The following is a 288358-nucleotide window of genomic DNA, read 5'->3' as shown; positions in this document are numbered from 1 at the left end:
GGCCATTACCCGGGGTCACAATGGCAGACTTGCCCGCCTCCACAGGATTCTCATTGTAGCGGTACTGAACAAGTACACAGCAAGTAGAAAATGTAATTTAAAAACAAAACGTAAGCTTTTTAACAATGCCATGGAAAGTTGAGAAGGAAGTCACACATTACCTGACATCACTGAGTGAGGAAGAGCAATCTCGCCATGTTGCGCAGTAGTCCAGCATGGCCGTCACTATACAAACAGCTGTTTGCGGTGCGTTACACAGTGAGTTTGGTGTGTCAGTGTGAAGCAGTACTCTAATTACACTCCCTGATTGATGTATACACATGCAAGATGTTTTAAAGCACATTAGGCCTGCAATTTAGCATTCAATGTGATTTCTGCCCTTAAAACGCTGCTTTGCGTCACATCCAGATTTTTCCCGGGACTTTTGGCATGTATCCCACTCCGCCATGCCCCCCTCCAGGTGTTAGACCCCTTGAAACATCTTTTCCATCACTTTTGTGGCCAGCATAATTTTTTCTATTTTTCAAAGTTCGCCTCCCCATTGAAGTCTATTGCGGTTCGCGAACTTTTCCGCGAACCGAACCTTCCGCGGAAGTTCGCGAACACGGTTCGCGAACCAAAAATCGGCGGTTCGCGACATCTCTATTTCCCACTATCTTTTTAACATATCCTGCAAATTTGATGTTGCTAGGATGTAAGGGGCCTTTGCTATTAACTGCTAAAGTCAACGGGAATTGTTTCCCCAAGAATTGTCATTTACGCGTTTAAATGTATACTATTTTCCTTTGAAATTTTGAAATTGATTTTCTCAAAAAGTGTAAGGTCTTTTTGAAAAAAATGTTTTCCTATTGTTCCCACTGTTCTTCTTAACATTCCGATGCAAATTTGGTGTTTTGGGCATTTTAGGGGGCTTTGCTATTAACCGCTAAAGTCGGCGGCGGTTGAAAAATTTCCCACACTCAGTACGAGATATTTAAAATTGATTTTCTCAAAAACTATAAGGTCTTTTTTTTTAAATTTCCTCTTCTAGTCACTGTCCCCCTCCATGTACCCTGCAAATTTGGTGTTTCTACTATGTAAGGGGGCTTTGCTGTTAACCCCTAAATTTGGCGGTGGTTGAAAGATTTCCCACACTCAGTATGAGATCTTTAAAATTGATTTTCTCAAAAACTATAAGGTTGTTTTGAAAAAAAAAATGTCCTCTTACACCCTCTGTCCCTATTTACATACCCTGCAAATTTGGTGTTTATAGCATGTAACGGGGCTTAGCTATTAACTGTGAAATTTGGTGGCTGTTCGCCTGCCATTAAAGTCTATGGTGAGAACTTTTACGAAAATTCGCGTTCAAGGTTTGCGAACCCAAAATCTGAGGTTCGAGCCATCACTGCACACAGGTGGACACATGGGGAGACTGTGCACACAGAAGGACACATGGGGAGACTGGGCACACAGATGGACACATGGGGAGACTGTGCACACAGAAGGAAACATGGGAAGACTGGGCACACAGATGGACACATGGGGAGACTGGCCATACAAAAGGACACATGGGGCACACAGGAGGAGACATGGCGGACACCATTCGGGAGATAACATGTACAAGATGCTCCTGAAATATGGACGCACCAGATTTAGTATATTTTTTTCACTGTTTTTTTCCCTCTAAACCTACGTGCATCTTATATTTCCGAGTGTTTTATACGGCAGAAAAAACGGTAATCATGAGTTTAAGGCAGGGAAGATTTCTGTATAATTTAGACCCTTTACTGGGACAAAAGTGAGTGGAAATCTTATCAGCACTAAGGGCCACTATCCACTTATGCAAATGTTCTGCGTTTTCCTGCATGTGAATACAGACAAAGAAACACATCCTATTGAAATCAATAGGATGCCATCCAATTTGCATGTGGGGAAAAAAATCAGACAGCATATAACATTTCAATGCATCATGCATACAAATCCCTATAGCCATGCATACAAAGAGAAGAGAGGGGCGCTCAGATCCTTCAGTCATCCACATGTAATCCTCCTGTTAGACAAGTCTCATCTGATTCAGTGTTGGCTGGCACAGCGTACACAGCTACGGTGCGCGTTTGTCCCACTTAACCGAGCCGGGAACCAGGCTCTCCACAGGCGCGGGGCGGAAGTGACGTCACGCTACCAGAATCCTTTCTGTGCTGGTAACTCAGGGCAACCAAGATGCTTGCACAAAGCGTAATATGCGGCGTCTGGATATACAGCCAGGCAATAAGTAAACAGCATAACACCCCACAGGGGGTATATAGAGAATGGTGAAATTACTATAAAGTATACATTTATTAAAATAACAATGCGTTTCGCAGAGAAACAGTCTCCGCTTTTTTAAGTTAATAATACACAGATTGCTATTGCACCATTACATATATATATCCTGCACACACAATTACAATTAGGAATTGGCCAATCCGCCTGGCATGGGCGGGATTTCGCAGGCCACAATGTTCCTAATAAAATCCCTAAGTGGTAATGCTCCTAATATAGGGGCTTAAAAGGATAGTAGCACTATAAATCCATATTTGTCAGGGCACGTGTGTACTGCCATATACCCAAACAAAGGGAATACAGATCAATCTATATACACACACATCAAGGTACTACTAGAAGCTAAATAATAAATATAATCTAAATTATAGGTTCAAAAGGGTGTCTATGGTATCCAAGAAACCACACACATGCAATGCCGATTGGCCTTACATCATATATCTGTCAGAGAACTCCCAACATTCAGGAAAAGAAAGGAAGGGGGAAAAAAGGGAAAAATATAAATAAGGGGAGGGGAGAAAAAAAAGGGGGGGGGTGAGAAAAGGATTGGGAAGAAGATCTATTATGAAAACACAATATGAAAAACAATAACAATACTTAAAATAAGTTTTAAAATTGCTAAAAAGGAATTTTCTGTCCAAGATAGACCTAATCAACTATACCCTCACTGCACAATTTTTTGGAGGTGGCTCATTTCCTCCAAACATTTATTAAGGCCCCCTGGTTCAAGAGTCCCTAATTTTAAAATCCAAAAAGATTTGCGTCTACAGAGGACGCAATATCTTTCGTATTTGTTGGGATGCTGTACCTGCTCCACAATAGTAGCTCTCAAGAGTTCAAACTTTCTGTTGTGGACGAGGTGAAAGTGTTGGGTGACCCCATATTTTAACTCACCCTTTTTTATATTCGATCTATGCTTATTCAGTCTCACCTGAAACTTTTGTGTCGTGCGACCTACATATGAAAGTTTACATGGGCAACTAAGTAGGTAGATCACATATGCACTCTGACATGTTAGACGGCTTTTTATACAGTACTCTATTGATGATTTTCTTTGGAATGTGCGCGCCCCATCATTCAAGGTCCTACAAGGGAGACATTGTTTAGATTCACATGCGAAGCATCCTGGTTCAACACTATTTTCCCCTTGGGTTTTGTTTATATCAGTAGGTTGACGGATAGACAATCTGCTTGGCGCTATGTGCCCTCTGACAGTTTTCCCCCTTCTAAAGATTACCTGAGGTTTTGTGGGGAAGGACTCCCTAAGTATAGGGTCGCTCAGCAATACAGGCCAGTATTTATCAAATATCTTTCTACATTCACCGGCCTGTCCTGAGAAATTAACAACTATGGGCAAGCGGTTATAAATAGAGTCTGCTGTCCCCACACACGTCTCCTTCATATGTCCACTAGGTACCAAGCAGTCCTGTTGTGAGAGTACAGCAGCCCTATTGTAAGCTCATTCTATTTGCAGGGCTGGATAGTGCTTCTCCAAGAACCTAGATTTCAATATCCCTGATTGTAACTGTAAATCCTCTTTGTTAGTACAATTACGGCGCAGCCTTTTAAATTGGCCGAATGGTACCATTCAATTCCTCTCAACACCTGCAGAGTATGCGTGGTATCTTTGAGATATGCAGGGAGTTGACGAACAAATTTCTGTAAGTGGAGATCAATATAGTAGGACAGACCACTCATAATCGATTCTATCCCCGCAATTATAGGCCTGCCAGGTGGATTGACGGTGCATTTGTGCACCTTTGGGAGGTGGTAAAAAAAGGGGGTTTTAGGGGCCTCAATATGTTTGGGTATATGGCAGTACACACGTGCACTGACAAATATGGATTTATAGTGCTACTATCCTTTTAAGCTTCCTATATTAGGAGCATTACCACTTGGGGATTTTATTAGGAACATTGTGGCCTGCGAAATCCCGCCGATGCCAGGCGGATTGGCCAATTCCTAATTGTAATTGTGTGTGCAGGATATATATATGTAATGGTGCAATAGCAATCTGTGTACTATTAACTTGAAAAAGCGGAGACTGTTTCTCTGCGAAACGCATTGTTATTTTAATAAACGTATACTTTATAGTAATTTCACCATTCTCTATATACCCCCTGTGGGGTGTTATGCTGTTTACTTATTGCCTGGCTGTATATCCAGACACCGCACATTACGCTGTGTGCAAGCATCTTGGTTGCCCTGAACTACCAGCACAGGAAGGATTCTGGTAGCGTGACGTCACTTCCGCCCCGCACCTGTGGAGAGCCTGGTCCCCGACACGTTTAAGTGGGACAAACGCGCACCGTGGCTGTGTACGCTGTGCCAGCCAACACTGAATCAGGTGAGACCTGTCTAACAGGAGGATTACATATGGATGACTGAAGGCTCTGAGCGCCCCTCTCTTCTCTTTGTATTTTTGCAGTGGATTTCTTTGGGAGCAGCCGAGCATATGTGTATGGGGGTCTGATCGCACCTGGGGATTAACCCACTGCCCCATTGTTGCAGGACTTTGAACTATAGCCATGCATGGCACAGCTAGAGGGATATGGGTGTGTCTTGCATGACGGCTGTGCCGGGCATCGTGTCTTGCAAGACAGTGAAAACGGGCTCTAATGCAAACAACTCACTGACAAGAAATTAGAACTCTTTTCCAACCATTCAAAACTAAAAAGAAATAAAAAGGATTTTAGTATATTCACACTTTAAGAAGGTACACCAGGGTGTGCTCTTGTACTGTTGCAGTTTTACAGTGTGCCTTGTAAAACAAACACATAACAGATGTAGCCTAATGTATTACCACATTTTATAGTATGCCATAAACAATGTCACAGCAATATACAGTGTGTGGGGTGGTGTGGGTGTCTGTGTGTCTGTGTGTATTGTAGAAAGTATTCATATGATGAAACATTTTACAGCCAAAGGTTGTTTTTCTTATATGAAAACACTTAGCAGTCGTCAAGTTGATTGAGATCTGAGATGCAATGCTTGCCTTTTGGTCAGTAAAACCACTCATAACACTAAGAGAAAATAAGGAGACTTGGAAAGTGAAAGAGATATGACCAGGGGCAGGTTTTTTTTACAAGAAAATGTTACAGTTATACATTATCTCAGCTCAGAAATCAGTATATCTGAAATTATTTCCCTTTTTATATCCAGTTTTTGTTGCAAGTAACTCCTACTCATATTTTCCATCACATGCCAAGTTTGCATTACTCAAGTTTGTTAGTTGGAGCCTGTTTCCAGTAGCCGTGATGTGATGTGATGATCGCACCACTTCCGAACTGAAACTAGTGCGAGTCAACAGAGCAGTTTCCACTGAATGCGAATTTCCCTTTGTGATGTGGGAGATTATGGATAGCTGCAGATTCTCACAACGCGTGTCCGATTCCCCTTAGTACTAATAGGAAGTTTCATCCACACTTCTGGAAAACAACCAGAAGTTACCGCAACGGTATACCATGCGATCATCACATCATCCAGCTTGTGGAAACGGGCCCGTCAGTAGTCCTAAGCAATACAATTCTTCTAGAGAAAAAAGATAGTGTATTTTGCTGCACACTCCTGGGGCCTTTGTAATAATTGATACTGTTTGTCCCACATCTGTGGTTTGTGGCAAGCACCGCATTGCACCCACAGAGTCCCCTTCTTTTATAGTCTCTAGAACAGAAAACCTTAGTATATCAGACCCAGTATCTTAATTAAAAATGTGACGTAACCCACCATGTGATTCTATTACAGAACATTTAAAAAGTGACATCTGTTTCTCAGATTGGAAAGTTTCTGAAGTAAACACCATACAAAATAAATGGGATACAGTTGGGGACATCAAACTTGGAGAAGGACTTAGGAGTACTCATCGACAACAAGTTAAATAATCGTACTCAATGCCAAGCCTCTGCAGCTAAAGCGAACAAAATTTTGGGATGCATTAAAAGGGAAATAAAAACTCGAGATGCTAGCATAATATTGCCCCTGTTTAACTCTCTAGTAAGGCCACATCTGGAATATGGAATTCAGTTCTGGGCACCACATTACAAAAAATATATTGCAGTTTTAGAGCAGGTGCAGAGACGAGCAACAAAATTGATACGTGGGATGGAAGGTCTCACTTACCAAGAAAGGTTAGATAAACTGGGTTTATTTAGTCTAGAGAAAAGACGCCTTAGAGGAGATCTAATTAACATGTATAAATACATCAGAGGGCAATTTAATAGCTTGGCGGATGAGCTTTTTGTCCCTAGGCCTTCTCAAAGGACTAGAGAACATGATCTTCGCATGGAGGAAAAACGTTTTAGCCATTTATTTAGGAAAGGGTTCTTTACAGTAAGAGTGATTAAGATGTGGAATGCATTGCCACAGGAAGTCGTTATGGCAAACTCTATACCTGCATTTAAAGGGGGCTTAGATGCTTTCCTTGTGTCGAAAGACATCCATGGCTACAATTACTAGGTAATGCCTAATGATGTTGATCCAGGGATTTTATCTGATTGCCATTTGGAGTCAGGAAGGAATTTTTCCCTTTAGGGGCTAATTGGACCATGCCTTGTAAGTTTTTTTTTGCCTTCCTCTGGATCAACAGGGATATGTGAGGGAGCAAGCTGGAGTTGTACTTTGTACTGGTTGAACTTGATGGACGTATGTCTTTTCAACCAAAATAACTATGTAACTATGTAAATACAGTAAAGGGCTGCTGAAGAGTCTTTTTCCAAGGATTGTACAGTAACATTCCTGTGGATCTTTGTCATAAAATGTGTACAGTAAAACTTAGGTCTATTCACTTATTCAGACTATTTCACACAATTAAATGTATTTACTTACACATCTACACAGCACATGTATCACACTGCTGTTAAAAGTTTTTTTTAGGCATCTTTATAGAAAAAAATGTTAAATGCACAAAGCTGCTTAAAATAAAGCTAAATTTAAACATATTGCATTTATAGCTTTGACAGATTATATCTCTAGATGTGAGGACCTGCCAATTCAGCTCTAAGTGTATTATACAGTAGTTACAGTTATGCCTCTACACAGAGACCCATTAGTGATCCTCTTTGGCCTCTATTAGCATGATTGCTGTCATTTGAGAGAATGTCCTGGTCTCACACTTTCACCCTCCTGCAGGCAGCACAATTTCTTGCTAAACAGCATCATTATATGTTTAAGTGGTAGGTACTGAGAAGTAGATGAACCACAATGGCAAAAAAGTTCTTATTGTCCACAGCTTCTTTGTCAGTTAATGCCATTTTTTTTTAAATTATTGGGCTTGCCAATCAGGGGTTTGCGCACCTCTGAGTACATTAATACTAATCAGGGCTAAATGGTGCTGCCCAGAGGTCAGATCCACTACAGTTATGCTGATTGCAGCAAATTAGCTAATAGGAGCAAATCTACTATCACTAATGCAATTTATTATAGTCCTCAATGCCTCTCTACCCACCTCCCACCTCTGTTAATTCCTCACATCTTCTCTGACTATAACCCCTCTTTACAAAATCTTGTGTATGGAAGTGTGCCTGCTACCGATAAAGTACATGTCTTGACGTAATGCATCTCAACCGTATATACTGACTTTGAAAGCCTGTTGATGAGTGGTTTTGGATGGCAACTGCTGGCTAGCAAGAAACTGTTGTTATTGATACTTTTATAAAACCGGTCGGTTTCTCAAAACCGTCATCCTTTTACGTGATTTCTACATCCAGGAGATGCAACATTTGAGGGCTATAAGCCATCTTAAACTTAAAGGGATACTGTAGGGGGGTCGGGGGAAAATGAGCTGAACTTACCCGGGGCTTCTAATGGTCCCCTGCAGACATCCTGTGTTGGCGCAGCCAGTCACCGATGCTCCGGCCCCGCCTCCAGTTCACTTCTGGAATTTCTGACTTTAAAGTCTGAAAACCACTGCGCCTGCACGCCCATGTCCTCGCTCCCGCTGATGTCACCAGGAGTGTACTGCGCAGACACAGACCATACTGAGCCTGCGCTGTGCGCTCTTGATGACATCAGCGGGATCGAGGACACGGCAATGCAGGCGCAGTGGTTTTCAGACTTTAAAGTCTGAAATTCCAGAAGTGAACCGGAGGCGGGGCCGGAGCATCGGTGAGTGGCTGCGCCAACACAGGATGTCTGCGGGGAACCGTTAGAAGCCCCGGGTAAGTTCAACTCATTTTCCTCTGACCCCCCTACAGTATCCCTTTAAGAGTGGGATGTTTGCCGTTCAACTCCTCAAAAAACAGGCACAACTCCTCCTCTGACCCCGTCCAACTAAAGAAGAAGTCGTCAAAAATCTGCACTAACCCCAGACGCCTACAACAGCATCCTGAATCTGAAAATGAATTTGTTCAAAGTCAGACAAAACAATTTTAGCCCAGTGGATGCATAGGGTGCCCCCATTGGCACTCAGAGGATCTGCAGATAAAAATCATCCCCAAACCAAAAATAGGAATGATAGACACTGAATTCTAGTAAAGGCATAATGAAGGTAGGCCAGATTAAAAGTGGGTGACACCGCTCAAACCCCGTACATACCCAGGAGGCACAGAGAAATGCCTCTTCTGGAGGTAACAAGCACAGACTGTCAGAACAAATCTGCAACTCTCCAAAGGCCACAATAAAACTTCCACTTTTATTTGAAAGTAAAATAGGACAGACAAAATGGCTGACATGTTTCAGACAATAATGTGTCCTTACACATATCCTATGTAGGTATGAAAAGACAAGGTACATACACACAAGTACACACAGTCCACATTGCATACAACGTGAGGAGCAGGAGACAACATAAATAACATGGGAATTACAATTACCATACTGTCGTATAGGAAAAAATTATTTAGACTGTCTTACATAACTTGGGTCAGCGGAGTGATACAAACATCTGCTGCCGCGCTAATTACTATACACAAAGGGAGCACAGCAAGTGGACACTGAGGCGGACACAAAGGGGGACATGTAGGTGGTAGAGATGGCCCGAACGGTTTTCGGTGATCAGTTCCCGGCGAATTTCCCGGCGAATTTCCATGGTTCGCATTCGCGGAGAACCGCAAACTTTGTCAATCAGGCTACACTCCCTCCTGGAGGCCCTCCCCCCTTTATAAAAGGCAGGCAGCATCAGTCATTGGACTTACTCGTGTGCCTGCAGTAATTAGAGAAGGGAGAGCTGCTGCAGACTCTCATAGGGAAAGCTTAGTTAGGCTCTTGTAGGCTTGTTAGCTTGCTCCTTGCTGATTCTTATTGCTAAAAAAGCACCCCTCAACAGCTCTTTTGAGAGCTCTTTTTTTTCAAAAGGTGGCCACATGAATACAATAAAAACATTAAATATATTTCAATTTTGATAAAAATGATTGGTTGTATAGAAAAATCTCAATTTTTTTAAATGAGTGAGAAATCTGATAGAACTCTCTTTTTTTATGAATATAAATTAAATGGGAGTGGCTAATTGAATAGTATAGGATAGGTTGTCAATTTCTTCATTAATTGACCCAAGCAATTTTTTTTCAGAGTTTTCAATATTTTGTTTTCCATAATTGGGAAAAAAATTAACATATGTGTGATTCATTGGTCAGATATTTAAAATGTTACAATCAGTCAGTAAAAATTATTGTAATTTTCAAACTGAAAAGAAATATGAAAAACTGTGTCAAATCTGGTCAAAATCAAGTCAAAATTTGCAAGAATTATCTTTTGGTTATGATGGTCTCTCTCATGAAAAGCATCAAAGATGTTTAAAAGTCCTTGTGAAAAAGTATATTTTTAGTGACATTATTATTCTGATGGGTGTACTTTCCTAAAAAGTATTTTTCAGAACCTCCAAAGCTTTTCCATCTTCCACATTAGGACTGACAATACACATTGCCCTGTAAAGTCCTCCAGTCCAGGGTCAATTGCACAGTCAGAAGAGGATGGCATGGGAGTGATGAAGCCGGAGGGGGCTGGAGGAAGCCCCGGGTATGTATGTTTTTTGTTATGGCCCCATCTTAGGTACACTTTAAGATGATTGCAAGCAATCTAGTGAAAATCAATTCATATTGTTTCTATACTGTATGTTAACACACTTCATGTGCTGTTTTCTGTCTCATGAAATAATTCTCATATAGCTGCTAGAAATGAACAATAACACATAGAGAAAACACAAAATATCTATTGTTTGAAAGTCTACTATGTCAGATTTACCTGCAACAAACTGTTGATTCTCTTCCAAAATATGCTATATTGTCTGCATATCATGTAGCGCTGCTCTCCTTTTAACTGCTTTGATTTAGAAGCAGTTTCTATAATTTGAAATACTGTACATAGTTCATGTCATGATTTCAAAAAAGAATTCCCTCAGCAAAAGTCTTGGTGAAATTTTTGTGGTAAGGCATATTTTACAAAGACATGCAGCAAGACAATCAGTATATTAAAAGTTCTACTGAAATGTTTCCAGAAATGTATGGAAAATTAGTTTCATCCTTAATTGGGCAGCACAGTGGCATGGTGGATAGCACTCTCGCCTTGCAAGGCTGGGTCGCCAGTTGGAATCCCTCCAGGCCGCTATCTGCATGGAGTTTTTATGTTCTTACTGTGTCTGTGTCGGCTTCCTCCAGGCACTCCAGTTTCCTCCCACATCGCAAAAATATACAGATATGTTTATTGGCCTCCAAGAAACTGACTATGAGGACTCCTAAGTGATTTTTATGTGAACTTTTATATGAATAGGATGTGCGCTTAAACGATTGTGTACATGTTTATTGGCCTCCCTCTAAAATTGACCCTACACTATGATGGACAAATGGCTACAGAGCCGGGACAAGGTCCTCCAGCACCCAAGGCTGAGACACCAAAGTGCGCCCCCTCCATCCCTCCCACCTCAGCCGTCACACACTGATTGCTATTAGACTAAGAGGTGCCCCAGGGACCCCAACACCTTAATCTCTAGTTTGTAGTCACTGCCACGTATCCCCTGTTATTATTTCTCTCTGCTACTAACACAATAGGGGAAATGATAGCTGAGTGAGTTGTGCGCCCCCTCCTACACTGTGCCCTGAGGATGGAGCATCTATTGCCTCTGCCTTGGCCTGGCCCTGTATGGCTATGGTAAGAACTAGATTCTGAGCCCCTTTGAATGATAGTTAGGAGTGACATAACTATACACTTGTACAGTGCTGTGAAAGATATCAGTGCTATATAAATATAATAATTGTGTTAAAATAATTGCATCATTAAGCTGCTTTATCTGAAATACTGACTTTCCTAGAAAAAATACAGTATCTGATTTAAAAAAATACAGGTTAACTTGTTTACATGACTGTATATGGTGCCTCTCTCCCTCCTTCCCTATGAAGAGTCCCGAGCAGATCGTTAATGAGAGCTCTCCACATTCCCCTGATGAGATCTCCCTTCAGTCGGGTGCACCTTTAGCTACTTATTATTGAGGGTACTTCTGGCTACCTAATGATAAGGGACACCTGTAGCTACCTATGATGGACAAGGGAAGTAAGGGAGTAGTGACAACTAGGACAGCCAGCACACTTGCAGTGCAGTCTAGTGGGGGTTTGTAGGCTCTTGGAGGGCAAAGTCTAAGGTGCCAGGACATCTGTGCCTATAGGCTCCTGTGAGGTAAATTCAGGCCTGCTTAATACATAGTAATAAAGTAAGCCTAGTAGGAGGTACATAGCAGGCGAGCAAAACAATTAAGAGCAATACTGTGAAAAATGTCAAGGGGTGATCCTGACCATAAGAGCTTACAAGGCACTGTAAATAAATAGAGGTATGAAACACAAAGTGATGGGGAACATAAGCTGGGGTACCTTGAATGGTAAGTAGAGGATGAGATCAAGCTGGATAAGTAACTGAATACCATTTTCTGCGCCAGGTTGTTTGTTTGTTTGTTTAAAGAGGTCATTCCTAAGATGTGTTTAAAGAGCTTAACCACTTGAGGACCTAGGGCTTTACCTCCCTTAAGGACCGGCCACTTTTTTTCGATTCAGACCACTGCAGCTTTCACGGTTTATTGCTCGCTCATACAACCTACCACCTAAATGAATTTTGGCTCCTTTTCTTGTCACTAATAAAGCTTTCTTTTGGTGCTATTTGATTGCTCCTGCGATTTTTACTTTTTATTATATTCATCAAAAAAGACATGAATTTTGGCAAAAAAATGATTTTTTTTAACTTTCTATGCTGACATTTTTCAAATAAAGTAAAATTTCTGTATACATGCAGCACGAAAAATGTGGACAAACATGTTTTTGATAAAAAAAACCCCATTCAGCCTATATTTATTGGTTTGGGTAAAAGTTATAGCGTTTACAAACTATGGTGCAAAAAGTGAATTTTCTCATTTTCAAGCATCTATGACTTTTCTGACCCCCTGTCATGTTTCATGAGGGGCTAGAATTCCAGGATAGTATAAATACCCCCCAAATGACCCCATTTTGGAAAGAAGACATCCCAAAGTATTCACTGAGAGGCATAGTGAGTTCATAGAAGATATTATTTTTTTGTCACAAGTAAGCGGAAAATGACACTTTGTGACAAAAAAAAAAAAAAAAGTTTCCATTTCTTCTAACTTGCACCAAAAAAAAAAATGAAATCTGCCATGGACTCACCATGCCCCTCTCTGAATACCTTGAAGTGTCTACTTTCCAAAATGGGGTCATTTGTGGGGTGTGTTTACTGTCCTCACATTTTGGGGGGTGCTAATTTGTAAGCACCCCTGTAAAGCCTAAAGGTGCTCATTGGACTTTGGGCCACTTAGCGCAGTTAGGGTGCAAAAAAGTGCCACACATGTGGTATTGCCGTACTCAGTAGAAGTAGTATAATGTGTTTTGGGGTGTATTTTTACACATACCGATGCTGGGTGGGAGAAATATCTCTGTAAATGACAATTTTTTAATTTTTTTTACACACAATTGTCCATTTACAGAGATCTTTCTCCCACTCAGCATGGGTATGTGTAAAAATACACCCCAAAACACATTATACTACTTCTCCTGAGTACGGCGATACCACATGTGTGGCACTTTTTTGCACCCTAACTGCGCTCAGGGGCCCAAAGTCCAATGAGTACCTTTAGGATTTCACAGGTCATTTTCAGACATTTGTTTTCAAGACTACTCCTCACGGTTTAGGGCCCCTAAAATGCCAGGACAGTATAGGAACCCCACAAATGACCCCATTTTAGAAAGAAGACACCCCAAGGTATTCCGTTAGTAGTACGGTGAGTTCATAGAAGATTTTATTTTTTGTCACAAGTTAGCGGAAAATGACACTTTCTGAAAAAATAAAAATCAATTTCCGCTAACTTGTGACAAAAAATAAAATCTTCTATGAACTCACCGTACTACTAACAGAATACCTTGGAGTGTCTTCTTTCTAAAATGGATTCATTTGTGGGGTTCCTATACTGTCCTGGCATTTTAGGGGCCCTAAACCGTGAGGCGTAGTCTTGAAACAAAATTTCTCAAAATGACCTGTGAAATCCTAAAGGTACTCATTGGACTTTGGGCCCCTTAGCGCAGTTAGGGTGCTAAAAAGTGCAACACATGTGGTATCGCTGTACTCGGGAGAAGTAGTACAATGTGTTTTGGGGTGTATTTTTACACATACCCATGCTGGGTGGGAGAAATAACTCTGTAAATGGACAATTGTGTGTAAAAAAATCAAAAGATTGTCATTTACAGAGGTATTTCTCCCACCCAGCATGGGTATGTGTGAAAATACACCCCAAAACACATTATACTACTTCTCCCGAGTACGGCAATACCACATGTGTGGCACTTTTTTTGCACCCTAACTGCGCTAAGGGGCCCAAAGTCCAATGAGTACCTTTAGGATTTCACAGGTCATTTTTGTTTAAAGACTACTCCTCACGGTTTAGGGCCCCTAAAATGCCAGGGCAGTATAGGAACCCCACAAATGACCCCATTTTAGAAAGAAGACACCCCAAGGTATTCTGTTAGGAGTATGGTGAGTTCATAGAAGTTTTTATTTTTTTGTCACAAGTTAGCAGAAATTGATTTTAATTGTTTTTTTTTCACAAAGTGTCATTTTCCGCTAACTTGTGACAAAAAATAAAATCTTCTATGAACTCGCCATACTCCTAACGGAATACCTTTGGGTGTCTTCTCTCTAGAATGGGGTCATTTGTGGGGTTCCTATACAGCCCTGGCATTTTAGGGGCCCTAAACCGTGAGGAGTAGTCTTGAAACCAAATGTCGCAAAATGACCTGTGAAATCCTAAAGGTACTCATTGGACTTTGGGCCCCTTAGCATACTTAGGGTGTAAAAAAGTGCCACACATGTGGTACCGCCGTACTCAGGAGAAGTAGTATAATGTGTTTTGGGGTGTATTTTTACACATACCCATGCAGGGTGGGAGAAATATCTCTGTAAATGACAATTGTTTGATTTTTTTTACACGGCGGTACCACATGTGTGACACTTTTTTGCAGCCTAGGTGCGCTAAGGGACCCAACGTCCTATTCACAGGTCATTTTGAGGCATTTGTTTTCTAGACTACTCCTCGCGGTTTAGGGCCCCTAAAATGCCAGGGCAGTATAGGAACCCCACAAGCAGTGGCGTAGCTAAGGAGCTGTGGGCCCCGATGCAAGTTTTACAATGGGGCCCCCCAGGCACTCTATACATAACAATTGATACGGCACACCAAAACCTGCCAATGGCAACTACAGTGTCAGAGGTGCAAGAAGGGGATGGAGAAGAGCTTGTTAATGTTTACCACTACTCAATGTATATATAGAAGTGATTATTATGAGCACAGGACCAATAGAGAGCTAATACTGTAGTTGAGGGAGGGCCCTTTGGGGCCCCTCTGGCCCAAGGGCCCCGATGCGGTCGCTACCGCTGCACCCCCTATTGCTACGCCCCTGCCCACAAGTGACCCCATTTTAGAAAGAAGACACCCCAAGGTATTCTGTTTGGTGTATGGCGAGTTCATAGAAGATTTTATTTTTTGTCACAAGTTAGTGAAAAATGACACTTTGTGAAAAAAAAACAATAAAAATCAATTTCCGCTAACTTTTGACAAAAAATAAAATCTTCTATGAACTCGTCATACACCTAACAGAATACCTTGGGGTGTCTTTTTTCTAAAATGGGGTCACTTGTGGGGTTCCTATACCGCCCTGGCATTTTACGGGCCCAAAACCGTGAGTAGTCTGGAAACCAAATGTCTCAAAATGACTGTTCAGGGGTATAAGCATCTGCAAATTTTGATGACAGGTGGTCTATGAGGGGGCGAATTTTGTGGAACCGGTCATAAGCAGGGTGGCCTTTTAGATGACAGGTTGTATTGGGCCTGATCTGATGGATAGGAGTGCTAGGGGGGTGACAGGAGGTGATTGATGGGTGTCTCAGGGGGTGGTTAGAGGGGAAAATAGATGCAATCAATGCACTGGGGAGGTGATCGGAAGGGGGTCTGAGGGGGATCTGAGGGTTTGGCCGAGTGATCAGGAGCCCACACGGGGCAAATTAGGGCCTGATCTGATGGGTAGGTGTGCTAGGGGGTGACAGGAGGTGATTGATGGGTGTCTCAAGGTGTGATTAGAGGGGGGAATAGATGCAAGCAATGCACTGGCGAGGTGCTCAGGACTGGGGTCTGAGGGCATTCTGAGGGTGTGGGCGGGTGATTGAGTGCCCTAGGGGCAGATAGGGGTCTAATCTGATAGGTAGCAGTGACAGGGGGTGATTGATAGGTAATTAGTGGGTGTTTAGGGTGGAGAACAGATGTAAACACTGCACTTGGGAGGTGATCGGATGTCGGATCTGCGGGCGATCTATTGGTGTGGGTGGGTGATCAGATTGCCCGCAAGGGGCAGGTTAGGGGCTGATTGATGGGTGGCAGTGACAGGGGGTGATTGATGGGTGGCAGTGACAGGGGGTGATTGATGGGTGATTGACAGGTGATTGACAGGTGATCAGTGGGTTATTACAGGGAAGCACAGATGTAAATATTGCACTGGCGAATTGATATGGGGGGGGGGGTCTGAGGGCAATCTGAGCGTGTAGGCGGGTGATTGGGTGCCCGCAAGGGGCAGATTAGGGTCTGATCTGATGGGTAACAGTGACAGGTGGTGATAGGGGGTGATTGATGGGTGATTGATGGGTAATTAGTGGGTGTTTAGGGTGGAGAACAGATGTAAACACTGCACTTGGGAGGTGATCGGACGTCGGATCTGCGGGCGATCTATTGGTGTGGGTGGGTGATCAGATTGCCCACAAGGGGCAGGTTAGGGGCTGATTGATGGGTGGCAGTGACAGGGGGTGATTGATGGGTGGCAGTGACAGGGGGTGATTGATGGGTGATTGATAGGTGATTGACAGGTGATTGACAGGTAATTAGTGGGTTATTACAGGGGAGAACAGATGTAAATATTGCACTGGCGAATTGATAAAGGGGGGTCTAAGGGCAATCTGAGCGTGTAGGCGGGTGATTGGGTGCCCGCAAGAGGCAGATTAGGGTCTGATCTGATGGGTAACAGTGACAGGTGGTGATAGGGGGTGATTGATGGGTAATTAGTGGGTGTTTAGGGTAGAGAATAGATGTAAACACTGCACTTGGGAGGTGATCGGACGTCGGATCTGCGGGCGATCTATTGGTGTGGGTGGGTGATCAGATTTTCCGCAAGGGGCAGGTTAGGGGCTGATTGATAGGTGGCAGTGACAGGGGGTGATTGATGGGTGGCAGTGACAGGGGGTGATTGATAGGTGATTGACAGGTGATTAGTGGGTTATTACAGGGAAGAACAGATGTAAGTAATGCGCTGGCGAATTGATAAGGGGGGGTCTGAGGGCAATTTGAGCGTGTGGGCGGGTGATTGGGTGCCCGCAAGGGGCAGATTAGGGTCTAATCTGATGGGTAACAGTGACAGGTGGTGATAGGCGGTGATTGATGGGTGATTGATGGGTAATTAGTGGGTGTTTAGGGTAGAGAATAGATGTAAACACTGCGCTTGGGTGGTGATCTGATGTCGGATCTGCGGGCGATTTATTGGTGTGGGTGGGTGATCAGATTGCCCGCAAGGGGCAGATTAGGGGCTGATTGATGGGTGGCAGTGACAGGGGGTGATTGATGGGTGATTGATGGGTGATTGACGGGTGATTGACGGGTGATTGACAGGTGATCAGGGGGATAGATGCATACAGTACACAGGGGGGGGGGTGTCTGGGGAGAATCTGAGGGGTGGGGGGTGATCAGGAGGGGGCAGGGGGGGAGGGGGGGGGGATAAAAAAAAATAGCGTTGACAGATAGTGACAGGGAGTGATTGATGGGTGATGAGGGGGGTGATTGGGTGCAAACAGGGGTCTGGGGGGTGGGCAGGGGGGGTCCTGATGGGTGCTGTGGGCGATCTGGGGCTGGGGGAAAATCAGTGTTCTTGGGTGCAGACTAGGGTGGCTGCAGCCTGCCCTGGTGGTCCCTCGGACACTGGGACCACCAGGGCAGGGGGCAGCCTGTATAATACACTTTGTAAACATTACAAAGTGTATTATACACTTTGTATGCGGCGATCGCGGACTTAACATCCCGCCGGCGCTTCCGTATGGCCGGCGGGATGTTGCGGCGGGTGAGTGGCGCCAGGTGGAGGTGGAGGATCGCGTCACGAAAGACGCGATCGCTCTGCCCATGCCCCTACAAGGACCGCCGCCTTTGGGCATGAGCTGGTCCTTGTGGGGTCCACTTCCCGGCCGCCTCTGTGCGTTAGGCGGTCGGGAAGTGGTTAAAGGATGTTAAAATGTACTTGAAATGAAAAGAAACATGATGATATACACATATACACATATAGTACTAGCCCTACTAAGAAATTATCTGAAATCCTTTTCTGCTTTCCAGTACAGCAATATTTAAAAAAAAACTTGAGTTGTTATCTAAGCAAAACAGCATTTTTACCCTGAGTGGGGACATGGTTGTGATCCCCACCTGCTCTTTCAGTGGTTAGCTTGATGGTAGCCCACACTTGTGAGTATTACTCTTGCTCGAACATTTTACAACATTCTTATCATAACATATTCCTCCAGATTGGACTCTCTGTCTCTTTTCACTTTATTTTGTCTGTTTCTATAGCACTAATGTTCTATTTATCATCCATACTACACATACAAATTATTATCTGATAAGTTTTTTTTTTTCATTTCAGGTAGGTTCACTTTATGTGCTAAATAGAATGTGGAAGTACAGCCCGGAGGACGTCCGATGACGCCAGTGCGCTCCCGTGAGGCGCATTTTGGAGCGCAGAAGAGCCCGACCTGGCAGCCGGCCTGGCCAGGTCGGGTCGGCCACCGGAGGAGACTGGGAGCCTGCGAAGCGGCGCCGAGGGCACGTCCTGCCTGCCACGGGCTGGAGGAAGCCCCAGTTAAGTGGATTTGCATTTCTATTTTTTTTTTTTTACGGACCCTGATCCTTCCCTTTAAGCAGTAAAGGTGAGAAGCTGGGAATTGGTGTGTCCTTAATATTAAATGTTAATTAAAATAAAACATATTTAGTAGGTGCAAAAATTATGTATAGTTTATGCCTATGTAAAGTTACAGGAAGCTAGAGGGCTGAAGAAGGGGTGGAACCTAAAGCAGTAAAGGATATAAGATGTTAAAGGGACCCTGAACTCAGGGTCAAAATGGAATTCAGACTTATCTGGGGCTCAATTCAGTCCACCTAAAACTCCCCCCCCCCCCCCCCCCCGTAGCCCACAAGATCCCGCGGCATCCTCCTGGCTCCTCTCCCGGTCCTGCTGATGGCTCCATCAATCGTTGACTTCAGCTTACAGATGCTCAAGCATGCCATCACCGCACACGCTATGCGTCATCACACCAGCGTGAGAGTTCTGTGCATGCGTGGTTCTCTAAGACTGATCCAAGCATATGCAGAACTTTCACATCAGCGTGATGTTGCATTGCGCTTGGTAGGAACACGCACAAGCAACTTCAGGCCAAAGTTGCCGATTAACGGAGTCACCAGGGGAATCGGGAGAAGAGCCAGGAGGAAGCCTCAGGTAAGTCCAAATTCAGTTTTGAGCCTGATCTCAGGGTCCCTTTAAAGAAAGGAGACATGAAGAATAAATACATTAATAATTCAAGAAGACCAGTGTGGTTGCTTAAGAAGGGCTATATTATCTGTCTGGGGTTGCTTTATGATAGCCAACATTCATAAAATTGTTCCATGAAAATGGCTTGTCTTGAATTTAGTGCAGCCAATGTCTGTGATACATGTACTGTGTATTCAAAGAGAGAACAAGAAGCACTGAGTCAGTTAATAAAATAGCTTACTCAGACATGAGTGAGAAAAGACAAAATGGTCCAAACCTCAACAAGGCAAACACTTGTTTTCAGAATGTGTAGAGTCTTCTGGTTTGAAAAACCCTCCACATTCTGTTGGTGACAGGACTAGAATTTTCCAGTTTGGAAAATAGGTTCTGCAAAGACTTACGTATTGTTTCCATTATGGTTTCATTTCTTTGCAAGTTCAATTAAAGCTGTAGTTGTAAGCAATTATGCAGCCCCTCACCAGATGGCCATTGCTTACTTATTTATCTCAAGCCTAAGTCAACACATAAGCCATAGGAAATAAACCTTTGGTGGAGAAGAAATGGCAGGCAGATGACTCCAGGCACACTTCTTGTAAATTGTGCAGAGACACTCACTTTAAAGAGGAGCTGTCAGCCATACTAACTCACAAAAAAAAAAAGTAAGTAGATAAATACTTGCTCTGCTTAGTTAACATATGTATTGCACTGTCCACATTTTCATTTGAGTGCTTTTTCTATAGTAAAATAAAGAGAAAATCCTTCTTAGTATTTTCTATTTTGACTTGAAGCCAATCCTGACATCCTTTCCTCCCTTACTCTGTCTGTGCCTTGCCCACCCTCCTTCAGACAGTCCCACCCAGCTTTGCAATAGAAAGTGCATTGTCATTGTGTGACTGTAGAGCTGGCTTCAGCTTCTCAGCATAAGAAGTGTTGGCCAATCAGAGAAGAACAGAGGTGTGGGATCAGTGGCATAGCTAAGGAGCTATGGGCCCTGGTGCAAGTTTTGCATGCCTCCTCCCCTCCCCCCCCCCCCCCAAGCACTCTATACATAAGAATTGATACGGCACACCAAAACCTACCAAGGACAACCACAATGTCAGAGTTGCAAGAAGGGGATGGGAGACGGTTAAGGATTACTACTATTCAAAGCATCTATATGAGTGATTATTGTCATCACAGGACCAATAGAGAGTTAATACTATAATAGAGGGTGGACCCTTCGGCGCTACCTCTGCACCCCCTATTGCTATGCCACTGTGTGGGATCACAGCGCATCCAGCCATAAGTGTCTTTTGGTTGTGTTCCAGAAGTCCGGATGCAGCTGTCTGTGAGTGCTGCCATCCATAATTTCCCTGGGTCACAAAATGAAGATTTGCATTCAATGAAAACTACTCCATTGACATGCATTGGCTTCAATTTTGATGCGATGAAATGCAAATTCACGGCTAGTGGAAACCGCCGTCTATTTACATGGTACAGTGCGCTGATCTATGGCAGTGCTCTATTGGGGACAACCGTGTCACACGGCTGTCTCCTGTAGAGGCTGTAGAGGCTTTAGAGCGATTGGTGCTGCAGCCGATTGCTAGCGAGGGGGGGATCACTGTAAAAAAAAAAATAGTCATTTTTATTAAAAAAAATACAATAAAAGTAAAAAAATAAATAAATAATGCCTGCAGCAGCGATCAGAGCCCACCAACAGAAAGGTCTTTTGGTTGGGCAGTAAAGGAGGGGGCTCCCTTGTGTGCAGAGTTGTACGGCCCTGCAGCTAGCCCTTAAAACTGCAGTGGCCTGAATGGTAAAAAATAACCTGGTCACTAGGGGGTGTAAGCCTGTGGTCCTTAAGTTGTTAACAGACCTTGCAAATTAGCTGGTAAGGGAGTTTTGCTATTAACCACAAAAGTCTGTAAACAGGCAGAAATGCGAAGAATTTGCATTGATAAAATTGAAAGCGAAAAACGTGAAAATATAAGCGTATTTTCACGAAAATTCCCCATTCTTTTGCCAGTCTTTATTCTTCATGTATTAAATCAGTTAGGGGAAAAACATTAATATTGATAGTTGTTCTTTAAGGGTAGCAGTAGAGTATTGTACTGTGTAAGCCATCACTGATGACTAACACGGTACAATACTCTACTGTTACTACTATGCTGAAAAATACCACAATATACCTCACATTACTGGAACTGAAAAAAAAAAAACTGAAGAAACGTGCACCACTTTAAGAGTGTCAGATATTGTGTATAGTCAAGAAAATGGTAAAAAAATAAAGGTTATATTAACAATCAGAACAAACGACTCCATTTCAGCTGTTTTGACTGCAGCTACTTTTAAGATCATTAGCACTGTAGAGGATGATTAACTTCAGACTAGCTTCAACTTGCCAAAACCTTGACCAAAATCTGTTTAAGACATCAGACACAATGATGGAGTTGAGTACACTGTGATATTGTACTAAGCTACATTCACCTGCGGTAAAGCATTTATCAGGCTCAGCAGATTCCTTGTGTAGCACTCAGCTGGCAATATGTTGTTCTTTTCCACAAGGAACACATGCCCAGAATAACTACTGTACATCCCTCCCAATCCTCAGAGATCCAGTTTTGGGGATTTACTTTTTTTTCCTCAACCAAGGACTTAATAAAGCTTGTAAATTAAGTGGTATCGTCATTCTTCTTATCTTGCTTAGAAAACTTACAAATATTCATGACTTTGTCCTACTTAAATTGTCAATGTGCCATTGTATTCCAGTGTGACCAAAGTATGTTAGAGGTTAGATGACTTTCCTTTGCAGCTTAGCATTATATTAGTGGTTTTTAAATGGTCAGTAAGGCATTGTTGAGAGTAGAGGTAACCATCACACGTACAAAGAAAAAGAATCAGAGTATTTGAAGATCATAATGGAATAATGTGTCATGATGATCTCTCAGTTCTTTGTGGTAAGAGAAGAACTATAACTGCATATTTCAAAGCAATTCCTTAACAATAACCTAACAATTAAAAATGAAGGCGGTTTATTCTACATTCCTAGTGTTGTGATCCCACTGTTGCTGCGCAGTGAGTTTTGTTAGTAAAATGGTGTTTCCTTGGTGGAAATCCTTTTCAGAAAATGCATTGGGGGACCTCAGAATTCTTTTAACATGGAAGACATTCTGGACTTTAAAGGAACTACGGACTTCCAAGTCAAATGTCATATTATAATAGGTTATATATAATTTTGGTAACTACCAGTAATCCTCTGATTCATTAAAGAATTTCCTGCACATGTACGATCACCCCCCCCACCCCCCAGGGCACCACCCATAACGCGCGTGTACACAGACGCAGAGCCCCACCGTGTATGCCCTCCATGAGGGCAGTAGGTGGAAGTTGTAATATGCACGTGCAGCACTGCATCTATGCCATGCATATTACAACTGCCATTTAGATATACAGATGGGCAGCATGGTGGCGTAGTGGCTAGCTCTCTCGCCTTGCAGCGCTGGGTCCCTGGTTCGAATCCCAGCCAGGGCACTATCTGCAAAGAGTTTGTATGTTCTCTCCGTGTCTGCGTGGGTTTCCTCTGGGCACTCCGGTTTCCTCCCACATTCCAAAAACATACGGATAAGTTAATTGGCTCCCCCTAAAAATTGGCCCTAGACTACAGTACTTACACTACATAATATAGACATATGGCAATGGTAGGGATTAGATTGTGAGCTCCTTTGAGGGACAGTTAGTGACAAGATATATATATATATATATATATACACTGTACAGCGCGGCGTAATATGTCGGCGCTATATAAATACTAAATAATAATAATAATAATGTCCCTTATACAGCTGGTGTTTTATTCCAAAAACCACTTACTGTGAATGCAAGTCAAAACTCAATATAAAATATTGCCAAAAATCTGGATCTATGTTTTGATTTAAAAAACTAAATCTTCTTGTTTAGTACACAGGATCATCTTTATGTTTCACGGGGTAGAACTAAAAATAATTATGGGAGGGGGGTAGTTTATTTTTATTTTGGATTTTTTTTTATTTAGTTTCATTAAAAAATGTAATTTAAATTATGTAACTCTTGTTGTCTGTTACTAAGGGCCGATTAAGCCCCTGTGTGTCTACTAGTAGACTAGATAGTAGACTAACTAGATCCCTGCAACTCTCCTATAACTGCTGGAAATCAGAGCTCCTTATTTCCATCCACAAGACTGTCGCCCTGCACACTACCCATAACTAGGCAGTGCTTTCTTGAGCCTTAGGAGTTACTGCTGTAATACACATTAATGCATTATTGTTTTAACTAGTGCTAGTCACATTATGAGAACTGATTAGTGTACTGATGTTTATTAGAGATGTAGCGAGCATAGAATTTTCCGCTTGTGAACGCCAAACGCAAACTTTCGCAAAATGTTCGTGCACAGGCAGAACTGGCGAACCACCATAGACCAGTGGTGCTCAGCAGAGCTCGAATATTCGAGTAGCTCGAATATTCGAGCTCTTTATTCAGCTATTCGAGCTCGAATACCAAGCTCGAATAGCTGCAGCTACTCGAATGGGCTATTCGAGTGAACTCGAATAGCCCATTCACTATTCGAGCTATTCGAGCTAACAGCGCTATTCGAGCTCGAATACCGAGCTCGAATAGCGTCAGAGCCCAGATTGATGTCCTTAGAGCCAATCAGAGGGCTCCCAGGCCCTCTGATGGCAGCCAATCACAGAGGGGGACCCTGGCCAGCCCCTACCCTATAAATAGCGGCCACCATGTTCCGTTTTTCTGTCCTTGCTTGACTTTGTACAGAGAGAGATCTGCTCCTTTGTGCTTTGGCTTAGCAAGAGCTTTATTGTGGTCAACTACCTAGCGTTTTTGCTCACATACACCTCCTATACACACCTATATTGTTGTTAGTTAGATAGACATTGTATTTTAGTTAGTAGCTTGTGTGTTACATAGAGACAGACACAGCTGCTGCAGGCAAGCTTACACTGCTTTAGGCCTCAGGGCCTTGCCTGTGTGGGCAGCTGTCCTCCTGTGACTGTCCTCTGTTAGTTTATTATACCAGTGTTTCTGCTGTCCTACCTTTACTACTGAGTGATTGTATTTTGTAGTAACTGTACTAGGACACTCACTGTCACTGTTTGTTCATAGCTCCTGCGTGTGTGCGTGCACAGTACACACACTCTATTTCCTTCTGATTACTATTGATTATTGTAATTTATAGTTGTACTTACTAACTACTTACTACTAGGGACACTCAGTCACTGTTCATAGGCTAGCTCCTGCGCTGCGTGTGTGTGTGCGTGCACTGTCAGTACACACACTCTATTTCCTTCTGATTACTACTGATTATTGTAATTTCTAGTTGTACACTTACTTACTACTTACTACTAGGGACACTTAGTCACTGTTCATAGGCTAGCTCCTGCGTGTGTGTGTACGTGCACTCAGTACACACACACACTCTATTTCCTTCTATTTAATCTGATTACTACTGATTATTGTATTTTCTAGTTAGTGTACTAGGCTAGGGGACACACTCACTGTTCACTGTTCACACTTATACTGATTACTGAATTATTGTATTTTGTATTAGTACTGTACTAGTAATCACTTAGCGATCTAATCACTTAGTGATTAGTGTCACCTCACCCACCAACCCACTCCATTAAAGTACCCCACTTTTTCACCCGCCCTTTTAAAAAACTTTTTTGTTTACGCCCAAAACATCAAAGATGTCTGGAAGTGGCAGCCAGCGCGGTTTGGGCAAGGGGAAGGGCAGCAAGGGAATCAAGAGGAGAGGCAGCAGCATTGTGGCAAGCCACGGCCGCGCCACCATGCACAGTTCCGCAGCAGCAGCAGCTGCGTCAGTGGCTAACATTCCTCCTATAGCCACTGGCCGTGGATGCCTTAGGCGCCGCCCAGCAGGAGCAACTAACACTGCAGAGACACAGCAGCAGCAGCAGCAGCAGCGTGTAGTACCTGCTCCTATTTTCCTCCAGCCGAGTCGGAAACGTCCCATTAAGGAAAAGGATGCAGACACTGTGGTGCAACCGATGACGGAGGATGAGCAGCCCGCCATCAGCTCTGCATCCGAGGCCTCCACCCTCACCACCACCACCACCACCCCTGTTCGCAGCAGCCGCCCAGCAGGGCCTGGGGAGGAGGCCAGTTCACCGTCACAAGTTGGCGACCTGTCACTCAGCAGTATTTTTACCCCAGGCACCATCAGGGTATTGTCTGCTGTTGTTGGCGATTTGGAGGAGGAGATGCTGATGGGCACTTTGGGGGAGGAGGGATTGGACAGCAAGACTGTGGCGACAGTCAAGCAGCCCATCCATGCATCAGGAGAGGAGTTTGGGGGGTCATCATCCCAGCAGGACATGTTTCAGGAGGGGGATGATGATGATGACACGGTGACAGACAAAGACTGGGTGCCACCAGCTCCAGGGGATGTCGTCATCAGCAGCTCTGAGGAGGAGGAGGAGGATGCACTTGTGGGCCTTGCAAGGAGGCGCATCATTGCAAGCATTGGCAGCAGTAGGCAGGTCCCACAGCCTGCTAGTGTCTCAGGCTCAGCAGCAGCAGCAGCAGCATCTGCCAGTACCACCACCAGCCGCACCCAAGCCCCCGCCCCAACCACCACAGGGAGACAGGCAGCAGCGGCTCCAGGCCGTAGGGGGTTGTTTTTGTCACCAATCTGGCGATTTTTCACCATGCCCACAGTGTACAGCAAGTACGCCACTTGCAACCACTGTCAGCGGAAGTTGAACAGAGGTGCAGACCCCTTAAAGTTCAGCACCAGCTCGCTCATCAACCACCTTGCTGCAAAACATTTCCACCAGCATGAGGAGTTCCAGAGGCTGAAGGCATCTGGTGCTGGCAGTGGCACCACACCCATCACTGCACAGCCTTCAGCAGCAGCAGCAGCAACAGCAGCCACCCGCCCTCCTGCTCCTCCAGCAGCACCAGCAGGAGTGCGGAAACGCACTGCTCCTCCCCCCTCTGCAACTCCTGCCGCCGACACTGAGGCCTGTTCTGGCAGCCAGTCCTCAGTGGCCTCCTCTGCTGTGTCCGCTGATTCCCGTGCCAGCAAAAGGCCACGCCAGAGCCTTTTGAGCGAGTCCTTCCAGGGGGTGGTTAGGGCTCTGCCTCCCAGCAGCCGTCGCGTGCGTCAGCTGAACGGCTTGCTGGCACGGGCCATGTGCTCCCAACTCCTGCCGTACACGCTCGTGCAGGAGGGGAGCGACATGCGTGCGCTGCTTGCTTGTGCAGCCCCAGACTGGCAGCTCCCCAGCAGACACTTTTTCGCCCGCAAGGCCATTCCTGCACTGCACCGCTTTGTGATGGCCAATGTGGAGCGAGGGCTGGAGCACGCGGTTGGTGAAAGGGTCCACGTCACCATGGACTCCTGGAGCAGCCGCTTCGGGACAGGCCGCTACCTGTCCTTCACTGTCCACTGGGTCAGCTTGGTGGAAGGGGGTGAGGATGGGAGAGCAGCAGCGGGCACAGCAGCAGCAACAACACAGTGGGTGGTGCCACCCCGCAGGGTCAGGGGAACTGCAGCAGGTTCCTCCGATCCTCTGCCATCCTCCGGCACACCTGGCCAAACCCCCCGCCTCAGCAGCAGCGTGAAGGCCCGCCACTGCCAAGCGCTGCTGCACTTGGTCAGCCTTGGGAAGACCAAACTGACGGCAACCCATGTGTTGGCCAAACTCCAGGAGCAGGAGAGGATTTGGCTGACCCCCAGAGGCCTCAGAGTCGGAGAGGTGGTGGCCGACAATGGGGCCAATCTGGTTGCCGCAATTGACAGGGGAAACCTAACCCACATCCCCTGTCTTGCCCACGTGCTGAACCTGGTGGTGCAGAAGTTCTTGCGCACCTACCAGGGGATGGGCGAACTGCTGGAAATGGCAAGGAACGTTGTGCGTCACTTCCGGCGCTCGGCTGCAGCCTGTGCGAGCCTGGAAGACGTGCAAAAGGAGCTGGAGCTGCCACGCCATCGGCTGATCCTTGACGTTCCAACTCGCTGGAACTCCACACTGGCGATGTTGGAGCGTCTGGTTGAACAGAAGCACGCTGTCAACCAGTACCTTGCCCAGGCCACTGTTTCCACCGCTCAGAGAAGGGACAAGACCAGCAACATCCCGTCCATCGTCCCCGATGATGACTGGAGGCACATGCAGCAGGTGTGCTTAGTGCTGGCTCCCTTTCTGCAGGCCACTAACATGGTGAGCAGGGACCATGCTATGGTCTGCGAGTGGGTGCCTCTGGTTTGTCTGCTGAACAGGGCCCTCGATGCTTTGCTGGAACAGGGAGCGGCAGCCTTGGACCAGCAGGAGCGGCAAGCAGCTGCACAGTCCACCTCTGAGGGGGAGGAGGAGGAGGACTTGGTGGAGGTCCCTGACCTTGCTGCTGATGAGGGGGATCAGCACAGAGCAGCTGAGTTGGTACGGGGGTGGAAAGAGGATGAGGCGGCAGAGGAGGAGGATGAGGACAGCACTGTCGTCGATGTGCCAGCACACGTGGCCCGCCTCTTCCCAATGGCAGCGCACATGCTGACGTGCCTGCGCAAGGACCCCAGGGTGATCCAGATGAAGCAGAGGGAGGACATCTGGATCAGCATGATGTTGGACCCACGCCTCAAGGGGAAGTTGAGCCAGTTCCTGCCGCCTGCAGGAGGAGACCCAGCGCAACAAATAAGGAGCTTGCAGCAGGCCCTTGTTGAGCGCTTGGAGGAAGCCTTCCCCCAGCCTTCCACCCCCACTGTCCAGCCAGCACAGAGGCAGCAGCAGGTGCCTGCATCCAGCAGCAAGCACCCCACAGACCTGCTGTCTCTCAGCAACGAGCTCTACAGGACTGTAGAGGCTCCGGCAGCAGTGACTAGAGAGGAGGTGCATGCAGCAGCATCCTCCTCCGGTCACAGCCAGCGCCTGACCCGAATGGTGGCTGACTACATGGGGTCCTACAGCGGGCTTGACAGCGATGCCCCTGTTGATCCCATGGAGTATTGGGTCAAGCGCCTGGAGATCTGGAGCGAGCTGGCGCAGTACGCCCTGGAAGTGCTGTCCTGCCCCCCTTCCAGCGTGCTGTTCGAGCGCTGCTTCAGTGCAGCTGGTGGCGTGGTCACCGAGAAACGCTCACGTCTGTCTCACAAGTCTGTGGACAGACTGACGTTTCTCAAGATGAACCAGGCGTGGGTGGAAGGCGAGTTCCTGGCCCCTGTTGTCGGCGACAGGGGGACATGAACTGGCTGCTGGAAGAACCATCGTTAATGTGCCTTACCACCCTTTACCACCTCCTGGCTCCTGCTCACTAAGCCAGCCTGGTTCACTTTGACTATTACGTCGCCTGCAGCCAGACATTTTACATCTACAGTGGGCTGCTGTGTACTGCCCTTCTGCTGTCTGTCTGTCTGTGTTTCCCACTGCCAGGGTACACAGATTTACCTTCTGCTGCCGCTCTGCCACCAGCTATTACGTCAAACAATAGCTATATCTGTGTAATTTGCTGTAAAATAAAAAAAAACAGTAAACCATTAAAAAAAAAAAAAAAATTAATTTTTTTGAGGTGCCCGGGTTGAGAACTGTGTTGTCCCAGTTGTGTATTGGACACGATGTGGGCTGCACGACCGCTGTCTGGGACCTCCTGTTGTGTTTATTTACAGCCCTGGTATCAACGCTAGGTACCAGGGCTATTATGTCACGCTGCCTACCTACCTGCTGCCACACTCACACTACTCCTCCATTCCTCCTGCTGCTGCTGCTGCCTGTCTGTGTTTCCCACTGCCAAGGGTACACAGATTTTACCTTCTGCTGCCACTCTGCCCCCAGCTATTACGTCCAACAATAGCTACTCTCATTACTCCTCCATTCCTCCTGCTGCTGCTGCTGCTGTCTGTCTGTGTTTCCCACTGCCAGGGTACACAGAATTACCTTCTGCTGCCACTCTGCCACCAGCTATTACGCCCAACAATAGCTATATCTGTGTAATTTGCTGTAAAAAAAAAAAAAAGTAAACCATTAAAAAAAAAAAAAAGGTTTAATTTTTCTAAGGTGCCCGGGTTGAAAACTGTGTTGTCCCAGTTGTGTATTGGACACGATGTGGGCTGCACGACCGCTGTCTGGGACCTCCTGTTGTGTTTATTTACAGCCCTGGTATCAACGCTAGGTACCAGGGCTATTATGTCATGCTGCCTACCTACCTGACTGCCTGCTGCCACACACTCATCCTCCTCCTCCTGCTGCTGAATTTACCTCCTGCTGTCTGTGTGTTTCCACTGCCAGGGAGCACATACAATGGCGCTTCCAACATGCGTGCGCCACCAGCTATTTATTACGTTCAAAAATAGCTGCATTTCTTTCTCTAAAAAAATATATATTCTTTTTATTAATACTTTGTGATATTATTTTTAGAGGTGTCCGGGTTGAAAACTGTGTTGTCCCAGTTGTGTATTGGACATGATGTGGGCTTCACGACCGCTGTCTGGAACCTCATGCTGTGTATTTACGGCCTGGTACCACCGCTAGGTACCACACAGCCTATTATGTCTCGCTGCCTGCCTCATTGACTGCCTGCTGCCACACAATCATCCTCCTCCTCCTGCTGCTGCTGCTGAATTTACCTCATGCTGTCTGTGTGTTTCCACTGCCAGGGAGCACATACAATGGCGCTTCCAACATGCGTGCACCACCAGCTATTTATTACGCTCAAAAATAGCTGCATTTCTTTAAAAAAATATATAAAAGAGAAATAAGTGAAGAAGAAGAAGACGATATAGAAGAAGATATAGAAAAAGAAGAAGACGAAATAGAAAAATAATAAGAAGAAGAGGATATAGAAAAAGAAGATATAGAAAAAGAAGATGAAGAAGAAGAAGATGAAGAAGATGAAGAAGATGAAGAAGAAGATGAAGAAGATGAAGATGAAGAAGATGAAGAAGAAGATGAAGAGGATGAAGATGAAGAAGAAGAAGAAGACGATGAAGAAGAAGATGAAGAAGAAGAAGAAGAAGAAGAAGAAGAAGAAGAAGAAGAAGAAAAAGAAAAAGAAAAAGAAAAAGAAAAAGAAAAAGAAAAAGAAGAAGATGAAGATGAAGATGAAGATGAAGATGAAGATGAAGATGAAGAAGAAGAAGAAGAAGAAGAAGAAGAAGAAGAAGAAGAAGAAGAAGAAGAAGAAGAAGATGAAGAAGAAGATATAGAAGAAGAAGATATAGAAGAAGAAGAAGAAAATGAAGAAGAAGAAGATATAGAAGAAGAAGAAGAAGAAGATATAGAAGATAAAGAAGAAGAAGTATATACACTACTGAACAGAATTTTGGACACAACTTCTCTTCTCTTTACACCTTTTTTTTTTTAAAGGAACATCCCCACATAATCACTTGCTGTTGTTACTTGGGAAAAAAGATGTTTCTTGCATCATTCACCCTCAAAACAAGTGTTGGAAGCTATTTAAGGCCAATTCAAATAGTCAGCTTGAATAATGAGCTCGAATACCGACTCGAATAGTGAGCTCGAAGTCCGAGGTCGAATCGAATAGTAAAAAATATTCGACTCGAATATTCGACCGAATTCGAATAATTTACTATTCGAATTCGACCAAACTCGAATAATAAAAAGGGGTATCCGAGCATCTTCAATGGGTAGGCAAATTCTAAAACCTACAAAGACTGTTTCTGGCCACAAAAGTGATGAAAAAGTTGTTTCAAGGGGTCTAACACCTGGATAGGGGCATGCCAGTGGGGGATCCATGCCAAAAATCTCACCAAAAATTACGGAGTTGACGAAAAGTCACGTTTTAAACCATAATGGGCAGAAATCATATTATGCGCAGCTCTGGGTGTCAGTGGGCTGTGGAGTGTCATACTAAAAAAAAAACACAGGAGACCGATGTGCTAGCCCTCAAAAGGGCTGTTTGGAGTGCTTTCACAGCAAGTATGGAACAAGAACACAGGCCTAGCTAATACTTTCCCTGCCTATCTGCAGCAAGTCTGACCCTGCTCTCACTAACGGTCAGCAGCCAGCATAGAATTGATCCAATATGGCCACCTCAACTGCTTTTTGATAGGGGGTGGGGGGTCCAGGAAGGGGTGCTAGCTGATTGGCTGCCATGTGTCTGCTGACTGTGAGGTAAGCGGTCAAAGTTTAGCTCAATGATGATGTATAAGGGGCGAATCGAACACGCCAAATGTTTGCTATTTGCCACGAATGAGAACAGCCAATGTTCGGGCCATCTCTAATGTTTATTAATGACAATTGGAAATGGGGTGAACCTACCCTAGAAGTTGAAACTTCATGTCCTGCTTCCTTGCAGGATATATTTTATATTGTTGCAAGTACAACTTGTGCTGGTAGTTCAGTGACACAGGAGCACTCCACAGCACTGGTATTCAGGATCACAAGCACACTCCACTTCAGAGGTCCCTCTGTAGCGCTGTCACAACCCGTGTGAGTGCTCAAGTGCAAAGAAATCAAAGCTGGATACTCTCAGTGGGTTACAAAAGTATGTCAACTTTATTTCAATAAAACAGCTGTCTTCAGGTGACCCCTGAAGATGGCGAGATGCCGAAACTAGTCGGGATGAGAACCTGTATACAGTGCCAGTCAGAGGGAACATAGTTCCACTGTGGTGGGAAAACTGCATATATTAGAGAAGATCCTAAGTGGATTAGGACCCTCGAGATGTAAGTGTGCAGACACAGAATCATCTACAACCTGATGAGTAAAGGAAAATTATACAGTGCAGATGATCCATCACAAACCTGGATTTCTTGGCAGAGATACGCTAGTCCTCTTTAGGATACGCTAGTCCTCTTCAGTCTTGGAGCCAGTTGATACCTGCATTATTCTCCTACTAACTACTAGGATAGAGACTTGAGCCTTGGTGGCTAGAGATGGCCCGAACCTCCGATTTTTGACTTGCGGTTCGCGCGAACTTTCGCGAACCGCCAGGGGCGTAACTAAGAGCCCCTGGGCCCCCCTGCAGAAATTGTCAGCGGGCCCCCCTCCCCACAGGGCCCCTCTCCCCCGGGGCCCGCTCGTGGCTGTTTTGAGGGGCTGGAGGGGTCGCAGCATGAGGGGAAAGCTATGGCCACACTCGGCGGGGAGGGGGGAAGGTCCCCCCCCTCTCTCACCTCTGGATTTCCCCTCTGTGCTCCCCTCCAGCTTCAATAGCTATACAAGTGCAGCGGAGCGGCGGGCAGCGGCAGGAAAACATACCTTCCTTTGCCCACAGCGTGCCTGCTGCCTTCCTTGGATGTGTGGTGGTGGTAGCCGTTTCTTAGGTTCCCACTCCTTACCGAAATCGAACCAGGATTCCCCGGCCATTACCCGTGGTCACTCGCAATGGCAGACTTGCCCTCCATAAAAGATTCTCGTTGCAGGTACTGAACAGCAAGCAGAACAAGTATTTTAAAAAATAGTTGTAAGCTTTAACAATGGTAGAGAAAGAACCGTTGAAAGTTGATAAGGCAGTCAGACATTACCTGACATCACTGAGTGAGACAGAGCAATCTCGCCATGGTGCGCACCAGTCCAGCATGACCGTCACTACGCAAACATCTGTTTGCGGTGCGTTACACAGTGAGTTTGGTGTGTCAGTGTGAAGCAGTACTCTAATTACACTCCCTGATTGATGCATACACATGCAAGATGTTTTAAAGCACTTTAGGCCTGCAATTTAGCATTCAATGTGATTTCTGCCCTTTCTGCCGGGACTTTTGGCATCTATCCCACTCCGACATGCCACCCCCCAGGTGTTAGACCGCTTGAAACATCTTTTCCATCACTTTTGTGGCCAGCATACATTTTTCTAGTTTTCAAAGTCGCCTCCCCATTGAAGTCAATTGCGGATCGCATGGGCGATCCGCAAAGGAGCAGGAACGGCTACCACACATCCAAGGAAGGCAACAGGCATGGCATGCATGTCCCTAGGTAGTGACCAAAGATAACAATACAGGAGGACTTTCGAGGCTCTCCATTCAAGTGAAAGGTATGCACTGACTGCCAGGTATAATACAATGTGCAGTCAAAGATGCAGTGAGAGGTATGCAGTGACTGCAAACAGCTGTTTGTGTAGTGACGGCCGTGCTGGACAGGTGCGCACCATGACGAGAGTGCAGGTGATGGCGGCTTTCAAGCCCATATGGTCGCCGGGCTGAGGTAGCTGAATGACAGAACTGTCCACAATGAAGCAACGTATCTTTGGTGTGCTACCCCCCCCCCCCCCCCCCCCCCCCGAGACACTCATATAGCTGTTAGAATTTAAGTAGGCCTCCGTTACTTGGCCTGAGTTTAGGTAAAAAGGCTTGTCCGCAGAGTATGTCTTTAACATAAATAGAGTCTCTTGTGATGCAGGCAGAGGCATCTCAGTGTCTGCTTGAATAAACAAGCAGATACTGAGAACATCGGAGAACATGTTCCTGAAAGAAGGCCACAGGTCTACACTGACCTCAACACGTACACCACAGGAACAATCAAAATAGGCCATGTTTACCAAAATACCAAATTCCAGTAAGTAAAGGAAAGGTGACATTGAATATTAATCGAGTAAGTGGGTATTATGACACCGCGAGGGGGCTCAACCAATAGTCTGGTCTAGGGGATGGCGAAGATGATGTCACATTTAATACAATACAATACAATACAATAACATTTCTATAGCGCTTTTCTCCCATAGGACTCAAAGCGCTTAGGCTCTCTCAGATTCAGTAATTAGTAGGATGAAGTATTCACACAACAAAAGTTATATTTTCTGCAAATGCCAAACTGAACAGGTGGGTTTTCAGTCTGGATTTAAACACGTCCAGGGATGGAGCTGTCCTGATCTGTTGAGGTAAGGAGTTCCAAAACGTAGGGGCAGCATGACAGAAGGCTCTGGGACCAAAAGTTTCCAAGTGGACTCTGGGTATGACTAGATTATTAGAACCTGTTGATCTGAGAATGCGGGGATTGCTACGCAGCTGCAACATATCTTTCATGTATCCAGGGCCTAAATTATTCAGGGATTTAAATGTCAGTAGGCCGATCTTGAATAGGACCCTCCATTCTATAGGTAGCCAGTGAAGGGAGTGCAGGACTGGCGTTATGTGGCAGTGACGGGGTTGGTTGGTTAGCAGTCTGGCAGCAGTATTCTGTATCAGCTGTGGTCGGTACAAGACCTTTTTTGGAAGGCCAGTGTAGAGAGCATTGCAGTAGTCCAGTCGGGATGTGATGAAGGCGTGGACTAAGGTTGGCAGATCTTCTGGGGGTATGAGGTGCTTGATTTTTGCAATGTTCTTCAGGTGAAAATAGGATGATTTCACCACAGCAGAGAATTGAGTTCTGAACTTTAAATCCCAATCAATTAGAACTCCCAGGCTACGCACATGATCAGAGCTGCGCAGATCCGTGCCTCCTATTCCCAGTGGTGAAGACTGCAAGTTAAGTTGTTTTGTTATCATGCTCTGCCCTCCTATCAGAAGGACTTCAGTTTTGTCTGCATTTAGTTTCAGCCAGTTGTCATTCATCCATTGCTGTAGTTCACGTAAGCAGGCGTTTATAGTTAGAGTTGGGTCTGTCACACCAGGCTTGAAGGAAAGATATAGTTGAGTGTTGTCTGCATAGCAGTGGTATGTCAGGCCATGTTTTTGGATTAGTTTTCCCAGCGGTAACATGTAAATCGTGAAAAGCAGGGGAGAGAGGATTGAGCCCTGGGGCACCCCATACCTAAGTGATACAGGGGTGGACAGGAAGGGCCCCATAGACACTTTTTGGGTTCTGCCACTCAAGAAGGATTGGAACCACTGAAGAACTATGCCATCAATGCCGCAGTATTCCTGTAGCCTGTTTATCAAGATGTCATGGTCAACTGTATCAAAGGCTGCAGAAAGGTCTAGCAGTATGAGGATGGAGCACTCTCCTCTGTCTCTTGCCATGAGCAGGTGGTTGCATATTTGGATGAGGGCCGTTTCAGTGCTGTGGTGTTTCCTGAAGCCAGACTGGAATGGGTCATAACTGTTGTTTTGTAGGATTTTGGCTTCTAGCTGGAGGTAAACAGCTTTTTCAATTAGCTTGCCCAGAAAGGGAAGGTTAGAGACAGGTCTGTAGCTGGTCATTGCATCTGGATCCAGGGAGGGTTTTTTGAGGAGAGGCCTGATGATTGCTTCCTTCAGTAAAGCAGGAAATATCCCTGATTTTAAGGAACAGTTAACAATTTTTAGGAATACCGGTACGAACAGGTCGGGGCAGTTCAACATGAACTGTGTTGGGCCAGGATCTAGGTCACAGGTAGTTAGGCGGACGTGAAGGAGGATGCTAGATGTGACTTCTTCATCAATTTCTATGAAGTTTGACCAAGGTGTTACATTGTCTCTGCTAATGGTCTTCGGCGCTATATTAGGCTCAGATGCTGTAAGTTGGATGTCGGACCTTATAGCGGAGACTTTGTCTGTGAAGAAATGGGCAAATTGGTCACAGAGGTCCTTTGAAGACTCGATGTTAAGTTTTTGACATGCCGGGTTGCAGAGTTTTTCCACTGTGCGGAACAGTTGGGCTGGTTTGTTAACTGCATTTGCAATCTCTTGTGATAGAAAGGATGATTTTTTTCCCGTGATTACCTTTTGGTAGCTCTTCAAGTGGAGGATTAAGGCATGTTTGTCTTCTGGGGACTGAGATTTGCGCCACAGTCTCTCAAGTTTTCGGCCTTGTCTTTTCAGCTCTTTTATAGCGTTATCAAACCACTGTGCATGATGGTGTGGAGTAAGATATTTGGTGCGCAGAGGAGCAATGGTCACAAAGTGGAGGACACACATTTCTTGTATTTAAACACCAGAGTATCAGGGTCCAAGCTGGAGTCAGTCAATTCATCAAAGCTAAGGTTATCTCGGATATGTTGAGGTGTTAGCCCTTTTAAGCGGCGATATTTTATTTGATTCTTGACCTGGTGTTTGACAGCTGGTATTGAGAGGGAGAAGTGGATAGTGTGATGGTCTGACCAGGCAACAGGATTAATTTCCACATTGGCTATTGACAGCCCAGTATGGAATATAAGGTCCAGAGTGTGGCCTTTCCTGTGAGTAGCAGAGCTGATTGATTGGAGGAAGCCCAGTTCATGTAAGGCACGAGGTAGCTCTATTCCAAGTTTTGAAGAGGAGTCATCCACCCATGTATTGAAATCTCCAAGAACAATCCATCTGGGGTGTTCCAGTGTTAGGTTGCATAGGAGGTCTACAAGTTCCTTAAGGAAGTCTGAGTGTTTTTCTGGTGGGCGGTAGATCAGCAATATGTTAATGTTTTTCTCAGCTGAAAGTTGCACCCCCAAGCATTCAAACGAGTTGGTAGGACCTACAGTAAGTGGTCTGATTTTCAAAGCTGATCTAAAGCAAAGTGCAACCCCTCCTCCCCTGCGTTCTTTCCTGTTGCAGTATATCACGGAATAGTTTGTTGGCACGGCAGCCTCCAGGGTGGGGCCAACTGGTTCAGAAAGCCAGGTTTCAGTCAGGCAGGCCAGATCAGAAGACTCTATTAGATCATGTATGATTGCTGTTTTGTTGTTTATCGATCTGACATTACAGAGGACAGCCTTGATGGGGCTACCCTGGGAGCTAGGGTCTGAGATTGATGACTCCAAGACAGAACAGTCTCCAGATGTGTGGCTGTCATCTCTGCTGGATTGTGCTGGAGCTATTAGGGTTGTTGGCTGGGTGTACTCTGCAGATTTTGTCACAGAGTTATTTTGGTTCTGCGGTGAAGAATATCTTTTCCCACGTCCTCTCGAGCCTCTCTTTGTCTTTCTGAAGATTCCAACAGACTTCAGTAGAATTATTGTGGATTTCTCAATTGGATAGATATTTCTTGGTTGGTATACAGCTAGAAGTCTCTCTGCTGAATATTGATGTTTACACATTAGGATGGACAAGAGACAGCTCAGGGCTCCTGCTGAGATAGGTCCTATTTAGAGTCAAGGTGTGAAGTTTGTCAGCTGTGGCTGGTATCCTGCAGAGATCAAAGGGCCTGTATAGACTGAATTGTCCTTACACAGAGATGTTTGGATGGACAGCATGAATTTGAAAACACACAGTTCTTTGTTTAGGAATTTGAAGATATAATGTATAATATATGTAGAAAAATATAGTCTATTGAGCATAGATGCTGTAGATAATCGATGAAAGTTACTCACAGGATGGGAGAGGGCAGGCACAAAGAGGCAGAAAGTCTTTAAGGTCTCAGGTCAATTCCAAGGAAGGTGTGCAGTGTTCAGCCGTGTGTGATACCAAGGAAGATCCAATCCAGCTTAAATCTTTGCCATCCCAAGTTATCCAGGTGTTCTGAAAGGTTATAGGTGTTGCTGGAGAAGTGCTACATTAGAATCCACTGAAATTTCGGTCCAGTCTTTTCATTAAGAGGTTTAAAGTAGCAGAAATGAGATGTAATGTCTGGAGCAGACTTAGAGAGCAGCAGCACTAGGAGCCCTAGTGGCTGACCGCACTTAGCCTTCTAAACGGTGCCAGCACACAGATCGTGCGAACTCTGGTCGCAGTCAATGCGCAGGAACCGTTAAGAATTAGCCGCAGACAACTCAGAAGGGAGCCTGTGAGACACGGGTGATTACAACTTCACCCACTGGTTCAGAGTAAACTGCCACCACCGCGGTTATCATGGGACCGTGGAGCCCACTAACTGACTAGTCCTGCGAATAAAACTCTTTCCTAGTCGGTATTAAAGCCCGGGTGGGCGATTGGAGCTCACTCTGCTTCTTACTTTCACACTAGCTCTAAATGCTGACTAGGACCTCTAAGTATTTTCATTCTATATGTAATCTGATATAATGTATGCTGTACATAGGTAGTCTAGTGTAACGTAGTTTAGAAAGAAGGTACCTGATTGACTTCAGCAGGAAGTTTAATCAAGAAGCTTGTAACGCAACATGAAGATTGGCGTGGCTAGGATATGATGAACTGTATCTATCTGTATTTCTGTTTCCTGAATAAATAACGTGAATATTGAAGAAGCCTGAGAAAGTCTATCTCCTGCTTGCTGTGATGAGTCGTGTGTGCAACTCTTGCTGATGAGTTGCTGGTGCCGGGAAAAAGGTGATTAGAACAGTTTATAACAATAGTCATCGGTCATTGCTTCATTGTTGTGATACGCAAGCCCCTTCACCGTCGCAAGGTAATGATCACGAAGGGCAATGGACACATGTACATGCCTTTTGTTTTGTTGTAGCAGCCAGAAAAATTAGGCAGGCATGTACACGCACCAGAAAAAATATTATAGCGGCTGCTGATAGCAGTGGCCTTAAACATTCAGGAATCCGCCTGGAGTCCTGGACCCTGTTGGTGGTGGCGGAGAAGGCAGTCAAGCGGCCTGCGGGTAGATATGCTGTGTGGGGAGCGACTTAGTCTTGGGACAGGCAGTCACACGGCGTGCAGGCAGAGATGCTGTGTTTGGGGACTGACTTAGTCTTCGGGCAGGCCTGAGCGTGCTTTGCAGACCAGGCATCTGTGGTCAGATGGACCCTTGACCCAAATGCTGTGTGCCAGAGATGTCACCACTTGCCTTACAACATCACGGTACAGTTTAGGTATCGCCTTTTTTGAGAAAAAAATGTGGCCTGGTGTCTTCCACTGTGGTGTGTGGCTTTGCTTTTGTGTGCTGCTTTTCCTCAGGTGGTCATCCCATTGCAGTTTGTGCTTTGTAATCATGTGCCTTCGTGGTGGCATAGAGTACAGATGACATTGCTCTCATCTGAGGCAGACACACAAAAAAATTTCCACACCGCTGAGCCCTGGGGTCATGGCACTTTGGTGGTGGTGGCCGACTGAGTGTTAAGTGGGGTGCCAGAATCAGAACAGGAGGAGTAAGATATGTCACGCTTCCATGCGGAAGCTGAGAAAGATGAGGTGTTCTGTGTTAAATAGTCAACTACGTCCTGACAATATCTGTGGTTGATAGCACGTGCCTTCTTCTGAACACTGTACTTTGGTCGAGGGCCGCACGAAATCACGACAGTGCGACCTCGAACAGACCTGCCAGGTGGCCTGCCTCTGCCTTTTGTATTGTCCATATTGGAGGGGGGGGGATGAAGGGAAAGGTATGCACTGACTTGACTAATACAATGTGCAGTCACACAGGTGCAGTTAACAGGTATGCACGGAGTGGTATATCACACTGCGTGCACTCACGTAGGTAGGTGGGTGCACTGAACACAACAGGTAGGTATATGCAGTGATGAGGTGGGTGCACTGAACACAACAGGTAGGTATATGCAGTGATGGGTATTACAATGTGCACCTGTCACACACAGACAGGTGGCGGACAGACACAGTGACACTGCATGCGCTCAGCTCACGTAGGTAGGTGGGTGCACTGTGAACAACAGGTAGGTAGGTATATGCAGTAATGGGTATTACAATGTGCAGCTGTCTGTCACACACACAGGTAGTCACTGAATGTGCTGGGCCTGGCAGTGGCACACACACAGTATGAATTAGCAAAGCTGTCTATGCAACACAAGTGTCAGTGGGACACACACAGAAAAAATATAGATCACAAGAACAAGATTAGCTCTCAAAAGAGCTGTTGTGGGGTGCTATTTTAGCAATAAGAATCAGCAAAGAGCAAGCTATGAAGCCTACAAGAGCCTAACTAATCTTTCCCTATGAGAGTCTGCTCTGTCTGCAGCAGCTGTCCCTTCTCTATTTACTGCAGGCACACGAGTGTGTATAATGGCCAGCGTGCCTGCCTTTTATAAGGGTGGGAGTGGCTCCAGGAGCGAGTGTAGCCTGATTGGCTACAATGTGCCTGCTGACTGTTATGTAGAGGGTCAAAGTTGACCCTTATGATGCACTGGGGGGGGGGGCGAATCGAACTTCCGGAAAAGTTCCCGGTTCGCCGTGATCGCGAAGCACAGAAGTTCGCCGGCAAACCGTTCGGGCCATCTCTGATGGTGGCCTAGGTATATGTTGATGCCTTGGATCACTGTGTTAATGCTGTGCCTCTGATAACTCAACATCTGAGCTACATTTTACATGACCTGGTGGTGGGGTAAAAATATGTTCCTGTCATTGTCAGCTTCAGATTAAGACCCCTGGACAACTTAGCCAGCAACTTCAGGATCTTGTCATTTTTGTTCAAAGTTCCTCTGACATCCTTGCTGTTCTTTGCCCACATCTCAGCTATGTTGTACTCCTCTTTTGTATATGATTTTTTGCTTATGTAAGTGCATGCTTGCCTTTAGTTCCATTACTTTTCCATTAAGTTTCTTCAGTCTCGTACTCTGAAAATATGTAACTCCTATCTGTATCAAATCACCAAGTAGCTCTTAAAAGAGTACAGAAAAAAGAAACTAAAAAAAAGGGTTTTGTTTTGTTCTGTTTGTTTGTTTTCCCCTAGGCTTGGGGACATTCTACATCATTCATCATCCCTTGCTTATAAATAGGCACTAAAGCGCATAACTCATTTTTTTTCAGAAATGTAAACTGAAAATTAAGCCCAACAATTATTCTATTTAGCACAAAAATTGTGAGAAGTAGTTTAAAACTTCCACCTACCCACATTCTCCATAACCTTTCTATCATCTTACATACAAATAAAACGTCCACCCATCTCTATAACCTTTCAAAACATTCTAAGAATTTACAGCACAGCGAGTTCTGCTAGCTGAGGTCAAAAGCAGTGCACTTATCTCAAAACAGATAATTACTTTGAAGCTGCTAAAAACTAATAAAATGAAATGTAGTGAAAAGGTACAAAAAGAAACCAAAATGATGGCAGAAACATTTATATGCGACTTCCACTAAAGTGCACTGAATTCACACGAGGGACCTTGGGTTGTTTTCTCAAGATGGGTACAAAGGAAACCTGGAGAAAAGGTTGCAGTGTAAATAGTGAGAATTTGTGTTTAATTTAACAGCTTAAAGCAAACCGGAGACTTTATTGGAGAGAAAAATGAAATACTTATGTCGGTAAAGGATCCTCCAGAGGCTTCCCATGACCTCCTCCAGATTACTGTCACTGTTTGGGATCCTGTGAAAGTCTGTGGCCGCACTCCCATACATGAACGATTTCGACTGCACTGACAGGTTGCCCGCGCCTGCATTGTAGCATGGAACCGCTCGTGCTCAGCAGAAAAAGCAAGCCTAAGTGGCTCAGTGCTCCTGCACAGCAGCAAGCTCTTCTGTGCAGTGGGGCCATGCTCTATTAACAAACCCTTGTCGAGGAGGTTTGGGGGGATTCCAGCACTGGAAAGGATTGTACAGAGGCCTCCTTTTACTGAGGTAAGTATATATTTGGGGCACTCTTTTCCCTATAGGTATGCTTTAAGTCTGATTGGACAGCTACTGCATATTTGCTCCACTTTCTTACCCTTTCACTGCAAATCTGCCCCGTAAATGGCTTTGAAGGCTCCATGGGGTAGATTTATCAAAATGTGTGGAATGAAAATTGGTACAAATAGAGGAGCAGCTGCATAGAGCAACCAATCAAAGTACTTCATCTGGGCACCTGCTTAATTTTTTTGCATCAGTTTTACTGAGAACAAAACAAAAACTGAAGTTTAACATGCAGACCATTTTAAAATAAAGACATTACTTTATTTAATTTTTTTTTCATTTCTGAGTTAAAATAAACATCAATAATGGGTACTGTTTCTAAATATACATTCAAAACAAATGTAATTGTTTTACGCTTAATTAAAAAAGTATGTTTATCACTTAGGAAAAATAAAAAGCATTAACGTCAGATCAGATTTTTTTTTTCAAAAATAGTCACTGTTACAAAGATTTTAATCACAACTACATTGGAGATGTTGTGACTTTCTTAAATTGTATATAAATGTATAGATTCATTATGACAGTATTTATTTCTTATAATTTACAATTTCAATATCACAGCTAAAAGAAGGAGGAGTAATAATGTAAAATGTACAGAATTTACAATAAGCAAACGTCAGAAAGCACCATTGCTGCAAATTTATATATTCATTTTATAATATGGTATAATATTGGAATGAATCAGTCGCTTTATGTTTGTGTCACAAATCAGGGATAGGACTTATCTTTTAATCAAAGTGAGCAGTGATCAAGTTACCGCTTTACGCAATGCCTAATGCCTGGTGTAAACATACAGAAACAAGGAGGTTCTCTAGCAGTCCTCAGATCTATGCAGAAATATATTGCATTCGTGGTATTTCAGCTACATCTCTACATCTCTTACGGTGGCATGATTTCTACCCATTATTTAATAGACTAGGCTAGCACAATAACCATTGATTTCAATTTGGAGGTAATTCTAGAAGTACACCACATAGCCAAGACTTTATTCCAAATAAAGTGATCCTTGTTGTACATAGGGTTTGAACTATAATTGACTTACACACTATCTTGTTAAACAGAAGGAAAGGACTGCAATAGTTTCTCACTTTTTGTGTGGACTGTTTTAGAATAGGTAGCTGTTTGCCCTTCGTGGCTCTTCATGACTATTTTTGTTTTTATTTTGTATGTCTAGGTTCAAAGTCAGTGCAGCATTTAATTATACCATTCTCATTCATTTCCGATCTCACCCCAGGATTTTTTTTCTCTTTGTTCAACTCTATTGTTAACCCAGCCCATGCCACAAAATCCTCCTTCCTGGCACCAGACACCAAGCTCTCCAATTGGAAAGACATCTCTCCCTAAATGCCAAAATCTAACTTCTTCCTTTAATTATACCAAACTTTAACTCTTTTATACCAAACATTAGATGTCCTATCCTACACAAAAAGAAAAAAAAAAAAATATATATATATATATATATATATGTATCCTCCTTTTGCAGTATATATATATATATATATATATATATATATATATATATATATATATATACACTGTATATATATGATAATAGCCATAGCCAACCCTACCTTAGTGTTTTCTCTCAATATTTATTATTTATTTATCTATTGTATTTATAAAGCGCCAACATATTACGCAGCACTCAATAGTGCTCATGCTCACCTAAAATGTAACGTTTGAGTGGTGTTAATGTGGTGTAGGTAAATTTCTACTTTTCAGTACCATAAGATTTACTTTGCGGTTGAAAGAGCATATGGTGCTTACTGCATTTTAAACAATGTGTGTTTGTATTAATGATTATTATTAAAGCATATAGATCTTGAAAAATAAACATTGTGACAATAAAAGTCATGCTACATGTTAGTACTAAGTATTAATATCCATACCCTGTATCCTAATAGGTATTTTTAAACATTTTAATTTTAATCAGTGGTACCCAGGCTGATTTGTTAATGTTCTTTATTACATTTCTCAGTCTTTTTGGTTTCATCATCAAAATATTGCACAAATCAGGCCACATATTCAGTCACAATAAAGAATATATAAACTTGATCAATAAAGTAACACTCTTTCCATACTTAGTAAATGAATGCATTTGGAACAACAGCAAAAGGTTTTATTGCATTTCAACAAAGAAGTCTGTACATCCCGTTACCTAGGATACTGCATTTCATATAGATGTATCACTTTTTGCTTTATTACCCAATAATGTGGCTGACCAATCATTACCAAAAAATCATGAAAGCTTTTCCACATTAAGTGAAAAACAGAAAACAATAACTGGCCTAGAGTGGTACACAGCAATGTTTTCTAGTTTAGCAAAGTCAATATACCTACCAGCAAGCTAAAGGAGGAAATTTGTTTCCGCAGGTAAATTCCATGGGTAACCTAAGATGATCTTCTAACTGGGCCTCCTGGCTGCTTCCACTAATATGGACAGAATTCCTACCATGGAATGCATATGGGCCCCTATTCAATTTACCTTTTTTTCTCATTAATTTTTTTTACTATCAGATTATTTTCCATCTTCTCTTTAAATTAACTTTTCAGCACTTTGCAACTGAGCAAGTACTAAAGAAATAGTTGAAAAAGTACTGTCAAAATTATTTTGACTATTTTTTTTGCTTGCTGATGGATTAAAGGGCATTTTAAAACTCAAGAGAAAAGTTAATTGAATAGTGGCCATGATGTACTATTTTCCCAGTGCTTAGACTACTAACATCAGCAGCATTTGGGAGAGTGTAGAGCAATTCTCATGGTCTGGGTTCATCTGCATTTATGGTAGAATTTTAATGGGAATGTATAGTGTTTTTTAAGAATGTTTTATTTTTTAGGTTTAGCTGTAAAATATCATTTTAATCAAATGTGTTCTGTATTTTTTGTATGAAAAATGTAACATTTACAATGAATACTTTTGTTCATCACCTGTTGGTTAGACTGACATTTCTTGTTTCGCAGAAGAGTAAAAAGATAAAATATAGTAATGGTCAGTCATTACACCCAGACCCGGGTCTCCATCTCATGTTTGGGGTTCATTTGAACCCCAAACTGAGTATATAGGTAGCGCAGGGTAATTTCTCATCGTTGGGTGGGGTGACGTTTTTTGAATCCTGTTTTGACATTATCATGTGTTCAAACAACTTTGTCCTGTTTTTAATTTTTTTATTCGTGTTTTTTCTGCTATTCAATAAATAAATTACTATTTGTATATTTCTATAAGATTACTACCTTGATGTTTATTTCATTTTCAATATCCAGTTAAGTTCATTTAACCAAAACTACGCATAACTGGATGATGAAATAAAGTAAGCAGAAAGTACGCAGAAGAAGTGAAACTTCTCTGCATGTCTCCTTTAGTAAATTACCCCATAGTGTTCAACAGGATTTTGATACCACTCTACAAATTTCTATCACACAATAACTATTCTACTGGCTTATTGGTGCTAATTAAACCAGACATGAAACATAGATGTGTATTAACCCCCTTGGCGGTATGAAAAATACCGCCAGGGGGCAGCGCAGCAGTTTTTTTTTATTTATTTTTTTTAAATCATGTAGCGAGCCCAGGGCTCACTACATGATAGCCGCTGCTCAGCGGCATCCCCAAGCCCGCTTCGATCGCCTTCGGCGATCTCCGATCAGGAAATCCCGTTCAAAGAACGGGATTTCCTGGAGGGCTTCCCCCGTCGCCATGGCGACGGGGCGGGATGACGTCGCCGACGTCAGCGACATCGGGACGTCATTGGGACTCCGGATCCAACCCTCGGCGCTGCCTGGCACTGATTGGCCAGGTAGCGCACGGGGTCTGGGGGGGGGGGGCGCGCCGCAACGGATAGCAGCGATCGGGTGCGCGGCGGCGATCGGGGTGCTGGCGCAGCTAGCAAAGTGCTAGCTGCGTCCAGCAAAAAAAAATTATTTAAATCGGCCCAGCAGGGCCTGAGCGGCACCCTCCAGCGGCTTACCCCGTGTCACACACGGGGTTACCGCTAAGGAGGTTAATAGCTATTTTTATTTAACCACTTAAGTACCAGCGATCTCTGCCCCCTTAAGGACCAGAGACCGCTGGTACAGAAACGTCGGAATCCAGATGGAAAACGATGGATCGCCGCACATACCCGCTGCAATCACTGTCACCGCCGCACGTTGGGAACCTGGGCCACCCACTCTGCTGTTTCTATGACGCCAGAGTTCTTCTGAGCCAGCCAGGAGTTGCTTTCATTGGCTCCTGGCCCTGAAATCAGCTCCTTACCTGCTCACAGGGTTCTGCCGTCATAAAGACAGGGAGAACCAGTGAGCTGCGGGGAATAAGCTGCAAAATCGTCGGGAGTGACGGAAATGGCGAATGCGTGTAGCTGCAGCTGATTGAAATCTATGCCCTGCCAGCCAGGTAACCACCAAAACAGGATGTAGCTTGCAATTAGCTCGGTCCTAATACAGTTGAAAAATGTTTTTCATTTTAACAAAAGTAAATAAATAAAACTAACATATTTTAAAAAAAATCACCATATATTCCCATTAAAATGGACCTTGTCATATAAAATCTATTTTTGTATGAGGTATTTACCTGAAAGATGTAAACTCAATGCATCTTTCCATATTTTTACACTATTTCGAAGATGTTCATGTGCCCCTTGATTACCTCCTGTTATTCTTAACTTTAACTCAGGGTGAAGTGTTGTGATATGCTCCTTATGTAATTGGCCATACCAATTTCTGCAAAGACCTAAGTTGTTCTAGTTCTTATTGGGGGTATTCTGTAACACCTCTACTTTAAAAGTATGGTCACATTGGGGTATAGTCACTAAACTGAGTCAAGCAAAATAACATAGTACATGCAAAGCAATGCATTATATTTTACTCATCATGCATAAAACTTTACTCACATTATTATGCTTAATGCAGTTTATTTTATACACCCCATTGTCACATCAATCATATCAATGGGCTTCACTAAAGCGTGCTAACGTCGCTCCATCCGTGTGCAAAGTACGCTTATCAAGCTATTTTGCACGCGGACGGTGCAACGTTTTGTGCGCACCGGTGCGACGTTTCAACTTTGCACGGGCATATTAGCGCGTGCAAAGGGACTTTGCAGTGCTAAGGGGCTTATCACTGCCGTGCTAACACTTAACACGCTTTAGTGAATCAAGCCCAATATGTCATAATCAGAATCATATCAATTCATATCGTCCATTGATGAAAAACTGAAACAGCTGACTGCATGTTGGATTAAACAGTTCTCTAAAATCATTAGGACTTAGCTGTTCAGTAACCCAGCAGTTCTGGGTGTATGCCTAATTTTCAGGGACACAAAGGAATGATTTGCATACTCACTTCAGACCTCTACAAACATCCCAGGAGTTCTGATTCTCTGTAAACATTTTGGGGTACCATGTAACCTCTGTCTATACTGTTCACTCTAAAGGCCCATACACACGTTGGATTTCCGCGAACAACGGGTCATTTGAACATCCCGTCGTTCCGTCGTTCGCCCGCTAAATCAGGCGTGTGTACAGACTGTCGTTCGCTTGATAAGGGTGGGTTTGAACGCTCCGCCAGGCAGATCGCTCAAACTCAACCTTTTCAAGCGAACGACAGTCTGTACACTCGCCCGATTTAGCGGGCGAATGACGGAACGACGGGACGTTCAAACGACCCGTCGTTCGCGGAAATCCGACGTGTGTATGGGCCTTTACACTCAGTGGGGCACTTTACATTATACATACAGAAACCACACCATTCCATAAGCTGCAGGTTTAGATTAGCAGGTCATGCACTTGAGTTTGCCATTCTCTGTAGCCTAAACAGAGTGTGTGCAAGAATTTTACAAGAACCTGCTGACTTGCAAGTACCTCAAATTAATTAGGGTTCAGGTAGAAGGCTTACTTTGCTTCCACAATATAAGAAAATACTTGCACTGTAATTACATTTGTTATATTGTCTTAGATGAAAAGAAAGATAAGTCAGTTCAGTCTATTCGGCCTCCAGTGGGAGGGGTTTAATGCTACAGGTTTTTGCCATTTGATGAAAAAGTAAAAGTAATTTAAAATATATATAGAATGAAGCTCAAAGCAATAATGTACTATCCTAGGAACAGCATAAGGAGCAAGTAAATGTTAGTTCCAGACAAAGTTCAAGGAATTTATTTTCATTATGACTATTTAAAAGAATTGTATACATATGCAAAATATTCTACTCTTCTCTTACCTTTTTAATGGACTCCAATACCTGAGAACACTTGCGGGTTTGACATCAAATAAATGAATTAAACATAAGAGAGGAGTCCAAAGGCTTAATTCATATACACTATGTTTTTACTAAAAAAGAGAGAGAAATAAGCATACAGAATTTGTGTGTTATTATAACGCATATGCATATAGAGGCACTAGGCTGTATATAGTACTAGTAGTAGTAACAGTTATACTAGTGTATGTACAGCCTCCATTAGAATGTTTCTCTTTGAGTTGATGAGTTGATGTTTTAGTAATCGACAATCCAGAGGATCCCTATTTGCATAGCTCTTCTATATCAGACAACATCTTTGGGTAATAAATGATCCCCTTTGAAGTCACCTTATATACAAAATAGGATAATAGGATTATAGAATAGGACTTCACTTTCTAATTTTCTATTTTATTTTAAAGTTTATCCAGGGCTTTATTTTAGATTGTGATGGACCTAGGAAGGGTTACAGATTATTTCATGGTCTTGATGAAGAGAGTTCCCTTAATTTGCTGTTCTCAATCACCCGGCTGCTGCAAGATCAAAAGCAGGGGGAAAATTCTCAGTAGTAAACAATTAAGGTTTCACATATGTTTCATCTCACACTACCAAAAATGTGCTCATACTTCTCCGTGTGTTCCCACCGATAGGATGTCCCCAACTTCCTGTTCTCTGTAGTCCTGTCACTTGAAATAAGGGACAATTACCAAACAAGAACATAGACACCAATTATAATGTGACAGCGGTTCTAAAACCTTTCCCACCTTATCCAAAACTAAAATACAAAAAAAAGTGTAGTGTTCTAGTTGAATTGTCTTGTACATATGCAGTATGGTTTAACTGTGTATCAGGGAAGATGCAAGTTATTTTGCTGGACCAGTTTCTTGCGATACAGGAAAAAAAATGCCAGCACTTTTAACAAGCTTAAGTAAATATGTTTACTTTTCCATACAAGATCAACTTTATTATGATATATATTTACATTTTTAAACTATAGTTTTTTTTCCCCATCAAGGGGTTTTTACTTTTTTTTATTATTTATTTATACTATAGGCTAGGTAAATGATTTGAGTTTTATTCTGGGAGAACATTTTTTTATGCTTTGACATAAATTTTCATTCTGGGTTTCATGCATTTATTCCGAGACAAAAGAAATGTGATTCATATATCAATAGCACAATTGCATATTTTAATTGATTTAATTGACCTGAATGAATTAAGGAATTTTATGAATGAAAGGCATAATGATTTTGTTTGTCAGCTTGAGAACCACTGGGCAATCAAAACTTCCCAATTTACAGCTCGATATCTGAAGCCAAGCGGAGACAGTTGTGAAGATCATGGGGAAGATCAGCTCGGGAAATGTTGTTTCCATCCAAGCGCAGGTGTCTGATCCGTGAGTACTCCAGTGGGCCAACAACTTTGCAAAAGCTGTTCAAGTTGAACTCTATAACAAAGGAGATGAGGGAATAAAGTACATTTATATTAGTAGAGCTTTCCTTTTGCTTTTTGTATGTATCAAAATTGTGTTTTATTATAATTATTATCTAATAATAAGTATTATTTAAAAAAGCTAATACTATATATTCCTAACAACATGCTCTTTACTTTAGTAAAAACTATTTAATTAGTTTTGTTTAGCGTCAGGAAGAGTTAAGGAGAAATCATTTCTAATTTCCGGTGTTAGCAACATTGTGGGACCCTATGTAAAATGTGGTGGAGGGCCCTCCAGAGGTAAAAAAGAGAATTATAATAGTTCAAAGTACCCAGTAGTAAAAGCTAAAACTTGTATTATTCTTCAAATGGGCAAAGCCTTCTGGCGTAGAGGTCTGTCAAAACTGTCACTCAAAGCAAGCAGCAAACACTGATGTTACTGTGCCTTGTACTTATAAATGATAAAAAAAACTATGAAAAACCCGATATCTAACAAAATAGTACAAAGAAATGAATGAAAGCGGATGCCAAGTGTTGCCTTACCTCCAACAAACAGTTACATCTGGCTATACACCAAATAAGGTAGTGAGCAATACTCACGAAACGTGTTGTCTTGTGTGCAGTAATGATCATGATTTGATAAATAACCAGGGTTGACTTTGTTTGGAGGCAAGACCATCCATATGAACTGTTTTAACTATTTTATAAGATATTAGACACCTCCTAGTTTTGTACAGTTATGGTCACTATGGTTGGGAGGTTGATATGTTAGTTTTACTATTAATATACTGTATGTTCTTCAGAGTGATGGGATAAGAGATGAATCCACAAACCCAAGTGGAAATGAACATTTCCCACATGTCCTGATGATGGTTGCATTGGGGAAACCTAGGGTTGTGAGTACTATGTTTTCACTATGTCACCCCTTGCGTATTCCCTGTATTTTTTTTCTAGAAGGTTACTAGAATCTTCTGGCAGTCATATCACAATAGCACATATGAATGGCCAGAACGTTCAATCATGTGACATTTACATCTCTCCAGCTGCAGTGAGATAAGTGTCCCATGATTTGGGACCTTGTGGCCTAAGCACTCATCCAGCAGGGCTACAACTCAGTTATGACATATTTTAATAGAAAACCAACTGATGTTTTCAGAGCAATTACTAAAAAGAAATTGATAGAGAACTAAGATTTCATAGCGGGCATATATTTTTAAGAAATAAAGTTACATTTTATTCCAATGTTTTGCTTTGCTATACAGTTTTTCTTTTAGAAGAAACAATTTCAAATTTGTAAAACTAGAAAAAGTGGTCACCAGGAGAGGGTGTTAGAGACACCAAAAATATCTAGAGAGAAGCATTTTTTTTCCCTGCTATTGTTCTTTTTGATGATATTGTAGCACACATAAACACAATATGGTGTTGTAGTGAAACCAGAGAACCCAATAAGAGACAGATTTAATTTAAATATATGACTTAGAAAAAAAAGGATGCAATTTAAGTGTGGCACTTACAGATTTCCCTCTGAGATTGCAGCTGTTCGTGAAAGCCTATTTATCATTATGTTATAACTGTGCTTGCGAATGGGCAAACTGTCCTGCATGTCAATGAGTTCAATGTCCGCACATAGAAGTGCATGTCAATGAAAAAACATAAGCTGCTACACAAACAAATACAAAAACATAGTGGAAAATTGTGAGAGGTGTTCTTTTAAATGTGCTCCTCAATGTCATCTTTGTAAATACTGTATGATTCCCAAATACTGAATGTGTCTTCCAGGGTAGGTACCCAGTTCAGATAAATGTCACCTGAAACAGACCTTTGTTATTGCTTCAAGTGACAGTTTAACAGTTATCAGTATACACATATGATGGTGGACTCTGCTGAGCAACACTTTCTGTTCTATAGCATGGTTGTCCAACTCCAGTCCTTGAGAGCCATATCCATTCCAGTGTTTAGAATGGACAGAGAAATGGAGAAATGTATTCTATTTGATGAATCACACCTTTACTTATTCAGTCCCATGAACTCATTTGAGCTGTGCCAAAAATGTGTGAGGACCTCGGCCCTCAAAGACTGGATCTGGACAGCCTATCTACTATAGATTGTGAAAGGAGAAGATGAATAGGGGATGTCACACTGCAGCTCACAGCAGCAACTGCATAAGGCGTTATCAATTGAAAAATTGCTGAAATGGAGGCTACTATTGTTTTTGGTCACCATTTGCATGTTAGAATCATAAATATTAAAATCTTCTGACATGAGACATGGGCCCTTATTCAATTTACATTTTATTTTACACTTCCTCCTAGTTTCACACCTTATCAATGAAATGCCTTTTAAGGTACTGGCAAGAAAGAGAACGCTCAGAATAATTTTGATAGTTCTTTTTCACTGATGTTTTAATAATTTTTCAATTGCAGAGTGCTTAACCCATTCAGGTTCCGTCGTTTTCACGTGAGAAATCTTCACCTCCCATTCATTAGCCTATAACTTTATCACTACTTATCACAATGCACTGATCTATATCTTGTTTTTTCCGCCACCAACTAGGCTTTCTTTGGGGGGTACATTTTGCTAAGAGCCACTTTACTGTATATGCATTTTAACAGGAAGAATAAGAAAAAACTGAAAAAATTCATTATTTCTCAGTTTTCAGCCATTATAGTTTTAAAATAATACATGCCTCCATAATTAAAACTCACGTATTGTATTTGCCCATATGTCCCGGTTATTACACCATTAAAATTAAGTCCCTATCACAATGTATGGTGACAATATTTTATTTGGAAATAAAGGTGCATTTTTTCCATTTTGCATCTATCACTATTTACAAGTTTAAAATAAAAAAAAATATAGAAATATTTCATCTTTACATTGATATTTAAAACGTTTAGACCCTTAGGTAAATATTTACATGTTGTTTTTTTCTATTGTAATGTTTTTTTTTTATAGTAAACATTTTATTTGGGTAGTTTTGGGAGGGTGGGAGGTAAACAATAGATTTATAATGTAAATGTGTGTTAATTTAATTTTTTTTTTTTACAGGTGTAGTATTACTTTTTGGCCACAAGATGGCCATGAGTTTGTTTACATGACGTCACTCTAAGCGTAACATACGCTTACAGTGACGCATCGGGAAGGGAACGGCCAGAAAAGGCGCAGCTTCCGAGAGAAGCTGTCGCTTTTTCAGCGGGGGAGAGGAATCAATGATCGGGCACCATAGCCCGATACATTGATTCCCTGGCTACCGAATCCACGGCCGGGAGTGCGCGTGCACACGCGCGATCGGCCGCGGGAGCGCGCGGTAGCGCGCATGGTTCCTGGACGTAGAAACTACGTCCAGGAACCAAAATAGGTTAAAGTTAATTTAAACAGACAAGGAAAAATGATCTCCTAAGTGAAAACTTAGGACATAAAGTTAATTGAATAAGGGCCATGATGAGATTAGCATGTATATCTACGGTTCCAAGCCTACATAGAACTAGACTGTGCTCCTTTTTTCTCACTATAAGGGCTAAACATTCAGGTATGCAAATGACACTTTTTCTTCAGCTGGACTTGTGTAGGATATTGCTCTCACTAAAGATAAATTACAAGCCATAAAATGCTTACATAGCATAGAAACACTTGTGAATGTAGAGAATAGATAAAAGATGGCAATAGATAAGATGGGGTAGGAGGCGCCCAAGGTACTCGTGACACGATATAAATCTGGTACTCGAAGTGGGTGGTTTAGTAATTAGAAGTATACTGGTATAAAATTATAATATCAAATTATATATAGGGTAAAAGTAAGGTCCTACCTTAATAAGTAGACCAACGATAGGATAAGAAAAAAACGTAAAGTTTTATTGTCACTAAAAGACAACGCGTTTCGCGGTAGCCCACTTCCTCAGGTCGAATGCCATGCCTGGAACAAGTGCCTGAAGTCTGTGGCACCACAGACTTCAGGCACTTGAACCAGGCACGGTATTCGACCTGAGGAAGCGGGCTACCGCAAAACACGTTGTCTTTTAGTGTCAATAAAAGTTTACATTTTTTTCTCATCTTATCGTTGGTCTACTTATTAAGGTAGGACCTTACTTTTACCCTATATATAATTTGATATTATAATTTTATACCAGTATACTTCTAATTACTAAACCATTCACTTTGAGTACCAGATTGATATCGTGTCACGAGTATCTTAGGCGCCTCCTACCTCATCTTAACTACGCCGTACCTTAATTTTAGGGGTCACAACCCTGGAAGGTGGACCTTATTTAAGGAGCAGTGACCATACTTACCCGGACACAAGGCCGAGTGGGATGGTACTTCCCCACATGCAAAGCTGAGTGGTTGCCTCCCGCAACCCACCATTGTGAGTATATCTAACACCTCTACAGTTGTCACGAAGCACTGCCTTACGATACTGCACCAGATTGGGCTCCCGGTCTCCTCCCTTCCTTTTTTCTACCTTCTCTACCAAAAAGATGGCAATATTTGAAGATGGCAGTTGTAGAATATTAAAAGTCTATGCCAATCAGCTGACAGAATAAAAAAAACTGAACGTATAATAATACTTTTGATTATGCTATTTTAGGAAAGGCCTATTTAAAATAAAGACATACTGTTTTGTGCAAAAACGTATGCAAACATTGGGAGAGCATTAAAATTCCATTCAGAGGTTGGTCAAATGTCACTGTTCACTGACCTCAAAACTGTCAATCTAAACTTAGCCTCGAAGACAGATATATTAACTACTGTTACCTTTAACAATTGTTATACTTCTCTTATTTCCATACTGTGATGCAATATTCCAAGCCATTTTCAATATGTATTTTATATGACCAACTCTTTTAACTGTCTATAAACATTTTAAATGTTTCAAAGTCCTGGCTATGCAAGCAAAGGAATGCCCAAAGACTGACATGTATGAAGTGCATGAAGACACTTTGTGCATATCTGCATGTTAGAAACGGCCTTATGCAATGGATATGTAGTGACCAAGACTGAACATGTTCACCTATTTGTTCTAATCCAGTTAGAGCCTACAGCAATGTGAATGTAAATGTTCTAAGCAAGCAATACAGTACATAATGTGCACAAGCAATATAGTATATATGCAAGCAGTAAAACAGTGCTTTGTCTACTTGTGGTGGCATTGTGGTGGCATATACAAATATTTGGTGGATTATATTGGTGCTATTTAAAAAAACAACATCACCATGAAAATATAATAAAAGCAGGGCACAGTGCACTGGTTCAACCCAACTACATTAGTATATAATGTATGGCCTGACTGCATGTAACAAACACAGCTACTTGATAAATTAAAGGATAACTAAAGTGAGAAGAATATGGATAAGGCATTCTTAAAGGACAACTGTAAGAAGAGGTATGGAGGCTGCCATATTTGTTTCCTTTTAAACAATATCAGTTTCCTGGCAGCCCTGCTAACCTATTTGGCTGCTGTACTGTTTGAATAAAACCAGAAACATGTGGCTAATCTTGTCAGACCTGAAACACCTGATCACCAGACCTGCATACGCATATTCAGGGTATATGGTTAAAAGTATTAAAGTCAGAGGAAAGCAGGATAACCAGGCAACTGGTATTGTTTAAAGGGAAATAAACATGGCAGCCTCCATATACCTCTTCTTACAGTTGTCCTTTAAGAATGCCTTTAGTATAGTAAATGCATACCTCCTCCATGACCATAATCTTTCAAATGACAATGCGCACTGCATGCAGGGAAGAGTTCCTCCTAGTTTAATAAATGTTAGCACTTGTCTTGGATGCAGGGCATGTATTTTTCAGTCTGGCAGAGGCGGTGTATGCCTGTGCGATTAACCATTTAATTGCAGCATGTGTTTAGGGATGCGCAGCCTTTCCCCCCCACCTTTCCTAACTTTGTAACTATGTAACTGTCAGGTTAGCTGCTCCCAGCCCCTCCTCCTGAGTTTCCTGTTTGCATGATAAGTAGTAGCAGATTTGCATATGATTTGCATCTGCATTGAATGCAAAGTGTGCAGGAAATCTATTTAGGTGCTACACACTGAGCTGGTGGTCATTTCAGATGCAGCCTTAGTGGTATGCGCTGGCGTTCTCCTCGCTGTTCTACCAAATGTAAGTTACACATTTTTTTTGCTTAGCTGCTCCCAAGGTTTTAAATTTAGGTTGGGTCACTTGCCCGGAGGTCTGCCTCACCGTGGCGCAAGTGTCTACTATAATATACTTTGCATGCAAACCATATTGGAAGCTAAAGTTCCTCCTAGTTTAATAAATGTTAGCACTTGTCTTGGATGCAGGGCATGCATTTTTCAGTCTGGCAGAGGCGGTGTATGCCTGTGCGATTAACCATTCAATTGCAGCATGTGTTTAGGGATGCGCAGCCTTTCCCCCAACCTTTCCTAATTCAGTATTTTTTAAGCTGCTAGGGACACATAACTAGTGTTACATGTTTACCATTACCAAGGCATAGGACCACTACTAACTTTTAGATGCTGATAACTATCTTGGTTTCAGGCCAATGGGTCCACAGCAGAGCTTTCTCTCTACAGTTAGTGTAAATTTTTCCCATTAAAGAAGCTTTTCCTCAGCCAAGCCATGGCCATATTCAGTTTGAACATAGGATATTTTGCTATTCCCTCACTGGACAGCCAGTTCAAAACATCATGTGACTCAAACCAACCAGCTGCAGCTGAGCAAGACGAAGAAGAAGTGCACCACTGCACAATAGCTGATTTTAGTGGAAAGTAATATAAATTTAAACAGGCTTAACAAATCTGTTAAAGATTATGATTTAGAGTATTAATTTGATTTACGTTAAGCTAAATCTTGGAATTCCAAAAAATGAGCATATAAGCTGAATTGTGGGATTTCTACAAATTAAATAAGGCTAATTAAAATTAATTAACATTAAGGCCTCATGCACACTTGCGGCTCGATTCACTATACGGCACTAAGTGCTAGCGCTGCAGTGAAAAGCTCATTCGCGCATGTAAAGTAGCTTTGTGCGCACTATTAGTCACACAAAGCAACAGCGCAACGAAAACGTTCCACTGTGCACGGTACCGCGGTATGCGATAACGTCGCATGCGTTGAGACGAAAACGGGGGCATATGGTGCCCCATTTAAAGTTGCACCAGTGCGCCCGATGGTGCGACCTTAAGGGCGCACTGGCGTGACGTTAAATGGCACCATATGCCCTGTTTTTGTCGCACTGCATGCGTGGTGTTATCGTTGCACCGTGCAACGTTTTCAGCGCACCACGATACCATGTGCAGTGCAACATTTTCACCGCACAAAGTCATTTGCACTGCAGTTTGGACGTCTTACCTTTAAGACGTCCAAACTGCCATACCGCTGCTTTGTGAATCGAGCCCTAGGAGTATGCAGTGGATGAGTACTTTACTACAATGCACAGTCACCACTGTCTAGTGCAGTGCTGATGCCACGTTTTAAATGTTTACTTGTTCATTATGTTATACATCATATAGTTAACAGGTTTTAAGTCTGGAGCAGAAAGACTTTATGCAGGTAAACTTTTACTCACAAAAAAATAACACACATAAATCCATGAATTACAGTCCTTCACAGTTAGCCCACAATTGTTATTTTATCTCCATCCTCTGGCTGCAGATGAAACATTTGGTAGGAGTTAGGAATGTGGATCTCTTTAAATGTTTATTTATTTTATTTTTTTCACAGAACACTTTAGTGAAATATGAAATGACAAAGTAAGTTCAGTATTAAAACTATGCAATGCGCTTCAGTTTTAATTTTACTATTCTCCATTAATCTAAGTGCTTATCTTAATTTTACTATACTGCTGCCCCCTTCAGATCCTCCAGATCCTGGCTGCCATTTTGAGCTTTTGGCTTCAGCAGTTTCTGAGTCACACATCTAAAGACTACAGCAATCATTCCACCAGGTTAATCACTAAGGCTACTTACACACCAAGACGTTGCGTTTTAGGGGACATTATGGTCGCATAACGTGCCCCTAACGCAACTAATGGTGGTGTTGAAGTTGGACGTCAGATTGAGCTGCGTTATGCAGCTCTCAAAGCAGCCGCTCCAGGTTAGTCATAGGAAGTCCGGATCTTTTTAAGGATTCGGATCATTTGAATCGGATCATTGAAAAGATCCGGATCTTTAAACCGAATCATTTGATTCATTTTACTAGGGAAGCAGACTGGGTGAAATGATTAGCAGGACAGGACTTTCCCTGCACTGTTCATTCTGTATGTTCCTGTTCCTTCCAGACAGACATCCACTGTGAACCGAATCTTTCATTGTGATGATCCGGATGATTCGACTCATAAAAGAGATCCGGACCAAATGAACGATTCGTTCATGATCCGGACAACACTACAGTCCCACCACGAGTCACCACAGTGCAGTGAATATTAATTAGCCAAGTGGCTGGCCGCGGAGGAGGAGGGGAGACCTCCTCCTCCAACATTACTGAGCATGTGCAAACAGTCTAACGTGGCTTAGCCCAGTATAACGTACAGCATGCAGCAATTTGTTTTTAACGTGCTGCGTTACTATGTAACGCAACGTGTTACTGTGAACAGCAACATTGATTTTACAGTGCTGTGAGTTAGGCTGCGTTACTGGATGCTGTAACGTTGGACTTTAACATCCCACTGTGAAACCAGCCTAAAGGTAGGTCATTTCACTAAACAAGGACACCTACCAGGTCATTCACTACAGGTAGACTATTTCAATAAACAAAGAAAAAGATTAAACATTTCTTCTACCTCCCTATTTTAAAAAAACAACTAATGATTCCTTCCGGTGGTCATGCAGCTTACACAAGGGTCAGCACAACTTGAAATCCATTCCTGAGAACTTTATTTTGAGGAACATTGTATATCACCTCACCTGCAAAATTGATTGAAGGGGGGGGGGGGGGGGGAGCAGGTTCACCTATCAGCAAAGGCCATGTGTGTTCATGCAACTAAAGGTAGCCATACACTCATAGCTTCATGCACTTATAGCTTGCCACCTAATGTGGCAAAAAGATAGATCTCTTTGATCTGAATCTGATCAGGCAAGGTTCTCTTCCAATAAATGTTGATGTATTTTGGCCAGAAATCAATCAAATAATGATCAGGTGAGCCTGTTGGTCAGAGCCGGAACATCCACAAGGCTAACATAGGTAGTTGCCTAGGATCAGGAGACAATCTATGGGCCTGGTGGATGCTACCCCCCCCCCCACCACCACCACCACCACCACCAAATCTTACTTAAAAATCCAGATAATCATCAGTGATAGACACAAACTGCTATCTTGCCTAGGGCCCTATTTCATCTCAATCCTTCTCTGATGTTGGTGCATAGATCGAAGTGACCAAATCTGTTGGGGATCTGCCACAAAAATTGACAGATGTTAAGCTACCTTGATAATCAGTTGCCTACTTCTACTTGGTTAATTTCTTTGGACATACTGTGTGTGTTAAGTCTAGGCAATTTAGAAAGTTAAGAATGGGAGGAGGGAATTTTCACATCAATCAGGCATTAGATTGTTGTTGCTGTAATTATTATTCCAAGTAGGGGCAGTAGTGTAAATCAGAGAAGAGTGGAGACACTGGAGAGTGATTTTTTTAGCTCACTCTCCTGGGTGACATGCAGGCCTAGACTTCTGCAGAATCTTCATTGGCCACAGACAAGGGTAAGCATTGCACACTGAAGAGTTTTTTCTCCCCAACATAATGTCAAATCCTCTTCACTTGCATGTGTTACCTATGGCCTATGTACTTCTTACTCTGTAGAGTCTGGTATCAGTCTACATTGTGTTTCCCTGTTGACTGTGATGTATTTTGTGGAAAAATCTTTATTTTATTAATCTGATGGCTCTTAGGTATGGTGTCTACAAAAAAAAAGCAGTGTGCATGGGGGGAATGCAAATATTTTCCTGTGTGAATACTATTCAATATCAATAGCTGTGAATACTATTCAATTTTTGGAGAACTTAAAAATTCCCATTCAGTTATACTGAATGGGGCCGAAAAACACGACAAATAGCGTGTTTGTGATTGAGAAAGAATTTCATCACTATCAAACTTATAGGAACAGCAACTCTATCAATGCATGTGGTTTGATCATGTGCAGTGGGAACAGTTTCTTTAAGGAAATATGTCAATACAAAATATGTCTGTAAATGTTAAGTAACAGTTGCATAAAAATGAAAGTCAATACAGTGTATTCTAATTCCTGATGCACACAATGTAATTTCCTAGCAGATCGATGGGTCAAATCAATATTTTTCCAAGTCAGGTCTGCTCCCAATCAAGAACGAGATCAATCAGTATCGACCTGAAAATGTATCCTGTTCTTGATCGGGGCAGCACGGAAATGCAGGAAATTACCATGTTGACCTGCCAATCTGACAGGAAATTGCTTTGTGTGTACCAGCATTAATATTGATGTACATCTTATAGGTATGTGTACATATGTATTTTAATTTCAAGGTTTTCATCATAATGGAAACAAGTTGCTCAGGGGAGGCAGTCAGATTTGAGCTGACAAAAGAAATAAAGGTGCCCATTAATGGTTCAATATTTTCCTCACATGCGATCATTTGATCAGATTTGCAGGATTGTAAGTAATTGGAAGGTAGTTATCGATTGTCTCCATAATTGGGTCAAAAGGCAACTTTCTCTCTTCAGATATGATCATAAAATCCAACATTCTGATCGGCAAAATGCTGTATTCCAGTCGACCATAGAGTAATTTTGTGTTGATTTTCTCCACGTACTGCATGGTTTTCTGTGCAATTCAAATGTACAAATGTGATCAAATGATTGCATCCATTAATGAGCACTTTAAGGATCATGACTTAGGTATCTTGGACAGTTGTATCACTGTTACATCATATATATGGAAGAATATACTCCTTATAGTGACATCTTCCAAAAGCATCTACCATAAAAAGCATGGCATGCAACAACTGTTTGTGTGGTATGTCTGGATTCATTTGCACAGTTTTGAAAAGACTGTGCCCTAATTGAAAGTTGCTAGTACAGATGTGTAGTATACAGTACAGATGACTCATGAACAGAGCAAAGACTTTGATTGTGGTACATGACTGAGCAAAGATTAAGAGCCACTGCATTAGATTGAAGCATTGGACAGACTCCTTACATCTTTCCATGTAGATAGCATAACCATATTAATCAACTCACTTTGGATTTTGTTGACATGCAGGTAGAGATTTTCCAGGCCTTCATTCACCGCTGGAATGGATCCAAGTGAATTAAATGAAAGGTCCAGCTCAAGGAGGGTTGAAATATTGAAAGCATTGCCAGGTACACCAGCATCTTTAAGCTCATTGTTAGATAGTCGAAGGTACTGAAGAGACCGGAAACCTTGGAAATATTCATCTGGGACATTGGTGATTTTATTATTGTCAAAATAAAGCATATTTATGCTTGGTGGAAGCCCCATAGGTACTTTTGAGAGCTCATTGTAGCTCAAATCAAGGTACACTAGAGATTTTAGGCCTTTGAATGCACCTGAAATGGAATCTTCTTTCAGTTTGTTGTGTTGAAGATGTACAACTGTTAGGTTTTCCAAGCCTTCTAAAATGTTGGGTGTTATTTTTGAAATCTTGTTATTATTTGCACGGAGGTCATCCATGGTCTTTGGTAGTGGTCCTACAAGTTCAGTGAGATTGTTGAAGCTCACATACAATTTTTGTAGTTCCTTTAGCTTGGAAAATGCATTTTTCTTAATGTTCGCATTGGTCAGATGATTGTGGTCTAGAATGAGCCATTTCAAATCGGTCACATTTTTAAAGGCGTCATCATCTATGCCTTCGATCATATTGTTCTGAAGGTACAAGTAGTGAATGCCAGATGGAACTATTGGAATTTTCTTTAACTTCAGATTATCACAGTACATTGCTGAAGGATAGTTTGAAGGACAGTTGCATTCAGGTGCACAGTTAGCAGTAGAAGGTCCCATAGCAAAGTTTGAATAGGATGAATAGTAATCATCTGGCGAACCACCACCATAATCATAATATTGGCCATACTGGCAGAGTACAGTGCCAATAAGAAGAAACCCTACTAAAGGAATACATTGGAGGTGCATTGTGGCGTTTAATGTTGTACCTAAATAAAATAAAGGAAATCAATTATCTTAAATTAGCAAATACTATATAACATGAGTCTTAACTCTCTTAATAAAACCACATGCAAAACAGCCTAAAAAAATACAATGGGAACCTACCATCTAAAATTTGCCAACATTTATTGACTATATAAAACTTAATGCTAAAGGTGACATGTTATATGCCTTTTATTTTCCAAGAAGGATATTTTATTGCTATTACTTTACAACTCTTGGCTGGTTATAAAATACGTCTCTGTGAATTGACCCTACAATATGCATTTCATATGCTTTGTGTTAAAAATATCTGTCAAAGTTATGCTGCCACGTTTCCAGAAACTGAAATGAGTTTAGCAATCCTCAGCCTGTACATAGCTGCAGAAATTAAATATGTCTATACTGTCTGCATAAGCAAGTCATATGGATTTTATATCAACCAGTCTATTTTATGGTGCAGGTAAAAATATATTATTTTGATTTATATATGAATATTCAACTATATGGTGGTATGCAAAGCCTGCAAACAAATCTATCAAGATGTAAGCATGTTGCTGGACAGGAACTTGAGCTCTGGGACTGGGACAGTATGGACATATATTTTAGTTTAGTTCTCTGGATCCCATCTAATATTTCATGTATCTCACTAATGATGTAATTAAAGTATCAATGCTAATGAACACATACAGGATTTAATAAGTTCACTGACGGTAGCATACTACAAAGAGGTGGGCAAAACAAAGAATGTTCACTTCCCTAATATTTTTACAAAAATGGGGCAAATCCTGACCGTGAATATTTTTTGGGAAGTTTTATTGTTAAAAAAAATTAAAAGGGATCATTAGAGGTTTACATAGCTTCTGCAACTCTCAAGTTACCTGAATATTTAATCCTGCACTCCCCCTGCTGGTTCAGCATCTTAAAAATGTTGTACATAAACTATTTAACAAAGGTTTTAATAAAGTGTCAGTACAGGGGGTCTAATTGACCATATACTTATGCAATGCTATGTGCCAGACTGGAGCATTGCAGAGGAAATTACCTCATAATCACTTGAATAAATACTGGCAAACAATGACTAAAGTCATGAGGTGGTTCCCTAAGAGGGAGGAGCTATGTTGCTTGGCAGCATACTCTCTCTCTCTCTCTCTCTCTCTCTCTCTCTGCTGGTACATATTATTGCACAGGTAAGGCTTGAGACAGACCTCAATACTGGTGAAAAGGTAAAAATTGCTTTATGCACTTTTTTAATGACAAACTGAATTTAATATTTGACTCTAATATTAAACTAAATTCCCCATTTGGAATGAATAACTGATGCTCAGAAGAGCACACAAATCCCATAAAAGCTATTATATTCAATAATAAATGTCGGTTATTAATAATCATAAACATTATGAGTAATTTCAGTTACTTTGGAGTCTGATTGGAACAGTCACAGATGTTTTTGTTTTAGCTTTTTATATAAGCCTTTACACCCCCCTTACCTATGCCACCCACCACTGTTGATTTCATTTCAGAAGTCTCAGAATATTAAGTATTTTTAAGTTAACCAGAGAGACTACTCCATTTTTCAAAGTTAGTGGAAGGAGTTACAATCTGTGAGTGTGCTCGTTAACCTTTTATGTAAATGCCAGGGTTGAAATTGAGGCTGGACCAGTGCCCAACCAGTAAAGAGTTCTGAATGTACTTTAAGTAGCTACCTCTCTTCTTTGCTACTCATGTGTTTTGAATCCCACAGGAGAAGACCACTTTATAAATGTTAACATTTAAATTAAGTGTTGTGTTTACTACTGGGCCTCTACATTTCATTAAATATCAATAGTTGACGATAGTAGCTGTTGGATTGGCCCTTAAAATCTTTTACGTGTCAATAATCTCATTACACCAAGTGTAGCCTGTATAATGCCATGTAAATCTGTGTATTACTTTTCTCCCCAGAAGGCGTCGGATTGCTAGGGAAATAAAAAACCATATGTCCCATGATTAGTCATCATGTCATCAATGTGTTACTCCTGCTTTTTAACCTTTAAACTTTGAGGGGAAAAAATGGTGAACACACATTCAGTGATTAGGAAACCTACACATGTTTACAGACAGTCTGGAAATACTAATGTAACCTAATCTGTGTGTTTATTATACACAGTATTAATGTGTGGATATCAGTGGGTGGGTCTCTAGATAACTACTTAATGGCAGATGGGGAAAATACCTTTTCTTTATATTCTTGTGTGCTCATCTTTCTGCCGAATGTACTGATAAAGAATCCTTCAAGCTACAATAGATATTCTATCTTTTATAATATCCATTGTACTTTATTTTTAATTTTTCATTCTGAAGACATTATATCACTCTAGTGTTTTCTATTCAGCATTGTAAAGCACTAGGTGTATTCCCAACACAAAACTATAGCTATAACTACTATTACTATACTAGCATTAAAGATAATAATAACTATAGATCACTCTCCAACATATAAACATGCATTGTAAAAAACAAAAGCAAAAAACCTTAACTGAGAATATACACTTCTAGTCAAACTCAACAGCTGGAGCATATGCATTCTTCTCTTTTCACACTAGAAAAAAAAACTTGTCCATCAGCCATTGTTAGCCTCAAGATGTTAAACTCATATGCCTGATAAACTCATCCAAGGAATAACTGCACTGTATCCTGCATCATAATCAGCCATATGAGTAGCCATGTGTTAAGTAAAAATTGCTAATCATCCTCACAAATAAAACTAATGTTGCTAAAAACTGAGTCAGGTTTAAAGCATCTATAACATAGGACTTCCCATCTTGTGGGTGTGTTTCCAATGTTTTTCCTTGCAGGTGACTATAACTGTTATAGTGTAATAAACTTGAATGAATCTTCTAAAAATAAAAATAAGCAAATGTAACTTTTTAATATCACTGTATATTTTCAATAGCCTGTTAGATCATTTCTCATATGTATAATTCTGAATTTGCAGCACTGCCTAATAGATCCATCATGAATATGCCTACATTCTTTATACCTCAAGTCATCTCACATCTCAGTCTGTGTAGCAGAAACCAGTCCTAACTCTATTGAAATCTTTGTAATGGAGCCAGTGATTAATCCAGCAGTGTGCAGGCAGCATACTTGTGTAGGTGTGCTTCATAAAAATGACTTAAACATCCTGTTTCAGCTTTGCAACACGTATCAAAACAGCACTGCTCATTCATGAACACATTTACCTTCCAGCACATAACAGATCTTGAACATCTTTTTTCCATCTGGAGCTAACATTGCAGACTCACATTTCCTAAACTACACATTCCTGAAATCAACTTGCTTTGTTATTTTAATTATAAAAGTTAGTTGTATGAAGCTTAAGTCTAAGCACTATCAAGTTGTATGAAATTGAAGTCTAAACACTATCTAGTGTTTATGTCTAAACAATATCTATCTATCTATCTATCTATCTATCTATCTATCTATCTATCTATCTATCTATCTATCTATCTATCTATCTATCTATCTATTAGATAACTTAGTTGTATGAAGTTAATGTCTAAACACCATCTATCTATCTATCTATCTATCTATCTATCTATCTATCTATGTATCTATCCATCCATCCATCCATCTATGTATCAGATAAGTTAATTGTATGAAGTTAATGTCTAAACACTATCTATCTATCTATCTATCTATCTATCTATCTATCTATCTATCTATCCATCCATCCATCCATCCATCCATCCATCCATCCATCCATCCATCTATGTATCAGATAAGTTAATTGTATGAAGTTAATGTTTAAACACTATCTATCTATCTATCTATCTATCTATCTATCTATCTATCTATCTATCTATCTATCTATCTATCTATCTATCTATCTATCTATCTATCTATCAATCAGATAACTTAGTTGTATGAAGTTAATGTCTAAACACTATCTATCTATCTATCTATCTATCTATCTATCTATCTATCTATCTATCTATCTATCTATCTATCTATCTATCCCATCTATCCATCCATCCATCCATCCATGTATCAGATAAGTTAATTGTATGAAGTTAATGTCTAAACACTATCTATCTATCTATCTATCTATCTATCTATCCATCTATCTATGATCAGTAATTGCATAAAAATATTTGTTATGCAGTCATTCTTCAGTATAATAATAATAATAATAATTTTTATAAACCAACAATATTTTATAACATCAGTAATAATAATTCATATTTCCATTCAACATGAAATTACAAGTAACTTCATTTGCTAAGTGATCTTAAAATAATATATATATATATATATATATATATATATATATATATATATATATATATATATATATATATATATATATACACACATAGTAAATACATATTTTAACACATTTCATTTAAGTATTTCATTAAAAAGTAATTGTTTATATGCTACTGCACCTGGTTACCAACACTTACAACTCATAATGTTGCTGTACTGCAACACACCTATAACACTATGTGCAATAAACACAAAGAGTTGCAGCAAGCAAGTCTGAATAATACATAACAGAACAAAAGCAAAATGTATATTAATGCTGATGTTGTGACCTTACTCCAGTGTATTGACTGTGCTCTAAAAAAAAAGGCATAAGAGTACAAAAAAAAGTATAAATCCATACATAAACTTAGCATAAGTCTTTTCAGAGCTGGCAAGAGTTCACAACAAAAAATGTTATCACAATAATGCAAATGTAAACATCAACCACAATGCTGCTTACCTCTGTTTGATGCTGCTCTCTTTAATTCCCTATGCAGATTAAAAAAGAGACTGAATCAAGTATCATGTGCTGTAAACAGTGTCAGGAGAGAACTGCCTGCCAGAACCACTGTAATACAGAACAGCAAAAAGAAAAAGAGAGTAGAAAAAAAAACTAGTCACACAGCTCTTATGTCATCATCATCATGGTGAGCTTGTGGAGTGGCATGCAGAATTATTGCTCTGAGTAAGTACAGGTGGAAGGCTATCAAAGCACAGCCCATCTGTTGCACATTCACAACAAAGAAATCATCACAGCTACAAGAAAAAATATGCTTTTCTAAAAGTTCTATAAAATAAATCTGCTATCAAAAAGATTATAGGAATGAAAAGAGTTGTTCCCCAGAGCTGCTCAGATGCATTCTCTACATGTGTCTGAGAATATGCTCACAAAGTCAAATGCATTTTCAACAGTTTTTAGCTTTATATTCAGTAACAGTGATACGGACTGAGAAATGTTGCATTAAATCCCAAATGCTTATGTTCTTTTTCACTCTCTGGTAAAATAGCACAATAGATATGTAACAATCTTTCATATGCATCAACTCGTGCGTTACCACTGGTCATTATAAGAACATTCTCAGGACCCATAATTATAAGACACAGACACTCTGGATTTCCATCTTTTAGATGTGGTATAGTAAACTTGGAGCCTTGTGGAGCTATGGGAAAATACATTGCCACTTTGAGGTACACTGAAAGCCCACCAGTCTATTCCACACATATCCAAGTACTGAGGAAAGCAGTCCACTTGGCAGTATATACAGAAGGGGGATTAAGACAGTTCATTGCAGGGCAAAGGTTTTGTAAAGCTTGCCTTGATTTTTTTTCTTAGTGTTATTAACTTAAAGAGACCCAGAGATGAGATATATTGCTGTATTTTTACTTACCCGGGGCTTACTCCAGCTCCATAAGCATGGATGTGTCCCTCGCCGTCCTCCTCAGTGCCGCCGTTCAGCCGCAATCTTCTTCGGTAAGTGACGTGACCGGGAGTTGACTGTGGGAGAATGGCGGCGCTGAGGAGGACGGCGAGGGACACATCCATGCTTATGGGGCCGGGGGAAGCCCCGGACAAGTAAAAATACAGCAATATATCTCATCTCTGGGTCTCTTTAAGACAACGGGTCTATTTGGACTCACCATATATTAACTGGTTTGAAATAAAGCATAGCTATTTCCAAGTACTCTGCCCTCCTAGTGAGCAAATAAGTGCACTTAAAACAATTTTATTCTATCCAGAGCCTCTTGGAAGGCATTTGTTTACTGATTTATTTTAAAAGTAAGTTTTATTACAGTCTTTTAATTAACAGGTTTCAATATTCAAAATTCATCCAACATGGTGAAAACGTGGCCAAAGCTTTAAGCTGTGTGGTACAAGACTAGTATAAATGTAGCTTCATTTCTGTGGCTTCTGGGGCATGATTGTACTTTATGATATATTCCCTTTGGCTACTAGAACATGGGAATTTTGTTTTGGTGTCTTGCATATCAGTTCAATAGGTGCATATGATTGCACTAATCCTGCTGAAGATTTCTTTTCCAGGGATGAGTGAGATGAGTTTTGTGAGAAGTACACTGCTGCTCTCCATCTTCCTGACACTTCCACCTTCACAGCTGGAAGTTCTATCATGATGAAGACAGAAGTGCCAGGAAGATGGGGAGTGGTGTGCAGTGAAGCGGTGGGAGGTGGCTACACATATGAGTCAATCGTGTCTGCCATGGCCCGGGCGCACGTACACACTGGGATAGCTTCACATGTCATGAAAATGTTCATGCTATTTTCTAGCCTTTTCTTGTTAATAGATAACAAAAGTAGTATATCCCTGAAGATGACTTGTGGAACACATCATCTTTTGCTCTGGAACATAAAGGCTACCATCTGCTTACGCAAGGTCATTTGGGTGCCATAATATCATAAACATCTACAGATTTTCTACTATCTTACGGTGGTAATTCTGGTCAAAATGTTATCTAGATATTCCTACAGCTAAACCTAACCCTATTCTAAACAGAACCCCTACTCCAGGCCTAACCCTAAACACCCATAAATTCCCATGTATTCGTTTAGAACCATTAGAAACACCTGGTGTCGGCACTACCTCTCTTTGAGGGTCACTTGGAGAGAGGATTGAGATAGCCAAGGCTGCGCCACAATTAGGTTACTGCTCAAGACATAGTTATGACAGGCAGATGTAAATGAAAAAGGGACCGAAAGTCCGGCACTGCTTGAACATTTATTGGACTGCTGTGTACTTCAAGCCATATAAAGCAATATTAAACCTTGGTACTTTGTGCAAACATTAGAAACTGATGTGGAACCACATACTGTTGTGGCAGATAGAGGTTTGGTGCTAAGTGGGACATGACATATATTGTCAGATTTTTTTAATAGCATAGATTCAATAGAAACATTAACTCACATGAAAATGTGTAAAGATAAAGTCTCATCCCAAAAATATTATGTATAATAATGCATAAAGCCCAAACATCCTTAAAACATTGGCCACCCTCTTTGATCCCACTTTTCCAAAAGTAAAGGTCTTTTCCATCACATTTTACTAGCTGGTCTTTTGTAACATGTATAGAAATCCCACATTGGTGTGAGGTGTTGGTTTTGGTAATATTTGTTCATTTTTCAAATATAAGGCCATAATTAATCAAAATCCCCCTAACAAATTCTCATTATGTTGCATTTAATTAAATCCATCAAAATTTTTCCAAAAACATTTTAGTCTTGTGACAACAAATGTGAAACAGTAAGGTGTTGTTACCACTACACAGAAATTAATGAGATTGCATGAATGCATACGTTTTACCAATCGCAAAAACACTAATTTTATAAAGTTTATTATGGTTATCCATTCTTGTGTGATGTGATTCTAGCCAGATGGGAAATGCACTATTCATTTTTTTTAGTAAGTCTCTGTCTCATTCAGTACAATTGAAAAGGGCTTTGCAAATGCACAAAAAATTGTATAGCATACCCACAAATAAGGTGATTGCATTTTTTCTGTTTAATCTCAACAACACCCCCACCCCTAGGCCGTCCATGAGGCGGGGTGAGACAGGTTCCTCAGGCGGCAGATGTGGGGGGGTGGGACTCACCTGGTCTTGGGTCGGGGGGCCGCCGAGCTGGAGGGAGTAGCCAGTAAGGGGGGCAGCGGGCACAGCGGAGGGGGTTCAGACCCACAGTCCCTCGCCTGGGTCCCCCCATCCGCTCTCCCCTTCCAGCTATTAGCTCTGTATTAGGCAGGGGAGTGATTACTCACCCTCCTTACATTCCAGTGCTGCGTTCCACCGCTCGTCACTTCCTGCAATGCTGCCCACTTTACGTGTACAGTACAATGGGCGGCTTTGCAGGACCCCCTTCCCTGGCATTGTGCCCGCTGCCCCCCTTCCTGGCTGCTACCCCTTACAAGCTACCTATACTGAGGGCAATTATACTACCTGGGGGGGGGCCGCATCTTCACAAGTTTGCCTCAAGCGGCAAAAAGTGCCACCTTGTCTCCTTCCTGCATTTGGGCAGGGCTATTTTGTAACTTAATCTCAGCAAATACCTTTTTTCAAAATTTTTTTTTTTCATGTAGCGAGACAATGTCTCGCTACATGATAGCCGCTGCTGAGCGGCATCCCCCCAGCCTCTCCGATCGCCTCCGGCGAACAGAGATCAAGAGATCCTGCTCAAAGAACATGGCGACGGGGCGGGATGACGTCACCGACGTCATCGACGTCGTGACGTCAAAGGGGAATCCGATCCACCCCACAGCGCTGCCTGGCACTGATTGGCCAGGCAGCGCACGGGGTCTGGGGGGTGGCTGCGGCGACGGGTATAGCGGCGGATCGGCGGGTAGCGGCGGCGATCGGAGGTTACACGCAGCTAGCAAAGTGCTAGCTGCGTGTAACAAAAAAAAATTATGCAAATCGGCCCAGCGAGGCCTGAGCGGTGCCTCCCGGCGGCATAGCCCAAGCTCAGCTCGGGCTTACCGCCAGGGAGGTTAAGTGTAACTGAAGCTCGGGTACACAAAATCAAATACTTACCCAAAGAGAGGGAAGCCTGGGGATCCTATTGAGGCTTCCCTCTTCATTCTAGTGTCCCCTGGTGCTGAGTGCGGCCCCCTGGAAGATTAGCGACAAGGCATTGTCTCAAGGCATTGTCATTAATCAGATTAAGCCTGTGCAGCTCCTCTTCCTTGTACATAACTGTGCAATACCCGACTGAGCCCACCTGTGCATGTGCAGTAAGCCAGAGCTGTGGGCTCCGTGCTACTGCACATGAGCGGGCAGGCTCGCGAGGCTACTGCGGGGCCATTAATATGGAAGTGAAGCTGCACAGCTTTGATTCAGTGGGGGCCACGCTCTACAATGGGAACGCTGCCGACAAGAGAGGGAAGCCTCAATAGGATCCTGACACTTCCCCCTCTGCAGGGTAAGAACTTGTTTTGAAGCTCGGGATCACTTTAAGAATTGGACTTGTTGAGATACACAGCAATCTGATCAATAATTCAGTGTTTTAATTAAAATGAAAATATATTTTAGCTGGGTAGGGATGGTGACTGTGGTGGGATCACTTTGATCTTTAATTATCATAACAATTCTGTTAAGGAGAGACAAATTTCATCACAAAGAAGTCTCTAGTGATATATAGCAAAATCATGCCCATATTATAGCTATGTCCCTGCAGTGTCCCTAGAATAGCCCTGTTCCTCTAGCATTGACATGTGTCCTCACCCCCAGCAGTATCATTCCTTCCCTCTACGAACATTATTGAATAGTATTGAAATGCTTTAAGCAGTAACAGGTAAATATAAAACTACTTTCTTTGGTTGCCTGCATGCTCTGCAATGGTCCCACACCACACAGTGGCTATATGGGAACTACTAGAGGAGTGCAGTTGCCTTATTGCACCCCCCTCCCTTTCTCCAGATAGGGTTGTTACACTTCCTGTGGTTACAGTACTGGTGCAGTTCTTTCTATGTACTGTACATTACAAAAGGGTTCTAAAGACATTTCCACAATTTAATGTGGGCCCTCTTAATGAGACCACAATAACCTTTAACAGTTGTAGCAGTCTCCAGGGATCATACGTTCACACTAATCTTTGTATAACCATAACCTCAACCTTCGGATGTTAAAAAACATCTGTTTCTTGAGCCTAATAACATTCAAGGTGCTGATTTTTGTTCAGAGGCACTGAAGTATTCCTGTCTGAAGTATTTCTGGTTATGGTTACCAATCATGTGATGGACTTGGGCTTTTACCGTCTGCTGTCAAGTCAACTTCTGCTCTGTCCAATTACCAATCTCTGGCACTCACCCTCCAACTTGACAAACTACTAATTTGTGGCTCCCAACCCCTAGCTTGGCTGGCTGGCTACCAAAATCTGACTTTACTGAAGTTTCTCCAGTCAGACAGTCTGCTGGCCCTGTTTTGGCAAAGATGGGCCTCTATCCTAGAAGGCTGCATCCTCCGCATCAGCGACTTTATAGGAAAGTAGACACAGTAACCACTCCAATCAAATAGCTCAGCATTTTATTAGTTATTCTGTGATTCTGCAATGTTGTGGCCAGATTTTACTGGTACTGGTACATAGGGTAGGCAGTCAGGGGTTTGATTACTGCTGGTAACTGCTGTTTTGCCAAATGTCTCAACAAAAAAAAAGTAATGACTGAATTTGCAAAAATTGTAATTGCATTTTTATGGGAAATCAGGTTCATCCCATTCAAGGGAATATAGAGAGCTGGATAGGCTAGTTGAGCATTTCCGACTAGCTCTTTAGGATTCTTGGGCATCCAGTGTGGCTCCAAGATAGTAACCATGGGTTCAGCTGCTTCTCAGTACACTAGTGCCTAGTGTCCCTAGTGCTTAATCCAACCTTGGCTGCAGGGTGAAGTGGAAGAGAGCAGAGAACCAGTGGTTGCATTATTGAGAAGATATCCCTATATTTTTTTAATAAGATCCAGATATATAGACTTGCTGCAGGCAGTTGTATAGCAAAAAAAAAAATTGCAATGACAAGAAACTATAGGGGAGAGAACCCTGGCCTTACACATTTGCTGTATCTCGATGAAAGAACTTTTCAAGGATAAAACAAGTAAAACATAAACTACAAACTGTCTTTCTCTTCAGCGTACAATAAAATGACACTTTTTTGTAATTGGTATTTTTCTTGGAATGTTTATTTGTGAACACTAATAAACATTCACTAAATGATGAATTTCTATGCATTTATGTGAAAGTGTTTCAACCCATACTTGCTAAGAAAAATCAAGTTTTGCAACTGCTTAAATTCATTTGCAAGTAATTACTGAAAGTATTTTCTACGGACATACATGCCACGGAGTAAAGTATCAGAGCTGCTTCCAAAAATCTGACTTTAATCATCCTTTCTCTATGGTCTGAAAAAAACCTGCTTAACAGAATACAACTGAACTTTGATGGCAAGCCGCTCTTTATTCCAGAAAAAGCTTCTGGCCTCTTAAGCATTTATTAGACTCAAGTAATAAAGGAAGACAAATTGTGAAATTGACTGTTATGTGAAGATGAATTGTGGCCGCAGGCTACGCCTTAATGCTTACATAGACATTTATTAACAAGTGACCAATAAATAACTTTACAACATGAAAGATTACAAGCTTCATTGTGTTACGGATGTCACAGATTTTAGGAACAATTCAGAAGAAGCAGAACTAAATTTAAAGTGTTGCTCAAAGAGTTAAGGTAACACAATTTTTTACAGCTCTAACATGCAGTTGCCTGTTAGAAGGAATTGCACTAGAGGCTTTTCAGTGTAAGATTGCTTTTTGTGCAAGCTCATACCTGTATGGCAGTTTACATGTGTTTTTTTTTTTAGCAGTACAGCTTCATGTGAATAGAAGAATATATCCATTAGTGCCATTAGTTTATGATCAATCCTGACTTGGCATGAGAAATAACTAGATGTGCATCCCACAGGCTATTTGTTGGAAAGCCATTAATTATATTGCATTACAATATTATTTCAAATTTTTTCTTCGGCTTAGAGCTGCCAGATCCTTCAAAACACCCACCGACACCATGTTTCAATTTAGAGTTGAGCTTTGTAGTCATTACTGTTAAAATGGGGTTTGGAATTGTCTTTCAACTGCATATTTCCAAGAAGTGAAAAAGCTTGCAACATGCATTGCATTATTTAGCAATATCCTGTTGTAGGTAACAAAAGTATAGAAGGAGTGCCAGATTTTTTTCTTTCTTTTCAAATTCACAGTCACTGCTCTGAATGTAGGCATAACAGTTGGCTCCTTTAGCCCCTGCCTTCACCCCCCCCCCCCACAATGCCAGGACCCAGGGTTTGTGGAGGCTATTGTTACACTCCTGCCAAGAGACCTAGCAGGAACATAAGACTGAATATGATGCATTATGGACACTCATGCTAATACTCACAGTGCTGCAAGGAAACTATCATGGACCTTTTAGACCATACCATCAGTTTGCAATTTTTCAAATTCCTTTTTTTTAATAAATAGCAGAGAGAAGAACCAAGGAAGCATGAGGCAGCATCAACACACCAGAACATTGTTGTAGCGCAGCCCGTGACTGTCTCATCCCCACAATCCCTGCTCCCTGCTACATACTCAATGACAGCTTGCTGTTGTTGGCACAGTCATTGCAAAACATGTAGAGTGTAGAGTTCTAGAGTGTACATGGAAAAGCAGCCATTGTTTTTGTAAGGTTGAACTGATGCTGGAATTGTGAGCAGTGGCTATGATAAACCATCAGAAACATGTGGACACTTTCCTGTTTTCTTCCAACAGTGGCTGGAGGAGGCCTGGGTACATGGGTTAAAAAATGTTTCACTTTGAAGTTTTTTGTTATGGGTCATGCAAGGTATGCGTGAGTTTCCAAAATGGAGAGCTGCTAGTAAATTAGTGCCATTGTCTCACATGACTCATCTGTACAGTGTCATAGATCTTCCTGGATCTGCAGAGCCCTTAAAGCTCCTGGGCAGTAGTTGCATAGGCATAAAAGCTTCATAAAACAATGGCAACATTTAACTTGTGAACCACTGAAGAACCTCAGATATTCATTGGGAACACAGAGGTGGTAGAGGTCATGGAAGGGTGTCCATGAAGCCAGAGGATGAGGCGGAGGAGCACAATTGGCAGATTGACAGTGGTGAATTAATCTCGGTCAAATTTTGATGGCATGGGAAATTTAGGTACCCATCTTAGTTACCTAATGACCTATAGGTGAAATATATCAACTCTGTCTGTGCTTGTTTGTTAAAGTGTCCATGGTCAGGTGCACCCTGCCACAAGCAGTGCTGCAGTGACAGGGACACATTCTTTGTCACATATTCCTGCAAGCAGGGGCAACATTTTCAGAAAAATATTGGCATCTGGGCATACTGTACTGGAGGTTAGCACTGGCATGTTCACCATTCTATATGGTAGAAACTGGCCATAGAATATTTATTTTCTTCCTTGGGGATGATTTTGAGGTATTTTTTTAATGATCCAGCAGATGTGCGGCGGAAGGCTGAGTGTTGGCCAGTGATACAGAAAACATAGGAATGGAAAGTAATGTTGTCCATTTGATGTTGTGTAGACTCCAGGTCTACAAATCCCTCCTCTGGTACCATTGTCAATTGTCTGGCTCAGCCCATCAGTGCTGTAAGACTAATGGTAAAATCTTCTATATTACCTAGATAGAGGAAGAAACAGCTCCAGTGTGGCAAGAGGAAGCTGCTGGTACTTCATTTATTTATTTAGATAGTCCTTAGTTTGTGTATGTTTGCCCATACCTGTCAGAAGGTGATAATGTAAAGAATGACTGAATGAATGATGCCACCTCACCACATCCCTTACCATTGCCACAACTGGCTGTATATCTGCCGTGGCAGAGTTTCATCTAGCATGTGTATGGAACTTTAGAGTCATCACACTAATATGAAATTGTGTGGCATTCACAAAATGTGATGTTATGTGCACACTTGTATGATAAGTGTTGTATATATTTAAAAAATATATTTGTTGTAAGAAATGTTTGCTCACAAACTCAGTAATCATGTATGTGTATGACACATAGGGGAAAGTTCATTATCACTAAGGCACTGGAACAGCAAGTTACATTTCTTAAGCACGTAATTAAAATTACCGGCACTTAATTGTACCTCGTGTGCGCTATGTACGTTATGCACGCTACTGGCATAGTAGCATGCGCTCCTTAGCAATGGCCGCTCTTCCCTACTACCACGTTATAGTGACGTATCACCACCACATATATTAATGTAGTACCGGCCTCGCAAGTACAGTATCTCATAGAGTGCACAAGGTACAATTAGGTGCTGGTAATTTTAATTACGTGCATAAGGACTTTAACTCGCGATGTTCCACTGCGTAAGTAATAATGAATCTGCCCCATAGGGCTTTACTGGGAGTCACAGTATTACAAAGCAATTGAGTCCCAGCAAGGAGAAACAGAGCGGCTGATGTTCGGCAGTAGCGACGGGGCTGTGGGTGCCCGGCTGAGGTGTGAGGGGTTCAGAACTGCTGGGGGCAGGTAGAAATTATAAGTGGGCTGACCAAACCCAACAATATGTCTCCCTACACTCCGCTCTGGGGAAACCCGAAACGCCCTCACTTTGTGGAAAATCCTGATCCACAGATTTGGGCCCGATAAGGGATCAAACAGGTGGTGCAGTTGGTCCCCCGGGGTAAACTGTTGTCCTTTAATGAAATGAAAACCCGATTTGGCTTACCTGCATCTATGCTCTTACGTTACATGCAGGTTAAGCATGCTTGGCTTGCACAATTCCCGGGGACCTGGTCTTGGGAGTCGGACATCCTGGAGAGTCTCCTGATCCGTCAAAAAGTAGACAAACATCTCTCAATGGTGTATTCAATCCTATTGCCTGCATCCACCACCAGGTTAGATAGGGCTCGGACAAAGTGGTCGGTGGATGTTGGTCAACTGTCTGATAGGGAGTGGGGAGATGTTCTGGGTGGAATGAGTGGACTCCTGATATCGGCATCTGATAGGTAGCCCATTTGAGGCTTGTGTATCGTACCTACTATACTCCTGCTCAGTTGCATGCATATTTTTTAGATTCTTCTGTCAGATCAGATAGATACCCCAAATGTAAGGTAGACAGAGGTGATTTCTTCCATATGCTCTGGTGCTGCCCAATTATTATAGATTTTTGGACCAAACTGTCTCGTATTATGTCAGGGGTGATGGGAGAAAGAATTGTAGTAGACCCCAAATCGTTACTTCTGGGTTTATATGTGGACTCCACTCTTTCCTCTCACGGTATTACCCTGGTCCAAATAATGTGCTTTTATGCGAGAAGAGAAATCTTTAGCAAATGGGGCATAGATACTCCTCCCTCTATATCCTCCTGGTCAAAAAGACTGAATAAAGTGATGACATGGTACAAACTTACATACCTTAATCGAAAATGCCCTGAAAAGTTGGATAAGATATGGTATCGGTGGTCTGAATACACAGACTCACATGATTTACTTGATAATCCCTGAATTGAGGTGCTGCTTAGGTGCCTGACGGTAGTCTTACAGCTATGTGATAGATGTTTCTAATGAACGCTCCAGGAGCTTTGGAGGTGTGCTGAACCATGGGATTGGGGGTGACCGGGGGGAGGGGTGGTTGAGGGTTGATTATGTTATGTTATGTTTTTGTACTAAAACACTATAAAATTCAACTTTAAAAAAAAAAGAAATGATAAGTGGAAAAGAGTCTTCAATCAAGATTTAAATGAGAGAAAAGAGAAATAAAATAAGAAAGAAGTGAAAAACAGAAGAATACAGGAAAGTTATTTCTTCCATAATAAAGTTAATTATTCTTTTTTTTTTTTTACATTAAACAGTTATAGGGTCAAAAGTGACTTTCTATACCTATTTACCTGTAATTAGAAGGACATTTTGTGGTCCCCTTATTAAAGATAACATAAGTCCCCCATAACATATGTAACCCCAGGAGTAGGGATGAGAATCAGATCAGTTCCGAGTTCCAATTTTCGTATTGGAATTTGTGAGTTTCCTATTTTAACTGTTTGTGGAAATGGGTGCATCGGTACCTCTATCCTCATTTCACCTGGGGAGGGGGTCTCCTTGTTAAAGGGGACTCCCAGATCCCACCATGAACCTCCCCAGGACCTCAACGCCCACACCTCCTTCTGGATACCAGAGGTAGGGAAGAGCCCCATGTCCATAGATTGGACAAGGGGTCTGGGGGAGAGGCTTGGTCACCCCTCTCTTCCAGAGTTTCCCCATACCATGGACCATGCGAGCTGGTATAGCTCAGAGTGTGGAGCCCCATGTGGTCCGGGCCCCATATTACCCAATGTAAAAAACATTTTTCCTATGAAAATGTAAAGTCAATTTTCTTAACAACCATACGTTCTTTTCACGTTTTTTTTTTACCATATTCCTACTAATCTCCTTAACATACTTTACAAATTTGGTAGCATGTAGGGGGCTTTTTTATTAACCACTGAAGTCAGCGCCATTGACTTCAATAGAAAATGCCTTCAGAACATGAAATTCTGAACTCAAAATTCAGTATTTGCCTGCGGAACAGCAAATTTCACTGAATTTGGAGAATTAAACTTGTCTGATCATCCCTACAGAGGAGGTGGGTGCATACATTCTGGGGGGCTTATGTTGGAATCTTTCAGCTCCCTTTAATACGAGTATTCCCACTAGGGATGCTCATTCGGATTCCGTGGAAATGCAATTTCCAAAATTCCGATCGGAAATTGCATTTCCGCATCGGAATGCGGAAATTGGTAATTCAAGTGCGGTAGGCAGATTTCCGCCGGAAATCGCGGAAATTCCACCCGAATTTAACATCGATTTTCTCAAAAACTATAAGGTATTTTTGAAAACTTTTTTTGCATGTTGTTCACAAGATTCAGTTTAATAAACCCTGAAAATTTGGTGTTTCTAGGACTGAAGGGGGCTTTGCTATTAAACGCTAAAGTCGGTTTCCGCATTCCTATGCGGAATTTCCGCCGGAAATCGCGGAAATTCCATCCGAATTTAACATCAATTTTCTCAAAAACTATAAGGTATTTTTGAAAATTATTTTTGCATTTTGTTCAGACGATTCTGTTTAATAAACCCTGAAAATTTGGTGTTTCTAGGACTGAAGGGGGCTTTGCTATTAACTGCTAAAGTCGGCAGATTTTTACTGTAATTTAAAATGCAGAAAATCTGCATCTGCCTATTTTCTGCATTTTACATTACAGTAAAAATCAGCCGCCCCCGTAAGTCCTAGAAACACCAAATTTTCAGGGTTTATTAAACAGAATCGTCTGAACAAGATGCAAAAATACTTTTCAAAAAGACCTTATAGTTTTTGAGAAAATTGATGTTAAATTCGGATGGAATTTCCGCGATTTCCGGCAGAAATTCCGTATAGGAATGCGGAAATTGGTAGCGGAAAGCGGAATCGGTAATTTGGCAATGGCGGAATGCAGATTTACCGTGGAATCGGAAATTGGCATTCCGACCATCCCTAATTCCCACCTGTCCAGCCCTTTTCAGGTAAATAGGTATAGACAGTCACTTTTGACCCTGTACCTAGTTAGTGCCAAGAGTTGAATAAAAAAAAATGTATTATGTAAAAAAAATCCTTCTTCTCTATTCTTTTTTTTTTTTTTTTTTTTTTTTTTTTTTATGCCTTTCACGTCTTGCTTCTTCCTTCTCCTTTTAAAGGGAATCTGGGGTAATAATAATATGGAGGCTGCCATATTTATTTCCTTTTAAGCAATACCAGTTGCCTGGCTGCCCTGCTGGTCCTCTGCCTCTAATACTTCCAACCATAGACCCTGTACAAGTATGCAGCAGGTCTGGGGTTTCTGACAGTATTGCCAGAACTGAAAAGATAAGCTGCATGCTTATTTCTGGTGTAATTCAGTTCACTACTGCAGCCAAATAAATCAGCAAGGCTGCCAGGCAACTAGTATTGTTTAAAAGGAAATAAATATGGCAGCCTCCATATCACTCTCACCTCGGGTTCACTTTTATCCAGATTGAAGAATCTTCTTCGGCCACTGGTCCCCATTGCTCACTGCTCACCCGAGGCTCACCACTGCATACCAGGGTCTGCTCAGAGAGGGTTCTATCTGATGGTCGAACATGGTGGCTATCTATGTGTATGATCATCTTAAGAACTAAGCTATTTGTTATAGATACAATTGTTTATTAGAGATGGCTCAAAACTCTGATTTTCGGTTCGCGAACCTTGAACGCGAACTTCTGCAAAAAGTTCAGTACGCGTGAACTTTTTGAACCGTAATAGACTTCAATGGGGAGGCGACCTTTGAAAACTAGAAACATTTATGCTGGCCACAAAAGTGATGGAAAAGATGTTTCAAGGGGTCTAACATCTGAGTTTTTGCATGGCGGAGTGGGATACACGCCAAAAAAAATGATCACGAAGTGGAATTGACACATGTACATGTCTCTTGTTTTGTTGTTGCAGCTGCAGTGCAGCCAGAAAAATTAGGCAGGCATGTACACGCACCAGAAAAATTGTTATAGCGGGCGCTGCTAGCAGCGGCCTTAAAAATTCAGGAATCCGCCTTGAGTCCTGGACCCTGTTGGTGGTGGCGGAGAAGGCAGTCAAGTGGCCTGCAGGCAGAGATGCTGTGTGGGGAGTGACTTAGTCTTGGGGCAGGCAGTCACATGGCGTGCAGGCAGAGATGATGTGTGTGAGGACTGACTTAGTCCTCGGGCAGGCCTGACCGTGCTTTGCAGACCACATGATCAGATGGACCTTTGACCCAACGCTGTGTGCCAGAGATGACACCACTTGCCTTTCAACATCACGGTACAATTTGGGTATCACTTTTTTGGAGAAATAATTGTGGCCTGGTATCTTTCACTGAGGTGTGTGACTTTGCTTTTGTGTGTTGCTTTTCCTCAGAAGGTTGAGGGTGAGTATATGCACCATATGGAAAGAAATACAGAGACAACGGAAGCCCAGATGGTGCAGTATGTCAGAGATTGATGAATAAATCAAATGGTGTTGAAATAATACTCACAAAGGCAGGTTGCAGGAGGGCAACCGACCACTGCAGGCAGGTGGAGATGTAAAAACCCGACTCCACTCGGGGTACCAGGAGACCTGGCAAAGTTCGTTCTCTTGAAAAAACTCTTACACACTGGCAAATAGAGATGGGCCGAACGGTTTGCACGCAAACGGTTCCAGGCAAACTTTGGGTGGTTCGCCTTCGCCGGCGAAGGCGAACTTTCCCGGAAGTTCGATTCGCCCCCATAGTGCTCCATTAGGGTCAACTTTGACCCTCTACATCACAGTCAGCAGGCACATTGTAGCCAATCAGGCTACATTCACTCCTGGAGCCACTCCCCCCCTTATATAAGGCAGGCTCCGCCGGCCATTACACTCAATCGTGTGCCTGCTATAGTGAGAGAAGGGCAAGCTGCTGCAGACTGTTTCTCCTAGGGAAAGATTAGTTAGGCTCTTGGCTTGTTAGCTTGCTCCTGGATGATTCTTTTTGCTATAATAGCACCCCACAACAGCTCTTTTGAGAGCTAATCTTGTTCTTATGATCTTTTTTTTTTCTGTGTGTCCCACTGATCTAACACTTGTGTTGCTGCATAGACAGCTTTTGTAATTCATACTGTGTGTGTGAGACTGCCAGCCAGGTCCAGTACATTCAGTGACTACCTGTGTGTGTGATAGGCAGCTGCACATTGTAATACCCATTACTGCATATACCAAGCTGTTGTGTTGAGTGAATCCACCTCATCACTGCTTATACCTAGCTGTTTTGTTGAGTGAACCCACCTCATCACTGCATATACCTAGCTTTTGTGTTAAGTGAATCCACCTCATCACAGCATATACCTAGCTGTTGTGTCCAGTGAACCCACCTCATCACTGCGTATAATTACCTACCTTTTGTGTTGAGTGAACCTACCTTATTACTGCATATACCTACCTTTTGTGTTGAGTGAACCCACCTCATCACTGCATATACCTAGCTGTTTTGTTGAGTGAACCCACCTCATCACTGCATATACCTAGCTTTTGTGTTAAGTGAATCCACCTCATCACAGCATATACCTAGCTGTTGTGTTCAGTGAACCCACCTCATCACTGCATATACTTACCTAGCTGTTGTGTTCAGTGAACCCACCTCATCACTGCATATACTTACTTAGCTGTTGTGTTCAGTGAATCCACCTCATCACTGCATATACTTACCTACCTTTTGTATTGAGTGAACCCACCTCATCACTGCATATACTTACCTAGCTGTTGTGTTCAGTGAACCTACCTCATCACTGCATATACTTACTTAGCTGTTGTGTTCAGTGAATCCACCTCATCACTGCATATACTTACCTACCTTTTGTGTTGAGTGAACCCACCTCATCACTGTATACACCTAGATGTTTTGTTGAGTGAACCCACCTCATCACTGCATATACCTAGCTTTTGTGTTAAGTGAGCCCACCTCATCACTGCATATACTATTACTAACCTAGCTGTTGTGTTCAGTGAACCCACCTCACTACTGCATATATTTACCTATCGTTTGTGTTGAGTGAACCCACCTCATCACTGCATATACTGTACCTAGCTGTTGTGGCAAGTGGTGTCATCATTGTCCGCCATAACAGATTCTCGTTAAAGGATTTAAAGTTAATTCATTTGAAATACAGCAAGCCCTTGAAAGTCCTCCTATATTGTTATTTTTGGTCACTACCTCGGGACGTGCAGTCCATGCCTACTGCCTTCCTTGTATGTGTGGTGGTAGCCTTTCTGCTCCTTTGCCCACAGCATGCCTGCTGTGGGCAAAGGAGCCCACAGCAGGCTCCTTACAGCAGAGTAGGCAGGAAATCCCGTTCAGAATGGGATTTCCTGCTGGGCTTCCCCAGTCACCATGGCGACGGGGCAGGATGACGTCACCGACATCATGGTCGCCGGGACATCAGAGGGAATCCCGATCCCTCCCTCAGCGCTGCCTGGCACTGATTGGCCAGGCTGCGCAGGGGTCGGGGGGGCAGCTCGGCGCGGTGGGTAGCGGCGAATCAGCGAGTAGCGGTGGCGATCGCGTACCACACGCAGCTAGCAAAGTGCTAGCTGCGTGTTTGAAATTTTTTTGGGGGAAAATCGGCCCAGCGGGGCCTGAGCTCGGGATAACCGGCAAGGAGGTTAAGGATTAAATATATTATTGTTTATTTGTGTTTAGGGTGTTTGTGCGGTGGGGATGGTTAGGTTTAGGCATTACCAGGGGGGTCTAGGGGTTAGGGTTAGGCATCACCAGGGGATATTTAGGGTTAGGCACCACTAGGGGAGTGGTTAGGTTTAGGCACCATCAGGGGGTGGTTAGGTTTAGGCACCACCAGGGGGTGGTTAGGGTTAGGCACCACCAGGGGGGACTAGGGGTTAGGGGTAGGTACAGGGAGGGCTCTGTGTGAGAGTAAGGTTAGGTATAGTTACAGCACAATATATGTAATATATACAATTTATTAAATTATGTATATTTAAACAAAGAGGGGGTCTAGGGGTAAGGGATAGGGAGAGATCTGTGTGAGCCTACAGTTCGGTATAATTGCAGAAAAATATCTATAAAATCTACCATTGCATTGCTATGCTTAATACAAGTGAAAATATCGTTTTTGTTATAGACACTATTTGACGTTTCATTTCAGAATTCGTTTGTTGTTATAGACGGTATTTTGCCGTTTCATTTCCGTTTATTTAACCTATTTAGCACTAAATTTTCGTTTACAACCTCTTAAACGGAAAATATGGTTTTGCATTAAAACTTACAATTTCGGCTATACCCTGTGCCCTTTTTTCCAGGCACCCTTTTTTGATATACGCACAGGAGACGGTTAAGGAGGTGCAACATTTTCTGGCCTTCATACAAAGGGATGGCCATAGCTTGGAATTAGGCCATTCAAAATTGATGGAGAATTTGCAATGGACAACATGCAATTGGCATTACATTTACATACAAGTTAGAATTATTAGCATCTCTTTGATCATCTCTCTAAGGCCATTAGCTAGTGTTCTGATGACTCTTCCATGTCAGATTAATTGATCAAGTGTTCGTTTTTTTTCAGGACTCTTTATTCATACACAGTGAAATTCGTTTTATATGGGGTTGGTATCCAGCACAGCATAATCTAGTCCAAAATTGAATTGTGAAAAGCTGGTTATGCATGTTGCATTTGCTCAACTTATTTATTAGCATATATTTCCACAAACATTTGGTATCATTCACAGACATTAACAAAAGATTGAGGCCTAGTATCCCATTTATGCCAAGTGAGTATGCTGCGTTGTGGCACAGCCTCCTTATTAAAGTGGACATGAACTATTGCACAGGATAGAAGGAAAACATAGAGAAATGCACCCTGTATGTATGTAGAGAGTTTAGCTTGTCTAATTCCCCCTCATCTGTGTCTAATCACAATTTGTAATTTGATCTCCCCTGTGTCACATGACTACCACGGCAGATAAGGCAGATAAGCTCATTTCAAAGCAGAGGAGGTTACCAATATGTCTGCTGCCATGAACCAGGAAGTAGAAACAGTGCAGATGTATTTTAGAATTTGTATCAGCTGTAACAAAGAAATGTTTTTGTTTAAAGGTTATTATGCTGTTGTGTATCTTTTAGAGCAGAGAGGAGTTCTGAGTTCAGGTCCGCTTTAGCAACTGGCTAAAAAGTCACATGTTAAAGTGGACCTGAACTCTTGCACAGGACAGAAGGAAATCAGAGAGAAATGCACCCTGTATGTATTTAGAGAGTTTAACTTGTTTAATTCCTCCTCATTTGTGTCTACTCATACATTGTAATTTGATCTCTCTCCTGTGTCAGCTGACTGCCATGGCAGAGATGGCAGATAAGCTCATTTGAAAGCACAGGATGTTAACAATATGTCTGCTTCCATGTATCAGGAAAATGAAACAGTGCAGATTTTATTTTAGGATTTGTATCAGCTGTAACAAAGAAATGTTTTTGTGTTTAAAGGTTATTATGTTGTTGCGCAAAGAAAACATTCTGAGTTCAGGCCCTTGAGGCTGATGTAAAAATGTTTACCTGACTGTTTTGGAGCTACTTCAGTCACCCCTTTGGTATGGCAACAATAGTTTTTGGTACCAATGGTAAGTCTAAGCAGTTAAAGTAAACCTGTTTGACTAATCTAGGTATGTCAATAGCCTCATTTACGCAGTATTTCCATGTGTCTGAAACTGTATCTGTGCCGGTTGTTTGTGCAACTTCAGTCCGCCCACTAATGGGCTTCTGTCTTTGTCCGTTTGGCAAAGTCTGCCAACCTGTGCTTGTTAATATCTACAACAATGGAACCATTGACAAAAGTTGAGGGGAAAAATTGCTGGAAACATGGCTTGAAAATAAATGGACTTGTAAAGTCAAACATCACAAAATGTTGGACTCGTGTTTTTCCACCATGTATTCTGGAATATTTGAAAATTACAGAGTGAGCGAATGTTTGCCATCTCCACCAGCTTTTTTTTTCCCTTTCCAACAAATCTGGTATTTATATTGAATTATTTTATACTCGCTTTCCTACATATTTTTGTTCATTTAATTTTGAAGAGGAAAACGTTTGGGAAAGAGTGAACTTTGTCTGGAATTTAAATTGTAACCACAGCACAATATATATATATATTTTTTTTCATTTTCCCGTGCTACAAATTGGTAGTGCTAGGAAGGAATAAACAGCTTTGTTTTTGTATTGGCTTAAAAAACAAGCCAATTTTCCCCTTACATAAGGGAATGAATGAGGCCATAAAAGGAGACTATCTTCATTGCACTTCTTCTGAGCAGGTTTCATGTAATAAGCCGTAAGGAACAAGGGCCCATATGCAATTCACTTTTCACCTGAGTTTTCTCCTAGGAGATCATTTTTAATTTTCTATTTAAAATAATTTTTCAGCACTTTGCAACTGAAAAAGTGCCAAACGGTTGGTGAAAATGAATTGTCAAAATTGTTTTGAGTATTCTCTTGCTTGCTGGTGGTTTTATATGTATTTCATTGACAATTTTGAAAATATCACCTAGGAGAAAAAGCAGGTGAAAAAATGAATTGCATATGGACCAAGGTGTGATTTCTCAAAAGAGCTTTTCTAGGGAGCAGTGCTATTTCACACCACTGCCTTCATGTATAGTTGCACTTACAGAAGACAGTATATGAATGAGACGTCCACATGCTGCCCAAAGCAAATCATGACAAACTTTATTTCTTTGAATAACAAGCATTAAAATTGCAGCTGTGCCTGCACGCTATAGGTGTTATATACACGCTTCATCACTTTGCAAAGACTTCATTTGGTTTTATGGCAAGTAATGTCTCCCCTGTGTTCCACAAAGCTAACACCAACCTCTCTGATTCTTCCTTTTATCTTAAAGTCTACCAAGTCTGGCATGGCAACATGAAATACATAATCTATTCGGCCTTTATGTAATTCCTTTAGATATTTTTATTGAATGCATGAATGTTTTTAAAGTAACTCATTTCAAATGACCTTAAATATGAATGGAAATTTACTTCTCAAATGATATTATAAATGTTACTTTATAAATGTCAAATACTCGTCAAGAGCCCAACATATACATTTTTGGGTAAAATAACTTTTTTAGAAACACCTTTTTTGAAGCCAAATTAATAAGCCCACTGCAAAGGGGCAGCTGAATAATTATATGGCTCCCAGCTACCACTTAAGTGTGTACTTCATTTTTTAAAGGTGTTCAACTAATTGTTTATGCTAACTAATGTTAATGCTTATTATACCCAAACCAAACAACCTGTTTACTACAGGTATGTGTAGCATAATCAACGTAAAACAATTTTCACTTATTTTGCTAGTTAGCAATTAGCAAAAAGTGAAAATAATTTCCTTAAAATCATGGGGGACTCCGGAAAAAAAATTATAGGAACCCCTACTTAGACACTTTTAGTAACGACAACCTCAATAATGCCTACCCAATATCTTGTACCTTTAAATAATCACTGCTTTTCCTATTCCAGATATTGTAGAGATCTCAGGCCCCTCCTTTTTCCCTCCATTCCACAAACTAGTATGAAAGAACACAAAATAAATGAAATGTATAATACTACATGGGCCTCCCATGCCCCTGGTTACTATCAAATGTACATGACATAGAGGAGGAGCTTGATATACTGAGACCAAACTCTACTATTCTGCATTAGCAACTTATATATACTTGTATAGACCTGGTTTCAGATCTAACAGCTATTGTAGATGTGCAGGAATTCAGCACTAATACCCTAGTGCAGTATCAACTTGCTGCAGGGTATCGGCAAGCAAATACTGTATACTATACCCCATTATCTCCAAAATATGTTCACTAATTAACAAATTCCAAACTCAAAACTTCACCCAAGCTATAATTTGAATAAACCTAACCCTCTCACAAATGCTTAATATGTACTTTAAGCATGTGCCAGCTTTGACATCCCACCCCCAGTCCTCCCCATAGCCCCACTACTCTGCTTTCAGCCAACATTTGTAGCTGTCTTTATACAATACTTGCGCTGTAAGGTAACCCTAACACATGCAATCATTTATCCCATCTTTAACCTAACCTGCCCCTGTAAGGCACCAAATAGACCTATATATATTTTGATATACGGAGATACGGAGGCGCCAAAAGAGTAACATTTACTAAAAGGTTTAAAAGTATTCAGGTGGCGGTGGTGGACCGGCAGCATCCAAAAACAGACACGATGCTGTTGATTGAAGATACAATAATTTATTCACATACTCCTAAACAAGAACTGCAACGCGTTTCACGGGCAACATCCCGCTTCATCAGGCAATGAACAACTGGAGTATCACATAGCGTGGGATCCAATACGAGCTTGGCACCTCTGTGTCATCGCATTAAACAGAAGTAAAATTGAACTAGACTTGCTCACGAGTGCCATTTCTGAGAGTAAATCGGAATATAAGAAATTGGTGACTGAGGAGCAATTTAAAAACACAGTCGACAAAATCGACAAAAATTGGCATCAGTGCAAGACAACATCAAAGCACAGAAGTTACACAAATTTCTTCGGGACAAGGAGGATTATAAATTTGGGAGAATTTTTGCCTGGGCACAGCTTCCAGGTTTCAAGCCAAGAGGCAAGCCATCTACACCTAGAAAGCCCAAGGGATATTGGACTACTGATTCCGATTCAAGTGAGGAGGATACTCCAAAACCCAAACCACGCCCAAAAAGCAACCCTAGAAAGCCAGCCCCTGTTAACCCGACCAATGCCCCTTTAGGCGGCGCATCAGGCGAGGGAGAAGAAGGAACAAGAGACAAAAGATTCACTTGGGAGGACAAACCGAAAGGGAAGGGCAAAATGAGGAAAATCTACTAGCAACAATGCCTTCAAACATTAAAACAAGTTTGGTGAACCTGACCACTGTGGAGCTGCCGGAGGGAGTAGAGAGTCTTCTTAATAAAGGGCTGAACTTTTCTTTGGTTCAACAATTTAACTTTTCACAATTTAAAGTAGATCTGTATAAAGGAATCAGAAAACTTAACATAAAGCATCACTTTGGGAAGAAGAAAATAGAAGAAACTTTGTTCCTGTTAGGTCCACAAAAACTTGATCAATCTTTTGTAGGTACTCTGGGTTTTAGCCCAGAAGGGTCATGGAACGACAAGGAACTTGGAGAAATCACAGCTCTTAATGAGCTTTTGGTGGAATCAGCTTTGGTTGATGTACCACAGTCTGATAACACCAGTTTCAAACCATGCAAGTCCACCATGCCCTTTCCTACACAAACTGGTTCTTGTATCGACCTTTTTGAGAAACAGGTAGACAGCGAGGTTAAAGCCTTGATTTATCCCAAAGCAGTCCCTAATCTTTCTCCTACAGAAAGCAGAGCTCTACAGTGGCTGAAAAGTTGTCCAGCCTTGACCGTTCGAAAGGCGGATAAAGGAGGATCTATTGTACTACTTTCAACTGAAAAATATAAGATGGAAGCCCTTAGACAACTGTCGGATGCTACAACTTATAGACCCCTCAGGGGAGACCCCACTGCTAGTTATCATTCTGCCTTGAGGTCTCTCCTCCGTAGTGGGGTAGACAATGGCTTCCTAACATCCACTTTGGCTAATAACCTTATGCCTTCCTTTCCAGTTAAACCTGTATGGTATTGTTTACCTAAAATCCACAAATCCCTGACTGACCCTCCGGGCCGGCCCATTGTGTCGGGCCTGGGGTCGGTCACGGAGAGACTATCCAGGTACCTGGACCACATCCTCCGCCCATTATTGACACACATTCCGTCACATCTTAGTGACACTATTGATGTCTTGGGGGGTCTTGGGTCCTCATTGTGGTGTAGAGACGACCTGCTGGTAACCATTGATGTTACAAGCCTTTATAGTAGGATTCCACACCCTGATGGCATTGGTGCTGTGAGAATGTTTTTGGACAGGGAGAATAAAGATGACTCCTACAATGCCTTCATTTGCGAGTGTCTATAATTCGTTCTCACACACAATGCTTTTTTATTCGGGGATACTTGGTACCAGCAGGTGTCGGGCACTGCAATGGGGAGCCCGGTTGCTTGCACGTATGCCAACCTTTTTCTAGGTGCTTGGGAAGAAATGTACATACATTCTGACAATAATCCTTTTCGTTCAGCTTTGAGGATGTGGTCCAGGTATGTGGACGACGCCCTGGCTTTTTGGTCAGGGGGTGCCCCACTCCTTCAGTGCTTTTTGGATTATCTTAATCAGAACGAAGTTAATATGCAGTTTACCATGGAGTGGTCAGAGGAGAATATCTGCTTCCTCGATCTTGAATTGGTTGTCACACAGGATGGTGTTGTAACAAAGGGTTATCGTAAGCCCACTGCTTCCAATACCATCCTACATTGTAATAGTTACCACCCCAAACATGTTACAGAATCCCTCCCTTTTGGCCAGTTTCTGCGTTTACGCAGAAACAACACCAAATTGAAAGATTTTATCAAACAAGCAGAAGAGCTCAAATTAAGACTCCTTGCCTGAGGTTATAATGAAAACAGTCTCAATGCAGCTATTAGAAAAGCAACCGATAGAGACAGGTCTGAGTTAGTCAAAAGAAAGGAACGAAAAAACCTTCAAAAGGTCCGGGAGTATTCTCATTTGAATTCTCCCCTATGGCTAACCAAATCAAGTGGACCTTCAGTAAGAACTGGTCCCTTCTATTGGAAGATCCAACATTGAAAGATATCTTGCCATTTCAACCACTTGTAGCTTTCAAGAGGGCACCCACTATTGGTGATCTTCTGGTGCACAGCGATTTTCACGAAACTCCACAGCGCACCTGGCTGAGTGATATTGCCTCCACAGGGAACCATCGTTGTGGCTTTTGTAAAGCCTGTCCCTTAATGAAGACTGGTAAATCCTTTCAGTTGGGCCCTGTACAGTGTAATATTCCTTTTTTGCTACATGTAGAACTAAGTATGTTGTATACGCCATATGGTGTCCATGCCAACGTTTTTACATTGGCAAGACAACCAGGATGGCTAAAGAATGTATTTTGGAACACGTTCGCCTCCTTCCTAAAAATAAAGGTTGTCCACGGATTGTTGAGCATATGTCCACAGCTCACCATAGCAACCCCAATCGTCTTTCCTTTGCCTGCATTGATGTTTGCAACGCCCCATGTAGGGGCGGAGATAGGAGGAAACTTTTACTCAGACAGGAAGCGCATTGGATTTTGCGCACAAATGCTATGGGAGCCTTGGGTCTTAATGACTGTGTCGACCTTGCCTGTTTCTTAGATCCTTAATATTCTTGGTGTCTTTGTGTTCATCTCTGTACCTCCTATTGTTGCCCTTTTGGTTTCCACCATGGCCATTTAGGACCCATTTTGCTTGAGTGCATGCTTAGAGGGATACAACCATTTTTAAAATATTTTTATAAATATTCTGAATTTTTAGAGATATTTTTCTATAATAAAGGTATGCATTTTTCTATGTATTTTGTAAGCCATGTTGGACCCAATTGGTACCCCAACTTTGTGGTGCCTGTTCTCTAGATATATTCCAACTCCACTCTCTCTTTTTCTGGACATCTTAGTGTTCCATTTTTCTCTCTCACCCTTCTCTTTTTTTCTTCTTTCCTTTCCCCTTTTCCTCCACCCTTCACTTTCACCTTGTTAAACACGGTAAGTAGGCAGTGGTGGACCAGCTACTTAAAGCAGACACGATGCTTGTCGATTCAGGAAACAAAAATTTATTCATACATACTCCTATAGAACTGGCAACGCGTTTCACGGGCAATCCCGCTTCATCAGGCAATATATAAAGGAGTAATACACAGCATGGAGTCCAATGTCAGTTTGGCACCCCATCACATCGTGTCTGCTTTGAGTAGCTGGTCCACCACCGCCTACTTACCGTTTTTAACAATTTTAGTCTATTTTATCCTATTGGCGCCTCTGTACACTCCGACAAGACCAAATCATCCACCCTTGGTGGAAGGGTGAATACCCTTTTTTCTTTCTATCTACAGAGAACGACGTCTTAATCCTGAGTGGGGACAGGTCTAATCTCCCCACCTGCCTATACAGTGGTTACCTTTGCGGTAACCCACGTTTGTGAGTATAATACTTACCTTTCACTCTATCTCATTATCCAATACATATTACACTATTTTGGGCTCTCGGTTTCTCTCCTTCACTTTCACCTTTCTCCTGGTACACTTTGTCATCCTGCCTCCTTTTGACACTTTGGCCCTATGATGTTCCCTTTTTCCCGGTTTAGTGGCAGTCATAGTGCTAATAAGCATGGACACATGAGTTTTTCTCCGTGTCCAATTCCTTGACTAGAGGATACACATGGGCTTAAGCATTTGATACCTTTCTTATATGGCGTCTGTTGCAATGTGCCCATGTGCGCGTTATTATATATTGTATGTTTATCCTGCAAGTATTTTTGCGCAGCGTGGCTTGTGGTCATGCCATGCAGTTTTGTTTACTGCGGGCGTGACCCCCTAGTAGCCATAGCAACTATCCTCCATCTCCACTATTCGCTGGTGGGCGCGCCATCGCGGACTGCTGTGCAATGACGTCAACTTATACGCATGCGACCGTGCATTCCACCAAGCGCTTCCTGGACATTGGACTCCCTTGGGCCGGCGCGCATATGGGGGCGGGTCTTCCTTGGCGGACCGAATGCGCGTCATACGATAGACGCGCATTTAATTCTGCCAGTGTTCTAACACACTGTGCACTTACCTCAGAAGAAGCTTAGCGTAAGCCTGTGCGAAACGGTCGTTAGGCCGTGCACCTTACTGACGCCCACACCCGCTGCCTTCCACCAACACCCAGGTACAGCTTTGGACACTTCTAGAAATTTCTAGCACTTATTGATGTTATATGAAGAGGATTTGTTTGTGTCACTATGCCAATCATTAAACTATAGTGCCAGACCTTTCTGCTCTCCTGTCTTTTGCAAATGATCTAGTATCTGTCGTGAGCACATAGTTTATTGGGTGTTGTTTTTGCCTGCTACCTGCAGTGTTTACCCGTGTGCCTGCCAGCTCTCCCACAACAAAAACTCCACCATGTAGCGAAGGCCGCCGGCTGAGACGCGGAGACAGCCGCCATGCCGCTCACCGCTGCGGCGGCATCTCCGCTATCTATTACAGTACCCCCCCCCCTGAGGAGTGGACCCCGGACACTTCTTACACGGATTTTCACCATGTAACTCATGAAACTCTTTCTTTAGATCCTCGGCATGCATGCGGCAATCCGGAACCCAAGTTCTCTCCTCCGGGCCATACCCCTTCCAATGGACCAGGTACTGTACAGAATTCTGCACTACTCGAGAATCTAAAATCTTCTCGATCTCATACTCAGGTTGGTCATCAATCATCACAAGGGGGGTGGGGGGGAGAGGAATCCACATGTACAGCAGGTTTCAACAAAGAAACATGAAATGATCTCACACCTCTCATGCTGGCTGGGAGATCAATCACATATATCACATCATTAATCTTTCTGGACACAGGATATGGGCCTACAAATCTGGGTCCTAACTTAGGTGATGGTTGCTTTAACGCCAGATGCCGAGTAGACACCCACACCATGTCTCCTGGGGAAAACTTCTTTTATCCACCTGTTTTTTCTGCGTCTGGAAGGCTTTTCCCAGATTCCATTTACAAGCACCCAAATTTCCTTCAATGCCCTTTGCCAATCCTCTAGAGCCGGAAAAGGGGAAGATGCCACTGGTATTGGAAAGAATTTGGGAGATCTCCCCGAAACCACCTGGAAAGGAGAAAAAACTGAAGAGAAACTCTTCAGATTATTATGCACAAATTCCGCAAATGGCAGGAACTTTACCCAATCTGACTGCGCATCTGCCACATAACACCTGAGAAATTGCTCCAAGGACTGGTTAACTCTTTAGGTCTGTCCATTGGTCTGTGGGTGGTAACCTGATGAAAATTATAGGTCCATACCGAGCTGGTGGCAAAAGGCTCTCCAGAATTTAGACACAAACTAGACTCCCCTATCTGACACCACATTCTCCGGAATGCCATGCAGCCGGAAAATGTGCTGGATGAAGAGATCAGCCAATTCCTGGGCCGAGGGGAGTCCCTTTAGAGGGACAAAATGAGCCATTTTACTGAACCTATCAACTACCACCCAGATGACCGACTTGCCCTCAGACCTGGGGAGTTCTCCTACAAAGTCCATGGACAAGTGTTTCCATGGTTCATTTGGCACCGGTAAAGGTTGTAGAGTACCTACTGGTGCTTGACGAGAGGGTTTATTTCTGGCACACACAGAACACTTTCTCACAAACTCTTTTCAATCAAGAGACAACGAAGGCCACCATACACATCTGACCAATAGGTCCTGAGTTCGAGCAGCCCCGGGATGCCCTGCATTCTTATGGGCGTGGAACAATTGCAGGTGAAAAGGAAGTGGCACAAACAGAACCCCCTCGGGCTTCCCTTCTGGAATATCTTGCTGGTAAGGCCCTAGGGTAACTGCCCAGTCTTCCCAGGTTTCCGTGGCTGCCACCACCAGTCTTTGAGGTAAGATGGTCTCAGGGGTTGATGGCTGAACTGTCTCAGGCTCAAAACACCTAGATAATGTATCTGCTTTGACATTCTTACTTCCCGGGGTATACGTGATGACAAACCTGAACCTTGAAAAGAACAAGGACCAGCGAGCCTGTCGGGGGCTAAGTCTTTTGGCCCCTTTGATGTACTCCAAATTTTTATGATCAGTATAGACCCTGATCGTATGTTCTGCCCCTTCGAGCCAATGGCGCCATTCTTCAAAGGCTAACTTAATGGCCAAGAGCTCCCTATTGCCAATATCGTAGTTCTTCTCGGCTGGAGAGAACCTACGAGAAAAGAAGGCACAGGGATGTAGTTGCCTTGAAGGCCAGAGCGTTGAGACAACACAGCCCCAACCCCAATCTCCGATGCATCCACCTCAACAATGAAGGGGAAGGTGACATCCACGTATCTCAAAATGGAAGCAGAACAAAATAACTTTTTCAACGTAGCGAAGGCAGACTGTGCCTCTATTGTCCAATGGTAAGTGTCAGCCCCCTTCTTGGTAAGGTTGGTGAGGGGTGACACTACAGAAGAAAACCCTTTGATGAACTTCCTGTAGTAATTGGCGAAGCCAAGAAATCTTTGGAGTGCCTTCAATCCTACAGGTTGAAGCCACTCCAATACATCAGAGACTTTTTCAGGATTCATGGAGAGAACTGAAGTGGAAATAATATATCCCAAAAAAGGGACCTTAGTGACTTCAAAGAGGCATTTCTCTAACTTCGCATACAATGAGTTCTGCCTCAATTTTCTTAAAACGAACTTCACATGTTTCTGATGTTCTGTTAGATTGGGTGAGAAAATCAGTATATCGTCCAGATACACTAGCACAAATTTTCCCAGAACTTCCCTAAAGACTTCATTGATCAACTCCTGGAAGACAGCAGGAGCATTACACAACCCGAAGGGCATGACCAGAAACTCGTAGTGCCCATCGGGCGTGTTGAATGCCGTCTTCCATTCATCACTGTCCCTAATGCGTACCAGGTTGTATGCTCCTCGTAGGTCTAGCTTAGAGAAGATACTGGCATTAGTCACCTGAGCAAACAAATCATCAATTCAAGGCAGTGGATAGTGATTTTTCACTGTGATCTTATTTAAACCCCGATAGTCAATACAAGGTCGAAGCCCACCGTCCTTTTTCTGTACAAAAAAGAACCCAGCCCCTGCTGGTGACCGGGAAGGACGGATAAAGCCCTTGGCCAAATTTTCTTTAATGTATTCCTGCATAGCCAGCTTCTCTGGCCCCAACAGATTATAGAGATGGCCTCTAGGGGGCATACAACCTGATCTTAACTCTATGGGACAGTCGAAGCTCCGGTGTGGTGGGAGTTTCTCTGCTGATTTTGGACAAAACACATCAGAAAATTGTGCGTACTGCACTGGCACCCCTTTCACCTGAACCTTGGTGGCGCAAACAGCAACTTTCTCCAAACAATGATGATGACAATGGGCTGACCAGCTCTGTAGCTGACCTGAAGCCCAGTCGATCTGAGGGGAGTGTAGTTGCAACCAAGGTATACCGAGGATTATGGTGGAGGTTGCCATTTGTAGGACAAAGAACTGTAGATTCTCCTTATGTAGAACCCCTATATTGCACAACAATAAGGGGGTCTGGGAGAGAGGCTGTCTACACTGTAACGGAGAGTCATCTTCCGCTGTGATCAAAATCTGACGGTCTAAAGGAAGTAAGGGGATCCCCAATTTTTTGACAAAGTCTTAATCTATAAAATTAGCTACAGAGCCTAAGTCCACGAATGCTTCTGTGGCCGTGGCCCGACCCTCCCAGGTAATGGAGCAAGGGAGGAGTAAGCGGTTATTATCTAGAGGTAAACACAGCTCGCCTAGGGTATTTACTCTGACTACACCTAGGCGGCAGCGTTTCCCGACTTTTTAGGGCAATTCTGGACAATGTGACCCTCCTCAGCACAGTATAGACAGAGTCTTTCTGACCTTCTGCGATTCTTCTCCACTTGTGTTAACCTAGACTGACCGAGCTGCATCGGTTCATCCTGAGGTGACGAGGGTGGAGAAGAGGCGTAGGGAACAGATCTTACAGCATTACTGCCACGGGTTTGTTTTTGATAGCGAAGGTGGCGATCAACCCGCACCACCAATGAAATTGCTTCGTCTAGAGATTTAGGCTCAGGATGACCTAACATAAATCAGAAACTGCATCGGATAGTCCTGACAGAAAACAATCTAATAAAGCATACATTCCCCATCTAGCTGATACAGCCCACCTCCTAAATTCTGTGGCATAAACCTCCACTGGATTATGACCCTGCCTGAGAGTCTTTAGTTTCCTCTCAGCCGTGATAGCAATATCCGGATCATCGTATATAACGGCCATGGCCTTAAAAAACTCCTGAACTGAGGATTATGCCTCATGCCCTGTGTGAAGACTATATGCCCATGTTTGTGAATCTCGTGACAAAAGGGTCTTTAAAAATGTTACCCTCTGGTTCTCAGATCTTGACAGATTGGGTCTCAACTCAAAATAGGATAGCACACGGTTTCTGAAATTCTGAAAGTCATATCTATGCCCAGAAAACTTTTTGGGTACGGACATATGAAGGTCCGTGACTGAAGGGGATCGCGCTGTATCAATAGTTGTTTGAAGTACCTGTACTGTCCCAGACAGTTGAGTGACCTGAGTCTGTTGGGTATTGATTACCCCGGTAAGATTGTTTACCGCGGTGGTCAGGACTTCAACCTGACTACGCAGTGCGTCCATAATGTTTGGTCTGCTCTTCTGTAACGATTGGTGTCAGCAAGAACAGATTTTCTGATTATTGGTGATCTGCAGATTCACCAATAATACAGATACTATACCTGATTATGTGGTGATCTGCAGAATCACCACTAATGCTAGTATAGCGAGACACAGGACAACCAGATGTAAAGATAGGTGTTTGGTGCAACAGTAATACAGATAGAGATACCAACTCCCCCAGAGAAGCTGGTAGAGGGAGATATCTCTATAGAGTACAGGGATCAGCACTCCAGCAAGCTGGAGATGCAGATGAACTAGTAATCAGTCCACCCGAGGAGTGGGTGGTGCACAGTAAGACAACGTATACTGATCACCCGTGGAGCAGGTAATTCAGACTGTACTGCAGCAGGTGATCACCTGAGGGGATGGAGATCAAGACTGTACTGCAGCTCCTAATCACCTGAGGAGCAGGTGATGAGGACCGTACCGTAGTTACTAGTCACCTGAGGAGCAGGTGATTAAGACTGTACTGCAGCTACTGGTCACCTGAGGAGCAGGTGATTAAGACGTACAGAGAATCCCTCACCAGGGACTTGGCTCACTGGTGAGGGCAGGAGAGTCAGACAAGCAGATTCGGCAACAAACGGACAGATACGGTACAAAGACAGAAGGCTTAAATCAGAGTAGTGTTCAGGCTGAGTCGGCAACAGGATCAGATAGGCAGAAGCACAGAATCAGTAAGCAGAAGAGTAGTCAAGGCTAGCAGAAGGTCATAACAAATAATACAATTCAATTAGTACTTTAGGTATCAACAGAATCTGACTAAGTGTGGATCCTCAGCTCCTGCTGGTTCTAGCACACTTTGGGATCTGACTAAGGTCAGAGTGCTAACACGTAGCATTTGCAACAGCAGACGAAGAGCTACTGACAGGCAGGTCCTATATATACTGAGAGCACCCCACAGCGCCGCCCCAGTCACTCAGCCAATCAGGAGCACTGCTGGAGTCAGCTGACCGGCCGATCAGCTGACTCCCCTTATATTTGCATAAAGGTCCTGTCACCCTGGCGCGCGCGCGCGTAGCCCTCAGTCTATGTGCAACTGACGGACCAGGCAAAACTCCACCATGTAAATGCGCTGTGAAGGGCTGAGACGCGGAGACAGCCGCCATGCCGCTCACCGCTGCGGTGGCATCTCCGCTATCTATTACAACTTGTCTCTCAAGAAGCTGAAAGGAGGCTACCGTATTTTTCTTCTAGCCCTTTTTCACGATATCAGTTGCTGTTAGTTATAACTGAAAGGACAGCTGTGCAAGGTAATGTCCATGTTTCCCTATGGCTCAAGCGATATTACTGGTTAAAGGAACACTATCGATTAGCATGTTTTTCTTTCAATTGAGATAGGAATGGTTTGGGAAGTGCTGCTAAGTACTAGTGTATACAATTCACTAACTTTATTGTATGCGTACAGCTCTCCCACTATGCGGCACAGACCTGATATAATGTATAAACTGTAGCAGGTAGGCGTTCCCTCCTGATACCATGTATAATAAAATGTCCTAAATTTCAATGTCCTCCTTAGATGGACTATAGTACACAGATTTCTTCTATACAGTCCAAAAAATGACCTATCAGTGGTGTCAGCACTTCACTCTACTTCCATCAACATGAGCATGGTTGGTGTACAATATTATACTCTCACCAATGTCCAAGGGCTGACATATATAGATATCAGCAGACACGTTTCATTACAATTCACGCAGCATCGGTCCTCAGCAACTTCCCCTGTGAATGTCCTACACAAACAAGGGAAAAGACATAGCGTAATCCTGCTTCAAAGCAACTTCCAAACAGCTCCCACCACCAGTGAGGTTTTAGCTCAACTTCAGCACCTTCCGTGTGTGTGCAATCACCATGCACCCCACACCACTAGTACATAAAACGCTCACCGGATAGGTTGGCTGACCGGCTACAGACCAGCAAATGCGTTTGTAGTCTCCCGTGTCAAAGGAACTGAGGTTGGACCAGCTGTATCCTTAAGAACTCAGAGAAAAAGGTTCCATAGCATAATCCCGTTTATTAAAAAATTAAAACATATAAAAGTGCACTCACAATTGTAGAAAGTTTATGCGCATATCAATATAGGACGTCCTCCTCCGCTCTCAGCACATCTGCGTCTCCAGTGCTGTTCCGCCTGAGGCCACGCCCTACCGGTTTCGTCAATGATGACTCATCAGGGGCTGATGAGTCATCATTGACGAAACCGGTAGGGCGTGGCCTCAGGCGGAACAGCAGTGGAGACGCAGATGTGCTGAGAGCGGAGGAGGACGTCCTATATTGATATGCGCATAAACTTTCTACAATTGTGAGTGCACTTTTATATGTTTTAATTTTTTAATAAACGGGATTATGCTATGGAACCTTTTTCTCTGAGTTCTTAAGGATACAGCTGGTCCAACCTCAGTTCCTTTGACACGGGAGACTACAAACGCATTTGCTGGTCTGTAGCCGGTCAGCCAACCTATCCGGTGAGCGTTTTATGTACTAGTGGTGTGGGGTGCATGGTGATTGCACACACACGGAAGGTGCTGAAGTTGAGCTAAAACCTCACTGGTGGTGGGAGCTGTTTGGAAGTTGCTTTGAAGCAGGATTACGCTATGTCTTTTCCCTTGTTTGTGTAGGACATTCACAGGGGGAAGTTGCTGAGGACCGATACTGCGTGAATTGTAATGAAACCTGTCTGCTGATATCTATATATGTCAGCCCTTGGACATTGGTGAGAGTATAATATTGTACACCAACCATGCTCATGTTGATGGAAGTAGAGTGAAGTGCTGACACCACTGATAGGTCATTTTTTGGACTGTATAGAAGAAATCTGTGTACTATAGTCCATCTAAGGAGGACATTGAAATTTAGGACATTTTATTATACATGGTATCAGGAGGGAACGCCTACCTGCTACAGTTTATACATTATATCAGGTCTGTGCCGCATAGTGGGAGCGCTGTACGCATACAATAAAGTTATCCAATTAGGGAGGTGATACCCCCAGCGTACATAGCGATCCACTAGGGCGGAGTGGTGATAATTATTTGTGTAAAACCTCAGAGTCAGTCAGGTAAGAGGAGCGCCCATACCACAAAAGTAACAAATTATACAATTCACTGGCAACCTCTTTATTTGCTGTTATCAAAATACTTTCTTACTGTACTGATGCCAAAACTGACGGCAGAATGAGCCATGAGGGGAGGGGGAATTCCCCTCGCACTTCATCTGTTACCCCTGTGTGTGTGAGAGAGAGAGAAAGCTCTCATCAACTGCTGTGTCCTGTGTCTCTGACTGAAGTGTCTGAAGAGAGCAGAGGAAATGTAACTTGCTATAAACATTTGTAATTGCCTGTGACACCACAGCTTTTCATACTTTTTTTGCTTCAGAGAAACATACTCTGTAGTCTGCTATGCAACACTGGCTGTGCATTGGAGCAGACACCACTTCTGCAATTGATTTGTTCCAAATAAAGCTAAATCCTACATTTAATGAATTAAAGCTTTTGCCTCTGATATTTAACATGAAGACTAGGAAAATGTTTACACTGCTACTTAGTGTAATGAATAGCGGAGATGCCGCCGCGCGGTCTGGCGGCGGGGCGACTATCCCCGCGTTCAGACCGGCGGTTTCCGCACAGCATCATGCGTCTGGTTTGCCTGGGCCTTCTAGTGCACACAGATGAAGAGCTACGCGTGCGTGCGCTAGAAGGCAGGACCTTTATGCCAGCAGGACAGGTATCAGCTGACCAGGACGGTCAGCTGATTCCAGCGGAACTCTTGATTGGCTGAGTGGCTGGGGGCGGCGCTGAGGAGCGCTGGAGTATATATACATCTTGCCTGTCAGTTGCTGGTTGTCTGCCGTTGCGAATACTTACGTGTGAGCACTCAGACCTCAGTCAGATCCTACAGTGTGTTAGAACCAGGTGGATCTGGGAATTCACACTTAGCCAGATTACTCTCTTGTCATTGCTGTTTTATACTTAGACCAGTTCCAGGGTGTTGAGACCAAGGACCTCACACCCAAGCTTAGGATTACTGTGTCATTGCTGTGTTATATCTTAGACCAGTTCCGGGGTGTTGAGACCAAGGACCTCACACCCAAGCTTAGGATTACTGTGTCATTGCTGTGTTATATCTTATACCAGTTCCGGGGTGTTGAGACCAAGGACCTCACACCCAAGCTTAGGATACTGTGTTATTCCTTAGACTAGTTCCTGGGTGTCGAGACCAAGGACCTCACACATCAGACTAGGATTGTGCTTTATTTCTGTTATGACCATTTGCTCTGTTGACCTCTCTCTTGCTTTCTGATTCGGTACCTCTGCCTATCTGCCTACCAGTTGCCAACTAGTGTTGGGCGAACAGTGTTCGCCACTGTTCGGGTTCTGCAGAACATCACCCTGTTCGGGTGATGTTAGGGTTCGGCCGAACACCTGATGGTGTTCGGCCAAACTGTTCGGCCATATGGCCGAACTAAGAGCGCATGGCCGAACGTTACCCGAACGTTCGGCTATCGCTGTGATTGGCCGAACGGGTCACGTGTAGGGTTGGAAGAACATCTAGTGCTTTGTAAAGCCTCCTTATATGCTACATACCCCAAATTTACAGGGTATGTGCACCTTGGGAGTGGGTACAAGAGGAAAAAAAATTTAGCAAAAAGAGCTTATAGTTTTTGAGAAAATCGATTTTAAAGTTTCAAAGGGAAAACTGTCTTTTAAATGCGGGAAATGTCTGTTTTCTTTGCACAGGTAACAAGCTTTTTGTCGGCATGCAGTCCTAAATGTAATACATATAAGAGGTTCCAGGAAAAGGGACCGGTAACGCTAACCCAGCAGCAGCACACGTGATGGAACAGGAGGAGGGTGGCGCAGGAGGAGAAGGCCACGCTTTGAGACACAACAACCCAGGCCTTGCATGAGGACAAGAAGCGTGCGGATAGCAATTTGCATTTTGTCGCCATGCAGTCATAAATGTAATACAGATGAGAGGTTCAATAAACAGGGACCGGAAACGCTAACCCATCACAGATGTTCATTGTTCATGTTACTTGGTTGGGGTCCGGGAGTGTTGCGTAGTCGTTTCCAATCCAGGATTGATTCATTTTAATTTGAGTCAGACGGTCTGCATTTTCTGTGGAGAGGCGGATACACCGCCGATCTGTGACGATGCCTCCGGCAGCACTGAAACAGCGTTCCGACATAACGCTGGCTGCCGGGCAAGCCAGCACCTCTATTGCGTACATTGCCAGTTTGCGCCAGGTGTCTAGCTTCGATACCCAATAGTTGAAGGGTGCAGATGGATTGTTCAACACAGCTATGCCATCTGACATGTAGTCCTTGACCATCTTCTCCAGGCGATCGGTGTTGGAGGTGGATCTGCACGCTTGCTGTTCTGTGTGCTGCTGCATGGGTGTCAGAAAATGTTCCCACTTCAAGGACACTGCCGATACCATTCCCTTTTGAGCACTAGCTGCGGCTTGTGTTGTTTGCTGCCCTCCTGGTCGTCCTGGGTTTGCGGAAGTCAGTCTGTCGGCGTACAACTGGCTAGAGGAGGGGGAGGATGTCAATCTCCTCTCTAAAGTCTCCACAAGGGCCTGCTGGTATTCTTCCATTTTGACCTGTCTGGCTCTTTCTTCAAGCAGTTTTGGAACATTGTGTTTGTACCGTGGATCCAGAAGGGTATAAACCCAGTAATTGGTGTTGTCCAGAATGCGCACAATGCGTGGGTCGCGTTCAATGCAGTCCTAGGCCGAAGAGGTCATAGCCTAGGGTCACAAAACCTGTTTATTTGGGCAATTTCAATGGTGGCGAGTCTGACGTACATAAATCGCAGCAATGGCCGTTAGCAACGTCTGAATCTCACGAAATGTCTCATGCAGGTAGAAGACATATTGTTAGACTTGGGCTCCAAAGATGGGTTCCCTACATCTCTGCAAACCAGAGTTACAGGGCTCCAAATTTGGTAAAATCCCCTATAGGCTTTCATTGGGCCTCCTATTTACAGTTCCAAAATCTCACATCGTTGCTAACGGCCATGGCTGAGATTTATGTACGCCACCATCACTACCATTGAAATAGCCCAAATAAACAGGTTTTTGTGACCCTAGGCTATGACCTCTTCGGCCTAGGGGCCCGAAACTCACCAGTCATGTTCCCCCTAAGGGTCCCTACAATGCTAGAAAATTTGGTACTGCTGAGCCATTGCCCTTTGAAAAGATGTGAGATTTTGGAAAGTGAAATAGGGAGGCAATGAAATCCTATGGGGGATTTTACCAATTTTGGACCCCTGTAACTCTGGTTTGCAGAGATGTAGGGACCCCATCTTTGGAATCCAAGTCTAACAATATGTCTTCTACCTGCATGAGACATTTCGTGAGATTCAGACGTTGCTAACGGCCATGGCTGAGATTTATGTACGCCACCATCACTACCATTGAAATAGCCCAAATAAACAGGTTTTTGTGACCCTAGGCTATGACCTCTTCGGCCTAGGGGCCCGAAACTCACCAGTCATGTTCCCCCTAAGGGTCCCTACAATGCTAGAAAATTTGCCACTGCTGAGCCATTGCCCTTTGAAAAGATGTGAGATTTTGGAAAGTGAAATAGGGAGGCAATGAAATCCTATGGGGGATTTTACCAATTTTGGACCCCTGTAACTCTGGTTTGCAGAGATGTAGGGACCCCATCTTTGGAATCCAAGTCTAACAATATGTCTTCTACCTGCATGAGACATTTCGTGAGATTCAGACTTTGCTAACGGCCATTGCTGCGATTTATGTACGTCACCATCACTACCATTGAAATAGCCCAAATAAACAGGTTTTTGTGACCCTAGGCTATGACCTCTTTGGCCTAGGGGCCCGAAACTCACCAGTCATGTTCCCCCTAAGGGTCCCTACAATGCTAGAAAATTTGCCACTGCTGAGTAATTGCCCTTTGAAAAGATGTGAGATTTTGGAACTGTAAATAGGAGGCCCAATGAAAGCCTATGGGGGATTTTACCAAATTTGGAGCCCTGTAACTCTGGTTTGCAGAGATGTAGGGAACCCATCTTTGGAGCCCAAGTCTAACAATATGTCTTCTACCTGCATGAGACATTTCGTGAGATTCAGACGTTGCTAACGGCCATTGCTGTGATTTATGTACGTCAGACTCGCCACCATTGAAATTGCCCAAATAAACAGGTTTTGTGACCCTAGGCTATGACCTCTTCGGCCTAGGACTGCATTGAACGCGACCCACGCATTGTGCGCATTCTGGACAACACCAATTACTGGGTTTATACCCTTCTGGATCCACGGTACAAACACAATGTTCCAAAACTGCTTGAAGAAAGAGCCAGACAGGTCAAAATGGAAGAATACCAGCAGGCCCTTGTGGAGACTTTAGAGAGGAGATTGACATCCTCCCCCTCCTCTAGCCAGTTGTACGCAGACAGACTGACTTCCGCAAACCCAGGACGACCAGGAGGGCAGCAAACAACACAAGCCGCAGCTAGTGCCCAAAAGGGAATGGTATCGGCAGTGTCCTTGGAGTGGGAAAATTTTCTGACACCCATGCAGCAGCACACAGAACAGCAAGCGTGCAGATCCACCTCCAACACCGATCGCCTGGAGAAGATGGTCAAGGACTACATGTCAGATGGCGTAGCTGTGTTGAACAATCCATCTGCACCCTTCAACTATTGGGTATCGAAGCTAGACACCTGGCACAAACTGGCAATGTACGCAATAGAGGTGCTGGCTTGCCCGGCAGCCAGCGTTATGTCGGAGCGCTGTTTCAGTGCTGCCGGAGGCATCGTCACAGATCGGCGGCGTATCCGCCTCTCCACAGAAAATGCAGACCGTCTGACTCAAATTAAAATGAATCAATCCTGGATTGGAAACGACTACGCAACACTCCCGGACCCCAACCAAGTAACATGAACAATGAACATCTGTGATGGGTTAGCGTTTCCGGTCCCTGTTTATTGAACCTCTCATCTGTATTACATTTATGACTGCATGGCGACAAAATGCAAATTGCTATCCGCACGCTTCTTGTCCTCATGCAAGGCCTGAGTTGTTGTGTCTCAAAGCGTGGCCTTCTCCTCCTGCGCCACCCTCCTCCTGTGCTGCTGCTGGGTTAGCGTTACCGGTCCCTTTTCCTGGAACCTCTTATATGTATTACATTTAGGACTGCATGCCGACAAAAAGCATGTTACCTGTGCAAAGAAAACAGACATTTCCCGCATTTAAAAGACAGTTTTCCCTTTGAAACTTTAAAATCGATTTTCTCAAAAACTATAAGCTCTTTTTGCTAAATTTTGGCCCGAACATCGCGGCCATGTTCGGCCTGTTCGGTAGTGTTGGGCGAACAGTGTTCGCCACTGTTCGGGTTCTGCAGAACATCACCCTGTTCGGGTGATGTTCGCGTTCGGCCGAACACCTGATGGTGTTCGGCCTTTTAAGTTCGGGTTCGCCCCGAACTTCTAATGGCCACCGAACAGGGCCGAACAGGGCCCCTGTTCGGCCGAACAGGGCCTTGTTCGGCCGAATACTGCCCCCCTATGGGGTCGCAGGCATAAGGGGGGAGCATGCCCCGATCGCGGGGGGGGGGTCGGAAATTCCCCCCACCCCCTCCGCTAGCGCTCCCCCCTCTGCCCGCTTCCCCATACAAAAGTTTAAGCAAAGTACCTGTAGTGGATGGCCTGGCAGTGGGCGGCACTGTGGAGTGAGGAGGAGGAGTCCGGAGAGTGACGAGTTGAGGGAGGCCGGGCCTCCTATTTACAGTTCCAAAATCTCACATCGTTGCTAACGGCCATGGCTGAGATTTATGTACGCCACCATCACTACCATTGAAATAGCCCAAATAAACAGGTTTTTGTGACCCTAGGCTATGACCTCTTCGGCCTAGGGGCCCGAAACTCACCAGTCATGTTCCCCCTAAGGGTCCCTACAATGCTAGAAAATTTGGTACTGCTGAGCCATTGCCCTTTGAAAAGATGTGAGATTTTGGAAAGTGAAATAGGGAGGCAATGAAATCCTATGGGGGATTTTACCAATTTTGGACCCCTGTAACTCTGGTTTGCAGAGATGTAGGGACCCCATCTTTGGAATCCAAGTCTAACAATATGTCTTCTACCTGCATGAGACATTTCGTGAGATTCAGACGTTGCTAACGGCCATGGCTGAGATTTATGTACGCCACCATCACTACCATTGAAATAGCCCAAATAAACAGGTTTTTGTGACCCTAGGCTATGACCTCTTCGGCCTAGGGGCCCGAAACTCACCAGTCATGTTCCCCCTAAGGGTCCCTACAATGCTAGAAAATTTGCCACTGCTGAGCCATTGCCCTTTGAAAAGATGTGAGATTTTGGAAAGTGAAATAGGGAGGCAATGAAATCCTATGGGGGATTTTACCAATTTTGGACCCCTGTAACTCTGGTTTGCAGAGATGTAGGGACCCCATCTTTGGAATCCAAGTCTAACAATATGTCTTCTACCTGCATGAGACATTTCGTGAGATTCAGACTTTGCTAACGGCCATTGCTGCGATTTATGTACGTCACCATCACTACCATTGAAATAGCCCAAATAAACAGGTTTTTGTGACCCTAGGCTATGACCTCTTTGGCCTAGGGGCCCGAAACTCACCAGTCATGTTCCCCCTAAGGGTCCCTACAATGCTAGAAAATTTGCCACTGCTGAGTAATTGCCCTTTGAAAAGATGTGAGATTTTGGAACTGTAAATAGGAGGCCCAATGAAAGCCTATGGGGGATTTTACCAAATTTGGAGCCCTGTAACTCTGGTTTGCAGAGATGTAGGGAACCCATCTTTGGAGCCCAAGTCTAACAATATGTCTTCTACCTGCATGAGACATTTCGTGAGATTCAGACGTTGCTAACGGCCATTGCTGTGATTTATGTACGTCAGACTCGCCACCATTGAAATTGCCCAAATAAACAGGTTTTGTGACCCTAGGCTATGACCTCTTCGGCCTAGGACTGCATTGAACGCGACCCACGCATTGTGCGCATTCTGGACAACACCAATTACTGGGTTTATACCCTTCTGGATCCACGGTACAAACACAATGTTCCAAAACTGCTTGAAGAAAGAGCCAGACAGGTCAAAATGGAAGAATACCAGCAGGCCCTTGTGGAGACTTTAGAGAGGAGATTGACATCCTCCCCCTCCTCTAGCCAGTTGTACGCAGACAGACTGACTTCCGCAAACCCAGGACGACCAGGAGGGCAGCAAACAACACAAGCCGCAGCTAGTGCCCAAAAGGGAATGGTATCGGCAGTGTCCTTGGAGTGGGAAAATTTTCTGACACCCATGCAGCAGCACACAGAACAGCAAGCGTGCAGATCCACCTCCAACACCGATCGCCTGGAGAAGATGGTCAAGGACTACATGTCAGATGGCGTAGCTGTGTTGAACAATCCATCTGCACCCTTCAACTATTGGGTATCGAAGCTAGACACCTGGCACAAACTGGCAATGTACGCAATAGAGGTGCTGGCTTGCCCGGCAGCCAGCGTTATGTCGGAACGCTGTTTCAGTGCTGCCGGAGGCATCGTCACAGATCGGCGGCGTATCCGCCTCTCCACAGAAAATGCAGACCGTCTGACTCAAATTAAAATGAATCAATCCTGGATTGGAAACGACTACGCAACACTCCCGGACCCCAACCAAGTAACATGAACAATGAACATCTGTGATGGGTTAGCGTTTCCGGTCCCTGTTTATTGAACCTCTCATCTGTATTACATTTATGACTGCATGGCGACAAAATGCAAATTGCTATCCGCACGCTTCTTGTCCTCATGCAAGGCCTGAGTTGTTGTGTCTCAAAGCGTGGCCTTCTCCTCCTGCGCCACCCTCCTCCTGTGCTGCTGCTGGGTTAGCGTTACCGGTCCCTTTTCCTGGAACCTCTTATATGTATTACATTTAGGACTGCATGCCGACAAAAAGCATGTTACCTGTGCAAAGAAAACAGACATTTCCCGCATTTAAAAGACAGTTTTCCCTTTGAAACTTTAAAATCGATTTTCTCAAAAACTATAAGCTCTTTTTGCTAAATTTTGGCCCGAACATCGCGGCCATGTTCGGCCTGTTCGGTAGTGTTGGGCGAACAGTGTTCGCCACTGTTCGGGTTCTGCAGAACATCACCCTGTTCGGGTGATGTTCGCGTTCGGCCGAACACCTGATGGTGTTCGGCCTTTTAAGTTCGGGTTCGCCCCGAACTTCTAATGGCCACCGAACAGGGCCGAACAGGGCCCCTGTTCGGCCGAACAGGGCCTTGTTCGGCCGAATACTGCCCCCCTATGGGGTCGCAGGCATAAGGGGGGAGCATGCCCCGATCGCGGGGGGGGTCGGAAATTCCCCCCACCCCCTCCGCTAGCGCTCCCCCCTCTGCCCGCTTCCCCATACAAAAGTTTAAGCAAAGTACCTGTAGTGGATGGCCTGGCAGTGGACGGCACTGTGGAGTGAGGAGGAGGAGTCCGGAGAGTGACGAGTTGAGGGAGGCCGGGCAGCGGGCGTGAGGTCAGAGAAAGGGCGGAAGTACCACAAGGGTACTTCCGCTGAACCGCCCGCTGCCCGGCCTCACTCAACTCGTCACTCTCCGGACTCCTCCTCCTCACTCCACAGTGCCGCCCACTGCCAGGCCATCCACTACAGGTACTTTGCTTAAACTTTTGTATGGGGAAGCGGGCAGAGGGGGGAGCGCTAGCGGAGGGGGTGGGGGGAATTTCCGACCCCCCCCCCCCCCGCGATCGGGGCATGCTCCCCCCTTATGCCTGCGACCCCATATGGCCCTCAAAAGCTGGATGTTCGGAAAGTTCGGGGTTCGGCCCGAACATGCCGAACATCTCGGCCATGTTCGGCGAACTTTCCCGAACCCGAACATCCAGGTGTTCGCCCATCACTACTGTTCGGCCCGAACCCGAACATCTAGATGTTCGCCCAACACTATTGCCAACCTTGCCTGTACCCGATTACCGAATCAGCCTCCTGTCTTTGTACCTTATCTGCTCGTGTGTTGCTGACCTGGCCTGCCCGACCCTTCTGACTGGCACTCATCCCTCGAGTGTTCAGCCTGTCTGTACTAGTGTTGGGCGAACATCTAGATGTTCGTGTTCGTGCCGAACAGGCCGAACATGGCCGCGATGTTCGGGTGTTCGAGCCGAACTCCGAACATAATGGAAGTCAATGGGGACCCGTACTTTCGTGCTTTGTAAAGCCTCCTTACATGCTACATACCCCAAATTTACAGGGTATGTGCACCTTGGGAGTGGGTACAAGAGGAAAAAAAAATTAGCAAAAAGAGCTTATATTTTTTGAGAAAATCAATTTTAAAGTTTCAAAGGGAAAACTGTTTTCTTTGCACAGGTAACATGCTTTTTGTCGGCATGCAGTCATAAATGTAATACAGATGAGAGGTTCCAGGAAAATGGACCGGTAACGCTAACCCAGCAGCAGCACACGTGATGGAACAGGAGGAGGGTGGCGCAGGAGGAGAAGGCCACGCTTTGAGACACAACAACCCAGGCCTTGCATGAGGACAAGAAGCGTGCGGATAGCAATTTGCTTTTTGTCGGCATGCAGTCATAAATGTAATACAGATGAGAGGTTCCAGGAAAAGGGACCGGTAACGCTAACCCAGCAGCAGCACACGTGATGGAACAGGAGGAGGGCGGCGCAGGAGGAGAAGGCCACGCTTTGAGACACAACAACCCAGGCCTTGCATGAGGACAAGAAGCGTGCGGATAGCAATTTGCTTTTTGTCGGCATGCAGTCATAAATGTAATACAGATGAGAGGTTCCAGGAAAAGGGACCGGTAACGCTAACCCAGCAGCAGCACACGTGATGGAACAGGAGGAGGGCGGCGCCGGAGGAGAAGGCCACGCTTTGAGACACAACAACCCAGGCCTTGCATGAGGACAAGAAGCGTGCGGATAGCAATTTGCTTTTTGTCGGCATGCAGTCATAAATGTAATACAGATGAGAGGTTCCAGGAAAAGGGACAGGTAACGCTAACGGTCCTGTTCTTTTGGATTTGTGAGGGTTGATTTCCTGGACAACATGGGCGGTATTGAGTGGGTTTTCTTCGGTGCTCCACTGTGGCCTGTACGTGAACCGTCAGGGGAAACACCTCTTCCCTTGCCCCTCCCTCTTTCACAGGATTTCTTTTTCATTTCACTTATCCTTAAAGTACACGCTGACTGGCAGCAGTACAGTGGCAGTACAGAAATGCTATACAGTGGCGGGTGAGCGGTGTACTACTGTTCCCAGCAGAGACACAGAGTGGCAGTAAACACAATGCTATACAGTGGTGGGTGAGCGGTGTACACGGAGTGGCAGTAAACACAATGCTATATAGTGTGGGTGAGCGGTGTACTACTGTTCCCAGCAGCGACACAGAGCACAATGCTATGCAGTGGTGAGTGAGCGGTGTACTACTATTCCCAGCAGCGACACAGAGCACAATGCTATACAGTGGTGGGTGAGCGGTGTACTACTGTTCCCAGCAGCGACACAGAGCACAATGCTATACAGTGGTGGGTGAGCGGTGTACTACTATTCCCAGCAGCGACACAGAGCACAATGCTATACAGTGGTGGGTGAGCGGTGTACTACTGTTCCCAGCAGCGACACAGAGCACAATGCTATACAGTGGTGGGTGAGTGGTGTACTACTGTTCCCAGCAGCGACACAGAGCACAATGCTATACAGTGGTGGGTGAGCGGTGTACTACTGTTCCCAGCAGCGACACAGAGCACAATGCTATACAGTGGTGGGTGAGCGGTGTACTACTGTTCCCAGCAGCGACACAGAGCACAATGCTATACAGTGGTGGGTGAGCGGTGTACTATTGTTCCCAGCAGCGACACAGAGCACAATGCTATACAGTGGTGGGTGAGCGGTGTACTACTGTTCCCAGCAGCGACACAGAGCACAATGCTATACAGTGGTGGGTGAGCGGTGTGCTACTGTTCCCAGCAGCGACACAGAGCACAATGCTATACAGTGGTGGGTGAGCGGTGTACTACTTTTCCCAGCAGAGACACAGAGTGGCAGTAAACACAATGCTATACAGTGGTGGGTGAGTGGTGTACTACTGTTCCCAGCAGAGACACAGAGTGGCAGTAAACACAATGCTATATAGTGTGGGTGAGCGGTGTACTACTGTTCCCAGCAGCGACATAATGACTGGGGGGACCCTGGCTAGCCTGGCTGGAGAGAGAACTACCCTGCCTGCCTACCCAAAGCTAAACCCACAGACAAATGGCGGAGAAATGACGTGGATCGGGTATTTATTTACCCGAACCACGTGACCCGTTCGGCCAATCAGAGCGCGTTCGGGTCCGAACCACGTGACCCGTTCGGCCAATCACAGCGCTAGCCGAACGTTCGGGGAACGTTTGGCCATGCGCTCTTAGTTCGGCCATATGGCCGAACGGTTTGGCCGAACACCATCAGGTGAGGGTGATGTTCTGCAGAACCCGAACAGTGGCGAACACTGTTCGCCCAACACTAGTCTGTACTACCCGTGACACTAATCCACCAAGTATCAGTTAGCTGCAAGGACCTCTCGCTCATCAGAGAGTCCTTCCTGCAGTGCAGCCAGTGGCCTCTATCCCATAGGAGTCCCTTGGCTGCAGTACAGTCTGATTAACAGGTTACCAGGGAATCACTGGCTGCCAGTATATCTCTATCCCCTCTCTTAAGGAGAAATTCCCTGCACAGCCCAGGGCAACCTGCACCTCAGGTGGTCTCTGGCCTAAGTTATCTGTGTCTCCCGCCTCACGGGAGATAGCCTACAGTTGCACCAAACACTTACACTTCATTAGGTGTCCAGAGGTTAGTCATACTTGCATTATTGGTGATTCTGAAGATCATCCATAATCAAGTATACATCTGTATTGTTAATGATTCTGCAGATCATCAACAACCAGACTCTCTCTGTGTGCTGACACCGATCGTTACATTTAGACTTTATTTGTACATCATCATTTTAGAACACTTGGATATTGATAGTGTTTCTTTAACAGTCTTCTGACCCGGAAGCTGTTATGGGGTCATCGCCGTTTTAAAAATGGAGGACAGAGAATTTCATTAATCACACTGGACAAACAGGAAGCAGGAGAGGAGAAAGAAACTGAGAAGCAGACTACACGGGGGGTAAGTATGATGTGTGAATGCTTATTTTTATTTTTCAGTTCAGGTTTGTTTTAAGTCAAACAGCTGATCAGCATGCTTTTTCATAGTCTATGACTAAACATATTAGAGGCAGAGGATCAACAGGACAGCCAGGCAATTTTAGATGTTTAAAAGGAAATAATGATGGCAGCCTCCATATTCCTCTCCCTTCAGGTGTCCTTTAAGCTGTGCAATGTGGTCAAACTGTGTCAATAAGCTCTTGTTGACAGGCTTTTGGGGGGGGGGGGGGGGGGACCAGCGCTGGAACATCAAGGAGGAGGGGAATGGGGAAGCCTCTGGATTAGCCTTTACTTAAGTAAGTACCCATTTGGATCACTTTTTTCATTACAGGTACACTTTAAGAGCAGTGCACCCCTTACCTGTGGAATCCCCAAGCGTGTTGCTTACAGTATCTGCCACGTGCCAATGTCACTTGGGTAGTATTGGTGGTTTCACTTTTATTTTGTAAAAGAAAAATATTGAAAAACACAGTGTAAATTTGTATTGTGTTATCCACCAGTGGTTCTGAAAGCAGAAGATCATTTACTGGTGAAACAAAATCTCTCAATTTCAATTGTGTCTAATCCTGACCAGGAATGAGTGGACAATCCACCATATATGTAAACCTATATCATCCAGGAAAAGAAAACCATGTGTAGTAAATCTAAACCACTACCCACCGTTTATTTATTTGACGGTTGTGTTAGGCCTGGTTCCCACGGATGATTCTGCGATGATAAACAACACCCACGGTGCTCGTCATTTATATGCTGTCCATTCAGATAAATAGATGCTGTTGATACAGCCACTTACTGTCATTAACCATTAGTTGCTCAAATGCCGATTTTTGCCATTGTCTACCCAGCACTTAGCCGATCCTGGAAGCAACAGTTTTCATCCAGGATTGTTTTCCACCACGCTTCTGAGTCCCAAGTGCGATGAAAACTGCTGCATGCAAGGAAGCACTGCCAAAAATGCATTTCTGCACGCTTGCAGAAAAGCATTTGCAACAAGATGCCAGGCTGCTGTGGACAGCTGGTTTGGACTTCTGTTTGAGCCAAGCCTTAATTAAGCATTGACTAACCAGCTAGTGCCTTTGGTTTGCGACCCAATTTCTTACATCATGGACATTTTCATATATGGTGACTTCTCTGCCTATCTTTCTTGCTTCAATATTTATTATTTTAGAAGGTTGCAGCCAGAATACCATAACTTTATTTACACTTTTGTATGGGACAAGCATTCGTTGAAATGCATTCCAGAAATCAGCATGACCACGAGGTAATTAAGGTGTTCAAATGGGAGATCAGGCATAAAAAATATATATAATCAACTGTATATAATATATAATTAAAGGACACCCGAGGTGACATGTTACATGATGAGATAGACATGTGTATGTACAGTACTAAGTATGCAAATAACTACACTGTGTTCCTTTTTTTTCCTTTTGTTTTTCTTCCAGTCTGAAAGAGTTAACATTGAGGTATGCAAGTGATAGTTTCTCTCATGTCGGGGCTAAGTTGGACTATAGCGTAATCCTCACTATTAAGGAATTACAGCTATAAAACACTTGCCTGGAAGAGAACAGCTTCTGAGTGCAGAAGATAGATAAGAAAGGTCAATAGTATATGTATTTTAGCTTCTGGGACGCTGAAAGACTGTGTCAGTATATAAGACAATACAACATTAAACATTAATTTCTTATCTGATACACAGAAAAGAAACCTGCAGGATTCTACAAAAGTAATTTTTAGGAGTAGGAGAATAGATAAAATTGTGTATCTTATCAGTTTATTTTTACTTTGTGTTTCCTTTAAACACTTGAAGTGTACGGCAATATAAGTCCTCAGAAACAAATTACACCAAAAAGACATCACTCATAATTCACAGAGGTCAACATGGTTGAGCTTTCCGACATTTTAATGTACTTTACATACTTACTTAAAAACCAAACAATTCCATGTACATTATTGTAGCGCACATACATCTAACAGACGTAAATCTGTAACCGAATAGGACTTTAAACAACATTAATATACACTACAAACCATACAATAGCCAGACAGTCCATGGATTTTGGGTTTTACTCCCTCCAATCCACAAGTCTTGTGGTGTGCTTCAAAATGAGTGTCAGTGGTTGAATTTAGCAGACAGCAACTCACCATTGTGTTGTTCTTTACATAGTGGACAAACGTTTTAACCTCAGTTGCGAAACATTTTATTTGTGGCTATAACTGACACAGCCCAAAAATATGCCTACTATAGTACAATATTTATAGTCTAAACTATAACTAGATAGGTTAAATAAAATAGTACACAGCTGATGTATGTTTCAGGTGCACTTCATGAACTAAATTGTTTATGCAAGATTGCCATTTATTATAAACAACGCAGGAAGATATATATAATGGAATATAACAGGAAACTGTTTTATCTGTCATTTTACATGTTAACACATAGCAAAATGGCAGCACGCTGCTGGAGCACTGAAGTCATATGACCAATGTGCCCAGATTCTAGAGGCTGTGTTGGTCAAATATGGGGCCTGCTAATTTAGCATTTCTGAATATTCAGACATTCAGCGGGTCACGTTTTCCCCAAATTCAATGGTCTGTGCATGTCTGACATTATCTTTCTAAGTGTGGCATTGATTTATCCTAGCACCACCTACAGGAAGTAGTTTGTTAGAACACTATAAAGTGATGTCTTAAAAGATGAACATAAGAAGCTCCATTGCATTAATGAATCACCGCAGTACCAAACATAAAAGATTAATCAGCTACCCCCACATATGACCAGTTTCCGTCCCATTGTTTTGTGAATATCACAAAGTTAGAATCCATATGGAATGTGCGCGGGTGTGTATATGGTGAGTTTCTCATTATCATCACTCCAGTATGCAATACTAAGAATTCTTCCAGTTTAAAGTTTTGGATGAAATTTGCACTGCCGTACCGCCCATTGGTGTTGTATATCTCTTAAAGTGTAATTGTTTTTTATGTCCTTTAAAACAGCTCTAAATAGGTCATGGAATGAACTATCATAGCAATTTACCCCTTTCAAAAACTGCTAATTTGCAAGCACAATAACTGGCTTGTTAGTGGTTTTGTCCGTAGCTTGCAATGGCAATGCTGCAGCTAACAAAATGGGCGCAGTCAGTCGTGCATGTATATTTAGTTATCATTTAGCTATTTTAAGCTGTTCTAGAGAAAATAATAGAAGTGCAATTGTTCTATAAAAGTTTTTGACCTTGGGACATTACATCTGGGAACATCAAATAAGGAAGGCGAGATGACACATCTCTCACTGGATTCTCTATGATATAAAGCAAATTAACACAGAGAATGCAACTATCAATGTATGAAATCTTTTTGATTACATTTTTGGTGATACATAGCTGGAAACTTTGGCAGTGAGAGTCCACTGTATACGCAACCATCAGTGATAAAACAATAGCTTCTGAGATAGTCCAACAACCAGAATCCAAACAAAACTACAGCTCCTGCATTAAGTCACTATTTAACTAACACAAGACTTATGTACACCAACAATAAAAAAGTCTTCAACCAATGGACTATATACGTATCCGTGCTACTTCTACTGCTACTGAATTTAACATACAGATATAGCAACAATTATTTTATAGGAAAATGCCTCAGTCTCAGCCACATTTTATATCTACACTTACTTAAGAAGTGTACATTTGAAGCCAACTCAGTAAACCTATTATGAGTTAAAAGGGACAACAGAGTTAAGGTGAAGTTAAGGTGAAGACAAAGACAAGAAGTTGGGTTAGGATAATTAATTTGGGATAAGATCTACACACTTTGATAAGTTATTCTTTCATACAAAAGGGTCAACCATCATAGGGTAGCATAGTTGATGCAGGAATAACTTCTCTAGTCTTTGGGTCCAAGGCACATGTTAACATGAACTTGAACCATATGTTCTCCCTGTGCTTGGGGGGATTTCTTTTTAGGTTAATTGGCTTCTGGTCAGGCAGGAGTGTGATGAGCACATGAAAGTATGAACCCCATTGGCAGACAGTGAAGAGTGAGACTGAATCAATGCTTTCTAGACAGCCCTGCAGAGAAGTGTCAGCACTTTATAAATAAATTATGTAGCAAAGTTAAGACATAGAAACAAGTTTAAGATAACTGCAGCTACATCTGTGTATAGAAGATAGATTTCCTATTGCTTCAATGGGTGGGAGCTAACAATTATTTGCACAAGAGCATCACAAGGATTCACTAATACATGCATTTTTGTCTGTGTTTTATACTAAATGAAGAAACAGCTCTACATTTTATTCAGTCTATGTTTCCTGCAGTGTAAATTGCCTTCATACAATGTGTATGCATACCGATTCCTATCAACAGCACACACCTTTACATCAAGAAGCTAATGTTTTATAAAACATGGTCACAAATTTGATTGGGGCCACTTTCCAGTATTTGACTTTTTTAATTGTTGCTCAGGCTTTTTAAAAGAAATATGCAAAAAACAAAAAAGTGTTTAATAGAAAAAAAAATATTGGCCAAAAAAAAATCCCTTTTATTTGTAGTTTCCAATTTGAATAGCAGAGCGTTCATATACACATCTGAATGTGGCTGGCTGGATTTCCCAATACTGGACAGGGTTGCTGAAGAGACTGATCCCCGAATATGACGCCTTCTTTGTGTTGTAACCGACAGGGCAGAAATCATTTGTTGAGACAGCAGAAATTTTGTTGTTGTGTAGATAAACGACCTGCAAAATTGCAAAGGAGATTTGTTAGTAAATGCATTTTGAATTATATTATTTAATATTACAGAGGTCACTGGAGTGTTTGCTTAAATACAAATTGAATGCAGGGATTTTCTCAGGATTTGGATTTAAAGGAAACACAAGGTGAAAATAAACTGATGCAATAAACAATTGTATCTACCCCCCTTCTCCTAAAAATGACTTGTTCTGAGATCCCATAGTTTTATTTTATTTTTAAATCTACTTTTTCAGTTTTTACTGTTTATTTGTCTCTGATCAATAGCAAATGCATTGAAGTATGTCAGATCTAAAATCTATGAACTATTAATCATTTTTTTTCTTTCCTGCTCTCAGAAGCCATTTTATGACATTAAAGTATTTTATGGCTGCAATTCCTTATCAGTGAGAGAAACACTGTAGTCCGACCCGTCCCGACTTGGACATAAACTGTGGCTTGCATACCTGGTTTTCAGCTCTTTCAGGTAGTTAAGAAAAAAAAGGAACCCAGCATAGTTATTTGAGTGCTTGACACAGTACATACACATGTCTATCTCATCATGTCACATGTAATCTCATGTATCCTTTAATAGTCCAATTTTAAAATATGTCCTGTTTTGTGTTATAAGGCTTGGTTGAATCACGGGTAAATAGATTTTTTACTAAAAAGTTGGCTTCACTATTTGCAAAGATTTTTTCCTGAAACAGTTTGTACAGGGTATTGCTTTTCCCATTTGTGTAGCCAGGTAGATAAGTCACAATTCATACTGAAAGATGAAGAGGACTGACTAGGCCAGGCATAGCCTGACAGACTATTGTGGACAGTGAAGTTATTGAGCTCCATCTGCATTGGTTGAGGATGAGTAAGAGTTTGAATGTAATTTATTTTAAATGTAAAAATTAATCATAATAACTGTTTGAATGTGCACCACTAGAGGAGTTTAAAGAGCCTTTAGTGGCATTAATTTTGATGCATTAATAGGACTGCAATGCCACTGAGATTTTCAGCAGTCCCTCTTCTCCACTGAACAGTAGCATTTTAAACTACTCTTAAAGCGGTATCATCACCATAAAAATCAAATTTCAACAGCAACTGGTCTGAGTGTATTAAAGGGACACTTAAGTCAAACAAAAAAAATGAGTTTTACTCACCTGGGGCTTCCAATAGCCCCCTGCAGCTGTCCGGTGACCTCGCAGTCTCCCTCCGATCCTCCTGGCCCCGCCGGCAGCCACTTCCCGTTTCGGTGACAGGAGCTGACAGGCTGGGGACGCGAGTGATTCTTCGCGTTCCCAGACACATTAGCACCCTCTATGCTGCTATATGGTATATGATATATGCTATAGCAGCATAGATGGCGCTATTGTGGCCAGAAACGCGAAGAATCACTCGCGTCCCCAGCCTGTCAGCTCCTGTCACCGAAACAGGAAGTGGCTGCCGGCGGGGCCAGGACGATCGGAGGGAGACGGCGAGGGCACCGGACAGCTGCAGGGGGCTATTGGAAGCCCCAGGTGAGTAAAACTTATTTTTTTTGTTTGACTTAAGTGTCCCTTTAAGTGATAAAGATGCTAATCCTGCATTCAAAACGTTCAAAACTTTTTCTGCTGTTATGATTTGGAGTTATCACATACTTAAGGAGCATGGCCCTTTAGTAGTCGGTGCCAAAGTATTGCATGCTGGGGGTTCTTTTTATCTATAATGTATTCCTCCTCTTTCCTTTATTTCCCTGCCAGCTGCTTATCTGAAACCTAATCCCCTACTCACTTGTGTTTACAAGCAAGGCTGAGGCGACTCAGCGATTGGAGAAGACAAGAAAAAAAGTAAAGGGCAGAAATTACATTACGAGTTAGCCTTAACTGTGGGCAAAAGACATGGCCCCCACAGAATTCTCGTCATTTACTATATAACATTCACTGAAATCAAAATGTAGATAGTATAATACATGTGTTATGCAAGTAGATCAAGTATTTCTCTACTTATATACGTGTTTTTTTCCCTGGCATAGTATGGCTGATCCTACTGATTTAAGCAATGCGAAGCTCTAATATAACCTTATCCTTGAGGGGAGGACCTTACAACTTAAACAAACCTCATATTGGCCAACTAAATGACAGAAAATGACAGAAAAAAAACTGAATCTTTCTTAACATCAAGGTTACCAGTTAAAGCTTTGATTGCCTATGAAGATACACTGTGCATGTGTAACATGTGGCATAAACTGGCACTACCCAGAGAGATGCTAAAGGAAGGGGGTTATAATGCTTTAGGGAATATTGTAGAGTATAAGTACAAATCTTAAATACAATTTCTAAAAATGATTTTGTTTTAGGTGGCAAAAGTTTGCAACCTTTATAGGGTCTTATGAGATCATAATTAGAAATGCTACAATGATAGCAAGCTAGTGATTGTGCATTTGGCATACCATGAATTTAATAAATAAAACATCTCACTGTGGGTGCATGAGCACAATTTATGTGACACAACTGTGAATTCAGTAAAAAACGGTGCATCCTTGTAAAGGCATGAGAAGACCCAAGGTAGCCCTGATCACCTGGTTGCAGAAGATCTGTCAAAAATACAGGACAGTTTTTAAGGATCAGTTCTGATCTCCAGGTCAGAGATGACTTACTGAACTATGTCCTTCGTCTCGGTGGCCATCACCCAAAACAAAATTACAGGGAAAGGCTGAATAAAAATGAAGAATGTAGAATGTAGTGACTGTTATAAACATGTATCCAGGAAAGTGAGCAGTGCAACTGCAACACGTGGGCCCAGAGTCCAGGAGTCACTGTCAGAGGTAGCGGCTGATTCACCCTCCGTCCTCCTAACCTCCTCACCTCCTCAAAGCTCTCCCACGCAGTTGCAGATATCCGGATGGTGGATTGCCAGTGAGACTGTGAGGTGGCCAATACCTCATATGTGAATACGGGCCCAGAAGGGGGCAACATCTGGTGAGTCTATGCCTGAAGGGGGTACCCCAAGCATTCTGATTAAGAAACTGTATCTATATGCAAGCATCTTATGAGTACCTACCTGTTTATTTAAATACTTTTTATACATGACACACACACTGAGGAGGAGCGTTCCACTGGTTTTCAGTCTTAAAGAGACATTCCAGTGTTACTTAATTCATGTAGTGGAATATCACTTACTGATCTTATTAGCACCAGTGTATGAGCACAGTATTGGGGGTAAATTTTCTTTTTATGTATCCGGGCTGATCAAGAGATCACACAAGCGATTAGTGTAATTAATCCACCTATATCAATGTAAATAGTTCAAATAAGTAAAACTATTTTATTGAAGCAAGATGCATACAAATAAAATGTAAAAAATTATGCACAAATATTACATAAAATGTTGTAACAGGATAATGAATATACAGTATATATATATATATATATATATATATATATATATATATATATATATATATATATATATATATATATCGTAATAATGTGTACTGAGACTAATGAGTCCTACATTCCGTACGTATGTCTCATCACATCTCATTACGAATTATTAGATAAGCTATTAAATATATTTATATTTTTAAAGATACACTTTTAATAATACTCCTTTGTGCAATTTTTAATTTTTTTTCCAGGGCAGCATTTTATTTGTATGCATATCTTGCATGCTTCAATAAATTACTATTTTGAACATAGGTGGTTTAATTACCCTAAGCGCTTGCTTGATCTCTTGATCAGTTGTTACAAGTGTGTCTGCATGTGTGTGTGTGTGTGTGTGTGAAGAGGGGGGAGTCACTCCCATTTTCAAAGCAGCTGCATATATTATATTTCAGGCACATTACTGTCTATTTTTATGTACCAGGGCTGCACAATTGTTTTTGCAGTATATTGTTATTGAAAAATTAACTTTCCATTTCAATATGCTGACAAATATTCTGAGCTACATGACTTTTCTAGGTTGGAATCTGTACCCTGTTTTGCACAGTTTTTCAATGTAGACAGTATGGTTTCCTTTTCCTGCATCAGAAGTTTGCTGCACAGAGCAGCAATAATTGTTGCCAATTGGAAGGAATTCTGACAATCTTAGTCTTGACAGAGCTTGCTGCAACCAGTGTGGCTTAGCTGGCCAGTTGAATTCTAATAGAGAAATGTTAAATATGTGCTATCAGTTCTATCAACGTGTAATCCTGGACTTAAGAGATTGGTCACTTCACTAAGATATGTAAAAACTGTGATAAACACCTTTAGAAGGATTAAGGTCTTATTTTTCACCCAGTTTAAAATGCATGTTTTGTAGAATAAACACTGCTGTTTCCAATTAAGAGAGGAAGAATTTACATTATTTGATTTACATATACAGTATGTAGTCCATATATTGGTTGATAATTAGGACATTTTTAAATTTAAATTGCGCTGAGCAGTTACCGTATTTTTTGGACTGTAAGATGCTCCTGACCATAAGAAACACCTAGACTTAGAGGACAAAAACCAGGGGAAAGATATATACTAAACCTAGTGCATCCATGGTGAAGGGGCATCTTGTGCATTAGGCCCCCTTTCTACCTCATGCACCCTTGTACCTCTTGTGTCTCCCTGTGTCCTTCTCTGTTCACCTTGTGTCCTCCTGTGTCCCCCATGTGTCCACCTCTGTCCTCCTTGTGTCCTCCTCTATGCCCCTTTGTGCCCCCCTTGTGTCCTCCTATTTGTCACTTTGTGTCCCCCTGTTCCCACTGTTTGTCCCCCTGGGTTCTCCTCTGCATGGGCACAGTACAGGGAGTCCCCGACATTGCAGCAGGTTGGAGGTTCATAATAGCAGGCGTTCACAAGTCAGCAACTCCCCGCATTTGGACTACAAGACTCAGTGACTTTTTTCCCAACTTTTGAGGGAGAAAAAGTGAGTCTTATAGTTTAAAAAATGCAGTATTTGTAATTGTTCTACAATGCTATAATTTACAATTGAAGACTGAATAACCCATACTGTACCTGGACATATTTGTGTTCACTGAGTCCAACGGGCACCTGGGTCAAGCTGTTGTGGTCTAAATGCAGTTCCCGCAAGTGAGGTACATTGGCGATGGATCCATTCTCAACATTAATAATATTGTTGTAGCTCAGTCCTAACCTGCATAAACAATGACAGATATTAAAATGATTGTCCATGTGTATTGACATCCACAAGGTTAAAACAAATTACACTGTATACATCAAAAGTCAACGCAGGTTTAAAAAGTCATTGTATGTAGGGAATGATAAATTCTTCACCACAATACATCAAATGCTCAAGGTAGGTATCCGGCAAACATCAAAACAAGAAAAAGCTTACCAGCTCCCAAAAACCCACATTATAAGGTTGTAAAATGGCTCAGGTCACAGATAACGTCCAGGGAACATCAGACGTCGTGAAGATCCAGTGGACATCTGTATGGAGGTAAAGTTTCAGGACTTTACATAGGAAAACAAAAATGGCAATATCTAAGCGTAACCCATTTAATTACATAAAATTTATTTAAAAAGCAGTAGATATAAAAACATTAACTCACATACGGGGCCCATAAACTGGGAACCCCGGAAGATTAGCGCGCATGTAATGGTCAATCGTAGATCAATAGACAATGGTGCCGCCTGTGACCTTCCCGACCGGTTTCGCAGTCTTGCGTCATCAGGTTTCTTTTTCCTCCCCTGATGACGCAAGACTGCAAAACCAGTCGGGAAGGTAATAGGCGGCACCATTGTCTATTGATCTACGATTGACCATTACATGCGCGCTAATCTTTAGGGGTTCCCAGTTTATGGGCCCCGTATGTGAGTTATTGTTTTTATATCTACTGCCTTTTAAAGAAATTTTATCTAAATAAGCGGGTTACGCTTAGATGTTGCCGTTTTTGTTTTCCTATGTAAATTCCTGAAACTTTACCGCCATACGGATGTCCACTGGATCTTCACAACGTCTGATGTTCCCTGGACGTTATCTGTGACCTGAGCCATTTTACAACCTTATAATATGAGTTGTTGGGAGCTGGTAAGCCTTTTCTTGTTTTGATGTTTGGCGGATACCTACCTCTGAGCATTTGATGCATTGTGGTGAAGAATTTATCATTCCCTATCCCTACATACAATGACTTTTTAAACCTGCGCTGAGTTTTGATGTATGCCTGACTTCTGAACCTTTGGACATTGTTCTTCTCGGCGGCGGTTCCATTGTCCCTTGGCGCCGATATATTTGCTATTATAAATTACACTGTATGGTGAATTACTAAACGAGTCTCCTTCTATGTAAGGCATCCAATTACACAAAGGTATTCCCATTCAGTTCTCTTAAAACAATATAAAGTTGAACATTTTAAGGAATCCAATCCCACTTGTCTTCCTGCTTTTACAAATACCAAGTAGTGTTATTATAAAAGTGACGTTACAAAAAAAAGTTAAAATAACGGAGGAATGTTAGTAAATTGAAAATCCACACTTCAATTCAAAAGTGCGGCATAAACTGACACATATCATCCATTTTTTCTAAAATCAAACAATTAGTAAAAGATAAAAGACCAGGTAAAAAGCATTTGGACAGTAGTACTGCTCTCCAATAACTATAAATAAAAACTAATAGCTTCATTTGCAGGGGTCCCCCAGGTCTAGAGATCATCTGAGAACATAAATCATTGACTAAACTGTGTCTAGATTTATTACCGTATTTTTCGGAATATAAGACGCTCCGACATATAAGACGCACCTAGTTTTAGAGGGCAAAAATCAGGAAAAAAATTAGCTAAACCTAGATGCGTCTTTGGTGCAGGGGCGTCTTACCAACCTACTCCCCTCTAAAATGTCTCTATCTAGGCTACACTGGCCAGCTACACTACACTTCACTAACTAACCCCTTCTGCCCCCCACCAACTACACTACACCTCACTACACCTTACTGACTAACCTCTGCTGTCCCCACCAACTACACTACACTTCACTAACTAACCCCTTCTGCCCCCCCACCAACTACACTACACCTCACTATACTTCACTAACTAACCTCTGCTGCCCCCACCAACTACACTACACTTCACTAACTAACCCCTTCTGCCCCCCACCAACTACACTACACCTCACTACACTTCACTAACTAACCTCTGCTGCCCCCACCAACTACACTACACTTCACTAACTAACCCCTTCTGCCCCCCCACCAACTACACTACACTTCACTAACTAACCTCTGCTGTATCTCACCTGATCCTGCCGCAGCGCTCCTGTCCTCCATCTGCGGTAATCCGAGGCTGCCCGATCATCCAGATCCATGTCTTCCCACTCATTAAGGATGCAGCTCTTTGGTGTCCCATCCGCCGCGCTCCTCATCGCTGCAGTCTCGGTATATAGACTGCAGCCTTCCGGTGTACGCATTCCTCTGCCCGATACTCTTCCTAGTTACCGCGTCATAGGCACTTCCTGGTTACAGTGCACGTGACGTCAGGCTCACGTGCACTGCGGGTCACACAGAAGAGGCACTGTAACCAGGAAGTGCCTATGACGCGGTAACTAGGCAGCGATCAGGAGCGCGGCGGATGGGATGCCAAAGAGCTGCATCCTGAATTAGTGGGAAGCCTCATGATACAGAAGACATGGATCTGGATGATCAGGCAGCCTCGGATTACCGCAGATGGAGGACAGGAGCGTGGCGGCAGGATCAGGTGAGTATATTCCGGGACTCAAAACCGTACCTTTTGAATATAAGACGCACCCACTCCCCCATGCCCCCCCCCCCAATTTTGGGGAAGAAAAAGTGCGTCTTATATTCCGAAAAATACCGTATATATTAAGGCATATTCATAGTTACATAGTTATTTTGGTTGAAAAAAGACATACGTCCATCGAGTTCAACCAGTATAAAGTACAACACCAGCCTGCTCCCTCACATATCCCTGTTGATCCAGAGGAAGCCCCTAAAGGGAAAAATTCCTTCCCGACTCCAGATGGCAATCAGATAAAATCCCTGGATCAACATCATTAGGCATTACCTAGTAATTGTAGCCATGGATGTCTTTCAACGCAAGGAAAGCATCTAAACCCCCTTTAAATGCAGGTATAGAGTTTGCCATAACGACTTCCTGTGGCAATGCATTCCACATCTTAATCACTCTTACTGTAAAGAACCCTTTCCTAAATAAATGGCTAAAACATTTTTCCTCCATGCGCAGATCATGTCCTCTAGTCCTTTGAGAAGGCCTAGGGACAAAAAGCTAATCCGCCAAGGTATTATATTGCCCTCTGATGTATTTATACATGTTAATTAGATCCCCTCTAAGGCGTCTTTTCTCTAGACTAAATAAACCCAGTTTATCTAACCTTTCTCGATAAGTGAGACCTTCCATCCCACGCATCAATTTTGTTGCTCGTCTCTGCACCTGCTCTAAAACTGCAATATCTTTTTTGTAATGTGGTGCCCAGAACTGAATTCCATATTCCAGATGTGGCCTTACTAGAGAGTTAAACAGGGGCAATATTATGCTAGCATCTCGAGTTTTTATTTCCCTTTTAATGCATCCCAACATTTTGTTAGCTTTAGCTGCAGCTGCTTGGCATTGAGTACGATTATTTAACTTGTTGTCAATGAGTACTCCTAAGTCCTTCTCCAAGTTTGATGTCCCCAACTGTATCCCATTTATTTTGTATGGTGCTAGACCATTAGTACGTCCAAAATGCATGACCTTACATTTGTCAACATTGAATTTCATCTGCCATGTATGTGCCCATATAGCCATCCTATCCAGATCCTGTTGCAATATGACACTATCTTCCTGAGAGTTAATGATTCTGCACAATTTTGTATCATCTGCAAAAATAGCAACATTGCTCACTACTGCATCTACTAGGTCATTAATAAATAAATTGAAGAGCACTGGACCCAGAACAGACCCCTGTGGGACCCCACTGCTAACAGTCTCCCATTTTGAGTATGATCCATTGACCACAACTCTTTGTTTTCTGTCCATTAGCCAGTTCCCTATCCATGAACACAGACTCTTCCCCAGTCCTTGCATCCTCAACTTTTGCACCAGACTTTTGTGGGGAACAGTGTTGAAGGCCTTTGCAAAGTCCAAGTATATCACATCTACAGCATTCCCAATATCCATATTAGCATTCACTACCTCATAAAAGCTGAGCATGTTAGTCAAACAGGACCTGTCTTTAGTAAACCCATGTTGATGCTGAGAAATAAGATTATTTTCTACTATGAAGTCATGTATAGTATCTCTTAGTAACCCCTCAAATAGTTTGCATACAACTGATGTTAAACTTACAGGTCTATAATTTCCTGGATCAGATTTTTTGCCCTTCTTAAATAATGGGAAAACGTGGGCTGTACGCCAATCCACTGGGACTCTGCCAGTTGCAAGAGAGTCACAAAAGATAAGATAAAGGGGTTTATCTATAACTGAACTTAATTCCCTTAGGACCCTAGGATGCATGCCATCCGGGCCAGGTGCCTTGTCTATTTTTAATTTATTTAGTCTTGCCTTCACTTCTTCCTGCGTTAAGTATTTAATATTACAGTTAGAAGATTGAGACTCTTCCGCCTCTGTAGTTTGCAACAGTGCTGTTTCTTTTGTGAAGACAGAAGCAAAGAAAGCATTTAATAACTCTGCCTTACCTTGGTCATCCACCATTGAGTTCCCATCCTCATCCTTTAGGAGTCCTATACAGTCAACCTTTCTTTTTTTAGAGTTAATGTACTTGTAAAACTTCACTAAATAGTGTTAACATTTTGGTGTGCAGGTAGTGCAAGGCAGTTCTATTGTTGTTGTGTAATATGTGCAAACCATGTAGTGTGTGTCACCATTACAACACATGCATTACCTAGGTAACAGCGTATATGCTAGTTGTGTAATGTAATGCATAGTATGTAACTAACGTAAGTTATGGTAAAATTGCCAGCGTACTGCCTGCTCATGATAATTTTGATGCTCTTCAGTGAATATGCAACAATGTCTGCTATTTGGTGAAAAGAACCTTCAACTGCTATCTAGCTATACTATACCATAGTGCTTGTTGCTAAAGAAATTGTGATCTAGTGGCTGTGCAGGTATCCATGATGAGAAAACAAAAGTCCAGGCCAAGTTTTCAGGATCACCTATATTATCCATTGATCCTGAACCTTGGCGAGCCTCAGTTAACCAAAGCTAATAAAATTGCACAGATCCATTGAGGCAGGGGTCACATTTGAGTCCACGGAAAAACACAGTAGTTTTCCATGGATGAATTTGCAGTGTTGGCCAACAGCCGGCAAAAAGAATATGAAATAGGGAATTGCATGTGTTGTGTGCAAAAAGCAGCACTGCTGGTATTTTTGGCATCCCACAGCGGGAAAACCCACATTGCTCCCACTGCATTGCATTTTTGCAGTGGGAAGCATTATGTGCGTTTTTACAGTGCAGGAAAATAGCCTTTACATAATTTTCTAAATCTTGTAAAGCAGAGAAGGAAGAGAGGTAGTAGGCTCCAATGGACAAGACATTCAGCCTAAGTCTGGCTATTTGCATGTCTTTTGTTTTATAGTGAACCCAAGGTGAACCTCAGGATAAAAAAGACATACGTACCTAAGAAGAGGTAAGCCTCTGGATCCTATAGAGGCTTCCCACCACCGCCGGATTGCTGATGACACCAAGTGAAACTTTCGCATCAGGCGGCATGGGCGGTAGAGTGGCATCTCACCCTGTGACAGGACAGTGGCTCACCTATCAGCACATATACAGGAAGTAAATACTTACTTCCTGTATATGCATTGATACGGGAGCCGCTCTCCTGTCACAGCAGCACAGCAGGTTGCTCTGATCTGAGGTCTGTGTAGCAGCAGATGCAGGGAGCGAAGGGGAGAATATTAGCGATGGCTCGAACCACCGATTTTTGGTTCGCGAACCGCAAACCCGAACTTCCGCAAAAGTTCGGTTAGTGCGAACTTTTGGGAACCGCAATAGACTGCAATGGGGCGGCGAACTTTGAAAACTAGAAACATTTATGCTGGCCACAAAAGTGATGGAAAAGATGTTTCAAGGGGTCTAACACCTGCAGGGGGGCATGGCGGAGTGGGATACACGCCAAAACTCCCCGGGAAAAATCAGAATTTGACGCACAGCAGCGTTTTAAGGGTAAAAATCACATTTTATTGCTAAATTGGAGGCCTAAAGTGCTTTAAAACATCTTGCATGTGTATACATCAATCAGGGAGTGTAATTAGAGTACTGCTTCCCACTGACAGACCAAACTCACTGTGTAACACACCGCAAACAGCTGTTTGTGTTGTGACAGCCGTGCTGGACTGGTGCGCACCATGGCCAGAGTGCAGGTGATGGCGGTTTTCAAGCCCATATGGTCAGGCTGAGGTACTGAGGTAGCTGAACGACAGAACAACAGTGACTGAGTGTCCAGCTGATCGAATTTGGTCTGTCCACAATGAAGCAACAACCTTATTATCTTGGGTGTCCCCCCCCCCCCGAGACACTCATATAGCCGTCGGTCATTGCTTCATTGTGATACGCAAGCCCCTTCACCGCAGCAAGGTAACGATCACAAAGGGGAATTGACACATGTACATGCCTTTTGTTTTGTTGTTGCACTGCAGCCAGAAAAATTAGGTAGGCATGTACATGCATCAGAAAAAATATTATAGTGGCCGCTGCTAGCAGCGGCCTTAAAAATTCAGGAATCCGCCTGGAGTCCTGGACCCTGTTGGTGGTGGCGGAGAAGGCAGTCAAGCGGCCTGCGGGCAGAGATGCTGTGTGGGGAGTGACTTAGTCATGGGGCAGGCAGTAACACGGTGTGCAGGTAGAGATGCTTTGTGTGGGGACTGACTTAGTCTTGAGGCAGGAAGCCAGTCACACGGCGTGCAGGCAAAGATGCTGTGAGTGGGGACTGACTTAGTCTTCGGCGGGCAGTAGCGGGATCCATGCCTCATTCATTTTGATAAAGGTGAGGTACTGAACACTTTTGTGACTTAGGCGACTTCTCTTCTCAGTGACAATGCATCCAGCTGTGCTGAAGGTCCTTTCTGACAGGACAGAAGTTGGATGGCAAATTGGGACAGCTCTGGCCACAGGTCAAGCCTGCGCACCCAGTAGTCCAAGGGTTCATCGCTGCTCACAGTGTCTACATCCACACTTAAGGCATGGTAGTCGGCTACCTGCCGATGCAGGTGTAGGTGGAGGGTGGATCCGGAAGGGCTAAGGTGAGGCTTTGGACTAAAGAATGTCCGCATGTCCGACATCACCATGAGATCGCTGGAGCACCATGTCCTTGCCTGTGTGGACATGGGAGGAGGATTACTAGCAGTGGTACCTTTATTCCGTTGTGCTCTAATATCACCCTTAAATGCACTGTAAAGCATAGTTGCCATCTTATTCTGCATGTGCTGCATCCTTTCTGCCTTCAGGTGAGTTGGTAACATCTCCGCCACTTTGTGCCTATACCAAGGGGCTAGTAGCATGGCTACCCAGTACAGCTCATTCCCCTTGAGTTTTTTTATACTGGGGTCCCTCAACAGGTTGGACAGCACTTACACAGCATGAAAGACGCCATCTGCACAAATTTGGATCCAGACGTACTATCCATCTCTTTCTTGCTCTTCCTCATTGATGTCAGGTAAGTTCTCCTCCTCCCCCCAGCCACGAACAATACCACAGAAACGTTGATCAGCACAAGCCCCCTGCGACGCCTGCTGTGGTTGTTCTTCTGCCGCCTCCTCCTCCAAAAAAACACCTTCCTCATCAACATCTGAGTCTGACTCCTCTTCCCCACATAACTCTTCCTCCTCCTCCTCGTTCAATCGGTTGCTACCAGCTATCTCATCTGCCTGTCTTGCTTGGATCGCACTAGCCCCTAGCGGTAGCGGCTGTGGATCCTTCCTAGCTTATTCCTGTTTTCCATTTGTCTGTCTTGTCTGATACGAACGCTTGCTGTAGGCTCGGTGAGGTAACCGTTAAGCAAGCGCTCGCGTTCTCTGTTTCGTGTTTGTCTGTCGGCGGTTAGTGCTTGTCTCTGTTGTGCTTAACACACGGAGACCACGCTGTAAACGCGTTCGCTGTTGCGAATGAGTGCGGTGTTCGCGTTTAGTTAGCGTTTGTTATTTTCGTTACTTCTCATTGTCGTTTGCTGTGCCTTTGCTCCTCTCGTGTCTGTTCTGATCTGTCTTGTGTCACTTCTGGCAATCGCCCTTCTCGCGATCGCGTTCCTACTTTTGTTTCTGCTGATGGGTGTTCACCGTCGCAGGGTCGCGACTAGATTGGTGAACACAAATTCATCCTGTACCTGTGCTCTTTCTCTTTAAGGGCTGTTCAGCCCCGCATTGTCTTGATCTGTACTATCCCCATCTGGCATCTGTGGCCGTGAAGCGGTTGTACTCGTCTGCACTCCACAGCGCCATCTGCCGGTGGGAATTGCCCTCTACTGGTGTTTGCACCAAAGCTGGGTTCCCCCCTTCATATGCTTGTGGAGGGTTTTCATTGTGTCAGTGCACATCTTGTGCGCTGACCATGAAAACGATTCCGCAATCGTTACACCATGTTTGTGACCTCCTTAAACAGCCGCATGAGCCTGCAGGCATTTCGCATGAGTGTCCAGTTCTTGGGCCAGATCATCCCCATCTCCCCAGACTGTGTCCTTCTACTGTAGTTGTAGAGATACTGGGTGACGGCTTTCTCCTGTTGTAGCAGGCGGTCAAACAGAACCAGGGTCGAAATTCCAGCGAGTCAGCCTATCACAAATCAAGCGTCTCACCGGCAAGTTGTTTCTCCGGTGAATGTCCGTAAAGCGTGCCATGGCCGTGTAAGACCGCCTGAAATGTTCACACAGCTTCCTGGCCTGCTTCAGGGCGTCCTGAAAGCCTGGGTACTTAGACACAAATCCCTGAATGATGAGATTCAGCACATGTGCCATGCAGGGAACATGTGTCAACTTTCCCAAATTCAAAGCTGAAATTAGATTGCTGCCGTTGTCACACACCACGTTACTGATGTCCAGTTGGTGCGGGGTCAGCCACTGATCCACCTGTTTGTTAAGAGCAGCCAGGAGAGCTGCTCCAGTGTGACTCTCCGCTTTGAGGCAAGACATGTCTAATATGGCGTGACACCGTCATACCTGGCATGCAGCATAGGCCCTGGGGAGCTGGGGCTGTGTAGCTGGAGAGGAGATCACAGCACCAGTAGAGTTAAACTGGCACTCAGCCAAGGAGGAGGACAACAGTGGAGAGGATGTAGCAGGAGGAGAGGAGGTGGCAGCAGACCTGCCTGCAAGCTGTGGAGGTGTCACAAGTTCCGCTGCACAGCCACGTCCCTGCTTGCCAGCGGTCACCAGGTTGACCCAATGGGCTGTGTAAGTAATGTACCTGCCCTGACCGTGTTTCGCAAACCAGGCATCCATGGTCAGATAGACCCTTGACCCAACGCTGTGTGCCAGAGATGACACCACTTGCCTCTCAACTTCATGGTACAGTTTGGGTATCGCCTTTTTGGAGAAATAATTGTGGCCTGGTATCTTCCTCTGCAGTGTCCCAATGGTCACAAATTTTCGGAAGGCCTCAGAGTCCACCAGCTGGTATGGTAACAGCTGGCGTGGTAACAGTTCTGCCAAGCCAGCTGTCAAACGCTGGGCAAGGGGGTGACTGGCAGACATTGGCTTCTTCCGCTCAAAGATTTCCCTCACGGACACCTGGCTGCTGCTGTGGGCAGAGGAGCAGGAACCACTCAAGGTGATAGGCGGAGTGGAGGAGGGTGGCTGTGATTGTGAAGGTGCAAGGGAGAAAGCGGCTGAAGATGATGTACCTGAGGGAGGAAGAGGAGAAGCAGGGTGGCTTTTCTTTTGTGTGCTGCTTTTCATCAGGTGGTCTTCCCATTGCAGTTTGTGCCTTTTCAGCATGTGCCTTCGTAAGGCAGTTGTCCCTACGTGGGTGTTGGCATTTCCACGGCTCAATTTTTTGAGGCAGAGAGAACAGATGGCATTGCTCTGATCTACGACAGACACACTAAAAAATTTCCAAACCGCTGAGCCCCCCTGGGGTGTGGGCACTATGGTGGCCTCAGCAGCTGACGTTGAAGGGTATGCTGGCTGGCTGTCCATAGGTGGCGATATATGGCACTGGACACTGCCACCAGCTGTTTCTGAAGACAAGCTCCCCCTGCTTATTTCAGCAACTCGTCTCCTCCTTCTCCTATCTGACTCCCCCTCTGAACTGTCCCCCTGTTCATCTTCTCTATTGGGAACCCACGTGGCATCCGTATCATCATAATCATCCTCCCCAGCTTCACTTGCCTCAGACACCTCATAAACTGCACCAACAGCAGGTACTTCATCATCCTCCTCCTCGCACATTACGTCCATAGTGTCGCCTAACTCAGACATATGAGGTGGTGTAACTTGCTTAGGCCTTCATCTTGTTGTAACAAGAATGGCTGTGCATTAGTGATTTCCCCACCAAATAACACTTGCGAAGTGTCAAATGCAGTGGATGTGGTGCTAATAGTAGCGCTGGTGGCTGCGGAAGATGAGGTGTTCTGAGTTAAATAGTCAACCACGTCCCGATAATCTTGGGAGTTGATGGGAAGGCATTTCTTCTGAGCACTGTACTTTGGGCCAGGGCCGAAAGAAATCACGTCAGCACGACCTCAAACAGACCTGCCTGGTGGCCTGCCTCTGGGTCTGCCCCTGCCTCTGCCTCTACCTGTTTTGTCCATATAGGGGGGGGGGGGGTTGAATTGAAAGGTATGCACTGACTTGACTAATACAATGTGCAGTCACACAGGTGCAGTAGGTATGCAGTGACTGGTATTACAATACAATGTGCAGCTGTCACACAGGTGCAGTTAACAGGTATGCTCGGAGTGGTAAATTACACAGTGTGCGGTAACACAGGTACTGTGAACAATTATGCAATGACTGGTATTATAAATGTGCACCTGTCACACACACACAGGTACCGGACAGGCACAGTGACACTACGTGCGCTCACGTAGGTAGGTGGGTGCACTTAACAACAGCTAGGTATATGCAGTGGTGGGTATTATAATGTGCATCTGTCACACACAGACAGGCACTGGACAGGCACAGTGAAACTGCATGCGCTCACATAGGTAGGTGGGTGCACTGAAGTGAACAACAGGGAGGTTTATGCAGTGATGGGTATTACAATGTGCACCTGTCACACACAGACAGGTACCGGACAGGCACAGTGACACTGCGTGTGCTCACATAGGTAGGTGGGTGCACTGTAAACAACAGGTAGTTATATGCAGTGATGGGTATTACAAATCTGCACCTGGCACAGTAGTAATTACCACCAAGGGGCCAAAGGCCAGCTGCGACTGACTGACAGGGCTGTATATAATGCAAGTGGGCCACACAAAAAAAAAATAGATCACAAGAACAAGATTAGCTCTCAAAAGAGCTGTTGAGGGGTGCTTTTTTTAGCAATAAGAATCAGCAAGGAGCAAGCTAACAAGCCTACAAGAGCCTAACTAAGCTTTCCCTATATCTCTCTCTGCAGCAGCTCTCCCTTCTCTAATTACTGCAGGCACACAAGCGAGTGAAAAGCCTGACGCTGCCTGCCATTTATAAGGGGCGGGGGGGGGGGCTCCAGGAGGGAGTGTAGCCTGATTGGCTACAATGTGCCTGCTAACTGTGATGTAGAGGGTCAAATTTGACCCTCATGATGCACTATGGGGGCGAATCGAACTTCCGGTAAAATTCGCGGTTCTCCGCGATCGCGTACCCCGGAAGTTCGCCAGTTCCCATTCGCCGGTGAACCGTTCGGGCCATCTCTACCTATCTGGCTACCTGCACTGGGGAAACCAAACTGGCTACCTATACTTGACTTAGCAGCAACTAAACGGGCTACCTATAATGGTCCTGGAAGCAACTATACTGGCTATTTATACTGGGCTTGGGGGCAACTATACTAGCTACCTATGCTGGGCCTGGGGGCAGCTATACTGGCTACCTATACTGGACTATACTGGCTACCTACACTAAGCCTGGGGGCAACTATACTGGCTACCTATACTGGGCTTGGGAGCAACTATACTGGCTACCTATACTGGGCCTGGGGGCAGCTAAACTGGCTAGCCTATACTGGGGGAAACTACACTGACTGCCTTTACTGGGGGCAACCATACCTTTCTGACCTATACAGGGAGAATATACAGGGCTACCTATACTGGGCCTGGGGGCAACTAAACTGGCTACCTATACTGGACTGGGGGCAACTATACTGGCTACCTATACTGGGCCTGGGGGCAGCTAAACTGGCTACCTATACTGGTCCAGGGGGCAACTACACTGGCTACCTATACTGGTAATGGGCAACTATACTGGCTACCTATACTGGGCTGAGGAGCAACTATACTGGCTACCTACACTGGGCCTGGGGGCAACTAAACTGGCTACCTATACTGGACTGGGGGCAACTATACTGGCTACCTATACTGGGCCTGAGGGCAGCTAAACTGGCTACCTATACTGGTCCAGGGGGCAACTACACTGGCTACCTATACTGGTAATGGGGGCAACTATACTGGCTACCTATACTGGGCTGGGGGGCAACTATACTGGGGGCAACTACACTGACTACCTTTACTGGGGGCAACCATGCCTTTCTGACCTATGCAGGGAGAATATACAGGGCTACCTATACTGGGCCTGGGCCTGGGGGCAACTAAACTGGCTACCTATACTGGACTGGGGGCAATTATACTGGCTACCTATACTGGGCCTGGGGGCAGCTAAACTGGCTACCTATACTGGTCCAGGGGGCAACTACACTGGCTACCTATACTGGTAATGGTGGCAACTATACTAGCTACCTATACTGGGCCTGGGGGCAGCTATACTGGCTACCTATACTGGACTATACTGGCTACCTACATTGAGCCTGGGGGCAACTATACTGGCTACCTATACTGAGCTTGGGAGCAACTATACTGGCAACCTATATTGGACCTGGGGCAACTAAACTGGCTACCTATTCTGGACTGGAGGCAACTATACTGGCTACCTATACTGGGTCTGGGGGCAGCTAAACTGGCTACCTATACTGGTCCAGGGGGCAACTACACTGGCTACCTATACTGGTAATGGGGGCAACTATACTGGCTACCTATACTGGGCCTGGGGCAACTATACTGACTACCTGCTGGGGGCACCTACCTGGCTAGCCTATACTGGGGGCAACTACACTGACTACCTTTACTGGGGCAACCATACCTTTCTGACCTATACAGGGAGAACCTATACCTGGTTACCTACCTACCTATACTGAGGGTGTTTTTTTTCTCTGGTTGCAGCGCAGCTATAATGTGCAGTGCAAATTTTTGGGGTGCTGGGCGATCATTGCAAATTGGGGGCGGGGGGTCATCCTCACAAGTTTGCTTCAGGCAGCAAGAAGTCTGAAACTGGCCCTGCTTCCCATCCATCCTTCATCACCCATTGCCAAGCACAGACCTCCCGAAGAATTCCGACAAAGGCTTGTCGGAATGAAGGTCAGTGCCACGCGCCTCTGCACCTGCGTGAGTACAGCCATGTCTGCACAGTAGCCCGGAGCCGCTCATGCACGAATGGCTACACGCTGCTGTGTCGGTGTCACTTTCACATGCAAGTGCAGCATAGGTGCACTCATGTCTGAAGAGGAGCATACCCCCGATCCTCCGGACAGTCCCGTCGAGTGGCTGCAAGGAGGACATAAGAAGCCGCTACAGCAACCAGAGGTTTAACCTTTTCTTGGTAAGTATGTCTTTTTTTGTGCAAGGTTCACTTTGGTTTCCCTTTAAGTGTGATACAGAAAACAGGAGGTGCATGTACATGCATCAAAATTATTTTATATGTCACTGAAACTTTTGATATTAGTGTGCACTTTATGTGACTGTCTAGCACCAATTTACCTTGGTGAGTTTGACTTCAGCAAACATCAGTGTAACAAGAAGTTTTAACTGAACATTATCTCTGATTATATAATATTCCATAATATGCTGTTTATATCAGGGATGAGCAGAAACTACGCCAGTGCGAATTTACGCATCGTAGTTCTCATCTACGCATCGTAGTTCGTAGGGGAAGTTTCAAAATTACGCCCACTATGCGTTGTTAACATGTGTATTGCATAGTGAACTACGAATGCATTACTCGCGTCTAATTTTCCGCGTGCGATTGTATGCATTGGAAAGGGTAATGTACGCAGAGAAGAGTTCCCGGTATAAGCATTTACAAAGGAATTAATGCATACAATTTTCTGCATGCGGGCATAAGCATCCACATACACTACGCTTCACACTACGTGTAATTGCGTATTTTAATGTGTAGTCTACGAAATGCATACAAAGTGAATATTTGATTTCAAAACCGTAGTTTGGCGAAGTGTAATTGCGTAAAACTACGCGTAGTTCCAGCGTAGCGAAGTTGGCTGACTACGACCATCCCTGGTTTATATTGTCTGTATCAGTTGTGTTTTTAGGTGACAATTAAAAGTCATTAACTATTCCTTTATAGCAGTTAATAGCTAGGTGTGTTGATTTATCTAAAAACACTGTATAAATTACTTTTCTTGAGTTTAATATAGAACTGTCAGTGAGGCAGTGAAGAAAAATATATGATGTACTGCTGAGAGTAAAAGAGCAGATGTTTACTGAAGTCCAATAGCTGTTGGTGAGGCAGCACACCACACAAATTATTTTGGTATTTGTACATGCCCAAGGCATGCTATAAATTTTGGTAATTTCCTTTAAAAGCATTTTAAATCCAACTAAAGCACATTTTTGTGAAGTCTGGAATGTGTTATTTGAGAAAAAAATGAGCCATTCAAAGTGTGCAATGTATGTTGGTGCTTGCCTTGCAACTATGGAGGGCTGTAGGGTTTGTACGTGTTTAGACAGATCTGTTTCAATTTGTAATAACAATCTATATTGATGTCAGCAAGACTAATCTGATTCGTATATGTGACTGTTTCTGGGCATAAGTGGCAATCAGCAAGGGCATTGCATAGTCATCTGGAAAACCATATAATTTCCTCCTATACTATATGCCTTACTGCTCCTCCTCTGTGTTCGTATGACTCTCATCAGTGGCATAGGAATTGCTATAGCAGCTGCTATTAACCGAGAAAGCCCAGTGCAAGTGGTTGGTTGGAGGCTATATGGGGGTCTGCGGGAGTGCCTTAAGGTGGCCACACACCATACAATTTTTTAAATATCTGTTCAATTTAAGAATTGCAATCAATTTTTCTGACTGATTGTAACATTTCAAAAATATGACCAATGTACCACACACCTATGTTCAATTTTTCCCCCAATTATGATAAAAATGATTGGAAACTATAACAAAATTGCTAGGGTGTGTATATTAATAAATTGACAATCCAACACACACCATACAATCTTTAGAAAGATTGAAGAAAAATATCTGGCAGTCCGGATCGATTAAAATCGAAGAAAACGGGAAATCCGATCGGATTTTTCAGTCGAATGAAAAAAAAGCTTTCGAGTTTTTCGGGAGATACGATCGTTTTTATCGAATTACTGTAAAATCGGATCATTTTATTGTATCGTGTGTGGCCACCTTTAGGAAGACATGCAGTGCACCCCTGAGGTGCAGAGTAGCGCTTATTTCTAACCATGGTTTGCATGAGTGTAATCTAACATTTTAAAGTAAACCTGAGATAATACAAGTACAAGGATTTATACTCACCTGGGGCTTCCTCCAGCCCCCTGTAGTCCGTTAGCCCCTCTTTTTCAGTCAGGTTTCCTCCGTTCTTTCGCGGTGGAGTCTGCAATTAAGCCGATTTACAGGCCACAGTGCATATATGTTGTCATCCGAACATACCCTCAATTGTGCTCCCATAGTTGGGAGCATTCTGCGCAAGCCCAGTTACAGTGTTTGCGTATTGTGCTGCGGAGAGCTCTCCTGGCTACGGGAGTGCGATCAGGGTGAGTGTGCGGCTGGGATCATGAATGTGCAGCGGTTTGCAACTCAGTCGAGTTGCAGAATTTATGGGGCTGACAGTGGCAACACCAAAGGGACCAGGACGACAGCAAGAGAGCGAATAGCCTAGGGGGGCAGGAAGAAGCACCTTCCTTGTGCTTGTATAGTCTCAGTTACACTTTGACCTCTTCACCCCCAAGAATTTTTGCTCTAATGGACTAGAGCAATTTTCACCTGTAAACGCTCCTCCCTTTCATTCGCCAATAACTTTATTACTCCTTGTCACAACAAAACAATCTATACCTTGTTTTTTTCACCACCAATTAGGCTTTCTTGGGGTGGCAAATTATGCTAAGAATTATTTTATTCTAAATGCATTTTAACAGGAATAAAAAGAAAAAAATTAGGGAAAAAATTTAAAAAATTAATTATTTCTCAGTTTTCGGCCATTATAGTTTTAAAATAAAACATGCTACTGTGAATAAAACTCACATATTTTATTTGCCCATTTGTTCCAGTTATTACAATGTTTAAATTATGTCCCTAGTACAATGTAGGACGACAATATATTATTTGGAAATAAGGTGCATTTTTTCAGTTTTGCAACTGTTACTAATTACGACCCCATATATGCAAATATAACAGTAATATACCCTCTCATGCCATACATAGTAGAAAAGCAGAGTCCCTAATGTAACAATTGTATGCATTTTTTTTTACAGGTGTTTTTATTTTGGTAACTGGTGGTGGTGGGGATTCAGGAAGAGGGGAAGGAGGTATTCATTTATTTTTATTTAATTTAATAAATGTAAAATAAAGTGTGAAGTGTTTTTTTTTTTATTTTTGCATGTATTTTTTTTTTGACCACTAGATGTCTTCACACTCTCTGTCTCTGTCAGACAGAGAGAGTGTTGTAAGCGCAAAGCTCATTGGCTTCTTGTTGAAGCCATGATCTTTTCTTACGGGCACTGATCTGTTCCCCAATCAATGCCCTGTGGGTCTCGGCAATAATTGCGGTGGGGGGGGCGATCGCAAATGGTAGCCGAGGAGAGGGGGGACATTTTAAAATGTCTTAAAGGAAAAGTGGAGGGCACTTGGGAGGATATAGTAAATATTTCAAACCCGCTGCTCACCAGTATATTGGGGATCCCACTGGTGGGGTAGGAGTGGCGGGAGATCGACTGACAATAGCACCGCTTTGCTTCGAACAATTCAAAGCTGCAGTTTAATTGATTTTCAATACATTTCCTGCTAGAATCTAGTGTTGGGCGAACAGTGTTCGCCACTGTTCGGGTTCTGCAGAACATCACCCTGTTCGGGTGATGTTCGAGTTCGGCCGAACACCTGATGGTGTTCGGCCAAACCGTTCGGCCACATGGCCGAACTAAGAGCGCATGGCCGAACGTTCCCCGAACGTTCGGCTAGCGCTGTGATTGGCCAAACGGGTCACGTGGTTCGGACCCGAACGCGCTCTGATTGGCCGAACTGTCACGTGGTTCGGGTAAATAAATACCCGAACCACGTCATATCTCTGCCATTTGTCTGTGGGTTTAGCTTTGGGTAGGCAGGCAGGGTAGTTCGTGCTCCAGCCACGCTAGCCAGGGTCCCCCCAGTCATTGTGTCGCTGCTGGGAATAGTAGTACACCGCTCGCTCAGCCACACTATATAGCATTCTGTTTACTGCCACTCTGTGTACCTCGCTCAGCCACACTATATAGCATTCTGTTTACTGCCACTCTGTGTCTGCTGGGAATAGTAGTACACCGCTCGCTCAGCCACACTATATAGCATTCTGTTTACTGCCACTCTGTGTACCTCGCTCAGCCACACTATATAGCATTCTGTTTACTGCCACTCTGTGTCTGCTGGGAATAGTAGTACACCGCTCACCCACCACTGTATAGCATTGTGCTCTGTGTCGCTGCTGGGAATAGTAGTACACCGCTCAGCCACACTATATAGCATTCTGTTTACTGTTCTGTGTCTGCTGGGAATTGTAGTACACCGCTCGCTCAGCCACACTATATAGCATTCTGTTTACTGCCACTCTGTGTACCTCGCTCAGCCACACTACATAGCATTCTGTTTACTGCCACTCTGTGTCTGCTGGGAATAGTAGTACACCGCTCACCCGCCACTGTATAGCATTGTGCTCTGTGTCGCTGCTGGGAATAGTGGTACACCGCTCAGCCACACTATATAGCATTCTGTTTACTGTTCTGTGTCTGCTGGGAATAGTAGTACACCGCTCGCTCAGCCACACTATATAGCATTCTGTTTACTGCCACTCTGTGTGTGCTGGGAATAGTAGTACACTGCTCACCCGCCACTGTATAGCATTGTGCTCTGTGTCACTGCTGGGAATAGTGGTACACCGCTCACCCGCCACTGTATAGCATTGTGCTCTGTGTCGCTGCTGGGAATAGTGGTACACCGCTCAGCCACACTATATAGCATTCTGTTTACTGTTCTGTGTCTGCTGGGAATAGTAGTACACCGCTCGCTCAGCCACACTATATAGCATTCTGTTTACTGCCACTCTGTGTCTGCTGGGAATAGTAGTACACCGCTCACCCGCCACTGTATAGCATTGTGCTCTGTGTCGCTGCTGGGAATAGTGGTACACCGCTCACCCGCCACTGTATAGCATTGTGCTCTGTGTCGCTGCTGGGAATAGTGGTAACCGCTCAGCCACACTATATAGCATTCTGTTTACTGTTCTGTGTCTGCTGGGAATAGTAGTACACCGCTCGCTCAGCCACACTATATAGCATTCTGTTTACTGCCACTCTGTGTACCTCGCTCAGCCACACTATTTAGCATTCTGTTTACTGCCACTCTGTGTCTGCTGGGAATAGTAGTACACCGCTCGCTCAGCCACACTATATAGCATTCTGTTTACTGCCACTCTGTGTCTGCTGGGAACAGTAGTACACCGCTCGCTCAGCCACACTATATAGCATTCTCTTTACTGCCACTCTGTGTACCTCGCTCAGCCACAGTATATAGCAATGTGTTTACTGCCACTTTGTGTCTGCTGGGAATAGTAGTACACCGCTCGCTCAGCCACACTATATAGCATTCTGTTTACTGCCACTCTGTGTCTGCTGGGAACAGTAGTACACCGCTCGCTCAGCCACACTATATAGCATTCTGTTTACTGCCACTCTGTGTACCTTGCTCAGCCACACTATATAGCATTGCGTTTACTGCCACTCTGTGTCTGCTGGGAACAGTAGTACACCGCTCACCCGCCACTGTATAGCATTGTGCTCTGTGTCGCTGCTGGGAATAGTGGTACACCGCTCACCCGCCACTGTATAGCATCCAGGGGCGTAGCAATAGGGGGTGCAGAGGTAGCAACCGCATCGGGGCCCTTGGGCCAGAGGGGCCCCAAAGGGCCCTCCCTCAACTACAGTATTACCTCTCTATTGGTCCTGTGCTCATAATAATCACTTCTATAGATGCTTTGAATAGTGGTAATCATTAATAAACTGTTCCCCATCCCCTTCTTGCACCTCTGACACTGTAGTTGCCATTGGCAGGTTTTGGTGCGCCATATCAATTGTTATGTATAGAGTGCTTGGGGGGCCCCATGTAAAACTTGCATTGGGGCCCACAGCTCCTTAGCTACGCCACTGATAGCATTGTGCTCTGTGTCGCTGCTGGGAATAGTGGTACACCGCTCACCCACCACTGTATAGCATTTCTGTACTGCCACTGTACTGCTGCCAGTCAGCGTGTACTTTAAGGATAAGTGAAATGAGGAAGAAATCCGGTGAAAGAGGGAGGGGCAAGGGAAGAGGTGTTTCCCCTGACAGTTCACGTACAGGCCACACGGGGAGCACCCAAGAAAACCCACTCAATACCGCCCATGTTGTCCAGGACAACAACCCTCACAAATCCAAAAGAACAGGACCAGATAATTACTTGGATGACCTCTCAAGCGTCCAGCAGTGGGTTAAGCAGCACCAGCACATCACGCACGAGGTCCGAGTCCTCAGCCAGTTACAAGGAGCCAGTGGGCACAAAGCTGACACAACCGACAGCGACACCACGCACACAACTGCCAGATAACCAGTCCGATGAATTACCTCAGGACACAATGGGGTATTCGCAGGAGCTATTCCCAGCCCAACAAACTTCCACCTTTCAAAGGTCAATGGAGGAACAGACAGAAATGTTGTGCCCGGATTTACAACCATTAACTGTGGGAAATGCACCGCGCACTGAAATACAAGGCGAGTCCGAGGAGGACTCGGAAACCCAAATCCCAGAGCAAGTTGGGCAGGAGGGGTTGCAATTGCAGGAGGTCGGCCGACAAGATCTGGAAGACAACGTTGGAGTGAGCTGCGCAGAGGTTGTTCTGGGGAGCTCTACTCCATGGCGGCGGCCCCCCACAATGACATATGACGAGTTTCAGGAGATGGAAGAGGAGGGTATGGACAATGTGGACAGAGACACAGATTTTGTTTGTGAACGAGAACATCGCCGTCGTAGCAGCAGCACAGATGAGTCTGTTGAAGAACCCACTGCTGCACGAGTTCGCCTTGTGCCACAAGGTAGGCGGCGCGCAATTTCAGGCACCACAAGCGTGGAAGTTCAAGTGATAGACAAAAGAGGCGCAAACAGAAATCGCCAGCAAGGCAGGTGCTCCAAAGTCTGGGCTTTCTTTGAAGACTGCACTGAGGATGGTACTATGGCGATTTGCAAGGTGTGCAAGACCCGCCTGAGCAGGGGGAAAAGTATTAACAACCTCTCCACCACCAGCATGAGCCGCCACATGCTATCCAAACATCCCACTCTGTGGGCAAACGCGGCAGGACAGGGTACCAGCAACACTGCCTCCCTTGGGGTCACCAGACTCACCACCAGACCCGCCTCAGCAGCAGCAGTAGCCCAGCCATTGCGTGGTTCACAACATTCACAAACATCAGACGACGCTGACACTGTCACTTTCCGGAGTAGTGCTCTTGAGGTCTCCCAGTGTTCATCAAACACAACAACCAACAGCCCTTCAGTGTGCAGCCCTACGATTCAGTTGTCTGTCTCGGAGATGTTTGATCGCAAGAGGAAATTGCCAGCAAATGACCCCCGGGCCGTGGCAGTAACAGCCAGCATAGCCAAGCTTCTGGCCTGCGAAATGCTGCCATATCGAGTGGTGGAGACAAACAGCTTCAAGGGCATGATGTCAGTGGCCATCCCACGTTACGTGGTTCCCAGCCGCTACCACTTTGCGCGCTCTGCAGTGCCTGAGTTGCATGAGCATGTGGTCAGCAAAATAACCCGAAGCTTGAAGAATGCCGTTGCCTGCAAGGTTCACCTCACCACTGACACCTGGACGAGTGCGTTCGGCCAGGGTCGATACATCTCCCTTACCGCGCACTGGGTGAACCTTGTGGAGCCTGGCAGCGATTCCTCACCTGCTACGGCGCGGGTGTTGCCCACGCCGCAAACAGCTGCACCGCCGTCCCTCCCACTGGATAACAACAGCAGCACCTACCTCTCTGACTCCTTCTCCTCCAACGCATCTCAAAGCTGTACCTCATCCGGAAACGCTAACCCAGCAGCAGTAGGATCGTGGAAGCAGTGCAGCACAGCTGTTGGCATGCGTCAGCAAGCGTTGCTGAAGCTGATCTGCCTTGGGGATAAGCAGCACACAGGGGAGGAAATTTGCAGGGGAATAAAGGAACAGACGGATTTGTGGCTGGCACCGCTGGACCTGAAACCGGGCATGGTTGTGTGTGATAATGGGAGTAATCTCATTCGCGCTGTAAGGTTGGCTAAGCTGACACACATCCCTTGCCTGGCGCACGTGATGAACCTAGTAGTTCAGTGGTTCCTGAGGACATACCCAGGCGTGGTCGATCTTCTGTTGAAGGTGCAACGAGTGGCCAAACATTGCAGAAATTCCAGTACTGCTTCGGGGGCACTCGCCAAGATGCAGGAGCGCTTCAATCTCCCCCACCATTGCTTGCTGTGTGATGTCCCTACGCGCTGGAATTCTACGCTGCACATGCTAGCCCGCTTTTGCGAGCAGAAGAGTGCAGTGGTCCAGTACATGACGGCGCAGTACCGAGGCGCATCCGGACAGCTGCCAAGCTTCTGTGGATCCGATTGGGCCAACATGTTGGACCTCTGCCAAGTCCTCCAAAATTTTGAGCAATCCACGTTGCTTGTGAGCAGTGACAACTCTTCAGTCAGCATTACCATACCACTGCTGTGTTTACTGAAGAGGTCAATGTTGAAAATCAAGGAAACAGCTGTCATGATGCAACTGGGGGAATCTGAAGGAGAAAACGATCAGCGTGATGGTACCAACATCAGGCCATCCGCATCAGGAAACGCTGGCCCCAGCAGCTATGACGAAGAAGAGGAGGAGGAACAGCTGGAGTTGGAGCAGGAATTTCCTGCCACCACTGACGAGGGCCAGAGCGGTGCACGTTGGACTTCCACAATTCAGCGCGAATGGTCAGCAGAAGCAGACCAGGAAGAAGGTGACGACTATGATGCATCACAACAACTATCACAACGCTCACAAGAGGATGATGAGGATTCTGGCAGGACTCTGGCACACATGGCTCAATTCATGCTAGACTGCATTAAACGCGACCCACGCATTGCGCGCATTCTGGACAACACCAATTACTGGGTTTATACCCTTCTGGATCCACGGTACAAACACAATGTTCCAAAACTGCTTGAAGAAAGAGTCAGATAGGTCAAAATGGAAGAATACCAGCAGGCCCTTGTGGAGACTTTAGAGAGGAGATTGACATCCTCCCCCTCCTCTAGCCAGTTGTACGCCGACAGACTGACTTCCGCAAACCCAGGACGACCAGGAGGGCAGCAAACAACACAAGCCGCAGCTAGTGCCCAAAAGGGAATGGTATCGGCAGTGTCCTTGGAGTGGGAAAATTTTATGACACCCATGCAGCAGCAGCCCACAGAACAGCAAGCGTGCAGATCCACCTCCAACACCGATCGCCTGGAGAAGATGGTCAAGGACTACATGTCAGATGGCGTAGCTGTGTTGAACAATCCATCTGCACCCTTCAACTATTGGGTATCGAAGCTAGACACCTTGCACGAACTGGCAATGTACGCAATAGAGATGCTGGCTTGCCCGGCAGCCAGCGTTATGTCGGAACGCTGTTTCAGTGCTGCCGGAGGCATCGTCACAGATCGGCGTATCCGCCTCTCCACAGAAAATGCAGACCGTCTGACTCAAATTAAAATGAATCAATCCTGGATTGGAAACGACTACGCAACACTCCTGGACCCCAACCAAGTAACATGAACAATGACCATCTGTGATGGGTTAGCGTTTCCGGTCCCTGTTTATTGAACCTCTCATCTCTATTACATTTATGACTGCATGGCGGCAAAAAGCATTGCTATATCCTCACGCTATTTGTCCTCATGCAAGGCCTGGGATGCTGTGTCTCAAAAAGCGTGGCCTTCTCCTCCTGCGGCTCCTCCTGTTCCCTCACGTGTGCTGCTGCTGCTGCTGCTGCTGGGTTAGCGTTTCCGGTCCCTGTTTATTGAACCTCTCATCTTTATTACATTTATGACTGCATGGCGGCAAAAAGCATTGCTATATCTGCACGCTATTTGTCCTCATGCAAGGCCTGGGATGCTGTGTCTCAAAAAGCGTGGCCTTCTCCTCCTGCGCCTCCTCCTGTTCCCTCACGTGTGCTGCTGCTGCTGCTGCTGGGTTAGCGTTTCCGGTCCCTGTTTATTGAACCTCTCATCTTTATTACATTTATGACTGCATGGCGGCAAAAAGCATTGCTATATTCGCACGCTATTTGTCCTCATGCAAGGCCTGGGATGCTGTGTCTCAAAAAGCGTGGCATTCTCCTCCTGCGCCTCCTCCTGTTCCATCACGTGTGCTGCTGCTGCTGGGTTAGCGTTTCCGGTCCCTGTTTATTGAACCTCTCATCTTTATTACATTTATGACTGCATGGCGGCAAAAAGCATTGCTATATCCGCACGCTATTTGTCCTCATGCAAGGCCTGGGATGCTGTGTCTCAAAAAGCGTGGCCTTCTCCTCCTGCGCCTCCTCCTGTTCCATCAGGTGTGCTGCTGCTGCTGCTGGGTTAGCGTTTCCGGTCCCTGTTTATTGAACCTCTCATCTTTATTACATTTATGACTGCATGGCGGCAAAAAGCATTGCTATCCGCACGCTTCTTGTCCTCATGCAAGGCCTGGGTTGTGTCTCAAAGCGTGGCCTTCTCCTCCTGCGCCGCCCTCCTCCTGTTCCATCACGTGTGCTGCTGCTGGGTTAGCGTTACGGTTACCGGTCCCTTTTCCTGGAACCTCTTCTCTGTATTACATTTATGACTGCATGGCGACAAAAAGCATGTTACCTGTGCAAAGAAACATGACATTTTCCGCATTTAAAAGACAGTTTTTCCTTTGAAACTTTACAATCAATTTTCTCAAAAACTATAAGCTCTTTTTCAAATATTTTTTTTCCTCTTGTACCCACTCCCAAGGTGCACATACCCTGCAAATTTGGGGTATGTAGCATGTAAGGAAGCTTTACAAAGCACGAAAGTTCGGGTCCCCATTGACTTCCATTATGTTCGGAGTTCGGCGCGAACACCCGAACATCTAGGTGAACGTTCGCGAACCCGAACATCTAGGTGTTCGCCCAACACTACTAGAATCTATTAAAAATGAATGTGCTGTGTGTGGTAGGTATCATCAACACCTTCTGAATCGATCCTTTTCTGAAAGAAATTGATAGTGATGGCTTTAATGCAAACATTTTTGTTAAAAATTTGCTTTTGTGTTTAACATTAAAGTCAATGGCCGCCAAATTTAGCGGTTAATAGCAAAGCCCCCATACAAGCTAGAAACACCAAATTTGTATGTTAAGGTATGTTAAGGGGGGCAGTGGGAACAGTAGGGAAAACATTTTCAAAAAGACCTTTCAGTTTTTCAGAAAATCGCTGTTAAGTTAGAAGGAAAAAGTCACTATTTTAATGCGGTAAAATGTGAGACAGAGAGAGTCTTGTAAGCGCAAAGCTCATTGGCTTCTTTGTTGAAGCCATGATCTTTGCTTACGGGCACTCTGATTTGTTTCTCAATCAATGCCGTGTGGGTCCCGGCAGTAAGTGCGGTGGGGGGCCATGATCGCGAATGGTAGCGGCGGAGAAGGGGGACGTTTTAAAACATCTTAAAGCAAAAGTGGAGGGCGCTTGAGAGGATAGTAGTAAAAAGTTCTCACCCGCTGCTCACCAGTATTTTGGGGATCCCACTCCCCCAATACAAATAGTAGTAAAGTTTATAGTTTGGTCCATTAACAGGGACAAACATGACATTTTAAAACAGCAGATGGGCAGGTAGTGGCTTAAAGGAAATTAATATTAAACAGCTTGCTTTTACACTATAAGGGTCTGCCTTGTATTTTGAAGTGAGAGGTGTCAAGCACAACCTGTGTAAGTGGAAGCAGCACTCAGGGGAGCTGTTGTGGTGCAGAAGGTGCTTAACAACCCATTTGTGCTGTGTGATCCATCTGAGAAGGGTCACTTTTTGCAGCAAGTCCACAACACAGGGGTGTGATGTATGGTGGTACTCACTGAAATTGTGCAGGTGAAGTGTGTAGTGATTGAGGTGTGCTGATAAAACGTTCCCTAATGCACTCAGGACTGTATTGAATGCTTGGAAGCATGGCTCCCCAGATGTTTTTTTTTTAAATATAAATATTTGTTTGTTTTATTTTCAAATATTTGTATCTATTTTTTTTTATTAATTTTTTAAATTCCCCTCCCTCCCCCCGCCAGCCAATCGGTGTGATTAACTGTCATAGGCTTCAGCCTGCCTTCAGAGGGGACAGCCGTGTCACGCGGCTGTCCCCAGTACAGTGCTGCCCTAGATCGCAGCACTGTACATGGTACAGACGCGTACGTTAAAAAGGGGCGCTGGGAAAAAAGGGCGCCGGGTTTTAAACGATAAACATGGATAACGTTTAAAAATATAATGTACTATATTTCGTTTAAAAATAATGTTTTATAAAGTTATAAATCATTAAATAATGTGCATGAAATTGGCAATTGTGAAAACGTTAATCTTCCGTTTAAAAAGTGAAACGTATAATAACGTTTAAAAAAAAATAGTAAGTAACCCTCCCTGTACCTACCCCTAACCCCTAGACCCCCGTGTTGGTGCCTAAACCTAAGACCCCCCTGGTGGTGCCTAAACCTAAGACTCCCCTGATGGTGCCTAAACCTAAGACTCCCCTGGTGGTGCCTAAACCTAAGACTCCCCTGGTGGTGCCTAAACCTAAGACTCCCCTGGTGGTGCCTAAACCTAAGACCCCCCTGTTGATGCCTAAACCTAAGACCCCCCTGGTGGTGCCTAAACCTAAGACCCCCCTGTGATAAGCATTAATAACGTGTGAAAAAAATATTGTGCTGTTTTTCGTTTAAAAATAATGTTTTAAAAAAGATTGTACTGTTTTTCGTTTAAAAATAATGTTTAAAAAATTATAAATCATAAAATAATGTGTAATCATGAGAAGCAGTTATAAAACAGTAAAAGTCTCCGGGCGCCGCTTATAAAACGTTATTTTTCTCCGGCGCCCTTTTTTCCTGTCGGGCGCCCATTAAACGATATTTATTATGGGAGTGAATGGCGGCGCCCGATTTGTCCACTTGCCTCAGGCGCCCGAATTTACTGTTCCCGGTACGGACGGTTTCGCCATCTAACAGTCTCCGAGCGGTGATCGCTCCGCCTACCAAGCGGAGATGCACGCCCCAGGACTGCGTTAGGCGTTAGGCGGTCCTTGAGCTGACGCCGTGGCCACACCCATCAGTGTGAAGTTGTCAGCAATAGGTTAGAATGTGGCTATGTTTTCAGTTTCTTTTCTTCTTTTAGCAGTGAAACAAATGCATGTGTCTTAGGCCAAAAATTCAGCATGCAAAAGCAATGCATAAGTGTGAATGTTCTCTATGAAAAAAATGCACACTATACATTTCTTAAACAGCATGCTCCTACAATAACATGTGCAAAGTGTATTAATTTTGACCAAAAAGTCGATCAAAAATATTGATCGGACAGTATGGAAAGCTAGGTTGGTTGGGGGTGGGGCAGGAGTGGCGTTAAATCGACTGACATTTTCAAACGTTAGAAGGAAAAAGTGGTACTATTTAAATGCGGTAAAATGACAGATAATGTATCAACATGTGTATAAATGTGTGTGTATATATATATATATATATATATATATATATATATATATATATTCCGAGTGTTAGTAATTAAGTAACTTGAGCTATATCAGCCCGCATGGTCCAGAGTATGGGGGAGGTTATGGAGGAGAGGGGTTCTTTCCCACCTCCGATGCCTCAGGAGGAGGAGGGGGCCAACAAAGCCCTGGCATCTAGGAGTCCCCTTTAACCACTTCAGCCTTCAGTGTTTTTCCACCTTATGCATCCGAACAACTTTCACCTCCTATTCATTTGCCAATAACTTTATCACTACTTATCAGGATTCTTCTTCATTGTAAAGTTCTCAAAGTACCATCCACTCTGCAGCACTATGCCATAATACTAAATTAGTGCCAGCATAAGCATCTTTAAATCTCCAGTCGAGTTCCATTTTGGTCATTTTACATGGACCAATGAAAAGCCTTTTTGATAAGGAGAAACATCCTTAAATCTCCCACTGGGGTTTCCTACTAGTTCACTGAACTAATCAATGAGAATCCACAACATGCAAGTTCCTGATAGTTCTAGATGGCTAAACATTATATGTGTCTGCCTAAGACAAATGGAAGCAGCATCATATCATTATGCAGCACATATGGGTTATACTAGCAGGAGAAGATGCAGCATGTAATGCCACTAGGGATGCTCGTCGGATTCCGCGGAATGGAGATTTCCGCAATTCTGGTCGGAAATTGGCAATTCCGTTCTGTTGAGCCGGAACGGAAAAGCTATAGCGCTAATCGGAAATAATCGGAAATAACGGAATTTCTATGCGGAATTCCATCTGAATTTAAAACAGAAGCGTGTAAAAGCTGCATTAGCCAATCAAAAGGGATAGACTCATCACAGAAGCTAAAAACATGATGATTTCTGCATTAAAAACTGAATTTATGCACCAATTAGAGTCTTAACAAAAACCAACCAATCCTACGTTAGCAACCAGGTCCTAGGTACCTATCATCAGCTATCCCACCCATTTTGTATATAAGAGAGCTGTGACAGGCGCGAAAGCTTGTGGGTTTCAGTCTGGTGTTGGCGAGAGGAGAGACAGACCCATATTAGTTGTTTCAACATAAAACAATAGTCTTTTTTAAAGACTGTATATAAACCAAAAGTCTTTTTAAAGACTGTGTGAGAGAATTAGATTGGTGTGAGCTATATTAGTAGTAGTAGCTAGGTGTATTTGTGAGAGAGTGACAGTAGATTGTTAGTTTGGCCCAGTGCACACCGCGCGGTTTTGGATGCGATCCGCCGGCCGCATCCGCCTGTAAAAATGCTTGGCTAATGTATCTCAATGAGATGGTGCACACCGGCGGTTTGAGGTTTGTAGCAAACTGCAAACGTGCCTCCTGCTGCACGTTTGCAGTTTGCAGAAGCGTTTCTGCCTCAATGTAAGGTATAGGAAAAACGCAAACCGCTCTGAAATCGCTACATCAGAGCAATTTGCCAGGCGTTTTTGTTACAGAAGCTGTTCAGTAACAGCCTTTACTGTAACAACATGTGTAATCTGCTACACGAAAACGCACCCAAAACCGCTAGGTATGTTTAGAGAACCACTCTAAACATACCTAGAATCGCTCTGAAATCAGCTCCAAAAACCGCTAGCGTTTTGTGGATCTGCTAGCGGTTTTGGTGTGCACTGAGCCTTTGAGTGATAGATTGTAGTGTAGTCGAGTACTAGTAGTTGCTGTGTGGAGAGGGTTAGACAGAGCCAGCCAGGCCACAGGCTTAGTGTTTGACAGAGTGAGAGAGGTGATTGATTAGTTGAGTGTAGTGCACGTTTTTTTTCTAAGTTCTTTTTTTTTTTTTCTTTATTTTGTTTTTGATTTATTTTCTTTATTTATTTTACTTTGGTTCTGTCGCTCATACCCCTTCCCCAATAAAGTTTTTGGTCCCAAAGCAATGGAGCTAGAGCAGCAGCAATTTTCTGCCACTCCTAAAATAAAATGGAGTGAAGTACGTGATCAGGTTGAGGGTGGCAGCGGCAGCAGCAGCAGGAAGCGTTCCCCCCTGGTCAGAGATGTCTTCCCTCTGTTCGGATGCAGGAAAATGTTGACAGAGCAGCAGGCGAACAGAGTTGTTGATTATTTAGATCAGGAACCCTCTACTTAGTCTGAGGAACTTGTAGCTAGTGGCAGCAGCACCAGTAGTGGCCGCCAGGTTCCTCATGACCAGAACCCGACCGCAGCTGCTTCTCTTGACGAGGTTGCTTCCTCCCAGTACTCTCCTCCAGAAGTAAAGCACACCTACATCGATGAGAGAGATGTGGAGAAGGATTGGGAGAAGGCATTGGAGGAGACCATGGGACCAAGGTCCCAAGAAGTGGTGGGTTCTGCGGTGACAGAAATGGCCCCTGTGTTTTCTTCATCCAGTAGTAATCCATCACAACTGGGAGCTTGTGTCACCACCAATCTACATCACCACCAGTCAAATACAGAGGTGTTTTGTGGCCAGGTGGATGGTCCAGAAGAGTCCCTTATGAGTTCCAGTGATTTGGTTGAACTGGATGATGTTTTGGATGATGAGGCGGCTGATCCAACGTGGTCGCTGTCTGGTGGGTTAGGCACTAGCAGGTGTGAGCAGCATGGAGAAACAGAGCAGATGGTTGGCCAACAGCCTGCAAGTGCTTTCTCGTCTGTCAGTACCCACCAGTCCAATGCTGAGCATGGACGTGCTAGAACAGGTCGCACCACTTGCACCACTGCTCCACGTGCACGCACATCCCCTGCATGGAATTATTTTACTGTTCTGGAAGAGGATAAATCCAGGGCAGTCTGTTCTATGTGCCGTAAATCGGTGAGCAGAGGCAAATCGGGCACCGGGTTCGGCACTTCAGGGCTGATAAGACATCTGCGCAACCACCACAGACGGGAGTTTGAATATGTAAAAAATTACAATAAGATAGGTGGAGGAAAAGCAGCAGCAACAGGCCCCTCCTCTTCTTTTTCTACTCGTCCTGTCCCTAGCCAACCTGCTCAGTCCCATTCTTGTGCAAATCCCTCTGCATGCCAGGCTGGAAGAGGACTCCAGACCTCGGCAAGCACCTCATCATCACCCTTGTTGGTTTCCTCTAAATCACCAGGGTTCCAGCGTCAGGCCTCTGTGCCAGAAATGTTGCAGAGGAAGAGGATGCTCCCTGCAAGTGATCCTTTTGTTGTGAAAAATAATGCGCTCCTGGAAAGGCTGTTTGTGCCAACAGATGCTGCCCTACCAGTTTGTGGACTGTGCCCCCTTCCGCAGTCTGATGAACAGTGTTGCTCCACAATGGCGGATCCCCAGCCGCAACTATTTTGCCAGGAATGCTATCCCTGCCCTTCACCAGCATATTGTGGAGTGTGTCGGCCGGTCTATGGATCACGCTGTCGGTGGCAAGGTGCACTTCCCTATGGATGGCTGGAGCAGCAGGAATGGGCAGGGAAAGTATCTAACTTTTACCGCCCATTGGGTCACCCTCCACGGTGCTGCTGAGGAGGGTGCAAGATCTGGAGCATCTCAGCTGGTGGTGCCGCCACGTGCGTTGAAGGGGAGGCCTGTTCTACTTCCCTCTTCTACCTGTTCTGTCCAAGGCCAGTCCGCCATTGCAGAGCCTCCCAGCAAGTGGTCCCGCTCCTACACTGGTCTGCAGCGCCATCGATGCCAAGCAGTGCTGAAACTCGAATCCATGGACGAGAACAGGCAAACCGGATCTGTAATCCTTGCAGCCTTACAGGATCAGATTTGGCAGTGGCTTTTCCCCCGAAAACTGAACACAGGTGTAGTGGTGTCTGATAATGGTGCCAACATCCTGGCCGCCATTTCGAAAGGTGGTTACACTCACTTACCTTGCTTGGCCCACGTCTTCAACCTTGTAGTCCAAAAATGTTTATGAACTTTTGATGGGTTGAAGGACGCTGTGGCTTCAGCACGAAAAGTGTCAGCCCACACCCGTTGCTCCGCAACCGCCACTGCGGTCTTGAAACTGCTGATGCGCTGCCATAGCCTGCCGCAGCACAGTCTTATTTCAGATTATCTGATGCGGTGGAACTCCACCCTCCACATGCTGGAGAGGTTGTGGGAGCAGCGAATGGCGGTCAGGCTATACCTGTCTCAGACATCTTCCTCCAGAACAGGGCCACTGGACTACATTACTGGGGACCAGTGGCAGCTGATTGGACAGGTCTGTAAAGTGTTGGAGCCGTTTGAGCAGGCAACAAAATTGGTCAGTGAGGAGCACTGCAGCATATCAGAAGTGCTCCCTATTATCTTCATGCTGGACAAGGCTCTTGACAAAGTGCTCGGACAGGGGGAGGAAGCTCTACTGAACAGTGGTCAGTCAAGTGGGGGAGTGAGTGAGCATGCTCAAGTCCTGGATGAGGAGGCAGAGCTTGTGGAAGCGGAAGAGCCCATTGTCCGGGGGTGGGAAGAAGATTATGATGATGTGGAGCTGGAACATGACGACAGTTCTGACAGCCAGGAAGAGGTGATTAATGACAGACATCTCTTCCCTATGGCTGCGCATATGCTCCAGTGCCTCTGTAAGGAGCCCCGGATTAAAAAATTCAAATCAAGGCTCGACTTGTGGGTGGCCACCATCTTAGATCCCTGGTGCAAGGGGAAAATGCGGCAGTTCATACCCCCCTCCCAAGCAGATGCCAGGATGAGCAACATCCGGGATGCCCTTCTTTGTTGGGTAGAAGATGCGTTTCCTGAACCTGTATCCCGGGCCCAAGCTACCAAGCCTCATCATACTCAGCAAAGATCTGATGGTCCCACTCCCAGCAGCAGGACCATTAGCCAATCTGTGAACCTGCTGAGTATGTTGAAGGAATTTTATCAGCCAATGCCAGATCCTCCTTGTAGCAGCAGCACCACCAGCAGGCAAAGTAGTCACCGCCAGTGGCTGGCCCGTATGGTGAATGATTACTTGGGGTCGGCCAGTGCTCCAGACAATATAGAGAGTAATGATGACCCCATGGAGTATTGGACAAAACAACTGGATACCACACCATTCGCCTCTACCACCCCCTCCCTGCCATTGTTGCGGTCTTATACCGCCCTCCGGGCTCCACCCCACAATTTCTCGATGACCTTGCCTCCTGGCTCCCTCATATCCTCTCCTCTGACCTCCCCACCATCATCCTTGGGGATTTCAATATTCCCATCGATGAAGCCCAGAGCTCTGCTGTGACCCGGCTACTCACCATTGCAAACTCACTTGGACTTGTACAACACGCCAACACCCCCACTCACACTGCAGGTCACACTCTCGACCTTGTATTCACTAAATCCACCACCATTGCAGACCTTGACATTGCACCCTTTCCACCCTCAGACCATCACCTTCTCACCTTCAACCTCCTCACAGAAGGCACCTCCAATTTAGCCACCCACCCACCTGGTCGATGGCAGCGAGACCTACGCAAGCTCAACCCTAGTGTCCTTGCTGACCCCCTCCATGCCCTCTCCTCCACTCTCCCCACCCTAACCTGTCCTAATCTTGCTGCAGCTCAGTATCGCCAAACTCTCTCATCAGCCCTAGAGAAAGCTGCTCCACCAATTTTTCGCCACAACCGACCCCCTAACCCCCAGCCCTGGCGCACTACCCATATTCGCATCCTCCAGAGGAAAACACGCGCCACTGAACGGAAATGGAGAAAAACTAGACTTAACCAGGATTTCCTACAGTACAAGACCAAGCTGCTGCAGTTCCACACTGCCCTTGCTCATGCGAAGCAGGAATACTTTACTAAGCTCATCGGAGCACAAGCTTCCAACCCCCGGCGTCTTTTTGCCACCTTCAACTCCCTGCTTAAACCCACCCCCCCACCCTCCGTTTCCTCCCTCTCTGCCACAGATTTAGCCACCCACTTCACCAACAAAATTGTCTCCATCCGCCAGGAAATATCCAATTTTCCAATCTTCACCTCCCACCCCCTCCCAACCAGCTCCTCCTCCACCCTATCCTCCCCTCACATCCTTCACTCCTACTACCACCGAGGAAGTCAACCACCTACTGCAGACTTCCCATACCACTACTTCCCCCCTTGACCCCATCCCTTCGGATTTACTCCAGCCTCACTTCACGGAATTGGCCCCAGTCCTCACTACCCTGTTCAACCTCTCCCTATCCACAGGCACCTTCCCCACAGACTTCAAGCAGGCCATTGTGCTACCCCTGCTCAAGAAACCCTCACTCGACCCCTCGCTACCCTCCAACTACCGTCCTATCTCCCTCCTCCCCTTTGCCTCAAAACTCCTTGAGCGTCTGGTTCACAAACGCCTGACCCAGTACCTCAATGCTAACTCACTGCTAGACCCACTCCAATTTGGATTTCGGCCTGTCCACTCAACCGAAACTGCTCTCACCAAAGTGGTCAACGACCTTGCCTTAGCTAAAGCTGAAGGTAAATACTCCATTCTCTTCCTCCTTGACCTGTCAGCAGCTTTTGACACAGTAGATCATCCCCTACTCCTCCAGTCCCTCCAGTCCTTGGGCATTCACGATCTCGCCCTGTCCTGGCTTTCATCCTACCTCTCCAACCACTCCTTCACGACCACCTTCAATGAGTCCTCGTCCACCCCCAACCACCTCTCGGTGGGAGTCCCCCAAGGTTCGGTCCTTGGCCCCCTACTGTTCACCCTATACACATCCTCCATTGGCAAGGTTATCTCCTCCATGGGTTTTAACTACCATCTGTATGCAGATGACACCCAGATCTACCTCCACACCCCTGACATATCCACCACTACCATGGACAAGGTCTCCTCCTGCCTATCCGCCATCTCCTCCTGGATGTCTGCTAGGTTCCTGAAACTAAATCTAGACAAAATGCAATTTATGATCTTCCCACCCCGGCCATCCACGAACCTCCCAGACGTGCATGTCACTGTTAACCACACTACCATTCGCCCTACCTCTCAAGCCCGCTGTCTGGGTGTCACCCTGGACTCCGCACTCTCCTTCACTTCCCACATCCAAAACCTCACTAAGTCCTGCAACTTCCACCTTCGTAACATCTATAAGATTCGCCCTTTCCTGACCTCTGCCACCACCAAACTCCTCATCCATGCCCTCATAATTTCCCGCCTTGACTACTGCAATGCCCTGCTGTCTGGTCTCCCTATGACCCGAACAACCCCACTGCAGTCCATCATGAATGCGGCAGCCAGAATTATCCACTGCTCCCATCGCTCCACCACGGCAGATCCCCTCCTAGAATCCCTCCACTGGCTTCCTATCCAGTCCAGAATCAGATTCAAGATACTGTGTCTGACCTACAAATCTGTCCACAAAACTTGTCCAACCTACATTTCCGATCTTACTCAGAGGTACACACCTAGCTGCTCACTCCGCTCTTCCAATGAACTTCGCCTAACCGCCCCCCGCATCACCCAGTCCCATGCACGCCTCCAGGACTTCTCAAGAGCTGCTCCAACACTATGGAACTCCCTACCTCCACCCATTAGGGCAGCCCCCTCCTTCAACATCTTCAAGAAAGCCCTCAAAACTCACCTTTTCACTCTGGCCTACTACCCCTCAAAAGTGCTCTAAACCTACAGCTGAACTTTGGTCCACTACCATTCGTGTCCTTACCTCTCCCTCTAGATTGTAAGCCTTTGGGCAGGGTCCTCCTCCTTTTGTGTCCTACCTGATCTGGCACCTCCATTACTGTGAACCCATGCCATGCATTTGAGTGAACCTAACTTGCCTAATCTCCATGCTTCATCCAGTGACTGACTAAGCATTACCTTGTACTAATACTGTGCTGTGTGATCTGGTTTTCTTGTATTCCTGTATTGTTATATTGCTGTATGTCACCCCTAAATATTGTCTGTAACCTAAATTAATGTTCAGCGCTGCGTAATATGTTGGCGCTTTATAAATACAATAAATAAATGAATAAATAAATACCTGGCCTGAACTCGCTCAGTATGCACTGGAGGTTCTTGCATGCCCCCGCCGCCAGTGTTCTTTCTGAGTGAGTATTTAGTGCTGCAGGTGGGGTGGTCACCGACCAAAGGACCCGTCTGTCCACAGACAATGTGGACATACTAACGTTCATAAAAGTGAACGAGTCATGGATCAGTGACAATTACAAGGCCCCTCTCACTGATTCACATTGAAGATTGGACAGACAAAATTAAAATTTTGCTGTAATGACTGCCATGAAACCAACTTTAGGTCCCATGGCCTACGACAACTCTGGGTGCTCCCCAAAAAAATTATAATGACTGCTGTGAAACCACCTCTAGGTCCCATGGCCTACGACAAATTCTGCTGCTCCCAAAAAAAAAATTATAATGACTGCTGTGAAACCACCTCTAGGTCCCATGGCCTACGACAACTCCTGCTGCTCCAAACAAAAATTGTGATGACTGCCGTGGAACCACCTCTAGGTCCCATGGCCTACGACAACTCCTGCTACTCCCAAAAAAAATGATAATGACTGCCGTGAAACCACCTCTAGGTCCCATGGCCTACGACAACTCCTGCTACTCCCAAAAAAAATTATAATGACTGCCGTGAAACCACCTCTAGGTCCCAATGGCCTACGACAACTCCTGTTGCTCCAAAAAAAAAATTGTAATCAGGATTGTGATTCAGCCACCACTACAGCCAAAGTTATCAGCAGGACTGCCAGGGAAATGGTATTTGTTTAAAAGGAAACATCCATTACGTTTCCTTTAACATTGTAGAAATGGTTCCGCCGGAATGCGGAATTCTGCAGAATACCACGGGGATCTGCCGGAATGTATCGGTTACGGAATTTAGTTACCGCGGAATCCGGAATTTCCACGGAATCATAAATTGCCCTTTCCGATCATCCCTATTATGCAACAAAGCTTTTACTGCATACCTGTTCAGTGCACCTACCTACGTGACCGCATGCAGTGTTATATACCAGTCACTGCACCTGTTCACGGTACCTGTGTGTGTGTGAGACAGCTGCACATTTGTAATACCAATCACTGCATACCTGTTCAGTGCACCTACCTACGTGACCGCACGCAGTGTTCTATACCAGTCACTGCACCTGTTCACGGTACCTGTGTGTGTGACAGCTGCACATTTGTAATACCAATCACTGCATACCTGTTCAGTGCACCTACCTACTTGACCGCATGCAGTGTTATATACCAGTCACTGCACCTGTTCATGGTACCTGTGTGTGGGACAGCTGCACATTTGTAATACCAATCCCTGCATACCTGTTCAGTGCACCTACCTACGTGACCGCACGCAGTGTTTTATACCAGTCACTGCACCTGTTTACGGTACCTGTGTGTGTGACAGCTGGACATTTGTAATACCAATCACTGCATACTTGTTCAGTGCACCTACCTACCTACGTGACCATAAGTGTTATATTATATACCAGTCACGGCACCTGTTCACAGTACCTGTGTGTGTGACAGCTGCACATTGTATTGATACCAGTCACTGCATACCTGTTCACTGCACCTGTGTGACTGCACATTGTATTAGTCAAGTCAGTGCATACCTTTCACTTTATCCCCCCCAGTATGGGCAAAACAGGCAGAGGCAGAGGCAGGCCACCCGGCAGGTCTGTTCGAGGTCATGCTGTTGTGATTTCGTGCGGCCCTGGATCAAAGTACAGTGTTCAGAAGGCGCGTGCCATCAACCCCCAAGATTGTCAGGACGTAGTTGACTATTTAACACAGAACACCTCATCTTCCTCATCTTCCTCAGCTTCCGCACGGAAGTGTGACATATCTTCCTCCTCCAGCTCTGCTTCTGGCACCCCAGTTAACACTCAGTCGGCCGCCACCACCAAAGTGCCATTACCCCAGGGCTCAGCGGTGTGGAAATTTGTGTGTGTGTCTGTCTCAGATGAGAGCGATGCCATCTGTACTCTCTGCCACCAAAAATTGAGCTGTTGAAAGACCAAGACCCACGTAGGGACAACTTCCTTACGAAGGCACATGATGACAAAGCACAAACTGCAACCGAAAATCGGAGGTTTGAGCCATCACTATTTATAATATCAATGTAACATTCAAAGCCTTATAAGATATATGAAATAATTAGCATCAAACACGGGGCTTGGTGCGCTTAAAGCGCTAAAACAATTTTACTGGTACTAACTGTCAGTAATTAGCAGAAACCGTGGTAGCAGTAGCACAAGGCTTACATGTAAAAAGAGGGTCTGGAAAAAAGGGCACCAGATGTAGCCGATAAACATGATTTTGGTTATAAAAGGGAGCCAGATATAGCTGATAAGCATGATTACATTTATAAAAGGGTGCAGTATGTAGTCAATAAACATGTTTTTGTTTATAAAAAGGTGCCTGTTTGTAGCCAATGAGTACAATTCTGTTTACAAAAGGCACCTGATGTAGCCACTATTAGAATATAACCCTAGTCCTAACCCTAACCTTAACATTTCCATGATATAGTTGCTATAAACATGACATAGCCAATATAAAATAACGGGTGCCCTTTTCACCAATTATAGCCCCTAATTTGGGCAAATATCATTTAAATCTATGTCTATGGATAAAGATTTGAAATGTTTGAACTTACTTGGCTAGGTTGTTCATTCCATTGAGACTGTCAGCATCAACCTTTGCAATCTTGTTACCATCAAGGTGCAACTCAGTTAAAGATGCGGGCAGGCCTAAACATGGGTTAAGACAGTTAAAACCATCCAGTGGGATATATACATTCATTCAATTCATTTCAGCAACCCTCAGCATCTGCATGCAATTCATTCAATTCATTTCAGCAACCCCCAGCATCTGCATGCAATTCATTCAATTCATTTCAGCAACCCCCAGCATCTGCATGCAATTCATTCAATTCATTTCAGCAACCCCCAGCATCTGCATGCTTCGATGCATAGAAGTGTTTCCCCAAAATCAGTTGGTGAAACTTTACAGCTTGCGGCCCACTACAAAATATCCCTCTATGAACATTTAATCAATCCCTTGTGAATAGATATATGGGCCATTGCAGACTCATGAGCTATTTGCAAAGAGTTAAACATTAAAGCAGTGTTTCTCAAACCTGTACTCATGACTCCCCAACGGTGCATGTTTTGCAGGCAACCTCCCCTATGCACAGGTGGGGCAATTAGTGTCTCCGCTACATGGAATCCACCTATCTGAGACACTAATTACCCCACCTGTGCTTAGGTGAGTTGCCTGCAAAACATGCACCATTGGGGAGTCGTGAGGACAGGTTTGAGAAACACTAATAATACTGCATCATCTTGGAATCATTTTCATCTCACTGGAAATCCCAGCCCAGGTAAAAAAACAGGCTAATATTGTTTAAAATTATGTTTAAAAAAAGGAGTTTAAAAAGGAAATACCATTTATTTAAATTAAAGGTTTATATTAACACACATCTGGTTGTCATCAGCAAGATTCAGTGATTGATGGGTAGTGTTGTTCATCATGACCTTGTGATCACGGAATAGCCATGATTCACAAGCATTTTTTCCCTATCCGCCGCCATGATCCGATACTGTGATCGAGAATCGATCACAGAATTCAATCACGGATTTGGCCATGGTTAATAGCCGTGATCATGTAAAAATATCCGTGATTAAACCCAGTTGACTTTAGCGGTCAATAGCAAAGCCCCCTTACCAGTGGTGCTCAGCAGAGCTCGAATATTCGAGCTCTTTTTCAGCTATTCGAGCTCGGTATTCGAGCTCCGAATAGCTGCAGCTATTCGAATGGGCTATTCGCGTACACTCGAATAGCCCATTCACTATTCGAGCTATTCGAGCAAACGGCGCTATTCGAGCTCGGTACCGAGCTCGAATAGCGTCATAGCCCAGATTGATGTCCTTAGAGCCAATCAGAGGGCTCCCAGGCCCTCTGACGGCAGCCAATCACAGAGGGGGACCCTGGCCAGCCCCTACCCTATAAATAGCGGCCGCCATGTTACGTTTCTCCGTCCTTGCCTGAGACTTGCATAGAGAGAGAGTTGCTCCTTTGTGCTTTGGCTTAGCAAGAGCTTTATTGTGGTCATTTACCTAGCGTTTTTGCTCACATACACCTCCTATACACACCTATATTGTTGTTAGTTAGTTAGACATTGTATTTTAGTTAGTAGCTTTTGTGTTACATAGAGACAGGCCAGCTGCTGCAGGCTTACAGCTTTAGGCCTCAGGGCCTGCCTGTGTGGGCAGCTGTCCTCCTGTCCTCTGTTTATTTCTCTCATCTATACCAGTATTTCTGCTGTCCTTTACTACTGATTGTATTAGTATTGTAGTTATATACTGTAACTGTACTAGGACACTCACTGTCACTGTTCATAGGCTACTAGCTGCTCCTGCGTGTGTGCACTCACTGTCTGTGTACACACTACACACACTCTATTTCCAAGTTCTGATAACTGATTGATTATTGTAATTGAATATTGTAATTAGTTAGTTGTACTCACTGTTACTACTTACTGTACTAGGAGTCTCGGACACTCAGTCACTGTTCATAGGCTACTAGCTCCTGCGTGTGTGCACTCACTGTCTGTGTACACACTACACACACTCTATTTCCTTCTGATAACTGATTGATTATTGTAATTAGTTAGTTGTACTTACTGTTACTACTTACTGTACTAGGAGTCTAGGACACTCAGTCACTGTTCATAGGCTACTAGCTCCTGCGTGTGTGCACTCACTGTCTGTGTACACACTACACACACTCTATTTCCTTCTGATAACTGATTGATTATTGTAATTAGTTAGTTGTACTTACTGTTACTACTTACTGTACTAGGAGTCTAGGACACTCAGTCACTGTTCATAGGCTACTAGCTCCTGCGTGTGTGCACTCACTGTCTGTGTACACACTACACACACTCTATTTCCTTCTGATAACTGATTGATTATTGTAATTAGTTAGTTGTACTTACTGTTACTACTTACTGTACTAGGAGTCTAGGACACTCAGTCACTGTTCATAGGCTACTAGCTCCTGCGTGTGTGCACTCACTGTCTGTGTACACACTACACACACTCTATTTCCTTCTGATAACTGATTGATTATTGTAATTAGTTAGTTGTACTTACTGACTGTTACTACTTACTTACTTACTGTACTAGGGACACTCACTCAGTCACTGTTCATAGGCTAGCTCCTGCGCGTGTTTGCGCGTGCGTGCACTCACTGTCTGTAGTGTACACACACTAAATTTACTTGTGATTACTACTGATTATTGTAAGTTGTAACTGCTAGTTGTACTTCCTGACTGTTACTACTTACTTACTGTACTAGGGACACTCACTCAGTCACCTCACCCACCAACCCACTCCATTAAAGTACCCCACTTTTCACCCGCCCTTTTAAAAAACTTTTGTCTATACGCCCAAAACATCGAAGATGTCTGGAAGTGGCAGCCAGCGCGGTTTGGGCAAGGGGAAGGGCAGCAAGGGAATCAGGAGGAGAGGGAGCAGCATTGTGGCAAGCCGCGGGCGCAGGCGCGCCACCATGCACAGTTCCGCAGCAGCAGCAGCAGCAGCGTCAGTGGCTAACATTCCTCCCATAGCCATTGGCCGTGGACGCCTTGGGCGCCGCCCAGCAGGAGCATCTGCAACTCACGCTGCAGAGACACAGCAGCAGCAGCGTGTAGCACCTGCTCCGATTTTCCTCCAGCCGGGTCGGAAACGTCCCATTGAGGAAAAGCATGCAGACACTGTGGTGCAACTCATGACGGAGGATGAGCAGCCCACCATCAGCTCTGCATCTGAGGCCTCCACCCTCACCACCACCACCACCACCCCTGTTCGCAGCAGCCGCCCAGCAGGGTCTGGGGAGGAGGCCAGTTCACCGTCACTCGCCGACCTGTCATTCAGCAGTCTTTTGACCCCAGGCATCATGAGTAAATTGTCTGCTGTTGTTGGCGATCTTGAGGAGGAGATGCTGATGGGCACTTTGGGGGATGAGGGATTGGACAGCAAGACTGTGGCGACAGTCAAGCAGCCCATCCATGCATCAGGAGAGGAGTTTGGGGGGTCCTCATCCCAGCAGGACATGTTTCAGGAGGGGGAGGATGTTGATGACCCGGTGACAGACAGAGACTGGGTGCCACCACCTCCAGGGGATGTCGTCCTCAGCAGCTCTGAGGAGGAGGATGCTCTTGTGGGCCTTGCAAGGAGGCGCATCATTGCAAGCATTGGCAGCAGCAGTAGGCAGGTCCCACAGCCTGCTGGTGTCTCAGGCTCAGCAGCAGCAGCAGCAGCATCTGCCAGTACCACCACCAGCCGCACCCGAGCCCCCCAAGCCCCCCCCCAAACCACCACAGGGAGACAGGCAGCAGCGCTTCCATGCCGTAGGGGGATGTTTCTGTCACCAATCTGGCGCTTTTTCACCATGCCCACAGTGTACAGCAAGTACGCCACTTGCAACCACTGTCAGCGGAAGTTGAGCAGAGGTGCAGAACTTTAAGCTCGCTCATCAACCACCTTGCTGCGAAACATTTCCACCAGCATCAGGAGTTCCAGAGGCTGAAGGCATCTGGTGCTGGCAGTGGCACCACACCCATCACTGCACAGCCTTCAGCAGCAGCAGCAACAGCAGCCACCCGCCCTCCTGCTCCTCCAGCAGTACCAGCAGGAGTGCGGAAACGCACTGCTCCTCCCCCCTCTGCAACTCCTGCCGCCGACACTGAGGCCTGTTCTGGCAGCCAGTCCTCAGTGGCCTCCTCCGCTGTGTCTGCTGATTCCCGCGCCAGCAAAAGGCCACGCCAGAGCCTTTTGAGCGAGTCCTTCCAGGGGGTGGTTAGGGCTCTGCCTCCCAGCAGCCGCCGCGTGCGGCAGCTGAACGGCTTGCTGGCACGGGCCATGTGCTCCCAACTCCTGCCGTACACGCTCGTGCAGGAGGGGAGCGACATTCGTGCGCTTCTTGCTTGCGCAGCCCCAGACTGGCAGCTCCCCAGCAGACACTTTTTCTCCCGCAAGGCCATTCCTGCACTGCACCGCTTTGTGATGGCCAATGTGGAGCGAGGGCTGGAGCACGCGGTTGGTGAAAGGGTCCACGTCACCATGGACTCCTGGAGCAGCCGCTTCGGGACAGGCCGCTACCTGTCCTTCACTGTCCACTGGGTCAACTTGGTGGAGGGGGTGAGGATGGGAGAGCAGCAGCGGGCACAGCAGCAGCAGCAACACAGTGGGTGGTGCCACCCCGCAGGGTCAGGGGAACTGCAGCAGGTTCCTCCGATCCTCTGCCATCCTCCGGCACACCTGGCCAAACCCCCCGCCTCAGCAGCAGCGTGAAGGCCCGCCACTGCCAAGCGTTGCTGCACTTGGTTAGCCTTGGGAAGACCAAGCTGACGGCAACCCATGTGTTGGCCAAACTCCAGGAGCAGGAGAGGATTTGGCTGACCCCCAGAGGCCTCAGAGTCGGAGAGGTGGTGGCCGACAATGGGGCCAATCTGGTTGCCGCAATAGACAGGGGAAACCTGACCCACATCCCCTGTCTTGCCCACGTGCTGAACCTGGTGGTGCAGAAGTTCTTGCGCACCTACCAGGGGATGGGCGAACTGCTGGAAATGGCAAGGAACGTTGTGCGTCACTTCCGGCGCTCGGCTGCAGCCTGTGCGAGCCTGGAAGACGTGCAAAAGGAGCTGGATCTGCCACGCCATCGGCTGATCCTTGACGTTCCGACTCGCTGGAACTTCACCCTGGCGATGTTGGAGCGTCTGGTTGAACAGAAGCGCGTTGTCAAACAGTACCTTGCCCTGGCCACTGTTTCCGCCGCTCAGAGAAGGGACAAGACCAGCAACATCCCGTCCATCGTCCCCGATGATGACTGGAGGCACATGCAGCAGGTGTGCTTAGTGCTGGCTCCCTTTCTGCAGGCCACTAACATGGTGAGCAGGGACCATGCTATGGTCTGCGAGTGGGTGCCCCTGGTTTGTCTGCTGAACAGGGCCCTCGATGCTTTGCTGGAACAGGGAGCGGCAGCCTTGGACCAGCAGGAGCGACAAGCAGCTGCACAGTCCACCTCTGAGGGGGAGGAGGAGGACTTGGTGGAGGTCCCTGACCTTGCTGCTGATGAGGGGGATCAGCACAGTGCAGCTGAGTTGGTGCGGGGGTGGAGAGAGGATGAGGCTGACGAGGCAGAGGAGGAGGATGAGGACAGCAGCACTGCCGTCGATGTGCCAGCAGACGTGGCCCGCCTCTTCCCAATGGCAGCGCACATGCTGACGTGCCTGCGCAGAGACCCCAGGGTGATCCAGATGAAGCAGAGGGAGGACATCTGGATCAGCATGATGTTGGACCCACGCCTCAAGGGGAAGTTGAGCCAGTTCCTGCCGCCTGCAGGAGGAGACCCAGCGCAACAAATAAGGAGCTTGCAGCAGGCCCTTGTTGAGCGCTTGGAGGAAGCCTTCCCCCAGCCTTCCACCCCCACTGTCCAGCAGCCAGCACAGAGGCAGCAGCAGGTGCCTGCATCCAGCAGCAAGCGCCCCACAGACCTGCTGTCTCTCAGCCATGAGCTCTACAGGACTGTAGAGGCTCCGGCAGCAGTGACTAGAGAGGAGGTGCATGCAGCAGCATCCTCCACCGGTCACAGCCAGCGCCTGACCCGCATGGTGGCTGACTACATGGGGTCCTACAGCGGGCTTGACAGCGATGCCCCTGTTGATCCCATGGAGTATTGGGTCAAGCGCCTGGAGATCTGGAGCGAGCTGGCGCAGTACGCCCTGGAAGTGCTGTCCTGCCCCCCTTCCAGCGTGCTGTCCGAGCGCTGCTTCAGTGCAGCTGGTGGTGTGGTCACCGAGAAACGCTCACGTCTGTCTCACAAGTCTGTGGACAGACTGACGTTTCTCAAGATGAACCAGGCGTGGGTGGAAGGCGAGTTCCTGGCCCCTGTTGTCGGCGAGAGGGGGACATGAACTGGCTAAGAACCATCGTTAATGTGCCTTACCACCCTTTACCACCTCCTGGCTCCTGCTCACTAAGCCAGCCTGGTTCACTTTGACTATTACGTCGCCTGCAGCCACACATTTTACACCTACAGTGGGCTGCTGTGTACTGCCCTTCTGCTGTCTGTCTGTGTTTCCCACTGCCAGGGTACACAGATTTACCTTCTGCTGCCACTCTGCCACCAGCTATTACGTCAAACAATAGCTGCTCACATTACTCCTCCATTCCTCCTGCTGCTGCTGCTGCTGTCTGTCTGTCTGTGTTTCCCAACGCCAGGGTACACAGATTTACCTTCTGCTGCCACTCTGCCACCAGCTATTACGTCAAAAAATAGCTATATCTGTGTAATTGGTTGTAAAACCAAAACTACAAAACCATAAAAAAAAAAAAGGTTTAATTTTTCTGAGGTGCCCGGGTTGAAAACTGTGTTGTCCCAGTTGTGTATTGGACACAATGTGGGCTGCACGACCGCTGTCTGGGACCTCCTGCCTGCTGTGTTTATTTACAGCCCTGGTATCACCGCTAGGTACCAGGGCTATTATGTCACGCTGCCTGCCTGCTGCCACACTCACACTACTCCTCCATTCCTCCTGCTGATGCTGCTGTCTGTCTGTGTTTCCCAACGCCAGGGTACACAGATTTACCTTCTGCTGCCACTCTGCCACCAGCTATTACGTCAAACAATAGCTGCTCACATTACTCCTCCATTCCTCCTGCTGCTGTCTGTCTGTCTGTCTGTGTTTCCCAACGCCAGGGTACACAGATTTACCTTCTGCTGCCACTCTGCCACCAGCTATTACGTCAAAAAATAGCTATATCTGTGTAATTGGTTGTAAAACCAAAACTACAAAACCATAAAAAAAAAAAAAAGGTTTAATTTTTCTGAGGTGCCCAGGTTGAAAACTGTGTTGTCCCAGTTGTGTATTGGACACGATGTGGGCTGCACGACCGCTGTCTGGGACCTCCTGCCTGCTGTGTTTATTTACAGCCCTGGTATCACCGCTAGGTACCAGGGCTATTATGTCACGCTGCCTGCCTGCTGCCACACTCACACTACTCCTCCATTCCTCCTGCTGATGCTGCTGTCTGTCTGTGTTTCCCAACGCCAGGGTACACAGATTTACCTTCTGCTGCCACTCTGCCACCAGCTATTACGTCAAACAATAGCTGCTCACATTACTCCTCCATTCCTCCTGCTGCTGCTGCTGCTGTCTGTCTGTCTGTGTTTCCCAACGCCAGGGTACACAGATTTACCTTCTGCTGCCACTCTGCCACCAGCTATTACGTCAAAAAATAGCTATATCTGTGTAATTGGTTGTAAAACCAAAACTACAAAACCATAAAAAAAAAAAAAAGGTTTAATTTTTCTGAGGTGCCCGGGTTGAAAACTGTGTTGTCCCAGTTGTGTATTGGACACAATGTGGGCTGCACGACCGCTGTCTGGGACCTCCTGCCTGCTGTGTTTATTTACAGCCCTGGTATCACCGCTAGGTACCAGGGCTATTATGTCACGCTGCCTGCCTCATTGACTGCCTGCTGCCACACACTCATCCTCCTCCTCCTGCTGCTGAATTTACCTCCTGCTGTCTGTGTGTTTCCACTGCCAGGGAGCACATACAATGGCGCTTCCAACATGCGTGTGCCACAAGCTATTTGTTACGCTCAAAAATAGCTGCATTTCTGTAAAAAAAAAAATTTGAAAAGAGAAATAAGTGAAGAAGAAGACGATATAGAAGAAGATGAAGAAGAAGAAGATGAAGATGATGAAGAAGAAGAAGATGAAGAAGAAGAAGATGAAGATGATGAAGAAGAAGAAGATGAAGAAGATGAAGAAGATGAAGATGAAGAAGATGAAGAAGAAGAAGATGATGAAGAAGAAGAAGAAGATGAAGAAGATGAAGAAGATGAAGAAGAAGAAGAAGAAGAAGATGAAGAAGATGAAGATGAAGAAGATGAAGAAGATGAAGATGATGAAGAAGAAGAAGATGAAGAAGAAGATGAAGATGATGAAGAAGAAGAAGATGAAGAAGATGAAGAAGATGAAGAAGATGAAGATGATGAAGAAGATGAAGAGGAAGAAGAAGATGAAGAAGTTGAAGATGAAGTAGATGTAGAAGAAGAATAAGAAGAAGATGAAGAAGATGAAGAAGATGAAGAAGAAGAAGAAGATGAAGATGATGAAGAAGAAGAAGATGAAGAAGAAGAAGATGAAGATGATGAAGAAGAAGAAGATGAAGAAGAAGATGAAGATGATGAAGAAGAAGAAGATGAAGAAGATGAAGATGAAGAAGATGAAGAAGAAGAAGATGATGAAGAAGAAGAAGAAGATGAAGAAGAAGATGAAGAAGAAGATGAAGAAGAAGAAGAAGAAGAAGATGAAGAAGATGAAGATGAAGAAGATGAAGAAGAAGAAGATGAAGATGATGAAGAAGAAGAAGATGAAGAAGAAGATGAAGATGATGAAGAAGAAGAAGATGAAGAAGATGAAGAAGATGAAGAAGATGAAGATGATGAAGAAGATGAAGAAGAAGAAGAAGATGAAGAAGTTGAAGATGAAGTAGATGAAGAAGAAGAAGAAGATGAAGAAGATGAAGAAGATGAAGAAGAAGATGAAGAAGATGAAGAAGATGAAGAAGAAGATGAAGAAGAAGATGAAGAAGATGAAGAAAAAGAAGATGAAGAAGAAGAAGATGATGATGAAGAAGATGAAGAAGAAGAAGACAATATAAAAGAAGAAGATATAGAAGAAGATATAGAAGAAGAAGATATAGAAGAAGAAGATATAGAAGAAGAAGAAGAAGAAGATATAGAAGATAAAGAAGAAGAAGAAGAAGTATATACAGTACTGAACAAATTTCTGGACACAACTTCTCTTTTCAACTTTTTTTTTTTAAAGGAACATCCCCACATAATCACTTGCTGTTGTTACTTGGAAAAAAAGAGGTTTCTTGCATCATTCACCCTCAAAACAAGTGTTGGAAGCTATTTAAGGCCATTTCGAATAGTCAGCTCGAATAATGAGCTCGAATACCGACTCGAATAGTGAGCTCGAATTCCGAGGTCGAATCGAATAGTAAAAATTATTCAACTCGAATATTCGACTGATCTCGAATAATTTACTATTCGAATTCGACCTAACTCGAATTTTGAAAAGGGGTATTTGAGCACCACTACCCCTTACATGATATAAACACAAAATTTGCAGGATATGTTAAGTAGAACACTGGGAACAAGGGATTTTTTTTCCAAAAAGACCTCATACTTTTTGAGAAAATAGATTTTAAAGGTTCAAAGGAAATTTCAAAGGAAAAAAGTGTACATGTAAATGCGGTAAATACATTAACTGTCATTACCGTATTTAAATGTATACTATTTCCCTTCGAACCTTTAAAATCGATTATCTCTAAAGATAAAAGAGTTTTTTTGATTTTTCCCTTGTTCACACTGTTCTACTTAACTTATCCTGCAAATTTGGTGTTTATAGCATGTAATGGGGCTTTGCTATTAACCGTTTAAGTAGTCGGGTTTTGGCGGGATTTAATCACCAATACTTTTTCATTGGAAACTATAAATTCGATTTTCTCAAAAGCTATAAAGTCCTTTAGAATTTTTTTTAAGTTGTAGCCACTGATCACCTTTATAATCCATGCAATTCTGGTGATTGTAGTAGGTATGAGGGCTTTGCTATTAACGTTAAAGGAAAATCCGGATCACCGCCGTGAGTCGAATCTGGAAGTACATTTCAAATCCAGATCAAAATCACGACTTATCTGGATTTTGATTCAGCCACGGCTGAATTCGGTCGAATACGTGATTGGGGGTATCCGAGCATCACTGTTGATGGGTGATGGGATTAAGGTCCTGTGTGTTGTGGCCTGAGTACATCAAGCAAATCGATGTGAGTGTAGGCACAGATCTTCCCTGCAAAGGGTGTTAAAGAGAATCTGTATTGTTAAAATCGCACAAAAGTAAACATACCAGTGCGTTAGGGGACATCTCCTATTACCCTCTGTCACAATTTCGCCGCTCCTCGCCGCATTGAAAGTGGTTAAAAACAGTTTTAAAAAGTTTGTTTACAAACAAACAAAATGGCCACCAAAACAGGAAGTAGGCTGATGTACAGTATGTCCACACATAGAAAATACATCCATACACAAGCAGGCTGTATACAGCCTTCCTTTTTAATCTCAAGAGATCATTTGTGTGTTTCTTTCCCCCTGCAGCTATCTTCCACTGAAGTGTCAGGCTGTTTCTTCCTGTAGAGTGCAGACAGCTCTCCCTGTATGTAATTCCTCAGTATGTGAAAGCCCAGCCAGCTCAGAGGAGGATTTATCCAGCTTGTAAAAGATAAGAGAGAAGAGAGAAGCTGCCCTAATCTAAATAATACACAGGCAGTGTGCAGAGAGGAGCCTGGAGGGGGGAGATGCATCACAGAACCACAACACTGAAGAACTTGGCAGCCTTCCAGACACAGGCTGACAAGTCTGACAAGAGAGAGATAAGTTGATTTATTACAGAGATGGTGATAGTAGAACGTGCTGCAGTAAGCCAGAACACATTAGAATAGCTTTTGGAACTTGTAGGATGATAAAAAACAGGATGCAATTTTTGTTACGGAGTCTCTTTAAAGCCAAAAAAACAGATGGCACTGTTCCAACACATCAAAAATCCACTCCAGAGTCCTCCTGTAAACACTGTGTGATATGCCTTGATAAAGGGGTACCGTATATGACCTCAAAACAAACGCTGGATTGTTTTTATAGTGGATGAAAAAATGCATTAAATGCTGTCTGGCAAGATGGTCATTTTTTGAATTTTAGTATCAGGTGTTTGAGGGTTGCCACAAGCATGAGGGTTGCCACAAGCACAAGGGGGCAGGTTTCCACTAGGAGCACTTTGAACAGTTTAGTCTGTGCAGTGCATTTTTTCTGATCATAAGGACACAGACAATACATAATTTCTAATATAGGTAGTCCCCGGTTAATCAAAGATATAGTGTATATATATATGTAGTTTCATTCTTAAGTAAAATGTTTATGTAAGTCAGAACACTGTGTGTGTTCACAAGTGTGCCACAAGTGTCCTCCTTTGTGCCTCTATAGACCCCATCATGAGGTTCATGACAGTAGTCTTTCATATCTCAGGTGTTGGTAACCTGGGGACTACTTGTAATAAATATGATTCTTGCTGATTCACAAAAACACTGGTCATTTAATTGCATGATTTGCCTTTCAGTCACCAAAGCTTGGTTCACATTTTTAGTTATGATTGGCCAATTACTGGCTAAGTTCTGCTCATAGTTTTCAATATCAGTTGTTGATCCACCTACTACAAGGAGGTGGTAAAATTGGTCAGTATTTAGCCAATAATAATTGAGTGTTGAGTGTGGACCTTGTTCCCTTTCACCAATCAAAGATATGTCTTAGAAGGGCATATGCGGCAGGAGCCCGCTCGTGCATTTACAGTGTCGGCAGGAGAAAGCAACATATTAAAATGTCCATTTGGCATTAACAGGCACAAACAGGACATTTAAATACTAACAGTGGTCCTGTAGTGGTTAATTGTGAATTTATTTAATCTTCAGTTTGAGAATAATCAACTAAATGCCAAGTAAGAAGGTGTAAACAACCTGGTCAAATGAAAAACATGCACATTTATGTAAATTCCCTTTATTCGTAAAACAAAAAGATCAGTCTTCTTTCAGACAGCTCCTAAGTACTAACTCAAAAATATTTAGGACTCACTCCAACTGTGACCACATCCAAATGTCCTAAAATGACTTTTACTGGCTACCAGTCAGTGAACTAAATGCCAAATTTGTCATTTTCAAGCATATTAAGCATGTCTGCCACTACTAGGTCATGTTTTAAATACAATTTCAATCAATGAGAGAAAGCAAGTATCTGAGCGCTCATGATCATCTTCTGTTCTGCACAAAATGACATTAATAAAAAATCTAAACAAGATAGAACAATTTTCACTCTCGCCTCACTTGTACCAGAAAAATGAAAATAGACAGAGATTTTTTAAGATCAATTTAACAGTCTATGAAGAACCCATTAACCTTGAGCTGGAACCTGGAACTATTTATGCTAGCTTCCTCATCCTGGCACATTACAAGCTCTTTTTTGCACTGATTCCTTCATTTTGGTACAGATACAGGTAGGGCCAGATTTACCATAAGGCACTGTAGGCACTACCCTCCCCAAGTGCCTCCCTCCCTCCTTCTGTATGCAGAGGCCTGATGAGGGTATAAAAGAGAGGTTTCTCACTCTGCCCTTAGGTAGCAAATGGTATTAAGTAGCTAGAGGTGCCCCTGACTAAAGGGAGATCATGTCAGTGGAATGCTGGAAGAAGGGGAAAAGTGACAGCTGGGCCAACTTGTGGTGCAGTTCAGTGAGGGTTTGTAGGTTCATGGAGGACAAAGACTAAGGTGCCAGAACATCTGTGCCTATAGGCTCCCATGAGGTAAATCCGGGCCTGGGTAAAGGCCCAGTATACTGTAGTTGCAAAGGGCTTTCCAAACAAGTCTGCATTATTAGCTTTTCTTGGTTCCCTTACAATGCCCAAATTAAATAAATGCCCGCACCCCATCTAAATTAAAGTATTCTCCTTTCGCATGTGTCAATAATACATATTTATGAAAATTTGTATACACTGGTAAAAATATATGAAATGTAGAAAATAGCTATCCTGTAACATATGAATGAATTCCTCAATAGTGGGGATACGCAGATGATGTTGCTTTTTCAAATCTCTGAAGACTACCGGCTATGCAGTTGCATCATTGTGAGTTTGTGACTGCCTTGTTCAGTATGTGCTTGTAAACGAGAAGAAGGTGTAGACCAAGAGCCCAGTATAGTGTAGTATTTTAAAGGACAGGGATATATTGCACAATGTAAAGAATTTTATACTCACAAACAAGGGTTACCACAAAGGCAACCACTGTAATTTCAGGTGGGGAGAATTAAATCCTGACCCCAATCAGGTCTAAGAAGTCGCTCTCTGTAGATAGGAAGAAAGATGGGGTGGCACCCTACCACCCAGGGTGGACTATATACTGTTGAGAATATCTTTGAAAAGAGGCGCCAATAAGGATAAAAGCATCTAAAAACCGATTAAAGGGGGAAAGTGGTGGACTTACCTCCCTCAAGATTAAACAGACAGGGATTCCTAATTTATATCAAAAATAATATTTATTGTACATAAACTCTACCTTGCAACGCGTTTCGCGGGCACATTCCTGCTTCATCAGGCAATAAACGGAGAAACTCCAAAATGTCTGTAGCATGGCAGAGGCTCTCGGCCTTGCTACAGACATTTTGGACTAAATAGACATTTTGGACTAAATAGCTCTAGTCCATGAATGTGCATGGCGCACATGGAATCGCTGTAGAACGCTCTTTCTCTTTCCATCACAGATTGCGGTGTTACACTTCTTATGGTTTACAGCTGATGTGTTTGTATACTGTGTGCCTCTGAGGAAGTGGCTTTTGGCCGTGAAACACATGTCAGGCAGTATTTTTTGTGATTTGGAATCCTGAAATTGTGTCCGCAACTTTGAAGAAGATTTGTGATTGAAGAATAAAAAAGAGAATTTGTTCATAAAAAAAAACCATCAAAAGAAAACCCATCAAAGAAAATGCTGAGAATCGCCCATGAGGGTAGCTAACTGTACCTTCTAGGGGTTCACAATCTAATCCTTACTTCAATCATAGGTCCATTTTAGTCTAAGGCCAATTTTGAGGCAAGTGTTTTTAGTCTGGGAAGAAACCAGAGTGCCAAGAAAACAGCCACACAAACACATAGAAAATAGTGTCCTGCTTTGAACTGGGGACCAAGCACTTTAAGGCAACAATGGTATCCACTACGCTCTAGGTTCTCAACCAGTGTTACTTGTACCCCAGGGGGTACTTTTAATGGGTGCAGGGTACTTGGGCTTAAAGTATTTAATTACTGTAATTATTACAATAAATTCATAGTTTTAGAAAATGATAATCCTATATGAACTACAACACCAAATTAGTATTTTAGCTAATTAAAAGCAATAGTAAATACCTGGAAACTGTTTAGAAACAATTACTCTGTACTACTATTAAATATATCTGTGTCAAGTGGTACTTGAAATATTGTCTACTTTTTAAGAAATACTTGGTGAGCACAAGCTGTCAAAAGGGGTAAAGACCAAAATATTGTTGAAAAACACTGCACTACATCACCATGCAAAGGCTTAAAACAGAGGTCACTGCCCCCAGGCGGGTATTTTGGCCGCAAACAGCACTATGGAAAAAAAGTGCCGCCATAGGACATAATGATAAAAGCCACAATAACCAGCAGTGCGGGGAATTTTAAGCACCTGAGGCTGTGATTAGCAGGAATGATGGGCACCCAAGGTGGTGAATAGCGGCAATCAAGAGACATCTGAGTGCCTGAGGCTGTGGCAATGATTTGTGGCAATAAAGTTACATTTGAGAGCCCAAAGCTACCGCTAAAGTAGCGAGCTTCGGAGCTACCCACTATTTTATTGGTAGCATTTGGTGCCCAAATGTCACTTTATTTCTGCTTTTCAAGGCTTTGTGGCAGGGTTGGTGTCGGTAGAGGAAGGGTTAAGCATCGGTAGGCAAGGAGGGTTCTGTGTGCAAGTAGAGTTGGATTAGATCATAGTAAAATATCAGTAAAGATTACTGATAGTTTACTATACATTTTTTTGCAGCCAGGGGAAATCAATTAACTTATCAGTGTGGGTAGCACTTATCAACCATAGCACGGCACTCTAGTGAAGGTCAGTGACTACTTGGCTTCCATCCATGTCCTGTGAGAGTCCACACTTACCACCTATGTCTGGATCAACAGGTTCCCTGCTAACTGTAAAATAAACCCCCACAAACATATGGAGATCATACAGACCCCATGTAGATAGTGTTCTGGCCAGGATTCAAAACTGAGACTCAAGTGTTATAAGGCTACAGTGCTTATCTTTACCACAATGCTGCCCTGTTATATTTTCACAATAAACACAGAAATGTCTATTCTCAGTGCTATTTAGATATAAAATATATTTATTTTGAGCTTCATGTGCTAAGCTGTACCAGCACAAGTAAAGTTTTGTTTTACATAGGAACTACATAAAGTAGTTCCACAGAAAACAACGGGATGTAGTTATTAATCACAGTAAATCTGTAGCCTTTGAAAATAAGACTTTTCTGCTCATAAACCTTTTCTAGTCATACCAGATGGTGGAGCTTCAAAAATCTTAATATATGTGGATTTGGCATATGTAAAAAAAAAAAGATATATATACATTACTTTTGGAAGCAAAGAATAAAAGCGAATGTGGAATAGAAAGTAAACAAATCTATAATGCCAGTGCCTAAACAAGCTCACATGTAGCAGGTGCCTATTATTTTAAATAGGGATGGTTGGAAAATATCTGCAGTAATCCAATTTCCGATCACAAATTGGCTCTCCGTAGCAGTAACCAAAAATCAGAAAACGGCACTGTAAATCATATTTCCGCGGAAATGCTGCATTAACAAAACTCAGTAATTTTAGCTTAATCAAAGAACTCGGAAACACTAGGCAAAGAGAAGACAGAATATTTCTGTGGAAATTGGATTACCGCGGTAATAATAGAACAATCAAAAGCCTCAGATACTACAGAATATTTCCAAGTCTTGTGATTGGTCCAAAATTTCTGTGGTATGGTATTCCGATTAGTGCAGTTAAATCCTGAATCTTTTACTTGGTCCAACACTTCCGAGTTAACTCTTTACACAAGTGACATAATGCATGTTTTGCACATAGTGCAGCTCACGTTGCATTTTATTTTACCAGTATTTATCACTTGCAGAGCCATGGAAGAAGCTTGAGCTGTGCAAATCCAAAGCCAATGTTCTGCAAACCATTCCAGCAAACCACTTGTGCCTCACATGGGGCAGAGCTGTCCAAGCCCGCATCACACTGATAAGCCACAGCTGGACACATCATACCCAGTCAACCTCCTTTGTATGATAATCTTGGTCATCATCAATGGAATAAAAATGATGGATTGATACGCATTAAGTCATTAAGTCACTTAAGTAAATAATTTATAGTGAATCAGGACCCTGGCAAAATTCATTTCCTCTTGAAACCAGCACATTTGATCAGATAAAACGATCATAAATTGAGGTGCAAGCAAAGAGAAATGATTAATAAGTCACATCTTTTGATCAATATTTGGGGGCCAAAATTAATCCAAAGATTGTGCAAACATTAAAAAGACCTCTTTTTAATTATTGTTTACACAAAAACTCTTGAAAATCCCAGTTCACGCCAAACATGGGCATATGGCAAAATTGACTGCTGATTTTACAAAAATCTGAATGAGCAACAATGTGGCAGATTCCCTGAGAAATTTGGCCTGATACAATTCAAGGTGATGAGTAGCTTGCACATGCGAGCTACTTATCACCTGGCCACCGCACCAGGATTACCAACAAATCCTATTCCCTGCTACACTTGTGCAATGACCGATCGTTAGGAAACATTTCTCAGGCAAAATGTTCCAATTTCTGGGGCGATGGGGAGCAAGGTTTTGCACTGTGGTTCTGTCCTTCAGAACCACGGCCACTGCTGCCTCACTCCCCCCATCGCTAGAACCTGCACTTACCAATGAACATCCACCTCACCGCAACTCCCACGTTATCATTGCCTGATTATTAGACTCGAGTCTAACGAATCTAACGAGTCTGACAGTTGCATGAGGCCCATAGTGTTTAATCGTGCATCCTCATATACCTCGTGTGCACATCACTGGTACAGCACAACTGTAAATTATCTTAATTATTCACAGGTGGGGTATACAAACTTTTCCCAAGCAATAGGATATAATTATTAATAAATCCAGGTTTTCAGGGTCATTTATGTTCTCAGTGACCTTTAGCCCAGGAGAACCTTAATAAACAGTGATGATCATGTCTAAGAGAACTCATAGCAAAACATGTGATCCGTTTAGGTTTTAGATATGTAAGTCTCTGATTTGCTAGTCATAATCATATCCTAAAGCAGGATGTGATCACAGCAAATCAGAGCTTTCCAAATCTGTCAGCTGAATAAATCACATGCTTCTTCATGAGTTCTCCTAGACATGACCATCACTATTATCAAGTTACACCCAGTGCAATGGAGGAGATGCAGATCCAGTTTTCTCTCTTCATCATATGTTCTTCTTCAGCCCAGAATTCCACTTTAACATGGACCAGGCATTACCATTACAATATTAGGTAAACAAAGCTAAAATCAAGTCCTTTAAGAGCTTTATTATTTCTTCTTACCTTTGGGAACGCTAGTTATATTAGTGTCTGCAACTCGGAGGTAGGATAGTTTCTTCATGCCTTGAAATGCTCCTTTTTCAATACCTGAACTGTCTATAGGATTTGTGCCCAGCTCTGTAAAATATAATGCAAATCTCTTAGATCTTTTGCAGACGATTTCTGCAACCAGTCCTCTATGTAGTCCACAATATAAGTGTACACAAATTATTTACAAAGTCTTGTGACTGAACATGTATTAAAGTATAGCATTCTTCTCTAGTCATTCCAATTGAGGATCACTGGATTTATTTTTAAACTGATTTATACATAAGCTTTTTCATATATCTTTACCGGGTTCAAAAGGGTGGCCTTAGTGACAGGTGTTTCTACGGACTCTCAGGTAGCTTGCACTGTACTAAGTACATACTGTAGTTTGACCCACAGATCTGTGTAAGTAGCACAGCCTAACACATATAGGCTCTCCTCTCCCCATTGTCACTTCATAAGAACACTATTACTACCTACAGCATACAGTTTATCGTTGAAAGGTCTTAAAGAAACTGTAAGAAGAACATTTATTTTACAAAATAAAGGAAAAGGGAGTGTGCTACAGGGGTGTGGCAATAGCTATAGCAGCAATAGCAGCTGCTAATGAGCACTGGAGCAGAGGTAGCCTAATTGTAATTGATGTATTCACAATAAACTTTCTTGTTTTCATTTACCCTCAGACTTTGTCTCAGTGTCCATGGACTGTATGCAGTGTAGATTGCATGAGAATGTAAATTGCCCAATGAATTCATATCTCATAGGATTGGGGCAGGTAGCATTGCTTGAGAGTGCCTAGATCTGAGGGCCCCATGTAGGTTTTGCTATGGGGTCCAGGATCTTTAGCTACACCACTGGTGTGATATAAGGAGAAAAAGAAGAGATAAGCAAAGCAGAGGAAAAAAAATCATCTTACACTGTCAGTGTGGTATCTGCAGCATGGGAATATTTATGTTTACTGCTGATGCCCAGAGCTAGAGATACCCAAGTTTATACAGATCACTTAGGGCCCTGTTTCACACTGATAATCGATGTAAAATCACCGCTATTTTACTGAAATTCTGTTTGAAATTCTCATTCAGGTACCAATTCTCATTCCAAATGAGAATTGAAAACGCAATTGCTGCAAAATTTTGCAATGATCTCCGTACTCATACCTCCTTTACAATCCAGGAGGGGTCCCCTGAACTACCTCAGGGCCAAATTGCATCCCCCGAGTCCCGTTGATTTCTGAGCTAGGGTATATCAAAGCTACCTTGTGAACCAGTGGGGATGGGGTGGTCTATAATTTGGCACATAGTTAGCTGGGGGGGGGGGGCTCCCTACCCTCAACATTTGGAGTGTGTTCTAGGTATCAGTATGTCAGTAAAATATCAGTATTATGCAAATCAGGAAGTAACTGCATGTGATGTCATTACCCAATAGGCAGTGAATCCAAGGCTGAATTTTATTTAGGCCTAGGACTAACAACACTGCATGGGAGGGATTTCACCGTTTCACCTGGATTTCTATTGGCTGCAGGAGAACTGGGATTTCTCTGACCAACCTGCTATCAGCTTCACGCTGGTGGTGAGTTCATTTCCACCTTACCGTTCCGCTTTAAACTCATCTGTCATTAGCCTATTCAAAGCAGATAGGCTAATGACATGCTGTTTTTAAATATTGGCTATATTCTGGAAGAGAAAATATGGCTGCTACTTTGTTTGCTGAAACATTTTTAATAATAACTTAAACTTACCAATGACAATCATGTTATTCAATCCATCAAACGTACTCTTCTTTACTTTGGTTACAAAGTTTTCGTGTGCACGAAGCTCCTGAAGAGATTTGGGCATGTTGGTGGGAAGTTCCTTTAAGCTGTTTTTCGATAAGTAAAGTCGTTCCAGTTTTGTAAGAGAAGCAAATGCACCAGGACTGATTGACTTGATTTTATTGTTTACGAGAATGAGTGCCTATACAACAAAACATGACAACAACAAAGTAGTAATTATCATTAACTCAGAAAAAATAATATTTGATTATAATAGCATTGTCGTGATGATGTCTTTGTTGGTCTGTGCAATAAAACACAGAAACAATTTTATCTTCTATATGCCAAAATGTAGGTGAAAAAGTACTGTCAAAAGTATTTTCTTGCTGGTGCCTTAAAAGGCATTTTTTGATCAGATGTGAAAATATTCCCTAGGAGAAAACTAAGGAGGCAGAGTGAATTTGATCGGGCCCATTGTGTTTTATAGTGAGGTGTTTTTAAATCATGTAGGATCTTGTCCAATTCATGTTTTCTCCTAGATATTTTCACATCTTTTCAACAAAATGCCCTTTAACCTCCTTGGCATTCTTATTCTTTCTGGATTTTAGGGTCTAAAAGCGGTTTTTGCACCCTTTCAGACCCTAAAACCTAGAAAAAATCATGCTGCCAGGGAGATCTGCAGCAGTCCAGCAATCACTCACCTCCCTGGCTTCAGCGCTGCAGCTAAGCCTCCATCCTCCAGGTGGTGCTGCAACTCTAAAGTGAAATTGCCGGCTGTTGTCATGACGACAGCCGGCGATCTCACTAGCAGGAAGCAGAACCCCGGAGGAGAGGAAGAAGAATGCCTGCCGACGTCGGGATCCCTGGGAGGTATGTAGAAACGCTCCCACTGCGCACATTGCTCTGCATACAGCCTCCCCCGGCTACCCCGAGCAGAGGTCCAGATCACTACACTTAGCTGTGGTTTTCCGCCCAGACCCTAGCTCGGGATTACCACCAAGGAGGTTAAGCATCCAGCAAGGAAAAAAATACTCAGAATAATTGGGACAATAGTTTTTCATTTATTTTGTGGTACTTTTTCAATTCCAAAGTGCTGAAAAGTTATTTTAAACAGAAGATGAAAAATGATCTCCAAGGAGCAAAGTAAATTGGATGGGGCTCTTAGTATCTTATCTTTGGTTTTAGCAAAAAAATCAAACCTTTCAGTGCTGCACAGTGTAAACATCTGGTCAATCCTATGGAGAGAGTCTGTCAAATGATTGCCAAATGAGATTACTAGTATGAATTTAAAGGCCTCCATTAATTTTTATTTGATATGCCATTGAATATGAATTACACTTCTGATATAACTTTTTAATTTGTATTTAATATTAGTTATCAGCTGAGATGTTCTTAACCAATTCCGTACCAGCAGTCTCTGCCCCCTTAGTGGAGACCAGAGACGGGAAAATGAAAAAGATTGTATACATACCTGTGGTTTCCTCCAGCCTCATCCACAGGGATCGCTCCCACGCCGCTGTCCTCTGCTGCCTCTATCGCCGGTAACGGGTCCCGTCACTTCCGCCGGACATGGGCAGTTGTACGCTTCCACAGGGACTCCCTCCATCTCGACGGCGCCAGCTTTACGCAAGCATTTGCACAGTATGGAGGGAGCGCACCCTGCTTGGTCAACTGGCCCTGACTGGCCGAAGTGACGGGACCCGGTACCGGCGATAGAGGCAGCGGATGACGCGGCGTGGGAGCGATCCATGTAGATGGGGCTGGAGGAAGCCCCAGGTATGTATAAATCTATTAGGTCATTTGTCTCTGAGTCTCTTTAAGGACCAGAGATTACAGGTATGGTAAAGCGCCGCTGCACTACCCGCCGCTCTCGCTGGTCACGACACTGCCCCATCGCCACAGGCTACGCTCTCTGCTGTCTCTACGATGGAAAGAGGAAAATGTATATAACTGTTGACACAATCAGGAAGAGTAGAAGAAGTCAATAGAGTTTCTTCAAAACACATAGCAAAACACATCATTCATTACAGGGGAAAACAAGATGGTTTAATTATCTTTCAAAGAAAATTGCATGTTAACAAAGAGGCATTTAAAATCTATTGCAATGACTGATTTAATATAAGCTATGAGTTTATAGCAGAACACAGAACTCCACTCCAACTAAACGTTATATACATTTATCTTACTATTAAAGGAAAGCTATAGGTAAATGTACATGGATATGTATTTTTTTTTTGAGTTATGACTGAAAACTCTGACGTGGCGTTTATATTTTTGCAGCTTGCTGTGCTATATTGCATTGACAGATTTAAAGATTCTCCCTCTAGTGGCTGTTTGTACTCATACAAGCAGAACCTTCAGAAACAGAAATAACATACTGTATTATGTTTAGATAATTTTAGTACAGTACTTCTAACCTTTTTACTAACCAAGAGACCTTCCTTCCAAAATGTTCAACCATTACCTTCATCCTTTCACTGAGAAAATCATCACACTAATGGTGGCCACTAATCATCCAATCTTTTTCATTCAATTTTACCATTTCTAGGTAATATTCACTCAATTACCCTTATACTACATATATTTGGTAAGATTGGATAAAGACGATTGGATCATTAGTGGCCACCTTAAACAAGGCAATTAATGATACAATTTGCCTAATGATCGATTAGGAACAATTCTACTTATGAACGGTCGTAAAAGATTGTTTAGGACCACTAATGGACAAAAGTCTCCTAACCAAACCAGATTGAAAGGCTCGAACCTGAAAATCGGATCGATTTCATTAATCTGATTGGATTGGTTATGAGATTTTTGTCCATTAGTGGTGCCAAACAATCATTTACAATTGTTCATAAGAAGTATTGATCGTAATTGATCATTCAGCAAATTGTATCATTAGTGGCCACCTTAAAGTGGATCTGAGATGAAAAACTAACTATAACAAGTAACTTGTCTATATATGTTACCTAAAGTTTAGATAGTTTACACAGCATATCTATCTGCAAACAGTTTCAACAGAATATGATTATTTCTTCCTGTGATACAATGAGGGCAGCCATGTTCTGTTTGTCACAGGCTGCTATCAGCTGTCAGGAGATATCAGCTTGCCTCTGTGTAAATCCAGTCCCCTCTCCTCCTCCCTCCTCCCCTCTGCCTCTGAAATCAATGGCTAGTAACACCTCCCCCTCCTCCTGCCCAGACTGATCTCCTGTAAGCCCTTGCTACTGTCTGAAAATGCTAAGGCACTGTGAAAAATGTGGGCGAGGCTTGTTTAGTTTATAGGGAATTAGAGTAGTAAAACAAAACAAAAAAAGTATTTGGCTTGAGGAATGCCCTATAAACTATATGAAAGGAACACAATTATGCAATGAGTAAAAGTTTATCTCGGATCCACTTTAATACTAATATTTTACTTGGCCTTAACTTACCCCTTTTAAGGTTTTTTTTTTACACTGTCAGCATTGTGCTGCGTTTTGCAATGAAATAGAAATTATATTTTATACTAATGCATTGCATTTGTGCTGTGATTTTTCGGGATCAGAAATGTCATGGTGCCAGAAGGAAATCACAAAGCGAACTCACCGAAACTTTGCATTGCAAAATCGCAAGCCCAATCACATTTGCAAATGTGTTTTGAAGTGTAAACAGCCCTAACTTTTGGTTTACACTAACCATTTCCCTGAACTATTTATAACTGAATTGAAACTGAAACACATGAATACATCTAACTAGTGATGAGGCAAACTTTACATTTTTAGCTTGCGAACGTGAATTTATAGATTTCAATGGGCAGCCAAATTCTAAAACCTAGAGTGACTGTTTTTGCCCACAAAAGTGATGGAAAAGTTGTTTAAAGGGACCTAACACCTGGACCACGGCATGCCGAAGGGGAATCCATGGCAAAAGCCCCACAAAAAATTACATAGTTGACCTAGAGTCGTGTTTTAATTTCTAAAGGGCAGAAATCACATTGCATTCCACAATTGGTGGAATAAAGTGCTTTAAAACGTCCAGCATGTGTACACATCGATCAGGTAGTGTAAAGGTTATGCCCGGCTTCCACTGACAGCTGAAACGCCACATTTATCGCACCACAAACACCTGTAAAGAGCTTTAGTGATAGCGTCAGGAGAGCAAATTATTTTTTTTACTAGTTGACACCTCCAGGAAGTAAATGTTAGTCCTCTCAGCGGCAATCTTTTTGTAGTGGTGTGTAGTGGTCGCCGTGCTTGTCTGCATGTTCTTGGGAGTGCAGGTGGTTGCGGTTTTCTAGCCCCTATGATTGGGTTGAGGTAGTTCAGTGACGTGTTGTGGAGTGCCCATATCAGAGGAGTATGAGGGTGTTGCGATAAGGTTACTAGCAGAAGTGGTAAGAGATGGGGTGTGCTGCCGTGTAAGCCAGTCAACTACTTCTGTGGCATTTTGTGAGTTCAAGGTATGTGGCCTCTGAACACTGGGCAATATGCTAGGGCCAAAGGAAATCAGAGCAGCACGATCCCTACGGTGTGGCCTGACCCCTGCGGTGTGGCATGCCCCTGCCTGTAAATTTAATTTTTTTTTTTTACAATATTACAATATAAAAAAAAAACTCTGCCAGGGAGGAACTGATTGTCACTTCACGCAGGTGACAGATTTATGCTATGTGCAACAATCACCTCAAAATATAGGCCCTGCCAGTGAGGCCTTATCCAGGGCAGTAGTAGATATTATGTGCCAGTAGTGGTGATGAAGAATTATTGGGTTATTTAGTCAGTGCACTACTAGGACCAGCAGGATTCTCTCCAACAGCTAACGTGTGCACTGGACACACAGAACAGCAATACAATAGCAAGAAAAACAGGACAATGTGGTAGCAGCAAGAATCTGCACTGAGGGGACACAGAACACAGGCCTAACTAATGCTATAGTACTTGAAGGATAGGGAAGCACTGGCACTGCTGTAAAACACGCTGCCAGCACTAATAGAGAGGATACATGTTCAATCCATTCATAAACAGCTCATTGTTTCTCCATATGCTGTAGTGCCAATCTGCTATGGCCTCCTCTACTTTGCTAACTGACACTATTCCCTGTCAGCAGCACACTCTCTCTGATCTGCCTAGCACAGAAGCCAAACACAGACTGCAAAATGGCTGCCATGCTGAATTTCTGATAGGTGGGTGGGCAGTCCAAGTGGGAGGAATAGCCGATTGGCTGCCATGTCTCTGCTGACTCTGGGGTGAGGGGTACATTTTTGGTTATAATGTATAGGGGGGCAGGTCAAACACGCCATATGTTCGCAAACAGACGCGAACAGCCAATGTTCGCTGGAAACAGGTGCATTTTTTCCGTTTTGCGTCCATCACTATTTACAAGCTTATAATTTAAAAAATGTTCGTAGTATACCCCCTCAACATGCATATTTAAAACGTTCAGACCCTTAGGTAACTATTTATGTTTTTTTTTTTAATTGTAATTTTTTTTCCATGAAAAATTTTATTTGGGTAATATTTTGACGTGGGAAATAAACAGTTAATTTTTAATGTTATTATATGTGTAAATTTTTATGTAAAATGTATGTTGATGTAGTTTTACTATTTGGCCACAAGATGGCCACCTTGAGTTTATTTTTTTCTCCATGTGCTTCTCGACCACCGGAAGCACAAGGAGGATGGGGAAACTTTTTTTCCCTAGTAAGAGAGCTTTGGTTTCCCTGCTGGGGACACACAGATCGGTGGTCGGTATCCATGTTCCAGGGCTACCGGGGGACAGCACTGCGGCATGGGGGGGGCACCCGCGATCACGCACGGGAGCACGCCGAAGTGCGGCACCGGAGTAGAGCAGCCGTCTGGACGTGAGGATCACGTCCGGGCGGCTGAAATGGTTAAAAAGAAAACAAGGTGGATCTTCAGGGGCAGATGGGACACAGAGCCATGTTCTCTGCCTAATGACATGTCTCTGTGTCCCCCCACCAATGCTCTCTGCCCCCCCCACCACTGCGCTATAGCCCCCCAGTTTAGTGACAAGATTTGTTGCTAACTCAGAGGTAAACAGAGGGGAGAGGAATTCCCTGTTTAAAATGCCCATGTGAGAATCCGCTCAGCTGCCTGCACAGGCAGGCAGCCTTTTGACCATGGTTTAGGTTTGCTTGCTGCAGGACTCTGGAAAGGAGACCTTCTGTCAGTTGTGCAGCTTGTGTTGCTGAGGGATTTGCATACATTAGTCATGCAAATCCGTTACCTGCCTTCTTTTGATGACTGGCACTATAAAAGCATTCTGCTCCCAGAATGCTTTGCTGGACATTTCCCTTCCATGGTCTGTTCCTGATGGACACTGCTGGAGTGTCAGCCATTGCTATCTAGTATAGTTAATTCCTGGGGGTTGCTTTAGGCTCCCCTTCTAGCCCAGTCAGGTTGTATTATCTGTTTTGCCTGTTCCGTCTGTCTTGTGTTTGGATCGCACAAGCCCTAGCGTTAGCGGCTGTGGATCCTTCTGATTGAGTCTGGAGTGTAGGTTGGAACAGCGGTTGTTTCTGCCTACCTCATCTGTTCTGTCTGCTGTGTGTTTGGATCGCACTCGCCCTAGCGCTAGTGCTGGGGATCCTTCTGTTCTGCTACTCTGTCTCCTGGGATTGCGCTAGCTACTTTTCGCTAGCGCTGGGGATCCTTCTGTTCTGTCTTCTGGGATCGCGCTAGCCACTTTTAGCTAGCGCTGGGGATCCTTCTGTCGCTTGTCCCTGTTTTCGTGTGTGTGTCTTGTCTGTTGCGCTTGCTGGAGGCTCGGTGAGGTAACCGTTAAGCAAGCGCTCGCGTCCTCTGTTTCATGTTTGTCTGTTAATGGTTAGTTAGGCGTGCTTGTCTCTATTGTGCTTATCACGTGGAGACCGCGCATAACCGCGTGCACTGTTGCGAATGAGTGCGGTGTTCGCGGTTAGCTAGCATTTGTTATTTTCCGTATCTCCTTATTGTATTATTTGCTGTGCCTTTGCTACTCTCGTGCTCCGCCTTGCTGTAACCTTGTGTCACGTCTGGCGATCGCACCTCTCGCGATCGCGTTCCTGCTTCTTATCTGCTGTGGTGTGTGCACAGTCGCGGGTTGGCGACTAATTTTATGCACACACACACAATCTGTCTCTGTGCTCACTCTCAATCGCTTCTCTTGCGATTGCGTTTCTTCCCTTCATACAATTCCTGTCTGGCGTGTGTGGTAGGGCAGAGGAGCTGTTCCTCTGCACTCCACAGCTCCACCTGCCGACAGGAATTTCCCTCTGCAGGTGCATAGCACCTAGCCTGGGTGTCCTCAATAATACGCTTGTGGAGGAAATCCGCCGCGTCAGCGCACGTCTGGTGCGCTGACCACGGAGACGATTCCACAATCATTACAGCCCACCAGGGGCATTCCTACAGGGTTTCCTGAGCTGCCTCCTGCTGCTCCCCCGACATTGCGGCCCAAGGGAGCGGCGGTTTTTGCAGCAACCTTATCCACTCAGTCCTGTGGATCAAGTACTCTACCTTTTTTTTTTTTTTTAGCCCACCTCGGGCTCTCTTTAAAGGTAATATGTAATGAAAAAAAACAGCCCCTCGGGGGTACTTACCTCGGAAGGGGGAAGCCCGGGAGGGGGAAGCCTCTTAGAGGAGGAGGGGCTGTATTTATCAGTCTTTCATCAGTCTTTCCATTGTGGGGATATTTTAGTACATTTGATAATAAGTTTACTGGACAGCTAGATTAATTTTATAACCAGTTGTTAGACTTGGGTTACCGGTAATTCCTTCGGTATTGCATGTATGCAAATGTGTGTTACCTTTTGTAGGGCTGTAAACTCTCCAAAGAAACAAATTAGTGTAACAAATGTGGTCAGTTTATACCAGAATACTCCTTACACCTCCTTATCCCTTCACTGTCCAACTCAAAAGAGACAACCACAGCTATTGTGTAGTGGCTGAGGTCTCAAATTACCCACAACCCTCCACTTTGTGCTGTGCTGGCTCTATGGAATGTTTAATATATAGTGGTGCCACAGCCATTACAGCATACATAAATGGAAAAAGACATTGGCCTCAATTCACTAAGATCATGCTGGAGATAATAAGGCAAGAGATAACTTGCCACCACACAGTGAGAGAGGTATCTTATCTCTTTATTCCTTAAGTTACCTCCTCTGTAGTTTAGTTACCTCCTCTGTAAATAAGTTACCTCCTCTGTAGTTATTTTCACACGCAGTTAATTACAGCCTGTCTTTAACTTTAGAATTCTGGAGTTATTTTAAGGATTGAAGAGTTAACTTAAAGACAGAAGAGTTAACTTTAGGTTTGCCTGAGGTAAAATGTTTCCTGATTAGAGATGTCGCGAACCGCCGATTTTCGGTTCGCGAACCGGGTTCGCGAACTTCCGCGGAAGGTTCGGTTCGCGGAAAAGTTCACGAACCGCAATAGACTTCAATGGGGAGGCGAACTTTGAAAAATAGAAAAAATTATGCTGGCCACAAAAGTGATGGAAAAGATGTCTAACACCTGAGATCTTTCAGTGACTACAAGAGGGGAATTTTTTTTCAAAAATACCTTATAGTTTTTGAGAAAATCAATTTTAAAGTAACTCCTTCTGACCATGGGAAAATTAAGCGCCCGCTGACTTTAGCAGTTAATAGCAAAGCCGCTTTAAAAGCTAGAAACACCAAACTTGCAGAAAATGTTAAGGAGAACAGGAGAACAGTGGGAATAAGAGGAAATTTTTTTTTTCAAAAAGACCTTATAGTTTTTGAGAAAATCAATTTTAAAGTTTCAATGTAAATCCTCCTTCTGAGCGTGGGAAAATATACCCCCACCGACTTTAATGGTTAATTGCAAAGCCCCTTTAAAAGCTAGCAACACCAAAATTACTGGGAATGTTAAGAAGAACAGTGGGAACAAGAGGAAAATTTTTTTTTCAAAAAGACCTTATAGTTTTTGAGAAAATCGATTTTAAAGTAAAAAAAAGAGTCGATTCATAAAAAAGAACCGATTCATTAAAAAGATCCGGCTCATTCAGGTGCCGTTCGTATAGCAGAGAATGCGTCCTCGGAAGGACGTGAAGCTGCTGGCTTCCGCTGCTGTCTCTCCCCACCTGCCTGCACCTGTCAACCCCCACCTAGGCTGGCACCCAGTGCACCTGCACTGGGTGCCAGCTTAGGTGGGGGTTGACAGGTGCAGGCAGGCAGGTGGGGAGAGACAGCGGGAGCTAGCAGCTATGCGTCCAAAAGGACTTTTGGATGCATTCTCTGCTATGTGGATGGGGGGCTCCGGAGATCTTCAATCAACTTAATAGAAGATCGCAACATAAGAGGATACAGTTCATTGGATCATTTACCGAGGATATTGCCGTGGGAAATTTTTTTTAAAGGTACAGGTAAGTATTTCTGGTTAATTAAGAAAACTAAAGGACTTTTTTCATGGTTGTGTTTTTATTTCCTTTAACCCTTTGTGGAAATGGGTAAGGGGTACTTTGTACCTCTATACTCATTTCTCCTGGGAGGGGGTGGGCATCTGGGGTCCCCTTCTTAAAGGGGACTCCCAGATGCCACCATGAACCCCCCCCAGGGAGTCGGCGCCCCCACCTCCTCCTGGGGCACCGGAGGTGGGGAAGAGCCCCTTGTCCATGGATTGGACAAGGGCTCCGGGGGGGAAGGGGAAGGCTTGGCTGCCCCTCCCCCCCCCTGGAGCCCCCCATACCATGGACCATGCGGGCTGGTATAGCTCAGGGTGCGAAGCCCCAGTCGGCTGGGGCTCCGCATTCTGGCTATCCCAGCCTGCATGGGGGACAAGGGGTTACAGAGGCTCGGGAGGGGGGACCCCATGTCATTTTTTTTTCATTTATTTCCCACACTCAGCACATAAAAATAATAAAAATATATATATATACATATATATATATATATATATATATATATATATATACACACACACATATATATATATATATATATATATATATTTTTTTTTTTTTTTAAAGGACTTAACGAGGCCACAAGTATGAAAAAAGTTAAATACCATTTCATAATCCAGATCCATGGAGGACGCCATCTGCGCCCCCCCCGTTCATTCCGCCATGGCACCCGCAGTAATACCGGCCCCGGTCGGGTCCCGACCCCTCCAAACGGGTCGGGTTCTCATTCCCCCCTCAATATGGCCGCCACAGATTGCCGCGGCTGCACAGTCCGCATAGATGCGATTGCGGCTGCGCAGCTCTTGGTCCTCCTCCCGATGCGCCCGATGTATGCACGCATATTGATGACGCGGCAGGAGGAGGCCCTAGAGCTGCGCAGGTGCAATCGCGTCTGTGCGGACTGCGCAGCCGCGGCAATCTGTGGCGGCCATATTGAGTGGGGAATGAGAACCTGACCTGTTCGGAGGGGTCGGGAGTCGGGACCCGACCGGGGCCGGTATTACTGCGGGAGCCATGGGGGAATGAACGGGAGGGCGCGGATGGCGTCCTCCATGGAACTGGATTATGAAAAGGTATTTAACTTTTTTCACATTTGTGGCCTCGGAAGTCCTTTAAATATTGTTTCCCGCTATCTTTTTAACATATCCTGCAAATTTGGTGTTGCTAGGATGTAAGGGGCCTTTGCTATTAACTGCTAAAGTCGGCGGGTGATGATGATAACCAACCAGAATTATAGGGGTACAAAAGTGCTAAATTCTGCCATAGGCTTCCATCAGGCTACCTATTTCACTTTCCAAAATCTCAAATCTTTTCAAAGGGCAATTGCTCAGCAGTGGCAAATTTTCTAGCATTGTAGGAACTGTTAGGGGGATCATAACTGGTGAGTTTCGGGCCCCTAGGCTGAAGAGGTCATATCCTAGGGTCACAAAAACCTGTTTATTTGGGCAATTTCAATGGCAGTGATTCTGACGTACATTAATCGCAGCCATGGCCATTAGCAACGTCTGAATTTCACGAAATGTCTCATGCAGGTAGAAGACATATTGTTAGACTTGGATTCCAAAGATGGGGTCCCTACATCTCTGCAAACCAGAGTTACAGGGGTGCAAAAGTAGTAATATCCCCCATAGGCTTTCATTGGCTCCCTATTTCACTTTCCAAAATCTCACACCTTTTCAAAGGGCAATTGCTCAGCAGGGGCAAATTTTCTAGCATTGTAGAAACTGTTAGGGGGATCATAATAACTGGTGAGTTTCGGGCCCCAAGGCCGAAGAGGTCATAGCCTAGGGTCACAAAAACTTGTTTATTTGGGCAATTTCAATGGTGGCAATTCTGAGGCACATAAATCGCAGCCATGGCCGTTAGCAACGTCTGAATCTCACGAAATGTCTCATGCAGGTAGAAGACATATTGTTAGACTTGGATTCCAAAGATGGGGTCCCTACATCTCTGCAAACCAGAGTTACAGGGCTCCAAAATTGGTAAAATCCCCCATAGGCTTTCATTGGGCCTCCTATTTACCGTTCCAAAATCTCACACCATTTCAAAGGGCAATGGCTCAGCAGTGGCAAAACTCACCAGTCATGATCCCCCTAAGAGTCCCTACAATGCTAGAAAATGTGGTACTGCTGAGCCATTGCCCTTTGAAAAGATGTGAGATTTTGGAAAGTGAAATAGGGAGCCAATGAAAGCCTATGGGGGATTTTACTACTTTTGCACCCCTGTAACTCTGTTTTGCAGAGATGCAGGGACCCCATCTTTGGAATCCAAGTCTAACAATATGTCTTCTACCTGCATGAGACATTTTGTGAAATTCAGACATTGCTAACGGCCATGGCTGCGATTAATGTACGCCAGGATCTCCTCCATTGAAATTGCCCAAATAAACAGGTTTTTGTGACCCTAGGCTATGACCTCTTTGGCCTAGGGGCCCGCAACTCACCAATTATGATCACCCTAACAGTTCCTACAATGCTAGAAAATTTGGTACTGCTGAGCCATTGCCCTTTGAAAAGATGTGAGATTTTGGAACTGTAAATAAGAGGCCCAATGAAAGCCTATGGGGGATTTTACTACTTTTGCACCCCTGTAACTCTGGTTTGCAGAGATGTAGGGACCCCATCTTTGGAATCCAAGTCTAACAATATGTCTTCTACCTGCATGAGACATTTCGTGAAATTCAGATGTTGCTAACGGCCATGGCTGCGATTAATGTACGCCAGGATCTCCTCCATTGAAATTGCCCAAATAAACAGGTTTTTGTGACCCTAGGCTATGACCTCTTTGGCCTAGGGGCCCGAAACTCACCAGTTATGATCACCCTAACAGTTCCTACAATGCTAGAAAATTTGGTACTGCTGAGCCATTGCCCTTTGAAAAGATGTGAGATTTTGGAAAGTGAAATAGGGAGCCAATGAAAGCCTATGGGGGATTTTACTACTTTTGCACCCCTGTAACTCTGGTTTGCAGAGATGTAGGGACCCCATCTTTGGAATTCAAGTCTAACAATATGTCTTCTACCTGCATGAGACATTTCGTGAAATTCAGACGTTGCTAACGGCCATGGCTGCGATTAATGTACGCCAGGATCTCCTCCATTGAAATTGCCCCAATAAACAGGTTTTTGTGATCCTAGGCTATGACCTCTTCAGCCTAGGGGCCCGAAACTCACCAGTTATGATCACCCTAACAGTTCCTACAATGCTAGAAAATTTGGTACTGCTGAGCCATTGCCCTTTGAAAAGATGTGAGATTTTGGAACTGTAAATAGGAGACCCAATGAAAGCCTTATGGGGGATTTTACCAAATTTGGAGCCCTGTAACTCTGGTTTGCAGAGATGTAGGAAACCCATCTTTGGAGCCCAAGTCTAACAATATGTCTTCTACCTGCATGAGACATTTCGTGAGATTCAGATGTTGCTAACGGCCATTGCTGCGATTTATGTACGTCAGACTCGCCACCATTGAAATTGCCCAAATAAACAGGTTTTCGTGACCCTAGGCTATGACCTCTTCCGCCTAGGAGCCCGAAACTCACCAGTTATGATCCCCCTAACAGTTCCTACAATGCTAGAAAATTTGCCACTGCTGAACAATTGCCCTTTGAAAAGGTGTGAGATTTTGGAAAGTGAAATAGGGAGCCAATGAAAGCCTATGGGGGATTTTACTACTTTTGCACCCCTGTAAGTCTGCTTTGCAGAGATGTAGGGACCCCATCTTTGGAATCCAAGTCTAACAATATGTCTTCTACCTGCATGAGACATTTCGTGAAATTCAGACGTTGCTAACGGCCATGGCTGCGATTTATGTACGTCAGCATCACTACCATTGAAATTGCCCAAATAAATAGGTTTTTGTGACCCTAGGCTATGACCTCTTGCCCTTTGAAAAGATTTGAGATTTTTGAAAGTGAAATAGGGAGCCTAATGGAAGCCTATGGCAGAATTCAACACTTTTGCACCCCTATAATTCTGGTTGGTTATCATCACCCGCCGACTTTAGCAGTTAATAGCAAAGGCCCCTTACATCCTAGCAACACCAAATTTGCAGGATATGTTATTCCCCACTCAATATGGCCGCCACAGAGTGGCGCGGCTGCGCAGTTCGCACAGACGTGATTGCACCTGCGCAGCTCTAGGGCCTCCTCCTGCCGCGTCATCAATATGCGTGCATACATCAGACGCATCGGGAGGAGGACCTAGAGCTGCGCAGCCGCAATCACATCTTTGCGGACTGCGCAGCCGCGGCAATCTGTGGCGGCCATATTGAGGGGGGAATGAGAACCTGACCCGTTTGGTGGGGTCGGGACCCGACCGGGGCCGGTATTACTGCGGGTGCCATGGCGGAATGAACGGGGGGCGCAGATGGCGTCCTCCATGGATCTGGATTATGAAATGGTATTTAACTTTTTTCATACTTGTGGCCTCGTAAGTCCTTTAAAGAAAAATAAAAAAAATATATATATTATATTATATTTTATATTATATATATATATTTTTTTTTTTATTATTTTTATGTGCTGAATGTGGGAAATAAATGAAAAAAAATGACGTGGGGTCCCCCCTCCCGAGCCTCTGTAACCCCTTGTCCCCCATGCAGGCTGGGATAGCCAGAATGCAGAGCCCCGGCCGACTGGGGCTTCGCACCCTGAGCTATACCAGCCTGCATGGTCCATGGTATGGGGGGCTCCGGGGGGGGAGGGGCAGCCAAGCCTTCCCCTCCCCCCCCCCCCCGGAGCCCTTGTCCAATGAATGGACAAGGGGCTCTTCCCCACCTCCGGTGCCCCAGGAGGAGGTGGGGGCGACGACTCCCTGGGGGGGGGTTCATGGTGGCATCTGGGAGTCCCCTTTAAGAAGGGGACCCCAGATGCCAACGCCCCTCCCAGGAGAAATGAGTATAGGGGTACAAAGTACCCTTTACCCATTTCCACAAAGAGTTAAATAAAATAAAAACACAACCACGAGAAAAGTATTTTATTATTCTAAATTAACCATAAATACTTACCTGTACCTTTAAAAAAAAATCCCACGCCAATATCCACGGTAAACGATCCAACGAACTGTATCCTCTTATGTTGCGATCTTCAATTAAGTTGACTGAAGATCTCCGACGCCTCCCACATAGCAGAGAATGCCTCCTTTTGGACGCATAGCTGCCGGCTCCTGCTGTCTCTCCCCACCTCCTCACCTTTCACTCTCACCTAGCCTGGCACCCATGGGTGCGCTGGGTGCCAGGCTAGGTGAGGGTGACAGGTGCAGGCAGGTGGGGAGAGACAGCAGCGAGCCGACAGCTTCACGTCCTGCTCAGGACGCATTCTCTGCTATACTAACAGTTCTTGAATCATCCGGTTCTTTTTAATGAATCTGTTCTTTTTTTTATGAATTGGCTCATTTTACTTTGAAACTTTAAAATTGATTTTCTCAAAAAGTATAATGGTAGGTGATCAGAGGCGCCAGCAGAATAAAATTGATATAAAATTGTTAAAAATTGCTGAGAGGGAAAGTGGTGGACTTCCCCTCAATAATTAGACACCAAGGTCTGTCATCAAATCAAACAAATACATTTATTCAATAGTACCCCAAAATCTGCAACGCGTTTCGTGGGAACAGACCCACTTCTTCAGGCAATAAAACGGGGACAACAAACACAGCAATCAATGTGCAGTGAATTTTAGCACCTCAGGTGGAGGGGTGATCCTACCCCATTTTTTCTGATCTACAGAGAGCGACTTCTTAATCCTGAGTGAGGACAGGTCTAATCTCCTCACCTGCCTATACAGTGGTTGCCTGAGCGGTAACCCATGTTTGTGAGTATAACCATCTCACTTATTCATTTCCATTCGTATCTCTGACATACTACACCGTATTAGGCTCTCGATTTCTCTCTTTTCAAAAAGTATAAGGTCTTTTTGAAAAAAAAATGTTCCTCTTGTTCCCACTATTCCACTTAACATTCGCAACAATTTTGGTGTTTCTACTATGTAAGGGGACTTTGCTATTAACCGTTAAAGTCGGCGGCCATTAAAGTCTATGGGGCAAATCGAACTTCCGCAAAAGTTCGCCTGGTGCAGGCGAACGCGAACCCCCAAAGTTCGCCTGGAACCGTTCGCTGGCGAACCGTTCGCTACATCTCTATTCCTGATTACTACATGCCTCATCACCATGGTGATAACTATAGAAACGTTATTAAAGACAGGAGATGAGCTTAGTGAATTGAGGCCAATCTTTTAATTATAAACGATCTGTTTGTATTTTCCTCCAGAGCTATTCTATGACAGGCTTGATGCTAGATAGTGCACTGGTTAAGGGCTGTGCCTCTAACACAGGAGACCTCGGTTCAAATCTTGTCTCTTTCTGTTCAGTAAGCCAACACCTATTCAGTAGGAGACCTTGGGCAAGACTCCCTAACCCTGCTACTGCATATAAGACATGTCCTAGTGGCTGAAGCTCTGGCGCTTTAGGTCCATCAGGAGAAAAGCGCACTATAAATGTTCTGTGTCTCTTCCTGAGAAAAGCAGCACACTGCTAAACGTCTGTTAAAAGACCTCTTTAGCAATGCATTACATGATTCTCAAATCTAATAAATGGTCGATTTCAATTTGTAATTGTTGTAATTGTTGTAATCGAACCAGCCAGTTTCACCTTAAATCAAGTTATTGTGACATTTAGTTCCCTCATGATTAACAAATCACTAACATGAAAAATATCTTACGTGAAGTTGTTTGAGGTTTTTGAAATCATCTTCCCTTATTTCTGCAATCTTGTTATTCTGCAAATCCAGTAAAGTGGTATCTGGTGGAATGTTTTTAGGCACTTGGTCCAGTCCTAAAAGGAAACAAAATTATTTGTTACCGAGGTTGTCAATGCTACAGTATTGTATCATATTAGCCATCAGTTAAAGCAGAACATTTTCAGTAGGAATGATACAATTTACCGGCTAGCTGCCAGGGGCGTAACTAGAAATCACTGCCCCCCCCCCCCTTCCCCGCAAATCTTTGGATGTGCCACCCGCCCTGCATTGAGAACTAATGTTATTCAATTGGCTAGTGCACACTTGAAAGTGTTTTCCCCATGCGGATAAAAACAAACAGCGGTGAAGCACTGCAGGCATTTTCTCTATCAATTACATTAGTTTCTGTAATAAACCTTCATGTTTTCACACATTCAGACACACATGGTGTGCAGAAAACGCATACTGAAAACTGACAGACGAGTGTGGTCCCAGCCTCAGCTTATTACACTCACTCTGTCCATCTCTGATGGAGCAGAACTGGCTCTGCAGACTCCTCTGGCAGCACCACTATAGTACACAGCACTTGGGGAGGGGTAGAGAGGCTCAGGGAGAATGCTGAACACAAGACCCTGCTGCACACTGAATAGGGACTATCTACAAATCTTTGTCTACAAAACTTTGTATGGTTCCTTATCAGTGGCTTAGCAGATGTAGTCATTAGAACAGTTGTGCAGGGAGCAGAAAGTTTTCTTTATCTGTGCCCATAGATGTCAGTCTCTCAGGACAGGGAAAATAATCTTCTCACCCCAGGGGCCCCTGTGGCTTCTGGGCCCTGCTGCAGCTTCATCTATAGTTACGCCCATGTCTGAAAAGGTTAAAAAGAGCAAGTGTCTGCAGACCTTCATCTTGCTTACTGATCTTGAGAGTAAACAGTAGATTATATACATTTGGACATCAAAAGGAGACATAGACATTGTTTTGTTTATATGGATTAATGGAAATACAATGTTTTAAAGTTATTTTAAACAGAGATACAAATAGTTTTGACTTGCATGACAATTTGATGCAATTTGTATGCAGCTTTAAATTGGACCAATCGGTTTCAGCAGAAAGTAAATCTGCATACAGTCAAAATGATTTGCCTCTCATAGACCATCTCTGTTTATGACAGCCTTATAAGTTCTCTTGGGTAATTCTCTTACATGAAAGGATTGTGAATCCAAGACTCAGGCTGTTAAAACAGATAGGGGGAGGGGATGTGATAGTTAAATTCAACCAAAATCAAACAAAATAAAAAGTAAAAGGGTTTTGGACCTTTAAATACATTTGGTTTCCAACATTTTAATATCGCTCTGTGATTTTAAGTCCCCTATAAATACTGTAACAGGATAATCACTTTATGCCCTTGGATGCAGAAATGTGCTGCTACAGGAACATCAATATAATTGTTGCTAAAAGTGGACCTGTGCATATTAATATGATGGCACATTGTTTGACCTGTTACCCCACATAAAGTCCAGAAGACATTTTTTTTCTGGACGTGGTTATTTACTCCATTTTATTTGCAAAATTAACTAATGAAGGGTATATCCATAATTTTTACTGCACTGAGCCAGACCTGTACACATGAAATTTAGTTTAAAGAGACTCTGAAGTCTCCATAAAATCCCGTTTTTACTTAACTAACTTCATTAGCCCTAATGTCCTTCCTAAAACGCCACATCCCTGTGGCTGAAATCGCTATAAAAAACCCCAAATCTCATGGCAAAAATCCGCGACTTACTTGGTTGTGGATTTTGCTGCTGGGGAGGCAGAGCTTTGGGCTGTAGCTCTGCCTCCATTCTCGTCAATCAGCGCTAATCGCCACCTCTCTCCTGCTCTCCTCTCAATTAAAGAAGAAGGAGAGGGGCGGGGAGAGGCGGCGATCAGCGCCGATTGATGGGAGTAGAGGCAGAGCTACTGCTCAAAGCTCTGCCTCTACAGGAAGCTCTGCCCAAATCTCCCCCCAGGGATTTTGGGGTTTTTTTATAGCGATTTAAGCTGCGGGATGCAGCATTTTAGGTAGGGCATTAGGGCTAATGAAGTTAGTTAAGTAAAAACAGGATTTTAGTGAGACTTCATAGTCTCTTTAAACATATATACATACTGTTTATTCAACAGTGAAGTACTTGTAGCATGGCATCTACATATATATGTATATATATTTATTTGTATAGGCTATATGTTTGCATGTCCAGTGTCGACTGGAGTACCAAACAGGACTTAAAGAGAAACTGTGACCAAGAACTGAACGTCATCCCAATCAGTAGCTGATACCCCCTTTCCCATGAGAAATCTTTTACTTTTCACAAACGGATCATCAGGAGGCTCTGTATGACTGATATTGTGGTGAAACCCCTCTCACAGTGAGATGCCAGGTCCTGACAGTTTCTTGTCTGTGAACCTCATTGCATTGTGGGAAATAACAACTGTTTGCAGCTGGGTCCAACTGGCAAAAAAGCAAGCAGCATCTCCTTCCACTGACATCCCTGGCCAGCAGTAAAAATGTCACCATGCGGTAAATGTCATAATGTAAATCAGGGAGAAGAAAGATTTTACAATGGGAAAACATGACTAAATCATTAATACATAATTATTGAAAAAATTAAGCACTTTTTTCTATTGCATTATTTTCACTGGAGTTCCTCTTTAAGAAAATGCTGGAATAAAGCTTACCGGTATATTGAAATCTTTAACGCGGAGGAAACATGTTTCTTTTCCTTAATGCACAAATTTGCACTCATTATTAAATTATTGTACAGTACTTAGTGAATTATTGACACTATGTAAATAAAGGTTAATAACCCTGAACAATAAAGAATTCCGATTAGTTTGAAGTTTTAATCAGCTTTGAAGTTTATTGAGGCCCCTTTCATACTTACAGCTTTGCATTGCATCGCGGAACTCTCCCCCATCCCTCCCGACTCCCCCTTGCAGCTCATCATAGTGGCCATTCATCTCAATGAGACTTGCCACAGTACCCCCAGTGCGACACAATGCAACCGAAGTGGTCCGACCAATACAGAGGCTGCAGCGCATTGCTGTGTGGTGTGCACGGTACATGACACAATTAAAGTTAATGGCACCGCAAACCATTTTTGTGTGTGGTCTCTTCCTATTGGTGAGTGTTGGTATGGTGTTTAAGTCCTGTCTGTGCATTCTTTTAGTCCCGTGATAGTGTTAGCTGCTGCTAGTTGCTGTGTGTGATTATTGTGTACTTTTGCCTCTTGCCTAAACCTGACCGTTCTTTAATTTGCCACCTAGACTGACTTTTTCCTGAACCTGACTATTCTCTGATCGGGGACCATAGCTAATGATGATCACACTCTGATACTTACGATTAAGCAAAATTTCATGTAAATTTTTACAATTAGGGCCATAGGTAATTACGATTTAGAACTTTAATTGACTCCGTGTAATCTATTTATAGTTTTGCAAATGTTGGCATAAAATCAAGACAAGACACAGAACCTTTATATTGCGCCTTTCTCCTGATGGACTCAAAGCACAAGAGCTGCAGCCACTAGGACATGCTCTATAGATGGTAGCAGTGTGTCAGAAGAAGAGCCCTTATTCATTGCACTATCAAGCCACTGCACACTTTAGTGGTTAATAGCAAATCCCCTATACATGCTGCCATCATCAAAATACCAGATATGCTAAGGGAAATAGTGGCAAAAAGTCAAGAAAATAATTTTTCAAAAATTACTTGTAGTTTTTGAGAAAATCGATTTTAAAAATACAAAGAAAAAATGTTTTTTAAACTCAGAAAGATGACAGTTTAAAAAAACATTTTTCCATTGTATTTTTTAAATCGATTATCTCAAAAACTATAAGGTCTTTTTTGAGAAAAAAAATGTTGTTCCCACTATTCTACTTAACGTATGTAACAGTTTTGGTGATGATAGCATGAATGGGGGCTTTGCTATTAACCACTAAAGATGGCCCAAAAGTACACAAAAATTATGCGAAAATGCAAAACTATGGTTGCTGATTATGTTTACCTAGAAATGATTAAGATTTTTCCCAAACTTTTTGTATCATAATTGTGAATTCCAATGCAATATTATGAATATGCAAATGGCATGCTCATCACTAACTGTAGCAGGGGGAGTTTACTTACCTTTGTCACAGCCTCTGGTTACTTCACTCATCGTCACATTCCGGCTGTAGAGGAGGAAGTACCAACGAGCTGGAACATGAAATGGAGGTGGCAGAGGTGGTGACAAAGGTGAGTTACAGTAACTCTCCCTGCTTTTGGCTAAGATCAAGTGTAGTATCTGTTCTTATCAGTCTCAAGAGAGGCATGTTACTGGGAACTCTGGCCTGATCTACCTGGGGGAAGGACACCTTGAACGAGCGACTGAGGGGGTGGGGACCCTCAGCTCTTCCAGTAAAGCTGTCTGTCCTGGTTCATAATTCCCAAGAGTGAATTGAACTGACTAAATGGATCTACCATGATCGAAGCTGAAGGGCTGAGGGCTTTGCTTAGGCGTACTGCCCCTGGAAGTGGCACTCCAGGAGTACCCAAAAAAGCTGGGATGTGAGAGATCCCGGGCGGAGTAAGGTGCTTAGGTCTGTACTGCCCATATGCATTTCCAACCAAAGCAGCTTGGCTAGGAAGAATGCGGAATTTTTATAACGCCGGCCGCATGGTCGGGGCCAGCTTGCTGGCACTGGGGACTTGTCCCCTGGGGACTCCGGTCCCCGCCTGGCTCCCTCTCGGGGGAGCCTCCCGGACCATGTGGGCGTCCACATGGCCCATGCCCTTTGGGCAACCACTGGACAGTTGGGGGTCCTTCTATCCTTCAGGTGTTGGAGGACCCAAAAGCCCCCTGCGCCGAAGGCAAAGGGGGAGGTTCCCTTAGGGGAACACCGGAAAGGGCCCTGCTTTTGTGGGGACTGGGGCTGCTCATGCACATTTTTGTGGGGTGTTTATGCACTTCCACTTTTTCCGTGCATGGGCATAAAGCCTTGCTTACTCTGGGTTCCTGTTGCATGCAACAGGAGTCAAGAAAGCTAAAAAAAAAAAAAAAACTCTCCCTGCTGTGGTCCGCATATGCAAAGATTTTGGTTGTGATCCAAATCATTCGGAATGCTGTTCCAAATTTGAATGCTTGTCCCTACTCTTCATTTAATGTAGTCCAATAGATATCAGCACACCTGTATTCAGCTATTTAAACAGCACACTTTATTGTGCTTCAAATGTACAACAAGTTTTTTGTACTTTTTGTACAGTGGAAGCACAATTAAGCGTGCTGCTTAAATAGCTGAATACAAGTGTGCTGATATCTATTGGACTACATTGACTTGGTGAGACGGCTTATGCCACCGTATCAAGCACCCTGCCATTTGAGGTGTGCCCACTCATGAACCGTATACTCTTCATTTAAAAGACAACTATCGTGAAAAATTGTAAAATTTACATGCATGATTTCCATCAGAGTAACTTGCATTATAATTTACTTTTTTCTGATGTCTCTAACACTTACAATAGTTAATGGAAATCTGACAGATCTGATTTATTTTGGACTAGTCTGTCTCTTCATGGGGGATTCTTAGATATTTTTTTTTCTTACAAAGGCACTTACTGAACGGATGTTGCTTAGTCCAAGAATAAGGCTAGGTTCACATTGGTCAGTTACAGAATGTTTGCTTTATAATGACTGAGAACTGCAATGGAGACTGGACATAAACTTTAATCCAAAGCCTGCATGCAGTGAGTTAGAATAACGTGATCCATTACAATGCAGTGCTGTGAACAGGCCCATAAAATTATATGAACAGTGAGTTGACATGCAGAATTATTCTACAACACAACTGAGCACTGTGAACTAGCCCTAAAGGAAATACTGAGTCCCCATGGGGTATGATCTAGTCCAAAACCTGTCAGATCTGTCAGCTTTTTACTACCTACTGAAAGTGACAGCAACATTGGAAAAAGTAATTAATAGTGCATTTTATTCTGGGAGAAATATATATTTAAATGTATGTATTATCAAATGTTTTGCAATAGTTGTCCTTCAATTGTATGTACAGATCGTTTATTGTTTGCCTATCTACACAGAGTTTATATGTTCTCCCTGTGTCTGCGTGTGTTTCCTCCAGCCACTCTGGTTTCCTCCCAAATCCCCGAAACATACAGATAAGTTAATTGGCTTCCCCCTAAATTGGCCCTAGACTACGATACATACACCACATGATATGACTATGGTAGAGATTAGATTGTGAGCCCCTCTAAGGGACAGTTAAGTGACATGACAATATACTCTGTACAGTGCTGTGGAATATGTTGCTGCTATATAAATACGAAATAATATTAATGACTTTGCTGGCTTGATGTACTCTTAAAGGAGAATAATATACTGGGGTTTCAAATATTTTTGTTTAATTTTGAACTCATTGACTATTCCTATTTAGTACACATTGCCCTACATACTATTGTAGCAATCTGCTGTCACATTAATTTTACTGTAGAGTTGGCTATATAATGCACACACCACTTAACAACTTTCCTATTGACCAGGAGTTTGCAAGCTTTAAACAGATGTACTAACTTTCCTCTCTCATTTTGCTTCTTCGTAAAGCATTTCTTTGTAGACATACTTCACTTTCTCCGTTCCAGTAAATTGTTCACCTTCACAGATTGAACAGAAAATGAGCAGAAAGAAAGCTGACCGTTTTATGACTCTTATACCAAAAGCATTTCCAAATTAAGCTTAGAAATGGAATTTTCATCCAAGGGTTCTGGAGAACAGATTCTCAGTTTCACCCTGAATGCCAAAGGAACATCAGACAGTTTATATTAAAAACTCTCAGTGGGATATTTTACGAAAAACTGATATGTAGCCCAAATGAAGCAATGGAAATTAAAATGTGTAAGAACAAAAGCATAGTGGCTTAACCCACACTGTACTTTCTTTGATCGTGTGTATTATGTTGCATTTCTCTCTCCTTGTAATCTGATACAGAGTGCTTGGAAACTGTCTGAAAAAAATGTTTTATTAATTATTAATTTAGCATAGACAAGCATCTAAAATACTACAGTACTAAGTGATCTTCATAGACTATTCTTTTATCCTTAGGGTGTTTGTGCTTATGTAATTCAAAAACTAGCAGAGTCAGCAGACTACCACAGACTACCGCAGGCATAGACTTTTTTGTCCATGTTCATTTCAGAACAACCTGTCATTTTGCATCAAAATGACGAGGTATTCCACAAACACTTTATATGAACAGAAGTACTGGGCAGTATCACACATCATACAATCAGCATAGTCTGGTAAAACAAAGCTTCCAGTCAACTAAACATCTTGCCCAGAATGGACAAATGGCGTTCACTTCAAAGGTGGCACCTTATCGAAGACAGGAGACAAGGATTTCACATTCTAGACTTCAAAGAACCTCTATAATTTGCTTCTTTGTGGATCTGCCAAAATCACCTTCCAGGTCTATTAAACTATTAAACTGGGAGAGATGAAGTTTAGTTTCCATCTCTTTCAGGAACCATCAGTCAAATTGTTCCCAAATTAAAAATGGCAGGAAAATGTACCTATAATGTTTGCACAATTGATGCATTTTGGCAAAGGTGCATGTTTCCATGCTTCTGTGTTTCCCCAAAAATAAGACAGGGTCTTACAGTATATACTTGGATGTAAGTCCACCTCAAGTACATCTCAATATTTGACCCTCTTAAGCTGGAATTTTGTAATGACTGAAGTATAAATTTATCCAGCTAAGTTAAGAACAGAAAATGGGACCAGGGGGAGTTAGTGGCTGCACTGCATAAAGTATTTTAGCGATAAACCCCTCCAAGCTTCAAAGTGCAGCCAATAACTCCTCTAGACCTCCATATGTAGCCAACTAGCCATTAACCCACTTATCTGTCCCCATGCTCCCTATCAGTGTGGCTAGTTTCTGTGTCCACCCTGCTACCCTTTTTAGTGTAGCCAGAATGTGACTAATGCCCCTCCTTTTGTTGTGGCCAGAAGGGCCGGGCCGAGGTAGAGGCGAGAGAGGCTCCAGCCTCAGGGTGCAGCATAGGAGGGGTGCGCACAACTTACTCAGCTATCATTCTATTGCGTTTAAAGCAGAGAGAAATAAGAAAAGAGGATATATGGCAGTGACCACAAGCTAGATAACTGGAGATTTACCCGGGGGGCTGGGGGCCCCGGGTAACCTATTAGTCTAATAGCAATCAGTGTGTGACAGCTGGGGTGGGAGGGATGGAGGACACTTTGTTTTGGTGTCCCAGCCTTGGGTGCTGGAAGACCTTGTCCCGACTCTGGTGGCCAGTATGTGCCCCCCCCCCCCCTTTTTAATGGGGCTAGTATGTGTCACCACTTTTAATGGGGCCAGTAAGTGAAAACACTTTTAATGGGGCCAGTATGTGGCCTCCTGCTGCTCTTTTTAATGGGGCTAGAATGTACCCCCATGCTGCCACTTTTTTGGGGCCACTGTGTGTGTCCCTCTTCCCCCCAGAGCTGCATTGGCCAGAGTGTTTGATATCTCTCCCCCTCCCTGCAGCACCACCACAGCAGAAGCTAGTCAATAACCAAACCAGAACCAAGAGCCAAGAGCAGGTTCCTCTCTTCTCACTACTAACATTGGTCTGCAAGCATATGTGTACCCCTGGCTCCTGAAGTCATGAGACATTGTGAGCCGGGGCTATGCTAAAGCATGCAGACCGGTATGAGTGAGGGAGATGAGAGTATGCTGTACCCGGTAATGGATTGGTGAGCAATGGCTTCCTCTGCGGCACTCAGCATTTTACTTGCATGGGGGGGGGGGGGGGGTAGAGAGAGGCTTTGGTGAGTGGAGGGGGGATCAATGCAGCTGGTCTCTTTGGTGCTGCAGAGAGAGGGAGAGATAGAGAGAGAGCTCCCCCCATCCTGAATATAAGTTGAAAAATATATGACTGACTTGCTTATAAGGCGACACCTACACTTTCACACTTTCATTCTGTGAGTCAGTCCTAAATGTCTGTACTTATAGCTGAGTATATAAGAGATATTAATTTTTGCAAAAAGGATGTAGGGCTTATTTTCAGGGGGTGTTTTATTTTTCTATGGACAACAATCTACATTCTTGGAAAAAAAAACTTACATTTATTCTAATATAGTCATGTAATTTTAAATCTCCAAACCCTGAATTCCATCATGAATGCCTCACAAAAGAAAAACACTTTTCTTTTATTGGTCGGATAAAATATGCTAATTTTTTGAGATAGGAATTTTGGGTTTTCATGAGCTGTATGCCAAAATCATCAATATTAAAACAATAAATGGCTTGAACTACTTCAGTTGTGTGTATTTGAATCTAAAATATATGAAAGTCTAATGTTTATCAGTACATTACAGAAAATAATAAACTTTATCACAATATGCTAATTTTTTGAGAAGATCCTGTACTATGTTACTCAATGCTGCTATCACAAAAACTTCTACTTCGCGCCCTCCCTCACACAGGTGCTTCCCAGCCTACACAACTGCTTTTAACACCCCCAGCCACGACTTCAACACCCCCCTCCTGCCACCACACAAAACCCACACACACAGACACACAGATAGATATGGCCCGAACCTCTGATTTTCGGTTTGCGAACGTTCGCAAAAGTTTGGTTCGCGCAAACTTCCGCGAACCACAATAGACTTCAAAGGGGAGGCGAACTTTGAAAACTAGAAACACTTATGCTGGCCAGAAAAGTGATGGAAAAGATGTTTCAAGGGGTCTAACATCTGAGTTTTTGCATGGATGAGTGGGATAGATGTCAAAAGTCCTGGATTTGACGCAAAGCAACGTTTTAAGGGCAGAAATCACATTGAATGCTAAATTGCAGGCCTAAAGTGCTTTATAACATCTTGCATGTGTATACATCAATCAGGGAGTGTAATTAGAGTACTGCTTCACACTGACACGCCAAACACACTGTGTAATGCACTGCAAACAGCTGTTTGTGTAGTGACGGCCGTGCTGGACTGGTTCGCACCATGACGAGAGTGCAGGTGATGGCGGCTTTTCCAGCCCATATGGTCGCCGGGCAGAAGTAGCTGAATGACAGAACAGTGACTGTCCAGCTGATCAAATTTGCTCTGTCCACAATGAAGCAACGACCTTATTATCGTGGGTGTGCCCCTCCCCCCCGACACACTAATATTGCTGTCGGTCATTGCTTCATTGTGATACGCAAGCCCCTTCACCGCGGCAAGGTAATGATCACGAAGGGGAATTGGCACATGTACATGCCTTTTGTTTTCTTGTTGCAGCTGCAGTACAGCCAGAAAAATTAGGCAGGCATGTACACGCACCAGAAAAATTATTATAGCAATTCAGGAATCCACCTGGAGTCCTGGACCCTGTTGGTGGTGGCGGAGAAGGCAGTCAACCAGCCTGCAGGTAGAGATGCTGTGTGGGGAGTGACTTAGTCTTGGGGCAGGCAGTCACATGGCGTGCAGGCAGAGATGCTGTGTGTGGGGACTGACTTAGTCTTCGGGCAGGCCTCAGCGAGCTTTGTAGACCATGCATCCGTGGTCAGATTGACCCTTGACCCAACGCTGTGTGCCAGAGATGTCACAACTTGCCTTTCAACATCACAATACAGTTTAGGTATCGCCTTTTTTGAGAAATAATTGTGGCCTGATATCTTCCACTGCAGTGTGTGGCTTTAGTTTTGTGTGCTGCTTTTCCTCAGGTGGTCATCCCATTGTAGTGCTTTGTAATCATGTGTCTCCATAAGGTAGTTGTCCCTACGTGGGTCTCGGTCTTTCCATGGCTCAATTTTCGGTGGCAGAGAGTACAGATGGCATTGCTCTCATCTGAGGCAGACACACAAAAAAATGTCCACATCGCTGAGCCCTGGGGTGATGGCACTTTGGTGGTGGTGGAGGCGGCTGAGTGTTAAGTGGGGTGCAGGATTCAGAGCAGGAGGAGGAAGATATGTCTATGTCACGCTTCCGTGCGGAAGCTAAGAAAGATGAGGTGTTCTGTGTTAAATAGTCAACTACGTCCTGACAATATTGGGGGTTGATGGCACATGCCTTCTTCTGAACACTGTACTTTAGTCGAGGGCCGCACGAAATCACGACAGCGCGACCTTGAACAGACCTGCCAGGTGGCCTGCCTCTGCCTTTTGTTTTGTCCATATTGGGGGGGGATGAAGTGAAAGGTATGCAATGACTTGACTAATACAATGTGCAGTCACACAGGTGCAGTTAACAGGTATGCACGGAGTGGTATATCACACTGCGTGCACTCACGTAGGTAGGTGGGTGCACTGAACACGACAGGTAGGTATATGCAGTGATGGGTATTACAAATGTGCACCTGTCACACATATGTACCGTGAACAGGTAGAGTGACTGGTGGTATTAAATATCACACTGCGCACGCTCACGTAGGTAGGTTGGTGCACTGTGAACAACAGGTAGGTATATTCAGTGATGGGTATTACAAATGTACACCTGTCACACACACGTACCGTGAACAGGTACAGTGACTGGTGGTATTGAATATCACACTGCGTGCGCTCACGTAGGTAGGTGGGTGCACAGAAGTGAACAACAGATAGGTATATGCAGTGATGAGTATTACAATGTGCACCTGTCACACACAGACAGGTACCGGACAGGCACAGTGAAACTGCATGCGCTCACGTAGGTAGGTGAGTGCACTGTGAACAACAGGTAGGTACATGCAGTGATGGGTATTACAATGTGCACCTGTCACACACAGACAGGTACCGGACAGGCACAGTAACACTGCGTGCGCTCACGTAGGTAGTTGGGTGCACTGAAGTGAACAACAGGAAGGTATATGCAGTGATGGGTATTACAATGTGCACCTGTCACACACAGACAGGTACCAGACAGGCAAAGTGACACTGCGTGTAGGGCTGAGCTCTCGGATTCCGAATTTTGAGTTTGCCATCGGAATTTGGTAGTTCCGAGTAAGCTCTCGAAACCCGAAAATTCGGCAATTCCGAGTACCGAATTCGCGTTTACATTGAAGTCAATAGTGCTAAATTCCATGGTTAATTGTAAAGCCCCCATACATGCTATCATCACCAAATTTGGCATGTATGTTAAGCAAATGAGTAGGAACATGGTAAAAAAAAATTTGTGAAAAGGGAATCACTTACCAAGAGAAGAGCTCTGTGTGCCGCTGCTGGTCTGGTCTTCTGCATTGCATTGTCCAATTACGCTCTCACAGGAAGTACTGCGAGAGCGTGATTGGACAGTGTCAGTGCAGAATACCAGACCAGCGGCACACAGAGCTATCGCTCTCGGTAAGCTGTTCCGCTGGCTGGCTGGAATTCTGGAGGTGGGGGGGAGTGCGCAAGGGGGGGCCCTAGGTGAGGGAGGGGAGGCTTCCCCCTCTCCCCGCCGCTCTGTGCCCACTTTCCCACCTTCCTGCGCTGTGCCCCCCTCTATCCTCTTAGGAGGTCCCGCGCACCTGCCGATCCTGCAGAACTCCTGGGGATGAATGGCTGTAGACAACCTCTGCAATCTGTATTGCATAAGCTAGAAACACGAAAATTGTTTTTCTAAAACAAGAATTTTCGGCAAACAGTGTCATAAACCAAATGGCTGCTGGGGAATCCCCGTTCCCCGGAGGCCACCTCAGAGTGTCAGAATATGCGTTATTTCACATGAATGGGTGGGTCCAGGGGATTAGGGCACCTCCTGCTCTGGTCACCTGGACCCACCATCTATGTGAAAAATCACTGGTTCCGCCACTCTAGTGTGGCCTCCAGCGATCGGGGATTTCCCAGTGGCCATTTTGATTGCATCACTGTTTGCCGAAATTTCTTGTTTTAAAGGCAACATTTTCGTGTTCTCAGCCTCTGCTATACAGATGCAGAGGCTGACTGTGACCATTCAGTGGTGGGAGTTCGTCAGTGTGGGAGGGAGGTGGGATGTCACAAGAGGATACTGGCGTGGGACCACTCCTGAGGTTACTGGCATGAGATTATCGCAAGGTAAGTATCCCTGGTTAATTTAGAACAATAAAGGACTTTTTTCGTTGTCGTGTTTTTATTTCTTTTTTTTAACTCTGCTGAAATGGGTAAGGGGTACCGTGTACCCCTATACTCATTTCTCCTGGGGAGGGGGTGGCTTCCGGGGTCCGCTTGTTAAAGGGGAACCCCTAATGGCACCATGAACCCCCCAGGACGTCGGCGGCCCCCACCTCCTCCTGGGGCACCGGAGGTGGGGAAGAGCCCCTTGTCCATGGATTGGACAAGGGCTCTGGAGGAGAGGGGGAGGTTGGCCGCCCCTCTCCTCCAGAGCCCCCCCATACCATGGACCATGCGGGCTGGTATAGCTCAGGGTGCGAAGCCCCACGTGGCCGGGACTCCGCATTCTGGCTATCCCAGCCTGCATGGGGGACAAGAGGTTAAGGAGGCTTGGGAGGGGGGACCCCACGCTGTCTGTTTTCATGAAATGTATACAATATGTATACAGAACTCGGAATGCAGTAACCTGTTCTGCAGCAGTGTCATTTTACACAGTTTAAAAAACATTTTTCTTATGAAACTTTGAAATCGATTTGCTCAAAAACTATAAGCTCTTTTCACAATTTTTTTTTTACCATGTTCCTACTCATCTGCTTAATAAACATGGCAAATTTGGTAATGATAGCATGTACGGGGGCTTTACAATTAACCGCAGAAGTTAACACTATTTAATTCGATAGAAATGCACTCGGAACACGAAAATTCGGAACACGAAACTCGGTTTTCGCATGCGGTACACGAAATTTCGACGAAATCGGAATTCAGCTGTTCCGATCAGCCCTAACTGCGTGCGCTCACGTAGGTAGGTGGGTGCACTGAAGTGAACAACAGGTAGGTATATGCAGTGATGGGTATTACAATATGCGCCTGGCACATACACAGAATGTGCTGGGCTTGGCAGTGGCACACACAGTAGGAATTACCAAGGCTGTCTATGCAACACAAGTGTCAGTGGGACACCAGCATCAACATCAGCAAGCTTAGCTGCAGGCTAAGCTGTTTTGCTAATCACAAGATGGCGGCCGCCGTTCAGAGTGTCCGGCAGCCGCGGCGACAGAAATCTACAGCACTAAGTGCTGGGCACCCGGGGGGGGGGGGGGGCATATTAAGCGCACTCCAGTGAAGAAACGACACTTGGCACACAGCTGGTTACGTGGGGGGTACAGCTAGCTCCAATATACCTGCATTAAGCATCACCCATTCAGCAGCACCCAACAGTTAGCTCACAGTCCAAACATTGGGAAGTGCAGCAAGCTTTGGGGTAGTGCAGAGCACAAATTCAAATGCAAAGTACACACAGAGAACGCTGTGCACCTTCCTTCAGTATGTTTATTATTTCCGTTTCACAGCCAACAGCCAGCATGGATGACATTTGGAAAAAAGGAATTGCCAAACCTGGATCAATGAGGGTGCCGGGGTGAGCAGGGAAGAGGTGACCGGGGGATGTGTGGACGGCACTACAGCCGTTTCACGCCGTCTGGCGCTTGTTCACGTGCGTGTGTCCGATAATGGGGCAGAGCTGAACGGCTTCCTACATACTGTCATCAAGCCGCGCCCCCAGCGCTGCCCCATTGGTGTGAGTTGCGTGATGGTGGGGGTCGGAGGTGAGGGGGCGGAGACTCTCCGCTCTGCGGAGAGATTTGGCCATGCGTCATGCGTGATCGTGCTGGGCTGCGCTATGCAGCCAATAGAAAAGTGACCTATGTAAACAAACCATATACGTGCAATACATTTAGTGCATTATTAAACAGGAATTGTTGTAAACATCACTCATCTCTGTGCTTCACATAACATTTAAAGTGCATGAAACTAAAAGTGCATTAGTGCATTGTTGGAGGCATACATTAACGCCAGCATGATGGCTTGACCATCCGGAATCCTACAGTTTTGTATGTTTAAAACTCACCCTTTATTAATACAAGCTAAAAAGGGGTGATAAATACCCCATCCGACCTACCCCAAAGGGGAGTCCCACTAAAACAGATCAGGGGGTGAAGCGCACTAGAAAGAGACCTAAAGGGGCGCATTCACCTTTGGGAATACACCCATACTCCTATTTGGTTTAATTCCATCCTCTGGGAGTAAGAGTATACGGAGGACTGCCCACCCCATACCTGGATGCCCCGAGGGCATCCCACCTGTATGCTCAAGAACAGGTGCTGGTCATTTCTACAATGAAAATGCTTGGGGGTACCAGAACTCCGGACCTCCAGGCCAGGTAGACACCAGGTCAGGTGCCTGTTGCTAACAGGTGTATGTTTGAGCACGGGGAAAAGGGGGAGAAAAAGAGAAAGGAGAGGGATCTATGGGGAGGGGAGCACCACGTGGGGACAGACCTGGATCATTCCAGGCAGGCTGGGATAGTGGGGCCCAGAGGAAAGCCAAGGCGTCATAGAGCCCATCACCCAGAAAATGCCCAGAGACCGGGCCGAATGTCAGGCCCAACCCCTCTAGACCGAGGTACAAACCCCCAAACCCCTCTCCCAGGGGGGAGAGGAGGAAGGGGAAGAGGGTCGGGTCCCGGACGCTGGGTCATAGAACCGGCTCAATCTTCTATTTTTTGGCCGCAAACTACAATTGTTCTCGGTCAAAACGGTGGGGAGCCTGGTCTCTTATTGAGAACCTGGCAGTGCAGTCTGCACCTCCCCAGCCCGACACTACATCGTGGTTGGGCAATTGGTCCATCTTGGGTGCGCCTCACATGCCGGCAAGAAAGACTCCAAAAAAGGGGGAGTGCTCAGGGTAATCCCAGAGGGGCAGAGATGATGTGCACCTTCCTTCAGTATGTTTATTATTTCCGTTTCACAGCCAACAGCCAGCATGGATGACATTTGGAAAAAAGGAATTGCCAAACCTGGATCAATGAGTGCTGGCTGTTGGCTGTGAAACGGAAATAATAAACATACTGAAGGAAGGTGCACAGCGTTCTCTGTGTGTACTTGGCATATTAAAGGGGCACTATGGCGAAAAATTATGTTTTATAGCCACTGTACTATGCCTAGCTGTTTGTAGAGCATAGTGGCTTACATGTAGTGAGGCACAGGGGCTTTTTTTTTTAAACACTGACATCACCTTGTATACATTATCAGTCACGTCGGCAGAAGTACCTTTCCGACGCCACTTAGCCTGTTCCATGTAGTTGTAGGGAGGCAACTTTCCCTGTTGCTGTAACTGACGTTACAGTTTTCCCCTCTCTGCAGCGCTGGAAGGTTTGTTCTAAATTTCAACTGCACGATCGTGCAGTTATAGTGATCCCCCATGAGCCGTAAAGAGTAGCAGCTTATGTGCTGTGAGGGGAGTGGAACGCACCCTCCCTCTTATGTGAGACGCAACTGCATGTGAGTGAGGAGGACTGTGGAGGAATGCATCATCATTACTGATGACGCTGCCCGGCAAGGACCCCTGTAGCTGAAGCTGGCATGTGCTGCGCAGACAGAGCGGCAGCTTGCAGAGCAGACACAAGCGCTGTAGCTGTGTCCTGCTAATTGTACAGTAGTTGTGATTGTTGTTTTTTTTGTGGTGAGTTTTTTTTTTTTACCCAATCGTTTTTTCAGTATAATTTTTCTAAAGCAAATTGCAGGCAGTTATTCAGCCAGAGTAATAAAAAAAAAATGAATAACTACCTGCAATTTGCTTTAGAAAAAAAATACTGAAAAAACGATTGGGTAAAAAAAAAAAAACTCACCACAAAAAAAACAACAATCACAACTACTGTACAATTAGCAGGACACAGCTACAGCGCTTGTGTCTGCTCTGCAAGCTGCCGCTCTGTCTGCGCAGCACATGCCAGCTTCAGCTACAGGGGTCCTTGCCGGGCAGCGTCATCAGTAATGATGATGCATTCCTCCACAGTCCTCCTCACATGCAGTTGCGTCTCACATAAGAGGGAGGGTGCGTTCCACTCCCCTCACAGCACATAAGCTGCTACTCTTTACGGCTCATGGGGGATCACTATAACTGCACGATCGTGCAGTTGAAATTTAGAACAAACCTTCCAGCGCTGCAGAGAGGGGAAAACTGTAACGTCAGTTACAGCAACAGGGAAAGTTGCCTCCCTACAACTACATGGAACAGGCTAAGTGGCGTCGGAAAGGTACTTCTGCCGACGTGACTGATAATGTATACAAGGTGATGTCAGTGTTTAAAAAAAAAGCCCCTGTGCCTCACTACATGTAAGCCACTATGCTCTACAAACAGCTAGGCATAGTACAGTGGCTATAAAACATAATTTTTCGCCATAGTGCCCCTTTAAGCGCACCCCACAGCTATATTAGTGGCACGGACTACGGATATATGGCGCTAACAACGCCGCCGGCTTTTCACCATTTTGCAACTGAAAAGGTACCAAAAAGTAGGTGAAAAAGTACCATCAACATTATTTTTAGTATTTTCTTGCTTTCTGGTGATTTCACTTGCATGTGATTGACAACTTTAAAAATATCACCTAGGAGAGAACTCACAAGAAAAAAATTAATTGCATATTGGTCAAGGTCCTTCCACCTAATAAGGGAAACTAAATCCTAAATAGTAGAGTATTGTAAAAATATTGTCTTTTTTTATATTGTAATAATTGTAGTTTTCCATATTGCTGTAAAAAATGTTAAAGGAATACTATCGATACCCAAGTGTTCTAAAATGACAGTGTGCAAATAATGTCTAAGTAGCTGTGTAAACATTTTCCTACTTTTAATGTTAAATATCAGAGGCAAAAGCTGTGATTTTATTGATGGTAGGATTTAGCTATATTGTGACAAATCAATTGCAGAAGGGGTGTCTGCTTCAATGCACAGCCAGAGTTGCATATCAGACTACAGGAAGCAAATATCAAACATATCAAACTCTGAAAGCAAAAACAGTATGAAAAAGCTGTGACAATTAGTTACATTTCCTCTGCTCTCTTCAGACAGGTCAGTCAGAAACACAGACCACAGACGCTGCAGCTGTTGGGAGCTCTCTTCTCTGTCACACACAGAGCTACACATAGAGTTAACTGATCAAGTGTGAGGGGAATTTCCCCTCTCCTCATGGCTCAGTCAGCCGTCAGTTTGGGCGTCAGTAAAGTTTGAATGTATTTTGATAACAGTAAACAAAGAAGTTGCTACTAAAATGTATACACCAGTACTTAGCAGCACTTCCCAAACAATTCCTGTGTCAATTGAAAAAAATATGTGAATCGATAGTATTCCTTTAAGCCTAAATAAACATATTTACTTTTGTTATGTTTTGCATTTATAGAGATCTTACCAATATCAGAGCATTGGACAACACGGAGGTGACACTGGCAGCGGAAAGGACATGTTGGCCCAACAGGTTCTATAGCTTCTTTGTCTTCAAAACCGGATCCCTCATCTTCTAGCATAAAATCAAACAGACCTCTTTGGTGGAAGGGCTTGGAGTAGCATACTGTGACGAGCAGAGAGAAAATGATAGCTGCCCTCATGATGTCAGATCATCTATCAATGACACCGCAAAATGACCTGCAAATCAACAGAGAGTAACCACACTAATGTAAAAAAAATCTGTTATTGAGACTGTAATGAGTGTATGAGTGCATGCAATTTTTATTATTAAAATAAAAGCTACAAATACAACAGTTGGTGTCATAACATATTTTTAAAGTATAAAATACATACAAATGTTATGTTTTCTAATCAGCATATGAAGTTCTTGAGCAGACAGGTTTTTAATCTAAACCGCAGGTCACAAAAGACTAACAGAATCCATCCTCTTTTCCCTCTGCCAAATAAATAATACAGTATTCTCACCCGTGTATTTTACGATAGAGAATCAGGGCCAGATTTGTACTTTCCAGCGCCCAGGCCCACTGTGTTTTATGCTGGGAATACACCATACAATTTTCTGTTAAGGCCCATACACACGTCGGATTTTTTTTAAATGACCCGTCGTCCGGACGTCAAATCAGGCGTGTGTACGGACTGTTCAGCTGATAAGACTGGTGTTGAGCGATCTGCCTGGCGGATCGCTCAAGACCAGTCTTATCAGCTGAATGACGGACTGTACACACGCCCGATTTGACGTCCGGACTACTGATCGAGGGGACGTCCAAACGATGGGTCAATTAAAAAAATCTGACGTGTGTATGGACCTTTAGATTTACCCGCCAGATAGATAAAGTTCAACATGTTGGAAATGTATCTATCTTACCATCTATCTGTTGAGCAATTAGGCATTGTTCTACTCAGCAGGAGATAAACAAAAGACAATGCACCAGAGATAATGACCATTCTCTACAGAAAATAATCTAATTATGCATTCTAACAGAACATCTAACAGAAAAATCTTATGCTATACCATGTTTTGACCAGCTGATCCAGCCAGCTGATAATATTCGAGCGGTAATCGATCTGTGCACACGCGCGGACGAGCGGGGACGCGGCTGGGGTCGATCCAGTGGCTAATCCCCAGCATAACAGAAGAATCTAACAGAAAATTGTATGGTGTATTCCCAGCATTAGATAGACGGACGGACGGATGGACGGACGGACAGACAGACAGACGATTGTATTTCCTGTCAGAGCTGTGAGTCCCTAATGCCTGGCACACACCAAGCAATGATCAGATAGATGTAATGATCGCTGCTGCAGCAGCTATTGCTGGAAGTAGTAGTGCTGCAGCTCAGGCAGCTCTGATCTATTTCCATGCAAGCTGCATAGCTTTGTCTGTCTTTCCCTGCTGTCAGCTTGTGACTGATTATCATTCACCTGTGTGGGAATCTGCATGTCTGCTCCCATTGGATGACCTCAGTATAAAGATCTGCTTCCTGCAGGGTTTCCTTGGGTTTTCATAGCTTCAGCTTAAGCCTGCCTTGCTGTCGCTTTAGCCCCCGGTCGTGTTTCTTGTTAAAGATACTTTGCTGGTCTTTGCATCATATATTGGTTCATTGCCAATATATATGCATACCAGCACGTTTATTATTTTCCTTGTATTTGTGTTACGTGATACATCAGTGTCGCTGATGTATACGTACGCGAACTGTTTATATCCTGTGTGCAGTTAGTCAGCTTTCCAGCACGTTTTGGTAGTTTGCGCGTACCGTGAACACCCGTGCTGAGCTAGTTATCCTGTTCCTGGTCCTGTTTGTGGATTGCGTTCATCTCTGCGAAGAGATAACGAATCCTTCTGAATCCTGTTCTGTTACCGTTTGTGGATTGCGTTCATCTCTGCGAAGAGATAACGAATCCTTCTGAATCCTGTTCTGTTACTGTTTGTGGATTGCGTTCATCTCTGCGAAGAGATAGCGAATCCTTCTGAGTCCTGTTCCCTGTGTTACTCCATTCCTAGTCAGCGTTCCTGCTTATGTCATATATCGGTTCATTGCCGATATATACATATGTTAGTCAGACGTTACAAATAGTTTCATTGATAGCTGTAATTGTAATACGCTAGGAAAACATACTTATTGTATATTTATCTGTGTTACGTTTATCTATCTTAATCCTGCTATTTTCTGACTATCCTGTCCTGTCTTTGTGAGGCACGCCATCGCCGCATCGCATTGGCTGCCTCATTCCAGTCTGTCTGGTTTTGGACGCTTGCTGTCGCTAAGTAGCCGCTAGCTAGCAAGCGTTCATTCTGTCTACCTGTCCTGATCTCCTCAGTTCTGGTTTGTGCGCTCAGTGCTACTTTGCGCTGAGACGTTATAACGAAAGCATTGTTTGTGGCTGTCAGATCTGCACCGGCTCTGTGCGCCACAATCTCCTATTGGAGTCAGTCCTCCCCTCCACTATACTAGGGATAGCCTGTTTCCTGGTGCTAGTGTGTGTACCTCCTCCACGCCAGCTCATGCGTTGCATGCTGACTGTGGAGAATACACCACCAAGCCTTACATTATGAAAACCCCATTACCAATCCCCATTGTGGGGGGGATTCCCAGAAAGTATGACACTGTTAATTATGGTTCCTGTTCCTTTAAGAAATTTGAAGAACTTAGCTCTGAAACAGAAAATGAGTTTTTCTCTGAATGTGCCAGGTTCCTGGCCAATTCCGATCTCCAAGCGACTCCTGTTTCAACCTGGGCACTCCAACTAAGTTATATTTTGTTTAAAGGGGAATTATTCCAGTGGGCATTTGATGTTCTCAATCATTCCGATTTGAAAGAGAGACCACTGGAATTTCTAGCGTTTGTGATCCATAACTGGTTGCGCATAGATCCATTGCCTTTTCCTCTTAATGAACTCCTGGCAGCAGGCCAATCAGCTACTCCTTCAATTGCTTGCAAAAATGTTCAGCAAGCAGAAAGTGTTACTGATAATTTTCCTGCAGCCTTGAATAAATCACCAAAAACAGCAGAATCTAAGGCCAAACGCAAACGTTCTAAGAAACGTGTCCGATCTGCAGAGTCGTTATCCTTAGCGACTGAGACCTATAATGAGATTCTGCCATTAACAGATAATGAAATGCAATTGTCTTTCAGGGGAGTTAAATGGACTTATGAAACTACTAATGAACTTTCCTCCCTGGCTAGGGAAAATAAAGATTTTTGTTTAAAAGAATTATCTGAGTATGATTATGAGGAGATATTACAGAGTATTGAACAAATCAACTTATTTGTAAAGCAAGGAAAGTTTGCATACACTACAGTTCAGCACTTGCTACAGGTATTGGAGATTCTTAGGAATAAGGAATCTGCCAATCACCTGCTAATTAACCCAATATATGTCCCTGCTACAATCATATCTGCAAACCATGATCTGCCTGTTAAGTATGCTTGGAATCCTCCATTTGAGAAAGGAGAGATGGAAGCTCTGGTCAATGAATGGAAGAATGATTCAAGTTCATTTTGTCAATTTTACAGTGCAAAAAGTGAATTGGTATTGAATGCATGCATTAAGTCTGCCTATAACCTAATAAAAACTGGTGTGTGTGAGTATGACTTTGTGGCTCCATTGATTGATGTGTGGGAACTGATTTTGGATGATTTTTTTGTGACTCCGAATTCGCAAATTTGGCGTTCTGACCCGCCTGCTTCAGCACCTTTGGCTGATTCAGCAGGTGATTCGGAGCTCTTTTTGTGTGAAATTGAAGTTCCTGCAATTCCACCCTGTACCATGGATAACTCAGTGTTACTTCCCAGTAAAACAGAAGCCACTGATACTTTCTTAACTTTGCCCTGCACAAATTTCTCAGCAGAGAATCCAGAGGTCCTGCTGACTTCCGAGTCCAGCCTAGCCAGTACTCATGACTCTTTGTTTAGTGAAACAGACACCAGAAAAATCTTGCCTGTCTCTGCAAACACTTCTGCAGAAATTACCTGTGTTAATAAAGTTCAACTCCTGTCTGATCCAGCAGATGCCAATAGATGCACTACATCAGTTTCCGAGTCCCAGCAATCCTGTCTAGTAACCTCAGAACCCCAGCATCTGAATTTTCCAATTTTACAAATGAATGGTGATTCAGATGCGCAAACATTGTGTCTTGATCTTCCTGTTTCTACACCTCGCTCTAGTTTCGTGAATAGCTCAGAGCATCTGCTATGTGAACCTGAAATCGCAGAATTATTACCTTGTTCAGAAAATTTTCCAATAAATTTGCCCTGTATTATGAATTGTGCAGTAGATCTCTCCAATGAAACTCAGGTCACAGAATCATTATGCTGTCCAGCAGGTGCTTCCATGGTTTTGCCCTGCAATATGGACTGTTCAGTGATCCTGTCCAGTGAAGCTGTGGTCGCAGAGTCTTATGCTTCACCCAGTACTTTGGATACTTTAAACCCTCTAGCAGAGGAGGCTGAAGCACTGCTTACCTCAGTTGGTGTTGCAGTAATATTCACTTGTCTAGCAGCTGTTTTGGAATTACAGTCTGCTCTAATAAAACTTGATGAATTTCTGCCCAGCAAAGCAGAAGCCATTGAAATATTGTCCTCGTCAGCAAGTGTGTCAGATACCTTGCCCTGTACACAGTCTGATTTAACCAATGTTGTTGAGTCCCTCTCCAGTGTTGTAACAGCCGAGGAACTCCAGCCCTGTCCTCTGAATGTTTCAGAAGTCTTGCCCTGTAACATGGATAATTCTGATTCTCTGGTCAAAATAATAGAAATCTCAGAATTTCAGTCCGGTCTGATGAGTATCCTGAAAGATTCTGGTTCTCTGGCCGCTGTGGCAGAGGTTCCAGAGTCCCCTTCCTGTCCAGGGAATTCCTCAGTTTTGCCTAGTCCAGTGGGGGCTGCTGCAATACTGACTTGTTCTGCAGCGCCTCATGAGCTCCAATCCAGTGTATTAAATGAGTCTCTGTCCAGTCCAGAGGTAGTTGTGGAGTCCTTATCTGGTTCAGTGCATACATCAGAAGATTTGTCCTGTCTTGTTAGTGCCCCTGAATCTGATTTGTTACTGACTTTGCTGGAATCAGCGACATCTAAGTCTGATCCAGCATTCTCGTGTAAAAGTCCAGTAGTTGCGAAGTTTAGTCATGATGATTTTTTTTTGGCCAGTCCTGGTTTTGGTCCTGTCTTGGCTGACCCTGAGGCTCACAGTTCCTTGACATGCCCAGAGGTTTCTCTTGTGCCGGTGTGCCCAGATGTTCTTTGTGTGCCAGAATGCCCAAGTGTGTCTAAGGTGTTAGCGTGCTCTGATGCTTCCTTAGTGGGAACACGTTCTGATATTGCCAGTCTGCCTGCATGCCCAGAGATGGTTCTGGTCCCTGAAAGCCCTGATATTGATGTTTGTCCTTGTGGCCCTGACTCGGGAATTGCCCTAGGTTCCATAGGGGTTCTTGATGGTTCTCCATGAGAGCCTAAGGGGCATTCTGACCTATGGGGATCTCTTTGGAGCTTCAAGGTGTTCTGGGAGGTCTCTGAGAAAACTTGTCCTGGTGCCTTGGACTGGTTCAACAGTGGGTTTTGTGTTGGTGAAGACGGTACTGTCTTTGCCAACACAAAACCCACTGTTGAACTGGTGGGCATTGCAAAGGCTTTGGCGTTTCTGAACGGTTCCTGGAAGGCGGTGGGTATCGCTCAGGGAGTTTCGGAGGGCTTTCTTCTGGAAATCATGGTTCTGATGGGTGTCACACTGGGGCTTGTAGTACTGATGGGCATGGTTCTGTAGGTTCTGGTTCTGATGGGTCCAGTCTTGTGGGGACTGATTCTGGAATTCGGTCTTGCCGGGCTGTCCCGGTCATCATGAATTATCAGTCAGACTGTTTTGTTGGGAATTTCAGTTTTGAAAAGCGTCTGGAATCCGCTTTTAAAGGCGGGGGTACTGTAATGATCGCTGCTGCAGCAGCTATTGCTGGAAGTAGTAGTGCTGCAGCTCAGGCAGTTCTGATCTATTTCCATGCAAGCTGCATAGCTTTGTCTGTCTTTCCCTGCTGTCAGCTTGTGACTGATTATCATTCACCTGTGTGGGAATCTGCATGTCTGCTCCCATTGGATGACCTCAGTATAAAGATCTGCTTCCTGCAGGGTTTCCTTGGGTTTTCATAGCTTCAGCTTAAGCCTGCCTGGCTGTCGCTTTAGCCCCCGGTCGTGTTTCTTGTTAAAGATACTTTGCTGGTCTTTGCATCATATATTGGTTCATTGCCAATATATATGCATACCAGCACGTTTATTATTTTCCTTGTATTTGTGTTACGTGATACATCAGTGTCGCTGATGTATACGTACGCGAACTGTTTATATCCTGTGTGCAGTTAGTCAGCTTTCCAGCACGTTTTGGTAGTTTGCGCGTACCGTGAACACCCGTGCTGAGCTAGTTATCCTGTTCCTGGTCCTGTTTGTGGATTGCGTTCATCTCTGCGAAGAGATAACGAATCCTTCTGAATCCTGTTCTGTTACCGTTTGTGGATTGCGTTCATCTCTGCGAAGAGATAACGAATCCTTCTGAATCCTGTTCTGTTACTGTTTGTGGATTGCGTTCATCTCTGCGAAGAGATAGCGAATCCTTCTGAGTCCTGTTCCCTGTGTTACTCCATTCCTAGTCAGCGTTCCTGCTTATGTCATATATCGGTTCATTGCCGATATATACATATGTTAGTCAGACGTTACAAATAGTTTCATTGATAGCTGTAATTGTAATACGCTAGGAAAACATACTTATTGTATATTTATCTGTGTTACGTTTATCTATCTTAATCCTGCTATTTTCTGACTATCCTGTCCTGTCTTTGTGAGGCACGCCATCGCCGCATCGCATTGGCTGCCTCATTCCAGTCTGTCTGGTTTTGGACGCTTGCTGTCGCTAAGTAGCCGCTAGCTAGCAAGCGTTCATTCTGTCTACCTGTCCTGATCTCCTCAGTTCTGGTTTGTGCGCTCAGTGCTACTTTGCGCTGAGACGTTATAACGAAAGCATTGTTTGTGGCTGTCAGATCTGCACCGGCTCTGTGCGCCACAATCTCCTATTGGAGTCAGTCCTCCCCTCCACTATACTAGGGATAGCCTGTTTCCTGGTGCTAGTGTGTGTACCTCCTCCACGCCAGCTCATGCGTTGCATGCTGACTGTGGAGAATACACCACCAAGCCTTACAATAGATGAGTCAAATTGATTTTCAAATCAAATATATACAAAGTCCATCAGAAAAAGATTGGAAATCAGATCGGACCTGTCAGAAATAATCAATTTGATTTGCTTATTTGATGGGATATTGCATGGTGTGTACCAGGCATAAGTAGTGAAGTAGCAGAGCAGCATTCATTTCCCTCTCTGCATTCCAGTAAGCAGAGGCCTGTTGCTCAGCTATCAAAAGGCAACAATTATCTAACAAGAAAAGTCTAACCCTTTTATTGCTATACATTATTCAGACTTAATGCTTTTACTCATTCTTTTACTGTTTTTTGTTTGTTTGTTTGTTTTTTTACTGATGGCTAATATGGTACAATACTGCAGTACTGCTATCTTTAAAATGAGCCAGCAAGGGCTTAAGTTTTAGCTTAAAAGGGGCTGCCATAAATTTCTCTAGGGGAAAACTGTATCTCTTTCTGTTTAACCACTTCCCCTCCAAGGGATTTTCTCCTTAAAAAAAAAAACAGCAATTTTCACCTGTCAGTGCTCCTTCCATTCATTTGCCTATAACGTTATTACTACTTTTTAAACAAAACAATCTATATCTTGTTTTTTTCGCAACCAATTAGGGGCAATTTTTGCTAAGAAATATTTTATTGTAACTGTGTTTTAACAAAAAAAAGAAGAAGAAAATGGAAAAATGCATTAATTCTCAGTTTTCGGCCATTATACATGCTATCGTAATTAAAACCCACACATTTTATTTGCCCATTTGTCACGGTTATTGCAAGGTTTAAAATATTTCCCTAGTACAATACATGTCGCCAATATTTTATTTGTGAATAATTTGTTTCAGTTTTGCGTGCGTCAGAAGCCCATAGTTTCAAAATTAGCAGTAATATACCCTCTTGAGGTAACTATTTATGTAATTTTTTTTTAACTGTAATTTTTTTTTTATACAAAACAAAGGTTAATTATGGGATAGTGTGGGAGGTAATGTGTTCATTTAAAATGTGCATACTTCCCTATAGTACCTATAGTACGCTAAATAGGAAGTAATGTGTGCATGGGTTCGGTCGGAAGTAAACAAATGATTGTGGCATCTCTTTGATGCCTGCAACCATTCATATGGGGACAGAGATTAATGAATGGGAACTGCTTCCTCATTCATTCATCTCCCGTCTAATGATCGGCGGCGATAACGAGTGTGTAAGCGTGTGGGGGGGTGAGAAGGATTGCATGGCGGCAAGGGACGTAGTTGCTATGTCCCAGCGAGAGGATATGGGGAAATGCAGGAATATAGTTACTTTTCCTGAGCATACATTTAAAATCAGTGCAGCAAGACTTGGGCGCAGGATACAGCCGGTATATGGCTGATCCTGCTGCTGCACAAGTCCCGGACATGTTAATTACTATTCCCCCTCCAGGCCACCATGGATGGTGGGGAATGAAATAAATCGGCTTCCAGCTATTGCTTGTAATTCCTATTATAGTCTATGGTGGCGCCGCTGCGCCCAAATCTTCCTGCGCTGAAAAGCACTGCTCCATGTCTCGGGGAAGGGGAAGTGGTTAAAGAGGGATTGTCAGCCACAAAATCAAATTTCATTTACCCCCTGCACTGTGTTCATTATGCAGCCTGGGACCTCACTCTGCATTGCAAGCACTCCAATCTAATCATGTCTGACTCTATTTAGTACATTGCCAATGAGAAGGAAGCTTGTCATCACCCTTCCCAAATGCCTGCTCCTCACTGATTAGCTGAGGGAAGTTTAGTGTGAAGCTTGTGCTGAAATCTGATCTTGCTGTGCTCACATCTTTACAAAGCAAGCTAGCTAGAGCAGATTCTAGGAGAAAAAAAAAGTAAGGAAAAAAAAGACTTCAGCATTAGCTTCAGTCAGAGGGAATCAAAATTGGAAATGCCTTTAACAGATTTCTTTATTTACTATATAAAATTCACTGAAATCAAAGCAGGAATATTACAATACATGTGTTATGTAAGTAAAACAAGTTGTTATCTACTTATATATGTTTTTTTTCCTGGCATAGTATGGCTGACCCTGCTGCTTTAAGATTTACAGCGGAGAGATAAAAAGGAATGGCTCAAGTCATTAACAGAGTCTGACCAGCTATACTGTTCAGCTCAGCTTGAGTTGTAAAGTAGAGCTGATATTCTCTTGAATGTAAACCTTACCGGATCAGAAATTCTTCTCTAAAACCTTGGCACTAAACTGTGGCTTGTGTATGTTCCTGGATCATCAGAAGTAAGGAAGATGCAAGGATCTCTGGAATTCAAGCCATGTGCAGCAAAGCCTTTGGCTTTGAAGCAGGAGAGATTATTTATTTTGACATGTGGCACCTTATCTTTCCCCAAGTCCTGCTGCCCTTATGCTTTTTCAGTGCCCAATGCCATGGTCTTTGTGGCCTTTGCAGAAATCCGGCCCTGTAGAGAATATGGCTCTGGACAAGATGGCAGTGCTGAGATCTCTTATTAGAAAATTACACATGCTTGCCAAGTTGAGTGTAAAGACATTTTTAAGGTCCCATTCACAGTGCTTAGTTGCGTTGAAGAATAATTTAACATGTTATCTCACTGCCCATACAATCCTATGGGGCTGTTCACAGTGCTGCGTTGTAATTGATCATGTTATTCTAGCTTGCTGCGTGCAGGTTTTGCATTAAAGTCTATGTCCAGTCTCTATTGCAGTTCACACTCAATATAACGCATGATAACACGTGTGTTATGCAACTAACCACTGTGAACCTAGAACTGCTATATCTAACACCGAGGACTAGTTCACAGTGCTCAGTTGTGTTGCAGAATAATTCTGCATGTTAACTGAATAATTCTGCATGTCAGTGACTGGACCCAAAAGGGCTCAGGGTGGGAGGAGTGAAGCGGGTGTAAAGTTACTAGTGCTTGCAACGCTACAATATAGCAGCATAGCGTGCGCTTCTGTCACTGGGCATGATTACACACGCTACGCGGCAAGTAGCATGCAATTAAGGCACCCTGATGAAATAGCACGAGTAACAGGAGGTTACTTGCACTATTTCTCTTAATAAATCAACCCCTTTGTCTGTTTAAAAATTACAAGTTCCCAAAGTACAGTTTATCCTCTCTGAAAGCTGCCATTGCATTTTATTCAAGCTGCTTTTTATTATTTATTAAAATCTTCTAGTGAGCTGTTCTGAACTTTGTGCATGCTTAAAGCAGAGAGAGCTTCACAGAGAGCTTGTTTTCAGTTGTTACACACAATGTAACAAGTAAGGTATGCAAACAAAAAATACTGTTATCTCCACTTCAGATCAGATCCTAAGCTGATGGGGCTTTCCATGGCAAGACAAAGTGCTGTGTTTAACTGTTTGAATGCTGTTCTGCTACAAATGTTTTTTGTGATAGTAGCTTTAAAGCTGTAAGTATTCTATTAGAGCAAAGAATAAATGCTGAGTTTCAGACCATTTTAATTACTAAATGGACATTTGTTTTGTCTTAAAAAGTCAATAATAACTCATTCCTTGCCTGGTAATTGAACAAAAGGCTTTAAAATGTGCCTGCGTACAGTGGAGTAGCAATAGGGGTTGCCAGTGGGGCCCCCATAGGGCCCTCCCTCAGCTGCATTATTAGCTCTTTATTGGCCTTGTGCTTGTAATGATTACTTCTATAAATGCTTTGAATGATAATCATTAACAAGCTGTTCCCCATCCCCTTCTTGCACCTCTGACACTGTGTTTTCCTTGGCAGGTTTTGGTGCGTCGTATTAATTGTTATTGGGGTGGGGCATGTAAAACTCGACTGGGGCCCATAGCTCCTTAACTACGCCACTGACTGCGTATACTGTAATAAACATGCACAACATTTTCACATAGTAATTTTCAGCAGCATAATTTTAATGTGTCTTTACTAATCTATTGCTTCAGAACATATATTTCTTTGAATAGGATGGCAAACAAAGTAGTGCTGTTATTCATGTTAAGTTAAAAGTTAAATAATCCCTAAATATTATATACTTGTTTCAGGAATGCTTGAACCAAACAATTGCAATTTTTGTGGAAATAAATTATCCTGTGATTCCCAAAATATCCTAGATCTCCAATTCAGCAAGTCAGTGGCTGAGAATGAGCAGGAAAAAGAACTTTCTGTAGGAAGAATCACATCACTGCATGTGGACTCCAGTAGCCATACTTTTGTGGACAGACTTTTTGATGTCTAAATAACCTGCTATATGACCCAACAGGGGCCTTTTTAGATGCCAGCTACTCTAAGGTCATGAGGCATATGCAGTTTGTATGTTTAAGTAGTCAATCCAGTGTCATGCTAATAAGATAGACAGGATATACTTGGGGTTTGGCTAATTTGTGGTGCTGGAGCCCATTGTACACAGTTGAAAACTCCAGCATATTAGAAAAAGTATTGATTAGCTCTGCTGCTTGTCTGCATAACACTTAATGCAAGAATGTTGATCATGAAAACCAAAAGATAGTTATATTTTGGTTTTTATGATCAACATTCTTGCATTAAGCCATTTAGCTTATTTTACTGCATTTGCAACTGCAGCTAATTAGCCTTGGCATTGAGCAGCAGTGCTTCTTGTCTGTACAGTGTAACCATACACTATTTTTACTGTTGATTTGTGCAATGAAACTTATTCATCTATTCTACTACAATATATTAGACAAGGCACTGAGCACCAGTGCTGCTTTTCTACACAGTATAGTCAAAATACGTAATATGCGTAATATATTGGCACTTCATAAATAAAGATGGCCCGAACAGTTTGCCGGCAAGCAGTATTCTGCGAATATCTGCTGTTCGCATTTGTGGTGAACCACAAACATTTGGCGCCCCCCATACATCATATTGAGCTAAACTTTGACCCCTTACCTCACAGTCAGTGGACACATGGCAGTCAATCAGCTAGCACCCCTTCCTGGACCCTCCACTCCCTATCAAAAAGCAGTTGCGGTGGCCATATTGGATCAGTTCTCTGCTGGCTGCTGATTGTTAGTGAGAGCAGGGTAAGACTTGCTGCAGATAGGTAGGGAAAGTATTAGCTAGACCTGTGTTCTTGTTCCTTACTTGCTGTGAAAGCACTCCAAACAGCCCTTTTGAGGGCTAGCACATTGTTCTCCTGTGTTTTTTTGTGTGTGACACTCCACAGCCCACTGACACACAGAGCTGTGTACACACTACTGCTGTTGCCTCATTAAGTTGCATGCACAGAACCACTCCAAAAAATTATTATTTCACTGTATTCTGATAGTACTATTGCATCGCTCTGTGTGAGACACTCCACAGCCCACTGACACCCAGAGCTGTGCATAATGTGATTTCTGCCCATTAAGGTTTAAAACTCGACTTTGCGTCAACTCCATAATGTTTGGTGAGACTTTTGGCATGGGTCCCCCTCTGGCATGCCCTATCCAGGTGTTAGACCCCTTGAAACAACTTTTTCATCACTTTTGTGGCCAGAAACAGTCTTTTTAAGTTTTAAAAATCGCCTGCCCATTGAAGTCTATAGCGGTTCATCAGATTTGCCTGTTCGCGAACATTTTGCGGAAGTTGAAGTTCATGTTTACGAACAGAAAATTCTATGTTCGCGACATCTCTATTTAGAAATGTAATAAATAATCAAAATACATAATAAATAACTTTACTGCTCAAAATCACACTTTTGTGCTGTCAGTCTTCTACTACTACATTTGCTATTGAATCTTATTAGATCCGGCAATAGAAACCAGTACTACTGATCGGCATAGAATAGTGGTAAACTACCTATTTCCTATCTAATACTTTTCACCATTGCTTTGTGCTTTGAATATTATAACATATTTACAGCATTTTGGCCAATTATTATAAAGTACTGTACCTGGTCATAGTTTTGTGTCCTGAAACCTGGTCTACAACATTTCTACAATATTAAAAAGGCAGGCATTTGGACTGGTGTTTTTCATGAATTAGCTTTTACCTGCAATTACAACTCAGTGTTACCATTGTTAAAAGTAAATTAATAAAAAATAAATAAATAATGCACATAACTTAGTATGTGGACATTTAAAGCCAGTGAGTTCATCCTTTATAAACGGTGTCTGTATTATTATTGTTATTATTATTATTATTACTGTTTCTGTTGAAAAAAAAAAAGTTAACAATTCTCATTGATCATGGTGTTTTTCCTACACCACTTAAAGGACAACTGAAGTGAGCGTTATATAGGCAGCCCTGCTGGTCTATTTGGCTTCAGTAGTGTCTGAATGAGACTAGAAACAAGCATACAGCTAATTTTGACAGATCTGACAATGATGTCAGAAACGCCTGATCTGCATGTGTTCAGGGTCTATGACTAAAAGTATTAGAGACAGGGGATCAGCAAGATAGTCAGGCAACTTATATAAAGTAAATATGGCAGCCTCCATATACCTCTCACTTCAGTTGTCCTTTAAGAATGTGTTTTTCAGGCACAAATGAATAGGAATTGAGGTGGTAGGGCCCAGGGAACTTTGTCTCCTCAATCAGCTTCATGAAAATATAATCATAGGGATTTACAGCTTACAAGAGGCCAGACATGCCTGCACCTTTCACTTGTTATATGTTGTGTTGGCATTTACTTTGAGCCGCAGTTTACAGTAGATTTAGTATAGTGGGAGACCTAGTAGAAGGAAGTGAGCATGTGTTCCATGATTACTATATAAACATGCATGTAATGTTGTGTATTGTATTTGACATTCTGCAACAGCTTGATAAAGAGGTATTACCTCAGAACTTTGCAATGTTTGCTGTGATGACTTAAAAATAAAAGAGCATAAAACTATATCTTGGATGGTGCCGGCTCACTTCCTTCTATATTGAATCGTCTGGAGTACTGCTGGACATAGCCTAGGCACATCATATACTGGCGAACAAGAGGTGTGCTTCACACTACTTCTCTCTATGTATAGTGGAAGACCTGGAGTGGGTGACATTACCTCAAACTACCTTTCAAGTACCCCTAAAAAAGGAACTCAAGGAGCTAAAACTACTGTTTGTTTGTTTGTTTGTTTGCTTGCTTGCCTTTTTAGGAAGACACCTTTAAAGCCATTAGTTTCTGCACTCAGCTCAGTCTATTTTTAAAAAAATATAAAACATTTTGTAACAAAAATACAGTATTTACTTTCACTTACACTCAGACTGTCACATTACACAGTGACTTTTCTGCCATCTATCTTCTTCAAACAAAAGCACCACCAAGACGTTGTGTTTAGGGGACGTTATAGGGCCCATAACATGCCCCTAACGCAACGCCTGGTGGTCTTGGAGCAGGACGCTACCATGAGCCGCATTACAAGCAGCTCTTGGTGCGCCTGCTCTGTCGGAGGCGCTGCGGGGACCACGTGAGCGGAGCTCTCCGCATCACGTGTTCCCGCCAGCCAATCAGCGGCCGCTCCAAGAAGTAAACACTGCAAGTGCAGTGAATGTCAAGTAGCCATGTGCCTGGCTATGTAGCGGCCTCTCCCCGCCTCCTCTCTGCCCCTGAAATAAAAAAAAAACATACTGAGCATGTGGAAACAGTCTAATGCGGCTTAAGCCGCTAGAACGCACAGTATGCTGCACTTCAAACGAACGTGCAGCGTTACTGTGTAACGCAACGTGGGCACTGTGAACATCCCATTGATTTTTCATTGCTGTGCGGTGGGGTGCGTTAGAGGCTGCACTAACGTGCGCCTGCAACGTCTCACTGTGAAAGCAGCCTTAGAGTATCACAACCAGTAGCCTTGTGAGTAACATACATTTAACTGTTTCCAGGCTCTAGCGATGTGTAGCTGCTTTTCCTGTTCAGTGCAGAGTTCAGGAAATCCATGCTGATGCTGAGGTACTCAAATGGTGTGCATTTTTATTTTTTAGTCACAGAGCTGAATTCTTCTGTTATCAGCTCATTTATTCACTAGCTATCCAGACCAGTTTAGCTTAGGTAAACATAAGGAAGATTTATGCTAGGTACACACATTAGACATGAGATTTTCTGGCAGATTGGAAAATCAGATCGGACATGTTGGAAATAATCAATCAGGCAGTAAATCTGCCTAAAAATCTCATTGTGGGTACTATGGTTATAAAATAATTGTTTTTCAACAGGTCAGATTACAGAGCAGTACAGAGCTTCTACAAGTGCGCCTAGATTCACTCACAGATACGAGAGAATCCAGAATCCTGCTAGCTTGCATTAAATCCATCTTACATCTTTTACAATTGTAAAATGATCTCGTAGACCTTGTTCACTTAATAAATCGCCAGCGCTATCGCAATCGCTGAGCGATGTATACTGTGATTTTGTAAGAGCTTTTCCCTGCAATTTGAGCTTAGAAAAGCGCTTTTCTAAGTGCTTTTCTAAGCGCTTTTGCTCAGCGATGATTTCTTTAACTTCCTGACGTCAGTCAGCATGTGAACTCTTTCACCCAGAAATGAATAAATATAATGTATTTATTCATAAAAGTGCTTGGGAAATCGATATACAAATTGTATTTTCAAGCGCTTTGCGATTCCACTATACCTTCCATTGAGCCAAAGCGCTCAGAGAATGGTACATGAAGCACGTTTGCCATTTCAGGAAAATCGAAACGCTTACATGTGAACACTGTCATAGGAAATCATTACACAAGTACTGAAATAGTCTTATGTCCTATCTTATTATTATTATTATTATTATTATTATTATGTATTTATATAGAACTGACTTCTTCTGCAGCACTTTACAGAGTACATAGCCATGTCATTGACTGTCCTCAGAGTAGTTCACAATTTAATCCTGCCATAGTCATAGTCTATTGTCCTGCCATAGTATTATTATGTAATTATATGGCACTGACATCTTCTGCAGCGCTTTGCAGAGTACACAATCATGTAAGTGGCAGTGGCTGTCCTCAGAGGAGCTCACAATCTAATCTTGCCATAGTCATAGACTAATTTCCTATATTATTATTATTATTATTATATTTTTATAACACTGACATATTCTGCAGAACTTTACAGAGCACATAGTCATGTCACTGGCTGTGCTCAGAGGAGCTCACAATCGAATCCTACCATAGTCATAGTCTATTGAAATTAGACTAAAAAATTGTTTTGGGGGGGAGGGCGGTTAGGGAGGGCCCAGTAAGTTTGCCCGGTAGGGGGCCCACAAATTACCACAATAATATATACTACTGAAATAGTATACAATATATACTACAATAGAACATTGAAATATATATTTAAATATTACAATTGCAGTGTTTTGGATGTAGAGGTCACACATTTCTACATACAGGGACACCCCCATGTGCATGGTTTAAAAAACCATCTGAATCTCCAAAGCCACATGGGCTTGGTTGGCCCCAGATAACACTCTCCCTGAGTCCCTGGTGAATGCAACCAAGTAAAAAAGACACTTATAAATAAAAACTTAACAATATAAATTAGGGATGTGGAGTCAGTAAAAATAGCCACCAACTCCAACTCCTCAGTTTATGATTCCACCAACTCCAACTCCTCGACTCTTCTAATTTGCATATAACAATCTTGTTGACTTAAAGTATGTAACAGAAAAGGCATTTAATCACTGACAAAGCTTAGGAAATTTAAAGCTATATTAAGGTGGCATCTGCTTTTGGGAACAAAATGCTCCTTACCAGGAAGCTGACCAGGGATGCTCATTACGACCTCATAATTACAGCTCTGCCATAATTAAAGGCCAATTTCTGCAATTACGACTTTGAAATTGTCATTCGTGATCTGCTGTGATTACTGATTGTGATTTCAAATGCATCCGTAGTTGCATCCTCATTTGGCCTGTAATTTCAGATTACGAGCCGTAATTGCGAGCCGTATTCGTAACCAAGGAAATGCTTTTTTTTTAAAATGTTCACAGTCTTTAAGCCTCTTTAACCCCTTGTCCCCCATGCAGGCAGGGATAGCCGAGAATGTGGAGCCCAGACCGCGTGGGGCTTTGCACCCTCAGCCCACATGGTCCATGATATGGCGAACTTTGGAGGAGAGGAGCGGAAAATGCTCCCCCTCTACCCCAGAGAGGGGGAGAATATGAGTAAATGAGTATAGGGGTACATAGTATCCCTTTCCCATTTCCACAAAGGGTTAAAGAAATAAAAACTTAACCACAAGAAAAATCCTTTAACCTTCTTAGTGGTATTCACGAGTTTAGCTCGGGGTTGGGAAAAACATGCCAGGAGCGATAATCCTGAACTGAACTCATGGTAGCCACCGGGAGGTCTATGCAGAGCAATGCGTGCAGCAGGCGTTTTAACTCACCTCCCGGGGGATCCCGACGTTGGCCGCCATTCTTCTTCCTCTCCTTTGAGGCTCTGCTTCATGACGACAGCCAGCAATCTCATTATAGGGTTATAGCACCACCTGGAGGATGGAGGGGAAACTGCAGCGCTGGCTCCGGGGGGTGAATTAGTGCTGGGCTGCTGAAAAACTTTTTTTCCAGGTTTTAGGATCTAAAAGCATGCAAAAATATTGCACTGCTTTTAGACCCTAAAATCCAGAAAGAATCATAATGCCAAGGGGGTTAGTATTCTTAAGTAACCATGAATACTTGCCTTTAAAAACATGTTCCCATGCCAATATCCTTGGAAATGGTCCCACACCAATATCCTTGCGCAATATCCTTGCAAGCTTGATTAAAGATCTCCACGCACCCACTGCCACACCCCGCCATGCCCCCATGCAGCTCTAGCTATACTAAGTATCCAAAGGATCTTTAAACTTCGCTACAAGGATCCCCATTGGTCTCTTAACCTCCTTGGCGGTAACCCCGTGTGTGACACGGGGTAAGCCGCCGGAGGGTGCCGCTCAGGCCCTGCTGGGCCGATTTTCATAATTTTTTTTTTTGCTGGACGCAGCTAGCACTTTGCTAGCTGCGCCAGCACTCTGATCGCCGCCGGCCCCTGCCCGATCGCCGCTATCTGCTGCGGCGCGCGGCCCCCCCCCCCCAGACCCCAGCGCTGCCTGGCCAATCAGTGCCAGGCAGCGCCGAGGGGTGGCCCGGGACTCCCAATGACATCCCGACGTCAGTGACGTCGGTGACGTCATCCCGCCCCGTCGCCATGGCGACGGGGGAAGCCCTCCAGGAAATCCCGTTCTAGGAACGGGATTTCCTGATCGGAGATCGCCGAAGGCGATCGAAGCGGGCGGGGGGATGCCGCTCAGTAGCGGCTATCATGTAGCGAGCCCTCGGCTCGCTACATGATAAAAAAAAAAAAAAAAAAAAACTGCTGCGCTCCCTCCTGGCGGTATTTTTCATACCGCCAAGGAGGTTAACAGACAAATGGGAATCCTCCAAATCATTTTTTTAAAGGTAAGTAGTCATGGTTAATTATCTATTTCAGCTGCACGGACGTGAGTCTCACATCCGTGGCTGGTGCTGCTCTAGCACGGATGTGATGTGAGACTCACGTCCGTGCAGTTTGCGGGGCTAAATGCGTGATCGTGGGGATGGCAGCTTGCGATCGCGATAGTCTCGGCAACAGGGTGGAGTGGTGGCAATGACCACTGTTTTTGTTCAAACACAGTGATCATTCTCAAATGGTGGTGCTGCGCTCCCTCCCTCTCACTCATTCCCGCCCTTCCGCCGCTGATTGTTAGATTAAGGAATTGGAACCTCTCAGGTCCCTGTGATTGCCAGCATCAATGAGATGCCTGTCTCACTTCCAATTTAACACAGCCACGTATTACTTTCTATTTGCGTACTTATTGTAAGCAATAGAAAATAATGTGCAATCACATCTTGTGGCCAAATAGTAAAATTACAACTACAGACATAAGGGAATACATTTTTTTTCAATATGTGAGTCAACAGGATATATTACTATTAAATGATGTGCGTAAAATTAGTGATTGATGTAAAACTGAAAAGAAATGCACCTTTATTTCCAAATAAAATATTGTCAACATACATTGTACTAGGGATTAGAAATGATCAATGATATGCAAACTCTTCTGAGTTGATGCAAATTTTTATGCAAATGTGTGCAGTTTGAAAATGGATCAATCAATTTAAACCTGGGTTTAAATTGATTGGTCCATTTTCAAATTGCATACATTTCCATAAGAAAATTTGCATAATTTTTAGACGTATTTGCATCTCATCGATCATACTAGCGATATAATTTAAATGTTGCAGTAACCCGGGACAAATGGGCAAATCAAATGTGTGGCTTTTATCCAACATTTTTTATGTTTAATTTTAAAACTATAATGGCCTAAAAAATGAGAAATAATTCATTGCTGTAGAAAAGTTGGTGCTACAGTATATAATAACTAAATAATAATACTAAATAATAATACAAATCTAAGAAATAGAACATTTAATCATTTTTTTTAAATTACAATTTATATATATTAGGAGTCGGAGTCAGTGCATTTTTGTACAACTTTGACTCGAGGTACCCAAAAATTGCTCCGACTCCTAAACTCCAACTCTGACTCCACAGACCTGATATAAATAAATAATATAATATGAAGGAAATACTTTTTTAAACATTGTTGCACTAATCTTTATGTATATGCTGTATATGCTTTTAATTATTCTTTGAGGGGAGACAAAATCAAAGTTCTTCTGCTTCTATTCTCATGTCTCATTTTTGGGAGAAAAAAATCCCCCAAGGGCCTTTTGTCACACCAAAAGATTTGCACTACAAGACCACAATGGCCAGTTGCATCCTACCACATGACAATGGTCAATTGCATCCCACCACATGACAATGGCCAAATGCTGGTGGCACTACCCCCAGCCCTGACCCCTCTAAACTACTATCTCATGTTCCTAGCTTACTGTCTGCTGTTCACTCTTGTTCTGTATTCAGCATGAGTAAAGCATACCCTACGGTGTTTCCACCATTTCCTTCTATTTGACCTCCACTTATCACAATACATGTATGCAACGATTGGTGTAGCAACACAGACGTCTGATTATTGTGTCATCTGCAGTATCACCAATAATGCAAACACTATGCCTGATTATGTGGTGATCTGCAGAATCACCAATAATGCAAGTATAGCTGGCAGAGAACTGAGTGCATAGTGCTTGGTGCAACAGTAACTGATTAGTTTGACAAGACCTCACCAGAGGAGCTGGTGGGTACTATCAGTGAGCACCTCACCAGTGACAAGGGCTCACTAGTGAGTAGAGTGGTCAGACAGGCAAGGATCGGCAACAGGTGGGCAGGTACAGTACAAAATCGGCAGACAAGAGAGTAGTGATATATCAGGCAAAGTCAGCAACAGAGTCAGATGGGCAGAAGTACAGAATCGATAACCAAGAGCAAGGTCAGAGGTGAGCCAGAGTCATACACAGAATATCAAGTAATAACAATAATAAAATAATCCTAGTCTTGTGTGAAATCCCCGGATCAAAGCACACCGGATACTGCCCAAGGTCTGAGCGCTCACACAGAGTATTCGCAACAGCAGACAGGTTGCGAGTGATTCCCGGAGGCTTATGAAGCAGAGGAGACCCCACGGCTGTGCCCCCTCCGATCAACCAATCAGGAGCGCCGTGAGTCTCCTCTGACATCAGCCGACCGGCAGGTCAGCTGACACGCCTCCTGCCAGCATAAAGGTCCTGTCTGAGCGCGCGCCCACGCGATACAGCTACCCTATGAGCAACTAAAAATCCCGTCCTCGGCGTGCTAGACACCGGAAGAACGGGTGGACCCCTTGCCGAGAAAACCGAGGCAGCTGCGGAGGTGTCCGCAGCTGCCACTTCAGGGAACATTACGATGTAGACACCAAACACCACAATAACCTCAACCCCTTCAAGCCTAGTGGCTAAATGTTTATCATTTAAGTTTCATTAAAGCTAACTCATTAACCACGTTCTGTCAACTTTCCCTCATAAATATATCATAGGTCTTGCTTACACAAGATGCTACTCAACGGCTTGTGCATTTCTTGATCAAATCTTGACTATTGCAATGTCTTCCTCTATGGGCTAAACTCTAACACAGTGTTCCCCAACCCTGTCCTCAAGGCCCACCAACAGTACATGCAGGAAACCACAAACATGCACAGGTGAGGTACTGTAATTAGTGTCTCAGCAGAGCTGATCAACTGTCCCTGTGGATTTCCACAAAACATGTACTGTTGGAGGGCCTTGAGGACAGGGTTGCTCTAACAGTCAAGCTCCTTTCCAATACATTCAGCTGCTTACCTCATTCACCTCTACTCTTCTTACTCCTCTGATGCTGCCTCTCTCTGACTCACTGTAAACTTCCTACCGGTAACTCAGAGAACATTAAGATTTCTCACAGCACAATCTCTGAAGCCTTTAGGTGTATCCCTAAAACACAAATCTTAAAAAAATCATATAATTTTTCATAAGCACTATCCTGACATGTATACACATCTGCCTCCAAGCTGTGAAAAAAAGACCTGCTGCCTTCTCTGCTTTAACCATGCAACCCTACCTAGAGTTTCCACCCTTCCCTTGTCTAAGTGTAGCTCATAAGGACATTGTCCTGCTCTTATAATTTTCTGTCATAGATGAAAACATGATTGTATTAATGATCCAGCAGTGTTTGATATTATTATACTATAAAGTACTGTAAAAAGTATATTGTCTTATGTTCCTATTGAATAGTTATGTATAGTATTGGTATTCAAATAGGGTCACATTCAAGTTCAACCTGAACATCCATCATTCTTTCCGAATCAAAAAAACCTAATCATTACAGCCATTTGAGTTTCCATTTTGGGTGGCTCTTTGACTATCTGCTAAAAGAATTGTAAAGTATCTGAGCTTCACTTAAAAACATACAAAAATGCATAATAATGCAGATAACAATTAATGAATATGGATGAAAAGGGTATAATGAAAGTCTATGGTAAGTACCAGTAAATTTCCCACATACTGCCTGCACATTGGCAATTTTATCCATATTACATGGATCAACCCCAGCATCTTCTGTATACTTCTATCTTCTTCGAACAACTTCATCTGTTCATTTCTGTTTTCTTATTTTTTTCTAGACTTGTTGTTCTGCCTTCTTTCTCAAAACTTAATTTAAAAAGCTGAAAATGAGCCATGGCAAAATGCATCAGCAGACAGTGGACTAAGTCTCTCCATTGGTCCATTGATCTGGACCAATGAGAATACTTCCTGAGGAGGGTTTCCATTGGTCAGTTCAATAGACCAACAGGCCAAAGACACTTTTGCTGGGTTTTCTGTTGAGGCTGCTGGGATTCCTGCAGCCAAAATAGGGTTAGGGTTACCAAAGCAAGGAGAATGTTGGAGGGGTGGTTTAAAGTGTGTGAGGGCATCCTTCGGGCACATTTCTTTTGTCATATTGTTTAATGTTCTTGTTCAACATCAGGATTTTTAATAATCTTTTCTATTAACCACTTCACATTCCTGGGGTTTTACCCTTTAAGAGTCATAATGATTTTGGTGTTTCGTCTGTGTCACTATTACACAGCAATAATTTTTTATTACTTATGCCACCAAAGTAATACATAGTTTTTTTCAGAACATTCTAGGCTTTCTTTGGGTTATATTTTTTCCAAGAATGGTTTCATTTTACAGGTAATTTATCGGGGAAAATTAGGCATACATGCAAATGCTCCCTTCCTAATTTTGACAGTTGTGAAACACCTCAAAATACATTATTTGTCTTATCTTAATTAAAATGATACCATACATGCCATATTTCATCACTAGTTGGGTATGTAGCGTACCATTATTGCCAGTCTGTGGGGACTGGATGGGAGTGCTATGGTTCATACTTTGTGGACCCCAATGCTGTAAAAACTTTGCTAGGCAACAGAGGCATCTATAAAATGTTGGATCCCCGAACCGTCATGCTTGCGATCACATCCGATCGCTACAGATGACAGCAATAACAGGTGTCTATGATTTTTAAGACCATGTATAAGTGAGACAAGGAGTTAATTAGATAGGTAGGGGTTAAAATTTGACCACGGGGGTGGGGGGGATACTTTATTATTTAATAAAACACCTTCACTTTAAAACTTGTTAAACTTTTTTTTTAAAACTTTCAGTGAATTATAACTGCAATAGAGCAATCATTCACTTTTAAACTGCCCATGCATGTGCGTGCACCCGCGGTAACGATGTGGGAGCAAGAGCGTGACAGGATGTGACTCTCACGTCTTGGAATCTTAAGGAGGCAACTTTGGATGTGATAGTCACATCAAAGAACAGTAATTAGTACCCAAGCACCTTGGGCCATGGCCTATTCAAAATGATAAGTTACTTGCAGCGTGCTAAGACTGGTATAGCTAGGATGGCTGAGTTATTACTATTATTTCTAAAGTGCCAGTGTTAGCCCAGAGGAAGTGACCTCTACAAAGGAGCAAGGACAATGATTTCTTAGCTGGACTTTGGCAGGAAGTGTAGTTTTGATTATGGACAAAGGGCTCATCTTCACCTCAGATGACTAGGAGTTACTATTGCCAATGCATGTAAGGATAGGTTCTGGGAAGGCATATATTGGAGTCTGGGGCCCCCATTTAATAAAGGGATGCACAGAAGTCTATACCCTTCTAGGTAAATAAATATAGAGGGTCACTTTTGACCCTCTACCAACTGTATTTATTCTAAAATGAAAAGTACAGACAAAAAAAAAAACTAAACTTTTTCCACTTCTGTATTTATCTGTTTTTCATCTGTCACTTTTTCTTTATTTTAATATCTTGCTTTTTTCTTATCCGTTTTTTTTTTTTTTTTTGATAGAAGAATCTCTCCTTATTGTTGCTTCCTATTTGACTAAGGTCACTACATGTCTCTACCCGCCACTTCTTTGCTGATAACACTAGTCCCGTTGGTCCCCACCCAGACCGCACCACTCCTCAACCATGCACCCATGGCCCTATGTCTGCCTGTGTCCATGGCGCTGGCAGCATCATGAAGTGCCATTGAGAAACAGGGGGGCAGCAGATGCAAGAGATTTTTGTCTCTGCACTGCAGACACAGGTAGCGATGGGGCTAGGGGTGCACAGAGTTGTCAGGAGAAGTGATGCTGTGGAGGCAGGGACCAATGAGCTCAGTAGTACCAACCCAAGGAACAGGTAATGATGTCCTTTGTAAAGGAAGCATGAAAAAGGGGAATAGGACAGGGTGTAAAGAACTCACCAGGTGAAAAATTCTAAATATACCAGTAATAGGATCAGGCATCATTACCATCACCTGATTTTGAAACTTGCCAGCGCTTAACAGTGACGAGTTAGAAAATAGGATGGTCCTCTTGTTATTTTAAAATCTGGTACAACTTTGGCATCATTTGTTTTTCATGATTTATATTTTTCTCCATTTCCCCCTTTCTTGCTTTTAATCTTCCTATCATACATTTATAAATATTGGAATTTTTGAAAAAGGTTAGAAAGTTGCTTTATACACATGATACAATAATTTGAGTTTTATTTTATTTTTAATATTAAATAACCAGTTGTATAGAAAAATAAATAAATAAAATATTTATTCAGGTTTATTAACCTTTATTGATTTTTATTTATAGAATGTATTAAATATACTTTTTAATATATTTTAATGAATACATAACTGGGTGTGCTGAAAAATTATATACAACTGATAACTTGTAAAAATATATGGAATGCAAAATAGCTTTTCATATCAATATATGTAAAAAGAACAAGAGGACATGAACTGTGTATGGAGGAAAGAAGATTATATCACCTTTTTAGAAATGGGTTCTATTAATTGAGAGTTGTTAAGATGTGGCATATTTTGCTGCGGTAAGTGTGGCAAATTCCATATCTGCATTTAAAAAGAAACTTGAATGATTTATTTGTACTGAAGGGTGCCCACAGCTGTAATTACTAGGTACAGAATGGAAATACTTTGATGCAGTCATGGATAACATTTTACTCTTGTATATTTTCTTTCCTCACATTAAGGCACAGAAAAGTTGTAGAGGTTGAACTTGATAAACACTTGTCTTTTTTCAACCTAGATAACTAGGTAACTATCAACCTAGTTATACTTTGCCTGTTAAACTGTAAATTAAGCTTGTCGCAAAGCATGCACTCAACACACACCTCAGAGACACCACTGACATTACTTTCTCCACTGACCTTACCTTCAGCCTTTACCATGTAAACATCTAAATTTGAATTGTCTTTGTCTACTTTTACAACCTTACATTGTGTTCTTCCTCAACTCCTCCAAACCTGCCTGTCCATCAAATGACCTCCACAACATAGGCCATCACCAGGGCCGTGCAGAGGGTCCTTAAGTGGGGGGTGCTCAAATTTCAAAAAGGGGTCTGGTCTCCCCCCCCCCCCCCCCCCCACACACACACACACAGAAAAAAAAGCACGCTACAAACCAGGCAAGCATCAAGTTAAAGTGTACTTAAGATGGGGGATATACAAAATTTATACCTAGGGCTTCATATACCTAGGTCTACATACCTCTATACCTAGGGCTACGTACCTAGGGCTTCCTCCAGCCCCCACCCCCCAGTAGTTAGTCCAGTTGGCACACCTACTACTGCGCAAGAGCAGAACACTGTGCAAGAACACTACTGCGCAAGAGCAGAACATTCCCAGCCAGAGGAGCACATGGCCGGGCCGCGCCTGCACAGTACCTGAGGGCTTTCTGGGGCAGAAGCTGCAGGCAACGGAGGACAGTGGCGAGGGATGCCCCAGGTATGTATACATTTTTTAGATCCTCCTGTCTCAGGTTTACTTACTTAAAGTCAGGGCCCCCCTCCTGCTCCCAGTCCCACCCATGCCATATTGATCCCTCCCTCACAAACAACTACCAACCAGGCCAGTATTAAGTTAAAGTCAGGGCCCCCCTCCTGCTCCTAGTCCCACTCATGCCCTATTGCCTTGATGTTTGAAGGTGCTGAAGCGGGTCCGTCTATGTGTCCCCCCCTGCCCTGGCCCTGCACCGGGCCTATCCACTGGCTGCTGTGCCCTTCCATCTGATCCGTGCAATCAAATCACAGAACAGTGCCCGCCGGCCACAGTGGTGCCGCCATTTTAAACAAGCCAGCCAGAAGGCCTGAACGATTTTAGGTAAAGATTGAATTGCCGATTGCTGTCAGAAATTGCAATTTCAATTTGATTCACAACAATGAATCAGTACACCAATGGTGAGTATAAGTTCCCCCAGTATAGGTGCCCCCAGTATAGTTAAGCCAGCTATAGGTGCCCCCACCGGCGTACCTACCGGGGATGCGACCCCATCAGCCGCAGGGGCGCCCGGAGCCGCTCTGGGACCCACTAACTGTGCACGGGGGGAGCGCTGCCGCCCGCCCGATTCTGGACCCCCCAGCAAGGTGCTCAACTGGCCACAGCGTCTAATAGACGCTGCGCCAGTTCATTCCCCACAGCCCCGCTCCAGCAGCCTGCATATTCCTCCGGCAGGCAGAGCAGGGCTATGGCAAGATGGCTGCCGAAGCACTGCACTGGAGACTATTTGTGTCTCCAGTACAGGGCTTCGGGCGCCATCTTGCCGTAGCCATGCACTCTGCCTGTCAGCGTGGGAGATGTGCTGCAGTGCACAGAAGATCGTCGGGGAGCTGCGCACCAGAGGCCGGGAGAGACTCCTGACAGGTAAGTGAATTGTTTTTTTTTTTTTCTGGTGACTGCTGCACACATTACGATTTTTTGGGTGATTGTTGCCCGCATTACGATATTCTGGTGAACGCTGTCCACATTACGATTTTCTAGTGCCTGCTGCCTACATTACGGTTTTCTGGTGACTGCTGCCCACATTATGATTTTCTGGTGAACTCTGCCAACATTACGATTTTCTGGCCCACATTTCGATTTTCTGGTGAACACTGCCCACGTTACGATTGTCTGGTGAATGCTGTCCTCGTTACGATTTTCTGGTGAATGCTGCCCACATTACGATTTTCTGGTGAACGCTGCCCACATTACGATTTTCTGGTGAACTCTGCCCACATTACGATTTTCTGGTGAACTCTGCCCACATTACGATTTTCTGGCCCACATTACGATTGTCTGATGAACTCTGCCCACATTACGATTTTCTGGCCCACATTACGATATTTTGGTGTACACTGCCCACATTACGATTGTCTGGTGAATGCTGTCCACATTACAATTGTCTGGTCACTGCTGTTCACGTTACAATTTTCTGGTGACTGCTGCCCACATTACGATTTTCTGGTGAACTCTGCCCACATTACGATTGTCTGGTGAATGCTGTCCACGTTACGATTTTCTGGTGAACGCTGTTCACATTACGATTTTCTGGTGAACGCTGCCCCCATTACGATTTTCTGGTGAACTCTGCCCACATTACGATTTTCTGGCCACATTACGATATTTTGGTGAATGCTGTCCACGTTACAATTTCCTGGTGACTGCTGCCCACGTTACAATTTTCTGGTGACTGCTGCCCACGTTACAATTTTCTGGTAACTGCTGCCCACATTACGATTTTCTGGTGAACGCTGCCCACATTACGATTTTCTGGTGAACTCTGCCCACATTATGATTTTCTGGCCCACATTACGATTTTCTGGTGAAATGCTGCCCACTTTACAATTAATTTACAGTGAAACGCTGCCCCATTATGAATATTTGGCACCTATGGGGGGGGCCCCATCCAAATATTTGCAGGGGGCCCAGTGATTTCTAGTTACGCCCCTGGGTGCCCCAGTATAGGTAAGCCAGCTATAGGTATCGCAGTTCAGGTTATCCAGTATAGGTGTCGCAGTACAGGTTAGCCAGTATAGGTAACTAAATAATGAACAGAGGCGCTAAAAAAAAATAAAATCAGTTTTTTTTTTAAACTTAAAAAATGCTTAGGAGGACGTGGTGGACTTACCTCCTGCAAGCAGGCCTAAACCCGCTTCATCAGGCAATATATAGTTGTAGTACACAATAGCATTTAGTCCCGGTAACCCCTGGCACCTCAGTCGCCAGGTGTTACCCGGACTAAATGCTGTTGCGTACTCCAACTATATATTGCCTGATGAAGCGGGTTTAGGCCTGCGAAATGCGTTGTGAATAACCCCTGGAGCATACCAATAAATGTACCTTATTTTGAATAAACAGCTTGTTGTGTCTGCTTGCAGGAGGTAAGTTAACCACTGCCCCCTAAGCATTTTTTACGTTTTTTTTTTTTAAAACATGATTTTATTCTTTTGGTGCCTCTGTTCTTCATTTCGTTACAAATAATATCCAGGGGGATACCCCTTTCTTTTCCTGTCTACAGAGAGCGACTTCTTATTCCTGAGTGAGGACAGGATAATCTCCTCACCTGCTTATACAGTGGTTGCCTGGAAGTAACCCTGGTTTGTGAGTATACTTTTGTACTTGTATCATTAACCCATTTATTAATACTTACTACACTATATTGGGCTCTCGGTTCTCTCTCTTTACATATAGCCAGTATAGGTGTTGCAGTACAGGTTAGCCAGTATAGGTGCCGCAGTACAGGTTAGCCAGTATAAGTGCAGCATTACAGGTTAGCCAGCTATAGTTGCCGCCATACAGGTTAGCCAGTATAGTTGCACAGGGGTGCTGAATGTGACACAGGGAGGAGGGTGGGGGGCACTGAATGTCACACAGGGAGGGGGACACAGTGGTGCTGAATGTGAAACAGGGAGGAGGGTGGGGGGCACTGAATGTGACATAGGGAAGGGGCGCACTGAATGCCACACAGGGAGGAGGGTGGGGGGGCACTGAATGCCACACAGGGAGGAGGGTGGTGGGGGGGCACTGAATGTCACACAGGGAGGCGGACTTGGGTGCTGAATGTGACACGGGGAGGAGGGTGGGGGTAACTGAATGGGACATAGGGAGGGGGAAGGGAAGCACTGAATGCCACACGGGGGGGGGGGGGCAGTGGTGCTGAATGTGGCACAGGTAGGGGGTCACTAAATGTGAAAGGGGGGCATTGAATGTAACATAGGGGGAGAGGGGGGGGAGATACAAGCTGGAAGAGAAATAAGCAGCACATGGTGACACAGGCTAGCTAAGTAGGGAAATAGATAGGGAAGTAAACAGCTACACACAGAGGGAGGAAGAGAAGGAAATAAATGTTACACATTCGAGTACATACATTTCTCAAGGTGGGGGTTGGGGAGAGCTTCACTCACTGTCTGCAGGCATTGAGGGTACATTACCTGCCCCGTTGTGGTGTCGGGGAAAAAGGGCCACATGACAGGGATTTTCAAAAGGGGGGTGCTCAAGCATCTCCAGCACCCCTTCTGCATGTGCCTGGCCAACACACTAAGAACAGCAGCACACCACAGGACACTGAAGTAAGGATAGTTATTCTATTGGGTGGAAAGCCAATGTTTTTTGGAGGCTTCAGCATCTCTTCATCAAGGCATCATAATGGACAGACAAGTGTCCATAGCTGAGGGACGGCCCCGCGTCCATTTACTTTGGGACAAAGGTGCTTTATGAAGGAAAGAATTTTCTGTCCCCATAAAGCAAAGCTGAAAAAATGACCCTTTGAACTTTTCTGCAGTAAAACCTTATCTCAAGCTCTCTCTCACTGTTTCTTTGCTGTTTAAGTGCTTCAGAAAAACAGGACTAAGTTCGACCTGAAAGATGCTCTTTTGCATAGATAACTACTGACGTTTTTTTTAACTCTTTCTGAACTGGAAAACAATATGAGACTATTTTCTTTGCTATTGAGGTTCTATTTCTTAGCTGTACTACACATACAATTCATTATATCATAATTTTATTTTCGCTTCAGGCTTGCTTTGATGGCTATTTATGAATAAGTGGCAATATGATTACAGATCACTACTTCTTTCTTCACCTATATTAAAAATCAGAATTCCCTTGACATAATTATAAATGGACAGCCTGTTTCTTACAGGGGTGATCAGTGTTTTGATCTCCTGCCATCATTACCCTTAGGCCTCTTTCACACCAAGATATTACGTTTTAGGGGATGTTATGGTCGCATAACGTGCCCCAAACGCAACGCATGGTGGTGTTGAAGTTGGATGTCAGATTGAGCCACGTTATGAGGCTCTTGGTGCTATCCTGGGAAGTCCGGATCTTTTCAATGATTCGGATGATTCGAATCGGATCATTGAAAAGATCCAGATCTTTGAACCAAATCTTTGAATCATTTTACTTGGGAAGCAGGAAGCAGGGGTGCAGCAGAGTGAGAGGTGCAGGAGAATGAAGGCACATTGAGGGTGCTAATGGGGAAGGGAGAGATGCAGCAGGAAGATTGTGCTTGTGCACAGAAGCTGCAGTTCCTGTTTCTTCCAGACATCCACTGTGAACCAAATCCTTCATTGTGATGATCCGGATGATTTGACTCACAAAAAAGATCCGGATCAAAGATCCGAATTGTTCATCATCTGGACAACACTACAGTGCAGTGAATATTAATTACAATGTGGCTAGGAACAATAGCGAACTCTCCCCTTACTGAGCATGTGCAAACAGTCTAACGCAGCTAAAACCACCTATAACGCACAGCATGCTGCACTTTCTTTGAATGTCCAGCGTTACACTGTAACGCAACGTGGGCACTGTGAACAGCCCATTGATTTTTCATTACTGTGAGTTGGGCTATGTTACAGGCTGCTCTAACGTGCGCCTGTAACGTCCCACTGTGAAAGCAGCCTAATATAATCACTGCAGAGCCATTTACTTGACCAAAGCTTGAATCAGAAGTGGGGAATGGTTGTTCTCAAAAAATGCGGCCACACTGACTTGCCTTTTTTTAGAGGAGCAATGCAACAACAAAAATGGCAAACTAGTGACTGAAGGACACAAACTGTCCCCTACTCTGCTCCCTTGAAAACAATTAGTAATATTTTTGGGCCAGCAACAAACTTGGAACTTAAAAAAAAAACTCAAGTCATTACATACAGTCACATAAACATGTGAAGATATGTTTTCCTTCAACACCTCCATTAACATTAGTAGGTAATGGTGCCATCATTCATAGTGCACATTTATGATTTTACAAAAATCAAACCTGTATGAATTGATGGTATGTTTATTTATATGTGCTATGTTAATTTATATAAACTATGCAACATACAACATGTGTATGTAAAGTCCCAATCCTACTTAGTTAGAACTAGGCTGTGTTTTTTCACTGTAAAGGATAAGAATTTGGAGCTATAAGTCACAGTTTCTCTGCAGTTGGACTGCAGTTAAGTAAAACTGTAGGTCACCTCTCACTGATAAAGCTCATTTGTGACAAAGAAATACATCTGAGTGCAGGGAAAATATATAGTAAGAAGTTCAAAAGTTCAAGATTTGCCTATGTGGGAGCAGAAAACATTTAAAAAAACTGTTCTCATTCATCTGAAACAGTAAAACTTTAAACCTACTTTTTAAACTTTTAAATACAAAATAAAATTGTGGGATTCCTGAAAAGTGATGCTTAGGAGTAGGGCTATAAGTAGAGTTGGGCCGAACCTCCGATTTTCGGTCCGCGGAAGGTTCGGTTCGCGTTAAAGTTCGCGAACCGCAATAGACTTCAATGGGGATGCGAACTTTGAAAAAAAAAATAATTATGCTGGCCACAAAAGTGATGGAAAAGATGTTTCAAGGGGTCTAACACCTGGAGGGGGGCATGGCGGAGTGGGATACACGCCAAAAGTCCCCGGGAAAAATCTGGATTTGACGCAAAGCAGCATTTTAAGGGCAGAAATCACATTGAATGCTAAATGACAGGCCTAAAGTGCTTTCAAACATCTTGCATGTGTATACATCAATCAGGTAGTGTAATTAAGGTACTGCTTCACACTGACACACCAAACTCACCGTGTAACGCACCGCAAACAGCTGTTTGTGTAGTGACGGCCGTGCTGGACTGGTGCGCACCATGGCGAGAGTGCAGGTTTTGGTGGCTTTACAGCCCATATGGTCGGCCTGGCTGATGTAGCTGAATGACAGAACAGTGACTGTCCAGCTGATCAAATTTGGTCTGACCACAATGAAGCAACGACCTTATTATCTTTTGTGTGCCCCCCGAGACACTCATCTAGGCGCCGGTCATTGCTTCATTGTGATACGCAAGCCCCTTCACCACGGCAAGGTAATGATCACGAAGGGGAATGGGCGCATGTACATGCCTTTTCTTTTGTTGTTGCAGCTGCCCGCAGTGCAGCCAGAAAAATTAGGCAGTCATGTACACGCACCATAAAAATTATTACAGCGGCCGCTGCTAGCAGCGGCCTAAAAAATTCAGCAATCCGCCTGGAGTCCCGGACCCTGTTGGTGGTGGCGGAGAAGGTAGTGAAGCGGCCTGCAGGCAGACATGCTGTGTGGAGGGACTGGGAGCGACTTAGTCTTTTTGGGGCAGGCCAGGCAGCCAGTCACACGGCGTGCAGGCAGAGATGCTGTGTGTGCGAGGACTGACTTAGTCTTGGGGCGGGCAGCAGCCCTCCGGGATCCATGCCTCATTCATTTTGATAAAGGTGAAGTACTTAACACTTTTGTGACTTAGGCGACTTCTCTTCTCTGTGACAATGCCTCCAGCTGCGCTGAAGGTCCTTTCTGAGAGGACGCTTGCGGCAGGGCAGGAGAGAAGTTGGATGGCAAATTGGGACAGCTCTGGCCACAGGTCAAGCCTGCGCACCCAGTAGTTCAAGGGTTCCTCATCGCTGTTCACAGCAGTGTCTACATCCACACTTAAGGCCAGGTAGTCGGCTACCTGCCGGTCGAGGCGTTGGTGGAGGGTGGATCCGGAAGGGCTGGCGGGTCCACTGAACAGAACAGGTATACAGTGGCGGGTTCACAGAACAGGTATGCAGTGGCAGGTTCACTGAACACAACAGGTATGCAGTGGCGTGTTCACTAAACAGGTATACAGTGGCGGGTCCACTGAACAGAACAGGTATACAGTGGCGGGTTCACAGAACAGGTATACAGTGGCGGGTCCACTGAACAGAACAGGTATACAGTGGCGGGTTCACAGAACAGGTATGCAGTGGCAGGATCACTGAACAGGTATGCAGTGGCAGGATCACTGAACAGGTATGCAGTGGCAGGATCACTGAACAGGTATGCAGTGGCAGGATCACTGAACAGGTATGCAGTGGCAGGATCACTGAACAGGTATGCAGTGGCAGGATCACAGTACAGGTATGCAGTGGGCTGAGGGCTCACTGAACAGAACAGGTATGCAGTGGCAGGATCACTGAACAGGTATGGAGTGGCAGGATCACAGTACAGGTATGCAGTTGGCTGAGGGCTCACTGAACAGAACAGGTATGCAGTGGCAGGATCACTGAACAGGTATGCAGTGGCAGGATCACAGTACAGGTATGCAGTGGGCTGAGGGCTCACTGAACAGAACAGGTATGCAGCCAGGAAGAAGTTAAGCCTAACTAATCTTTCCCTATATGAGTGTTATGATCGCTTCTGCAGTGTTTACTGCTGACTGCAGTGGTATTGCAAACCAAGCAGTTCTAATGTCATTACATGCATTTGCTTGCATAGTTTGGTTTGCACTTAAACTAGTTGCTGATTCCATCTGCAGTCGCTCTGAAGTTAATGACAGTTTAATATGCTTTTGTGTAAACAAACATTGTCTGCTGCAGTGGAGGGGCGGTCCCTTTCCTGCAGGCTGCATATCATTGTCTGCCTTTTCCTGCTATCAGCCTGTGATTAATTACCATTCACTTGTGTGGGAATCTGCAGGTCTGCTCCCATTGGATGACCTCAGTATAAAGAACTGCTTCCTGCAATGCCTCATGGGCTATCATAGTTTCAGACTCTATCTGTTACTCTGCTCGTGCCCCACCTCGTTCCTGGTCCGTGTGGACTGCGCTGACTCCTGCGAAGGGGTCAGCGAGTCCTCCTAGTTCTGCTCTTGTTCTAGAAGTTGCTACTTGCTTGTCTTGTGTCATATATTGGTTCATCGCCAATATATACGCATACTTGCGCATTTTGTTATTTTCCTTGTATTCGTGTTACGTTAATATATCAGTGTCGCTGATATATACGTACACGAACTGTTTATTTCCTGTGTTCAGTTAGTCAGTTTTCCAGCACGTTTTGGTAGTTTGCGCGTATCGTGAACACCCGTGCTGAGCTAGTTATCCTGTTCCTGGTCCTGTTTGTGGATTGCGTTCATCTCTGCGAAGAGATAACGAATCCTTCTGAATCCTGTTCCTGGTCCTGTTTGTGGATTGCGTTCATCTCTGCGAAGAGATAGCGAATCCTTCTGAGTCCTGTTCCCTGTATTACTTCAGTCTTAGTCAGAGTTCCTGCTTATGTCATATATCGGTTCATTGCCAATATATACATATGTTAGTCAGACGTTACGAATAGTTTCATTGATAGCTGTAATTGTAATACGCTAGGAAAACATACTTATTGTATATTTATCTGTGTTACGTTCATCTATCTCGATCCTGCTATTTCCTGTCTCTCCTGTCCTGTCTTTGTGAGGCACGCCATCGCCGCAACGCATTGGCTGCCTCATTCCAGTCTGTCTGGTTTTGGACGCTTGCTGTCGCTAAGTAATCGCTAGCTAGCAGGCGTTCATTCTGTCTACCTGTCTTGATCTCCTCAGTCCTGGTTTATGCGCTCAGCGCTACTTTGCGCTGAGACGTTATTACGAAAGTGTTTGTGGCTGTTCAGATCTGCACCGGCTCTGTGCACCACAATCTCCTATTGGAGTCAGTCCTCTCCTCCACTAAACTGGGGATATCCTGATCCCTTGTGCTGGTGTGTGTACCTCCTTCACGTCAGCTTATGTGTTGTATGCTGACTGTGGAGATTACACCCCCAAGCTTAACATTATGGTAGCCCCATTACCAATCCCCATTGTGGGGGGGGTTCCCAGCAAAAATGACACTGTTTGTTATGGTTCCTGTTCCTTTAAGAAATTTGAGAAGCTCAATTCTGAAACAGAAAATGAGTTTTTTTCTGAATGTACCAGGTTCCTGGCTAATCCCGAGCTCCAGGCTACTCCTGTTTCAACGTGGGCCTCCCAGCTAGTTTATGTTTTATTTAAGGGAAGATTGTTTCAGTGGGCCTACGATGTCTTAGATCATACCAATTTAAAAGAAAGACCACTGGAATTTCTAGCGTTTGTGATCCATAACTGGCTGCGCAAAACCGATTTGCCTAGCCCTTTTGATAAGCTCCTGGCAGCTTGTCAATCAGCTGCTCCTTCTACTGCCTACAAAAATAATCAGCAAGCAGATAATTGTTCTGATAACTTTTCTTCTGCTAAGGCAGCAGGGTCTAAAGCCAAACGTAAACGCTCCAAAAGAAAGGCGTTACAATCAGTGGAGTCGTTGCCCTTAGCGACTGTGCATCAGATCTGTAATGAGACTCCGCCAGTAGCAGATAATGAAATTCAGTCACCATTCAGGGGAGTCAAATGGACCTATGAAACTACTAATGAACTTTCATTGCTAGCCAGGGAAAATAAAAGTTCTTGTTTAAATGAATTATCTGAATATGATTATGAAGATATATTACAGAGTATTGAACAGATCAATTTATTCGTGCAGCAAGGGAAATTTGCATACACTACAGTTCAACGCTTGCTACAGGTATTGGAGATCCTTAGGAATAAGAAATCGGCCAATCACCTGCTAAATAACCCAATGTATGTTTCTGCCACTAACACATTTGCAAACTATGATCAGCCGGAATGCTCAGCTGTTAAATATGCATGGGATCCTCCATTTGAGAAAGGAGAGATGGAAGCCCTGGTCTATGAATGGAAGAAAGATGCAAGTTCATTTTGTCAGTTTTACAGTGCAAAGAGTGAATTAGTATTGAATGCATGCATTAAGTCTGCCTATAACCTAATAAAAACCGGTGTGTGTGGGTATGACTTTGTGGCTCCATTGATCGATGTGTGGAGAATGATTCTGGACGATTTTTATGCGATTCAATCAGTTGATACCAGGGAAGACACACTGTCTAGTGGAGATTGTTCCACTTCCTCAGTTCCTGAGGACTCGCCTGCTTCAGCACCTTTGGCTGATTCAGCGAGTGATTCAGAGCTCCTTTTGTGTGAAATTGAAGTTCCTGTAATTCCACCCTGTACCATGGATAACTCAGTGTTACTTCCCAGTAAGACAGAAATTACTAATACTTCCTTAATCTTGCCATGCACAAATTTCTCAGCAGAGGACCCAGAGGTCCTGCTGACTTCTGAGTCCAGCTTAGCCAGTACTCATGAGTCTTTGTTCAGTGAAACAGACACCAGAAAAATCTTGCCTGTCTCTGCAAATACTTCTGCAGAAATTACCTGTGTTAATAAAGTTCAACTCCTGTCTGATCCAGCAGATGCCAATAGATGCACTACATCAGTTTCTGAGTCCCAGCAATCCTGTCCAGAAATCTCAGAACCCCAACATCTGAATTTTCCAATTTCACAATTGAATGGTGATTTAGATGCGCAAACATTGTGTTTTGATCTTCCTGTTTCTACACCTCACTCTAGTCTCATGAATAACTCACAGCGTCTGCTATGTGAGTCCGAAATCGCAGAATTATTACCGTGTTCAGAAAATGTTCCAGTGAACTTGCCCTGTACCATGAATTGTGCAGTAGATCTCTCCAATGAAACTCAGGTCACAGAATCATTATGCTGTCCAGCAGGTGCTTCCATGGTTTTGCCCTGCAGTGTGGACTGTTCGGTGATCCTGTCCAGTGAAGCTGTGGTCACAGAGTCTTATGCTTCACCCAGTACTTGGGATACTTCAAACCCTCTAGCAGAACAGTCTGAGGCACTGCTTACCTCAGTTGGTGTTACAGTAATATTCACTTGTCTAGCAGCTGTTTTGGAATTACAGTCTGCTCTAATAAAACTTGATGAATTTCTGCCCAGCGAAGCAGAAGCCATTGAAATATTGTCCTCGTCAGCAAGTGTGTCAGATACCTTGCCCTGTACACAGTCTGATTTAACCAATGTTGTTGAGTCCCTCTCCAGTGTTGTAACAGCCGAGGAACTCCAGCCCTGTCCTCTGAATGTTTCAAAAGTCTTGCCCTGTAACATGGATAATTCTGACTCGCTGGAAAAAATAATAGAAATCTCAGAATTTCAGTCCGGGTTAATGAGTGTTTCTGAAACCCAGCCCTGTATCCTGGAAAATTCTGGTTCTCTGGCCGGTGTGGCAGAAGTTCCTGAGTCCCCTTCCTGTCCAGTGAGTTACTCAGTTTTGCCTAGTTCAGTGGGGATTGCTGCACTACTGACTTGTTTTGCAGCCCTTCATGAGCTCCAATCCAGTGTATTTGATGAGTCTCTGTCTAGTCCAGAAGAAGTTATGGGAACCCTGTCTAGTTCGGTGCATACATCAGAAGATTTGTCCTGTCTTGTAAATGCCCCTGAACATGATTTGTTAATAACTTTGCTGGAATCAGAGACATCTAAGTCTAATCCTGCATTTTTTAGTGACAATCCAGTAACTGTGAAGTCTAGTCATGATGATTTTTTTTTGCCCAGTCCTGGTTTCGGTCCTACCTTGACTGACTTTGAGGTTTGCAGTTCCTTGACATGCCCAGAAGTCTCTCTTGTGTCAGTGTGCCCAGTTGTGCTTCGTATGCCAGAGTGCCCAAGTGTGTCTGTGTTGGCGTGCTCACACGCTTCCCTAGTGGAGACATGTTCTGATGTTGCCGGTTGGCCTGCATGCCCGGAGATGGTTCTGGTCCCTAAAAACCCTGATCTTGATGTTTGTCCTTGTGACCCTGACTCTAGAGTTGCCCTGGGTTCCATAGGGGTTCTTGATGGTTCTCCATGTGAACCTAAGGGGCGTTCTGACCTGTGGGGATCTCTTTGGAGCTTCCAAGTGTTCTGGGAGATCTCTGAGGAAACTTGTCCTGGTACCTTGGACTGGTTCAACGGTGGGTTTTGTGTTGGTGGGGACAGTTCCGGTGGGCATTGTAAAGGCTTTGGCGTTTTTGGACAGTCCCGAGAAGGCGGTGGGTATCGCTCAGAGAGTTTCTGGGGGCTTTTCTCTGGAAGTCGTGGTTCTGATGGGTATCACACTGAGGCTTGTAGTGCTGACGGGCATGGTTCGGTAGGTTCTGGTTCCAATTGGTCTAGTTTTGGTGAGACTGATTCGGGAATTTGGTTTTGTCGGACGGATCCGACCTTCATGAATTTTCAGTCAGATCAGTTTGCTGGATTTCCCACTTCTGATTTTTTGGTTTGGGTGGTTCAGGAGAAATATGTCAGTTTTCATAGGCGTCCAGAGGCCGCGTTTAAGGGAGGGGGTACTGTTATGATCGCTTCTGCAGTGTTTACTGCTGACTGCAGTGGTATTGCAAACCAAGCAGTTCTAATGTCATTACATGCATTTGCTTGCATAGTTTGGTTTGCACTTAAACTAGTTGCTGATTCCATCTGCAGTCGCTCTGAAGTTAATGACAGTTTAATATGCTTTTGTGTAAACAAACATTGTCTGCTGCAGTGGAGGGGCGGTCCCTTTCCTGCAGGCTGCATATCATTGTCTGCCTTTTCCTGCTATCAGCCTGTGATTAATTACCATTCACTTGTGTGGGAATCTGCAGGTCTGCTCCCTCTGGATGACCTCAGTATAAAGAACTGCTTCCTGCAATGCCTCATGGGCTATCATAGTTTCAGACTCTATCTGTTACTCTGCTCGTGCCCCACCTCGTTCCTGGTCCGTGTGGACTGCGCTGACTCCTGCGAAGGGGTCAGCGAGTCCTCCTAGTTCTGCTCTTGTTCTAGAAGTTGCTACTTGCTTGTCTTGTGTCATATATTGGTTCATCGCCAATATATACGCATACTTGCGCATTTTGTTATTTTCCTTGTATTCGTGTTACGTTAATATATCAGTGTCGCTGATATATACGTACACGAACTGTTTATTTCCTGTGTTCAGTTAGTCAGTTTTCCAGCACGTTTTGGTAGTTTGCGCGTATCGTGAACACCCGTGCTGAGCTAGTTATCCTGTTCCTGGTCCTGTTTGTGGATTGCGTTCATCTCTGCGAAGAGATAACGAATCCTTCTGAATCCTGTTCCTGGTCCTGTTTGTGGATTGCGTTCATCTCTGCGAAGAGATAGCGAATCCTTCTGAGTCCTGTTCCCTGTATTACTTCAGTCTTAGTCAGAGTTCCTGCTTATGTCATATATCGGTTCATTGCCAATATATACATATGTTAGTCAGACGTTACGAATAGTTTCATTGATAGCTGTAATTGTAATACGCTAGGAAAACATACTTATTGTATATTTATCTGTGTTACGTTCATCTATCTCGATCCTGCTATTTCCTGTCTCTCCTGTCCTGTCTTTGTGAGGCACGCCATCGCCGCAACGCATTGGCTGCCTCATTCCAGTCTGTCTGGTTTTGGACGCTTGCTGTCGCTAAGTAATCGCTAGCTAGCAGGCGTTCATTCTGTCTACCTGTCTTGATCTCCTCAGTCCTGGTTTATGCGCTCAGCGCTACTTTGCGCTGAGACGTTATTACGAAAGTGTTTGTGGCTGTTCAGATCTGCACCGGCTCTGTGCACCACAATCTCCTATTGGAGTCAGTCCTCTCCTCCACTAAACTGGGGATATCCTGATCCCTTGTGCTGGTGTGTGTACCTCCTTCACGTCAGCTTATGTGTTGTATGCTGACTGTGGAGATTACACCCCCAAGCTTAACAATGAGAGACTGCAGCAGCTCGCCCTACTCTCACTAATGCAGGCACACGAGTGGCCGTAATGGCCGCCGCTGCCTGCCTTATATAAGGGGGGGTGGGGCTCCAGGGGCTAGTGTAGCCTAATTGGCTACACTGGGCCTGCTGACTGTGATGTAGAGGGTCAAAGTTGACCCTCAGGTGCATTATGGGGCGAACCGAACTTCTTCCGCAAAACATTCGCGTGCGGTACCCGCACGCGAACCACCTACGTTCGCGCGAACCACGTTCGCCGGCGAACCGTTCGGCCCAACTCTAGCTATATGTACCGTTGTTTATCTTATCAGTTTATTTTCACTTTAGGTTTGCGTTAAAATCCATTTCCATGCCTTATTCTAATTGTCCACCTTATAGCTTAGTAATCACAGTGGCTTTACCATGTTTTTTATTACAGTGAGATTTCTGCACCAAAAAAATCGAGTGTTAAAAATGTAATGACAGCAGGTAAAATGAAAGAATTAATAGCAGACTTTGTGGGTGGGACTGTTGCTTAGGTTTCATAATCAGACTGCTGTCCAGATTGCAACCAACAAGAGGGGAAGCAGAGGGCTTTCCCAGAGGAAAAAAAGCTGCAGTCTATTGCAATGAATGTCTCGGATACAGTAAATGGCTCATCAAGGGACTCTTGCTTACGATTAGATCTAATTAATTTGACATGAGCTCATAAAAATGCATATACAGATAAAAATAAGCTTTTCTGCTTACACGGGACTAGGAAAACTTTTGTATCCAAATTTTGGTTCTAAAGTGAATGAGTTAAATCACAGAAAGTGATCAGATTAACAATCAAACAACTTTGGGCCCACTACAGACTCACAGCCATTAATCCTTCACATACATGAAGTGCAGCAAGGACTCACAAATATCAACACCAGGAAAGCTGCAGGTCCTGATGGTGTGCAAGGACGTGTGCTCCAGGCCTGTGCTGGTCAACTAGCGAAAGTTTTTACACAAATATTCTCTCTGTCCTTGGGTGTAGTTCCATCATGCCTTAAATCTACAACCATTGTGCCAGTCCCAAAAAATCCTAGGATAACCTGTCTTAATGATATCGACCAGTTGCTCTAACCCCTGTCATCGCCAAGTGCTTTGAACGACTGGTAGCCACACACATCAAGGCCTCCATCCCAGCAAATCTAGATCAACACCAGTTTGCTTACCGAACAAATAGATCGACTGAGGATGCCATCTGTGTAGCTCTCCATGCTGACCTCTCACACCTGGAAAAGCCCAACTCCTATGTTAGGATGCTCTTTGTTGACTACAGCTCAGCATTTAACACCATTGTACCTAGCCAGCTGACCAACAAACTCCATGCACTAGGTCTTGCTCCCTCCATATGTACTTGGTTATTGGACTTCCTTACTAATCGCCCTCAAACTGTCAGACTAGGAAAACAGACATCCTCCACCCTTACCCTGAGCACTGGCGTGCCACAGGGCTGTGTATTAAGCCCTCTCCTCTATGCACTTTTCACCCATGACTGCCAGCCTATCCATACCTCAAACGTAATTGTTAAGTTTGCAGATGATACGACTGTCATTGGGCTTATATCAGACAATGAGGAAGCTGCATACAGAGAAGAAGTTAGGAACCTGATGGCATGGTGCGACATTAACAACCTGTTATTAAATACAAAGAAGACCAAAGAAATTATTCTGGACTTTAGGACCACCAAAAAGACTACTCACCTACCGCTAATGATCAATGCAGAGGCTGTGGAGAGAGTTTCCAGCTTCAAATTTTTGGGAGTCACCATCGCAGAGAACCTGTCCTGGGCTGACAATGCTTTAGCTCTAACTGGCAAAGCACAACAACGCCTCTACTTTCTGAGAAAACTAAGGAGCGCTAACCTCCCACAGAAGCTGCTGGTTAATTTCTACAGATGCACTATAGAAAGCGTTCTGACCAATTGAATGACGGCCTGGTACAACAGCTGCACGAAGGCTACTAGAGAAGCCCTGCAGCGAGTTGTTAAAACAGCAGAAGCCATTATTGGCACTGAACTACCATCACTGGAACTTTTGTATAATACTCGCAGCTTGAGAAGGGCCAAAAACATTATCAAGGACAACACTCACCCTGGAAATGCCATATTTGAGCTCCTTCCATCAGGTAAACGTTTTAGATCAATCCGCACACACACAAACAGACTGAAAGACAGCTTTTTCCCATCCGCCATAAACTTGATAAACTCTGAATCCTCTCTGAAATAATTAACACTGTGTACAAATTGTTTAAACATCTGTAATACCTGGCATACTTGTATAATTTCTTCTCTTCCTTGTTACTATCACTATGTTCCCTATATGCACCGTGGGGTTGTCATGAAAAGTAATTTCGTTGTGTTACACAATGACAATAAAGTGAATTGAATTGAAATGAATTGAAATCATGTCAAAGCACAAGCAATTTCCTTTGCCTGCCAGCATGTGCAACGATCTCAATATACTTTTCTGTCCACCTGGAGATCTCCAGGTCTATGCTATAAAGGTAAGCTATAACAATCATAAGGTAGAGCTAAGATTAAATTAGTGACATTAAAATTGCACCTCATATTGTGTAACAGCCATTTAAGCCATTTAGGGGTCATAAGAGTAGTGGCTGGATAGTGTAATGGTTAAGGGCTCTGTTTCTGACACAGGAGACCTGGGTTTGAATCTTGGCTCTTCCTGTTCAGTAAGCCAGCACCTATTCTGTAAGAAGTCCTTGGTCCTTGGACTAGACTCCCTAACACTGCTACTGCATACTGAGTGAGCGCGCCCTTGTGGCTGCAGCTCAAGCACTTTGAGTCCGCCAGGAGAAAAACTCAATATAAATGTTATTTGTCTTGTCTATTAGGCCCCCTCTTTAGACTGTTCTATCTGTGGGGTGATGCTTGATACTGCAAAAGGTTGAACGCAAAAGTGTGCGTTACTGACCCCATGTGCACAGAAGTTAATATGGGGATTACTGTCAGAGTTCTTACAGGCACTACATGTTGCCTGTACTTCAGCATCATTATAATTTTGATTACTTTTTATGAATGTACAGGTCCTTTTTTGGTTTACCCATAGGCATAAGAAATGATTGCTCCTCAGAAGTCCTGCCAACTATAATCTTTAACTTCCCCCACTCTTAGGGGTGAGGTCTGAGATGTAAGGAACGAGACAGGACATTATCTTTTCATGGTTTTGTAAGTGATTTGATAGAATTAGTAAAACAAGACTGATTGCCTTCAGGAATGTGTAATCTAGAAATTTGTATATTACATCATTCTATATTTGCTGCTGCCCTGGTGAATGGTATGTCATCTAAGTAGCGTAGGGATTCAGATTTCAAAGATACACTTCTTGCTTCTATTGGAAAAAAAATGAGCAAGTTGTGTCATGACTGGTATCTAATGTTTTAAATATAACATACCTAATTTGTCAAATATACCTTTTATGTATACAGTATTTTTATCCTGATTTTGCATCTTAGAGTACATTTGTTGGTTTAGATACAAAATAATGAAGCAAGTGATTTGGGCATGGGGGCTTGGCAGGCCTCTAATTGATGCCAATGCAAAGCTTTGGTAATTGGGCACCCAGGCAATTAGTTGGGCACCTGATGTGGGAGTAGTAGCCTCTTGGCTACATAAGTAGCTGAATGGATACTATATACAGTAGGTTTGTATTATAGTAGCCGATTTGCTACAAACAGCCAGCACAGGAGGGGGCGGCTAGGTTTTAGGCATTAGAAGGGTGATTTATTCTAGGCATTAGGGTTCATTTTGATCACTAGAATGGGGGTTTGGTTCAGGCACTAGGTTGGGGAGTTTTTTTTAGGAACTAGGAAGTGTGGTTAAGGTTAAACATTAGGAAGGTGTGTGTGTGTGTGTGTGTGTGTGTGTGTGTGTGTGTGTGTGTGTGTGTGTGTGTGTGTGTGTGTGTGTGTGTGTGTGTGTGTGTGTGTGTGTGTGTGTGTGTGTGTGTGTGTGTGTGTGTGTGTGTGTGTGTGTGTGTGTGTGTGTGTGTGTGTGTGTGTGTGTGTGTGTGTGTGTGTGTGTGTGTGTGTGTGTGTGAAGGGGGGTGTTTTAGGCACTATTAGGGGATATTTGTTTAATGCATTAGGTGAGGGGGGTCATTTTAGGCACTAAGGGGAGGGTTTTAAAGGGAACCTTAAGTGAGAGGGATATGGATGTTTCCTTTTAATCAATACCAGTTGCTTGGCAGTCCTGCTGATCTCTTTGGCAGCAGTAGTGGCTGAATCGCACACCTGAAACAAGCATGCAGCTAATCCAGTCAGACTTTAGTCAGAGCAGCTGATCTGCATGCTTGTTGAGGGGCTGTGGCTAAAAGTATTAGAGACACAGGATCAGTAGGAGAGTCAGGCAACTGGTAATATTTTGAAAGGAAAAGTCCATATCCTTCTCAGTTTAGGTTCTCTTTAAGTAAAATATCGGTAACTTGAACTACCAATATTTTTTGGCAACTCCCGTGCACCCAACTCATGGAGTAGCAGCTCCATACATACTCTTGGAAAGCTAAAATACTAATATAATGTTTCATCATAAATTAATCAACTTATGACATTTATTTTATTGGCCAAAATAAAAGTTGAAATAAAAATAATAAAACATTGCTATTATGTTTTTAGCAAACAATATTTTGCGTTGTGCAATATATGCAGAAAGCCAAGCAGATAAACGGCTTTTTTTAAGACTTCAAGAAAGATTCTATTTTAATTTTGGTTCCTCTGATCTAGTGCTCTGACAAATCCAGTATGCTCATATGGAACTTATTGAAGTCAAACAGCATGTATGAGCAGTGAGCACTAGTTTTCTAATCTTAGATAAACAGGAAGTACTATTACTACTTCCTTCCCTCAAGGAATTCACTCATCAAAATGCATTGCCTGTGGCATTCATGGAGCAAATAAGCTGCTTACAACGTTTCCTATATAATGAAGGTGGTAAAACTTAAGTCAAAAGTACAAAATAAAACGACAGTAGAATGTTAGTGGAAAAATCTACAAAAATGTAACTTGGCTAGTGGCAACATGACTTGTAGCCATAAACTTTGAAAACACAGGAACAATGTTTAGGATTTTCTCCTAGAGCTGTGGTCAGATATATAACTGAAAACTAATTATTATTATTATTATTTTTTTGTATTATTCTTATAATTAACCAATGATTGCATGTAAAATTAAATGTATTCCTATGAAATTTGCATTTTAAAACTGACTGTCTGCCTGCTGTTCAGGAAAGAAAAAATATGACACACATATCTGTTTTAAAATAATATGATTATGGTGTGGAAAAAATTTGTCTAAAGCACTGGATAAGCTATAAAAGGTCTTACTTGCCAAATCTCTGGAAAATGACTTGGGTTTTGCACACGGTAACATTTTCCAGATAAAGTGTTTCAGGCTATTGCTTTTTGTTCTTGTTTAACATAAAATACAGCTCTTTAAACAATGTTTAATATATTCAGTTTGTCTGAATAGTGCAAGTCAATAAACACATCTAAAACATAACCACACAGGAAAAGGAGGATCTGATCATTCCATGTATCAATGGAATTAATTTCCTTCATTGTTTTTTATTACTTCAAGTAGGCGTGGCAAGATTTTGTTCTTAAACAACCAATCTGGTCCAAAAAAGTAAGTATGTACTGTTACCCACAGCAACTAAACATTAGATAGTAGCACAGGCAAATGCATGGTACCTAATCTGGGACTGATTGAGTGGATGTGAATTATTGCTGTTTTCACTACATACAATGAGTTGTCTTGCTATCATCATAGTAATATTTATTACTGAACAGAAGGCAGACACACACAAACTTAGAGGGTTATCAAAGTCACATCTAATGCTACAATATCTTGCATGAATATGCTAATTACTAGGAAGCTATAGGCTATCCAGCTTAGGACAAAGTTCACATCGCTTTGATATATGTGTTCCATAGGCTGTAAGAGTGACATGGATGAATGACTTCTGGAAAATGGCTTAAGGGGGCGGGATAACTTCTCATGTGTACATACACATCCTATATGTACACAGTCAGAAAACTGCACAGCTGAATAGTCCCTAATATGCTATGCAAAACGAATATTTACATCAATTAGCAGTGCAAATAATGATAAATTCCATAGATTTATGAACATAGCCATTTTAATGTTAAACAATCTTAAATGTTATGCTTTGTGTGTGTTATAAACTTTCCTTTTAGATACACAGTAAAATTACAAAAGCATAGAATGCATTAAACAGTTCTGTCCTTTGTGTTAGTCATATTACAAGATTTCCAACAACAACAGCATAGCAACAACCCACAGCCATGTAAAATGATTCCTTATGAGTTAAATGCAGTATACTTAAACAATTAAGCTAGGTATAAGTTGCAATTACACTGCACAGTAGAATGCTAAGTTTTAGTCTTTGTGATATTTAACACAGCATATTAGCAGGAAAATGTGCCTCTTATACTATATCAAAGCAATGTCTCTGATATTCTTCCACGTGTCTGTAAGACTTCACAGTGTTTTACACTCAATCTGGCATGACTGCTAGCAAGCCTAGAATGCACAATTCAAGTCTGAATGTCTTACTAACTAATAAATAAGCAGAAAAAGGTTTCCTAGCATTGCATGTCCTTTCAATCTTCCACTAAGCTACAGACTGTCACAACTGGTAAAACAATAGCTGAAAGTTCATCAGTTGGCTGCAATGCTGTTTCTTTTCAGTTACACCTTCTAAAGATTTGTCAGTAATGCTCAAAGTGCAGGTTTAGTATAAATCATACCTTGTAATCCTAGGATTTTGCAAGAAGAACTTTCAATGCAGAGATGTAATTTAAATATTCAGTCCAGGCAAAATGAGCTTACAGGTGTGCAGAGGAGGAGGGGGGAGACCCAGCGCTGAGCGACTGTCACTTGGAGAAAACCCTCCTGCTCCTATTCTCAAGCACTGAGAATACAGTTTCCTTCAATGAACACAATCCAGGCTGACACCCACATTAGATCATATGGTAATGATATGTCTCCAGCAACTTTAGCCAGGGTTTTATCAGGCTTTTATTTCTATTTTCTTACTTATCTGCATTCTGCATTGTAGTTTTACATTTTATTAGTCTGTTTTCTGCAACTGTCAGTTTTAGAGAGGGTGGAGACTGAGTTCTTTTCTTTAACAAATTCACAGTACAACTTACATGCAGGAGTGGCTGGCACAGCTACTCCCTTGTGTTGCTACATACTACAGTAGTTGGCCAGGGTTAGTTTGGGTCACCCAGCATCATATATAAGAATATCAGACAGAACTTTATATTGCACACCATTTTAGTGCCTGATCAACTGTTTCCTTTTTTAGCCCATGTCCTCCAGCAACATGTAAAGATATTGACAGTGTACAGATATTTTATGAGTCTTATGTAAGTACAAACCTGGGCAGTGGCGTAGCTAAGGAGCTGTGGGCCCCGATGCAAGTTTTACATGGGGCCCCCCCCCAAGCACTCTATACATAACAATGGATACGGCGCACCAAAACCTGCCAATGGCAACTACAGTGTCTGAGATGCAAGAAAAGGATGGGGAACAGTGTGTTAATGATTACCACTATTCAATGTATCTATAGAAATGATTATTATGAGCACAGGACCAATAGAAAGCTAATACTGCAGTTGAGGGAGGGCCCTTCGGGGCCCCTCTGGCCCAAGGGCCCCGATGCGGTCGCTACCGCTGCAACCCCTATTGCTACGCCCCTGAACCTGGGGGCCAATTCAGCTGCAGCTATAACTAGTGCTAAGGGCTAGTGCTAGTCTCATGTATGCAAATGTGGGACTGCATAATCCAATTGTTAAAATAAAAAGTCACGTGAAAGTTACGTCACCTACCTAGTTGAGATAAACCTGCGAAATTGGCACCTTTTTATTGCCCAATGTTTTGGGGGGTTTTTGTTTTGTTTTATATGTTACTATGTTTTTTTTTGTTTTTGTTTTTTCTTTATCATCAAAAGCATAGATGACAGAAAAAAATTACTTTCACAATCTAGGTAATAAGATGGTTAATTCAACCCAGGATGGAGACTCATTTGTACATTTTTTAAAATACGGTTTTATTTTTTCAAACTTTTTATTAAAATGAGGTATACATAGTATGCCTTCCCCCCCCAACACCCAAGCACTTAAACCTGTTGTATTTATGCTATACACAGACTGGAATTCTACAGGAAACTGAACACTTACATGCTATGCTCCAAACTCCCCTATAATGCCTGGCGACATGGTCCATGAGTTCAGGGACTTGGAGATAATGTTTAAAGAGGTTTGGTAGCTCCCTTTGCATCCTCACTTATATATCTGAGTAGGAGTTGGGGTATTTATGGGCAGCATGTAAGTAAGGATTGGACCTGGTAGGGACTTGTGGAGGAATCCGGAAGTCACCTGTAATAAACCACCCATAGATATCTGCCACTCGAGGGGGAATGATTGTAGGGTACATAATTAACTCTTATCCACTGCAACAAAAGTGTTTATTTTGTAAAAAGTTAATAAATATAAAAAATCACAAAATATTTGATTGAAAGTAAAAAAAAGTTGTCATCACCTTGCTAATACTAAGCCATATAATCTGAAACAAGGGTCCCATGATACATCATCTGGAATAAGGATCAAACAATGTATCCTCTGAAGACCACAGCCATACTACCAAACTCAGGTAGAAGTAACAGCACCACCAGTAACTTTCTCTGCAGGGAGTTATAGGCTGAACTTATGACTATATTTGTACAATGCCATGACCGTTGGGACTCTCACTTCCAGCACTTAGGAATAGTGGTGTACGGTTTGCAGTGGCGTATAACTGGTGTGAAATGGATTCAGAGAATGTGTTGTAAGATCTGTATTCTAGAGGATATGTCTCTTATTCCAGAGGCTATGGAGTGGTAACATCAATGAAAGGGGAGTAAAAAAACTTGATTTTCCTGCCTCATGCTCATTTGTTCCTATTTCTCCAGTGAAGTAACTCTGTTTAGGGGAGTTAACGTGCTTGGGATGACTTGACTTGGGTTGACTTGGGGTAAAATGTGGAAGCTACCTTTCATGCATACCTTTAATAGATACCCACTTTAAGGTATAATGTACATTAGCCCCCGTATCCATTCTTAAAAACACTAAACTGTAACTGTTGTTTTCTTCCAGGACATTCTGTGGTGATACAGACTGAGTATCAGGAGGAAGGGAGGTGTCAAGCAGAAGATCAGTGGTTACTGTGGGCTCTGCCATGATGTGGAGGCTAAGCGACTACATATTTTCATCCACAAGGGATGATTGGCCACCAGGTCTACAGGACAACAAACTGGTTGCAGCTCCTAACATTGCACCACTCAAGAAAGAAAGGGAAACACCACAGAACTGAAGTGCCGGTTAATGGGTGCAGGCAAATATTTGGCAGAATTGTGGTCAGAAGTCAGAGCAGGCAGTAAGAAACAGCTAACAGACAGGGGTCGAGGAAGGTAGCAACCCATCATAATATGCAGGCAAGCTGGGTCACAAGAAGAAGACAATATAATATGCTAAGGTTCAACCAAGAGAGCCATGCTCTGAAGCTGCAGTCCTACTAGGGTGCCCTACTGTAATTCTAGCCTTAGGTAGGCTGAAAAGATGTTCACTTGCACATATACAATTACAAGCCCAAGTTGCCCTTCTGCATTGTGTGCAATAGTTAGCATTTTGGCACATGTGCCCTGCTTAAGTAGCATGGTGTGCCACACAAAAACGTGGATGGTCTGCTAGGCTGCTACTAAAGGTGCATACATGTGAAAAGTACATATGCAAGTCAGGTAAACAAGTAATATGCAACTATAAGATAAGGATGATGCCGAGGGATAGTTTGATTTTTGGGAAGATGGATGTATGATGTGTTTTTTATGGTTAACAATAGAGATGGCCCGAACTGTTCGCCAGTCAACGGTTCCCGGCAAACTTCCGTGGTTCACATTTGCGGAGAACCGCGAACTTTTGCGGAAGTTCGATTTGCCCCCATAGTGCATCATGAGGGTCAACTTTGACCCTCTACATCACAGTCAGCAGGCACATTGTAGCCAATCAGGCTACACTCCCTCCTGGAGCCCCCCCCCCCTTATAAAAGGAAGGCAGTGTCCGCCTTTTCACTCACTCGTGTGGCTGCAGTAATTAGAGAAGGGAGAGCTGCTGCAGAGAGAGCTATAGGGAAAGCTTAGTTAGGCTCTTGTAGGCTTGTTAGCTTGCTCCTTGCGGATTCTTATTGCTAAAAAAGCACCCCTCAACAGTTATTTTGACTCTTTTGAGAGCTAATGTTGTTCTTGTGATCTATTTTTTTTTTCGGCTCACTTGCATTATATACAGCCCTGTCAGTCAGTTGCAGCTGGCCTTTGGCACCTTAATTCCTACTGTGCCACTGCCAGGCCCAGCACATTCAGTGACTACCCGTGTGTGTGACAGGCAGCTGCACATTTGTAATCCCAATCACTGCACCTGTTCACTGTTCAGTGCACCTACCTACCTATACCTATGTGAGCGCACGCATTGTTAATACCACCAGTCATTGCACCTGTTCAGGGTACCTGTGTGTGTGTGACAGGCAGCTGCACATTTGTACTACCAGTCACTGCAACCTGTACACTGCACCTGTGTAACCGCACATTGTTGCACCAGCAGTCACTGCATACTTGTTCACTGCACCTGTGTAACCATACATTGTATTAGTCAAGTCAGTGCATACCTTTCACTTCATCGCCCCCAATATGGAAAAAACAAAAGGCAGAGCCAGAGGCAGGCCACCTGGTCTGTTCGAGGACGCGCTGTCGTGATTTCGTGCGGCCCCAGACCAAAGTACAGTGTTCAGAAGAAGACACGAGCCATCAACCCCCAATATTGTCAGGACGTAGTTGACTATTCAAAACACAACACCTCATCTTTCTCAGCTTCCGCATGTAAGTGTGACATATCTTCCTCCTCCTGCTCTGATTCTGGCACCCACTTAACACTCAGTCGGCCACCACCACCAAAGTGCCATCACACCCAGGGCTCAGCAGTGTGGAAATTTTTGTGTGTGTCTGCCTCAGATGAGAGCAATGCCATCTGTACTCTCTGCCACCGAAAACTGAGCCATGGAAAGACCAAGACCCACATAGGGACAACTACCCTATGAAGGCACATGATTACAAAGCACAAACTGCAATGGGATGACCACCTGACGAAAAGCAGCACACAAAAACAAAGCCACACAACGCAGTGGAAGATACCAGGCCACATTTTTTTCTCAAAAAAGGCGATACCTAAACTGTACCGTGATGTTGAAAGGCAAGTGGTGACATCTCTGGCACACAGCGTTGGGTCAAGGGTCCATCAGCCCACGGATGCCTGGTCTGCAAAGTACGCTCAGGCCTGCCCGAAAACTAAGTCAGTCCCCACACACAGCATTTCTGCCTGCACGCTGTGTGACTGCCTGCCCCATGACTAAGTCGGTCCCCACACAGCATCTCTGCCCGCAGGCCGCTTGACTGCCTTCTCCGCCACTACCAACAAGGTCCACCAGGATTCCAGGCGAATTCCTGAATTTTTAAGGCCGCTGCTAGCAGCGGCCGCTATAATAATTTTTCTGGGGCATGTACATGCCTGCCTAATTTTTCTGGCTGCACTGCGATACCTAAACTGTACCGTGATGTTGAAAGGCAAGTGGTGACATCTCTGGCACACAGCGTTGGGTCAAGGGTCCATCAGCCCACGGATGCCCGGTCTGCAAAGTACGCTCAGGCCTGCCCGAAAACTAAGTCAGTCCCCACACACAGCATTTCTGTCTGCACGCTGTGTGACTGCCTGCCCCATGACTAAGTCGGTCCCCACACAGCATCTCTGCCTGCAGGTCGCTTGACTGCCTTCTCCGCCACCACCAACAGGGTCCACCAGGATTCCAGGCGAATTCCTGAATTTTTAAGGCCGCTGCTAGCAGCGGCCGCTATAATAATTTTTCTGGGGCATGTACATGCCTGCCTAATTTTTCTGGCTGCACTGCGATACCTAAACTGTACCGTGATGTTGAAAGGCAAGTGGTGACATCTGGCACACAGCGTTGGGTCAAGGGTCCATCAGCCCACGGATGCCTGGTCTGCAAAGTACGCTCAGGCCTGCCCGAAAACTAAGTCAGTCCCCACACACAGCATTTCTGCCTGCACGCTGTGTGACTGCCTGCCCCATGACTAAGTCGGTCCCCACACAGCATCTCTGCCTGCAGGTCGCTTGACTGCCTTCTCCGCCACCACCAACAGGGTCCACCAGGATTCCAGGCGAATTCCTGAATTTTTAAGGCCGCTGCTAGCAGCGGCCGCTATAATAATTTTTCTGGGGCGTGTACATGCCTGCCTAATTTTTCTGGCTGCAATGCGGCTGCAACAACAAAACAAAAGGCATGTACATGTGTCAATTCCCCTTTGTGATTGTTACCTTGCCGCGGTGAAGGGGCTTGCATATCACAATGAAGCAATGACCGCCGGCTATATGAGTGTCTTGGGGGATGGCACACCAAAGATAATAAGGTCGTTGCTTCATTGTGGTCAGACCAAATTCGATCAGCTGGACAATCACTGTTGTTCTGTCATTGAGCTATCTCAGCCTGGCGACCATATGGGCTTGAAAACCGCTATCACCTGCACTCTCACCATGGTGCTCACCAGTCCAGCATGGTCATCACAACACAAACAGCTGTTTGCGGTGCGTTACACAGTGAGTTTGGTGTGTTAGTATGAAGCAGTACTCTAATTACACTCCCTGATTGATGTATACATATGCAAGATGTTTTAAAGCACTTTAGTCCTCCAATTTAGCATGCAATGTGATTTCTGCCCTTAAAACGCTGCTTTGCATCAAATCCAGGTTTTTCCCGGGGACTTTTGGCATCTATCCCACTCATCCATGCAAAAACTCAGATGTTAGACCCCTGAAACATCTTTTCCATCACTTTTGTGGCCAGCATAAATGTTTCTAGTTTTCAAAGTTCGCCTCCCCATTGAAGTCTTTTGTGGTTCGCAAAAGTTTGCAAGTTCGCGAACGTTTGCGGAGGTTCGCGAACCCAAAATTGGAGGTTTGGGCCATCTCTAGTTAACAGTTAATGGGAATGGGTAGGGACAATTGCCACCTGCATCAGCATACGCTTCAGTGCCAAGAACTATGTAGGATGATGTTGTTTAGGCATTAGAGGCCCACACTTATAGGCTTAGCTGTTCTTGGAGATAAGGAGCTTAAAAAGCTTGGAGGAGAGAGGTGTTAAGATATACCAAAAAATGGTAAAAAATAAGTAAATTAAAAATAAACAAGCAATAGGTGATAAGTGAAGGGTGGTCCTGGAGATAGCTTTCCAAAAGCAATTGAGATCACCTACTCCGAATCAGGCCATTTGGGGTGCACGCTCACTGCCACGCTGTGCCTGACCTGGGCAACACCATAGACATAATGTTATTATGTCTATAGCGGGTTTTAAAATGTAATTTGGGTCCCTGCGAAAACTGGACCCTGAATAACTTCTCCCTCTGCTCTGAGTTGCTACGACTCAGAGTGGGAATAGTATTTAAAGCCGCTCAGAATTTCATTCGGCTCACCCTGTGCCCAACTGACCGGGCGGCGAGTACGTACGTACTCCACCTCTCCAGTATATCTGAAAACTGTATCCAAATACTCAAGCCAAGTGTTTTAGCACACCAGGTGACGTTGTTATTGCACTGGCATTACAAACATTAACCCAGAAATTGAATCAGCTAGTAAAGTTTATGTAATGCAGACTAATAAGTTATTCACAATAGGTATTTTTTTGTTTTCTTACCACTGATCTTGAATTTGTACTTTAGTGGGACTTTGCACTCCCACCCAAGAAAAACAGTTTAACAAAAAGTAATTCAGAGAGGAAACTTTTGACCCTTGGCACGTCGTAAAGCTCGTTCCTGACAAAAGATGACACATTTTCAATATGTGATTTGTAAATAAAATATTTTTTAAATTGTTTGAAAAGAACAGAGTTGTACCTGTAACGTTCCTCTTACTCAGATGTGAATGTAAGCTATAATTCACTTAATGCAACTTAATCACTACTTTTTATCTGCATTAATTTGAATCCTGAAAGCAACTCAAAAATGTACCTATAAGAAACAAAAATGCATAAAGTTCAGAGACTTGACATGTAACACCATGCCTACCCCAAGGCTAAGACCAGGTGCAGCCTCAGTCATGTCTGTATTTAGAGGAAGATACAGGCTCGCCATCCTCAGAAGTGTCATTAGCATACTAGTTTCATCTTCATCCTCATTTACATTTAAATATAAACTTGAATAAATGTTAATATAGCATAACATACTTACAGAGCACTATGACCTTGTTTCCCTCTGGTCATGAGTTGTAGTTGCTCCACAGTCAAAATTAGCATTTAGGTTATATGTTTTTTCTTGTGTGGGGTTTCACAAGTTTTAGTCTCTTTCCTCATTTCAAATGCACAGTGTTGCCTCCCTAAAACAGAAGCCATTTGCAACTACAGGATCTTCTAAAAAAATTAGCATATTGTGATAAAGTTCATTATTTTCTGTAATGTACTGATAAACATTAGACTTTCATATATTTTAGATTAATTACACACAACTGAAGTAGTTCAAGCCTTTTATTGTTTTTCTTATTGATAATTTTGGCATACAGCTCATGAAAACCCAAATTTCCTATCTCAAAAAATTAGCATATTTCATCCGACCAATAAAAGAAAAGTGTTTTTAAAACAAAAAAAGTCAACCTTCAAATAATTATGTTCAGTTATGCACTCAATACTTGGACGGGAATCCTTTTGCAGAAATGACTGCTTCAATGTGGCGTGGCATGGAGGCAATCAGCCTGTGGCACTGCTCAGGTGTTATGGAGGCCCAGGATGCTTCGATAGCGGCCTTAAGCTTATCCAGAGGGTTGGGTCTTGCGTCTCTCAACTTTCTCTTCACAATATCCCACAGATTCTCTATGGGGTTCAGGTCAGGAGAGTTGGCAGGCCAATTGAGCACAGTAATACCATGGTCAGTAAACCATTTACCAGTGGTTTTGGCACTGTGAGCAGGTGCCAGGTCGTGCTGAAAAATGAAATCTTCATCTCCATGGTTGACTTTTTTTTGTTTTAAAAACACTTTTCTTTTATTGGTCGGATGAAATATGCTAATTTTTTGAGATAGGAAATTTGGGCTGTATGCCAAAATCATCAATAAGAAAAACAATAAAAGGCTTGAACTGCTTCAGTTGTGTGTAATGAATCTAAAACATATGAAGGCAAATAATGAACACAGTAAGCAAATTTTTTGAGAAGATCCTGTATATACTGTAGCTTCTGTTTAGCTTCACACTAGTAAGAAGAAATTCACAAAATGCATTGCTTCAGGTCAGCAAGTGAATATGTAAATCATTCACTTCTGTACCAAATAATAATAATAATAATAATAATAATAATAATAATAATAATAATGATATACTGTATATCCAGAGCCATTCATTCACAGCATATCTATAGCCTCTTAACTTTACAAAGCCATATAATATAACTTGCAGACAGCTGTTTTAGGCTATGTCTGCATTCACTAATGCAGTGTATTGATTTGTTTTGTGGGAAAGGTATTACAGAGTACCCGGTTAAGCCATGCAAATCCAGAACCATTAGAATTTTTTAGGGCAACAAAACCAAAACCAACTAAAAAACCCTCTTACTGAGTGCTAAAGGTGTGCCATATACAATACAGTATTGTCTTCTTAAAACATCAGGCACTTGCAATAATTCAGATATGCATAAGGAAGAGCATAACTGCAGGTCAGTAAATTAATATTCAAATAATCATTCCTTTATGTCCACATCCCCAAAACACATATTGGTAAGTTAACTAGTATTTCATAAAAATGGCGTTTGAGTGAAGCACACAGTCATAGGTTGCAAGCATTCTTAACCCATTAGCAGCTTCAATAGAGTTATCTCATTTGAGATAAGTGAACTGCTTTAGACCTCAGTCAGCAGAACTTGTGCTGTAAATTCTTAGAATGCTTTAATCTCTCTCTAACAGCGAAAATATAGAAACTGAAAGCAGAAGTCCTCTGTTATTGTCTCACACTGCCCCCAAGTAACAAGCGTCCATAAGTATACATTACAGCAGTACTAATTAGCACTGCTCATTAATATTTAAGTTATAATTAAGATACTTTGATTATGTTCATTTTACATCAGGCCAGTCTATAGATGTCAAAGTTAGTAATGAAATTGAGGGAAATATGTTAGGCAGAGAAGTAAAAGTTAGATACTTACCTCAGCAATTGGAAGCCTCTGGAGGGTCAAGATCCTCTTAAAGCAGGGGCATAACTAGAGGGGAGCAGTCTCTGCACCTTCAAGGGGGCCACAACTACTACTTCACTACCTCCAAAGAAGAGGCCCATTCTTCAGATCAGGTGTTTTTATGGCTACACTTGTTATGGGTGTAAGGATTATGATGTCCACACTTGTTTTATATCCTTTGTGAGATGGTCCACCAGGGTGTGAGGGCCACGAAGGGAAAAGATGTGAACATTGGGGGGCCCCATGAAAGGTTTGCAGGGGGACCCCATGATTTGTAGTTACACCACTGTCTTAAAGCCCTTGGTTCCTGCACAGGAATGGCAGGAGCGTGGCCACAAGAAACCTATTCAACCAGCTATCGTAGAATAGGTTTAGAGAGACCCAGTGCTGGAATGGTGAGTTGTAAGAGGATTATCCAGAAGCATCCCACTACTGAGGTAAGTATGCTTTTTTTTTCTTTAGTCAGGTACACTTTCAAGTGAACTTGAAACCTTTTTAAAATAAATAATAAATAAATAAGCAGATACTTACCTAAGGAGGGGTAAGGATCTGGGTCCTATAGAGCATTCCCTTTCTTCTCCTGGTCCCCTGATTCCAGCGCAGTCATCCCCGTTAGCAGTTTGCAACCAATGAGTCACAACTGATCTCTTCCACCGCAAGAGGCTTCAGAAGTCTTCAGGAGCCAGAGTGCTCCCGATTCTCGAAGAAGGGTAGCTCCATAGTGCGCATGTGTGAGTGCACTCTCTCACACATGCACAATACAGAACCTCCCACCTTGGGAGCACTCAGACTTCCAAAGCCTCCTGCAGTGGGAGATTTGAATGGGGGAGACAGTGCTGGAATGAGGGGAACGTGAGAGGAATGGGAAGGCTCTATAGGACGCAGAGCCTTCCTCCTCCTTAGGTGAGTATCTGTTTTTTTTATTCCAGAAATGCTTCAGGCTTGCTGTAAAGTTAATGTTTACAAAAAAATATACTGTAATTTTATATTTAATATAGCTAAATATATAGCACTACAGGGTCCTGTGCTCCAATCTATGATGTGGTAGGGACATTAGTTTGTAAGGCCTTTGTGGAACAGAGAGTAATTGGAATTGTACAGTGCTCACTATCAAGTGCAGTAGAAAAGTATCAGTGCTCTATTAATATTTAAAAGAAATAAAAATAAAATTAAGTTGATTTTGAAGCTATGGGTTTGCAAAATTGCATTCAATGTTTCCTCCCTGTAAAAAAATGAGAAAACTAGACTAGACAGATTGGTATTTGACCTATATCACCTCAGACTACATGCTTGTTGAAATTGTATTCATCTTAGTCAGCATATGGGTAAATATCAGTGACCAGGTCACAAAAGGATTACATTTAGACCAGGATCATGCCAAAACTCTAGGTTGAGGTAGAGAATATGCTGTAAGTTCTCACGTTCCCAAAGGTTAGTAAATGACTACATCTGCTCTGCCCCCAAAGCAACTTGACCTTAATGTCATAAGAAGGTTTAGGTACCATACCTTAGAGCATGTTGCTGTCAAAAAAAAGCAATCATCTTGTGCTTTATGCTTGTGACACATCCTAGTGAGCATACCCTAACCTTAAAAAGCTTGGACTCTCTTTTAACTCACCTCCACTCCAAACCTTAATCTTAAACATCATCTAAATATGTTACTGGAAGACCAATATTTCACCCACTGTGTCAACTACTCATAACTGTAAGCCTATTCACTTTTAAGCTGAAACTAGAGTGTTGTTGTTGTTGTTGTTATTGTTATCATCATTTGAGCTACACATCGTCACCATCTTCTGTGGCACTGTAGAAAGAAAAAAGAAATGACTGCACAATGCAACATAAATATGACAGCAACTAATACAAGTAGTGTGTAACAGGGCGACAGGGAATTTGGGTGGCAGAGGCGCAGTAGAAATTTGAGCACCGCTTAGGTGCCCATGTTAATACCGAAAATTAAGGGAAATTTGGGCACCTAAAATAGCCTGAGCCCCCCCCCCCCCCCATGCAAACTGCGGCTACAAATAGTGGTTGCTTTGTTGTTGTAGCCGCAGCTTGCATAGTAGGTGTCCCGTTCACACTATTTTATCTGGTGCCACAGCTGCTCAAATTCTATTAATTGGCAATATTAACATGGGTGCCTATGAAGCACCCAAAGTTCCATGGCTCACAATATTTAAAATGTACAGCAGAGAAGGGTGTGCAGTTTGTGGTGGGGTCAGTTAGGGTTAGGCATTGGTGGAGTGGTCTGTTAGGGTTAAGCATAGTGGGGGGAGTGGTTGGGGATAAGCATTGGTGGGGTAAAGGTGAGGCTTAGGCTTTGGTGGAGGTAATGTTATCGTTAGGCATTGGTAGACAGATGGCTTGTGTGAGCATAGGGTTATGTTTAGCAAGAGCAATAAATCTATAAAATTTACAGAATTACCACTGCCCCCAATAATAATTTTACCGGTGTTCAATTAGTGGCTATTTTCCACACCCAAATTTCCGTGCTACCCATTTTTCATGTTTGTCTTTAACAGTGTGTAGCAAAGTAAAGCAATTACAAGAACTAACAGAGGTGAGACAGATGACGATACAAGCTTTCAAAGTAAAAGAATAGTGGTAGTAGCAGGAGATAAGGCCATGAGTAAACTGCAAATCAGGTGTCTGTGACTTCCTGTTTGAAGGAAGCAGACTATGTTTAGTCACTGTCATTTTTACAGTAGGTAGTGAAAATCTGACAGCTCTGACTGGTTTTTGACTAGTCCTTCTTCTTGTGGGGGATTCTTTATTTTCAAAGCCCTTACTGAATGGCAGTTGCTCAGTCCAACTGTCAAAATAGAGTGCAAATGAGTGAGAGGGTTAATCGGCATCATTGTATAGATCCTCAGCACTACAGCAGGAAGTGCTTTTGTAAAGAATAAAAGAAATACTGAAAATACTCCTTAAGTAGATGGACTAGTTCAAAATCAGATCTGTCACCTTTTTTTTATCACCCACTGTAAGTGACAGCAACACAAGAAAAATGTAATTTATAGGGCATTTTACTTTAGAAGAAATGTGTACGTACATTATATATGTGTTATATATGTGTTTGGACGCCTCGGCCACAGAGCTCCGGCCTTTTTCTTCCTTTCTCTCTTAACCCCTCGCCTTGCGCCCACCCGCCCTCCTAGACCCACCTGGGGAGGATGCGGGGACCTCGGGTGCGCATCGGCTGGCGGATCGGGCTGGCGGATCGGGAGGTCGGACGCTTCCAGCCCGATCCGCTGGAAGCGTCCGACCTCCAGTGTTGTCCAGTGTTTGTCACTCACCATGTAATAAACCCCCATGGCAGATTGTTAAAGGAAGTGGTGGGGTAGTTGTTGAAATGCTAAATTTTTGGCCAAAATGGTATTAAATGGTTGAATTGGCAGAGTTTCTGGCAATATTTTTGCTCCTTTTGCAACAAATTAAATACATTTAGTGATATATATATATATATATATATATATATATATATATATATATATATATATATATGGAAAAAGAATACTTATTAAGCTAAGCTGCCACACTCTAAGGCTGGTTTCACACTGCAAACTGGCGCCAGTGGTGCGGCATCAGTGACGTGAGCTTGCGGTCACTTCCTGCTTCGTATTGTAAAAATACGCTCCCGTGCATGCGCGCTGTGACGTCAGCTTTTAAAAAAAACTGCAGATCTATAGACTAACATGCCTTTTGGGCTGACGCAGATTGCCGCAGGTGGCCGCGGATCCCTCATGGTAACGTAGTTCTGTACTAGCATTAGATTTGGAACTTATGGAGCAGCGTACCGCAACGTGGGAAGTATGAACTAGGGTTCAATTAGGCTGCGGTAGCAGTGCGGAAATTTGCACTGCGCCAGTGTGAAAGGGTCCTGAGTAAAGTTGCAGCTTAACCACTTGAGGACCTAGGGCTTTCTACCCCTTAAGGACCGGCCACTTTTTTTCCATTCAGACCACTGCAGCTTTCACGGTTTATTGCTCGCTCATACAACCTACCACCTAAATGAATTTTGGCTCCTTTTCTTGTCACTAATAAAGCTTTCTTTTAGTGCTATTTGATTGCTCCTGCGATTTTTACTTTTTATTATATTCATCAAAAAAGACATGAATTTTGGCAAAAAAATGATTTTTTTAACTTTCTGTGCTGACATTTTTCAAATAAAGTAAAATTTCTGTATACATGCAGCGCGAAAAATGTGGACAAACATGTTTTTGATTAAAAACAAAAAAACCATTCAGTGTATATTTATTGGTTTGGGTAAAAGTTATAGCGTTTACAAACTATGGTGCAAAAAGTGAATTTTCCCATTTTCAAGCATCTCTGACTTTTCTGACCCCCTGTCATGTTTCATGAGGGGCTAGAATTCCAGGATAGTATAAATACCCCCCAAATGACCCCATTTTGGAAAGAAGACATCCCAAAGTATTCACTGAGAGGCATAGTGAGTTCATAGAAGATATTATTTTTTGTCACAAGTAAGCGGAAAATGACACTTTGTGAGAAAAGGAAAAAAAAAAAAAAGTTTCCATTTCTTCTAACTTGCGACAAAAAAAAAATGAAATCTGCCACGGACTCACCATGCCCCTCTCTGAATACCTTGAAGGGTCTACTTTCCAAAATGGGGTCATTTGTGGGGTGTGTTTACTGTCCTGACATTTTGGGCGGTGCTAAATTGTAAGCACCCCTGTAAAGCCTAAAGGTGCTCATTGGACTTTGGACCCCTTAGCGCAGTTAGGCTGCAAAAAAGTGCCACACATGTGGTATTGACGTACTCAGTAGAAGTAGTATAATGTGTTTTGGGGTGTATTTTTACACATACCCATGCTGGGTGGGAGAAATATCTCTGTAAATGACAATTTGTTAATTTTTTTTACACACAATTGTCCATTTACAGAGATATTTCTCCCACTCAGCATGGGTATGTGTAAAAATACACCACAAAACACATTATACTACTTCTCCTGAGTACGGCGATACCACATGTGTGGCACTTTTTTGCACCCTAACTGCGCTAAAGGGCCCAAAGTCCAATGAGTACCTTTAGGATTTCACAGGTCATTTTGAGAAATTTCGTTTCAAGACTACTCCTCACGGTTTAGGGCCCCTAAAATGCCAGGGCAGTATAGGAACCCCACAAATGACCCCATTTTAGAAAGAAGACACCCCAAGGTATTCCGTTAGGAGTATGGTGAGTTCATAGAAGATTTTATTTTTTGTCAAAAGTTAGCGGAAAATGACACTTTGTGAAAAAACACAATTAAAATCAATTTCCGCTAACTTTTGACAAAAAATAAAATCTTCTATGAACTCACCATACTCCTAACGGAATACCTTGGGGTGTCTTCTTTCTAAAATGGGGTCATTTGTGGGGTTCCTATACTGCCCTGGCATTTTAGGGGCCCTAAACCGTGAGGAGTAGTCTTGAAACGAAATTTCTCAAAATGACCTGTGAAATCCTAAAGGTACTCATTGGACTTTGGGCCCTTTAGCGCAGTTAGGGTGCAAAAAAGTGCCACACATGTGGTATCGCCATACTCGGGAGAAGTAGTACAATGTGTTTTGGGGTGTATTTTTACACATACCCATGCTGGGTGGGAGAAATACCTCTGTAAATGGACAATTGTGTGTAAAAAAATCAAAAGATTGTTATTTACAGAGGTATTTCTCCCACCCAGCATGGGTATGTGTAAAAATACACCCCAAAACACATTGTACTACTTCTCCCGAGTACGGCGATACCACATGTGTGGCACTTTTTTGCACCCTAACTGCACTAAGGGGCCCAAAGTCCAATGAGTACCTTTAGGATTTCACAGGTCATTTTTGTTTCAAGACTACTCCTCACGGTTTAGGGCCCCTAAAATGCCAGGGCAGTATAGGAACCCCACTAATGACCCCATTTTAGAAAGAAGACACATCCCAAGGTATTCCGTTAGGAGTATGGTGAGTTCATAGAAGCTTTTTTTTTTTTGTCACAAGTTAGCGGAAATTGATTTTAATAGTTTTTTTTCACAAAGTGTCATTTTCCGCTAACTTGTGACAAAAAATAAAATCTTCTATGAACTCACCATACTCCGTACGGAATACCTTTGGGTGTCTTCTTTCTAGAATGGGGTCATTTGTGGGGTTCCTATACTGCCCTGGCATTTTAGGGGCCCTAAACCGTGAGGAGTAGTCTTGAAACCAAATGTCGCAAAATGACCTGTGAAATCCTAAAGGTACTCATTGGACTTTGGGCCCCTTAGCGTACTTAGGGTGTAAAAAAGTGCCACACATGTGGTACCGCCGTACTCAGGAGAAGTAGTATAATGCGTTTTGGGGTGTATTTTTACACATACCCATGCTAAGTGGGAGAAATATCTCTGTAAATGACAATTGTTTGATTTTTTTACACACAATTGTCCATTTACATAGAAATTTCTCCCATCCAGCATGGGTATGTGTAAAAATACACCCCAAAACACATTATACTACTTTTCCTGAGTACGGCGGTACCACATGTGTGACACTTTTTTGCAGCCTAGGTGCGCTAAGGGGCCCAACGTCCTATTCACAGGTCATTTTGAAGCATTTGTTTTCTAGACTACTCCTCGCGGTTTAGGGCCCCTAAAATGCCAGGGCAGTATAGGAACCCCACAAGTGACCCCATTTTAGAAAGAAGACACCCCAAGGTATTCCGTTAGGTGTATGGCGAGTTCATAGAAGATTTTATTTTTTGTCACAAGTTAGTGAAAAATGACACTTTGTGAAAAAAAACCAATAAAAATTAATTTCCGCTAACTTTTGACAAAAAATAAAATCTTCTATGAACTCGTCATACACATAACAGAATACCTTGGGGTGTCTTTTTTTCTAAAATGGGGTCACTTGTGGGGTTCCTATACCGCCCTGGCATTTTACAGGCCCAAAACCGTGAGTAGTCTGGAAACCAAATGTCTCAAAATGACTGTTCAGGGGTATAAGCATCTGCAAATTTTGATGACAGGTGGTCTATGAGGGGCCGAATTTTGTGGAACCGGTCATAAGCAGGGTGGCCTTTTAGATGACAGGTTGTATTGGGCCTGATCTGATGGATAGGAGTGCTAGGGGGGGTGGCAGGAGGTGATTGATGGGTGTCTCAGGGGGTGGTTAGAGGGGAAAATAGATGCAATCAATGCACTGGGGAGGTGATCGGAAGGGGGTCTGAGGGGGATCTGAGGGTTTGGCCGAGTGATCAGGAGCCCACACGGGGCAAATTTGGGGCCTGATCTGATGGGTAGGTGTGCCAGGGGGTGACAGGAGGTGATTGATGGGTGTCTCAAGGTGTGATTAGAGGGGGGAATAGATGCAAGCAATGCACTGGCGAGGTGATCAGGGCTGGGGTCTGAGGGCATTCTGAGGGTGTGGGCGGGTGATTGAGTGCCCTAGGGGCAGATAGGGGTCTAATCTGATAGGTAGCAGTGACAGGGGGTGATTGATGGGTAATTAGTGGGTGTTTAGGGTAGAGAATAGATGGAAACACTGCGCTTGGGTGGTGATCTGATGTCGGATCTGCGGGCGATCTATTGGTGTGGGTGGGTGATCAGTTTGCCCGCAAGGGGCAGGTTAGGGGCTGATTGATGGGTGGCAGTGACAGCGGGTGATTGATGGGTGGCAGTGACAGGGGGTGATTGATGGGTGGCAGTGACAGGGGGTGATTGATGGGTGATTGATAGGTGATTGACAGGTAATCAGTGGGTTATTACAGGGGAGAACAGATGTAAATATTGCACTGGCGAATTGATAAGGGGGGGTCTGAGAGCAATAGGAGCGTGTAGGCGGGCGATTGGGTGCCCGCAAGGGGCAGATTAGGGTCTGATCTGATGGGTAACAGTGACAGGTGGTGATAGGGGGTGATTGATGGGTGATTGATGGGTAATTAGTGGGTGTTTAGAGGAGAGAATAGATGGAAACACTGCGCTTGGGTGGTGATCTGATGTCGGATCTGCGGGCGATCTATTGGTGTGGGTGGGTGATCAGATTGCCCGCAAGGGGCAGGTTAGGGGCTGATTGTTGGGTGGCAGTGACAGGGGGTGATTGATGGGTGATAGGTGATTGGCAGGTGATTGACAGGTGATCAGTGGGTTATTACAGGGAAGAACAGATGTAATTAATGCACTGGTGAATTGATAAGGGGGGGGTCAGAGGGCAATCTGAGCGTGTGGGCGGGTGATTGGGTGCCCGCAAGGGGCAGATTAGGGTCTGATCTGATAGGTAAAAGTGACAGGTGGTGATAGGGGGTGATTGATGGGTGATTGATGGGTAATTAGTGGGTGTTTAGAGGAGAGAATAGATGTAAACAATGGATTTGGGAGGTGATCTGATGTCGGATCTGCGGGCGATCTATTGGTGTGGGGGGGTGATCAGATTGCCCGCAAGGGGCAGGTTAGGGGCTGATTGATGGGTGGCAGTGACAGGGGGTGATTGACGGGTGATTGACGGGTGATTGATGGGTGATTGACAGGTGATGGACAGGTGATTGACAGGTGATCAGGGGGGATAGATGCATACAGTACATGGGGGGGGGGTCTGGGGGGGGGGTCTGGGGAGAATCTGAGGGGTGGGGGGGTGATCAGGAGGGAGCGGGGGGCAGGGGGGGGAATAAAAAAAAATAGCGTTGACAGATAGTGACAGGGAGTGATTGATGGGTGATTAGGGGGGTGATTGGGTGCAAACAGGGGTCTGGGGGGTGGGCAGGGGGGGGTCTGATGGGTGCTGTGGGCGATCTGGGGCAGGGGGGGGGAAATCAGTGTGCTTGGTGCAGACTAGGGTGGCTGCAGCCTGCCCTGGTGGTCCCTCGGACATTGGGACCACCAGGGCAGGAGGCAGCCTGTATAATACACTTTGTAAACATTACAAAGTGTATTATACACTTTGTATGCGGCGATCGTCGGGTTAACATCCCGCCGGCGCTTCCGTATGGCCGGCGGGATGTTGCGGCGGGTGAGCGGCGCCAGGCGGAGGCGGAGGATCGCGTCACGGATGACGCGATCGCTCCGCCCATGCCCATACAAGGACCGCCGCCAATTGTCAATACGGCGGTCCTTGCGGCGTCCACTTCCCGGCCGCCAATTGTATATACGGTGGTCGGGAAGTGGTTAAACAGCAGGTATTATTGTGAGTGAGATGCATGATGATGCATAAAGACATGAGGCAAGAATAGCATAATCTTAGCACCCTTTTACACTTAAAGGGGTTCTTCCGCGAATGAGGAAAAAAATAAAAAGTGGTTTATGCATAAACTATTAAACATCCTTCTAAAATAGTGTAAAACGTTTTTAAAAAAAAAATGAATGGTTTTAATCAATACAACATGTAATGTAAATAGTGACGGATGACGGCTGGGAGGCTAATCCATTTGTTAGGGGTGTTGTTTTTTTTTACTTTCTTTTCATAAACATAACTGCTGCCTAAGTAGTTTTCAGTGGTATAACCCACTTCTAGCAGGAATCGCCATTATAGCCCTAACGGCTTAGCTCCGCTGAGCTGCTGAATATGTGTTTACATGGTTGCTAGGCAACCAGACCCCGGGTGCAGAGACTGGTTTGTGAAGAGTCATAAGCTGCTGGGAGAATCAGTCCCATCTACACCATATGATTCTTTGTCAGATTCGATTCAATTTGATTTGATTCATTGATTTGATTTGATTCAATCTGACATGTCCGATTCATGATTCGATTCAGTTTGAATCGAATTGAATCGAATCATGAATTGGACATGTCAGATTGAATCAAATCAAATTGAATCGAATCTTATGGTGTAGATGGGACTGACTCATTCTCCCAGCAGCTTATGACTCTTCACAAACAAGTCTTTGCACGGGGTCTGGTTGCCTAGCAACAATGTAAACACATATTCAGCAGCTCAGCAGAGCACAGCCGTTAGGGCTATAACTGCGATTCCTGCTAGAAGTGGGTTATACCACTGAAAACTACTTAGGCAGGAGTTATGGTTGTGAAAAGAAAGTAAAAAAAAAAAACACCCCTAACAGATGGATTAGCCTCCCAGTACTTCATACGTCACTATTTACATTACATGTTGTATTGACGAAACCATTCATTTTTTAAAAAAACGTTTTACACTATTTTAGAAGGATGTTTAATAGTTTATGCATAAACCACTTTTTATTTTTTTCCTCATTCGCGGAAGAACCCCTTTAATGCATTTGTATGCGTGGCTATGCATTGCATTTTGTTTTGTTTTCTTTCTCCATAGCAGTGCATTGTAAAAAAGCTTCAGTTTTTCAGCGTAAAGTGTGAAAGAGTTCATAGGGAAACATGGACACTGGACTGCACATCAGTTGGTCTTTAAGTTACAACTGACAGTAACTGATATAGTGTAAAATGACCCTTAACCTCCTGCCGACCGCGTCACGCCGACGGGCGTGGCCACGGCGGCAGCCCCAGGACCACCTAACGCCGATCGGTGTAAAGTCCTGGCACCAGCTAATGCAGGAGATCGCGTGCAGGCTGCGCGCGCATCTCCTGCTTGGGGGGCGGAGCTCCGCCCCGCCTTCAGTCTGATCGCCGTCTATTTACATGTACAGCGCTGCGATCGGCAGCAGTGCTGTACTGGAAACAGCCGTGTGACACGGCTGTCCCTCTGGGATTTTAAGTCATCTAATAATATTAAAACTATCTTTCTATTTTAGCTTTCACCCTGCTGCGAATTTCCCAAAAATGACTTTAAGCCTCTATTGCACAATTTTTAAAATATGATCCAATAAATTGCCCAGCGTCTCCATTGCCAGGCAGATTCTACACCTTTTTGAATTGAATGTTGTGTGCCCACAAATAATATGGTTTGGTAGCAGTCTACCTTTCAGATATCCCAAGTAGCAGTGTGACCCCAGATACACCACAATGAAGTAGCCATGTGATGGTGCCCTTCTGTTTAAGAGTCTACAGATGGCTGAGGAGAGAAGCCTGACTAGGGGGCACTGAATGGATGGGGAGAGTACAAGAACAAGAAGACTTGGGTTGCTGGGTGAGTGGAAAGAGAGGTTGGAGTGACTGTGCAAGAGGTGATAGAACAAGAGCTGGGAGAGTTGGGAAAGAGCAAGGCTGATTAAGGATATGGGGGAGATAGGAGGATTGGAGCTGATGGGAGAGTTGGAGGATAGTCTGATTAAAGGTGTTGGCAGGGTGAGATTGAGAGCTGATTGAAAGGGTACAGGGCAACCATATAATTGAAGGTGCTAGGGGTTTGGAGAATAATGCACGAGTGAGGGTGCTAGTGCTCTGTGAAGCAAACAAGTAAATGATTGAATATGCTGAGAGGTTGGGGAGGGGTAACATCTGTTTAATTTTGAATCAAACTAAATAACTCATGTTGGCACTTGGCAGTGACTGTGATACCAGGATTTAAAGGACACTGTAGCCAACTAGCCATAAAACTACACACACTTGCATGTGTAGCTTTGGGGTCCTTATATGTACAACTCCGCTGTCACAGTGCAATAGAGGGAAGCCCATCTAAGCCGAAGGTCAGGTAAGTATAAGAACCCCTTACTACAAACTCTGACTTGTGTAGGATTATAGGTAGAGACTTCAATGCCCTAAGACTTGTTCAATAAATATGTCATATTCAGTAATTTACCTACTGTGGTAAAAGTATAGTTTTTGAGTATTCACTAAGATTTTTGCACATGAGGTAGTAGTTTGATAAAATTTACTGATAAACTGCATGACAATTCACAAAGATTTTTACCTTGTGATATTTAATTCAGTATTTTAATGATTCATGCAGTATTCCATATGGTATTTGATGGACTAATTGCAGTGCATGGAAAATGAATAAACGATGTGATACAGATGGCATTATTTTTTTAATATACTATAAGTAAAATATACTAAGTAAAGTAAGGTAAAGAGCAAATCCATGGTGCATAAACCTGACAAAAAATTGGATCAGCTCAAAACCATAAGTATTTTATTAACTATTTTTAATTTTATAATAACAACAACAAAAACAACAACAATGATAATAATAATAATAATGTGAAATTAGGGAAAGATATTTTATTATTCCCTTTCTTACTTTCCTAGTTCCTAGTTCAATTAGTTTTCATGTTTTCTCTGCTCTGTTTCCTCCCTTCTATAACCCTCCAAATGGCTATTTGTTAGTTACCAACAGCTCCAGGCTGGAGATAAAATACATTGGGCCTAATTCACAAAGCTTTTTCACCTGTTTTCCTCTGTTTTCACCTTATCTATGTTACCTTTTTAAGCTCCCAAACAGCAAAAATATAATATAATTAAGGTAAGAAAAGTAATATTAAATTGAAATGAATCAGGAATTACTAATGTGCTGAAAGGTTATTTTTACCAAAAAGGCGATAAATACAGTAAGTCATTTATGAGAAGTTTTGTGAATAGAGCCCATTTTATCTTACTTGTTTTATCGCATGCTCTATTTTACATTTATGAGGGACTTACCTCATAAATCAGTAATTTATCTCACTAGTCATCAATGTTACTTTTACATGCAGTGAGTTTCAATTCAGAATGATTCCATGTGGTGGTTAATGCAGTACAATACTACAGCCTTACTGAATTGATGTTTCACAAAATGTTTGGTAAAATCAGTTGTTTTTTTCTTTACCACATGCCTTAATGCTTTGTGAATTGAAGCCATAGTGTCAGTTCAGGTACCTTTAATTGAGCTGTACAAAGAAATGTAATTTCAAGTTGCATCCATTTTCTAGTCAGAAATGTGTGCACTGTGTAGCACTAGTTTTCTGTCTAGACAGCTCAGTTTAGCCTGCCCTTCCTGCATGAGTAATTATCTGCTCATACCAGGATCCATTGTCGCTGGTTTTCCACACCTGCTAATTCTGGGTGACTGGCAGGAAACTCTGACACTCTCAGTCCTGACAGGACTTGGATGGTCATGTGTGCATCAGCAGAGTATCTGAATAATTCAAATAAACAAGACAGGCAATTTCAAATTCTATGTTCCATCAATGCTAACAATGCTGAAACTGAAGATGAACTGATAGGATTGCTTATTTCTTAACAAAGATGGAATTTCACTTCATGTAAATATTTGCTTTCATTGGCTAATACTCAGTACCCCAAATGATTTTGCAGAGCCGAATTTCTGGAGGGGCCACAAAGGCCTTGGGCGGCAGCTGGCCAAGGGGTGGCTGGCCATGAATGAGGGATTATTGCATATGGAAGAAGGGGCTGCAAATGGAATAAGGGAGCTTTAAATAAGAAGCAAAATATGGATATAGGGAGCTGCTGCTCAGGGGATCTGTATATAACTGAAGGGGGCATGAAGGTTAGACATGGAAGTGGTGGCAGCACAGAGAATAGGAGGGGGGTGCTGCACATGGATAGAGAGCAGCAAGAAAGTTGGCCTAGGGGCGGAAAAACTATAAATCCTGCCTCAGTACCAAGTGCCCCTTTGCTGGTTTCATGAGTCTTATTTATAGTTGCTGTTTACATACTCTTGGGGATAGGGTGTTTCCTTTAATTCTGAGGAATCTTACATGTTTAAGTTGTGTTGTTGAAATAAGACACAAGTTCATCAAGTTTTTCCTTCCTTAACTCCTAGTTTTGTTGATTCAGAGAAGTCAAAACAAAAATCCAAATGGGAAAGCTGCCAATTCAAATTCTCAAGAGGGAAAGTCACTTCTTGACCTCACAAAAATGCAGATTTTGGATAATATTTACAGTTGTTTTACTTATTTATCTTCTCATGTTATTTCTTTTAAGAAACAAGTTCAAGTAGGGAATGCATCTTATTATCCTTATTTTATTATGTGTGAAATGTAAAAGGCCCTTTTAAGATACCTGAACTGAAATGTCTAAGGCTATGTTCACAGAAGTTAGTTGCATAATGCATGTCGTAATGCATTATAATGTGAACTGCAATGGAGACTAGACACTGACTTTAATACAAAGGCCCATGTGCAATTCACATTTCTCCTGAGTTTTCTCCGAAGAGATAATTTTTAACCTTCTGTTTAAAATACCTTTCTAGCCCTTTCCACCTGAAAAGTAACAACAAGTTAGTGAAAAAGTTCTATCAACATTATTGTGAGTATTTTATTGCTTTCTTTTATTTTAAAGGGCATTTTACTGACAACAAGTTTAAAAATTTCACTAAGGAGAAAATTCTGGAGAAAAAGTAAATTGCATATGGGCCAAAGCCTGCATGCAGCAAGTTAGAATAAAGAGATCAGTTTACAATGCAGTACTGTGAACAGCCCAAGAGAATTGTATGAGCTGTGAATTGACATGTAGAATTATTCTGCAATGCAACTGCACACTGTGAAAGCCCAAATGCAATTCACTTTTTCTCCTGAGTTTTCTCCTAGGAGACATTTTTTTAACATATTTTTAAAAATAATATTTGAGCCCCCTGCAATTGAAAAAGTACAAAAAGTAGGTGAATAAGGTACAATGAAATTTAGTTTTTGTTGCTTGCCGATGATTATTGACAAGGTGTCAAAATATCACCTAGGAGAAAACTCGGGAGAAAAAGTTAACTGCATATGGGCCCTGGTGTCTGATCCTCCTTTCCCTAATGGGACCCTTGTTTCACCAATATTTTGTGGCTCTACTGTGTCCCAAACTGCAGCTGGCCTCCTCCTGCTGCTGCATATATCAGATTTCAATTGGAATGATTAAAATGAAAATAGTGTTTAACCACACCCACCTCTGAGGTCACATTATGTACATAATAAAAATGGCCAGTAGCCATCCCTATTAAGAAAAATGTGCAGTAGCCATCCCTATTAAGCTCTTCTCCTCCATTTGTACTATTACATGTTTTTCTATTGTTACAGTTTAATAATCTGAACATTTGTATAGCACTTTTCTCCTGTCAGACTCAAAGTGCTCAAGAGCTGCAGCCATTGGGGCACACTCAAGAGGCCACCCTGCAGTGTTAGGGAGTCTTGCCTTGAACTCCTTACTGAATAGGTACTGACCCTAGCCAGGATTTGAAACCTGATCTCCCACGTCAAAGGCAGTGTCCTTAACCAGTACACTATCCAGCCACAGGTGGAGAAGGTGCAAATAAAGCAAAAATATACCTTTATTTCAAAGTCAAATATCATCCCCACACATTGTGGCAGCAACACAATTTAAAGGGGCACTATGGTGAAAAATTTTAAAATTTTAAATATGTGCAAACATAGACAAATAAGAAGTACATTTTTTCCAGAGTAAAATGAGCCATAAATTACTTTTCTCCTATGTTGCTATCACTTACAGTAGGTAGTAGAAATCTGACAGAAGCGACAGGTTTTGGACTAGTTTATCTCTTCATAGGGTATTCTCAGCACGACTTTTATTCTTTACAAAGATATTCTCTAAAAAGGATTTAAACAATGATGCTGGCCAGCTTCCTTGCTTGCTACACAGTTTTTAGGCAGCTGGACAGAGCAACTGCCATTCACTAAGTGCTTTTGAAAATAGATTAATCCCTGAGAATCCCCCATGAAGTGATGGACTAGTCCAAAGCCTTTCACTTCTCTCAGATTTCTGTCAGATTTCTACTACCTACTGTAAGTGACAGCAACATAGGAGAAAAGTTATTTATGGTTCATTTTACTCTGGAAAAAAACGTACTTCTTATTTATATATGTTTGCACATATTTTACATTTTACAATTTTTTGCCATATATAGTGCCCCTTTAAGTTTTGTATTGACCAGAATAGCCTACCTCCAGCGACTGTGGAGGAAAAGGACCATCTGTACAGTAGCACTTTTAATATTAAAACTATAATGGGCAAAAATTGAGAAATAGTTAATTTCTTCCACTTTTCCCTCTTTTTCCTTTTAAAATTCATAGAAAATAAAATAATCCTAAGAAAAAAAGCTCACAAAAAGTGTAGCCCATTACAAATGATAAAGTTGTTGTGGAATCAATAGGGATATAGCTTAAATGTCAAAGTTGCTCTATATTCCATAAGGTATAAACAAGCTCTAGATGTGAAGTGGTTTATAAAGGTAAATTATTTTTTCATGGTTTAGGCTTTTTAGCTTTTTAAATACTTTATGGTTAATAGTTTTTTAACCACTTTACGTATTTACTTTAAAGGAAGGTGAATATCTTGTTATATCCTTATGATTTAAGTGGACTTCTAGATCCCACCGTAAGTCTACCCATAGTTTTACCACCACCACCTCCTCGGCACTACTGGTATAAATTATCCCCTCATTTTTAACCTGAGATATGGATTCTTTTCAAGGGTAAGTTTCACCCCCTTTCCAATGTGCCTCCTTTGTGAACCATGATGAATGATATTGCTTATGTTCAGAACTGTAAGGCTTGACAGGTTATGTCCCCAAACAGTCTCTATGCCCCAATCTAGTGCCACGGCTCTGAGCCCAGCCCACGGTCTTCACCTATAAACAAGCCCCCGCGTGAACAGGACACTTAATTTGCCTCCTGACAACAGTTACCCCCAGGGCTTAACGTGCAGACATACAGACTGAAGTAGAGAGGACCATAACCTGCCAGAACCCCACTGAGGCAAGTATAGCACAAGTATAGCACAGTTCAAACGTTCATACGTATCACACAGGAATAGTACCTTGATTTTAGAAGAATGAGGCCCTCAGCATCGATTGACAGTAATGACAGATGGTTCAGGGAACAGGCAGTGGATGATCCAAGTAGCAAGTGAGAGACTTCATGCAAGGTCAGAATGCAAGATTATCCAAACAACAAGCAAGGGTCAGACCATGTAATATGCAATAGTATCCAGGAAACAAGCAAGGGTTGATCCAGGCAGCAAGCAAGAGTATCCAGGTAACAAGCAGAGGTCGGTCCAGGCAGCAGGCAAGAGTATCCAGGTAACAAGCAATGGTCAGTCCAGGCAATGTGTACGCATACATATGTTTTATACATTTGTCCAAGAGTCCTTTAAACTCTTGTTTGTCTTGGACAGAACTACAGTATAGAGGAAATCCTACTTACATTTGAACTTTCAAGTATTTCATATTTTGTTTTATTTTTATTTCTGGGCACAGGTTCAGTGTGATACCTGATGGGGGGTTTCCATAATACTTAGCAAAAGCTCTTGACTTCTCTTGTCTCTTCTACAGGCATTTTTAAAATCTAGCTGGTTGAACTCATGCTTATACCAATATCACACTCTGTTTAATACTTTACTGTTTGTATACTATACCTTGGCACTTATTCAATTCACTTTGTCACCTAAGTTTTCTCCCAGGTGATATTGTCACACTTTATCAATAAAATGTCTTTTAAGGCACAAGCAAGCAAGAAATTACTCAGCATAATTCTGACACTACTTTTTTAATTGTAGAGTGCTAGTAGAAAACTTCTAACAAAAAGTGAATTGAATAAGGGTCCTTGGCTGTCTGTTAAGAACTCATTCTAACTTGCCCCTCATCGGAAATTACGTAGAGTGACTGGAGAGGTCCCCAAAAAATATATATAAGGACTTAAAGAGACACTGAAGCGAGAATAAATCTCGCTTCTTGTCTCATAGTCAGCAGGAGCATGTGTGCCCCTGCTAAAATGCCGCTATCCCGCAGCTAAACGAGGGTCCCTGACCCCCCAAGCCCCCCCTGCAAAATCAACGACCAACTTGGTCGTAGATTTTGCTGCTCTTCAGGCAGGGCTAACGGCTGCAGCCCTGCCTCTAACGCTGTCTATCAGCGGCGCATTGCCGCCTCTCTCCCGCCCCTCTCAGCAAAGGAAGACTGAGAGGGGCGGGGGAGAGGCGGAATTACGCACTGAGAGACGCGCGTGAGGCAGGGCTGCGGCGGTTAGCCCTGCCTTAATACAGAAGAGGGGATGCGCTGCTCGGAGGGGTTTTCGGGGGGTAAGGGACCCCCGTTTAGCCACGGGATAGCGGCGTTTTAGCAGGGGCACACATGCCCCTGCTGACTATGAGGTCTGAAGCGAGATTTATTCTCGCTTCAGACTCTCTTTAAGTCATTAAGTGCTGAATCTAATAAACTGCTTTGAGCTTTTATACGTGAGGCTTCTTCCAGAAGGTAGGACACCGCCTGCTTTGACCATTTTATTTCTCTCTATATATTTGGGGGGGGGGGGGGGCGCCTTCAGTCACTCTACATAGTATTCACCCCCACCAGGGGTCAAACTTGTGACCACTCTAGTCAATAAGTTTTGTTGTTTGGAGCTGTGACCATCATCTGATACAAGGATGAGTAGGGATGGTACTTCCTCACATACTTCTACGAGAGGTTGTCTCTGTTAGCAAGCCACATTTGTGAGTATATTTCCCTTATCTCTTACAGCATCCACTTTATAATTACTTTATTAAATTAGATCGGGCTCCCAGTGTCCCTGTACTTTTTTTCTCTCCTCCAAGTCCATCTCATTGGAATTTATATATATATATATATATATATATATATATATATATATATATATATATATATATATATATATATTTATATATATATATATATATATATATATATATATATAATTTATTGAAGAAGTAAGAATATTTCCAACTCTTATATCAATTCCAATACATCATATCATCATATTCTCTTCCTCAATTTTCAATTTTACAAATACACAAACAAAAACTCATAATGAAAAAGAAAAACCACCCTCTACATTCCCCCATCTTCAAATCCGTATCTCACAAAAATTCCACATTATAAGATTTCTATCTTAAAGATCCCCTCCCTCCATTACCCTCCAAAGTTCTACAAAAAATTATAAACACTTCTTTCTTTTTTTTAAATTACAGAAAGCTCCTTCCACTACATCTCCACTATATCTCCATATTCCTTAGTATCTTGAAATGCATTCCATTTTCCCCATTTAACATTAAATGCTTCCAATCTGTCCTGCTGCAAAGCAATCTGATTCTCCATTCTCTTCACCATATTAACCCTCTCAACCCATTCTTTAAGGGTTGAAGAAACCTGGCATCTCCACTTAACTGGAGTTACAATAAAGCTTCAAATCCAGAAGCCCCAACTCCCCTTATTCTTTAGAACGTACCAACATCTTATAAGCTAATCCTGAAGGCTTCTTCTGCCAAACAAACCTAATAAGGATTGATTTAAGTGATCTGAAAAAGCTGCAGGCACACAAATTGGAATCGTGGACATACAAAACACCAACCTTGGCAAAATATTCATTTTAACAATATCTATACACCCAAACCATGAAAAACCCTTTCCACTCCATCCTTCCAAGTTTTTTTTAATAAAACCTAATAATGGAAGATAATTCAGGGAATATAACTTTGTTAAATCACTAGGTAACATTATTCCTGAATATCAATCTGAAATGAAGAAAAGCGGACTCCGGCACTCCAATGCAGAGGTAGTTCATTCAAGCACGGTAGGTAAGAACAACAGGTTAAAGAATGCCTGTGTCAACAGCTGTTTCGCGTGTAGTCACGCCTCCTCAGGACACCAAGGCTCCTTTATTCCTAAATATGTCATTGCCTCTTTTCTAAAAGGAAATGAAAAGTTACTTTCTACCAAATTCAAAACCCCTGGTGTCAATGACACACCCAGTGCTTCAGATTTATTCATATTAATCTTAAAATTTGAAAAATTAACATATCTCTCAATTTCCTTGACCACATTTGGCAAAGACACCAGAGGCTCTGAAATGTAAAATAGAATATCATCCGCAAACGCCGATAACTTATGCTCTTCACCCCCAACTCTAACCCCATGAATATTCCCAGACCTCCTAGCAGTGCACAAAAAAACT

General features: G+C 43.6%; 2 protein-coding genes across 3 annotated transcripts; both read right to left on the bottom strand.

Moving 5' to 3' along the window:
• Positions 1-47588: 47588 nt before the first annotated feature.
• LOC137563834 (lumican-like) lies at positions 47589-66291 on the bottom strand. The gene is made up of 3 exons (XM_068276816.1): positions 66124-66291; positions 60452-61381; positions 47589-49285 (listed from the first exon to the last, which is right to left on the bottom strand). The coding sequence occupies exons 2-3, from the start codon at positions 61359-61361 to the stop codon at positions 49134-49136; spliced, it is 1062 nt and encodes a 353-aa protein (XP_068132917.1). The 5' UTR covers positions 61362-61381; positions 66124-66291; the 3' UTR covers positions 47589-49133.
• A 46824-nt stretch (positions 66292-113115) lies between these two features.
• DCN (decorin) lies at positions 113116-259400 on the bottom strand. Of its 2 annotated transcripts, XM_068276814.1 has the most exons (8): positions 259071-259400; positions 212482-212714; positions 194166-194278; positions 178044-178257; positions 176282-176395; positions 158612-158705; positions 120913-121051; positions 113116-115962 (listed from the first exon to the last, which is right to left on the bottom strand). In XM_068276814.1, exons 2-8 carry the CDS (start codon positions 212675-212677, stop codon positions 115768-115770), a joined length of 1065 nt encoding a protein of 354 aa, XP_068132915.1. In that variant the 5' UTR covers positions 212678-212714; positions 259071-259400; the 3' UTR covers positions 113116-115767. The 2 variants fall into 2 exon arrangements, with proteins under 2 accessions (XP_068132915.1, XP_068132916.1); XM_068276815.1 differs by lacking the exons at positions 212482-212714; positions 259071-259400 and adding an exon at positions 210345-210431.
• Between the last annotated feature and the right edge of the window lie 28958 nt (positions 259401-288358).

The sequence above is a fragment of the Hyperolius riggenbachi genome, chromosome 3, assembly GCF_040937935.1.
Source record: "Hyperolius riggenbachi isolate aHypRig1 chromosome 3, aHypRig1.pri, whole genome shotgun sequence".
In the NCBI taxonomy this organism is placed as follows: domain Eukaryota; kingdom Metazoa; phylum Chordata; class Amphibia; order Anura; family Hyperoliidae; genus Hyperolius; species Hyperolius riggenbachi.
The sequence above is the reverse complement of the archived record's forward strand: the minus strand, read 5'-3'. Positions and strand labels throughout refer to the sequence as shown.

Coding starts and splice junctions, on each gene's coding strand:
- LOC137563834 (XM_068276816.1), bottom strand. CDS start 61,361: ATGCACCTCCAATGTATTCCTTTAGTAGGGTTTCTTCTTATTGGCACT. Junction 49,286..60,451: donor GCATGTCAACAAAATCCAAA/GTGAGTTGATTA, acceptor CCTTTGTTATAG/AGTTCAACTTGAACAGCTTT.
- DCN (XM_068276814.1), bottom strand. CDS start 212,677: ATGAGGGCAGCTATCATTTTCTCTCTGCTCGTCACAGTATGCTACTCC. Junction 194,279..212,481: donor TGTCCAATGCTCTGATATTG/GTAAGATCTCTA, acceptor GTTTCCTTTTAG/GACTGGACCAAGTGCCTAAA. Junction 121,052..158,611: donor GGAATGAACAACCTAGCCAA/GTAAGTTCAAAC, acceptor TTGTTTATGCAG/GTTAGGACTGAGCTACAACA.